Raw genomic sequence first — 239,080 nt, forward strand, 5'->3', positions numbered from 1 at the left:
CGGTAATAAAATGTTATGTCCTTGTAGAGAGGGCTGCAAGTCCGTTCCAATTAGGACCGAGGCCATCTTCTCCTGTCTGGCTTTTATAAGACATGTATTTTTATACCCGTCCTTATTAATAAATGAAACCCAAAAAAGCCCCTTTTCAATATTTGTGTAAATTGCTTTAAAAGCATTTTATCACGTCATAAAAAGAAGGCAATTGATCTGCTGAGCTTAGCCCATTGGACAGCTGTGTGTTTGGTTAATGGCCACTTTGCCCCGAGCAGCTTATAATTGTTTTTTTATATGAATATTAAAATTCCATAAATTATTTAAGTACAAAGTAAGAATTGTTTTTTGTTTTGGACAGGAAACAGGTGGCATTGGGGGGGTATTAGTATGGATATTTCCTTTACTTTATTATCTCCTGAAATATATAGTAATATGCCTGCCCAGACACATACCATATGTGTCCTCCCTCTGCACACTCACACAGAGGAAAAACATTTTATTTTGTTTCAGCAACCACAGAATGTCACCCATATCCTGGTTGATTGTACTTACAAGTTTTATGTTTTTTCATTGATTTGTTTCCCCGGCGCAGCTGCCGACCTCTAGAGGGACGAACGTAATCAGCGCTGACGCAAATTAGATGGTTATTCATGTTGAAAATTGACAGAAAAACTATAAAAAATATGAAATGCTCCCAAATCAATAGATAAAATGAAATTCAAATAATCCAAGAGATTTGTTCTCCATGGCAACTGATAATGTGAAAAAGAAAACAATTGAATAAAGGACAGATTGGGGGGTAGCTGTAAAGCGAGGAGATGGGAGAGGGAGGGAGAGGGGGATGTTTGTGGCTGTAGTGGTCTGTTTCCCCTCCCGCGTATGATGGATCTGTGTCTGTCCCAAGGACACTGGAATAATTAGAAAAGACTTCAGGCCAGAAAGTGCAGATTCAGGTTTTAATACACCAAATTATTTGAAGGGCAGTGAATCGGAAAACCATTTGTTGGTGACCTTCCTGAGAGCCCCCCCCCCCCCCCCCCGGTACAGGGCAATATGGAGACTGTGTGGCAGTGCAGCCTGAGTTATGGCGAGGTGCCTGTTTTAAAGGGAAAGATAACAGTAAAACACAGTCAGAAAGGGGTTTTCATTGTTGAAGACAGAGCAGCCAGGTGGTGAGGGGAAGGAGTGGGTCAATGTCAGGAGCTGAAATGGGCCACAGGAAACGCGGAGGGCCGAGTATGCCCCCATTCACATCGATGAGGCTGTACTAGTGCAGGTCGAGCGCTTCAAGTTCCTCAGTGTCCACATCACTAAGGAATTATCATGGTGCACACACACAGTCGTGAAGAAGGCACGACAACACCTCTTCCTTCTCAAGAGGCTGAAAAGATTTGGCATGGGCCCTCAGTTCCTCAAAATGTTCTACAGCTGCACCACTGATAACATCTTGACTGGCTGCCATCAAGGACCTCTATACCAGGCGGTGTCAGAGGAAGGACCTACAAATTGTCAAAGACTCCAGCCACCCAAGTCATAGACTGTTCTCTCTGATACCGCACGGCAAGCGGTACCGATGCACCAAGTCTGGAACCAACAGGACCCTGAACAGCTTCTACCCCCCAAGCTATAAGACTGTGAAATAGCTAGTTAAATAGTTAATAGCTACCCAGACTATCTGCATTGACCCTTTTTCACTCATCACATATACTGCTGCTACTACTGTTTATCTATCTTGTTGCACTTTATCACTACCTATATGTACATATCTACTTAAATTACCTTGTACCCCTGCACATCGACTCAGTACTGCTACCCTGTGTATATAGCCAAGATATCGTAACTCATTGTGTATTTATTCCTCATGTTATTATTTTTCTATTATTTCTCTTTTATTCCTCTCTGCATTGTTGGGAAGGGCCCATATGTAAGCATTTCACTGTTAGTCTACACCTGTTTACAAAGCATGTGACAAATCAAATCAAATTTGAACTTCACGTTGTTCACTTGTTACAGGGAGAATGTCATTTCATATCTGTGATAACACTTGTTTTGTTGCGGTTACTTTCTCTATTTAAAAAGGATTTGGATTTCACCATCAAGGGAGGGTTGCTACTAACTTGTGTGATGCCACCACAACCAGTAATTGAAATGCAAACAATGATAAGGATCTACACTGTGTATCCCTGGGAACACCTTCCTAATATTGAGTTGCCAAACCAAATTCACTTCTATATTACCTCATTCCCTTAACAAAAGTGTCGACTTTCAGTCGCTTTAACATCCGTATCCAATTATTTAACATCCTATTTCTCTCATTGCTAATTGTCGACGTATTTGAGACCTCCTGAAAGGGCGGTGCGCAAGCTTGTCTGTCAATGTGCTTACCTTCCATTTTATTGTCATTAAAAGCGCTTGTTTAGTCAAATAAAGGGCGACACACCCTCTGTTCAAATAATGCCAACCGCACGTTGCCCAGGATATCGTGTCTTAACAATAGATGCTCTTATCCTGTTCCACCTGAGCAATAAAAGAAAAGATGCCGCCTCATAAGGCTTTGGCTGATAATTCACCACCAGTTATTTTAATGAGAGATGAGCTCGATTGAGATCTATGCATTTCTGTAATACACGCTCGTAAAAACAGTTGAGCAATATTAACACAAACTTGTAGGATCAGATTCTGTTGTCAGCAGCGTCCCTACTCTACTTAGTGAGAATTGGGCTGGAATCACACTAAAGATCTAAACTGGCTGGAATCAGTTGTCTTTTAGTTTTGTTCATTTTAATGTATTGCATAACGTGTAGGTGCTGAAATTAGGCTGTTGGGGAACATACCAACTGTCTCACAGTCTCACAAGAACCTAATACACTCACTCCAACCTCTCCCTCTCTCTGGCCTGTCAGAAAAACTGCTGAAAGCAACAACAACAAAAATGAAATCATTCACCTCATATCGTATCATTAACTGCCTTGTTTATGGTTCAATTGCAAGCACTTCGATTAACAATAGCTTGTCTAACTTATCTTTTTATCTTCACGCTTATGTTAATGAGCAGTTGGATGAGTCCAGTGCTTGGTGGTAAAGGGATTGTTCACAAAAACTGAAAATCTTGAAAACTTGACTCATGCTTTGGAATTGTATTAACACTGGACTAATGAATAAATAATATTTGTATTTCAGTGAACTATCACTTTAATTTGGACCTTTGATTGTTAATTTCGGACTTTGATTGTATGTTGTAGTTAACTTTGTCTCTTGCTCTCTTGTAGCAAAGCAACAGCAGCCCTCATGGTACTGAGTAGGCTTACTGGGGATTTGGCATTCTCTAGTGAGCCAGCTAATGTTCTCCCAGTGCTAATATTGCATTGGGAAAAGTGCCCCACAAGATCTCGTCATGGTATCTATGTGCATTGAAATTGCCATCAATAAAATGCAATTGTGTTCGTTGTCCGTAGCTTATGCCTGCCAAGACGTAACCCAACTGCCACCATGGGGCCCTCTGTGCACAACGTTGACATCGGCAAATCACTCGCCCACACGACGCCATACACGTGGTCTGCGGTTGTGAGGCTGGTTGAACATACTGCCAAATTCTCTAAAAAGACGTTGGAGGTGGCTTACGGTAGCAAAATTAACATTAAATTCTCTGGCAACAGCTCTGGTTGACATTCCTGCAGTCAGCATGCTAATTGCACGCTCCCTCAAAACATGAGACATTTTGCAATAAAACTGCACTTTTTCTTTTGTGGCCTTTTCTTGTCCCCAGTACAAGGTGCACCTGTGTAATGATCATGCTGTTCAATCAGCTTCTTGATAGGCTACACCTGTCAGGTGGATGGATTATCTTGGCAAAGGAGAAATGCTCACTAACAGGGATGTAAACAAATGTGTGCATAACATTTGAGAGAAATAAGCTTTTTGTGCGTATGGAACATTTCCGGGATCTTTTATTTCTGCTCATTTAACATGAGACCAACACTTTACATCTTGCGTTTATATTATTGTTCAGTGTAGTTTATTTTTGTAAATCAATCTCCCGGGGATAAAAAAATTGATTGAGACCTGAAACACAAGACCTGATAGGCATCGGTAGCAGCGGTAGCAGCAGAAGCCACTGTGTGTGCACGCGCGCTTGCTTTCTAGCTTGCTTCCTCCCTCCCTCCTCCGGCTGCTGGCTCCAGTGATACAGTGTAACTCAATCTGTGTGCCACCAAAGACATAACACACTATGTGGGCAGAGCCAGGACTGAGCCGGGCCATACAGGGCTGAACAGGGCCAGGGAGCAGGCCATGAGTGCACCACATAGTGTGTTATGTCTTTGGTGGCACCCCCCCCCCCCCCCCCCCCCCCCCACACACACACACACACACACACACACACTAAGCAGTGACAGGAGGACGCTGGTTAAGTGGCTCCTCTCTCTTCCTGGGGCCTGCTTTTCCCACTGTGACTGTGTGGTGGAGAGGGTGGTGAAGGACCCCTACTGGTAAAGTGGGTAAACTTGCACAGCCTTGGCATATGTGCTCAGGGAGAGGGAGAGAGGGGGACAGGAATGAGAGCAAGAGACAGACTGTGAGAGAGACAGAAGGGAAGAGAGAGAGGGAGAAGGAGTGAGAGAGTACTTCCAATGCAGGCATAAAGCTGGTTGAGGAGAAGGATGGAAAATGCCTTGCTTTGTGGAGAGAATTATTCCAGAGAAGGAGGAAGAGGTGAGACAGAGTGCAGAGGGCGGTCTCTTGCCAGGTAAGACTACCTCTCTCTCTCTCCCCCATACACACACACTCTTTCTCTCTGAGATGCTGGTTGCTGTCAGTGGGAGGCACGCATGTGTAGTGTGTGTGCGCATGTGTGTCTGGGAAAGCATTGTTTTCACCATAGGAGAATGTCTTGTTTCCTTTCCAAGTTGTTATAGGATAGAGATGCACAATTGATATGTTAGACCTGTGTATTTCACCAACACAGTATTTTCAGAAATTGACAAAAGGGATTGAAGTGAAGAAATCTGACTGTCAGTTAAGTTCCCTTAGAAAAATACATTACATTTACATTTAAGTCATTTAGCAGACGCTCTTATCCAGAGCGACTTACAAATTGGTGCATTCACCCTATAGCCAGTGGGTTAACCACTTTACAAACATTTTTTTTTTTTTTTTTTGGGGGGGGCTAGAAGGATTACTTCATCCTATCCCAGGTATTCCTTAAAGAGGTGGGGTTTCAAATGTCTCCGGAAGGTGGTGAGTGACTCCGCTGTCCTGGCGTCGTGAGGGAGCTTGATCCACCATTGGGGTGCCAGAGCAGCGAACAGTTTTGACTGGGCTGAGCGGGAACTATGCTTCCGCAGAGGAAGGGGAGCCAGCAGGCCAGAGGTGGATGAACGCAATGCCCTCGGTTGGGTGTAGGGACTGATCAGAGCCTGAAGGTACGGAGGTGCCGTTCCCCTCACTGCTCAATAGGCAAGCACCATGGTCTTGTAACGGATGCGAGCTTCAACTGGAAGCCAGTGGAGTGTGCGGAGGAGGGGGGTGACGTGAGAGAACTTGGGAAGGTTGAACACCAGACGGGCTGCGGCATTCTGGATGAGTTGTAGGGGTTTAATGGCACAGGCAGGGAGCCCAGCCAACAGCGAGTTGCAGTAATCCAGACGGGAGATGACAAGTGCCTGGATTAGGACCTGTGCCGCTTCCTGTGTAAGGCAGGGTCGTACTCTCCGAATGTTGTAGAGCATGAACCTGCAGGATCGGGTCACCGCCTTGATGTTAGCGGAGAACGACAGGGTGTTGTCCAGGGTCACGCCAAGGCTCTTCGCACTCTGGGAGGAGGACACAACGGAGTTGTCAACCATGATGGCGAGATCATGGAACGGGCAGTCCTTCCCCGGGAGGAAGAGCAGCTCCGTCTTGCCAGGGTTCAGCTTGAGGTGGTGATCCGTCATCCATACTGATATGTCGGCCAGACATGCAGAGATGCGATTCGCCACCTGGTTATCAGAAGGGGGAAAGGAGAAGATTAGTTGTGTATCGTCAGCGTAGCAATGATAGGAGAGGCCAGGTGAGGATATGACAGAGCCAAGTGACTTGGTGTATAGGGAGAAAAGGAGAGGGCCTAGAACTGAGCCCTGGGGGACACCAGTGGTGAGAGCACATGGTGCGGAGACAGCTTCTCGCCACGCCACTTGGTAGGAGCGACCGGTCAGGTAGGACGCAATCCAGGAGTGAGCCGCGCCGGAGATGCCCAGCTCGGAGAGGGTGGAGAGGAGGATCTGATGGTTCCCAGTATCAAAGGCAGCAGACAGGTCTAGAAGGACAAGAGCAGAGGAGAGAGAGTTAGCTTTAGCAGTGCGGAGAGCCTCCGTGACACAGAGAAGAGCAGTCTCAGTTGAATGACCAGTCCTGAAACCTGACTGGTTTGGATCAAGAAGGTCATTCTGAGAGAGATAGCAAGAGAGTTGGCTAAAGACGGCATGCTCAATAGTTTTGGAAAGAAAAGAAAGAAGGGATACTGGTCTGTAGTTGTTGACATCAGTGGGATCGAGTGTTGGTTTTTTGAGAAGGGGTGCAACTCTCGCTCTCTTGAAGACGGAAGGGACATGGCCAGCGGTCAAGGATGAGTTGATCAGCGAGATAAGGTAGGGGAGAAGGTCACCGGAGATGGTCTGGAGAAGAGAGGAGGGGATGGGGTCAAGCGGGCAGGTTGTTGGGCGGCCTGCAGTCACTAGTCGAAAGATTTTATCTGGAGAGAGAGGGGAGAAAGAAGTCAAAGCATAGGGTAGGGCAGTGTGAGCAGGACCAGCAGTGTCATTAGACTTAACAAACGAGGATCGGATGTCGTCAACCTTCTTTTCAAAGTGGTTGACGAAGTCATCCACAGAGAGGGAGGAGGGGGGGGGGGGGGTGGGGGGGAGGATTCAGCAGTGAGGAGAATGTGGCAAAGAGCTTCCTAGGGTTAGAGGCAGATGCTTGGAATTTAGAGTGGTAGAAAGTGGCCTTAGCAGCAGAAACAGATGAAGAAAATGTAGAGAGGAGGGAGTGAAAAGATGCCAGGTCGGCAGGGAGTTTGGTTTTCTTCCATTTCCGCTCCGCTGCCCGGAGCTCTGTTCTGTGAGCTCGCAATGAGTCATCAAGCCACGGAGCAGGAGGGGAGGACCGAGCCGGCCGGGAGGATAGGGGACACAGGGAGTCAAAGGATGCAGAAAGGGAGGAGAGGAGGGTTGAGGAGGCAGAATCAGGAGATTGGAGGGAGAAGGATTGAGCAGAGGGAAGAGATGATAGGATGGAAGAGTAGAGAGTAGTGGGAGAGAGAGAGCGAAGGTTGCGGCGGCGCGTTACCATCTGTGTAGGGGCAGAGTGAGTAGTGTTGGAGGAGAGCGAGAGAGAAAAGGATACAAAGTAGTGGTCGGAGACATGGAGGGGAGTTGCAGTGAGATTAGTAGAAGAGCAACATCTAGTAAAGATGAAGTCAAGCGTATTGCCTGCCTTGTGAGTAGGGGGGGACGGTGAGATGGTGAGGTCAAAAGAGGAGAGGAGTGGAAAGAAGGAGGCAGAGAGAAATGAGTCAAATGTAGACGTAGGGAGGTTGAAATCCCCCAAAACTGTGAAGGGTGAGCTATCCTCAGGAAAGGAACTTATCAAGGCGTCAAGCTCATTGATGAACTCTCCAAGGGAACCTGGAGGGCGATAGATGACAAGGATATTAAGCTTAAATGGGCTAGTGACTGTGACAGCGTGGAATTCAAATGAGGAGATAGACAGATGGGTTAGGGGAAAAATTGAGAATGACCACTTGGGAGAGATGAGGATTCCTGTGCCACCACCCCTCTGACCAGATGCTCTCGGGGTATGCGAGAACACATGGTCAGACGAGGAGAGAGCAGTAGAAGTAGCAGTGTTTTCAGTGGTAATCCATGTTTCCGTCAGCGCCAGGAAGTCGAGGGACTGGAGGGTAGCATAGGCTGGGATGAAGTCAGCCTTGTTGGCGGCAGAACGGCAGTTCCAGAGGCTGCCTGAGACCTGGAACTCCAGGTGTGTGGTGCGTGCAGGGACCACCAGGTTAGAGAGGCAGCAGCCACGCGGTGTGAGGCGTTTGTGTAGCCTGTGCGGAGAGGAGAGAACAGGGATAGGCAGAGGCATAGTTGACAGGCTGCAGCAGATGGCTACAATAATGCAGAGGAGATCGGAATGAAATGAACTAAACATCTGGGAAAGGAGAGAGCAGGCCTCCCTCACCCAAAAAATAAATAAAATAAAAAACGTTCCTTACTCAGTGTTACCTCTGTATTCCACAGGTGTACTCCTAACCTGGTTACAGTATTGAACTTGTATTGATTTTCAAAGAATAACATATAGTTCTCATAGCCAATGGTTGTCATTTTTTATTCATTATTACGTTTTATTGAATGAATTTAGCTGTTTTCAGTGACATTCACAGCCTATTTTGGATTTCTCAGCTAACTGACAAGTGGCAATGTTTGCTGCGCTAAAGTGAGTGACTCATGCTATTGGGCTAGATTTATCGCTGTGTTTAGATACTGATATATGGAGGGTGGTTTGTCAACAGAGGGCCTTTCCAAGAGTTGGGTGTAAACAGTGTCTGTTGAGAGGGTGTCGGACTCCTTTCCTTCTGTAGACAAATAATCCTCTAGTACAATTCAACTTTCCCCTTTTGGTTAAATAAATACTGGGTCTGTGAACCTAAACAGCAGACTTCTTTCTTTCTCTCCCTCAGTTAGCCATAACTCATCCCGCTAACTCTCTGGCTAACTAAACTCATATAGCAGAGCGGCGCTTGTTCTCTCTCTCTCTCTCTCTCTCTCTCTCTCTCTCTCTCTCTCTCTCTCTCTCTCTCTCCAGAAGTTTGTTGGCTTTGTTTTCCCTGTTGTGGTTGTTTATTTATTTTTTGATAACACATGGAACAGTCTTCCCGAGTGAAAGGTGAAGTTACACAATTGAATTTGGCTTGTGTTACCATGGCAATCTGGCAACAGTTCCTACATCCCAGGAGGACTGCTATAGTTGCAACGGGTGTGTTAAGGCACGTTGCCTATTCTGAAGGCACTGGGTGAGGTAGGAGCTGATACAGGTGCAGGGGTCCCGGGTTACAGGACAAGGATAGGGAGAGGGACTTGTGGTTTCAGTTTAGAGAGTTGCAGCTCCAGTTAATGTTTTCCAATCAATCATAATCCATTTAAAAGTGGGTGATAAAAATAATAAACAGAAAATAAAGCAAAACATTTGCATTAGGAAAATTCATAAAGATTTTGCATGATCATATCTTAGATCATAAAAATTATTATCAAACCAAGTATTTCAATGTCAGTATGCTCATCATTCTTAAACCATCCTTCTCCAAAGCATATAGAAAATATATAAATTATTAATGTCCATACGCAACATGCAGCAAGAACTCATCCGTCTACTGCTAAGCAGATATTTCCCCCTCTGTTTTCACTCTGACCCGTTAAAAGATTGTGAATTGTGGAGTACATGTTAACAGTAACTGGTGATTTACAGCGATTTATAGAGATACTTAGGGTAAGTGAGGCCGCACAGACTGGAAGGGAGGAAAAAGATATAGCCATTTAAGTTAATGCCAAAATATAGCCTTTTTTAAGTAATAATTGTTATTAATACTGGTGAGTCAGGGTGTGCTGGAGGTTTGAGTTGCAGTATGTGTGTGAAGACCACTCTCTCAGGCTTTTCCTACTCTTTTGGGCAGAAGTCTAATTTTGTTTTTTATACATTTGACAATTGTACCTAAGTTTCAATGTTGAATACCTGTTTCTGTGCGATTTGCTTCAGTTGTTTGAAAATAAAAACTAAAACCAGTCAATTTTTATGTGTCCGGTCAACTACTGTACTGCAACAAGTGCACCCGATTGTGTGTCTTGGCAGCCCTGAGCAAAAATAAATCTCACAAAACCTGCATGCAATTTTGGAGGAATCAGACTCTTTCCTCCTTTTGGCTCTTGATCCCCCCAGATATTATCTACTCTGAGAATACTATTCAAATACTGTTATTCTTCCTTACCTGGAATAAGGAATATCCCTTTCCTAGGAAGAGGGATGGCTTTCATTTTTTCGAGCCACCTTTTAAACTGAGTGAAATGTCTCCCCAGGTTTGCTCAGGGACAACTTTATTTCTTACCAGGGATTTAACACTTACTCAGTCCCCCCATAAATACACCCTCCCTCAGCCCTTAGCTAGCCATAACTCATCCCACTAACTCTCTGGCTAACTAAACTCATATAGCAGAGCGGAGCTTGTTTGTCTTTTTCCCTTCTTTCTCTCTCTCTCTCTCTCTCTCTCTCTCTCTCTCTCTCTCTCTCTCTCTCTCTCTCTCTCTCTCTCTCTCTCTTAATTTCTGTCACTCTCTTAGCTGACTGGTAAGGGACGCTTAGGTGCAAAATCTCTCTGACTGACTACTCGCTTCTCAACAGTTGGCCTTCTGCTGCTGCTCTGATATCTCACGCCCCACTCATGGACTGGGTTTTAATGTGCATTTGAGCAGGAGCTAACGTAAAAGTTATTTAGAGTGAGCCTAATGCTCAAGGAATGAATGTGACAACATGGGAGAAATATGGGCGTGAGGAAAATCTTCGATTTCTCAATGTAAATCTCTTTGTTTGAAACACAGTTGAGTTGAGATCTTTGCTTTCGAGGCACCTGTTGAAGCCCCCTGTCACTGAAGAGGGGGAGACAGTTGAGAACTGTTGCTAATGTTACACATTGGGAGAAATATAAGCTAAGCTGCCAATTGCCATTTTGGCCTATCTTCCTGACACTCGACTACCCCTCAACCATGTAGCCTTTTTTGTGCTATTTGTCAATGAAGCATAAATCATGAAAAACCACTCTACTACAGTACAAACCGAGCGTTGCAAAAAGCTGACATATCTGTTGTAGTGTCAAACACATCTGCTTTCAGGGGCTTCTAAAAAAAAATGATGTTGCAAACATACGATCGGAGGAATTCTGAGTACAGTAGAAATGTTTATGGATCTCGTGTCGATCGGCAGTTTGGAAGAGACATTGTTTCTGGCCGAGCTGCTGAATTGGTTGTGATCTGCTCTGCCCGTACCTTCTGTTCTCAGCCATTAGTCCCACCGGTTGGCCAGAGCTGACGCTGACCCTGACAACTCCTCAAGCATCTTAAGGCCCCTGTGAAGTCAAGAAATCACGTTGATGTCTCGTGGTAGTGTTTTGTTGTATTTGCATCTGAAAACGGGGACTGGTTTGGAGAAATTACCCTCACCACTGACACAGGGAGGTAGTTCCCTTTCTGCCTCGCTCTCCTCCTCTCCTCCTCTCCTCCTCTCCTCCTCTCCTCCTCCTCCTCCTCTCCTCCTCTCCTCCTCCTCCTCTCCTCCTCTCCTCTGCGCTGTCTTTCTCCTCTTTTTGATCTCTCCATAAAATCTTCCCTGGTTTCTTATGACTGACTCTCATCGGAAAGCGGCTTGGGAAATGGGGGAAGAAGACATTTCTCAAAATGTGCCCGAGCAATCCTTCACCTTTGATAAAGACGCAGGTTCCAAAAAATTAAATAATGAAAAAAAGAAACAGCACTGTTAAGAATGAAAAATGCTATCCAAGAAGGCAGTATTCCTGCTGAGGGAGAACGGCTCATAATAATGGCTGCAACGGCGCAGAGAGTCAGTTGTACTTTCACTTGTGTGCTTAGCACAAGGACAACAATTAGAAAATAATCAAATTAAGTATAGGCCTGTACAGTGCCTTCAGAGAGTATTCACACCCCTTGACTTATTCCACATTTTGTTGTGTTACTACCTGAATTGAAAATTAACCCATCTACATACAATAGTCCATAAAGACAAAGTGAAAACATATTTTTAGAAATATTTGCAAATTAATTTAAAATTAAATACATAAATATCTAATTTACATAGTTATTCACACCCCTGAGTTAATACATGTTAGAATCACCTTTGTCAGCAATTACAGCTGTCTTTCTGGGTAAGTCTCTAGGAGCTTTGCACACATGGGTTGTACAACATTTGCACATTATTCTCTGTCAAGTTGGTTGTTGATCATTGCTAGACAGCAATTTTCAAGTCTTGCCATAGATTTTTATCCCGATTTAAGTCAAAACTGTAACTAGGTCACTCAGGAACATTCAATGTTGTCTTGGTAAGCGACTCCAGTATATATTTGGGCATGTGTTTTAGGTTATTGTCCTGCTGAAAGGTGAATTTGTTTCCTCTAGGATCTTGCCTGTGCTTACTGTAACTCTATTTCATATTTTTTTATCAACAAAAAATACCATGATGCGGACACCATGCTTGAAATTATGAAGAGTGGTACTCAGTGATGTGTTGTGTTGGATTTGCCCCAAACATAACGCTTTGTATTCAGGACATACATTTAATTTCTTTTTCAAATTTTTTGCAGTTTTACTTTAGTGCCTTATTGCAAACAGGATGCATGTTTTGGAATATTTTTTATTCTGTACAGGCTTCCATTTCACTCTGTCATTTAGGTTAGTATTGTGGAGTAACTACAATGTTGTTGATCCATCCTCAGTTTTCTCCTATCACAGCCATTAAACTCTGTAACTGTTTTAAAGTCATCAACATGGTGAAATCCCTGAGCGGTTTCCTTCCTCTCCGGTGACTGAGTTAGGAAGGGAGCCTGTATCTTTGTATTGACTGGGTGTATGGTGTACTTAATAACTTCACCATTCTCAAAGGGATATTCAATGTCTGCTTTTTTTTGCTGTTGTACCCATCTGCCCTTCTTTGTGAGGCATTGGAAAACCATCCTGGTCTTTGTGGTTGAATCTGTGTTTGAAATTCACTGCTTGACTGAGGGACCTTCCAGATAATTGTATGTGTGTAGTACAGAGATGAAGTAGTCATTAAACAATCACGTTAAACACTATTCCATGCAAGTTAGTATGTGACTTGTTAAGCAAATTTTTAATCTGGAACTTATTTAGGCTTACCATAACAAAAGGGTTGAATAGTTGTTGACTCAAGACATTTCAGCTTTTCATTTCTTTTTTTTGTAAACATTTCTAAAAACATAATTCCACTTTGACATTATGGGGTGTTGTGTGTAGGCCAGTAACACAACATCTAAATGTTATCCATTTCAAATTCAGACTGTAAAAATATATTATTTTTTTTAAAATCAAGAGGCACTGTACATCGAGACGTAAGAAATCATCTATATTGTTGAAATCGTTTACAATGATCACATTCTTCATATAATACACTATAAGAATATAGCAGTTGATAATGTGTGTTTTGGGGCAGTGAGTGAATGGTTCCTAGGCAGTGCAGGGAGGTAGCTTCGGGTCATGCAAGCCACTTACAGAGTTTGGGGGAGACCCCGAGGATTAATGTCTGTGGACCTGTGGGATCCTACTGTACCTTTATTACACATCAGCTGTGTACCAAACTAATTTAATAAAACTCCACTTAATACAACACACACACACTCTGTGCACTGCCACCATCACTGGCACACTGTCAACTGTGTCACCGGCTGGTAAACTGATTGGCATGGCACTAAAGTGCGTATCACACAAGAAGGAGGAAAAGAAGGGAGGAGGGGGTGCAGTATGAAAAGAGTAGAGAGCAAGAGATGGTAGCTTTAGTAATGGCTACCTCCATGGAGAAGCATGGGAGAGGACAGTGAGGCAAGTTTACAGAGAGGGCCCCGTATGCAGATAATAACAGGGTAGCATTGCAGCTCTGACAGTGTTCATCTTAGAGTGCGCAGAGCGTGTGTATGTATGTCAAAGACAACGGAGATGATCGTGGGCTACAGGAAAAGGAGAGCCGAACACGTCCCCATTCACATCAACGGGGCTGTAGTGGAGCGGGTCGAGAGTTTCAAGTTCCTTGGTGTCCACATCACCCACAAACTATCATGGTCCAAACACACCAAGAAAGTTGTGAAGAGGGCACGACAACGCCTTTTCCCACTCAGGAGACTGAAAAGATTTGGCATGGGTCCCCAGCTCTTCAAAAAGTTATATAGCTGCACCATCGAGAGCATCCTCACCGGTTGCATCACCGCCTGGTATGGCAACTTCTCGGCATCCGACCGTAAGGCGCTACAGAGGGTAGTGCGTACGGCCCAGTACATCACTGGGGCCAAGCTTCCTGCCATCCAGGACCTATATACTTGGCGGTGTCAGAGGAAGGCCCAAAAAATTGTCAAAGACTCCAGTCACCCAAGTCATAGACTGTTCTCTCTGCTACCGCACAGCAAGCGGTACCGGAGCACCAAGTCTAGGTCCAAAAGGCTCCTTAACAGCTTCTACCCCCAAGCCATAAGAGTGCTGAACAATTAATCAAATGGCCACCCAGACTATTTGCATTGACACCCCCCCCCCACCCCCCCCCCCCCCCCCACTATTTTCTTAAAACTGCATTGTTGGTTAAGGGCTTGTAAAGTAAGCATTTTGCGGTAAGGTCTGCACCTGTTGTATTCGGCGCATGTGACAAATACAATTTGATTTGATTTGATTATTAATGTGTGTGTGTGCATGTGTGTGTGGGTGCACGCATATGTGTTTGTTTCAGTGGCGTACCGCAGTTTCGTGTCCACTTATTAGTAAATAACTCCCCTCGCCTGGTTGTCTAGGTCTTAATTAAAAGGAAAAACCAAAAATCCGCAGACACTAAGCCCTCCATGGAATGAGTTTGACACCCTTGTTCTAGAGAATACAGACCATTTCCAAGAGACAGGATTGTGTCAAGGCACAGATCTGGGGAAGGGTAACAAAAAAATTCTGCAAAATTGAAGGTCCCCAAGAACACAGTGGCCTCCATCATTCTTAAATGAAGAAGTTTGGAACCACCAAGACTCTTCCTAGAGCTGGCTGCCCGGCCAAACTGAGCAATCGGGGGAGAAGGGCCTTCGTCAGGGAGGTGACCAAGAAACTGATGGTCACTCTGACAGAGCTCCAGAGCTCCTATGTGGAGATGGGAGAACCTTCCAGAAGGACAGCCATCTCTGCAGCACTCTACCAATCAGGTATTTATGGTAGTGGCCAGATGGAAGCTATTCCTCAGTAAAAGGCACATGACAGCCCACTTGGAGTTTGCCAAAAGGCACCCAAGGGACTCTCAAACCATGAGAAACAATATTCTCTGGTCTGATGAAACCAAGATTGAACTCTTTGGCCTGAATGCCAAGCGTCATGTCTTGAGGAAATCAGGCACCGCTCATCACCTGGCCAATACGGTGAATCATGTTGGTGGCAGCATCATGCTGTGGGGGTGTTTTTCAGTGTCAGGGACTGGGAGACTAGTCAGGATCGAGGGAAAGATGAACGGAGCAAAGTACAGAGAGATCCATGATGAAAACCTGCTCCAGAGCACTCAGGACCTCAGACTGGAGCAAAGGTTCACCTTCCAACAGGACAATGACCCTAAGCACACAGCCAAGACAACACAGGAGTGGCTTCGGGACAAGTCTCTGAATGTCCTTGAGTGACCCAGCCAGAGCCCATACTTGAAACCAATCGAACCCAATCTCTGGAGAGACCTGAAAATAGCTGTGCAGCTATTTGTTTTTCATCCAACCTGACAGAGCTTGAGAGGACCCAGGAAGACTCAAGGCTGTAATCGCTGCCAAAAGTGCTTCAACAAAGTACTGAGTAAAGGGTCTTAATACTTATTTAAATGTGATATTTCTGCTTTTTTTTTATTTATAAATTTGCAACAATTTCTACAAATCTGTTTTTGCTTTGTCATTATGGGGTATTGTGTGTAGATTTATGAGGGAAAAAAGTGTTTAATCAATTTTAGAATAAGCCTGTGACATAACAAAATGTGGAAAAAGTCAAGGGGTCTGAATACTTTCCGAATGTACTGTATGCTTCTCTTGGCTGAGGTCCATATCCGGATCTTGATATGCTTTTTGATATGCTGAAAATAAGGACGATTTCTGATGCATTTCTGAGTTTTCAGCACATGCTCAATAATTTGATGAATATGATATACATATTTTTCTTTCAATCACAAATCATTTTTGGGTCCCCTCCAGATATCATACATGGTATGTCCGGATATTGACTCATTAGATATCCTGAGATAGGCCTATGTGGACATCTGCTTTTCTCTATATGATGACAAATACTGCCAGTTGGCCTACATAGCATATTTACTCAGAAACTGGCCCATTACAGAGAATATCATAGCTCCATATATGACATTAAGGAAGTGCTTATCTGGAGCATGCCTACTCCTTCTATCTAATAAAATGTCAGATATCCTGAAATATATTGATAAAGATATCCCCTGATATTGACCCTTTTCACCCAGTGCAGAGAGACATAATTGCAGTTTTATAGCTAATCTAATGCTATTCTACAGATTTTTTCTTTTTTGTGGGGGGCACCTAACAACACAGTTTACCCACCCGGCTCACATCCCCGCCTCCCCCTGCTACGGAAAGACACTCGCCAAGCGCTCCAGTACACACTTCCTCCGTACAACAAAACTGTGCTGGGATCAGCTATCAGCACCCATTCTCGTCTTCCTCTCTTCCAGAGAGGGGTGAAGAAATAAAAAAATGGAGCAGGGTCCTACTTTAACTAACCTAACCCTAACCCTGGCTTTTTGTTTCTTTTCTGTTTATTTCTTTTTGTCTTCTATTTGAAGTTTGCGAGGCACTTGTTTAAGCCTGGCTGCATCACTCTGAGAAATGTTTTGAATGTGCATCAACACGCCATATGGCTCCCCTAGCACTGGGAATAGGTGTGTCCAGAAGGTAGAGCGGGCATTGATGCATTATTCGGCTTTCAAATTACCGACACCGGTGAGAATCCTGCAGGAAGTTAGAACTAGTTTGACAACGCTTTAGACAGTAACTATGGTAGTAGATGGTGTGAAGCAACAGGAACGCAAAGCTGTGGATGAACACATTGGAGAGGCTGCAATTCAGTTATTTCCAACCTATACGCCGCCACCTGACACGAGTGTTAATAAAAGTTATATTTCTGACACATTAGGATGCGCACGGGAAGTAACCTTCTCTAAAGCGTTCTTTATTAGATGCATGACAGACATGAATATTTATAAAATATTCTTTAATAATTAATTACATCAATCTGCTACTGTAATTCATCAGATTTACACTTCAACGGAGTATCCGTTTTCACTTTAAAATAATAATAAGAGGAATATTAATGTTTCAGAAATGTAAAACGGGCAGCTGTGTAGCACTCAAACATGCAAGCCTCAATGTTCAGTTTTGAGGTGTTTTTTTAAATCTATAATTATTTAATCAATATTACTGTAAGGTTCTGTATTTATTTTCTTAGTTCACCTTGTGTTCTTGAACGTAGCCCTGTTTCTTTGTGTTCTGGAACGTAGCCCTGTCTTTCATTTTTGTTCATTGATTTCACCTGTGTTAGTTACTCACCTGGTCTCATCAGCTCCTTATTTAGTTCAGTTCTTTCTGTTTTTTCCTTGTGAGGTATCGTTCGTTTTGACTCTACTAAGCCTTTTTGTAGCTCGTTTGTGAGAACCAGTTTTAGCCTTCAGTCCTAGTTTTGTTTCTCCTGCCTGTTTGCCTACCTGTGTATGACCATTGCTTGCCTGTGACCACGATTCCTGCCTTCTGCGAAGGGGTAATAAACACCAGCCACACTGCGCGTGAATCTACACCTTTTTCTCCCTGAGTATTCATTACAATTACATTGAAAGTTATCCTTTCTCAATACCTATGTATTTGGTGCTCGACATTTCATTTTGTAAGTTGTTTCTGGTGAAGGAAGCAAATGATGAAGAGAATTCAGGAAACCAAGTGGGGTTTGGTGTAGAATGCAGAAGGAGCTGTTGTGGTTTTCATCAAAAGCAAATGATTTGTTTGAGGCAGCTAGCAACACTTCTTTTTGTAGCCTATACTGTTTCTTGGGCCAAAATAGAAGGCCTTTTTTTCTCTGTAAAGCAGCTTTATACACGCTTCATGGTTTCAGTCACTTTTTTTTTTTCAATGCAACTTTCTTTTCAATCACACTTTCAAATCCAACCAAGACACATTCCTCTTTCAACAAAACTCTCAAAGACAAGATGTTTCTGTTTTAGGTGAAATAGAAACATTTAGTTATTTCTTTACTTCCACCTCCAGTTTAGTTTGAACTTTTGTTTAACTATACAGCATTTTAAGCATTGTTTAACTCTACCTATTTGAACTGCAGTCTGTATAAATTGTTCATGAGTGTGTAGAAGTCTCACTGTACATACTGTATCTAAGAGTGTGTGTGTCAGAGCCTGTGATGTGACCTACAGCCAGTAGTCAGAGGAGCCGTGTGAGAGGAGAATAGCCTGCTGTCTAAGAGCCTGCAGCCACCTCATGGAACAAACACACTCCAACCCCATTGTCTTTCTAACAACTGACAATCCCCAATCATGGCCACACTCACCCCAGCCCCATAATGCGGTCAGAGATAAATAAAAGTCAACATACTGCAGTACTCACTGGGGAGACCTGTTTCTCTTACTGTACTCTCTGCATCTACACCCCAATTGGGCATTTCCACCATGGGACTTTACACCAGAGTTTGGCCTAAAGACAGACTTTTGTGATTCCATTCAAGTCTGGGCCCCAAAAAATGGACTTAGGCCGTGAACGCTTAAATGACAGGAAGATCCATTCTCTTCACCCAAATCTGATACTCACCATATTACAAAGACGGGCTAGTTTTCTTAACCAAATATCTTTGACTGCACTGTACATGAAGGGAAAATAATCACATTTTCCACAGAAATTCTGTGTAAATGATAGAATACCTTTCACAGGCTTTATTTATAAACGACTTTCGCCTTTCAGGTAGATGCTACAATAAAAGTACAGTAAAGGTCTTATAGGATATTTAGCTAGCTACCCGTGCCAGATGACATTTAGGGCGCACCTGTGATTCATTCCACCGCACATAAAATCCAAAAGAGGAAAAATCTGTCAAGCAGAGCAAATGTTTTAATGGTGGCCAGGGATTGATGTTGTCAGCGCAGGCATCCTGTCTGGAAATGTACGCTTTTTGGTTAAAGTCACCCCCTCCCTCTCTCAGTCTCTTGTCTCAAGGAGATCAGCAGGAGATCTGAGGCAAACAATCCGAAGCAGGCCGAATTTGAGGAGGAAATTGCTTGAAAAACATGGACTTGCTCTCTCTCTCTCACACACACACACACACACACACACATACATGTGTGTATCTGGAAAAACAAATTTGAAAAGTAACCTTGGAAATCAATTAAGCAGTCCCCGGAAGCTGGAAATGTTTCCTCGAGAAAGACCACCTCCTTTTTCTTTCCTCCCCAACACTCTGAGCCTTACGCAACGAAGGAGGCTTTGCCGTGCGGTTGCTCGGTATGGGCCTTTATTTAAAAAATTTAGCTGCAAAGGGCCTTATAAGCTGTCAAAATGTCTTAAGAGTCTTGTTAAAGAAATGCCACAACTCATTTCACTGTAATGCAATTAATATGGCTGGTGAGAGGGGGCATGTCTAAAAATCTAAACAGGCCTGCTTTTTAGGTTTCACATTAGGGGGTTATCTTGGAGGCATTGTCATTGATTGACATTATCTGGCCTGACAGGGCTTCATATCAAGGTTAACCTCATGGACAAAAGCAAAGCGCCACCCAGACACACACACACACACACACACACACACACACACACACACACACACACACACACACCCGAGGCCCTCTCCCCTCCGACTTCCTGTCCAGTGTGTGTGTGTGTGAAAGAGAGAGAGAGAGAGAGAGTGAAGGTGTCCAGGCCTCATCTGTGTGTGAGTGCATGTATGTGTGTGTGTGTGTATGTATGTGTGTGCGTGATCGTTCTGTTGTGATTTCCACACTCTTAACTGATAACTAATGAACCGGCTTGCGCTGGATTTAGGACAGGCCCTCCTGATGGCAGTGGTAGCAGTGGGGAGGGTGTAGGTGGGGGGAAGTAAGTTAAATATAAATTAAATATATTCCCAAAGATAATGACTTGGAGTGACAGACACCAGTTTGTCTGGGGGGCCTCCATCTCTCCCAACCTCTCAAGCTCTGTGCCCTCGCCGTAGAGGACAGCCTGTCACTAACCTCCATCACACACACACACACACACACACACTACCCCCTCATCCTCTCCCTCCCCAAAAGCCTTTGCAACAAAAGCAAAAAAGATCCCGTGACCAATATACAACTCAAGCAGTTAATCTGTACAGATATTAGCTCAAGGGCCCTCGAGTGGCGGTACAGAGCCCGAGCCCCCTTCTCCCAGCGTATTACCTACACTGCCCAAGTGCAGCACGCCGTGGTGCCGACCGCCACACGCAGTCGCCACGAGGGAGAGACCTGGGTCACCTGCTCGTCCAATATGGCGGACGTCTTGTTAACCTCCTGGTGTGACTCTAAAACCCACGCCACGGGAACTGGGCTTCAAACTCCCCGGCTTCAAGAACAAGGAGCCGTTTGGGGAATACATCTCACTTTGCTCCATTGACTATACAGCCAGGGACTGTATTTACTGTGACTTCTTATTCGGTTCTTGGTTTTAATTTAGACACTCCCGGTTTGTGGTCTAGCTCCCTGAAATACTGAGAAATTAAGTCTTTATTTGAAACTACAGTGCCTGCTGCTAGGCCAGATTTGCTGTGCAATTTTAAAACGGTAGCTGTCAGTCTGCTACGCCACTATCTGAGAAATCATCCTCAGTCGCAAACTGAATAAAACGTTTTCTGTTTTTGTTCTTCTTGCCTGTCAGAATGGGGAAAGGGGAAGGGATACCTAGTCAGTTGCACAACTGAATGCATTCAACTGAAATGTGTCTTCCGCATTTAACCCAACCCCTCTGAATCAGAGAGGTGCAGGGGGATGCCTTAATCAACATCCTCATCGGTGCCCGGGAAGCAGTTGTTGCTCGGGGTTAACTGCCTTGCTCAAGGGCAGAATGGTAGATTTTTCCACCTTGCCGGCTCGGCTCACATCACCCACATTGTTTTCCTTGTCTAATAAACCGTTTGGCTCTTCTGTTTTCTGTTCTAGAAAACGTCTGTAATTACCCTGTTTGTGATCGAACCAGAGGGCGCATTTGTTCTCCCAACGATGCAACTTTTGCTGGCTGATGTTAGCACTAGACATATACATTGTTTTCTGTGTGTGTATGTTTCTCTGTGTGTGCGTTTTTGTCTGTGTGCATACGTGTGTGTATGTGTGTCTTTGTCTCCCGCCGTCTTGTTTGTGTTTGCGGCAGGCGGGAGGGAGGTGCAGCTGGAACATGGGGCACTTGGCTGGGGGGGGGCTGCAGTATGATAACAGCCCAGGGATAGTGCTGCTGTGAAGTCCAAAACGAGTCCCTCAAGGTCGGACCCAGAAGGACAGCACGCAACGTGCAAGCCAAGGTCACACCCTAGACTAAAAGCAATAAGTGCTTTATTGATAATAAAATAACACAGCAAGCAAGCAGATGTGCAACCAACTGATGAATAATAAAATAGATTTGTGAAAGAGCGGTACCGACAGAAAGAGAGACAGAGGGAGGGTGGGAGGAAGAGCTTTGTCCTGTGTGTGTATGTGTGACTGCATATGTATGTGCTTCGTTCATTTAGTTCGAAAATACAATTTTGTAAACTCTGGGTGGTTATTGTATTGACTTGTCGTGTACCTTTGCAGTAAAATATTGATCCTGCAATGGACTCTAAACAAGAAAAATATATATTTGAATCCAGTGGTTAAAAAAAGAATAGAATGTTACAATGTGACACATTAGTGCTTGTGGCAGTTTTCCTGGTGCACAACATTTTTTTTATTTATTTATTTATTATTATTATTTATTTTATTTTTTTAGCAGACGCTCTTATCCAGAGCGACTTACAGGAGCAATTAGGGTTAAGTGCCTTGCTCAAGGGCACATCAACATATTTTTCACCTAGTCGGCTCAGGGATTAGAACCAGCGACCTTTCGGTTACTGGCACTATGCTCTTAACCACTAAGCTACCTGCCGCCCCAACCTCTGTGCAATGCTCTAATCATTTCCTTTTTAAGGTCATCGCAATGTTTTGTGTCATTTGTTGCTAAGTGAGTGCTGCCTGAAAGGCCATTGGTAGGCACAAACCTTGTGTTTTGAATTTACACATAGTTTGGTTTGACAAGGAAGACAAAATTCACGTTGTTTTTCCGTGTATCTGCCTCTTGGAACAAAATTGTATTTTGTGCTGGGCTAACTATTGTTGGATTAACAAAATGAGCTGAGGATGATAGTCATCTCTAGTTCTCTTTTGTGTCCTTTTATCATTTTGTTCTCTTACTCTCTCACTCGCACAGCCTCGAAAACCGACCTAGTGAGTAAAGTTCTGGCTAGCTGAGTGACTGAGTGAGTAAGTGAGTGGCAGATTTCAGGTGGGGGGAAAGCTCAGCCCAACCAACCTGTTTCTTCTACGCCAGGACCCCAGAGAAGAAGAATGCTGGGAAAATTCCATCTGCTCTCCCCCTCTCTTGTGATCCTTCCCCGACCTCACCCCTGTAAACCCCTCTGGTACTGTACATCCCCTTCATCCCCCTAGATACCCCCTACATTCTCTCTCCCCCCGTCATGTGTCAAATGTGCAGTGGTAGGACGGAGTCAGGAGCAGGACACAGAACTGAGTAAATGACGTACTTTACTCGAAAAAGACACAATACTCAAATCAAATTGTATTGGCCACATGCGCCGAATACAACAGGTGCAGACATTACAGTGAAATGCTTACTTACAGCCCTTAACCAACAGTGCATTTATTTTTTAACAAAAAAGTAAAAATAAAACAACAACAAAAAAAGTGTTGAGAAAAAAAGAGCAGAAGTAAAATAAAATAACAGTAGGGAGGCTATATATACAGGGGGGTACCGGTGCAGAGTCAATGTGCGGGGGCACCGGCTAGTTGAGGTAGTTGAAGTAATATGTACATGTGGGTGGAGTTAAAGTGACTATGCATAAATAATTAACAGAGTAGCAGCAGCGTAAAAGGATGGGGTGGGGGGGGCAGTGCAAATAGTCCGGGTAGCCATGATTAGCTGTTCAGGAGTCTTATGGCTTGGGGGTAGAAGCTGTTGAGAAGTCTTTTGGACCTAGACTTGGCACTCCTGTACCGCTTGCCGTGCGGTAGCAGAGAGAACAGTCTATGACTAGGGTGGCTGGAGTCTTTGAAAATTTTGAGGGCCTTCCTCTGACACCGCCTGGTATAGAGGTCCTGGATGGCAGGAAGCTTGGCCCCAGTGATGTACTGGGCCGTACGCACTACCCTCTGTAGTGCCTTGCGGTCGGAGGCCAAGCAGTTGCCATACCAGGCGGTGATGCAACCAGTCAGGATGCTCTCGATGGTGCAGCTGTATAATTTTTGGAGGATCTTAGGACCCATGCCAAATCTTTTCAGTCTCCTGAGGGGGAATAGGCTTTGTCGTGCCCTCTTCACGACTGTCTTGGTGTGTTTGGACCATGATAGTTCGTTGGAACTTGAAGCTCTCAACCTGTTCCACTACAGCCCCGTCGATGAGAATGGGGGCGTGCGCAGTCCTCTTTTTTTTCCTGTAGTCCACAATCATCTCCTTTGTCTTGGTCACGTTGAGGGAGAGGTTGTTGTCCTGGCACCACACGACCAGGTCTCTGACCTCCTCCCTATAGGCTGTCTCATCATTGTCGGTGACCAGGCCTACCACTGTTGTGTCGTCGGCAAACTTAATGATGGTGATGGAATCGTGCCTGGCCATGCAGTCATGGGTGAACAGGGAGTACAGGAGGGGACTGAGCACACACCCCTGAGGGGCCCCCGTGTTGAGGATCAGTGTGGCAGATAATAATCTCCACGCAGGGAAAACACACCAGCTCACATAAGTGTTTGACACAAAACAAAGAACAAACACGTACAAAACCATGTGGGAACCAGAGGGTTAAATAGGGAAATAATAATAATGCAATGGGAACCAGGTGTGTACAATCAAGACAAAACAAATGGAAAAAGAAACGTAGATTGGTGGCAGCTAGAAAGCCGGTGACAACAACCGCCGATAGCTGCCCGCACAAGGAGAGGCACCAACTTCGGCGGAAGTCGAGACAGTACCCACCCCCTTGACGTGCGGCTCCAGCAGCGCGCCAACACCGGCCTCGGGGACAACCCGGAGGATGAGGCGCAGGACGATCTGGGTGGAGACGGTGAAATTCCTGCAGTAAGGAAGGGTCCAGGATGTCCTCCATCGGCACCCAGTATCTCTCCTCCGGACCGTACCCCTTCCACTCCACAAGGTACTGAAGGCCCCTCGCCGGACCTCTTGAGTCCATGATGGCTCGTACAGTATACGCCGGGACCCCCTCGATATCCAGAGGGGGCGGAGGAACCTCCCGCACCTCAGACTGCTGGAGCGGACCTGCCACCACCGGCCTGAGGAGAGACACATGGAACGAGGGGTTAATACGGTAATCAGGGGTGAGCTGTAACCTATAGCATACCTTGTTCAGTCTCCTCAGGACTTTAAAAAGCCCCACAAACCGCGGACCCAGCTTCCGGCAGGGCAGGCGAAGGGGCAGGTTTAGGGTCGAGAGCCAGACCCGGTCCCCCGGTGCATACACCGGGGCCTCACTGCGGTGGCGGTCGGTGCTCGTCTTCTGTCGCCTGATGGCCCGTTGCAGGCACACATGGGCAGCGTCCCATGTCTCCTCCGAGAGCCGAACCCATTCATCCACCGCAGGTACTTCGATCTGGCTCTGATGCCACGGTGCCAGGACCGGCTGATAACCTAGTACACACTGAAACGGAGACATGTTAGTGGAGGAGTGCACATTTGATTATGGAGCATCGTCGCGTGCTGCTGGACGCGCTCCTCCACTGGTACCGGAAGACTGGCTGCACCTGCTGACTCCATATTAGGTGCGTGTTTCTGTCATGTGTCAAATGTGCAGCGGTAGGACGGAGTCAGGCACAGGACACAGAACTGAGTAAATGACGTACCTTACTTGAAAAATACACAATACTAATCTCCACGCAGGGAAAACCCACCAGCTCACATAAGCATATGACACAAAACAAAGAACAAACACGCACAAAACCATGTGGGAACCAGAGGGTTAAGTAGGAAAATAATAATAATGCAATGGGAACCAGGTGTGTACAATCAAGACAAAACAAATGGAAAAAGAAACGTAGATCGGTGGCAGCTAGAAAGCCGGGGACGACGACCGCCGATAGCCGCCCACACAAGGAGAGGCACCAACTTCGGCGGAAGTCGTGACACCCCCCCTCCTGCTTTTTCTCTCTCCCGCTCTCTCGACTAGTTGGCAATGGTATTGTTTTTAATCATCAGAACCCCAAAAATTATTATCGCTTCTGATACGACAATAAAAACTTCAGGTCAGAAGCACAATGAGCGGTGATCAGCAGCCGAGCTTAGAAGTTTTATATATACAGTATATAGTATGTTTTTGTAGTGGCGGCCATGATTTAATGCATATAGGGGAAACAATGTGCATGTATCACACAGTGCATTCAGGCACACACACACCTCCCTGGAGAAACAGAGACACAAAAGGTTCACTCAACAACACACCAGGAGCTCGGGCCTTGTCGATAAATCTGCCTGACGTTTACAAAGTTATAACTGGGCCTTTTTTTTCAGGAGTTAAAAAGGTCTGGGTTACAAATTGAAAAATAATCCAGAGCTGTTCTGTCTTTTCCCAGAACGGTTTTGGATTAATTAAATTAAGATATTACCAAGGTTTTGTCCCTGTGTCAGTCAATGTTTAGGTATAATCAAAGAGATCAGCTCCAGTTTAACTGGTAATATTTACTATTTCAGGCTGGTTTTTAAGTATATCTTCCATAGAAATTAACAAGGCAGCATGTAATCCTTGTAATTTGCAATACAATACATCGTTGGAGTGAGCCATATCCTTCCTTTTGTCCCTTTATAGAACACTATTATGTATAGTAGTTAGATTTCTTCCAGTACTGTAGATAACAAACAATCCAACATTTTGGTCACCTCCCGATGTGTAATGTGCACCCCTCTTGTCTGTGTGGCAGAAAGGGGCGGAGACTTGGCCAATCCAGCCAGCCATTCACGCCCCCATGTCCTCTCTCTCTCTCTCCCCATGTCCTTTCTCTCTCTCGTTTGGGCAAACAATGCACTTCCAACAGCGTTATTGAAACACCACTTGATTGGGCATGATATCACTTTGGCACATAAACAGAGGGGCTCTGCATCAAAAAGACACACGCTGGGGTTCGGAAAGCTCAGTGCCGAGGGCTCACAAATTGCTTTGATGCACATCTTCTTGACTTGTCCCAGTACAAATAATTGGATGCGTTCAAAAAAAGTTTTTGGCCTTATACATAAGTTTCATTAGATAGTGCTCCTTATTTGTCTTTCCCAGCGCTTAGGGATTTGTGGGACTGGCGTGTGGCTTTGACAATTAGCAGTCTATACTAAAACAGAGGAGTGATGCATCAAGTCTGTTTTTCTCCCTGATACTCATTAATGGCAGAGATTTCTCACTGGACCTTTTAGAAGGGGGTGGGGGTTGGCCCCAGAGGAAAAAGTTGTTCTTTCATGTAGGTCCCCACTGATTTTATCTCATTGTACGCTACCATGCACACAAACTACTTGAGGTAAATAGGCCCGTGCAACCATAGCAATCCCTGTTGTAAGCAGTGGCAAAAGCTGTTGTACTGTACTGTCCCCATGCCCCTCCAATCCACAAATACAGTTGGATACCCAATCTCTTCCCATTGATATTTGGGTTGTTTAATAAAGGTCTCCATATGTATTGTATCAACTGCATATTTTATAGACCATATAAAGACTAATTGTGCTCCCCAATCAGTAGCAGTTTAGCCCAGGAGTAGAGCTCCATAAGCATTTACCTACTGTTATACAAAGTAACGTTGCACCAATTTTTTTTTTTTATACTAGAACACGATTCGGTACTAGAATTTTTGTTACTTTCGGTACTTCTGTCAAATGTGTCTCATGTCGTATAGGCCTACTGATTGAGAGGATCAAGTTTATCTATCAGCGCAGCCAATGTCAATTATAGCGCTAGCGCACCGTTCATGCCTCTTGCCTGCTACACTTACTCATTGCTAGAGCACTGGGAGTCTGGGCTACATCATGTTAGCTCCCCACTCATGCTACACAGAAGTTAACACGCTTGAATAATACAACATTTGTACATTTACATTTACGTCATTTAGCAGACACTCTTATCCAGAGCGACTTACAAATTGGTGCATTCACCTTATAGCCAGTGGGATAACCACGTTACAATATGTTTTTTCTTTTTTTTTCTTTGGGGTGGGGTAAGGGGGGGAAGAAGGATTACTTTATCCTATCCTGGGCATGTAGAGCTGTTGAAACTGTTCGCAAAACAATGTCCATACAGGCTAGAACACTTTACAATGCAAGACGATACTGGTAGCTTCCAGCTTTGTATGCTAACTTTCCTTGCTAGTTTATAGCTGAAGCTGAAATCAATTCAGTACCATAGTACTTTCTTTGTGATAATACGCTAACCATAACGCAAAATATGCTGATTTCAAAACTGATTGGCACCAAAAACGTTATTAATTTACTTTATTGTTTATTCTTCACGTCCATAAAACTCTTCGTATGTCACATCTCTTCCTCACCGAACTCAACTGGCTGTGTGGGCGTGTGCCTCGCCATGAATGACGTCATTACTGGGTTTAAAGAGACAGAGCACTATTTTATAAAATAACAGATTGCTACTTCTATGCAAATGTTGTTGATCAGTACAATAAAATAAGTCCCAAATGGAAGGGAAAAATATTGTTTGTAATTTGTAGCCACATTAAATCAGCTAAAACAAGCACAATAACCTAATGCATGCACACACTGCTATTTAATTTGCATTCACCTGTATTGTGAATAGGCAGCCTAGGCTACATCTTGATTTACCCAGTTTATCAATAGAGATTTACCATTCAAATAAATGATTTTCATTAGTTGGGCTCACGAGTGGCGCAGCGGCGTAAGGCACTGCATCTCAGTGCTTGAGGTGTCACTACAGATCCCCTGGTTCGATTTCAGGCTGTATCACAACCGGCCGTGATTGGGAGTCCCATAGGGAAGAGCACAATTGGCCCAGCGTCGTCCGGGTTTGGCCGGTGTAGGCCTTCATTGTAAATAAGAATTTGTTCTTAACTGACTTGCCTAGTTAAATAAATAAAATAAAAAGTCAAATGAGTTGTACTCTTGTATAATTGATTCATTAATGTATACATGACTGGCCCTGAAAAATGTTGACATCAAATTTCTAAATGTAATGATATTGAACTCAAAAGATCCCCAATGATTGAACAGAGCAGTAGCTGAGTTTATTTGTCTCGATCAAGTGCTTTTCTGTGACTTTGGCTAAAACGTCTTTTTTTTCTGTGGTATCATTTTGGTATCGTTTTGGTATTGAGTGTCGTGATGTTATCAAGTATTGTGATACTAAACTTGGTATCGGTATCGAAGTAAACATGCTGGTATCATGACAACACTAATACAATGTGAATGCACAGAAATACCGTGACGAGTACCTGAGGCCCATTGTTAGGCCCATTTCTTTTAAGGTATATGTGACCAACAGATGTATATCTGTATTCCCAGTCATGTGAAATCCATAGATTAGGGCCTAATTAATTAATTAAAATGTATTGATTTCCTCACATGAACTGTAACTCAATAAAATCTTTGAAATTGTTGCATGTTGCGTTTATATTTTGTTCAGTATAGTACAAAGAATACATCCATTTTTAGTGGTGGCCAAATATTCAATTGAGCTTTGGCCTCCGTTAATACTGAACATTGTTTGTATCTACAGTGGGGAAAAAAAGTATTTAGTCAGCCACCAATTGTGCAAGTTCTCCCACTTAAAAAGATGAGAGAGGCCTGTAATTTTCATCATAGGTACACGTCAACTATGACAGACAAAATGAGAAAAAAAAATCCAGAAAATCACATTGTAGGATTTTTTATGAATTTATTTGCAAATTATGGTGGAAAATAAGTATTTGGTCAATAACAAAAGTTTCTCAATACTTTGTTACATACCCTTTGTTGGCAATGACACAGGTCAAAAGTTTTCTGTAAGTCTTCACAAGGTTTTCACACACTGTTGCTGGTATTTTGGCCCATTCCTCCATGCAGATCTCCTCTAGAGCAGTGATGTTTTGGGGCTGTCGCTGGGCAACACGGACTTTCAACTCCCTCCAAAGATTTTCTTTTGGGTTGAGATCTGGAGACTGGCTAGGCCACTCCAGGACCTTGAAATGCTTCTTACGAAGCCACTCCTTCGTTGCACGGGCGGTGTGTTTGGGATCATTGTCATGCTGAAAGACCCAGCCACGTTTCATCTTCAATGCCCTTGCTGATGGAAGGAGGTTTTCACTCAAAATCTCACGATACATGGCCCCATTCATTCTTTCCTTTACACGGATCAGTCGTCCTGGTCCCTTTGCAGAAAAACAGCCCCAAAGCATGATGTTTCCACCCCCATGCTTCACAGTAGGTATGGTGTTCTTTGGATGCAACTCAGCATTCTTTGTCCTCCAAACACGACGAGTTGAGTTTTTACCAAAAAGTTATATTTTGGTTTCATCTGACCATATGGCATTCTCCCAATCCTCTTCTGGATCATCCAAATGTACTCTAGCAAACTTAAGACGGGCCTGGACATGTACTGGCTTAAGCAGGGGGACACGTCTGGCACTGCAGGATTTGAGTCCCTGGCGGCGTAGTGTGTTACTGATGGTAGGCTTTGTTACTTTGGTCCCAGCTCTCTGCAGGTCATTCACTAGGTCCCCCCGTGTGGTTCTGGGATTTTTGCTCACCGTTCTTGTGATCATTTTGACCCCACGGGGTGAGATCTTGCGTCGAGCCCCAGATTGAGGGAGATTATCAGTGGTTTTGTATGTCTTCCATTTCCTAATAATTGCTCCCACAGTTGATTTCTTCAAACCAAGCTGCTTACCTATTGCAGATTCAGTCTTCCCAGCCTGGTGCAGGTCTACAATTTTGTTTCTGGTGTCCTTTGACAGCTCTTTGGTCTTGGCCATAGTGGAGTTTGGAGTGTGACTGTTTGAGGTTGTGGACAGGTGTCTTTTATACTGATAACAAGTTCAAACAGGTGCCATTAATACAGGTAATGAGTGGAGGACAGAAGAGCCTCTTAAAGAAGAAGTTACAGGTCTGTGAGAGCCAGAAAACTTGCTTGTTTGTAGGTGACCAAATACTTATTTTCCACCATCATTTGCAAATAAATTCATAAAGAATCCTACAATGTGATTTTCTGGATTTCTTTTTCTCAATTTGTCTGTCATAGTTGACGTGTACCTATGATGAAAATTACAGGCCTCTCTCATCTTTTTAAGTGGGAGAACTTGCACAATTGGTGGCTGACTAAATACTTTATTTCCCCACTGTATGTAGCGGGTGATTTAGGACGGAGTCAGGCGCAGGAGAGTAAATCACAGAATGAATGGTTTATTCGATGAACATCAGTACGCAGCAATGCGTAATACATACCAGCGCGGTAAAACGGCGCACTGGGGAAAACAAGGCACACGGGTGAATATCACGGCAATACACAATATAATCTAGCTCCGAGCACGCCGACACCAGCCTCGGGGACGGCCAGGAGGACGCGGAGCAGGGCGAGCCGGATGTCGATGGTGGAAATCCCGCAACAGGGAGGCATCGAGGATATCCCTCACCGGGACCCAGCACCGCTCCTCCGGACCCCTCCCACTCCACGAGGTACTGAAGGCCCCCCATCCGACGCCTCAAATCCAGGATCGAACTGACGGAGTATGCCAGGGCCCCCTCGATGTCCAGAGGGGGCGGAGGGACCTCCCGCACCTCAGACTCCTGGAGCGGACCAGCCACCACCGGCCTGACGAGAGACACATGGAACGAGGGGTTAATACAGTAATCTGGATGGAGTAGTAACCTATAGGTAACCTTGTTTATTCTCCTCAGGACTTTGAATGGCCCTACAAACCGCAGGCTCAGCTTCCGGCAGGGCAGGCGGAGGGGCAGATTCCGGGTCGAGAGCCAGACCCGATCACCCGATACAAAGACCGGGGCCTCACTGCCGTGGCGGTCAGCATTGGCCTTCTGGCGAAGCACGGCGTGCTGGAGGTGGACGTGAGCACCGTTTCATGTCTCCTCCGCAGGCTGAAACCAGTCATCCACCGCAGGAGCTTCGGTCTGGCTCTGATGCCACGGTGACAGAACCGGCTGATAACCTAAAATACATTGAAATGGCGATAGGTTAGTGGAGGAGTGGCGGAGAGAGTTCTGGGCATATTCGGTCCATGGCAAGAACACCGACCACTCCCCCGGCCGGTGCTGGCAGCAGGACCGCAGGAACGTACCCACATCCTGATTCACCCGTTCCACCTGTCCATTAAACTCAGGCTGACAGAGACCCCGAGACGTTCCATGAACGCCTTCCAGACCCTGGATGTAAACTGGGGACCCCGATCCGACACCATGTCCTCTGGCACTCCGTAGTGCCTGAAGACGTGAGTAAACAGGGCCTCCGCAGTTTGCAGGGCCGTGGGGAGACCGGGCAGAGGAAGGAGGCGGCAGCGTTTAGAATCCATAACGACCAGAATAGTGGTGTTACCCTGAGAGAAGGGAAGATCAGTGAGAAAGTCAATACACAAGTGGGACCATGGCCATTGTGGAACTGGTAAGGGATGTAACTTCCCTGCTGGAAGGTGCCTAGGTGCCTTACTCTGGGCGCACACCGAGCAGGAAGAGACATACACCCTCACGTCCTTAGCCAAGGTAGGCCACCAGTACTTCCTGGTCAGGCAGCGCACTATACGGCCGATACCTGGGTGACCAGAGGAGGGGGACGTGTGTGCCCAATAGATCAGACGTCACGGACAAGAGACGGCACGTACCGCAGCCCAGCTGGGCACTGAGGTGGAGATGGCTCTGTGCGTTACGCCCACTCTATATCCGCGTCCACCGCCCACACTACTGGCGCTACAATGCAGGAGGCCTGGAGTATGGGGGTGTTGTCTATGGGCCTCTCCTCTGTGTTGTACAGCCATAACAGTGCGTCTGCCTTCACGTTCTTTGTACCCGGTATGTAGGACAGTGTAAAATCAAACCGGTTGAAGAACAGGGCCCAACTGGCCTGGCGAGGGTTCAGCCTCCTCGCTGCCCAGATGTACTCCAGGTTACGGTGGTGAGTCCAGACGAGGAAAGGGTGTTTCGCCCCCTCGAGCCAGTGCCTCCACATGGTCAGGGCTCTGACAACAGCTAACAGCTCCCGATCACCAACGTCGCAGTTCTGCTCCGCCGGGCTGAGCTTCTTGGAGAAGAAGGCACAGGGACAGAGCTTGGGTGGCACGCCCGAGCGTTGAGATAGGACAGCGCCTATCCCTACCTAGGATGCATCCACCTCCACTACGAACGGTAATGAAAGCCCTGTCAGCCTCAGCAGACCAGCGGAGCCGGGACGGCCCACCCTTCAACATAGAGGTGATGGGAGCTGCGACCTTGCCAAAGCCCCGGATAAACCTCCGACAGTAATTGGCAAAGCCAATAAAGCGCTGCACCTCCTTTACCGTGGTTGGAGTCGGCCAATTACGCACGGCTGAAATGCGGCCTCCCTCCATCTCCACACCTGAGGTGGTGATGCGGTATCCGAGGAAGCCGTGACAGTCTATTGAAGGATAAACTCTGCATTGATAACTTTGAAGAGTTGGGCACCAAACCAGCCCTGCTGGTCTTTTTAGATTAAAATGACATAATTCCAAAAGTGATTAATCTGATGTACAGCATATTATTCACTAACCTCTAAACCTTGCTAATGATATAAGTTATCTACAACATGATAAAGATCTGGACTTGATTTTGAGCATAGAAAATCTGCTCAAGGTAAACTTTGGAGGCTCTTTTCATTTTTTTTTTTTTTCATTTTTATTTCACCTTTATTTAACCAGGTAAACCAGTTGAGAACAAGTTCTCATTTACAACTGCGACCTGGCCAAGATAAAGCAAAGCAGTGCGATAAAAACAACAACACAGAGTTACATATGGGATGAAACAAAACAAAGTCAAAAATACAACAGAAATACATACATATACAGTGTGTGCAAATGTAGCAAGTTATGGAGGTAAGGCAATAAATAGGCTATAGTGCAAAATAATTACAATTAGTATTAACACTGGAATGATAGATGTGCAAGAAATGATGTGCAAATAGAGATACTGGGGTACAAATGAGCAAAATAAATAACAATATAGGGATGAGGTAGTTGGGCGGGCTAATTTCAGATGGGCTGTGTACAGGTGCAGTGATCGGTAAGGTGCTCTGACAACTGATGCTTAAAGTTAGTGAGGGAGATAAGTGTCTCCAGCTTCAGAGATTTTTGCAATTTGTTCCAGTCATTGGCAGCAGAGAACTGGAAGGAATTGCGGCCAAAGGAGGTGTTGGCTTTGGGGATGACCAGTGAGATATACCTGCTGGAGCGCAGACTATGGGTGGGTGTTGCTATGGTGACCAATGAGCTAAGATAAGGCGGGGATTTGCCTAGCAGTGATTTATAGATGGCCTGGAGCCAGTGGGTTTGGCGACGAATATGTATTGAGGACCAGCCAACAAAAGCGTACAGGTCACAGTGGTGGGTAGTATATGGGGCTTTGGAGACAAAACGGATGGCACTGTGATAGACTACATCCAATTTGCTGAGTAGAGTGTTGGAGGCTATTTTGTAAATGACATCGCCGAAGTCAAGGATCGGTAGGATAGTCAGTTTTACGAGGGCATGTTTGGCAGCATGAGTGAAGGAGGCTTTGTTGCGAAATAGGAAACCGATTCTAGATTTAACTTTGGATTGGAGATTCTTAATGTGAGTCTGGAAGGAGAGTTTACAGTCTAACCAAACACCTAGATATTTGTAGTTGTCCACATACTCTAGGTCAGACCCGTCGAGAGTAGTGATTCTAGTCGGGTGGGCGGGTGCAAGCAGCGTTCGGTTGAAGAGCATGCATTTAGTTTTACTAGTGTTTAAGAGCAGTTGGAGGCTACTGAAGGAGTGTTGTATGGCATTGAAGCTCGTTTGGAGGTTTGTTAACACAGTGTCCAATGAAGGGCCAGATGTATACAAAATGGTGTCGTCTGCGTAGAGGTGGATCTGAGAGTCACCAGCAGCAAGAGCGACGTCATTGATATACACAGAGAAAAGAGTCGGCCCAAGAATTGAACCCTGTGGCACCCCCATAGAGACTGCCATAGGTCCAGACAACAGGCCCTCCGATTTGACACATTGAACTCTATCTGAGAAGTAGTTGTGAACCAGGCGAGGCAGTCATTTGAGAAACCAAGGCTATTTAGTCTGCCAATAAGAATGCGGTGGTTGACAGAGTCGAAAGCCTTGGCCAGGTCAATGAAAACGGCTGCACAGTACTGTCTATTATTGATCGCGGTTATAATATCGTTTAGGACCTTGAGCGTGGCTGAAGTGCACCCATGACCAGCTCGGAAACCGGATTGCATAGCGGAGAAGGTACGGTGGGATTCGAAATGGTCGGTGATCTGTTTGTTGACTTGGCTTTCAAAAACTTTTGAAAGGCAGGGCAGGATGGATATGGGTCTGTAACAGTTTGGATCTAGAGTGTCATCCCCTTTGAAGAGGGGGATGACCGCGGCAGCTTTCCAATCTCTGGGGATCTCAGACGTTACGAAAGAGAGATTGAACAGGCTAGTAATAGGGGTTGCGACACTTTCGGCGGCTAGTTTTAGAAAGAAAGGGTCCAGATTGTCTAGCCCAGATGATTTGTAGGGGTCCAGATTTTGCAGCTCTTTCAGAACATCAGCTGTCTGGATTTGTGTGAAGGAGAAGCGGGGGGGGGGGGGGGGGCATGGGCAAGTTGCAGCGGAGGGTGCAGAGCTGGTGGCCGGGGTAGTGGTAGCCAGGTGGAAAGCATGGCCAGCAGTAGCAAAATGCTTGTTGAAATTCTCGATTATTGTAGATTTATCGGTGGTGATAGTGTTTCCTAGCCTCAGTGCAGTGGGCAGCTGGGAGGAAGTGCTCTTATTTTCCATGGACTTTACAGTGTCCCAAAACTTTTTGGAGTTAGTGCTACAGGATGCAAATTTCTGTTTGAAAAAGTTAGCCTTTGCTTTCCTAACTGCTTGTGTATATTGGTTCCTAACTTCCCTGAAAAGTTGCATATCGCGGGGGCTATTTGATGCTAATGCAGTACGCCACAGGATGTTTTTGTGCTGGTCAAGGGCAGTCAAGTCTGAGGAGAACCAGGGGCTATATCCGTTCTTAGTTCTGTATTTTTTGAATGGGGCATGTTTATTTAAGATTGAGAGGAAATTACTTTTAAAGAACAACCAGGCATCCTCTACTGACGGAATGAGATCTATATCCATCCAGGATACCTGGGCCAGGTCAATTAGGAAGGCCTGCTCACTGAAGTGGACGCAGGCAATAAGGCAGTGATCGCTGAGATCCTGGTTGAAGACAGCGGAGGTGTATTTAGAGGGTAAGTTAGTCAGGATGATATCTATGAGGGTACCCATGTTTACGGATTTAGGGTTGTACCTGGTAGGTTCGTTGATAATTTGTGTGAGATTGAGGGCATCTAGTTTAGATTGTAGGATGGCCGGGGTGTTAAGCATATCCTAATTTAGGTCACCAAGCAGTACGAACTCTGAGGATAGATGGGGGGCAATCAATTCACATATGGAGTCCAGGGCACAGCTGGGGGCTGAGGGGGGTCTGTAGCAAGTGGCAACAGTGAGAGATTTATTTCTGGAAAGGTGGATTTTTAGAAGTAGAAGCTCAAACTGTTTGGGCACAGACCTGGATAGTATGATATAGCTCTGCAGGCTATCTCTACAGTAGATTGCAACTCCACCCCCTTTGGCAGTTCTATCTAGACGGAAAATGTTATAGTTGGGGTCAGAATTTTTGGTGGCCTTCCTAAGCCAGGATTCAGACACTGCTAGAAAATCAGGGTTGGCGGAGTGTGCTAACGCAGTGAATAACTCAAACTTAGGAAGGAGGCTTCTGATATTTACGTGCAGAAAACCAAGACTTTTACGGTTACAGAAGTCAACAAATGATAGCTCCTGGGGAGTAGGAGTGATACTGGGGGCTGCAGGGCCTGGGTTAGCCTCTACATCACCAGAGGAACAGAGGAGGACTAGAATAAGGATACGACTAAAGGCTTTAAGAACTGGTCTTCTAGTGCGTTGGGTACATAAAATAAAGGGGGAAGTTCTCCGGGCGTTGTAGAAAAGATTCAGGGCATTATGTACAGAAAAGGATATGGAAGGATATGAGTACAGTTCAGGTAACCCTAAGCGTTGGGTAACAATGAAAGAGATAGCGTCACTGGAGGCACCGATTGAGCCGGTCTCGGCATGTATGGGGGGTGGAACAAAGGAACTATTTGAGGCAGTTTGAGAGGGACTAGGGGTTCTACAGTGAAATTGTATAATAAGAACTAACACAAACAGCAATAGGCAAGGCATAATTGACATGGGAGAGAGGCATAAAGCAGTCACAGGTGTTATTAGAGAGAGCTAAGACAACAACTGGAAATAGCGATAACGTTTGGGCTAAGGCTAAACAGAATAAACAGGACAGGGTACCGTGTAAAGGAACAGTCCAGCAGGCATCAGCTGTGCAGCTGAGTGATCATAAGGTCCAGTGAACAGCAATATGTGAGTCCGAGAGCAGTTCAAATTGGTGCTTCAGCACAGCTAGCAGGGAGCACAGTTGTAGTTTGCGTGTGCTAGCGGGCCGGGGCTGGCAGATGGATCTTCGTGGTTGTCGCAACGGGAAGCCTGTTGAAACCACATCAGACTATTTAGTCGGCAAACCAGTCGTGTTGGATTGGCGGGGCTCAGTGTCAACACTAGGAGGTCCCGTCCGGTTGACAGAGAGGTAGATAGCCGGGAGATGGGCCTGAGGCTAGCTCAAGGCTAACTGGTGCTTGCTATAGGGCAATGGTAATTAGCCAACAACAGGTTGCAGCTAGCTAGCTGGTTGCAATGATCCGGCGCTAGGGTCCAGTGATTCCGGCAGAAAGTCCAATAAGCTCTGGGTCGATAGCACGCTGTGCAGACTGGCCGACGAATTGTCCAGGCTAGAGCTAGAGCTGGCTGGTAGATAGTGTAGGCCACGGACAGTGGTGAAGACGCTAACGGTGACTAATAGCAAGTAACCATTCAGTTGCAGCTACACTAGCTACACTAGTTTCAGCTTAAGGTTCTTGATGAAAGTTATAAAGAAATAATAGAATCCTTTCCACGTTGGGTGAGGCGGGTTGCAGGAAAGTATATTTAGTAAAAGAATGAAAAGTAAAAATTGAGAAATATATACAAAAATAGACAAAAAAACAAGAAACGGGATATTTACACAAGGACAATGAATAAAAGCGACCGCACTGCTACACCATCAAGTGAAAGGTAACAGTGTGCAGTTTCTGCCCTTAAAAGGCAGCTCTTATTATGGAATGCTATAGGCAGCTGCACTTGCTTTAGCCGAGGACATGTTTTAAAGATAGCCTGGGTTGGTGAAATAATGCCACCCACTCCTCCCCCTAACAGTCACAGCCATGTGGAGCGTCTTTAGAGAAATAGAGGTTATATCTCTTCGTTTATATTTATTTTCACTATGGAAACAAGAACTCAACTACTTTGCAGTTTTTGGTTAACAAATATTTGAGGGGGCGAGAGTATTTCCAAAATACTTGTTGTCATGTTGGCTATGAATTCACTTACAGAATGACACAAATGGAAACTGTACATCTAAACAGCAACATACCCATGTAAATGTAGTGCACATATTTGTTGCTTTCATGGCTAGTGCTCCTTCTGTGGTGGCCTTAGCAGTAATATTATTTGAAAACGGACAACAACACAAAGCCGCTGCAACATTGTCAACATTTGAAAGGAACTGAAAGCAAAATCCACAGGCTGCAGCAGTGCAGCCTACTGAGAGCAGAGGAAACGAAAGGTGAGAAGAGGCTTACTTCAGCTTAAACCACCAGGAGGTCTGGAAGGTCGCTAGTTTGCATGGACACCAGCCAGCTCTATGGAAAGACTCACTTTAGCACTAGCATGTCGTCTAAAAAGCCTAAAGGTAGACAACGTTTCTACCCCTTACATTTTAGTCATTTAGCAGACGCTCTTATCCAGAGCAACTTACAGTTAGTGAGTGCATACATTTTCATACTGGCTCCCGTGGGAAACGAACCCACAACCCTGGCATTGCAAGCGCCATGCTCTACCAACTAAGCTACACAGGGCCTTGCCTGTCAGGGTTAAAGCTATGCAGCCCCCCACTCATTGGCAGAGGGGAAATGTGTTTTCCTATTCAGCTTTCAGAGAGTTTTTTCTGTCTTTCTTTCTGTAGTGGTCAATACGTTAAAACTCGGACTAAACTGACTGTCAGTGGATTGACCAACATAGATACATACAGTGGGCCTATCTCTTTGTCCTTGCAGTCTTGTGATTGCTATTATTGTGAAGTGGCAGTGCTTTGGGACTATTTATAGAAGCAGTTAGACTTGATCGATGACCCTTCGTTGATGAAGAGGGCTGGCGTACAGCCAAACATGTTCATTGAGGGAAATTATGATGAAATTCACACATGGTGGGTTTTTAACTTGTGAATTGACATTTTCTCTATTTTCAATTTCTCCTACAGCTGAAAGGACTTTCTACACTGAAAAGACCTCAGGACAATCTAAGATGGCCGCCAAAAGGAAAGGTGGCCTAAAACTCAATGCAATCTGTGCCAAGCTGAGCCGTCAGGTGGTGTTCGACGGAAGGTCCCAGCATGCTGAGGGAGACCTGAACGTGGCAGAGAACAGCGAGCGCGGGAGCTCCCACTACGACGACAGTAGCAAACGATTCGAGACCAACCTCCCAGAGGGCCTGAGTCTCAGCCAGAGCCTTGAAGAAGACCAGAAACGGCGTGAGGCCATCGAGAAGTGGGTCAACGGGGAGTATGGGGACAAACCACCACCCTCTACCCTGGACTGTAGGGAGGAACAGCAGCAACAGCAGGGATTCAAGTCCAACAACGGTGAGGACAGACCCCCCGAGGGTGTGTACATGGTGCAGCCCAAGGGCTGCAGTGATGAGGAGGACAATGCGCTTGTCGAGCCCGAACCCATGCTCGACTCCCAGGATGGCAGTTACCACGATGACAAGGACTCAGAAGACAGGCCTCACAAGGAGGACGTCTACATGCAGTCATCTAGCGAGCCCTCGAGTTGCCAAGCACCTTCCTCCTCTCCAGGTACAAGACTCTCTCTCTTTTCTCTTCCTTTAGTTTTTCTTTTCTTTTCTCATCACTTCTTCTCATCTCTCGATGAATACTGTTCTGGCTTTAACTTTTCCTTTCAAAATGTTATATTTCATTAGCTACTTTATAAATAAGTGTTAAGGAGCCAAGATATAGTGGGTGGGGGACATAGCCACATCCATGATGGCTTAAGTGAACCTGTTGCTGGAAAAAGAGACTCTAAGGTTACAATGTGAATAGCCAGTGACAGTTTTACTCCACTGACAGATGGAACTGACTGACAGGCTATTTGGAAAAAAGTAACCTCTGTGTGTGTGTGTGTGTGTGTGTGTGTGTGGTTACAGTAAGTTACAAAATAAATTAATTCAGTATTTGGAGAAGGTTTACACTGCCTGCATGCTCTATGTGTATGCGCACCACAGCTGTAGGCCAAGAGTGTTTGGCAGTCCAAGGCTTAGCTTCATATTACACCCAGCATTACAATTTGAGTCTTAGATTTTTCCCTAAGCTCACTAAATTTAGCCACTACCCAAGTCCCCTATTACACACTGTAGTAGCCTAGCCTTGGAGGAGTGTAGGTCTCGATTGTTAATGAGGCAAGATTAGCTCTTAGCACTTGAATCCAGAAGATCAGTTGTCAAATAAAGTCAGAAAGCACTCGCTATTGAATCACAGTTGAGGGTACATTATTGCTCATGAACATAACATTTGATATAAACAGATATACAGTCATTGTTTATTGCATTAATTAATGTATTAATAGATTGATTTACTGTGCAGTATTGGCTTACAGCAACAGCCTATTAAATGATCAGTCTCTTTTTACATGGTGTTCCTCTGGTATCACTGAGGGACAATTAAATAGATGGTTTGTTCTTGAAGTGGCAACAGCAATGTGTTAACTGAAAAAACAATCTCCCGAGAGTGCACCGTTTACAGACTTGTACATGTTGAACTTGGAAACCAGGAGGAGACATTGGTATCTGAGTTACTGGGCTGTATACAGTAGAATTTAAAAAACACAGAGCAATAAAAAAAAAGGAGAGAGAAAAAAACTGCCGGCAAGAGATATGATTCGAGATTTTTTGGGGTCTTTCATCTCGTGTTTCAGTGTCATGTACATATGCTGCAGAATATTTTTTTCTTCTTCTTTCCTTTTTTCTTTACACCAGTGGAGGAGCAGTGGCTGTGGCCTCTCAGAGATGTGGGGCCAAGGGCTTCTCAGAAAATCAAGCAATTTTTTTCTGATAAATGCAAGGGTTTTGTGGTTTTGTGGTTTTAATTAGTCATTTTGTGTTTCTTTTTGTAAAAAAGCCTGTCTGTAAATATGTGTTTGTGTTGTGAAACCACCTGGCCCACCGTTGGGTCCCTGTTACTTTACATCTCACAACAAAGACAAACTGTTTGCAGACTGTGGAGAGACACATCCTGCATTAGTCACAACTCTTGTCTGGATTTGTTTGTTTTTTGCTAACTCTTTTTTTATTGTCACTAGGGCATCTACAATATATTGCCAAGTTTCTGTGCTGCTCACAATTAACAAATCCCCCCCCCCCCCCCCCCCCTCGCCACTGTCTTTTAAAGGCTGATGTGGAGCACTAATAATTATGCACAGAAACATAGTGGCTTAATTATCTCTCACAACAACAGTGACAATGTAATTAAAAAACATTGCAAGATAAATGAGAGAAACTGCAACCTTCAAAACATTTAACTCCTCATATATCTAGGCACCGTGCGGATTTCCTATCAGTGCAAATACTTTTCCTAGATCATTTATATGTTGCATTATAAGCCCCTCATAAGCTATTCAGTGGAAACCATGGAATGAAAACAATGAACGCAATGACAAAGATGCTTATCGAGTCAAACACAACTGACCATGACTTCAAATTGCACTTCACTGCTGTGTTCTGTGTCAAAGGTTGTGGATCATTTTCAAAACGTTCAATTCTATGTTTATTCTATTTATTTATTTCAAAATAGCAAGCATGTTAACTTGCAAACATTTGTGGAATCATTCTGCAACTGGTTGGTTTCTCAGTCATTCCAGACATTTGTTTTCACTTAAACAAAATGCTCAATTCAACCAAACCTACAATGCAGAACAACAGCACTGTCACTTCACCTAGACAAGATCTAAGTTAAAATATATACAGTATATATTGTTTTATTCCAGACATCCACTAAAATCGAATTTCAAATTGTATTTGTCACATACATATGTTTAGCAGGTGTTATTGCGGGTGTAGCAAAATTATTGTGTTTCTAGCTCCAACAGTACAGTATATCTAACAATTCCCAACAATACACAACCTAAAAGTAAAATAATGGAATTAAGGAATATATAAATATTATAAATATTAGGATGAGCAATATCGGAGTGGCATAGACTAAAATACAGTACAGTAGAATACAGCATATACATATGAGATGAGTAAAGCCTGACAGGATGCTCTCAATTGTGCATGTGTAAATGTTTGTGAGGTTTTAGGTGCCAATCCAAATTTCTTCAGCCTCCTGAGGTTGAAGAGGCGCTGTTGCGCCTTCTTCACCACACTGTCTGTGTGGATGGACCATTTCAGTTCGTCAGTGATTTGTACGCCGAGGAATCCACCTGCTCCACAGCGGTCCCGTCGATGTGGACAGGGGCATGCTCCCTCTGCTGTTTCCTGAAGTCCATAATGAGCTCCTTTGTTTTGTCGACATTGAGGGAGAGGTTATTTTCCTGGCACCACACTCGCAGGGCCTTCACCTCCTCTCTGTAGGCTGTCTCGTCATTGTTGGTAATCAGGCCTACTACTGTTGTGTCGTCTGCAAAATTAATGATTGAGTTGGAGGCGTGCGTGCACATAAAGTCATGGGTGAGCAGGGAGTACAGGAGGGGGCTGAGCACGCACCCTTGTGGGCCCCCTCTGTTGAGGATCAGGGAAGTGGAGGTGTTGTTTCCTACCTTCACCACCTCGGGGCGGCCCGACAGGAAGTCCAGTACCCAGTTGCAAAGGGCGGGGATCAGACCCAGGGCCCCGAGCTTAATGATGAGCTTGGAGGGTACTATGGTGTTGAATGCTGAGCTATAGTCAATGAACAGCATTCTTACATAGGTATTCCTCTTGTCCATATGGGATAGGGAAGTGTGCAGTGCGATAGCGATTGCATCGTCTGTGGATCTATTGGGGTGGTAAGCAAATTGAAGTGGGTCTAGGGTGTCAGGTAAGGTGATATGATCCTTAACTAGCCTCTCAAAGCAGTTCATGATGACAGAAGTCAGTGCTACGGTGTGATAGTCATTTAGTTCAGTTACCTTTGCTTTCTTGGGTACAGGAACAATGGTGGACATCTTGAAGCAAGTGGGGACAGCAGACTGTATCCACCAATATGCATGCTCTGAGGACGCGGCTAGGGATGCCATCTGGGCCGGCAGTCTTTGTAGTCTGTGATTGTCTGTAGACCCTGCCACATACGTCTCGTGTCTGAGCCGTTGAATTGCGACTCCACTTTGTCTCTATACTGACGTTTTGCCTGTTTGATTGCCTTATGGAGGGAATAAGTACACTGTTTGTATTTGGCCATCTTCCTAGTCACCTTGCCATGGTTAAATGCGGTGGTTCGCACTTTCAGTTTTGCGCGAATGCTGCCATGTATTCACGTTTTCTGGTTATGGTAGGTTTTAATAGTCACAGTGAGTACATCTTCTATACACTTCCTAATAAACTCAGTCACCGTATCTGTGTATTCGTCGATGTTCTTCTCGGAGGCTACCCGGAACATATCCCAGTCCGTGTGATCAAAACAATCTTGAAGCGTGGATTCTGATTGTTCAGACCAGTGTTGAATAGTCCTTAGCACGGGTACTTCCTGTTTGAGTTTCTGCCTATAGGATGGGAGGAGCAAAATGGAGTCGTGATCAGATTTGCCGAAGGAAGGGCGGGGGAGGGCCTTGTAGGCATCCCGGAAGTTGGAGTAGCAGTGGTCGAGTGTTTTAGCAGCACGAGTACTACAGTCAATGTGTTGATAGAACTTCGGTAGTGTTTTCCTCAAATTTGCTTTGTTAAAATCCCCAGCTACAATAATTGCGGCCTCAGGATATGTGGTTTCCAGTTTGCATAAAGTCCAGTGAAGTACTTTGAGGGCCGTACTTTGAGGGCTGTCGTGGTATCGGCTTGAGGGGGAATATACACGGCTGTGACTATAACCAAAGAGAATTCTCTTGGGAGGTAATACGGTCGGCATTTGATTGTGATGTGAACAAAAGGACTTGAGTTCCTGTATGTTATCACAATCACACCATGAGTGGTTAATCATGAAACAAACACCCCCGCCTTTCTTCTTCCTTGAGAGTATTTTATTTCTGTCTGCGCGATATGCTGAGAACCTGGCAGTATGGACAAAGACAGTATATCCAGAGAGCCATGTTTCCGTGAAACAGAGTATGTTACAATCCCTGATGTCTCTCTGGAAAGAGATTCTCGCCCTGAGCTCGTCTACTTTATTATCCAGACACTGAACATTAGCGAGTAATATAGTCGGAAGCGGTGGATGGTGTGCGCGCCTCCTGAGTCGGGCAGGAAATCCACTCCGAATACCTCTTCTCTGCCGGCTGTGTTTTGGATCAGACTCTCGAATCAGTTCAATTGCCCTGGGTTACTGCCACTCTGATATCCAAAAGTTATTTCCGGCTGTATGTGATAACACAAAGAAAATCCTGGGATAATAATGTAAGAAATAACATTTTCCTCAGCTAGGGTTTGATTGAATTCAAGCCAAGGCAGGCTAGAGGCCAGAGGGTCCAATACTTTAAGTCATACCATCATCCTCATTTCATTTAATGAATTGAGACATCAGCTTAAAAACACATAACTTCAGCTCAGGTGGTTTGGAAAGACAACAAACTGTAGAAATGACGGTGTATTTAAAGTGAGATTATAGGCCATATACAGGGGGGAGAACAAGTATTTGATACACTGCCGATTTTGCAGGTTTTCCTACTTACAAAGCATGTAGAGGTCTGTATTTTTTTTTTCCAAAAATCCAGAAAATCACATTGTATGATTTTTAAGTATTTAATTTGCATTTTATTGCATGACATAAGTATTTGATCACCTACCAACCAGTAAGAATTCCAGCTCTCACAGACCTGTTAGTTTTTATTTAAGAAGCCCTCCTGTTCTCCACTCATTACGTATATTAACTGCACTTGTTTGAACTCGTTACCTGTATAAAAGACACCTGTCCACACACTCAATCAAACAGACTCCAACCTCTCCACAATGGCCAAGACCAGAGAGCTGTGTAAGGACAGCAGGGATACATTTGTAGACCTGCACAAGGCTGGGATGGGCTACAGGACAATAGGCAAGCAGCTTGGTGAGAAGGCAACAACTGTTGGCGCAATTATTAGAAAATGGAAGAAGTTCAAGATGACGGTCAATCACCCTCAGTCTGGGGCTCCATGCAAGATCTCACCTCGTGGGGCATCAATGATCATGAGGAAGGTGAGGGATCAGCCCAGAACTACACGGCAGGACCTGGTCAATGACCCGAAGAGAGCTGGGACCACAGTCTCAAAGAAAACCATTAGTAACACACTACGCCGTCATGGATTATAATCCTGCAGCGCATGCAAGGTCCCCCTGCTCAAGCCAGCGCATGTCCAGGCCCATCTGAAGTTTGCCAATGACCATCTGGATGATCCAGAGGAGGAATGGGAGAAGGTCATGTGGTCTGATGAGACAAAAATAGAGCTTTTTGGTCTAAACTCTACTCGCCGTGTTTGGAGGAAGAAGAAGGATGAGTACAACTCCAAGAACACCATCCCAACCGTGAAGCATGGAGATGGAAACATCATTCTTCGGGGATGCTTTTCTGCAAAGGGGACAGGACAACTGCATCGTATTGAGGGGAGGATGGATGGGGCCATGTATCGCGAGATCTTGGCCAACAACCTCCTTCCCTCAGTAAGAGCATTGAAGATGGGTCGTGGCTGGGACTTCCAGCATGACAACGACCCGAAACACACAGCCAGGGCAACTAAGGAGTGGCTCCGTAAGAAGCATCTCAAGGTCCTGGAGTGGCCTAGCCAGTCTCCAGACCTGAACCCAATAGAAAATATTTGGAGGGAGTTGAAAGTCCGTATTGCCCAGCGACAGCCCCGAAACCTGAAGGATCTGGAGAAGGTCTGTATGGAGGAGTGGGCCAAAATCCCTGCTGCAGTGTGTTCAAACCTGGTCAAGACCTACAGGAAACGTATGATCTCTGAAATTGCAAACAAAGGTTTCTGTACCAAATATTAAGTTCTGCTTTTCTGATGTATCAAATACTTACAGTCATGGCCAAAATTGTTGGCACCCCTGAAATTTTTCCAGAAAATGAAGTATTTCTCACAGAAAAGTATTGAAATTACACATGTTTTGCTATGCACATGTTTATTTCCTTTGTGTGGATTGGAATAACACAAAAAAAACAGGAAAAAAGCAAATTTGACATAATTTCACACAAAACTCAAAAAATGGGCCGGACAAAATGATTGGCACCCTTAACTTAATATTTAGTTGCACACCCTTTGGAAAAAATAACTGAAATCAGTCGCTTCCTATAACCATCAATAAGCTTCTTACACCTCTCACCCGGAATTTTGGACCACTCTTCTTTTGCAAACTGCTCCAGGTCTCTCATATTGGATGGGTGCCTTTTCCCAACAGCAATTTTAAGATCTCTCCACAGGTGTTCAATGGGATTAAGATCTGGACTCATTACTGGCCACTTCAGAACTCTCCAGCGCTTTGTTGCCATCCATTTCTGGGTGCTTTTTGAAGTATGTTTGGGGTCATTGTCCTGCTGGAAGACCCATGATCTCGGACGCAAACCCAGCTTTCTGACACTGGGCCCTACATTGCGACCCAAAATCCTTTGGTAATCCTCAGATTTCATGATGCCTTGCACACAGTCAAGGCACCCAGTGCCAGAGGCAGCAAAACAACCCCAAAACATCTTTGAACCTCCACCATATTTGACTGTAGGTACTGTGTTCTTTTCTTTGAAGGCTTCATTACATTTTCGGTAAACAGTAGAACGATGTGCTTTACCAAAAAGCTCTATCTTGGTCTCATCTGTCCATAAGACGTTCTCCCAGAAGGAATTTGGCTTACTCATGTACATTTTGGCAAACTGTAGTCTTGCTTTTTTATGTCTCTGTGTCAGCAGTGGGGTCCTCCTGGGTCTCCTGCCATAGCGTTTCATTTCATTCAAATTTCGACGTATAGTTCGCGCTGACACTGATGCACCCTGAGCCTGCAGGACAGCTTGAATTTCTTTGGAACTTGTTTGGGGCTGCTTATCCACCATCCGGACTATCCTGCGTTGCAACCTTTCATCAATTTTTCTCTTCCGTCCACGTCCAGGGAGATTAGCTACAGTGCCATGGGTTGCAAACTTCTTGATCATGTTGCGCACTGTGGACAAAGGAACATCTAGATCTCTGGAGATGGACTTGTAACCTTGAGATTGTTGATATTTTTCCACAATTTTGGTTCTCAAGTCCTCAGACAGTTCTCTTTTCCTCTTTCTGTTCTCCATGCTTAGTGTGGCACACACAGAAACACAATGCAAAGACTGAGTCAACTTCTCTCCTTTTTATCTGCTTTCAGGTGTGATTTTTAGATTGCCCACACCTGTTACTTGCCCCAGGTGAGTTTAAAGGAGCATCACATGCTTGGAACAAACTTATTTATCCACAATTTTGAAAGGGTGCCAATAACTTTGTCCGGCCCATTTTTTTAGTTTTGTGTGAAATTATGTCAAATTTGCTTTTTTCCTGTTTTTTTTTGTGTTATTCCAATACACACAAAGGAAATAAACATGTGCATAGCAAAACATGTGTAATTTCAATACTTTTCTGTGAGAAATACTTCATTTTCTGGAAAAATTTCAGGGGTGCCAACAATTTTGGCCATGACTGTATGTCATGCAATAAAATGCAAATTATTTACTTAAAAATCATACAATGTGATTTTCTGGATTTTTGTTTTAGATTCCGTCTCTCACAGTTGAAGTGTACCTATGATAAAAATTACAGACCTCTACATGCTTTGTAAGTAGGAAAACCTGCAAAATCGGCAGTGTATCAAATACTTGTTCTCCCCACTGTATAGTCTCCACAGCGAGCTGCAGCCTTATCATCTCCAACACCTCACCCTTCTCTGTCTGTTAGCCACAGAAGCCATGGTGTCATGCTGATGTCCATGTTTGGTCAGCAAAAAGGAGTTATAATGCCCATTTGTTATCACATCAGACGAGGAGAGAAATCCTAATTGCCTCAAACACAGACACAACGCTGGGCTGTGTCACGTGTTGGAATTTGCCGGCATGAAGTGACGAGATTAAGCCCACTTATTTTAATACTCTCCAGTGACACCACAGAGATAGAAGGGGAGAGAAAACGAGAGAGAGAGAGAAAAAAAAGAGAGAGAGAGAGAGAGCACAGTTGCAGCAACGGGCCAATCTCACCTTAACCCTTTAAGCCCCAGTCTCCCTCACAAGCATTTGCATGACATCATTAAGAGGGAGGGAGATAAGGCTGGAGAAGAAAACTCATTTACATGGTGTTTCACAAAGGTTATCTGCTGTCGGTTCCAGGTGTGATCCTTTCAGTTCAAGTCCAATCATTGGCCTGTCATAGATAGCCAGTCCCGTGGTCCGAGAGCGGAATAATGTGACTCGGCACATTCTACGAATAACCATGACGATGATATGTATACTTAGCACATTTTTCTTCGAATAATGAACCTGATGACATGAATGTCAATACTATTACTACCACCACTTCTACTACCACTTCTATTATATGCCTACTGCTGCTACCACTACTACTATTACTACCACTACTGCTACCTGTACTACTATACTACAACCACTGCAAAACAATCATGATAATCATAGTACCACTGTAAATCAACAAACTAAAAGTATATATAATTAATGACAATCACAATTTTTTTATTAGAAAGGGGGAATGTCAGTCTGAAAACAGGATGGGTTCCCCCCAAAAAAGTTGGAAGGAATTATCATGTGGAAGGTACAAGGTTCAATTAATTTGTCATGATAATAATACTATGAATATGAATATGAATAATAATACATTTAATTGTTATAGCCCTTTTCATTTCATTATCTCAAAGCTCTACAAAGGCAAAAAAGGCAAAAATCATCATAATAATAATAACAATAATAATAATACAATATAAATACAATAAAAACATAATATTTAGAATCAAGGCTGGTAATAGCAATAGAAGGCTAGGTGCAAAAAATACTTTTCGGATTAGGACTATGAGAAAGACAGTGTTCGATAGATGAAGCTGCTCTCGGATGGTCAGGGAAATGCAAAGAAATCCTTACCACAATACTGTTTACCTCTCAATAATAATAATAATAAGAATAATAGAATAAAAATATGCATTACAACAATAAGTACACATCAGTAAATACACATGAGTGCGGATACAATAATTACAATATGTAAGATATAGTGCAGTACAACCATAAAATCGCTTGCTGTTTAGCAGACTCACCGCTTGGGGGTCAAAGCTTTCCTTTTACTTAGGGTTAAAACCAGTCCTTTTACTTGGGGTTAAAACCTGTCCTTTTGCTTGGGGTTAAACGCTTTCTCCAGCTGGACATTTCATAATTGAAATAGGCTCCAATACAAACAGGGTTGCCTTTATGACTCATATACTACTATTCCTGGAACTAGTGGAAAGTCTTGTGCCTTGCTTTGAAAATGTGAAGAAGGTCAGCCTAACATTAGAGCTTTATCAGTGGTCACCAACCTTTTCTGAGTCTCAGTGCTTAATTTGAGCCGGATCCTGCCGGAACAGGATTTGTCCAGATCCGGTACCTCTCGAGGAATGATTTATTAATTATTTAGATGTCCGCGCTGTAAACATTCTAATAAAAATGATCAGCATTAAATCATGCCTTCTCGTTATTTCTCCCGCCCCCAGAAAGACCATCATGTAAAAGCGCAGTGATCCTTCTATGTAATCATCCTATCCTGCCACACCGATTCCAGACCTGCTCTCTTATTTTTACATAGCGGTTATGGGGAGGGCCAGTGGAGTAAGTAACTGATTTTGACCCAGGTCTTGGTAGTGGTGGTCAACTAGTGAAGAGGTCCCTACGTAATCACTTCACTTAGCCTAGTCTAGTCGTCTCCCTACTGAACTAGAATAGTGGGAAAGCCAAATGAAAAAATTGATAAGAAAAGGCAATTGAGTTTGACATTTTTCAAGTCCAAAAATCCAGAGAAAGATGGTGAATCGTACCCAGAACGAGCCAGAGAACTGTGCCAGAGGAGAGGAGTGAGGGGCAAACTGTTCCTGATGGCGATGCTAATCCTGCCAGTTCAGCATCACCACCAGCACCTCCACTAGCTAGTAGGCCTACTAGCGAGTCAGACTCAGCGGGAGAGGGAGACGGGGAGCTGGGTGGGAGGGGGTCAGTGCATCCACCGACGAAGTGCTCTGAGCAGGTGCAATTTGCACTTCAAGAACAAGCAAATGTATAACCCCTGGCTTGTCATGCAGAATTCAAAGTTGGGCTGTACAACATGCAAAAAGGTAAAGAGCTTCGGTCTAGAAATGACTGGAGGGATTAAACTAGCAAAAGAGTGGGTGGGATGTACAGTAAATTAACATCCTATGCATCAGACGAAAAAAACTAAAAACAAAGAGCCCTCAGAAAAATGCCTGAACCAAGGCGCATTTGGTGGCAGTAAGCATTGTAGACAAGGCCGTCATTGTAAATAAGAATTAGTTCTTAACTGACTTGCCTAGTTAAATAAAGGTAAAATAAAATACAAAATAAAAAAAGAGGACACCCAGGATAACACTCAAAATGAAAAATAAAATAAACACTACCTCCAGAGTCTTCAGAACAGCCTTAGAAGGAGGCTAAACGTCACAGCCACATGCCCGCTCATTGGTTTGAGCAAGAAGTTGACTCTCAGGAGTTAAATTGACTTGACATGGTGAGAGTCATTGTGGAAGGTTTTTAAAACTAAGGTAGGACATTTTGTTTACTTTATCACAGCACAGAACAAGTTTGTAATCTGAATATGTGCTTCGTTTTAACACAAAGGCAGGAGGCCTATATATTTTCATATGTGTGTTCTGCTGTAGCCTACATTGATTTATTTTATTTGAAGTTATATTCCGATATTGTGATATTTGTTGCCTTGAAAACTATATGAAATTTGCATCTTGTAAGCCCCACAGCTGAGTATGTGTGCATATGGTGGGTATTCTGCAGTGTCGTCTAAAAACGTTGCTGTACATTGATGTCTAGAAAATTAGGCTATAAGAAATTCGGACTTGTGTAAGCCCCGCAGCTACACTCAAGTATGTGGGCATACTGCAGTGACGTCTAAAATGCTTTGAATGAATTAGCACCTTGGAGAGTGCTGTCCGTTTCACCACCATAGATAGTAGGCTACTTGGCTGCTACACTGTGTTTGACACTTTTTTCCCTCAATGTGTTCCAGTACCTCAGAACATGGGTCGTTCTTACAGTATTCTCCCTGTACACCAAGTCTGAATCGTAGGATAAATAAAGGGGGCATATAAGCAGTCAAGTGCACCACCAAGTCAGAACAGTAGGCTAAGTTATGAAGGGGGAAGGGACCAAAGTATTAGGGTGAGGGACATAGGCTACTAACAGCTTACTACACAACATACACTTAGTATTACTTTCTTAGCTACAGTATACATTACATATTTCCCTGACATTTTACATAATTTATGCAGCAGCATACAAGACATTTTTGGATTCACCGTTGTGCTGTGCTCACTTGAACAGGAAGGTGGCGTGGCAGTCCTTGTTGTGGGCCAAATTTTGTCATGAAACATTGTCATCAAATTCTGGCCTTCTCTGGATTTCTTTTTTTCTTCAATTTTTTATTTTTGGTGCTTTCAAGACAACTGGGAACTCTGAAAAAAAAACAAGGTAGAATCGTGACGTCAGTGACCTTCAGGTCGGAGCTCTAGAAAGAGGTTCCGTTCAAAAGGTATTTTCCCAGTCGGAGCTCGTTTTTTCCGAGTTCCCAGTTGTCTTGAACTCACTGAAGTCTGAGATTTCCCAGTTCCGAGTTTCCAGTTGTTTTGAATGCGGCAGAAGTCATGCTGGATTGACAGCATGGCCAATGTATTCAACCTTTTCTGGCCCATGGTGTTGCGTGTGAATGTTTATCCTTTTAAGCTTGAAAAAGAGACCCTTAAACCTTGACTTGGACCACACACCCTCTCCACCAAATAGCAGGCAGGGGAAGCAAAATAGTGATTGCTTTGCAACGCTTGCAGTTAGCCACTGGTTCCTTCCAAACCACTCATTGTTGAATTTACAATTTCCAACTTGTTGTGTAATGTCCAATGGCCGATGAGCACCATTACGTTTTATCTATAATGTCTCTTTATATTGCAAGGATTGAAAAGAATTTGCCAGTACATTGCCGAAATGATTCAGGATGATGACTGCTTGTCTAGCTTGCTAGCTAAGATTTTGAAAGTATGATGTTGACATGATCAGTCTAATCAAAGCTACGGTAGATATAACATGATTTGACGTCATTTTATCTGAGGCCAATGACCTTGAGCCTCCTTGGATGGGCACATCTAATGTAAATCTATGGCAGCACCTACGGGGGCTTGAACTTTCCAGATCTCCCTGTAGATTTTGCGGTGACGTATTGTCCCCATGAGTGACTAGAGAAGATTACCAACCCCTACGCTCTGTATTTTCCGCTGGTTGCCCCTCACACACAATAAGCACTGAGCTAGGCTGAAACACCTGCACTTTGGAGCTACCTTACTCAAGAAAGCAAAAAAGAGACCATGTTTGTATGCGGCTTTATAAACAAATTAAATTGGGGGACATTGTATGCACTCACTAACTGTAAGTCGCTCTCGATAAGAGCTTCTGCTAAATTACTTAAATGTTAAATGTTAAATGTGACACATATTAATGCCAAAATAACATGCAAAACAGGCAACATTTTATTTATTTATTTTCTAAACATATGGGAATTAAAACAGGTGGGGCTCACTGGGCCTAATACATTGTCACAGCATATTGGCTATGCTTGGCCTGTCAATGTTGTTCTTCTCAGACCATATTATATTTCAAGCTTTGATAACAAAATAGATCAGTTGTTCTATCCCTTGCAAGGCACAGCGAAGCATAAATTGAAATACATTGCAAATAATTTGCTTTTTTATTTTACTGGACTGATGGTACCTGCATCTGATGGTCAGTCTCAGCGGAGGGAGGGAGAGAGCAGCAGAGGGTCCGCCTCTTATGGTCCCTGCTCTCTCCTTTCCTCCGTTGAGACTGAACAGAGAGAAGGGACACTCATGCACAAATTCATGTTGTTCATATGACCAGAGTAAGTGAAATATTCCTCAATATTAAAATAGACACGACAAGCTGCTAATAATTAAAACGCAGGCCTATCAATAAACTTGGCTACACATTCATTGCAACTGCAGCGCAAGTGGAAGTAGGGAGAAGGGTGTTTTATGTTTTGAAAAAGTGTTGAATAAAAACAGTGTTGACAGTGCTGAATAAAAACTTAAACATGAACTCAGTCATAAAAACAGCAGCTCTTTGCTGTATTATTTGACAGTCTCTCTCTGGTCATTGTTTTAAACTTGATTTAGCTCTCCTGGTCTGCCTGGTAGGAAGAGTTTGTCCCTTCAGATAAATGGTTAAAAATGGGAACATTTTGCCTACCCGGCACAGGGCTTCTGAATCAAATACACCGCCAATGGCGCAATACCAATAAAAAAGAAATAGGAGTGCAAAATGTATTGTTGGCTTTTCTACAGAAATGTTTGGTTTTGTCTCCAGAATAATCTCACAATATCGTCACAGTCACAAGGCCCATTGGCAAGGTCTTTCACTGAGCAATTCTATATAGCGTAACCTATTTCAAATTGCCAAGCATTCAACAATTCAACAATATACTGTATAACAGATTAAATGCTATCTCTAATTTGTGGTGAATGTACAGTATATCTAATGTGTTAGGTGAGGGAAGTAATACAGGTAGTTTTGGTTTTTGTTCTTCATGGTGAATGTTATCATTCACAATCATTCATTTCACGACTGGGTAAGACCCACCAAATGTTTTGGTTCATTTCCAGTACGTTGGACATGAAATGATTTACAAATAAACAGCCCTTTTCAGCTTTGTATACTGATTTTGCTTCCCCTTTCTTGCTTTTATGATTGTTAGATAGAAGAAACCTCCTACCCCAGACTTCCCTTTTCTCGATTGTATGATACTTTAGAACTCACCTAGATGTTAACGGTCATAAGATGACACTCAGGTATCATATATCTTACTTAAGGGCTCTGTTCTCTCTTTTCTTCCCTGTTCTGTGCAGGAGAGGCGTCCGTTCTGCGATACTACACAGTGAACACCATGAATGAGTTCCTGGGCATGTTCGGCTACAACGACCTGCAGGTGAGGGATGGGGATGAGCTGGCCAAGAAGATCAGCGTCGAGAAGCTCAAAGCCGTTACCTCAGGCTCCAACCCGTCCTCCCTGAGCAGCGAGGAGGCCACGCGTCGAGCCCGCTTCTCCAAGTATGAGGAGTACATCCATAAGCTGAAGGCTGGTGAGACCCTCCCCTGGCCCATCCACCCCAACCCCAAACCAGACGACCTCAACTCCAAGCTGGCCCAGGACAAGAATGCTCTGCTTCAGGCTCAGGTGGCCACCTCTGGGGGGTGCCACTCCGGGGCCGAGGGACAGATCTTCCCCTCAAGTCTGGACCGCAAGCAGGGGCAAGGGCAGGTTCACAACATTGAGCACAACCCTCCACCACCCAACCCCACCTCCCACCTCCAGGACTTGGCCTCCCGCATCTCCAAGTACGACTCCTTCATCCAAAAGCTGAAGATGGGCGAGAGCTTGCGGAGCCAGCAGAACGGCAATGCCTACAAGAGGCCCTCCAAGTACGACCTGGAGAACATCAGGTACCTGCACCTCTTCAAGCCCGGTAAGGGGAACCCCTACAAAACAGGAAAGGTGAGCCGCCCGTCTAAGTACGACATCAAGAATATCCAAAAGTTGATGCCGGGGAGGCCCGAGCCCTCGCTGATGCCCAGCATTCTGTCTGCCACGCCGGGGAATGGAGGGACGCAAGGCACCCCTACCTCGGCCTCCTCCGCCGGGGCCACTGGCCACCCAGAGCTCACCATGGATCAAATGGGCCACATGGGCTTCAACACGTCCGACTACGTGAAGTCCAGCTTCTCCAAGACCGACTCCATCACCACAGGCACTGTATCCTCTGTCAAGTAAGAACCTCTTCAGATGACTTGAAAGACACTTTAGCTGAAAGGCACCACTAGGTACAGTAGATCTGCATGAGAAGCATGCTAAGCTTCTCTCACACAGCAATATGAATATGTGTACTGCAGGGTTTCTTAAACTATGGGTCGGGACCCAAAGTGGGCCCCAGGGTATGTTAGAGGTGGGTCGTGAGTAATGAGAATACATCTATAATCACACACTATTTCTTCTTAATTTGGTTCAATGGAGGACGATTTGAGTCACGGGAGGACGGTCAGTTTCTCATTTGGATCTTGAGCTGAAAAAGTTTAAGAAGCCCTGGTGTACATGCTTATATTAAGGTAGTGTTTTTTCAAGTCATACATTTTCTTGAATGAATTATGAGATCCCAGTAGTGGTGACTGAAAATAGTGAAAATGGGGTGCTCATGACAAAAATAGTCCAAGGAAATAATGAAAATGTTGTTCTCTTACCCAGTTTTGGTAATTGCATCAAAAGATGGTTATGCAAACCTCCTTGAATAATTAAATCAAATAGGCCATCAATTGAATCCTCCCGTTCTTATTTAGCTCATGTTTTCAAAAGATTACAGGTTTTTAATGTTATACAATTCTCCTAAATTGTGTCTCTGTGCGACACCTTGGAGATAATGGGCGTCTCACATACACTTAACTGCCACTGCGAGTCAGTTTGCCTAATGCAAAGGTAATTGCCACCTCCACAACAGCCAATGTGAATGTAGGGTGAAATAGTGCATGGCGCCAATAGATTAATGACGTGATGAGTAGCGAAGGCCCATTAAGTGTTTACTTGCTGGGCGCTCTCTGCGGAGACTGATTTAGCACAGTCATCATAAAGTGACTGACTTCCTCCTTCGGCTGGGGAGGAACAACTCTCCCTTTAATTACTTTGGAGTTGTGACTAACCTCCCTGAGATTTAAAGGGGCTAGGCTTAACACTAACACCACAAGCCCGAGTACACTCTGAAGCAAGCAAACAAGTGGGTTTGGGGAGCTAGTCCTTGTTAGCGCTAGCAAACAAAGGGTTTGGGAAGATGGCCGGGATTAGCTCTACAGTGAGAGAAAAAAGTATTTGATCCCCTGCTGATTTTGTACGTTTGCCCATTTACAAAGACATGATCAGTCTATAATTTTAATGGTAGGTTTATTTGAACAGTGAGCGACAGAATAACAACACAAAATCCAGAAAAACGCATGTCAAAAATGTTATAAATTGATTTGCATTTTAATGAGGGAAATAAGTATTTGACCCCTCTGCAAAACATGACTTAGTACTTGGTGGCAAAACCCTTTTTGGCAATCACAGAGATTAGACGTTTCTTGTAGTTGGCCACCATGTTTGCACACATCTCAGGAGGGATTTTGTTCCACTCCTCTTTGCAGATCTTCTCCAAGTCATTAAGGTTTCGAGGCTGACGTTTGGCAACTCAAACCTTCAGCTCCCTCCACAGATTTTCTATGGGATTAAGGTCTGGAGACTGGCTAGGCCACTCCAGGTCCTTCATGTGCTTCTTTTTGAGCCACTCCTTTGTTGCCTTGGCCGTGTGTTTTGGTTCATTGTCATGCTGGAATACCCATCCACGACCCATTTTCATTTACATTTTAGTCATTTAGCAGACGCTCTTATCCAGAGCGACTTACAGTTAGTGATTACATATATATATATTTTTTTTTTATACTGGCCCCCCGTGGGAATCGAACCCACAACCCTGGCGTTGCAAACGCCATGCTCTATCAACTGAGCTACATCCCTGCCGGCCATTCCCTCCCCTACCCTGGACGACGCTGGGCCAATTGTGCGCCGCCCATGAGTCTCCCGGTCGCGGCCGGCTGCGACAGAGCCTGGATTCGAACCAGGATCTCTAGTGGCACAGTTAGCACTGCGATGCAGAGCCTTAGACCACTGCGCCACTCAGGAGCTGCCCTGGCTGAGGGAAGGAGGTTCTCACCTAAGATTTGACGGTACATGGCCCCGTCCCTTTGATGCGGTGAAGTTGTCCTGTCCCATTGGCAGAAAAACACCCCCTAAGCATAATGTTTCCACCTCCATGTTTGACGTGGGAATGGTGTTCTTGGGGTCATAGGCAGATCCTCCTCCTCCAAACATGGCGAGTTGAGTTGATGCCACAGAGCTCGATTTTGGTCTCATCTGACCACAACACTTTCACCCAGTTCTCCTCTGAATCATTCACATGTTAATTGGCAAACTTCAGACGGGCCTGTATATGTGCTTTCTTGAGCAGGGGGACCTTGCGGGCGCTACAAGATTTCAGTCCTTCATGGCGTAGTGTGTTACCAATTGTTTTCTTGGTGACTATGGTCCCAGCTGCCTTGAGATCATTGACAAGATCCTCCCGTGTAGTTCTGGGCTAATTCCTCACCATTCTCATGATCATTGCAACTCCACGAGGTGAGATCTTGCATGGAGCCCCAGGCCGAGGGAGATTGACAGTTATTTAGTTTTTCTTCCATTTGCAAATAATCGCATCAATTGTTGTCACCTTCTCACCAAGCTGCTTGGCGCTGGTCTTGTAGCCCATTCCAGCCTTCCAGTCTACAATCTTGTCCCTGACATCCTTGGAGAGCTCTTTGGTCTTGGCCATGGTGGAGAGTTTGGAATCTGATTGATTGATTGCTTCTGTGGACAGGTGTCTTTTATATAGGTAACAAGCTGAGATTAGGAGCAGTCCCTTTAAGAGTTTGCTCCTAATCTCAGCTCGTTCCCTGTATAAAAGACAACTGGGAGCCAGAAATCTTTCTGATTGAGAGGGGGTCAAATACTTATTTCCCTCATTAAAATGCAAATCAATTTATAACATTTTTGACATGCGTTTTTCTGGACTTTTTTGTTGTTATTCTGTCTCTCACTGTTCAAATAAACCTACCATTAAAATGATATACTGATCATTTCTTTGTCAGTGGGCAAACATACAAAATCATCAGGGGATCAAATAGTTTTTTCCCTCACTGTATATAGCTCTATTAGACATTCCTTGATAGCTTGTTTGATTGCTTTTTGACCTTTTCTCTAGTTAGTCAAGGCCCTATTATTATATAAAATTCTCCCAATTCCAGGCACTTAGGCACTGTTCTTCCAGGCTTTGCCCACATAGGTCTTCTTCAGGCTTTAGGGTAGCAATGGGTGTAGGCTGTAGCTGTGTGGTAGGGGGAAATGCTAGAGAGAGCACCCTTCTCAGGGAAGCTTAACCCAAAGTCATCCCCAGTGTGCACACATACCGTGAAATATAGAAATGTACAGTGCCTTCGGAAAGCATTCAGACCCCTTAATTTTTCCACATTTTGTTAGTTTACAGCCTTATTCTAAAATTGATTTAAAAGTTTTTCTACATTCATCAATCTACAAACAATACCCCATAATGACAAAGCAAGAACAGTTCTTTTGACATTTTTGCTAAGATATATATATATATATATTTTTTTTTTAATGGAAATATTACATTTACATAAGTATTCAGACCCTGTATTGAGTCCTTTGTTGAAGCACCTTTGGCAGCGATTACAGCCTCGAGTCTTCTTGGGTATGACGCTACAAGCTTTGCACACCTGTATTTGGGGAGTTTCTCCAATTCTTCTCTGCCGATCCTCTCAAGCTCTGTCAGGTTGGATGGATAGCTTTGCTGCACAGCTATGTTCAGGTCTCTCCAGAGATGTTCGATCGGGTTCAAGTCTGAGCTTTGACTGGGCCACTCAAGGACATTCAGAGACTTGTTCCAAAGCCACTCCTGCGTTGTCTTGGCTGTGTGCTTAGGGTCGTTGTCCTGTTGGAAGGTGAACCTTCGCCCCAGTCTGAGGTCCTTAGCGCTCAGGAGCAGGTTTTCATCAAGGATCTCTTTGCAATTTCATCTTTGCCTCGATCCTGACTAGTCTCCCAGTCCCTGCCGCTGAAAAACATCCCCACAGCATGATGCTGCCACCACCATGCTTCACCGTAGGGATGGTGCTAGGTTTCCTTCATTTGTGACGCTTGGCATTCAGGACAAAGAGTTCAATCTTGGTTTCATCAGACCAGATAATCTTGTTTCTCATGGTCTGAGAGTCTTTAGGTGCCTTTTGGCAAACTCCAAGCGGGCTGTCATGTGCCTTTTACTGAGGAGTGGCTTCCATCTGGCCACTACCATAAAGGCCTGATTGGTGGAGTGCTGTAGAGATGGTTGTCCTTCTGGAAGGTTCTCCCATCTCCACAGAGGAACTCTAGCGCTCTATCAGAGTGACCATCGGGTTCTTGGTAACCTCCCTGACCAAGGCCCTGCACCCCCGATTTCTCAGTTTGGCCGGGCGGCCAGCTCTAGGAAGAGTCTTGGTGGTTCCAAACTTCTTCCCTTTAAGAATGATGGAGGCCACAGTGTTTTTGGGGACCTTCAATGCTGCAGGAATTTTTTGGTACCCTTCCCCAGATCTGTGCCTCGACACAATCCAATTTGGGGACTTTCAATGCTGTAGGAATTTTTTGGTACCCTTCCCCAGATCTGTGCCTCGACACAATCTCTGACATACACTGTCAACTGTGGGACCTTATACAGACAGGTGTGTGCCTTTCCACATCATGTCCAATCAATTGGATTTACCACAGGTGGACTCCAATCAAGTTGTAGAAACATCTCAAGGATGATCAATGGAAACAGGATGGACCTGAGCTCAATTACCAGTCTCATAGCAAAGGTTCAGGATACTTATGTAATTAAGGTATCCCCCCCAAAAAACTGTTTTCACTTTGTCATTATGGGGTATTGTATGTAGATTGCTGAGGAGTTTTTATTAATTTAATGCATTTTAGAATAAAGCTGTAATGTAACAAAATATGGAAAAAGTCAAGGGGTCTGAATACTTTCCGAAGGCACTGTATGTCCATACAAATCTATGTAATCCAAATACATTTGCAAATGTATGTCATGCATTAAAATAAATTTCAAAATGCATACAAATAAATTAAGTTGCCAATTTGTAGCTCACGTGGAGCTAATTATCAGCAGGACCTCTGGGGGCAACCACGCCTCACTCTCAAGGCAGGTCACATCTCAGTCAGTACCATGAAGAGGGTTGTGTTGGGGGCAGTGGCGGCTCCTGAAAAAATTCTCAGGGGGGGCAATTTTTCTGATGATTTAGGTGACCTACACACATTTTAAAAAATATATGTCCAGCAACAACATGAAAACAGGGGCAGCATATAAGTCAATACTGATAAACACATTACTTGCTTCAAAAAGGCCTCATGGTTGAATTGGAAATATGTGCACCTGAGCATAGTTCACATCAAGCAAGCAAGAGCTTTTGATAGAGGCTACTGAAAACATTGATGCAAGTTATTGGTAATAAGACATTTTTATAGACTTCCATATTCTGCCCTCTTGTATAGATTTGTGAAAATGAACAGTGATAGACATTTTGCCTGAAAACAGAATTTGAAAATAATTTCTAGAAAAGGTAAACACAGCTATCTGTATAGCTTTGTAAAAATGAACAACCATATTCTGGCCAATTGTATAGATTTGTAAATATGAACAACCATATTCTGGCCAATTGTATAGATTTGTAAAAATGAACATGAACAGATTTTTTATTTTTTTTTACTAAAAAAAAAATGAAAAATAACTATTTTAAACAACATCAACTGTGAACTGATTTGGGCGTGTGTGTGTTAAAGAGACAGACAGGGAGGGACAAAGAGAGAGAGAGGCTACATTACTTGTACTGAAACTGTTCTCTTCTCTCTTTCAATGCAGCAAAGCGGTCAATGACTTTCTCATTGAAATCAGGCATGCTGAGGACTAGTTCCCTCTCCATGGAAAGCATGGCCAGTGCATTCAGACGTTCCTGGCCCATTGAATTTCGCAGGAATGTCTTAACTCGTGTCAAAGTTGAGAAACATCTCTCAGCTTCAGCTGTTGTCATGGGAGTAGTTATGAGGATGTTCAACAGAGTCACAGTCTCAGAGAACGTCTCCTGGAGGTTGTAGCTCATGAGAACCTGGTACAGTGCCAGTGCACCACAGCAGCCCTTGAATTCAGGATTATCATAGATCAGAGATAGTTCTGTCTTGAGCTTTGCCTTGCTCAGCATGGGGTATGCATTCACAGTGGCATTCAGAGCCTCATCAGGAAATGAATGGCAGTACCTTTCAAACATGTCTGCTTGCAGTAAGGTAGCACTCACAAGGTGGCCAGAGAAAGAGAACCTTTCTTTGGTGTGATCCAGGATGGTGTTGCAGACCTCTTCAGACAGCCTCTGCTTCTCCTCTTCTCTCAAAGCTGTTCTGGGTCTTTTGGCTCCTGTTGCTTCTTGCAGCTGCTGTTGAGAGGAGTCCCTGAAGGCAAACAGACCAATGTGTTTGTTGGCTTTGTACAGTATTGTTGTCTATGTGATGCACAGGTATATGCAATGTATCCATGTATAGTACAAATACTTCAGTTCCACTTAAAATGGGCAGGGATGCATAAACTCTTTAGTGTTTAAGTTAGCCTTTGTGTCTCACATAGCCTGGATGTTCAGCACAGTATACAGTGGTGCTCATAAGCTTATGAGCCCATGCTAAAGTTGACTAAAAAGAGGAATAAAAAGAAAAGAAAATTGGTGTCCTTAAAGGTTGGATTTTCCAACGTTTTTAATTAAGTCATTAAGATCAATTTCCAAAAGATGATTTTTTTATTTTTTTATTCCTCTTTTTAGTCAACTTTAGAATGTGTTAATACACTTATGAGCACCACTGTACAGTACACATAGTATATAAAATAAGCTAGATTACACCACTGGCCATATATAATGAGAATAATGTAATTTCAAACACAAATGCAGTCTCCTTTCATGCATACATTTTCAAATAAAGCTCTGCTTTGAGAAAGATCGAATGATATTGTTTAATCTTACCTTATGTCCTGCACACTGCTTGTGAAGCTGTCGAGGGCACGTTTGATGAAGACAGCATCGATGTCCTTCTTCTGTAGCTTCTGGTACAGAATGTCGACGTGGGGCATGATTTTGTGAAAAAGCCCCAGGAAAAAAATAACATCTTCATCATGTAGCATCCTCACGTAGCCAGATGCCTCTCTCACGGTGGGCTGGTCAAATGAACCCAATGAACCCGTCCAGATGGCTTCAAAACATTCTATGAGGTCGTCTCGATTCTCGTAGACAGTGTTCACGACTCTGCTGTTAAAGTTCCACCGTGTGGATGAAGGTCTGGGCAGTCTTCGTGCAACAGTCTGGTCAAGAATGCTGGTGCGTTTGGGTGACCGGGAAAAAAAAGTTGCAATCCCGCTCAGATCGGAAAAGAAAATGTTCACTTTTTTGATGCGAGAAGTAGCTTGCTGCATGATCAAATTCAGCTGATGCGCATAGCAATGCACGTAATGGGCATTCTTGAAATGCTCACGCACCTTTTGCTGCACACCAGCCTTCTCTCCCCTCATCACACTGGCTCCATCTTAAGCTTGCGCAATGAGTTTGACTTTCTCGTCGTCGGCAAAAAGACCGTTCAGTCTCTCCAAAAGCACACTGGCGATTGAGACTGAGGTTGATTCCGAGATGGGAAGGAACTCAAAAAAGCGCTCCTGCACTTTGTGGTTGCTATCTATGTACCTCAGCACAAGCACCAGCTGTGTCTGTGTAGAAACGTCCGTGGTCTCGTCAGCTTGGATAGCTACGAAGTTCGCCGAGTTCACCTCCTCCACAATATGATCCCTCATGACCGCTAGCATACACTCCAGTAGCTCGTTTTGAATGGTCTTTGATGTGCCCTTGAAAACTTTAGCATTTTTAAGATGGTCATCAAACACCTCATCTAATTGTGCCACAAAGTTGACAAGTCCAAGAAAAATACCAGGGTTGGTGGAGCCCTCAGTTTCATCTTTGCCTCGCAAAGCTAACTCAAACACTCCGCAAAACTTCACACACTGGATTAGCCGGCTGAGAATGTGGCGGTTCTTGCTAACCTCATCGTTGTGGCGGCGGACAGCTAGCCTGTATCCCTCATCCAGTTGAGTGGCAATGTTCACTCTCCCCAAAGCAGACAATCTCAAACAGCTATCCATGTGGGTCTTTGACAGCTCATGTTTCTTAATCTTTTCTGAAAGATGGTGCATGTCCGTTACACCAGTCGCTGTCCAAGCATGCTGTCTGCCTTGCCGCCTTCAGGGTGAAAGAGTAAGCAGGGGTAGCAGAAGACTGCATTAGCTACATCGCAGCCTGCTAGCCAGGTTTTTCGTTCGTACCAATTTTTGGAAAATCCTCGGGTGTAGGACTTTCCCCCTTTAGTAGAAACCTGTTGAATTATTACATTTGGTCTGGGAGGTCCTAATTGTTTCGTTGCCAATTTATCTTGATTTGTTCGCCGACAAAAAGGAACTTCTTTCAAAGAGACAATCGAGTTGCACTGAACGCTAGCCATCTTGACAGTAGTACGTGAATTGATTGACGCTGCTACTCGCTCTTTTCTTAGTTATGTTCATGGTTACTTATGTTACGTATGACGAAAGCGCGTAAGTGCAAGCCCTCCCGGAACCCATAGAGATTGTATTGAAAGCTCTGATATTTGAAAAAAATAGATTTTACATGAGAGTCTATGAGAGACTTCTGGGGCGATTTTCAACCTGACTGAAATCGCCCCAAAAGGGGCGGGGGCATTTGAAGCACGACTTTAGCCTGATTGGACATTTAGTGGCAGATCAGACATCTAGATTAGAACACTGATAACTACTGTTGCCGTGATATAATTGATTATAAAAAAATCCCTTCCTTTTCCCGTTTGGCGGTGCGTCGCCCATATCGCCCTAATGAACACACCGCCCCTGGTTGGGGGAAACATCTATCCTGAGTTTAAAGATGTCCTCCAGCGATTTTTGAACTTTTACTGTTGAAAAGCGATATTTCAAGTATAAATAAAGTAAAGTACATGGTACAGAAACTAAATGGTACAGAAATATGTTTTGAGCAAAAAAGTGTTTTTTAGACACAACTGCAAGGAGTTGGTCTAATGGGAATCTGTGCTCTCTTGAGGAACAATAGAGGCGCAATACAGAACAAAAGAGGAAAGCCCCCCCCCCCCCACTTGTGCTATATCATGACTTACCTGGACTACCTATTGAGATGTGCCATTTGTTAAGTAAATCTGGTGTAAAATTAGGGTAAAAATGAGACTGGTGTGCCACTTTAAACTTGCGTTTCTGTTGATTGAACTCAGTCCCCACCCCCTATTGGTTCTACCCAAATTGTCGCCAACTGAAACAACGCCTTCTGTTCCATTGAACCCTGTCTACTCCTTTTGTTTTAAGTCAGTCCATAACCCTGATGAGACAACATGACAACAGCCTTTGGAGGCAGGGACCTTAGGAATGTTTAGAAAATAAGTTTTTTGGGAACTTTTGCATATTCCCATTTTGTAGATTAGCATCTGATCGCTCTCCAAAATAGCCCCATACATGATTAATGTGTTTACCCTGCCTTTCATTGTTGGGATGGCATGCATCAAAGTGTGTTTATACCTTCCTGAATCATACCCGCGTGAAAACCGCTGTTCTGTTGCAGAAAATGTATATTGATAGCCCGTAGTTTGAAATGTCTTGAAAGTAAATATTTTGTTAGTTGTCTTTATTAACAATGCGTCCAATCCCCCATTAATCGTGTCTATTCTGTGTTTGCTTGCATTAGGAATGGCCTACCACCGGAGAAATCTGTCACCGAGGACATCAACCTGTACCAGAAATATATTGGCAGGTATGTAAATCCACCCTCTCCAGTGGAACAAATGTTGTCCCAGACATTGAAACTAGAAAGGTGATTATCACTTGTTTATTTGTTCACTTTAAAAATAAAGGATAATGTGGCTTTGGCGTTAATGATTACTTCTCCAATCCATAACAAATCAAAGCCCTGGCACTGAAATGTTCACAGTGCACATACACACACACACATACGCACACACAAAACCTTCCTTGGACTGATTACATTTTCCAAGAAGATTTAATTAAGGAATTTTTAATGAGGCTTCTGCTGGCACTGCCAATAACTGTTTTGATATTTGCGCTGCATAATGCATCAAATTTGTCTAGTCATCTTGGGAGTTGATGCGCAAGGAGGCCAGATACAGTTTAAATGTCCATTTTGGGGAGAGAGGGAAAAAGAGAAAAGGGCAGAGGATGAAGGGAGGAAAAAAGACAGAAAAGGAGGACCAAAAATACGACTGGGGTTATCTGGGGTGCTGTGGGGAGAGGGGGGGGGGCACAACTAATGAGCGCAAACTTATGCTAAAAACCCAGCTTTGTAATCGTTGTCGACTCCCCCCCCACCCCCCGAACCCCACCCCCTTGCATAAAGGGGGGAAAGTTTGATGTTTTAAAGAGCTTCCCTGTTAGTGTTTAGTCTCAGTTTTCCCTCTTTAAATCCTTTCATGCACCCACTATTGCCGCAGCTCTTTGATCTGCGTTCTTTCTATTGTAACGGGAGATGCGCCACAATCTCTGTACCGTGGCAATATTAATATTTAATCTGCAGCTGAATACAGTGAGGGAAAAAAGTATTTGATCCCCTGCTGATTTTGTACATTTGCCCACTGACAAAGAAATGATAATTCTATAATTTTAATGGTAGGTTTATTTGAACAGTGAGAGACAGAAAAACAACAACAAAAATCAAGAAAAACGCATGTCAATAATGTTATAAATTGATTTGCATTTTAATGAGGGAAATAAGTATTTGACCCCCTCTCAATCAGAAAGATTTCTGGCTCCCAGGTGTCTTTTATACAGGTAATGAGCTGAGAGTGCTCCTAATCTCAGTTTGTTACCTGTATAAAAGACACCTGTCCACAGAAGCAATCAATCAGATTCCAAACTCTCCACCATGGCCAAGACCAAAGAGCTCTCCAAGGATGTCAGGGACAAGATTGTAGACCTACACAAGGCTGGAATGGGCTACAAGACCAGCGCCAAGCAGCTTGGTGAGAAGGTGACAACAGTTGGTGCGATTATTCTCAAATGGAAGAAACACAAAATAACTGTCAATCTCCCTCGGCCTGGGGCTCCATGCAAGATCTCACCTCGTGGAGTTGCAATGATCATGAGAACGGTGAGGAATCAGCCCAGAACTACACGGGAGGATCTTGTCAATGATCTCAAGGCAGCCGGGACCATAGTCACCAAGAAAACAATTGGTAACACACTATGCCATGAAGGACTGAAATCCTGTAGCGCCCGCAAGGTCCCCCTGCTAAAGAAAGCACATATACAGGCCCGTCTGAAGTTTACCAATTAACATCTGAATGATTCAGAGGAGAACTGGATGAAAGTGTTGTGGTCAGATGAGACCAAATTCGAGCTCTTTTGGCATCATCTCAACTCTTGAGTGAGAACCTCCTTCCCTAAGCCAGGGCATTGAAAATGGGTCGTGGATGGGTATTCCAGCATGACAATGACCCAAAACACACGGCCAAGGCAACAAAGGAGTGGCTCAAGAAGAAGCACATTAAGGTCCTGGTGTGGCCTAGCCAGTCTCCAGACCTTAATCCCATAGAAAATCTGTGGAGGGAGCTGAAGGTTCGAGTTGCCAAATGTCAGCCTCGAAACTTTAATGACTTGGAGAAGATCTGCAAAGAGGAGTGGGACAAAATCCCTCCTGAGATATGTGCAAACCTGGTGGCCAACTACAAGAAACGTCTGACCTCTGGTTTTTCCATCAAGTACTAAGTCATGTTTTGCAGAGGGGTCAAATACTTATTTCCCTCATTAAAATGCAAATCAATCTATAACATTTTTGACGTGTTTTTCTGGATTTTGTTGTTGTTATTCTGTCTCTCACTGTTCAAATAAACCTACCATTAAAATTAAAGACTGATCATGTCTTTGTAAGTGGGCAAATGTACAAAATCAGCAGGGGATCAAATACTTTTTCCCCTCACTGTAGTAGCGGCCTATTAGGCCCCCCGAAACGCCAAGTGGGAATTGTGTGTGCGAATGTGTGTGTTGGTCTGAGGAAAGCAGCGATGGTGGGAGGGTTGGTTGGTTGGTGTGTGTGTGTGTAATGTACTGTACTTTTCGCTCCGTTTCTGTGTTGTTGTTTTTCTAAAGAAGCCGTCAAACCTTCCCGAAGCCCCCACCACCACCACCACCACCACCACCACCACCACCATACCCCGAACCCCCCACCACACCACCAACTTTTAAAAGGTAGTGGATTTGCCGTTTTATTAGCTTAATGAACTACCGAAAAGTGATCGGTAAATTCAGCCCTGGGATAATCCTACAGGGGGTGAGAGAGAAAGAGAATGAGAAAGAGAGAGAGAGAGAGGGAAAGGAAAACATATATTACGTAGCCCCTTCTTCCTCCTCTGCGTTTCAAGCAGATGGGGCTCTTGGCAGCGGCAGTGCAAATGTTTATTTGTGTGTTTTCTGTTGTAATTTGAGTGTTTTAACAGTCATCATCGTCAGGCTTATAATCAGGCCCGTAAACTCGCAGGAAAATGTGGCCCACTCTTTTAACTGGAGAAGTCTTTAACTAGTCAGACTCTTACTGTCAGGGAGAGGGGAAGGGGAAGGAGGGGTGGTAGTAGCGTGTAGATCCATTCAAGCCTCTCAGCAGAACCTAACCTTCCTTTGATTATAGCAAGTGTGGTTAACCTGAGAGAAAACGCCACAACATTGATTTGGCAAGGTTTCAAATTGTGGGCAAATGAGAGAATCATGTGTGGGGTTTACAGTTTAATACGTGTCTATGTACCGGCTGCTTTTGAAAATAAAAGGAGTCGAAATTGGTGTGACAGGCGAGTCAATTGTGGCGGTGTGCGGAAAACATTATTTTTTGCATGGTGAGATTAGTTGTTTTGGAGGTATGGTTAGGATTAGGAGGTGGTTCTCTGTGAGGTGCTTGGATTCCCTTTAGGTAGTGATAGAGACTTTGAATGTTAAATATGGGCATTTGGGTTAGGTCAAGGTGTTTCCCTTCATGAGAGTGATGTTTTTGTCATTTTCCTAATTAATCGCCAGAAGAGAATGAGAGATGCACCCAAGGTAATTAGGGAGGGATTCTATATTTAGGCAATACTATAATTGCAAAAAAGCATTCATGATTTGATACCTCAATAACATCATTTTTAAGCGCTTTTTTCATGATGATAACTTCCTCTTTGCTCTATGACTGTTGCCAGTGTGTTGAGAAAAAGCATTGGACTCGCCATAGATTTTACACCTGTTCCTTGATTAGTCATGACAAAATCACTCAGTGTGAAGTCCACATGGCCCATGAAATAACTCTGTACCCTCTTTTTTTGTCACTTGACTTCTAGGTTCTCAGGGCGCCAGCACTGTGGACATGTGCACTGTGCCTACCAGTACAGGGAGCATTACCACTGCATGGACCCAGAGTGCAACTACCAGGTGAGTAGCTGTGTGCTGAACACCACATATATTGCACATTTTAGGACACCCTTACTATGACAAAAGTCCCTTGCTATGAGAAGTAGGAATGTCCACAATGTATACCGTACAACCTTCTGAAAACCTCTAAGGTGTACATTTCAAGGAATTCTTATACCTTATGACTTAAGTCCCTACTTCCTCTGACAAAGGTCCCCACTCCCAATGACAAAAGTAACTACTACCTATTAGAGGTTTTGTAAGGTTTTCCTCAAATGGATACCGTACACCCCCCATCTAGGTGGCCTAGTCAGACACTTGTTTGCCTTGTTTCCCCATCTCCCACAAATTGCAGGCTCCCCCTCTCTGTAGTCTAGGCCATGCCTTGTGTCACCATGACAAACGAGATAACAGCAGCGGGGTAATGCTGTACTCTGAACAGCCATGGTTCATTGCCTCCAAATGTGCTGTACTCTACATCCCCTACTGTAAGAACCCATAGAACCAGTGTCGCTGAATACCTTTATTTAACCTTGATTTAGGTTAAATAAAGGTTTATTAGGTTTATTTACCTGGGTGATTCGGAAACGTCTCCATAACTCAGTGTTCTGTTCACAAATGCAGTATCTTCTGTTTCTTCCTGACCACTCGAAGGAGAGAACTGGGGGTTCTATGATATACAGAGATGAATAATATGTCATCACTTCATCTCTGCTCACGCCTAACAAAGGCTTGCGCAGATGAAACCTTGTTGACGTGTGTCCGCTGATCAGATTATGACTGCTGGCACTCATCCAATACCTTTTTTCTCTCACTAAGCTAATTCTGTGCACAATTGGTCTTTGACAATTGGCCTTTTATCCCGGGTTAATTGTAAATATGCTTGAAATATGGTTCCTTTTCAATGTTTTTATTTTATTTTCCTGGAGACAGCAGCCGTTGCTCTGGGACTGCTTTTAATCCCCTTTCACTTGATTAATCTTGTTCCTGTCCCAAGAGTATTCATATATGACACAGGGTGGGAGGAAAAAAATGTTAAGCAGATCAGAAAACAGGCCTGTATGTTTGCCTGAGCATATGGTCTAAAAGAATTAGGCAAACACAAGCAGATTTGTCGAAGATGTAAAATCCTCACACAACTCAAGCTGTATGTTTTTCCACCGTTCCATCTGCTTTTCTGAATTAAGGCATCTGTAGCTCTAATCTTTGTCACAACGCATAAAATCTAAAAGTCCTACTTTCAGTGTTAGACAAGATGTCTATTTGGCTGAATATAATGGAGGGAAAAAGGGCTTTGAAATTATTTGAAGTTGTCGTTTAGAATTTTAGTTGGGGTTATTCAAGTCAAGTCCCCATCTCTCATTGACTTGAAGGGCTTCTAGATTGGTTTCAAGTCAATCTAGACATTTGGGTGTCAGTGAGAACTCATGATATGTTACATGACACACTCCTAGAATATTATCTAGTTGAAAGATGGCACTGCAGTGGATAGTAGCCGTCTTACGGGCTCCTGACCAATTCTGCTATTTTGTATGTTTTTTTTTTACGCTGATCTTAACCTTGATTTTACATAATGTCTCTGCCATCATTTCCTATGACCGAAAACAGCTTCTGGATAATATTGAGTTGCACCCCCCCTTTTGCACTCAGAACAGCCTAAATCCGTTGGGTCATGGACTTTACAAGGTGTTGAAAGCATTCCACAGGGATGCTGGCCCATGTAAACTCCAATGCTTCCCACAGGAAGGTGTTCCTAATATTTGGTATACTCAGTGTACGTCTCGCAGGTTTTCTATACATCGTCAAGACCAGATGGCAGACTCGGGTGAGACGAGGAAGAGGGGTGTGTCTCTTTGTTAACAACAGCTGGTGTGCGATCTCTAATGTTAAGGAATTCTCAAGTTTTTGCCCACCTGAGATAGAGTACATCATGATAAGCTGCAGACTATACTACGTATTTACCAAAATGTTTTTTGTAGCTGCCTATTTACCACCACAAACCAATGCTGGCATTAAGACCAAGGAATGCAAGGAAACTGAAATCTGTTTTACCGCCATTGCATTTGATTGATTGATGCCAGCAAACAGTAGACCTCCCTTGATAACAATTTTTTTATTAAAGAATTAGCCAATCAGCGTTGAGCTGACTCAACTGTGGGTAGTCCTGGCGCAGCAACCCCCCCCCCCCCCAACGGAGGCCAGTTGGCATTTGGCTTCACACCAATCAAATCACATCAAAAGCAAAACACCATGGTCAGAAAAACGTGTCTGTTTTTGGTCTGCTTGTGTTGTCCTGCAGTAGCCAGCTAGCTACAGCTGCCCTTTCCTAAGCCATGGATGGAAATGGGGATTTGGACTTGTGGTTTTGACATAATTCTCCGTACAGGCCAATGATTATAAAAGAGATTCTGATCTAACCATAAATTCATATATTGTGCCACTTAAGACAATTTCAGTTCAGCATGTAGCCTAGATGTAGCCTAGTAGGCTCACGTTAACTAGCTAGCTAACTTAGCTGGTTCATTATTGCCCATGCAAGGAAGTTAGGATAGCAAGCATTTTAGTCAGTTACCCTATGACAACAAAACTAAAAGCGTGTACTACTGTATGACAGAGTCATAGCCAACATTAAAGAGGGGAGGATGGCATTGGCGTTCAACTAGTCTACAGGTAGGGTGAGTCAACATGTTTTTTTAACTTGCGCACGCACAAACACACACATGCACACACACACACACACACACACACACATAAATCAGTACCATGGACAGCCACATGTTATTTAGCATTATACAACAGGTGGGTCTAATCCTGAATGCTGATTGGTTAAAACCGCATTCCAGCTGGTATCTATTCCACAAGTTACAACCGGCTAAATCTATGACGTTAAAATGCCTATTTACTCTGTTCCATCTGACTGCGCAATCCACTGTCTCATCAGCCCAGCCAGGCAATTTATGAACTTGATCTCCACTATAAAAAGCATCTAGACATTATCTCACATTTATTTTAGACTAACATTTAGTTTTCAACAGCGGAGATGTGTATACATTTTGCTGTCTGTTTCTCCGACATTTGCAACATTGTTTCAATATTCAAATTCGATCTCCAGCTGTCCCATAGTAATAAACGTGTCTGGAGTCGGGATGAGGCAGAGAGGTAGGCAGCTTTCTCAGCCAGTCGAAATCATGAATCAGCATAATTTTTATGGATATATACAAAGAACTATCAATTGAAAAACGAAGTGCAGCTAGTTTGCTGTCTTTCCAGCGTCAGTTTGAAGTGATTGTGTTAGTTTTGTTGTTGGCTAGCTCCTCTGAACAACAGTGTCCTGACGAGAGAGCACATTTTCTACACCAGGTGAAATCGCGCATCATTAGCTCATTGTTATGGATGTATCCAAATAAATGTCACTAGAAAACAGCAAAAATGAAATGCAAATGCAGCTCCTTTTCTGTTATTCTGGCTGCACTGTTTGACATGACTGTAAGTTAGCTAGTTGGCTAACTAGCAAGCAAGGGATAAGAACGTTGCCAGCCAGTATGGCAATGGAACATTTAGAACAGAACCAAAAAACTGAACTGATAGAACGAACGTCCAGCCAGCTTGGGTAGCAACCCTAGATTTGTGTCGGGACTATATCTTGTGGAAGGATGAAATAGTATGAATATATTAATAATTTTAATTAAAATATGTAAATCATTATTTGAATTTGTTGGTAACCCGTCGTATAAAAGTCTCGGGCCTTCGTCTTGGGCCTAACAACACCTGTGCCAATATATCCTCCAAAAACCGGCTTCTTGGGCTTTATCACTTAAATATAGATTGAACTAAATTGTTTTTGGTATCTTTAAGTTTTTGTATTCACTGTATTAGGGGTTCCGGTGTGGCTCAGTTGGTAGAGCATGGCAGTACATAAATGTATGCACTCACTACTGTAAATTGCTCTGGATAAGAGGATCTGCTAAATGACAGAAATGTAAATGTAAAACATATTAGACTAAGCATTTATAGCCTAGTTGTTTTAATGATGTTAAAATGGTGCTGGAATAGCGGAGGCAGTGCTGTTTTCTTTGTGCTGACTTGCAGTAACTCTAAATCAATAGATGTTTAGTAAACTGTCGGAAACATTAACTTGCTTGACCTTGCCGTAAGTTATGAAACTGTTTGTCACATGCAATATTTGATTTGTGGACTTTAAACAGGTTAACATTTGCAAGGCCGCGGGGCCAGATGGAATACCTAGCTAGCAAAGGTCTTCACTGACACCTATCCCTGACCCAGTCTGTAAAACGAACTTGTTTCAAGCAGACCACCATAGTCCCCATGCCCAAGGATGCCAAGGTAACCTGCCTAAATAACTATCGCCCCGTAACACTCACATCTATAGCCATGAAATGCTTTGAAAGGCTGGTCATGGCTCACATCAACACCATTGTCCCAGACACCCTGGACCCACTCCAATTCACATACCGCCCCAAAAAATCCACAGATGACGCAATCTCTATTGCACTCCACACTGCCCTCACCCACCTGGACAAAAGGAATGCCTATGTAAGAATGCTGTTCATTGACTACATCTCAGCATTCAACACCAAAGTCTCCTCCAAGCTCATCACCAAGCTCAGGACCCTGGGACTGAACACCTCCCTCTGCAACTGGATCCTGGACTTCCTGACTGGCCGCCCCCCAGTTGGTGAGGGTAGGCAACAACACATCCGCCACACTGACCATCAACAAGGGGGACCCTCAGGGGTGAGTGCTTAGTCTCCTCCTGTACTCCCTATTCCCCCATGACTGTGTGGCCACGCACGACCCAAACATCATCATCAAGTTTGCTGATGACACGACGGTGGTAGGACTGATCACCGACGATGATTAGGCAGCCTACAGGGAGGAGGTCAGAGACCTGGCAGTGTGGTGCCAGGACAACCACCTCTCCCTCAATGTCAGCAATACAAAGGAGCTGATCGTGGACTACAGGAAACGGAGGTGCGAGCACACCCCGATCCACATCGATGGGGCTGTAGTCGAGTGGGTCGAGGGCTTCAAGTTCCTCGGTATCCACATCATTAAGGAATTAACATGGTCCACACACACCCACACAGTTGTGAAGAGGGCAAGACAGCCCCTCTTCCCCCTCAGGAGGCTGAAAAGATTTGGCATGGGCTCTAAGATCTTCAAATGGTTGTACAGCTGCACCATTGAGAGCATCTTTACTGGCTGCATCACCGCTTGGTACGGCAACTGCAAGGCACCCGACCGCAAGGCGCTACAGAGGGTGATGAGTGCGGCCCAGTACATTACTGGGGCCTTGCTCCCTGCCATCCAGGACCTCTATACCAGGAGGTGTCAATGGAAGGCCCAAAAAATTGTCAAAGATAACAGCCACCCAAGCCATAGACTGTTCTCTCTGCTACCGCATGGCAAGCCGTACCAGTGCACCAACTCTGCAACCAACAGGACCCTGAACAGCTTCTACCCCCAAGCCATAAGACTGGTAAAGAAGACTGCTAAATACACTGCTCAAAAAAATAAAGGGAACACTTAAACAACATAATGTAACTCCAAGTCAGTCACACTTCTGTGAAATCAAACTGTCCACTTAGGAAGCAACACTGATTGACAATAAATTTCACATGTTGTTTTGCAAATGGAATAGACAACAGGTGGAAATTATAGGCAATTAGCAAGACACCCCCAATAAAGAAGTGGTTATGCAGGTGGTGACCACAGACCAATTCTCAGTTCCTATGCTTCCTGCCTGATGTTTTGGTCACTTTTGAATGCTGGCGGTGCTTTCACTCTAGTGGTAGCATGAGACGGAGTCTACAACCCACACAAGTGGCTCAGGTAGTGCAGCTCATCCAGGATGGCACATCAATGCGAGCTGTGGCAAGAAGGTTTGCTGTGTCTGTCAGCGTAGTGTCCAGAGCATGGAGGCGCTACCAGGAGACAGGCCAGTACATCAGGAGACGTGGAGGAGGCCGTAGGAGGGCAACAACCCAGCAGCAGGACCGCTAGCTCCGCCTTTGTGCAAGGAGGAGCAGGAGGAGCACTGCCAGAACCCTGCAAAATGACCTCCAGCAGGCCACAAATGTGCATGTGTCTGCTCAAACAGTCAGAAACAGATTCCATGAGGGTGGTATGAGGGCCCGACATCCACAGGTGGGGGTTGTGCTTACAGCCCAACACCGTGCAGGACGTTTGACATTTGCCAGAGAACACCAAGATTGGCAATTCACCAATGGCGCCCTGTGCTCTTCACAGATGAAAGCAGGTTCACACTGAGCACATGTGACAGACGTGACAGAGTCTGGAGACGCCGTGGAGAACGTTCTGCTGCCTGCAACATCCTCCAGCATGACCGGTTTGGCGGTGGGTCTGTCATGGTGTGGGGTGGCATTTCTTTGGGGGGCCACACAGCCCTCCATGTGCTCGCCAGAGGTAGCCTGACTGCCATTAGGTACCGAGATGAGATCCTCAGACCCCTTGTGAGACCATATGCTGGTGCGGTTGGCCCTGGGTTCCTCCTAATGCAAGACAATGCTAGACCTCATGTGGCTGGAGTGTGTCAGCAGTTCCTGCAAGAGGAAGGCATTGATGCTATGGACTGGCCCGCCTGTTCCCTAGACCTGAATCCAATTGAGCACATCTGGGACATCATGTCTCGCTCCATCCACCAACGCCACGTTGCACCACAGACTGTCCAGGAGTTGGCGGATGCTTTAGTCCAGGTCTGGGAGGAGATCCTTCAGGAGACCATCCGCCACCTCATCAGGAGCATGCCCAGGCATTGTAGGGAGGTCATACAGGCACGTGGAGGCCACACACACTACTGAGCCTCATTTTGACTTGTTTTAGGGACCTTACATCAAAGTTGGATCAGCCTGTAGTGTGGTTTTCCACTTTAATTTTGAGGGTGACTCCAAATCCAGACCTCCATGGGGTTGATACATTTGATTTCCATTGATCATTTTTGTGTGATTTTGTTGTCAGCACAGACAAAAGTATTTAATAAGATTATTTGTGTTGTTTAAGTGTTCCCTTAATTTTTTTGAGCAGTGTAGTAGCCATGTTATTTTTACTTATTATTGTTATTCGTTATTCACTGTGTATTTATTTCTCGTGTCACAATGTTTTTTTAATGTAACTCTGTTGGAAAAGGACCCGTAAGTAAGCATTTCTCTGTTAGTCTATACCTGTTGTTTTTGACAAATAAAACACATTTTTTATTTGATTTATCCTGCTACCACCCTCAGCGGAATTCTCCTTTCATGGGCCTGTGTGTGCATCCACCACAGTGGTGGAAATCCTGAAATATGTGGAGTAAGTCAAGTGGCTTCCAGCTCCCAGACTCCAACTGAAAAAGGAGCTTTTCTACCCTTGTTAGCTATCACCAGGCTAATTTTGGCTTCCATGACGGATCGAACGCAGTGGGACGTCTGGAGGTCAACTTTCCTCTCATTTACAGCCAAAAAGAATCAGTCCCAAATGAAATTATTTTGAATGGGAAATCAATAGTTCAGTTATCAGTGAGGAATGCTCTGCCAGAATTATACAGCACTACCGTAAGTTACAGAATTACATAAGGGGTGGGAAATAGGTCAAGAAATAAGGAAAGGCAACCAGCTGCCTTAGTTTCCAAAATCTTTTACTTGCACCTTGGTGGAACACATGCTTCACACATCAGCAAGTACCATACTTTATTTACGCAATTAGATGTGTTTTAGAATAACTTAATCACATGTTTTGCCCTGATCTATCTTTCTACTGTACATATGGATTTAAGTAGCTCCAGCATCCTTGATTCAAAAAAATCCCAGAAATGGGAGCTTATTTCTCTAAATTTTTTGGCACGCATTTCTTTACATCCCTGTTAGTAAGCATTCTCATTTGCCAATATAATCCATCCACCTGACAGGTGTGGCATATCAAGAAGCTGATTCAACAGCATGATCATTACACAGGTGCACCTTGTGCTGGGGACAATAAAAGGCCACTTTAAAATGTGCAGTTTTGTCACACAACACCCGCCGACCACATAGCCACACCAGCCCAGAACCTATTTCTGTCTGTAATAAAGCCCTTTTGTGGGGATTTTTCATTCTTATTGGCTGGGCCTGGTTCCCCAATGGATGGGCCTATGCCCTCCCAGGCCCACCCATGGCTGCACCCCTGCCCAGTCATGTGAAATCCATAGATTAGGGCCTAATGAATTGATTTCAAATGACTGATTTCCTTATACAAACTGTAACTCAGTAAAATCTTAGAAATTGTTGCATGTTGCATTTATATTTTTGTTTAGTATATATTTACGTCACCAAATAATTGATTAAAACACACTGTTTTGCAATGTTCTACAGTAGCCTCAACAGCACTCTGAAGTGTAGCAACATGGTGTAACCGCAGGACCGCTAGTTTCCATCCTCCTCTGGGTACATTGACTTCAATACAAAACCTAGGAGGCTCATGGATCTCACTCCCTTCTATAGACTTACACAGTAGTTATGACAACTTCTGGAGGACGTCCTCCAACCTATCAGAGCTCTTGCAGCATGAACTGACATTGTCACCCAATCAAAGGATCCGAGAATGAATCTAGTACTGAAAGCATAAACTACAGCTACCTAGCACTGCAGTGCATACAATGTGGTGAGTAGTTCACTCAACAAGAGAGAAAGACAATAGTTGAACAGTTTGAACAAATTAATTTCTTTAAAAATGAAGGAGAAGCAAGAGAGAGCGAGAGAGAGAGATATTTCATTGTATTTGTTTTTCCACTTTCCACTAGCGAATGCAGCTAGCTAATTTAGACTACTCAAACACCCGGCTCAAACAGAGAGGGATACTATGTTAGCTAGCTGGCTATCCAACATTCATTTATTGCCATCGGGGCCCGCCGGTGTAACTGCTAAACTGCTTGCTGACTGTACACTGTACTGCATGATTGTAGCGGGTTTACTAAAGCATTAATTCTAGTAGCTATGTTGACTATGATGTTAGCTAATATAGTGGCAACTATGTAGGCTGTTTGTAGCGGTTATGATAATAAGGTTTAGCTTAGAAATGACTTTTTCCCTCGTCACACAGCTGATGTGTTGTGCACTGAAGTCCACAAGCAAAGGGAAAAGGTGAGAGGAGGAGAGTGTGTAGATGCGAAAAGGAATTATACAACGAGCAAAATGATCATACTGTTTGCACGTGGCTGCTATGAAAGTGAACTGTGTTTGCGTGTGATCAGGAGTGTATTCATTTAGCCAATTCTGTTAAAAAACTAAACGAAACAGGGATAAACATACCTGAATTTGTCCAATATAAACCCTTGTTTGCAACTGTTGGACTAATTATTACACCCTAGATCAGCTAGATGCAGGCAAGAGTGTGCAAGGCAGTATTGAATGTTTCGACCTGTGAACCTACGTTGTAAACTTTCATTCATAGGCTAGGTTGTAGCAACCTCATGATGGGTATAGGGAACATTTTAGTTGTATGTATTAAGTACCCTAAACCTATCGCTGTTACATTGAGCTGGGTGAATGGAATATGAAATTCAGTCATCCAATATGCTGTAATAGAAATAAGGCCATGCTCATTAAAAAAATATTTGTCCTCCCTTATCTTAAACGTCACCGACTGCCACTGTTTGAATACATTATTCAATAGTGTAATATGTTTTAGAAGAAATGTTGCTTGGATTGTTCAGTAGTTTGTGCTTACTGGCTAGTGGCTACTCTGATATTTATGGTTAATTTGAGCTGGCGACCAAGAATGTCGCATTGCCAGTGGGAATAGGGCCTAAGACCAATTACGGCAGATTTGGTTGCTCTCCAGAGTCACTTTTCTGTTTTTCTTCTCTGCTCCTCAGTGTAAGAGGCTTTTACATTTTGAGGAGGGTATCTTATCATATTCCCTCCTTATTACAGCCGAAACCAGAGCAAAAACCGCATCGTTAATGCTTTAATTAAAATGGAATCATATTTCATTGATGGAAATGAAAGGGAAACTGTTTTTTTGGTTCATTCGTTTGTTTGCTTGTTTTGTTGTCTCTTTTTTCCCCACATTGTAAGTCAGAGAAACCATCTGCATGGAACATAATTTTGCCAAAGCCCGGAACATCGGAATTGTGGTCTTGCAGGTCAAGTGATCCATTTTAATAAAAAAAAACAGAGGGAATAGAAAGTAATAGAGATGTGGACTGAAGACTTTACTCACAATCCAAAAGTTCCACTTGTTATACACTACATGACCAAAAGTATGTGGACACCTGTTCGTCAAACATCTCATTCCAAAATCTTGGGCATTAATATGGAGTTGGACCCCCCTTTGCTGCTATAACAGCCTCCACTCATCTGGGAAGGCTTTCCACTAGATGTTGGAACATAGCTGCAGGGACCTTCTTCCATTCAGCCACAAGAGCATTAGTGAGGTCGGCACTGATGTTGGGCGATAAGGCCTGGCTCGCATTTGGCGTTCCAATTCATCCCAAAGGTGTTCGATGGAGTTGAGGTCAGGGCTCTGTGCAGGCCAGTCAAGTACTTCCATACTGATCTTGACAAACGATTTCTGTATGGACCTCGCTTTGTGCACAGGGACATTGTCATGCTGAAACAGGAAAGGGCCTTCCCCAATCTGTTGCCAAAAAGTTGGAAGCACAGAATCATCTAGACTGTCATTGAATGCTGTAGGGTTAACATTTCCCTTCACTAAAACTAAGGGGCCTAGGCCGAAACATGAAAAACAGCCCCAGACCATTATTCCTCCTCCACCAAACTTTACAGTTGGCACTATGCATTTGGGCAGGTAGCGTTCTCCTGGCATCCTCCAAACCCAGATTCGTCCATTAGACTACTAGATGGTGAAGCGTGATTCATCACTCAAAAGAATGCGTTTCCACTGCTCAAGAGACTCATTTTGTGCAGCTCCATGGTAAGAAATGTGACCGTTCCTGGTGCAAAAACAATGTCCTATCCCGGAGATCGAGCAAATGACATTACTAAGCTGTTCCCAAATGTACTACATCAGGACAAGGAAATCGATTCTATCGTAGTCCATGTGGGTTTTAATGACATTATGAAGGGCAGTTCTGAACAGTTGAAACTGGATTTTAAAGCTGCTAGACACTGACAAAAAAAACATATCTGGCCATGCGCCCTCTCTGAATCGTGGCATTGAATGCTTTAGCAGGATTCTCTCTCTTCACAACTGGCTACATGATTATTGCAGCTCAATGGGTGTAGCTTTTGTTAAACAATTTAAATACCTTTTGGAAACATAACACGTTTTATAAGGAGGATGGGATCCACCCAAATAATTTGGGTTCCTGAATCCTTTCACAGCATTATAAGGCTGCGTTGAGACAATGACCTAGCAATGACCCAAGCCCAGCTCAGCTAATCCCTACCATTGTGACACAGAGTTGTTAAAATGCTTCAGCAAATGTACATTACACTAGGGGTGTCGGTAGACACAATATAAGTAACCTAATTTATGCCCTGAATGCCTCTGCTAATCCTACAGCTATTGTATCTGGTAATCATGTGTCTAAGAACCAGATTTATACTGTTAGCACCGAGCCGGTGTGCCCTAGGAGGAAGTCCACTGTGTGCAGCTCACCATGCACTAACATAAAGAACATGAGCACATCTACTATTGCAAAGCTTCCCAGTAAAGTAATAACAACAAGCATCCCAGAAGAAAAGTGCTCAAAATAGCCCACGTTAACATATGTAGCTTAAGAAACAAGGTTCATGAAATCAATAATTTGCTAGTAACAGATGACATTCATATTCTGACTATCTCTGAAACTCACTTAGATAATACCTTTGATGAAACAGTGATAGCAATACAAGGTTATAACATTTACAGAAAAGATAGAAATGCCAATGGTTGAGGTGTTGCTGTTTATATTCAGAACCACATTTCTGTGAACATTAGAGATGATCTCATGTTAAATACTGTTGAAGTATTATGGCTACAGGTTCATCTGCCTCACCTAAAGCCCATTCTGGTGGGAAGCTGCTATAGACCACCAAGTGCTAACAGTCAGTATCTGGATAACATGTGCAAAATGCTTGATAATGTATGTGATATCAATAGATAGGTGATTTAAATATTGACTGGCTTTCATCAGGCTGCCCACTCAAGAGAAAGCTTCAAACTGTAGCAAGTGCCTGCATCCTGGTTCAGGTTATCAGTGAACCTACCAGTACAGGAATTAAATCATCAACATGTATTGATCATATATTTACTAATGCTGCAGAGATTTGTTTGAAAGCAGTATCCAAATCCATTGGATGTAGTGATCACAATATAGTAGCCATATCTAGGAAAACCAAAGTTCCAAAGGCTGGGCCTAATATTGTGTATAAGAGGTCATACAAGTTTTGTAGTGATTCCTATGTTGTTGATGTAAAGAATGTATGTTGGTCTGTGGTGTGTAATGAGGAGCCAACAGACACTGCTCTTGACACATTTATGAAATTGCTTATTCCAGTTACTAATAAGCATGCACCCATTAAGAAAATGACTGTAAAAACTGTTAACCTCTTAAGGATCTGACCTTTTTTTTCAATTTTCTTAAAATGACATGCCCAAATCTAACTGCCTGTAGCTCAGGACCCCCAGGTGCTAAGGGTAGGTAACAACACATCTGCCACACTGATCTTCAACACGGGGGACCCTCAGTGGTGCATGCTCAGTCCCCTCCTGTACTCCTTGTTCACCCATGACTGCATGGCCAGGGACGACTCCAACACCAACATTAAGTTTGCTGACGACACAACAGTGGTAGGCCTGATCACATACAACGATGAGAACGCCTATAGGGAGGAGGTCAGAGAACTGGCCGTGTGGTGCCAGGAAAACAACCTCTCCCTCAACTTGATCAAGACAAAGGAAATTATTGTGGACTACAGGAAAAGAAAAGAGGACTGAGCACGCCTCCATTCTCATCGACGGGGCTGTACTGGAACAGGTTGAGAGCTTCAAGTGTTACGTTCGTTTAAGGACGGGTCAGACCAAGGCGCAGCGTGAAATGTGTACATGTTTATTTAACTAATAAACACACGACAAAACAACAAACCAATGAAACGTGAAGTCCTAAAGCTAAACACAAATCAAGCCTACTCACGGAACAAGATCCCACAACTAACGAGTGCCAATAGGCTGCCTAAGTATGATCCCCAATCAGAGACAACGAGCGACACCTGTCTCTGATTGGGAATCACACCCGGCCAAACATAGATATACAACACCTAGACTGCAACATAGAAAACACAACATAGAATATTCCCACCCTGAGTCCCCTGAGTCAGGGCGTGACAGTAAGTTCCTTGGTGTCCACATCAACAACAAACTATCATGGTCCAAACATACCAAGACAGTCGTGAAGAGGGCACGACAAAGCCTATTCCCCCTCAGGAGACTGAAAAGATTTGGCATCGGTCCTCAGATCCTCAAAAGGTTATACAGCTGCACCATCGAGAGCATCCTGACTGGTTGCATCATCGCCTGGTATGGCAACTGCTCAGCCTCCGATCGCAAGGCACTCCAGAGGGTAGTGCGTACAGCCCAGTACCTCACTGGGGCCAAGCTTCCTGCCTTCTAGGACCTCTATACCAGGCGGCATCAGAGGAAGGCCCTAAAAATTGTCAAAGACTCCAGCCCCCCTAGTCATAGACTGTTTTCTCTGCTACCGCACGGCAAGCAGCACCGGAGTGCCAAGTCTAGGTCCAAAAGGCTTCTTAACAGCTTCTACCCCTAAGCCATAAGACTCCTTAACAGCTAATCATGGCTACCCGGACTATTTGCATTGTCCAACCCACCCCCTTTTTTATGCTGCTGCTACTCTGTTTATTATCTATGCACAGTCACTAACTCTACCCACATGTACATATTACCTCAATTACCTCGACTAACCGGTGCCCCAGCACATTGACTCTGTACCGGTACCCCCTGTATATAGCCTCCCTACTGTTATATTATTTTCCTGCTGCACTTTAATTATTTGCAATTTTTATTTTTTACTTATCTATTTTTTACCAACCTTTTTTTTCTTTTCTTAAAACTGCATTGTTGGTTAAGGGCTTGTAAGTAAGCGTTTCACTGTAAGGTCTACCTTACACCTGTTGTATTTGGCGCATGTGGCAGATACAATTTGATTTGATTTGATTTGAAGGAAGAACGTTTGTGGAAATGTGAAATTAATGTAGGGGAATATAACACATTAGATCTGGTAGAAGATAATACAAACAAAAAAACATGAGTTTTCTTTCAATTTTTTTTGTTCCATCATCATTGAAATGCAAGAGAAAGGCCACAATATAATATTGCAGTTTAGGCGCAATTTAGATTATGGCAGTGTGTGTGCAAAGTTTCAGATTGATCCAATGAAGCATTGAAATGCTGGACTATTTTGTATCAAGTCTGCCCAATTGGTCAATTGATACATTTTCAAGTACATAACTATAGAGAACATACAAAATGATATGCTAATACAAAATGTAAGTTTACACACCAGGAATGTCATACATGATGGATCATTAGCTTACACACTAACTTTCACACATCTAGATGGCCGGGCGGGGTTGGTGTGGAGCCAGAGACAGCAGTGGTTGAAACTGTAGAACCCAGTTCCCACATTTGAATTTAAAAATTGATTTTATCAAACAAAACTAAGCTACATTTTATCTCTGGGACCCTTAGGATGACAAATAAGAGCAAGATAACTGAATGTAAGTACATTATTTACCTTAAGAGGTGAATGTATCAAACCAGTTAACGTGATACTTTTTGTTGTTGTTGTGCACTCTCTTCAAACAATAGCATTGTATTATTTCACTGTAATAGCTACTGTAAATTGGAGAGTGCAGTTAGATTAACAATAATTTAAGCTTTCTTCCCATATAAGACATGTCTACAGTGCCTTGCAAAAGTATTCATCCCCCTTGACGTTTTTCCTATTTTGTTGCATTACAACCTGTAATTTAAATGGATTTTTATTTGGATTTCATGTAATGGACATACAAAAAATTGTCCAAATGGGTGAAGTGAAATGAAAAAAATTACTTGTTTCAAAAAATTCCAAAAAAGATATAACGTAAAAGTGGTGCTTGCATATGTATTCACCCTATTTGCTATGAAGCCCCTAAATAAGATCTGGTCCCTGCAACACCACTAAGCAAGGGGCACCACCAAGCAACCGGCACCATGAATACCAAGGAGCTCTCCAAACAGGTCAGGGACAAAGTTGTGGAGAAGTACAGATCAAGGTTGGGTTATAAAAAAATATCAGAAACTTTGAATATCCCACGGAGCACCATTAAATCCATTATTAAAAAATGGAAAGAATATGGAACCACAACAAACCTGCCAAGAGAGGGCCGCCCACCAAAACTCACGGACCAGGCAAGGAGGGCATTAATCAGAGAGGCAACAAAGATACGAAAGATAACCCTGAAGGAGCTGCAAAGCTCCACAGCGGAGATTGGAGTATTTGTCCATAGGACCACTTTAATCCGTACACCCCACAGAGCTGGTCTTTACAGAAAAGTTTTTTCTCAGCTTGTTACCTGTATAAAAGACACCTGTCCACAGAAGCAATCAATCAATCAGATTCCAAACTCTCCACCATGGCCAAGACCAAAGAGCTCTCCAAGGATGTCAGGGACAAGATAGTAGACCTACACAAGGCTGGAATGGGCTACAAGACCAGCTTGGTGAGAAGGTGACAACAGTTGGTGCGATTATTTGCAAATGGAAGAAACACAAAAGAACTGTCAATCTCCCTCGGCCTGGGGCTCCATGCAAGATCTCACCTTGTGGAGTTGCAATGATCATGAGAACGGTGAGGAATCAGCCCAGAACTACACGGAAGGATCTTGTCAATGATCTCCAGGCAGCTGGGACCATAGTCACCAAGAAAACAATTGGTAACACACTACGCCGTGAAGGACTGAAATCCTGCAGCGCCCGCAAGGTCCCCCTGCTCAAGAAAGGACATATACAGGCCCGTCTGAAGTTTGCCAATGAACATCTGAATGATTCAGAGGTGAACTGGGTGAAAGTGTTGTGGTCAGATAACACCAAAATCGAGCTCTTTGGCATCAACTCAACTCGCCGTGTTTGGAGGAGGAGGAATGCTGCCTATGACCCCAAGAACACCATCCCCACCGTCAAACATGGAGGTGGAAACATTATGCTTTGGGGGTGTTTTTCTGCTAAGGGGACAGGACAACTTCACTGCATCAAAGGGACGATGGACGGGGCCATGTACCGTCTAATCTTGGGTGAGAACCTCCTACCCTCAGCCAGGGCATTGAAAATGAGTCGTGGATTGGTATTCCAGCATGACAATGACCCAAAACACACGGCCAAGGCAACAAAGGAGTGGCTCAAGAAGAAGCACCTACATTTTTATATTTTTGGGATCATTTGTGAGAAGGAGGCAGTGAGACTTTAAAGAAAGTATCACTGCCTCCTTCTCACAAATGATCCAAAAAATATAAAAATTATATAAAGTTGGTTCAAAACAGTGGCGGGTCATTTTGACCCTAGGACAACGGGAGGGTTAAGGTCCTGGAGTGGCCTAGCCAGTCTCCAGACCTTAATCCCACAGAAAATATGTGGAGGGAGCTGAAGGTTCGAGTTGCCAAACATCAGCCTCGAAACCTTTAATGACTTGGAGAATATCTGCAAAGATCTACAAGAAACGTCTGACCTCTGTGATTGCCAACAAGGGTTTTGCCACCAAGTACTAAGTCATGTTTTGCAGAGGGGTCAAATACTTATTTCCCTTATTAAAATGCAAATCTCACTGTTCAAATAAACCTATCATTAAAATGTCTTTGTCAGTGGGCAAACATACAAAATCAGCAGGGGATCAAATACTTTTTTCCCCTCACTGTATGTATGCGGATGACTCAACACTATACATGTCAGCTACTACAGCGACTGAAATGACTGCAACACTTAACAAAGAGTCACAGTTAGTTTCAGAGTGGGTGGCAAGAAATAAATTAGTCCTAAATATTTCTAAATCTAAAAGCATTGTATTTGGGACAAATCATTCACTAAACCCTAAACCTCAACTAAATCTTGTAATAAATAATGTGGAAATTGAGGAAGTTGAGTTGACTAAACTGCTTTGAGTAACCCTGGATTGTAAACTGTCATGGTCAAAACATATTGATACAACAGTAGCTAAAATGGTGAGAAGTATGTCCATAATAAGGCACTGCTCTACCTTCTTAACAGCACTATCAACAAGGCAGCTCCTACAGGCCCTAGTTTTGTCACACCTGGACCACTGTTCAGTCGTGTGGTCAGCTGCCACAAAAAAATGACTTAGGAAAATTGCAAATGGCTCAGAGCAGGGCAGCACGGCTGGCCCTTGGATGTTCACAGAGAGCTAATATTAATAATATGCATGTCAATCTCTCCTGGCTCAAAGTGGAGGAGAGATTGACTTCATCACTACTTGTATTTATGAGAGGTATTGACATGTTGAATGCATCGAGCTGTCTGTTTGAACTACTGGCGCACAGTTCAGTCACCCATGCATACCCCACAAGACATGCCACCAGAGGTCTCTTCACAGTCCCCAAGTCCAGAACAGACTATGGGAGGCGCACAGTACTACATGGAGCCATGACTACATGGAACTCTATTCCACATCAAGTAACTGATGCAAGTGGTAAAATTAGATAAAAAAAAACAGATTAAAAAACAGCTTATGGAACAGCGGGGACTGTGAAGCAACACAAACATAGGCGCAGACACATGCATACACACACACGATAACATACGCACTATACACACACATACACATGGATTTTGTACTGTAGATATGTGGTAGTGGTGGAGTAGGGGCCTGAGGGCACAAAGTGGGTTGTGAAATCTGTGAATGTATTGTAATGTTTTTAAAATTGTATGAACTGCCTTAATTTTGCTGGACCCCAGGAAGAGTAGCTGCTGCATCACCATGCGCAACACTTGACATTGCCCATGGTGATCTTAGGCTTGTGTGCGGCTGCTCGGCCATGGAAGCCCATTTAATGAAGCTCCCGACTAACAGTTATTTTGCTGATGTTGCTTCCAGAGGCAGTTTGGAACTCGGTAGTGAGTGTTGCAACCGAGGACAGATGATTTTTACGCGCTACATGCTTCATCACTCGGCGGTCCCATTCTGTGAGCTTGTGTGGCCTACCACTTCGCGGCTGAGCCGTTGTTGCTCCAAGACGTTTCCACTTCACAATAACAGCAGTTACAGTTGACTGGGCACAGTTGACCGGGGCAGATCTAGCAGGGCAGAAATCTGACAAACTGACTTGTTGGAAAGGTGGCATCCTTTCACGGTCCCATGTTGAAAGTCAGTAAGGCATTTCTATTCAGTAAGGCATTTCTACTGCCAATGTTTGTCTATGGAGATTGCATGGCTGTGTGCTCTATTTATTACACCTGTCAGCAACGGTGTGGCTGAAATAGCCGAATCGGTGTCCACATACTTTGTATATATATAGTGTATGTTTTTGTTGCTACCTATCAGTGCCACACTCCAAAAGTCATAGCTCTGGCCCTCTCCATTGCAACATACACAGCCTCCTCTCCTACTCTGCCAATTGGCTCCTGCGCTTTCAGCTGTTTCCAGAGCGATAAAATGACTTGTTGCTGATTTTGTGACTACTTAAAATCAGCACCAACCTGTTGCCGTGCATTTGTCCCTTGACAGAGGTTCACCAGCAAGCAAGACATGATCAGACACTACAATATGCACAAGAAGAGGGACAACTCTCTGCAGCATGGCTTCATGCGCTTCAGCCCACTGGACGACTGTAGCGTCTACTACCACGGCTGCCACCTCAACGGGAAGAGCACCCACTACCACTGCATGCAGGTAAACACACACATGCGCTCATATGCACACACGCACATACACTCGTAAGATGTGCTTACAAACACAGACACACATATACACACTCTTCTTCCACTCACCAATACGGTATACACACATGCACACAAAAACACACACACACATTTGTTTTACTATCCTTGTGGGGACCAAACAATTGATTCCCATTAAAAATCCTATTTTCCTAACCCCTAACCCTTTACCCTAAGCCTAACCCTAATGTTAACCTTAACCTTAAACCTAACCCCCAACCCTAATTGTAATACTAACACTAAACCTAACCCCTAAGCCTAAACAGCAGTTTTCCTCGTGGGGGCCGGCAAAATGTCTCCACTTCTGGTCCCCACAAGGATAGTAAAACCTAAAACACAGGCCTGAGAACCTGCAGATGTTGGCATCAGGCACCTATGATTTAGTGGGGAACAAACAGAGTGGCATTTTTTTAGTTATTTGATGGAGAAGTTGCCCCGTTTGTGCCAGTTGAAAAGTGCCAGGGATGATATACAATTGCTGCTTTTAATTCAAACATTAGCAGTTTTTTCCTCTGTGCCCGAGGGCTCCTGAGTACCAGAACATTTTAAACTAAAGAAAGTGATAATCAACTTGCCCACCCCTTTTCTCAACTGAGCCTTTCTCAGGTATCTTCATGGTCCCACTGTGAAAAAGTCTGATTTATTAATTGTTACAAACCAATGCTATTTGAACTAACAAAAACTGCTGAATAAATACTAGGTTGCTTCTCTTAGAGCCCTATCATTCATTTATATCAACAACAGATTAGGATTTAAGTTGAAAGTTTGTCTCCACACCTCTTTTAGGTTGTTATGGTAACTACGAATGTTCTCAATAACCTACTTGGATAAGTAAAGAACAAGTTGATTAATTAATCATTAATAAGTTGATTTATTTGCCTATTACTGAAAAGCTCCAAACTCACACTCCCCTCCCTATCTGCAGGTGGGCTGCAATACGGTGTACACCAGCACTTCCGATGTCATGACTCACGAGAACTTCCACAAGAAGAACACCCAACTGATCAACGACGGCTTTCAGAGGTTCCGTGCCACCGAGGATTGTGGGATGGTGGAGTGCCAATTCTACAGCCAGAAGACCACCCACTTCCACTGCAGGTCAGGAGATCCCTCAGTAATAGAGATAGAGTGTCACGAACGTTGACTGATGACTCGTGGAACCAAGGCGCAGCGTGATAAGCGTACATTTTATTTCGTACACAACACACGAACAAAACAACAAAACGATACGTGAAGTCCTGAGGTTACACAACACAAACCTTTACGGAACAAGATCCCACAAACTAACTGGTGCCAACAGGCTGCCTAAGTATTTTCCCCAATTAGAGACAACGAGCTATAGCTGTCTCTGATTGGGAACCACCCTGGCCAACATAGATCAACACGATCTAGAACAAAAAACATAGAAAACTAAACATAGAAAATCCACACCCTGGCTCAACATTTAAGAGTCCCCAGAGCCAGGGCGTGACAGTACCCCCCCCCCCCCCCCCAAAGGCGCGGACAGTGACCGCGCCACACAAACACAAGAGGGTAGAGGCCAGGTGGGCATTCCGCCTCGGAGGCGGATCCGGCTCCGGGTGTGACCACCACCTTTTCTCCACCTCCCCGTTGCGCCCCTGGTCTGGTCCCGCTGACTGGAGCTGGACCCGACGACGGTGGACCAAACCTTACCGGCTCCGGACTGGAGCCGCTGGCCGGAGCTGGACTGGACACCGGTGGAGCGGATTGCTCTGGCTCCGGAGTGGATCTGCTGACTGGAGTTGGACCGGACCCCGGTGGAGCGGATTGCTCTGACTCCGGAGTGGAGAGCTGACCGGTGCCGGACCAGGCACCGATGGAACAGGCACGGGCCGTGCCAGACTGGACACACGCACCACTGGCTTGGCGCGGGGAGCAGGAACGGGCAGACTAGAGGTCTGGAGCGGAGAGCTGACACAACCCGTCCTGGCTGAATGCCTATTTCCACACAATATGTGTGAGGCATCAGCACAGGACGTACAGGGCTGTGCACTCGTACTGGAGCTACAGCATGTGGCACTGGCGCAGGATATACGGGACCGAGAAGGCGTACTGGAGGCCACGAGCGTTGAGCCAGCACACCCCGTCCTGGCTGCATGCCCACCTTAGCACGACACGTGCGTGGTGCTAGCACCGGACGTACAGGACTGTGCCGGAACACTCCCAGCACAGTACGTGGCTCCGAATAACACGGAGCCTGCTGAGTCTCACGCTTCCTAGCCTGAGTATGGGGAGTTGGCTCTGCTCTAACTCTAGGCTCCGCCAACCACCCTTTGAGCCCCCCCCAAACGTTTTCTTGGGGCTGTCTATCGGGCTTCCTCCTCGGCCGGTACCCTCTGCGTTGCCGCTACTCCTCTCTGTAGCGCGCCTCCACAGTCTCCTCCCAAGGACGGCGATCCATTCCGGCCTGAATCTCTTCCCAAGTCCAGGATCCCTTCCCGTCCAGGATCTCCTCCCAAGTCCAGGCTGTCTGTTCCTGGACACGCTGCTTGGTCCTCTTTAGGTGGGATCTTCTGTCACGACCGTTGACTGATGACTCGTGGAACCAAGGCGCAGCGTGATAAGCGTACATTTAATTTAGTACACAACACACGAACAAAACAACAAAACGAACGATACGTGAAGTCCTGAGGTTACACAACACAAACCTTTACGGAACAAGATCCCACAAACTAACTGGTGCCAACAGGCTGCCTAAGTATGGTCCCCAATCAGAGACAACGAGCTACAGCTGTCTCTGATTGGGAACCACCCTGGCCAACATAGATCAACATGATCTAGAACAAAAAACATTGAAAACTAAACATAGACAATCCACACCCTGGCTCAACATTTAAGAGTCCCCAGAGCCAGGGCGTGACATAGAGATAGTATTTATACAGGTGTTTCTTTTCACCAGGTCTCAAAGTTATTTGCATAATATGGGTTTAACTCACCCCAGCCACTTTGTTTAGTTTGTGCATCCATGATGGCCCAAAGAAATTCCAATGAATTACATTTTTCATAGACTGTAGATTGTATCTGCTTCATACTATGGGGTCGATGAGCTGGTAGGCTCCACATAAAAAAAAAAATTGATAGTAAGAAATTAAAAAAATAATTGAAATTGAAATCCGATACACGACTGTCCCAGAACTGTCCCACTGTACTGAAGAGCAGGACTTGAATTTCTCGGCAGATGCCCCCTTGTGTGGCCGTAATGCCATCTAAACAAATGAATGCTTTGCGGCCAAAGTGGCCGTTGTGCCCTTGGGCTGAATATAATACTTATAATTCCCTTCTCCCGGCTGCCAATCTCCGTAGCCTACTACGAAGCACCTCTCACTCACATGGCTCTCTCAGATATCTAAATTCTTATTAGCCAATGCCTGTCACGTGATCGGGTCCTTCTCACAGGCATCACAGCTCCGAAGTAGGCTACAAGTGAAGACAGACACATTGGGGATGCAACGGTGCATGTCCTTCTTATCGAATTCCGAGGCGCATATTAAAGATGTTAGAAGAACTGTCCACATTTACTTTTCTTCAGCCAACAAGATGAGTAGGCCTAACAAACAGCAAAAGCACTAGCCTATGTCAATCTACTATCCCTCATAGTACAAAAGTTGACCTATTGTATTGGTCAGCTTGTCCTTCTGTGTGAGAAATAAATATTCAAACATGCTCTGGGACAGTTGTGGGACACGATAGATCCCAAATTAATACAACCACTGTCCATCCATTTTTTTGTTTTAAGCTATGAGGCTGATGCAAGAGATCAGAACGTTTAGCTTAAAATGTTGATAAACTATTAGGCTATTTCTTCACATATAAAAACAGCAATGTCCAAACGGCTGTGGGCTATAAGCACAAATGTTTCAAAATGCAAATAGCGGGAAAACACAGTTCTCAAAAGTGCACCGCAAATGCGAGCAGTTTCATATGACAGAGATGAAAATATCCTTCAGAAATGTAGAAAGAGGGAAGCTCTAAAGATGCAACAAAAAGCATGGGTTGTTAATATGACTAGGATTGTGTCTTTGACTGCTGGACAACGAAAGAAAGTTGAGAACATAAGAGAAATAGGCCCTAATGGTTTCAATGGCATATAAGAAAGTGTTTATAAAATACATTCTTATAGTTGGAACATGGTAAGACATGCCTCATAAAATGACAAACATCCAGGTTTTAAACCATTACATTTATTGTTAAATAGTTTCAAAACATTGACTGCCTCCACTCAGATTGCAAGGTGGGTGATGTTGCAGTGCACAACAGGCACTGGCCTTTCTCTCCTATCAGAACGAACAGTGCCTCAAGTATTTTCGACAGAATCAAGCCTTTAGATATTAATAATGCTCCTATATTATATTTGTCAAACATGACTGGCTTATATATACAGTATGTAATTAAAAGTCTCATTAAAGTTTGGCTACATTTTCAGGGCCTCCCTCATGTCAGCATCGGTCTGGACATGAAAGTCTGTAGCCAATATGCAAAGGCTATCACCTACACTTCAACATGTAGGCAAATTATTTATGTACATTTACATAAACTTATGTTTTTCTTAACAGAATAGCTAGTGTTTTTCGGGTTTTAAAATACATTTAATTGGCTATTTTTGTTAATGGCCTTGGTGCCCTAGCAGATGGCATTGGTGCCCTGGCAAATGGCATTGGTTCCCTGGCAGATTGGTCACCTCTTGAAGGCCAAATGGCCTTGCCCCTAAAATCACAGAATTCCAGGCCTACTGAAGAGGCCTTGTAACTTAGCATCATATGTGACATCTTTTTAACTTATTGTCTTCCTCTTTTCTCCCTGCTTTCCTCTCCTTCCTCAGGCGCCCGGGTTGCACCTTCACCTTCAAGAACAAGTGCGACATTGAGAAGCACAAGAGCTACCACATCAAGGATGATGCGTACGCCAAGGATGGCTTCAAGAAGTTCTACAAGTACGATGAGTGCAAGTACGAGGGCTGTGTCTACAGCAAGGCCACCAACCACTTCCACTGCATCCGCTCGGGCTGCGGCTTCACCTTCACCTCCACCAGCCAGATGACCTCCCACAAGCGCAAGCACGACCGCCGCCACATCCGCTCCTCGGGCGTCATAGGCCTCTCCTCAGGCGGTTCCTTCCTGGTGCCCAAGGAGGAACCCGGGTATGAGTCGAGCAATGACGACCTCATGGACTTCCCTGCCATCAGCAGCAAGAACTCCAGCCTGAGCGCCTCGCCCACCACCCAGCAGTCGTCTAACAGGCCTGGCGCCCACCTGCTTGCCACACCCAACACGACGATGTCGTCCTCCGGCGGCGGCCACGTCGGCCTCAAGCCCACCTCCTCACTGTCACACTCGGCACGCATGTCCAGTCTGCTGTCCCAGGCACTGCCCAGCAACATGCCTGTGGCGCTGGCAATGTCCAACAGCGCCCTTGTCGGCGTCAACAAGCCCTTCTTCCCGCTCATGCCCCGGCTGCCCATGCAGCTTCCCCATTCGGCCGCCAGCCTGATCTCGGCCGTGTCATCTGGTTCCTACTCCATGCCCACTGACTCGCTGTCCCAGGCCGGTTGTTCCTCAGCGGGTAGCGATGGTGCTATGGCGTCCATACCGACCTCCTATGGCTCGGCCTCTTCCATCATGGAGAAGATCTCTGCTAGCAAGGGCCTCATATCCCCCATGATGGCCAGGCTGGCAGCGGCTGCCCTCAAGCCTTCCGTTAACCACCAAGACACAGGTGGGTGGTTTCAAAATTAAAATTCTAAAAGCTTTATTGTCTATCCAATTAACCTAAAACAGACATCAATGGGGAAGGAATGTGAGATGGCTCAACATATCATTATTACACTGCTTGTTGTAATAGTAGCTACATGTCTGCCATAAAATTGTTCTCTTGGTGTTTAAACCTCATTTTGAAAAAAAGAGCTACTACATAATTCTGTAAAAGTAGAAACACTCCTCAAAGAGCATGTAGCCAGAGTCCGTCTGGCTTTCTTCACAACGTGATACCACAGGGGGAGAAGCCCTGTTAGTGTGGAGTCACTGCAGCCAGAGCTAAAAGGGCACACTAAGGTCACCTAAACAATATCACTGGCCCACAGTGGAGGAGAAGTTATCAGTCCAGGCTTGAAAGGACATACTGAAGGTGTGGTTCACTGCTCCACGCTTGTTATTGTGCCGATGGTTTGCTAGATACCCGTAATCCATTTGCAGATAAGTGCGCCAACAGAGAGGAGAGTGGGCCCTGTAAAAGTCTCTACGGCGTTCGGAGGGGGTTCCCGGGGCTTGTGTTGTACATGTTTCCTCATCATTGGTCTCATATCTGTGTGTGCCCTCGTTCTGTGCAAATGGAGGTGGAATGAAATTCAGTTCCGAAATTGCAAGAACAAAACCTGTTTTCTCTCTTTCTCTCTCGCTCTCTGCAAACTGATATAAAATCGCTCAGGCAGAAATGACTGGGCACACCAGAGCTGTCTGAGAGAGAGGGTGTTTTTTTTCAGAATGCAAGGGCAGACACACACACACTATTTTGGGCTCAGACGCAAACAACCACTCTAATAATTACAAGAATACCAAAAAAAGTAAATTACTATCTCAATAAAACAGTCTCAGACTGTCTGACAACTGAGCAAAAAGAAAATGGGGGCTACAGGCCCGAGCAGGTGGGGTGTGGATTGCTGGTGGGTTGGTTAACTGGTAGTGTTGTTGGAGAAGGATGGGGCCCTGGGAGAGAGAAGGGCAGCTGATCGGGCAGCATAGGCGGAGCGCCACCTCTCGGCCTTTAGGCAGAGAGAGAGAGAGAGAGAGAGAGAGAGAGAGAGAGAGAGAGAGAGAGAGAGAGAGAGAGAGAGAGAGAGACTTTTTTTTAACTTTTTGTCTTTCTTTAATGGTACATCCTCATTTCATTAAAACCTCACCCCACCCCCTAAAATAAAAATAAATATTACCAATATCCCCTGTACTGCATACTCACCTTTTCCTCTACCCCACGATACAAAAACAACACCACACATCACAATAACCCAAACCTCACCACCTCTACAACCGTATATCCAGACCATCTTCCCCAGCTATACAGACAGCCACCCCCCCCCCCCCGCCCCCAACACACCATATCTTTTGAAACATCTCCACACTTTTATCATTTTATAAAACTCAAATTCCACCCTAAGGCGTGCAGAGACCATCCCATTAAATAATAGTAAAGGGTCTGTTATCCCCCCACCTTTGACCCTGTTCCTCCTTGTTAGCCAAATAGCCAACTTTGACTGAGCAAACAGAAAATTCAACAACACAGATTTTTCCTTTTCCTTATTTGAATACCTTTACCCCATTATAAACATCCCGACAGTAAAACCCACCCCCAACCTCTCACACAGACATTCCAACTGAGACATTAAAGGCATTAACCTGGCGCACACAGAAAACACATGAATCACAGTTTCACTCATGACACAGAAAGGACACCCCTGTCTGACTCCCGGTTCAACCCGTGCTAACCAGCTGTTAGTGGCCAGGGCTCCATGTAAAACCCTCCACTGGAGGTCCCCTGACCTCTTTGGTACTGGGAGTTTGTAGAGCCCCCTCCATCTAAAACCCACCATACTCTCCGCCCCACATGCCCCCTGCCCTGATGTGCCTTCACTCCTGTTAGGCTCCTAATGTTCCTTACCTTAATACAGAGGTTGTGGAGGGCTTTACCTCCCACCCCCTCAAACTCCCCCAGGCTTGGAGTGTTAAAATCTAACAAGTCCTCCAGACCCCCTTGCCAGTCCCCAGTCTCTGCCGTCACGTCAGAGAGAGAGAGAGAGAGAGAGAGAGAGAGCCTGCGCTGATGGTGCCGGCTCCCCTTCGGTTTCTCCACTGCGCCACAACGAGAGGGGAGCCAGTCACACACAGGGCTTCTCGCACAGACAACAAAGATGCTGTTTTGTTCGCAATCTAAGCAGCAGAAATAGAGAATATGGACATTTTCTTAGGCCCTTAGTAGGTTAGGTTTTGTCTGAAAAAATATGTCTCGCAAAATATGTGTGTGAACAGGAAGTTTGGGCTAAATTGATGAGGAAGTGGTTATGTGAGAAACATGTCAGCGTGTGGCTATTTTCAGATCATTTCACCTTTGTTTTTTGAAAACGGGGGCCTTGTGGTACTGCATCTGTTTAGAGGTAAACTAGAATTTTCATGGTTTCAGTATGGACTGCTTTTTTATCAATGTTTCTCACCAATTTACCCCTAAGTGTTTTGTTTTTCTTCTTAAAGATCCAGACCTCTGAAGGGTTTACTAATTAGACAAACATTATATTTCACAAGCTTTGTAACTTAGCCAGAGTAATTACATTGTGGTACATTATTCCTGGAGAATTTCCAGAAAAAACATCTACTCATCTTCTTCCTCCCATGTCTTTGCCGAGATCATTAAGCTCAAGCCAGATGTGTAAGATCTCCATCGCTATTTACCAGATTAACATTCACTACAAAATTGTAATGACCATGTGTAGGTCACGTGTTCAAACATTGCCCTTGATATGATGTGCTCTCATCAGGTCTTTGGCTTGTTGTAATGTCCAATGACAACCTGGCTTTCTGGCTAGTTCATTTTGGGGTGTCTTTTTTGGGGGAGTGGGGGTGTCGTGACTTAGTAAGCATACAATGACCTCACCCCAGCCACCAATGCCCTTCCCCCTCCTCCTCTTTCCTTAGTCCCCTCACCACACCACACCACACCATTGCCAGCTTAAATTCCATGACACTGACACAACCCCATCTCCATCCCTTAGCTATGAGTTGACAAGGCCCAAGACTGACTTTTTCACTCGCATTGCCTTTGATATGTCTCTGGGTCATCTAACCAGGGACACTGGTTCCAACTTCCCCCTCACATACCTGTTTTCTTGCTCTTCACCATAGCAAAGGGCCTCTCAGAGCTGAGGGCCACAGGCACATAGTTGGCTGCTCACGACCTTGCCTGTCACAATATGTCACTACAAGTCACTACCCTGTTTCCTAAACAACAAGGCCCCCCACAATACCACTCACTCAACACACAGGCCTAACATCCCATACCAGGGATTTATTTCGGAATCTTTTCTTTTCTTTTTCTTTTTTATTCCACTTACTGTCTACCCAAAGCCCGGCTTTCTCTACATAACCTGATGATAAATTAATATTTAAATAACTTGGGGATCGGGGGGAAAAAGCTTACCTTTCTGTCAGCAGTCTTTTCCCCCGCCCCTCTCGTCTTTATTTATTTATCATCCTGTTGCTGTCCTCACTTACAGCATCATCTGTTGTATACCGATTCGGGGGGAAATTCAATCAGGAGGTCACGCTATTTGGACTGATCTGATTGGCTGTCAGCCCCAATCTGACCGACATAGCCCTGTTCCTCTTGGGCATGCTCAGTTGGCATTGGCTGCCTGCCGTTTTCATGCCAACAATGACCAGGGAAGGAGAGGGAAAGGAGGGGAGGGGAGGGGAGGGGTGTCCAATCTGAGACTGCCACTTTCTCTCAGAATTAGCTTCCAACTTTAATGACCAGTTAGGAGACAGCCCAGCTAATGAGTTGTGACAAGTGCTGCTGAAAAAGGAGGATTTTTCCCTCATATCTCCCGCCTCTCAATCACCATTTAAAGGCCTTGATGGCCTGACATCATTTCGCAATAATTATCACTCAGTTTTCTTTTCGGCCCGGACAGGAGTCAGATTGGATCTCGTCACAGGGTAATAATGCTGACCAACAATAACATTGTTATCTTTCTCTCTCTCTCTGGCTTCTCCTCAGGGAATGGGCTGGCTGGCTCTTTGGCGAGTCGGTTCAATCTGGTTCAAGTGAAGCAGGAGCCAGTTAACCACACCTCCAGGGCCTCCCAGGACTCCATCCAACAGCACAGCCTGGACCTGAGCAAAAAAGACCACAGGCAGAGTCAAAGGGACACACTCCTAAGGTTTACACCTTAATAAAGCAGGTTTACACCTAAATAAAGCAATGTTGTCTCAGTCAGTGTGAGAGCACCTAGTAAAATTATTATCAAAGTGGGACTGCAGAGTTGCGATGGGGGATGCAATTTCTTCACTGACTTGTATTTCTGAAAGCAGTTTTGGCTGAATTGTGAATATTTTAAAAAGAATGTCTGGAAATGCATGTATTTATTCCTCAGAAACGATTATGTTATCTCGATTTGCATCTAAATGTATTGCCTCCAACACGTTTTTCCATCTCACTGATCTCATGCCATGGAAATTGACAACCTTCTACACCAATCTTCACGGCCACATTTTTTAAGAAGCAACATTTTTAGTCTTCATTATACATACACACCCTCCTGTGATAAATAATAATATTTACTGTTCTCATGCAAATCTTGACTAAACATTGTTCATTTTCCTTGTTCCAGTAATGAATCAAATGGACACCCTGTACCGGGAAATACATCTCTTTTATCCTCACTTATGAATAAGGTAAGATACATCAATGAAATGCTTTTCATCCCCGCAAGACACATTAGCGGGATGCACAGAGGGCCTCTGTTTGGTTTTTTATATTTCACTGCAAATAAGATGAGTTTGTATCATTGACATTTACCAGCCGTTTTTTATACGGTGTAATTCAACCGTACCTCTCACAAGTTAGTATAATGAACCAGGAGCTGGGTGCCACTCCAGATATAGATAGATGTTTGTTTTTTGATGGGCTGTTTTGAACTCGATATCTATTTTTTTGTTGTCCTCCCTTCTCCTTTTTCTTCACTAGCTTCCTCTCACTTTATATTTAATTATGTAGTTTGCAAATTATTTGATTTAAAAGTCATGGGGGGGGAAAATTGAAACCGTCACCCACTTGTTTTTGAAGGAGTACATGTTTGCTGAGGGATATTTAAATGTGTGTTTTTGTAAAGATTAAAATGGACATTGTTTTAATCTATCATCTTTTCTGACTAATACAAATGCACAGTGGTTTCCACTACCTTGATGATTTAAAGAGTTATCCGGCTCCATTTTTCTCTACTGGCAAACAAACTCATTATCAAATCAAATCAAATTTTATTGGTCACATTCGCCGAATACAACAGGTGCAGACATTACAGTGAAATGCTTACTTACAGCCCTTAACCAACAGTGCATTTATTTTAAACAAAAAAAGTAAGAATAAAACAACAACAAAAAAAGTGTTGAGAAATAAAGAGCAGAAGTAAAATAAAGTGACAGTAGGGAGGCTATATATACAGGGGGGTACCGTTGCAGAGTCAATGTGCGGGGGCACCGGCTAGTTGAGGTAGTTGAGGTAATATGTACATGTGGGTAGAGTTAAAGTGACTATGCATAAATACTTAACAGAGTAGCAGCAGCGTAAAAAGGATGGGGTGGGGGGGCAGTGCAAATAGTCCGGGTAGCCATGATTAGCTGATCAGGAGTCTTATGGCTTGGGGGTAGAAGCTGTTGAGAAGTCTTTTGGACCTAGACTTGGCACTCCGGTACCGCTTGCCGTGCGGTAGCAGAGAGAACAGTCTATGACTAGGGTGGCTGGAGTCTTTGACAATTTTGAGGGCCTTCCTCTGACACCGCCTGGTATAGAGGTCCTGGATGGCAGGAAGCTTTGCCCCAGTGATGTACTGGGCCGTACGCACTACCCTCTGTAGTGCCTTGCGGTCAGAGGCCAAGCAGTTGCCATACCAGGCGGTGATGCAACCAGTCAGGATGCTCTCGATGGTGCAGCTGTAGAATTTTTTGAGGATCTGAGGACCCATGCCAAATCTTTTTAGTCTCCTTAGGGGGAATAGGCTTTGTTGTGCCCTCTTCACGACTGTCTTGGTGTGTTTGGACCATGATAGTTCGTTGGTGATGTGGACACCAAGGAACTTGAAGCTCTCAACCTGTTCCACTATAGCCCCGTCGATGAGAATGGGGGCGTGCTCAGTCCTCTTTCTTTTCCTGTAGTCCACAATCCTCTCCTTTGTCTTGGTCACGTTGAGGGAGAGGTTGTTGTCCTGGCACTACACGGCCAGATCTCTGACCTCCTCCCTATAGGCTGTCTCATCGTTGTCGGTGATCAGGCCTACCACTGTTGTGTCGTCGGCAAACTTAATGATGGTGTTGGAGTCGTGCCTGGCCATGCAGTCATGGGTGAACAGAGAGTACAGGAGGGGACTGAGCACGCACCCCTGAGGGGCCCCCGTGTTGAGGATCAGTGTGGCAGATGTGTTGTTACCTACCCTTACCACCTGGGGGCGGCCCGTCAGGAAGTCCAGGATCCAGTTGCAGAGGGAGGTGTTTAGTCCCAGGATCCTTAGCTTAGTGATGAGCTTAGAGGGCACTATGGTGTTGAATGCTGAGCTGTAGTCAATGAATAGCATTCTCACGTAGGTGTTCCTCTTGTCCAGGTGGGAAAGGGCAGTGTGGAGTGCGATAGAGATTGCATCATCTGTGGATCTGTTGGGGCGGTATGCAAATTGGAGTGGGTATAGGGTTTCTGGGATTATGCTGTTGATGTGAGCCATGACCAGTCTTTCAAAGCACTTCATGGCTACAGACGTCAGTGCTACGGGTCGGTAGTCATTTAGGCAGGTTATCTTAGAGTTCTTGGGCACGGGGACTATGGTGGTCTGCTTGAAACATGTTGGTATTACAGACTCAGTCAGGGACATGTTGAAAATGTCAGTGAAGACACTTGCCAGTTGGTCAGCACATGCTCGAAGTACACGTCCTGGTAATCCGTCTGGCCCTGCGGCCTTGTGAATGTTGACCTGCTTAAAAGTCTTACTCACATCGGCTACGGAGAGCGTGATCACATAGTCATCCGGAACAGCTGGTGCTCTCATGCATGCTTCAGTGTTGCTTGCCTCGAAGCGAGCATAGAAGTGGTTTAGCTCGTCTGGTAGGCTTGTGTCACTGGGCAGCTCGCGGCTGTGCTTCCCTTTGTAGTCTGTAATAGTTTTCAAGCCCTGCCACATCCGACGAGCGTCAGAGCCAGTGTAGTATGATTCAATCTTAGACCTGTATTGACTCTTTGCCTGTTTGATGGTTCGTCGGAGGTCATAGCGGGATTTCTTATAAGCGTCCGGGTTAGAGTCCCGTTCCTTGAAAGCGGCAGCTCTACCCTTTAGCTCAGTGCGGATGTTTCCTGTAATCCATGGCTTCTGGTTGAAGTATGTACGTACGGTCACTGTGGGAACGACATCATCGATGCACTTATTGATGAAGCCAGTGACTGATGTGGTGTACTCCTCAATGCTGTCTGAAGAATCCCGGAACATGTTCCAGTCTGTGCTAGCAAAACAGTCCTGTTGCTTAGCATCTGCGTCATCTGACCACTTTTTTATTAACCGAATCACTGGTGCTTCCTGCTTCAGTTTTTGCTTATAAGCAGGAATCAGGAGGATAGAGTTATGGTCAGATTTGCCAAATGGAGGGCGAGGGAGAGCTTTGTATGCGTCTCTGTCTATGGAGTAAAGGTGGTCTAGAGTTTTTTTCCCTCTGGTTGCACATTTAACATGCTGGTAGAAATTAGGTAGAACGGATTTAAGTTTCCCTGCATTAAAGTCCCCGGCCACTAGGAGCGCTGCATCTGGATGAGCGTTTTCATGTTGATTAATGGCCTTGTACAACTCATTCAGTGCAATCTTAATGCCAGCATTGGTTTGTGGTGGTAAATAGACAGCTATGAAAAATATAGATGAAAACTCTCTTGGTAAATAGTGTGGTCTACAGCTTATCATTAGATACTCTACCTCAGGCGAGCAAAACCTCGAGACTTCCTTAGTATTTGATTTTGTGCACCAGCTGTTGTTTACAAATATACACAGACCGCCGCCCCTTGTCTTACCAGAGTCAGCCGTTCTGTCCTGCCGATGTAGCGTATAGCCTGCTAGCTGAATGTTATCATTGTTGTCGTTCAGCCACGACTCCGTGAAACATAAGATATTACAGTTTTTAATGTCCCGTTGGTAGGATAACCGTAATCTTAAATCGTCCATTTTATTCTCAAAAGCTTGAACGTTGGCTAATAGTATTGATGGAAGAGGCAGTTTACTCGCTCGCCGTCGGATCCTTACAAGGCACCCGGATCTGCGTCCGCGATATCTCTGTGTCTTCCTCACGCGAATGACGGGGATTTGGGCCTTGTCGGGTGTCTGTATGATATCCTTCGCGGCCGCCTCGTTGAAGAAAAAATCTTCGTCCAATGCGAGGTGAGTAATCGCTGTCCTGATATCCAGAAGCTCTTTTTGGTTATAAGAGACGATGGCAGAAACATTATGTACAAAATAAATTACAAATAACGCGGAAAAACACACATAATAGTACAATTGGTTAGAGGGCTGTAAAACGGCAGCCATCTTCTCCGGCGCTGTTCTGTTCTGGCTAAGGGGTTTTTCTTGCCCCTCTGCTTGTATTTTTGTATTTTTGTATCACAAACACACTCAAACACATCATGAGTGGTTTCCACAAAGTGGCCGTTGAGGCCTAATGGGAGAGGCGCTTGATGATCACATGTCCTACAGCTCTCCCCTTCATGTAGGCCTTTTGGGGTCCCGTTCTGAGCCACCACCACATCACATAAAGCACAATCGCTCACAGAGGATGCTTGGCATGCGCACTTGGCCTGTGCTCAAGCAGAAGCTGGCTGTTTGTAAACTCGGCTGAGCTTTCGCTCTCCCAAAATGTGTGTGTGTGTGTGTGTGCCCGTGTGCATGTGCGTATGTGTGTACCTATGTACATCCGCGTGTATGTGTGTGTAGGCCCGCACTCGGCTAACTCTGCAGCTGGTGGTGCTTTATGCTTTATATAAAGACGGAGTTGGAGAGCGGCCAAGGGGCCGACACCTTGGAGGCAACGAAGTACCTGAGCCGCATCATGACGAGGCCAATGCCAGTCAAACCCAATGAGCTCTGGAGGACATATCTGCGCAGGTACTTGAAGAGCTCAAGAACTTAGATTTACTTAATGGACTAAAAACCAGAATTTTAGCCCAGAATTTGGCCCTTAGCTCTGTTAAGTGGAGGTGAACCTCACATGTAGTATGATGCTTCAGATATGTTAAAATTAAATTTAAAAAATGATGCTCATTGTATCTGCTCTGTTTTGCTCCTGGGTCAAGGTTCGACACAGACAACTTCTGCGAGGCCCAGTGTGACTTCCTGCAGAAGGTCCACTTCCACTGTGTAGTGGAGGAATGTGGGGCACTCTTCAGCACGGTGGACGGAGCCATCAAACATGCCAAGTGAGTTTGGTGGCACCGCATCAGAAGACTATTCCCCAAGCATAGTTCATGTAATACATTGGTCCATAGCCGTGTGTCTTCTGACTGTGCAGATTTAGAATCAGAATCAGCCCTAGGTCTCATGCTTATCAATGATCAAGACATGTTGGTACAATAAAACAAACATATAACATACAGTACCAGTCAAATGTATGGACACACCTCCTCATTCAAGGGTTTTTCTTTATTTTTACTATTTTCTACATTGTAGAATATTAGCGAAGACATCAAAACTATGAAATAACACATATGGAATCATGTAGTAACCAAAAAATATATTTTATATTTGAGATTCTTCAAAGTAGCCACCCTTTGCCTTGATGACAGCTTTGCACACTCTTGGCATTCTCTCAACCAGCTTCATGACGAATGCTTTTCCAACAGTCTTGAAGGAATTCCCACATATGCTGAGCACTTGTTGGCTGCTTTTCCTTCACTCTGCAGTCCAATTCTTCCCAAACCATCTCAATTGGGTTGAGGTAGGGTGATTGTGGAGGCCAGGTCATCTGATGCCGCACTCCATCACTCTCCTTCTTGGTCAAATAGCCGTTACACAGCCTGGAGGTGTGTTTTGGGTCATTGTTCTGTTGAAAAACAAATGCTAGTCCTACTAAGCGCAAACCAGATGGGATTGCGTATCGCTGCAGAATGCTGTGGTAGCTATGCTGGTTAACTGTGCCTTGAATTCTAAATAAATCACTGACAGTGTCAGCAGCAAAGCACCATCACACCTCCCCCTCCATGCTTCATGGTGGGAACCACACATGCGGAGATCATCCGTTCACCTACTCTCCGTCTCACAAAGACACGATGAATGGAACCAAAAATCTCAAATTTGGACTCATCAGACCAAAGGACAGATTTCCACCGGTCTAATGTCCATTGCTTGTGTATCTTGGCCCAAGCAAGTCTCTTTTTCTTATTGGTGTCCTTTAGTAGTGGTTTCTTTGCAGCAATTCGACCAGGAAGGCCTGATTCACACAGTCTCCTCTGAACAATTGATGTTGAGATGTGTCTGTTACTTGAACTCTGTGAAGCATTTATTTGGGCTGCAATCAAAGGTGCAGTTAACTCTAATGAACGTATACTCTGCAGCAGAGGTAACTCTGGGTCTTCTATTCCTGTGGCGTTCCTCATGAGAGCCAGTTTCATCATAGCGCATGATGATTTTTGCAACTGCACTTGAAGAAATGTTCAAAGTTCTTGAACTTTTCCGGATTGACTGACCTTCATATCTTAAAGTAATGATGGACTGTCGTTTTTCTTTGCTTTTTTGAGCTGTTCTAGCCATAATATGGACTTTGTCTTTTACCAAATAGGGGTATCTTCTGTGTACCACCCCTACCTTGTCACAACACAACTGATTGGCTCAAATGCATTAAGAAGGAAAGAAATTCCACAAATTAACTTTTAACAAGGCACACCTGTTAATTGAAATGCATTCCAGGTGACTACCTCATGAAGCTGGTTGAGGGAATGCCAAGAGTGTGCACAGCTGTCATCAAAGCAAAGGGTGGCTACTTTGAAGAATCTAAAATCTAAAATATATTTTGATTTGTTTAACACCTTTTTGGTTACTACATGATTCCATATGTGTTATTTCATAGTGTTGATGTATTCACTACTATTCTACAATATAGAAAATAGTAAAAATAAAGGAAAACCCTGGAATGAGTAGGTGTGTCCAAACCTTTGACTGGTACTGTATATGAGGCAAACGTATTTGATCATGTTGATCATTATAGTCTTTGTTGTTCATTGAAGTCCATTGTGTAAAAGCAATTTTGTACATGAAGAAGCTTTATACAAATGATAAGCCGATAATTCGAGTTGATTACTTTTGTATTTATTTAACCCTTGTTTTACCAGGTAAGTTGACTGAGACCACATTCTCATTTACAGCAACAAACTGGGGAATAGTTACAGGGGAAAGAAGGGTGGATGAATGAGCCAATTGGAAGCTGGGGATGATTAGGGGACCATGATGGTATGAGGGCCAGATTGGGCATTGAGTTGGGGTATGACTGAATGACTGAATGAAAGATCTGACTAAGCGTGTCCCCACCATGTCCGTCTGTCCAGCTTCCACCTACGAGCCACGCTGAAAGTGAAATCGGAGCCCCACTTCAACAAGGCCAAGGACTGCGGAGACGGGGCGTCCGTTCAGCCCGCCGCCCCCGTCTCCAAGGCCAATAACCCCACCATGGACATGGCCAACATGTCGTCGTCAGGCGGTGGCTATGGTTCCTCGCACTCCCTGCTGGTATGGAAGCAACGTGCGGGCAGCATCCCCCAACTCAACGCCTCTATGCCTAACCTGCCTACCAACTCGCCGCTAGCCATCATCTCTCTGGAAAACGCCAAGCCACAGGTCAAACCGGGCTTCCTGCAGTTCCAGGATAAGTAAGGGACCATTTGGCTCATAATAAACTTGCATGGAGCACTTTGATTTGAGCGCCTTTAGAACATTGAACACGCTCAGGCAAAATCATTGATCACTGCTGTCATGACGTGACTTTCATTATTGTGATGACTATTATTTATCGAATAATTACCTACTATGTTTAATTGTTACTAGATTAAATTAATCATGTAACAATTAACTCATTAGGAATTTGAGGCACCACGGGAAAAGTTGTTTAACGAGTTACCGCTTCCCGAATTAACTAAAGATATCTAGATATCTCTTATCAATGAACAGTAATTTATTAAAAATTTACCTCATATCAGTCACATTCTGAAAGTCATAGGCTCTTTAAGTCTGCACGAACCCGGGTCTTACTGATCATTCCGTATCACACAAATTGATTGAATTATTTATTTACTAACTAATTAAAAATGATAAGACAAGGTACAAACACGTACACGGTATAGGTAGGGATTAGAAACGTAATACAATGAAAACAGGTCCCTAGCGGACTAACACAATATGACACTTGCTACAAAAGATGGTGAGTTAAAGAGAGAGAGAGAGAGAGAGAGAGAGAGAGAGAGAGAGAGAGAGAGAGACTTACGTGTTGGTCTTCGTCATGTATCTCTGGTGGACCCAGGCCTTCGTGGGAAGGGGTCGATTTGGCCTTCTCTTTCAGATGGCCTTTTAGATGTTAAGCTCAGATTGTCCACAAGAGGTCACAATGTCCTTCTTCTTAGTTGTCTGTTTACTTTCACTCATTCTGGAAGTGGTCTTCTGAGGACGGCTAAACAGCTGTGTCGATGATCCCCTGTGGGGTGATGAGAGCAGTGTAGTAGACGATGGCTTGAAGAGAGTAACAGGATGGTCCCACTTAAATTCACCTTCTTAGATACAGTACTTTGAACAGCTACTCAGCAGTAACATTGATTGTTAGTGGAGGCAACTGTGTCATCTTCACATCGTGTTTATTGTCAGGGTCGGGACCAATATGGACAAAAGCTGCAGCTTTAGGTCCTTCTAGTCTGATCTGATCATTCTTATCTCAATATTTTATGCACTCTGGTAAAGAGGGGTGTTTCCGTCATACTGACACGCTCTCTGAGCTCCCTCGGGCGTGGCTAGTTACGAGGCAAAAGTATTATCATCGCTATGATTTGTTAGAAAGCTAAAATCTCATTCCTATCTTCACGAAAACATTGTCTTCCGCCTTGATATTTTCTACACAATGTAAAGGATGTAAACCTCATATACTCAGTGTAAAAGCTCTTCAAGTCACAATGTTTTTGTTATAACGCCTTTCTACCATTTTTAATGACATCACAAAAATATATATACATTTTCCATATTCCATTTCTCATCATTCTCAACGTTTGGATGTTGAAATATATTGTCCCAATGTTCATTGTTGGATGTTGAAGTTTTTTGGACGACAAAAAGTCTCTGAAACAAAGGCATTCCTTTCACCATCCTAGAATGCCAGAGATAGATTCTCCTCCTCTCTAATTTATGGTAGTATTAAGGTGTCAAGACCGGCACAGCCCCCCTGTGGGTAAGAAGGTCTGCTTGTTGTCTGCCATTTGCCAAGCTGATGTGAGGCATTTGATCCTCACCCAAGGAGAGTCATGACACTGCAATGAAACATTTTATTTTCATTAGGCTACACAAAAAATTTAATGATCAAATGAAAACGTAGGTTTTATCAATGTTGGTTGTTATGACCTGTCATGGCAACATACAGTGGGGAGAACAAGTATTTGATACACTGCCAATTTTGCAGGTTTTCCTACTTACAAAGCATGTAGAGGTCTGTAATTTTTATCATAGGTACACTTCAACTGTGAGAGACGGAATCCAGAAAAAATTCCAGAAAATCACATTGTATGATTTTGAAGTAAATCATTTGCATTTTATTGCATGACATAAGTATTTGATCACCTACCAACCAGTAAGAATTCCGGCTCTCACAGACCTGTTAGTTTTTCTTTAAGAAGCCCTCCTGTTCTCCACTCATTACCTGTATTAACTGCACCTGTTTGAACTCGTTACCTGTATAAAAGACACGTGTCCACACACTCAATCAAACAGACTCCAACCTCTCCACAATGGCCAAGACCAGAGAGCTGTGTAAGGACATCAGGGATAAAATTGTAGACCTGCACAAGGCTGGGATGGGCTACAGGACAATAGGCAAGCAGCTTAGTGAGAAGGCAACAACTGTTGGCGCAATTATTAGAAAATGGAAGAAGTTCAAGGTGACGGTCAATCACCCTCGGTCTGGGGCTCCATGCAAGATCTCACCTCGTGGTGCATCAATGATCATGAGGAAGGTGAGGGATCAGCCCAGACCTACATGGCAGGACCTGGTCAATGACCTGAAGAGAGCTGGGACCACAGTCTCAAAGAAAACCATTAGTAACACACATTAAATTCCTGCAGCGCATGCAAGGTCCCCCTGCTCAAGCCAGCGCATGTCCAGGCCCGTCTGAAGTTTGCCAATGACCATCTGGATGATCCAGAGGAGGAATGGGAGAAGGTCATGTGGTCTGATGAGACAAAAATAGAGCTTTTTGGTCTAAATTCCACTCGCCATGTTTGGAGGAAGTAGAAGGATGAGTACAATCCCAGGAACACCATCCCAACCATGAAGCATGGAGGTGGAAACATCATTCTTTGGGGATGCTTTTCTGCAAAGGGGACAGGACGACTGCACCGTATTGAGGGGAGGATGGATGGGGCCATGTATCGCGAGATCTTGGCCAACAACCTCCTTCCCTCAGTAAGAGCATTGAAGATGGGGCTATTAACTTCCAGCCCTCGAGTGCCAAAGTATGGCTGTTAAGCCTGTCTACCTGGTAGTTAATCCATTAATCTGGTATAACTAATAATAATATAATTGATTGGTCAGAGAGTGTACTAACTTGGCATCACAGGTCCCTGGTTAGACCTAGAGAATGAAAACCAGAAGTGTTTCATCCCTCTATGACCACAGTACAAAATCCCTGTCCTATTCTGTTTTAGAAAAGTTATTGAACATACCCCGCTTTCTTAATGTTTTTTGTTCATACAGTGACCCTTGCCTGGCCACTGACTGTAATTACTCCAACAAGTTCCACTTCCACTGTCTCTTTGGGAACTGCAAGTACGTCTGCAAGACCTCGGGGAAAGCCGAATCCCACTGCTTGGACCACATCAACCCTAACAACCACCTGGTCAACGTTCGAGACCAGTTCTCCTACTACTCCCTCCAGTGTCTCTGTCCCAACCAGGTATGTCACCACCTGCTCTCTCCAAGCACCAGTCTCCAAGGAACCCCCCCCCCCTCCTCCCTCCCCAGCAAACAACTGTCATATAATCAAGTTTTCTAACCATGAAGTCTATGATCTATTAGACCTGTATTTGAGTGATTTAATTTGAGTCTTTTCCAATCGCTCCTCATCTAACTTCTGTCTGCTCGGAGACGACAGCCAACTCACCCCGTAACGTCTGTTTATATGTCAATGAATCTGCCAAATTATCCCCTTAGAAAAGGCCAATTTAGCTGATATTACCCAATAAATCATTGTCAGTCGCACAATAAACATGGCTTGTCTAGGGCAAAATCAGGCAAATGTTTCTCAAATGAAACCCCTTAATGGAAGCTCCTGCTTTCCTCTTGTGAGCCAATACAGGAAGAAAAAAAAAAGTTTAATTAATGAATTATTTAATAATGTGTCGAAAATCATCCTGTCACTTAAGATCTCCCCCCTGCTCCCCCTTCCCTCCCTCCCTCTGTCCACCTCCTGACCTGAGATAATCCTGTTTAGCCTAGTCCCTATGGGACACACAGGCCAGAAACAGATGGTGATGTGGAGACAGTGTGTTGAAAACAGCCTCTTTCCATGTCTTACGTTGGGATGCCCCCCCTCTGTCTCTTTGCCTTCCTTCCCACAGCACTGTGAGTTCAGAGTGAGGGGCCATTACCACTGTCTGCGACCCGGCTGCTACTTTGTCACTAACATCACCACCAAGCTGGCCTGGCATGTCAAGAAGCACGAAAAGGCAGAGAGACGCGCAGCCAACGGCTTCAACTACTTCACCATGAGAGAGGAATGTGGCAGGCTAGGTAAGCATTCAATTTAAACCAGTCTCTGTTTCTCTTTCTCTCACTCACTCTTTCTCGCTCTCTTTCTTTCTGACTGCTAGGCTAGCGAGGGATGCAACGGTTAAGTGTGTGAAATCAAGAGATGTAATGGTGTTTCCACATTGCGAGCGCATATTCTCTCTATGCGCCTTAACTGTCACAGAGAGAGCTGCTCTCAATCCTGGCAAACACATTGTCACTCTATCGCAGAGCAATTAACATGGCATAAAACAAGTCTGGCTCATACTGTACCTTTTGTGCAATGGCTCTGTCCACAGTGCAATTTTGCATAGACACTATGTCACCTTATTGTCCTAGTGATTACATTGTTGGCACCGTAGTATATACACTACCGTTCAAAAGTTTGGGGTGTCACGGTTTCGGCCGAGGCTGCCTCTCTTCCTTGCTCGGGCAGGCTTCGGCGTTCGTCGTCTCCGGAATACTAGCTGCCACCGTTGTATGTTTCTATGTTCGTTTGGTCTTGTCTGGAATTGTACACCTGTTGTCGTTTAGTGTCATTAGTGTCCTATAAGTTCTCGTTGTGTTTGTCAGGTGTTGTGTGTGATTGTTTCGCTGTCGTATATTTGCTCTACAGTATACCGTTTGCTCGTTGTAGCTTTTCTCCTCTGTTAAGGAGAGTATACTCGCACATGTTTAGTGCGCCCTTTTGTTTTACGCCTGCGTGCGGAGTTTCTCGCCTCAGGGCTTTTGTCTCGTGTATTAGTTTGTGCCTTCACTAAAGTCTTTTGGACTTATTTTCTGCGTCCTGCGCCTGATTCCAACACCACACCACACCCACCTACAGCAAACACTGACATGGGGTCACTTAGAAATGTCATTTTTTTGCCATTAAAATAACATACAATTGATCAGAAATTCAGTGTAGACATTGTTAATGTTGTAAATGGCTATTGTAGCTAGAAACGGCTGATTTTTAATAGAATATCTACATAGGCGTACAGAGGCCCATTATCAGCAACCATCAGTCCTGTGTTCCAATGGCACGTTGTGTTTGCTAATCCAAGTTTATAATTTTAAAAGGCTAATTGATCATCAGAAAACCATTTTGCAATTATGTTAGCACAGCTGAAAACTGCAATAAACTGGCCTTCTTGAGCCTAGTTAAGTATCTGGAGCATCAGCAATTGTGGGTTCGATTACAGGCTCAAAATGGCCAGAAATAAATAACTTTCTTCAGAAATTCGTCAGTCTATTCTTGTTCTGAAAAATGAAGGCTATTCCATGCGAGAAATTGCCAAGAAACTGAAGATCTCGTACAACGCTGTGTACTACTCCCTTCACAGAACAGTGCAAACTGGCTCTAACCATCTTAATATTTTCTTATTGTTGGCCAGTCTGAGATATGGCTTTTTCTTTGCAACTCTGCCTAGAAGGTCAGCATCCCGGAGTCGCCTCTTCACTGTTGACGTTGAGACTGGTGTTTTGCAGGTACTATTTAATGAAGCTGCCAGTTGAGGACCTGTGAGGCGCCTATTTCTCAAACTAGACACTAATGTATTTGTCCTCTTGCTCAGTTGTGCACCGGGGGCTCCCACTCCTCTTTCTATTCTGGTTAGAGCCAGTTTGCGCTGTTCTGTGAAGGGAGTAGTACACAGTTGAATAGCCTTCATTTCTCAGAACAAGAATAGACTGACGTGTTTCAGAAGAAAGTTATTTGTTTCTGGCCATTTTGAGCCTGTGATAGAACCCACAATTGCTGATGCTCCAGATACTCAACTAGTCTCAAGAAGGCCAGTTTTAGCTGTGCTAACATAATTGCAAAATAGTTTTCTAATGATCAATTAGCCATTTAAAATGATAAACTTGGATGAGCAAACACAGCGTGCCATTGGAACACAGGACTGATGGTTGCTGATAATGGGCCTCTGTACGCCTATGTAGATATTCCATAAAAAATCAGCCGTTTCCAGCAACAATAGCCATTTACAACATTAACAATGTCTACACTGTATTTCTGATCAATTTTATGTTCTTTTAATGGACAAAAAAATTGCTTTTCTTTCGAAAACAAGGACATTTCTAAGTGACCCCGAACTTTTGAACGGTAGTGTATATATATTTTTGCTTTCTTTGAACACTTACACTCTCATAACACATAAACATGTGGATTTCATAATACACTTGAATGTACAGTATGTGTATATATTCATAATGTACAAACACTAAGGTTGTTTTAATCTGTTTCTCCTGTCAGAAATGAGCAATTATATACTTGTTTGTTAATTATCTTGCTTGTCTGGCAAGCCTGTTTGTGGAGCTGTACTTTTCCCAGATGCTCCCCAGCATCATCCACAAATTATTTAAAAAGTAATCTCTTAGTTCTGGCTGTTTAAAAAGGTGTTTCAAAAAATAAACATTTTTGTCCCCTATCCGGATCAGCCCCTTGTATTGTTCGAGTTAGTAAAAGGAAAGGGATTACTAAAAGCACTCAAGTCATAAAGAATTTATGGGTTTAGTGGTATCCATGGCAGCAACATTAAACTGACCACGGCCGATGATGTTTCCTGGATGGCGTCTCACAAAGGCCCTTGATGTCGCAGCGATTACAGTTATTGACTCAACCTTGTGTGTTTAAAGTTTGTGCGGTGTGTACAAACGCTATTGATGACATGCGGCATTGTGTCTTGCACCGGGTGCCATGGTTACTGACATGCCAACACCTGCCCAGCATGTTACTCTTTCAATTATTTCTGCCTGGTTTTATATAATGATATTTGATTAACACACACAACACACAAAAAAGGAACAAACATTTAATTTGAAATCATAAAGCAATTAGAAAATGGCTTCCAAAAGTGAGGAAAATAATAAAAGAGGAAGAAACCGACAACAACAAAACACTAGTGCCATTGCAAAAAAATATAAATATATTTAAAATTAATTTAATATGAGAATAATTGTATATTTACTTTGGTTTTCAGGGGTGTGTGCATTATTGGCCCACACTGCATATGATAATGTATTTATGTAAATTCCTAATTGAATAAAGGATAGGATTTAGTCCACGGCAGTTTAGACTGGCTCAGTGTGACACTGGAGTTATCTAATCTAACATGCCTCCTACATGTACATTCGTTGAAACTGAACCAGGGCAGAGCTTCTAAAAAAACTGGTTTTCAGAGCGGGTCATACACTTTTGTTAGAGGACGTCTCCATAAGGGCAAATCTCTGTAATGCTCCAGGCTATGCCAAATTCAACTAGTATTAAGTTACACTCTGTGAAAACGTTGTGAGTGATGTTGTGAGTGAAACCGTGTCATTGTCTCTTTGCAGGCTGCAAGTACAACCAGGTGAACAGTCACTTCCATTGCATCCGTGAGGGCTGCCAGTTCTCCTTCCTGCTCAAGCACCAGATGACTTCGCACACCCGCAAACACATGAGGAGGATGCTGGGAAAGAACTTTGACAGGGTTCCATCTCAGGTAACGATCGAACATACCTGGTTTGTGTGTGTGTGCGTGTGTGTGTGTGTGTGAGGGAGTGTGTGTGTGTGTGTGTGTGTGTGTGTGTGTGTGTGTGTGTGTGTGTGTGTGTGTGTGTGTGTGTGTGTGTGTGTGTGTGTGTGTGTGTGTGCGTGCCTCGCACACCCTTTCACTGAAAAATGTGACAGTGGCAGCCCGAGTAATAAAGATTTGGGGTTTTTTAATTTTCCATTGTGGATCCTGTTCCCTGAGTCAGATACATGGATAAGGAGTAATGAATGCCTTTGGTGACACTCCGTAATAATTCCTGTCAAAGCATGTCGCGACAGTTGATGAGAAATGGCACTTTTATGTCTTTTGAGTATTCTGGATTTTTTATTAATGTTAAACTTTGCTACAGAACATCAATAAGAGGTTGTCACTAATATTACATGTATATGTCTTTCTCAAAACAGTATCAAGAAGGTACATATTTTTCACTGAAAGTTTGTCTAAGGAACTGTGTGTTTTTACATACTTGCAATATGCAAACTACTGCCAGCAATGTCATTGTTGTATCAGTAATTTAAGATGTAATGTCAGTATACATAGGCCTGACATAGTTGGTGCCCTGTGAGAGGAGAAAGCCGTACATTAATGGGAAATCCCAAATTATATATATTTTCTATGAATATAGTGTCTAAAAACAGTGAATCCTGTGTAATGAACATTCCCAACAATACATATTCCCGACATAGAGTTGAAGTCGGAAGTTTACATTTAAACTCAACTCCTGACATTTAATCCTAGTAAAAATTCCCTGTCTTAGGTCAGTTAGGATCACCACTTTATTTTAAGAATGGGAAATGTCAGAATAATAGTAGAGAGAATGTTTTATTTCAGCTTGTATTTCTTTCATCACATTCCCAGTGGGTCAGAAGTTTACCTAGCATTGCCTTTAAATTGCTTAACTTGGGTCAAATGTTTCAGGTAGCCTTCCACAAGCTTCCCACAATAAGTTGGGTGAATTTTGGCCCATTCCTCCTGACAGAGCTGGTGTAACTGAGTCAGGTTTGTAGGCCTCCTTGCTCGCACATGCTTTTTCAGTTCTGCCCACACATTTTCTATAGGATTGAGATCAGGGCTTTGTCCAATACCTTGACTTTGTTGTCCTCAAGCCATTTTGCCCCAACTTTGGAAGTATGCTTGGGGTCATTGTCCATTTGGAAGACCCATTTGCGACCAAGCTTTAACTTCCTGACTGATGTCTTGAGATGTTGCTTCAATATATCCAAATCATTTTTCTTCATCATGATGCCATCAATTTTGTGAAGTGCACCAGTCCCTCCTGCAGCAAAGCACCCCCACAGCATGATGCTGCCACCCCCGTGCTTCACGGTTGGGATGGTGTTCTTCGGCTTGCAAGGGACCCCCTTTTTCCTCCAAAGATAACGATGGTCATTATGGCCAAACAGTTGTATTTTCGTTTCATCAGACCAGAGGACATTTCTCCAAAAAGTACGATCTTTGTCCCCATGTGCAGTTGCAAACCGTAGTCTGGCTTTTTTATGGTGGTTTTGGAGCAGTGGCTTCTTCCTTGCTGAGCGTCCTTTCAGGTTATGCCGATATAGGACTCGTTTTACTGTGTATATAGATACTTTTGTACCTGTTTCCTCCAGCATCTTCACAAGGTCCTTTGCTGTTGTTCTGGGATTGATTTTCACTTTTCGCACCAAGGTAAGTTAATCTCTAGGAGACAGAACGCATCTCCTTCCTGCGCGGTATGACGGCTCCGTGATCCCATGGTGTTTATACTTGCGTACTATTGTTTGTACAGATGAACGTGGTACTTTCAGGCGTTTGGAAATTGCTCCCAAGGATGAACCAGACTTGTGGAGGTCTACAACTTTTTTCTGAGGTCTTGGTTGATTTCTTTTGATTTTCCCATGATGTCAAGCAAAGAGGCACAGAGTTTGAAGGTAGGCCTTGAAGTACATCCACTGGTACGCCTCCAATTGACTCAAATTATGTCAATTAGCCTATCAGAAGCTTCTAAAGCCATGACATAATTTTCTGGAATTTTCCAAGCTGTTTAAAGGCACAGTCAACATAGTCTATGTAAACTTCTGACCCACTGGAATTGTGATACAGTGAATTATATGTGAAATAATCTGTCTGTAAAGAATTGTTGGAAAAATTATTTGTGTCATGCACAAAGTAGATGTCCTAACCGACTTGCCAAAACTATAGTCTGTTAACAAGAAATGTGTGGAGTGGTTGAAAAAATAGTTTTAATGACTCCAACCTAAGTGTATGTAAACTTCCCACTTCAACTGTAGCTGTGTGTCCCCCGTGTCTGGCCCTCTATAGGTCGTGTCCCATAGCCAGAGGGTCGATGACATGAAGCACTTGTCAGGCATGGGCTCAGGCCCCATGGGCATCCATCCGGGTGTGACTCCTGGCTTCTCCAGCATGATGGACGAGACAGATGACTACATTGGCTACATGGGCGGGGGCAGCCCCCTGGGCTTCTCCTCTGAATCCTCCAATCAGGACCGCATCTGCAGCAGCACACCCGTGGGCAATGAGAGCTCCTCATTAGGTGAGTTGAGGAGCGGGGGCGGGATATAGAGTCTAGGGTAGCAAGGTTGGTTAAGGAGTGAGCATTGACATTTTGGCCGTAGTAGGTAACAAGAAAAATAATGGATTTATGGACAGTGCTGTTTAGTTAAATGACTGCGATATTGTTTAATTTCAGTGAAAAGTAAATTGTCTATCAAGTCCTATTAATGAAGCAAGTAAAACTTGGTTATGAAGTTAGAATAAAGCAGTGTTTTTGTATTGTAAATCCAATGTAATTTAGAGTACATTAGGCCACACAGGACATAATATGTCAGTTAATGTCCATATCTCATCAAAATCATAATTTTCTGATTTATTAGTGAACTACATTTTTACAAATACTATTTTAAACAATGGGAAGAGTGAGAAACCAACCAATCAAAATCCATAAAGTAAATGTTCTCTTATTCTTATTATGGCAATGTAAGTTTGATATAGTGGACTACATTTCCATTTTACCTGAAAGCTATCCCTGCAGAAACATCCGCGTAAATTCTGTCAATGTACACAATCATTTTGCACTAGCAAAGAAATGACTGAGGCATACAGTATTCTGCTCAAACTTCTCTATACATACACAAATTATCTGCTTCTCAAAATCTGAGCTTGCCTTCATTGAATGAGTTTCACATTTCCATTATTTTGTGTCAAATGTTATCCACCATTCTCATCATTGTTGCTTTGGCTGGTGTTTGTTTTATGTCTTGATTCGGCTTCATTTTGCATCATTCTCTTATCTTGTCCCTTTTTACCTTCCATCTCTCTGTGTGTGAATGGGTCTGTGTGTGTGGGTCTACCCATCTGTCTGTTTCCCTTCCCGTCCTTCTCAACTTCCTGGTCATCCTGTCTCTTCAGGACCAGGCTGCCCGGTCACAACTGCTCCCTCTACCCCCACTGACACTAGCGCTCCCCAAAACGCACTTCCTCTACCACCTCCTCCTCAGCTTGGACTTCAGTCTCAGGCTCCATCTTTTCCTCCTGCCCTCCTCCGGCCTCCTATTCCCTCGCTCCCATACCTCCTCTCTCCATCCTGTCTGTCATACTCGCTGTTCAGCGCCTCTCTTGGAGCCACTCGGAGTGTTGTCATGCCAACCAACACACCAGTTTTCAGCCCCATCATTGTCACTCCATCTCCGGTTAAAAATGACGTCCCTATAGTGCAGGATGCTGCAGGTACTTATCCCAATGCAAACCAACATTGCAGCTGTCAGTGTCAATTGATGTAGATGTAGTGTACTTCAGTGTGTACCTGTTTGATCCAATATTACTTCTCAAAATTGTTGTTGAAGCTTGAAAGTCAATGGGGAAATCCACCATGCATTTTTTTTTTTTTAATGATTATTTAAATAACAAATAATCAAATACACTTGTATTTGAACCGAGGGCGGCGTTGTACTACTGGTTTTCTGTTCTACCTGATAATTATTTGAACCCAACTGGTGTCCCAGGTCTAAATCAGTACCTGATTAGAGAGGCAGAATTAATAAAAAGCAGTGTAACTGGCTTCAAGGTCCATATCTGACACGTTTTTGATTGTTTATCTTTACTTTCCATTTTAGTCACCCCCTTATTCTCTTGAAACTCGATCTTATGTCGCCATAACGCACAGATTATGCACAGTGTCCCCCTTCGGTATTTACAAGGCTCTGGAAACAGAACTGTAAATTCTGCACCTGTAGTCCAAAGCCACGGACTAGTTTAGCGTTTCAGCCGCCTCTTATTTTAATCATGCCCCTGGTTTTATGGAGGCCCCTGCTTCCTGTCGAGCAGAACAGGTATTACATCATTAGCAGTGACCCCAGGTGGCTCAGCAATTTAGGCACCTACTCGTAAACCAAAGTCATAAGAGGGGCCGCCAAGACCCATAGCTCTGCCACTGTTCGAGGCTGTAGACACCCAGTAAAAATGTAATGTACCTATTAGAAGCAAAGTCAATCATTTATCCCCCTTTCTCTTTATTGGATAATTTGTAAAGATTAAAAAAATAGTTATACCACTAAGTCGGAGACTCTGCAAGGGAAGGTCCCCCTTTGGTGCAGCTTGTTGAGTGTGCTGTACCACTAAAAGTTGAACAGTTGCATAGTCTTAATGTTCTTTCCTCTCTCTGTAGGCAACACCATCTCCATCCCTATGGCCACCAGTGCTAAGAAACGCTTCTGGATCATGGAGGACATGTCCCCCTTTGGCAAGCGACGCAAGACGGCTTCGTCACGCAAAATGCTGGATGAGGGCATGATGCTAGAGGGCTTCCGCCGCTACGACCTGTATGAGGACTGCAAGGACTCCGGCTGCCAGTTCTCCCTGAAGGTGACCCACTACCACTGCACCTGTGAGAACTGCGGCTACAAGTTCTGCGGCCGCACGCACATGTACAAGCATGCGCAGCACCACGACCGCGTAGACAACATAGTCCTGGACGACTTCAAGCGTTTCAAGTCCTCGCTCAGCTGTACTTTCCCAGATTGCCAGTTCTCGGGCAACAGCACCCACTTCCACTGCCTGCGCTGCGGCTTCCGCTGCACAGACAGCACAAAGGTGACAGCCCACCGCAAGCACCATGGCAAGCAGGATGTGATCAGTGCCGCCGGCTTCTGCCAGTTCAGCTCCAGCATTGACTGCGAGGTGGCTGACTGCAAATACAAGCTCAAGTGCTCACACTTCCACTGCACCTACCCCGAGTGCAAGCACACGGTAGTGGGTATGTCCCAGATGGATTCCCACAAGCGCAAGCACGAGAAGCAGGAGCGCAGTGAGCCTCCGTCGGTGTCACCCCGCCAGGAGGGGGCGCAACACATGGGGGTAGGAGTGGCCACAGTGCCTCACGCCTCCATGGGCATTCCTCCAGCCTCTCTCGGTGGCCTCCCAGGACTCTCCCACCACAACAACAACCATGCCCCATCCATGTTCTACCCCCCAGCCAGGCAGACATCTGACAACAACCACCCCTACCCAGCCTCCTTGGTCAGCCTGGACAGCTCCCTCAACCTGGGCACCGACACCAGCAGCTCCTTGTTCTTCCTGAAGAATGCAGCTGGCCTGGGCCTCAATGACTCGCTGGACCTGAGAAAAAAGATGCAGCATCACCATAACCCAAGCCTGACCATAGCTGCCGGGCCCAACCCCACGTCGCCGCTAGATCTGCCCACTCCTCAGAACGACACCACGGGAACATCTGGCGACCCTGAAGATGACCTGTCACCTGAGGAAAAGGCCAACAAAGAGGAGGAGGAGGAAGAGGATGAGGACGAGGCGGAGGAGGATCTGAACACTGACTCATACGAAGATTCGATGCCAGAGCTCGACGGCGACAAGGACAATGGCGAGAGTTTTGACGCTTCTGTAAACTGACACTTCCCAACTGGAATAGCAAGAGGCTGATCCATGAAAGATACTCTGATACTGAAGAACAATCCTGTATACTATGAACAAACTAATTAAAGTGGCCTTATTTATCATACTGCAGATGACAACAAGAAAACAACAAGAAATGATGGCCCAAAATTATTTATTATGATGTTTACAAGATGACCAACATTATTAATTCAATTATGCATAAAAAAGGAACAGAGACAAACAATTAGGCCCTCTTTTACATGTGGGTCAGCAATGTAAACATTTTACTACAAATCAGTCTTTTTGTGTATGTGCAAGTTTGACTTTAATTTATTTAACTTTTAGCTTTTACCTTTTTTGTGTGTGGAAAAAAACTATATGAAAAAAAACGAATCTCTCTCTATATAACAATGTATGTAAGTGTGTGCGTGAACTTTGATATACAAAGGAAATTACTGGTGCAGTATTTTAATGAACTGCAGGACCCTTGTTAATAATGAAAGGGAAAGACATCACTGTTAAATTACATTGAAGGAAAATTCTAGTGCAGAATGTGTTCAAATTATTAATAATTATTTCTGTATTATTAATAATAATATTTCTACATTAAGTGCAGGGGTCTGGCTTGGACCCTTCTCTCTCCATCCTTTGCAAGGTGGCCAGTGACTGTGTCCTCAGTCTCAACTGCATTTGGGCATGGATCTCTCAGCAAGCATTGCTCTCAGTGTATGCAGCTACCTGTGACATTTTGTTAAATTCTCACCAAAATCAAGCTTATGCCCTTGTAATTTTATCCTCCTGTTGAGGAACCTATTGAGTTTGCGTGTGGATTTTAGATAGACGACGATAGATATTCAAACATATAATTAAATATATGCATCATTGCATTATGATTGTGTTATACTTGCAAAGTTAAATCAGGCACTTCAGCATATCAATTTTGAACTTGGCGAGGAAACATTGTCACTAACTACAGTACCAGTCAAAAGTTTGGACACACCTACTCATTCAAGGGTATTTCTTTATTTGTACTAATAGTGAAGACATAAAAACTATGAAATAACACATATGGAATCATGTAGTAACAAAAAAGTGTTAAACAAATCAAAATAGATTTTATATTTGAGATTCTTCAAAGTAGCCACCCTTTGCCTTGATGACGGCTTTGCACACTCTTGGCATTCTCTCAACCAGCGTCATGAGGAATGCTTTTCCAACAGTCTTGAAGGGGTTCCCACATATGCTGAGCACTTGTTGGCTGCTTTTCCTTCACTCTGCGGTCCAACTCATCCCAAACCATCTCAATTGGGTTGAGTTCAGGTGACTGTGGAGGCCAGGTCATCTGTTGCAGCACTCCATCACTCTCCTTTGTCAAATAGCCCTTACACAACCTGGAGGGGTGTTTTGGGTCATTGTCCTGTTGAAAAACAAATTATAGTCCCACTAAGCGCAAACCAGATGGGATGGCGTATCATTGCAAAATGCTGTGATAGCCATGCTGGTTAAGTGTGCCTTGAATTCTAAATAAATCACAGACAGTGTCACCAGCAAAGCACCCCCACACAATCACACCTCCTCCGCCATCCTTCACGGCGGGAACCACACATGCGGAGATCATCCATTCACCACGCCGTCTCACAAAGACACGGCGGTTGGAACCAAAAATCTCACATTTGGACTCATCAGACCAAAGAACAGATTTCCACAGGTCTAATGTACATTGCTCGTGTTTCTTGGCCCAAGCAAGTCTCGTCTTCTTATTGGTGTCCTTTAATAGTGGTTTCTTTACAGCAATTCGACCATGAAGGCCTGATTCACGCAGTCTCCTCTGAACAGTTGATGTTGAGATGTGTCTGTTACTTGAACTCTTGTGAAGCATTTATTTGGACTGCAATCTGATCTGCAGTTAACTCTAATGAACTTATCCACTGCAGCAGATGTAACTCTTTCTTTCCTGTGGCGGTCCTCATGAGAGCCAGTTTCATCATAGCACTTCATGGTTTTTGCGACTGCACTTGAAGAACCTTTCAAAGTTCTTGAAATGTTCCGTATTGACTGAGATTCGTGTCTTAAAGTAATGATGGACTGTCGTTTCTCTTTGCTTATTTGAGCTGTTCTTGACATAATATGGACTTGTTCTTTTACCAAATAGGGCTATGTTCTGTATACCCCCCTACCTTTTCACAACAGAGCTGATTGGCTCAAACGCATTAAGAAGGAAAGACATTTCACAAATTAACAGGCACACCTGTTAATTGAAATGCATTCCAGGTGACTACCTCATGAAGCTGGTTGAGAGAATGCCAAGAGTGTGCAGGAGCTGTCGTCATGGCAAGGGTGGCTACTTTGAAGAATATAAAATATATTTTGATTTGTTTAACACTTTTTTGGTTACTACATGATTCCATTTGTGTTATTTTATAGATTTGATGTCTTCACTATTATTCTACAATGTAGAAAATAGTAAAAAATAAAGAAAAACCCTTGAATGAGTAGGTGTGTCCAAACTTTTGACTGGTACTGTGTATAGCTGGAGGTCTGAATGAACTGACCAGAGGAAAAGACGAGTCACTTAGATGCAATGAGGATTCACAAAGGTAGTGTCAGGGAGTGTGTATGTTTGAAATGTACAGACAGAAAGCAATGTTTCAGTGTTGGACATTTTGTTTTCCATTCACTATGGCTGTTGTTGAGCTCCTATGGTAACGGTTTTATTTAATATTTATGTGACCTTGCAATGAGCACTTTGATGAATTTGTACCTTCTGAAAAAATATGGCATGCATCTTTAAAAAAAGAATTTTGCTTTAAGATGTCATTTTAGTTCTGTTTGCTTTGATGCACAAATAGTTGTTTAGTGTAACAAAAAACTGTTATTCTGGGTTATATTTAAAGTAAGGACTGATTTGATTTGCTTCTGTTATTGGAGGTTAGTGTTGTCCTAACGACAACACTAATAAGAACTGATCTCAATTAATTATTTAGAACATGATGACAATGCTCAGATACTGTAGTATTATCACACAAAACACATTTTATTCTAACCTATCATCAGGTTTACTGGGGAGTGAAAATTGTTATGATTAATTATTTCTTAAACATGGTTTTAAAGAAAACAATCATAATATAGGGAATTATGTGTGTAGATTATTATCCACTAAATATGGTTGTACAGTATTTTTCTTCTGTAAAATGACTATATATGAACAGAATTATCTCTAATGAAGAGCTTCCTTTTAAAAGAAAACAATAAAAACATAAATGAACAATTAAAAGTAAAAAATGGAAATAACCCCACTACAGTTTGCTTGTGTGTGTGTGTGTGTGACCTTTTTTAAATATCATTAGATTTATAGAGGAAGTAGGTAAACATTGTTACGGGTCCTGACATACTGTAGCACTAAAGGCAGTAGTGGGATTCCGTTTTTTAGAAATAATACAAAAACAGCACAATTATATGATTTAGACCTATTAATGGATGTGTCTGGTTTATTTAATACTGTTGTATCGATTTTTTTTTGTGTCATTTTCGTGTGTGCTTTTTGTTTTTCATAAATTAGATTTTTTTTGTTGACATTTTACTTTGTTGTCGGCATGCCTCTCTCACAGGCTGAATTGTCTCATTGGACTAAAATGCATGGCAGTGCATCCATTTCTGTTTTCGTTTATTTTTGTTTTTCTGACAACATTTTGGAAATGGCTACTGGGCTGGGAGACATTGTGCACTTCAATACGGTTTGTGTGTGCATAAAATAGCAGGATTTGTAAGAAGTTGAAAACATAGATCTATAATTATTATAACGATACATATGTACTTCTTAGCAGTGCTTTAGCCCAATGACGTCTGGGGTCATGTGTTGTGCGGGGAGTCCCAGTGTTCTGACACTTTCAAAACTTCATGGGGAGAGAGACTAACCCATATACAGTAGCTGGAGCAAGGCATGCAGGCAGAGAACCGGTCAAGGGAGAATGTCTGGCTAGTCTCTCTCCCCCGGGACAGATACGGGTAATAGCAGAGAGACCAGTGGAACTGCTCTGGCCGCTTAGAGCCACAAGGCCTTGATTCATGTTCTGTCCCGTTTTCCCATTCTATTCTTCCAAATGCTTTTGTCCCAGTAGACATTGAAGTGAAAGTTTGTCCAAGCAGACATTCAAGTGAAACATCTGCATCGTTGCAGATAGCAGAGAAACTACAATATTTGTTTTCAGGCACCCCAATAAGGGCTCGCCTTTGGTCAGAGATGAACCAATCAGAACAAGTACCATTCAGAGTTTGAAATGGGAATGGTCTTGGGCTGAAAGGAGGAGTCTTCTGGGGCCAACAAGATGGGTTTTTGTGTCTCTTTGCAAAAGGAAAGGACAGTTTTAGTTTTGGGTGTTTCCTTCTTTGTGAGCTTTGTGCTGCTAGGTCCCTTCCTCTCGTTCAGTGGCACACAATGACCAGCGCGCAGTTCTGGTGGTGTTATCTGTCCTCCCTCAGCCTACAGCTATTGCCATCTCTTCCTCTTCCTTGTGATGTTTCTTTAAATAAAACACTGGTAAAGGCATCACCATCTGTCAGCCAGCTGGCATCCGGTATATCATCTATGAGAAGGGGGGAAAAAAACATGAAAATTATTTTACACAAAAACATAAAAACTTGTACCGGGACCCCCTGTATATAGCCTTGTTATTTTATTGTGTTACTTTTTATTTAACTTTTAACTTTAGTTTATTTAGTCAATATTTTCTTAACTGTATTTCTTGAACTGCATTGCTGGTTAAGGGCTTGTAAGCTTTTCACAGTAAGGTCTACACCTGTTGTATTCGCCGCATGTGACAATTTAAATTTGATTTGACTTGCCTCATCGCGCTCTAGCGACTCCTTGTGGCGGGCAGGGCGCCTGCAGGCTGACCAGTCATCAGTTGAACAGTGTTTCCTCCGAAACATTGGTGCGGCTAGCTTCCGGGTTAAGCGGGCGGGTGATAAGAAGTGCGGTTTGGTGGGTCATGTTTCGGATGACGCATGACTCGACCTTCGCATCTCCTGAGCCCGTTGGGGAGTTGCAATTGGATATTGACTGTATATTGACTGTAATTGGATCGCAATTGGATATCATGAAATCGGGGAGAAAAAGGGGGTAAAAAAATATATTATAATAATTATATAAATTTTTTAAGAACATGAAACATCGGTCCTTATAAAAATGTCACTTCTTTAATGTGGGCTACCAAGCTTGATTGCATGACAAGTTTGGGCACATGCATCCACACTCATGTGTGCATGTGTGTGTGGGTGAGTGCACGTACATGTGTGTGCACGTGTGTCCGTGTGTGTGCGTATGTGCATTGACTTGCTCTGATGTGTCCCGGGTTGATGTGCCAAGAACAATTTGTGTAAGGGAGACAACAGCAGTGAACAATCGGGAACACACACAACAGGTGTGCAGTGCATATGTGGTCACATGATGGCTGTGAGGCAGATTAGGACCCAAACAGTTTAAGCGTTCCTTAATGGCAGCTTTTATTAAGTTCACAAAGCGAGGATGAAGATACATCTTTGTACAGCAAAGGGGACGGTCGCTACGGAAATATTTATTTGATATTGACTTCCCTACCTCAATGTCTGGCTGTCTAAAATTCTGCAGTAATGGCCATAAAGGAACTACTGCAAATTCTCGGTGTGAGAGAAAAATGTCTCATCTAAGAAATATCGCACTTGCCACTGATCATATCACTTAGGCCCATGTATGACAGATAACTAGTTGCACCATAAACATTCTATATAACTCGTACAAACCATTTACGAACAAGAGTGCTCACATTGTGAAAGAGCTGCTCTTGTTTTCTTTCACTACCCACCCCTATCTTCTCTTTGCCTCTCTTTTAATCCACGTTCATTTATCTATTTTGGCACGTGTATGGGGTTATTGTCGAGGACCTCTGGTCATGGGCAACAAAATGGCTCTGGGTGCATCCCAAATGGCACCCTATTCCCTACATAGAGCACTACTTTTGATCAAAGTCCTGGTCACAAGCAGTGCAATATAAAGGCAATAGGGTGCCATTTGGGACGTACCCTCTATGAGGAAGGCTGCTTTGCCATTGGTAGAAGCTGTTGCTATTGAGAGATCCCAGAGGAAAAAGAGATTTGGACACATATTCAGGCAATTTAACATTAACATTAACGCTTTTTATCAATTTTCGCCTAAAATGACATACCCAAATCTAACTGCCTGTAGCTCAGCACCTGAAGCAAGGATATGCCTTTTCTTGATACCATTTGAAAGGAAACACTTTGAAGTTTGTGGAAATGTTAACTTAATGTAGGAGAATTTAACACATTAGATCTGGTAAAAGATAATACAAACAAAAAAACATGCGTTTTATTTTAATTTGATTTTGTATCATCTTTGAAATGCAAGAGAAAGGCCACAATATAATATTGCAATTTAGGCGCAATTTAGTCTGAGTGCAAAGTTTTGATTGATCCAGTGAAGCATTGCAATAATGGACTATTTTGTATCAAGTCTGCCCAAATGTGCCGAATTGGTCAATTGATACATTTTCAAGTACATAACTATAGAGAACATACAAAAATGATATGGTAATACAAACTGTAAGTTTACAAACTCCCAGGAATGTCATACATGATGGATCATTAGCTTATACACTAACTTTAACACATCTAGATGGCCGTGCGGGGTGGGTGTGGAGCCAGAGACAGCAAGGGTTCAAACTGTAGAACCCAGTTCCTACATTTGAATATAAAATTGAATTTTATCCAACAAAACTATGCTAAATTTTATCTCTGGGACCCTCAGGATGACAATCAGAGCAAGATTACTGAATGTAAGTACATTATTTACCTTCAGAGGTGAATGTATCAAACCAGTTGCCGTGATAAGTTTTTTGTTGTTGTGCACTCTCCTCAAACAATTGCATGGTATTTTTTCACTGTAATAGATACTGTAAATTGGACAGTGCAGTTAGATTAACAAGAATGTAAGCTTTCTGCCCATAGAAGACATGTCTATGTCCTGGAAAGTTTGCTGTTACTTACAACCATCATGCTAATCACATTAGCGCATGTTAGCTCAACCATCCCATATACAGGACACCGATCCCGTAGAGGTTAACAAAACCTTATTGGGGCCAGAGCACATGGCAGAACCATGTAGTGCTGCCGTATGAGGCTCTGTTTATATATGTTCTTATTCCCCCTTATGGAGTATTACAGGGTTGTATGATAGATGTGTGATGGTATTTCAGGATGAAAGAGAGATGTCGGATAAGTCCACAGAATACAAGGTCATAGAGATCCTCTAACAGGCAAATGCAGATAGAAACTATTGTGTAGAAGTAAATCATGTCAGCACAATAAATTGACAAAAAGACTAAGGGCTCTATTCAATCTGTAAAGCAGTGTTGTGTTCAAGACCACCTAAAGCCAGACCGATTCAAGACCAAGACCGGAGCAAATCGAGTCCGAGTCAAGACCAAGACCGGAGAGGGGGCGAGACCGAGTGAAGACTGAGACCGGGAGGGGGACAAGGCCATGATTGTAATTTTGTCAAGTCACCACCATAAGAAGAGTTCAAAATGTCCAGTATTTCTGTGTTCATATTTCAGAACAACGTATGGATTATTTAGAATGTCGGAATAGTGAAAAAATGAATGTTTAGGGAAAATATAACTACTTTACAAATATTTACTAAGCCAAACACAGTGGGGAACAATAGGCCTTCTACGCCTTCAGAGAAGGCCTAAGGATTTATACAATTATTATTATATTATTATAATCATTATGATCATTATATTATTATTTTCAATTATGTTCTGATTTAATCTCTTCAGTTTTTTCCCCTCATCAATCCACACACAATACCCCAATATGACAAAGCAAAAACTGGTTTTTAGAAATGTTTGCAAATATATTAAAAATAAAAAAACAAAATATCATATTCACATAAGTATTCAGACCCTTTACTCAGTACTTTGTTGAAGCACCTTTGGCAGCGATTACAGCCTCGAGTCTTCTTGGGTTTGATGCTACAAGCTTGGCACACCTGTATTTGGGAGTTTCTCCCATTCTTCTCTGCAGATCCACTCAAGCTCTCTCATGTTGGATGGGGAGAGCCGCTGTAAAGCTATTTTCAGGTCTCTCAAGAGATGTTCGATTGGGTTCAAGTCCGGAATCTGGCTGGGCCACTCAAGGACATTCAGAGACTTGTCCCGAAGCCACTCCTGTGTTGTCTTGGCTGTGTGCTTAGGGTTGTCGTCCTGTTGGAAGGTGAACCTTTGCCCCAGTCTGAGGTCCTGAGCACTCTGGAGCAGGTTTTCATCAAGGAGCTCTCTGTACTTTGCTCTGTTCAACTTTGCCTCGATCCTGACTAGTCTCCCAGTCCCTGCCGCTGAAAAACATCTCCACAGCATGATGCGGCCACCACCATGCTTCACCGTAGGGATGGTGCCAGTTTTCCTCCAGACATGACGCATGGCATTCAGGCCAAAGACTTCAATCTTGGTTTCATCAGACCAGAACATCTTGTTTCTCTTGGTCTGAGAGTCTTTAGGTGTCTTTTGGCAAACTCCAAGCGGCTGTCGTGTGCTTTTTACTGACGAGTGGCTTCCGTCTGGCCACTCTACCATAAAGGCCTAATTGGTGGAGTGCTGCATAGATGGTTGTCCTTCTAGAAGGTTCTCCCATCTCCACAGAGGAACTATATAGCTCTTTCAGAGTGATGATCGGGTTCTTGGTCACCTCCCTGACAAAGGCCCTTCTCCCCCGATTGCTCAGTTTGGCCGGGCGGCCAGCTCTAGGAAGAGTCTTGGTGGTTCCTAACTTCTTCCATGTAAGCGTGATGGAGGCCACTGTGTTCTTGGGGACCTTCAATGCTGCAGACATTTTCTGGTACCCTTCCCCAGATCTATGACTCAACACAATCCTGTCTCGGAGCTCTACGGACAATTCCTTCGACCTCATGGCTTGGTTTTTGCTCTGACATGCAGTGTCTCCTGTGGGACCTTATATAGACAGGTGTGTGCCTTTCAAATCATCTCCAATCAAGTTTTAGAAACATATCAAGGATGATCAATGGAAACGGGATCCACCTGAGCTCAATTTCAAGTCTCATAGCAAAGGGTCTGAATACTTATGTAAATGATGTATTTCTGTTTTTTATTTTTAATACATTTGCTAACAGAGTTTTCGCTTTGTCTTTATAGGGTATTGTGTGTAGATTGCTGAGGAAATTGTTTTATTTAATCAGTTTTAGAATAAGGCTGTACCGTAAAAAAATGTGGGAAAAGTCAAGGGGTCTGAATACTTTCCGAAGGCACTGTATGTAAACACCATGGGAGTCCTCTTACATTTGGGAACTTTACAGTCTTATAGATCGTACAACCATGAAAAGGTAGGCTCTCTCTCCCTTAGTTATGCACATCAATAATAATAATAATAATAATAATAATAATAATATGCCTTTTAGCAGACGCTTTTATCCAAAGTGACTTACAGTCATGCGTGCAACAAGATCAGCAATGAATGCTAGCCAGAGCAAGATGAGCTAAAATCTAACGAAGGAACATTAGCTAAGTCCTCTGAAATTTTTCAGCTAGTTAGCCGTCAAAATTGAACTGATAATCTATGGGGAATTGTAGCCTCCTCATCCTTTTGCAGCTTGCCTGCCAATGCAGGCTTGTCCCAACCAAGCACCCAAGCTAACTGGCTAAAGTTGGCTAGCATGCTTGCTAGCTAGCTACTTCCAGACACAAATGAGAGAACACCTCACTCTGACCATTTTACTCACTGTAGCAGAGCTGGTTAGGCTGTTTACATGTTATCTAGAGCGTTCTTGACTATTACTTTTTTTGTCTACATTTACTCAGCGGGTGTTGCGCGATCGTAAATTCATGAATTGTTCTGCGCTCTGGCACACTCAGACGAGAGTGCTCTAAAATCAGAGTAGATAGCCAGAGTGATTTTGCGAACGCAAGAGATATGCTAAATGTATAACAGTAGTTCAAGTTCTTGCTAGCCAAACAAATGACACCTGCATCTCTAGCTGTGTATAGCCACCGAAAAACGATTTGAGGGGAAAAAGTCAGTCACTCACCCACTCTTCCAATGAAATGACATGACATCCTCCTAGCAGCTAGCTAGCTATCTAGCTAACGCTAGGCTCTGTATTTTTAGCTTGCTAGATTAATAGATACGCTAGCCTATTAGCACATTATGACTGACTCGTGATCATTGTCCTTGCTAGTTTGTCCAGAATATTGAGTCATTGAAATTGAAAGCTGTGATTTACAACCTGATAGCAATATTTGTTTGGTCTACCATTGAACTGCATCCATCTATTCTGCCAACAATACCTTAGTGTACGTCATATTACGTTGAGTGAAATATAACCTATTTTTAAAACCGCTTATGAAGTTGGTTTTGTGGCATAAACTGGGTGTTTGATATTTTTGACTGAATTTATGATTGTCTGTTTGTTTCATAGTTAAACACTGTCAGTTCCACTTTAAACTTTAGGTCACCGGTTACTTTGTGTGCTAATGTCACGTCTCCTCCCGTTGCTCCCCTCCAGCGCTCTGATTCGTTGGTCTACTGAGTCACCGGTCTGAGCGCACCACCTCGGCAACACCGGAATGGAAACCCAACGCACCATAATCACCTCCAGTGCACCTGCACCTCATCACCACCCCTATTTAGCACTGGATTGTTCTGCATTATGTTGTGTGTGATTGTTAATATTTGTGTCGTTTACTCTTTGTTATTTCTCTTTCTCTTTGTTAAGTAAACCTTGACCTTGTTAATTCCTGCATCTGCGTCCTGCTCTTCGTATACTCAGTACTCGTCACAGCTAAACATTAAATGTTTTTTGCAATGGGAAGTAATAGTTGTACATTGCGATTGGGAAATGCTTAATGGTGTCATGATTTAACTGGATTTGAACCCAAATGCAGACAACTACACCAAGCCAGAGAAGGTTTAACAGATTTATTTACAATGTTCAATTAGTCCAGGTTTCCAATAATAGGGGAAGAGCAAGTCCAGGTTACAGGGAGGGTAACAGATCCAGGTCAGGGCAGGTGTGGTACCGTAATGTCCTAGTGTCCGTGGTGAGTCCAAAAGGGAGGTCCGGTAGTGGAAAGCAAGATGGTGGTGGCAGGAGTGAAGCGGAGGCAGGAGTCAGGTTCCAATAATCTGTGGCACAGGAGAAAAGTAAATAGAACAGGCCAAAAACACAAAGAGCGAAAACAAACAGGTTGAGTCGGCAGCGAGACTAACATGGTCGTCTTGACTATGATCTGACGATGAGTGGCAAGTTTGACCGGGTCATAAAGGCTGAGGTGATTATGGTGAATGAGCTGCAGCTGGAACCCTGACTCCCGCACACCAGACTTTACTCCTGCAATCAAGGACAGACAGAGGGGAGGGGGAGAGCAGAGAGAGAGCTACCCAGCAGCAGTAGGCCTAACAAATGGTTGTGTTTTTGTATTCTTATGATTGGGACCTACTGGCTTATTATGTCAGAGTTTATGGATCGCTTATCCTTTAACATCATGCTGTGTGTGACTGCTGTCTTTTCATCGGCCCTATGCGGTGGTGTAGTGGTGCCTGGAGAAGTCGGTATACTCTAATTTGCCGGAAAGATCCCAAATGGCACGCCCAGCGAAGGAAAGGCACCCTGTGTGGAAAATCCTATGTTTTCCTATGTTTATGTAATGAGTTTTCCTATAGATTTTTCAGAGTTTCACTCTCAAAATCACACTTTTTAAAAATAGAAAAAAATACACAAATGTGATGGTCTAAATCCAAAACAATGCTTAAACCACATCAGTCTGATTGGGTGGGCCTGTCAGGGCCTGGCTCCCCAGTGGGTTGACCTCTGTCCACCCAGGCTCTGATGCAAACAGCACATCATGACAATTGCACATCACAAACACGAAACTTTTCCAAAACCCGGTTTACATACCCATTGTTGCCTTAGTTAGCATTTACTGGTAGATATAAGTTGAAACGTCTTTCCTACCCTACCGGCTACCGATGTCATTCTTCTGTGAGCTGCTCCATGACAAAACCAGTTGAGAGCTGCACACTCTTGCTGCCTGTATTGGAGATTTTTAGTTAGCTACTTAGACAACATAACAAACCAATTATATGAAGTACGCATGTCATAGAATGAAACGCCTATATGCCCTATATGCCTATGGATTAAGAACCAATTAAAGGGTTAAAACCGAGCCATGATGAAATGGCTCTATAGGTATTTTTCCATTACATATATTATAATATGCTTAACAATAGTAGAGACATTTCTTTAGTGCAAATGCTGTGCTTCTGAGAAAGGATGGTTCCCTCTAGCTCCCTGCAGCTGGTCTGGGCGTGTAGTCAAGGACATGGGATGGAGATAAACTTCAGGAACAGATAGACCTGTATTGTTTCCATTTCTCGTTGTTTCTCGTTGCTTCCGAGTAACCTGGTCACACGGTCAAGACAAAGAGCCTCAGAATGACCACAGTTTTTCAGTTCATCCTGTCTTTTACTATCTTCCAAGGGCGCAGCTGTGTGGAGATATGAGTAGTAACGGAACTTATGTTATCACTTGTTTGTGCGCTATGACCCAATACACATAGCCACAAGAAGAAACCATAGTGGCTCCAGGTCAAGGGAGGGCGGCTGTTTGGATAAAGAGGGGGTTCCGATATGATATAAAAAGGAGAACAAGCAGACATGGGGATAGACAGGAAATAAGCTAGACAAAGAAACCATAGTGGCTCCGATATGATATGAAAAGATGAAGCTGTATAACAAGAGAGCTCCAAGTCTGGGACAGCAGTTGCTCTGCAGACCAGCTCGGCTCTATTGCTTGTGTAATAAAGTCTATATTGATGCTACAAAAACTCTGAAAGTACTTTGTTTGTTTTAATAAGTATAGGAATAATTTTCCACAACATAATTGCCGACCACGAAGGACTGGAAAAAGAGACCATATGGGTGCTGTGCCATCTGGAGGAGGCTGAACGAATCACACACAAACAGTGGCCACTGTAACAGAGGTAAGCAGCGTTCTAACTTTTAGCATAGAAATTGTGAGGTTCGCTCATCTGATTCTGAAAGGTCTGGTACTGAGGGTCTCTCCAGTATTAAGGACTATATTAAGGAAAGTATCGAGTTTTTGTTGGAATGAGAAATAAGCATGCATGTAATATTGTTGATTGTGTAATATAAGTCTAAAAGCCTATGGATACCGCTTTGGAGAGCTAAAGTTAGAGCTCCAGAGGACTGCCCGGAAAGGTTGCCTATGGATACCGTTCTAACGTGTTGAGGATGTGCATCGTTAGAGGGCTATACGGGTAGACTAGAAAAAAGTTAGGTAGGGTAGTTCTGCTCATCCTGTGTAGGTGTTGCAATAATTAGAGAAGCTCTGCTCATTCTGTGTAGGTGAACAGAAGCAAAATAGCTGGGCTGCAATACATAGAGAAAGCGCTAGGTAGAGTAGGTCTGCTCAGCCTGTGCGGGTGGATGGTTTGCTTGGGCGGCTGTGGTTCATTCAGTTTGGTTAAGTTGGATGGTTAATCTGTCTCATTCAGGTTGGTCATTTGATCAGTTTGATCAATCTGTTTGATTCAATTGTTTTGTCTGACTGGTTTTATTCGACCCGTTCGAGTTTGCGAAAGAATCCGTTCATCTTGGTCAACTTGTCTGACTCAATTCATGCATTCAATTCATAGAGGTCACTCGGTTGTTCATCTGGTGTATTTGTTCAATTATTCTGATTAATTTGTTCATCCTGCTGGCCATTCTGTTTGATTCATTTCGGCACGAGTGGCTGCTCATCTGTGTGGGTGATCAGAAAAGAAAAAGAAACCCTGCGAATAATAGCCTTTTCTGTGTTGAGGAAATGAATCAGGAAAGGGACTAGATTTGAGGTCGCTTGAAGCTTCTGTCTCTGGTGGGTAGAGGGCGTGCCCAATCTCGCATTAGGAGGAGAAGAATGAACGGTGTGTGAATGTTCATTGAAAACTGAGTGTTGAAACTTCACGTTACCAGGAGGATTAGAATTAAGAGTAAGGTGGGCACAAATAAGACAAATAAGAGTAAGGTGGGCACAAATAAAATTACCCAAATTGGTACATGAAATTCGAAGGTGGGGGCGTAGACCAGGAGAGAAGACAATATTTAAACCACAATTAATGAAACAGTGGTGGGCACAGGAAATAGTAATAATATAAATCTGGCTAGGAGAATTTGAGATATGGACTAGCCGTCCAGGTATAAACAAATATATAAAGAAGTAGAAAGAGAAAACTAAAAAGAAAAGTTAGGGAATAAATGCCAAGACGAAGAATAGAATGAGAACCAGAGGCATTCAGATATAGGATAAAGGGATGTACATTAGTATAATACATAGTGACAGCAAACATTAAAATAATAACATATGATGTGGATATACTGAAAGACAGGAAAAACAGATATAGGAATTTAGATACAAAAGACTTAGATTACGAAAATAGAAGGGTAGGAATATTTGAGAAAATAGTAACATGGATATTAATAGAGGAAAACAGGGTGTGGTCTAGCGACCCAAGACTAAATAGACCACTGGGAAAATACCTCAGTACAGGACAACAAGATAACTTTTATGATTATGAGATAGAATAAGGGAACAAAGAATAAAAATAATATAATACCGAAGCACAGGAGAGCAGGGGTGTTGTCTTAATGGGAAGTGAAACAAGGGAACAAAGAGTAAAAATAATATTAAAAGAGACACAAGGAATAAAAATGCATTTTTGGAAAGAAGCAGAGTATGAAGATATATTAGGGAGAAGGATACCATTAACTGAGGAATATAAAAACTTTCAGCTAACAGAAATAATACATTTAGCAGAGACAAAAGAAGAGTGGCCATATATGGATTGGGCTGAAATAGTAGGAAAAAATTGGACAGTACAGAACATTAGAGAAACCCTTGAAGAGTTAGCAGATCAAAAAAGGTTGTATTTTATAATAATCCCAATAGATAATCAGATTGAACCTTGGCTGACACTAGGGGAAGAGCAAGGTTTTGAAAGAGGGAAAGGGCAGACAGGGAAATCAATAAGGGAACCTCAAATAGAAGTATCTATAGTATTGAGAGAAGTTCAGTGGATTATTCCAAAACGAGCAACAATAATAAGGGAACAATTAGGCACGAGGAAAACAGTAAGGAAAATATTGCTGACCCTATATCCTAACATAGACACTGAACCAAACATAAGATTAGCAACAGGAAGGCCAAGAATACAAGGAGTAGAGATGGCAGAAACACCAGTAGAAATAATAAAGAGAAGGTTCTCATTGAATAAAGAAGAGATTGGAGAAATCACTGATAAATGGGAAAAAATAACCAGAAAGATGGCAACAAAATGGCCAAAGAAAGGAACGTTTGATGTGGCTGTGTGTGAGGAAATAGATACCATAATAAAGAACTATTTACATTTACGTCATTTAGCAGACGCTCTTATCCAGAGCGACTTACAGGAGCAATTAGGGTTAAGTGCCTTGCTCAAGGGCACATCGACAGATTTTTCACCTAGTCGACTCGGGGATTAGAACCAGCGACCTTTCGGTTACTGGCACAACGCTCTTACCCACTAAGCTACCTGCCGCCCTATAAACTATAAACTATAAAGTAGGGAATGTATAAGAGGAAAAAAGGAAGCCACAGGCTTCCACCCCAAAGAAAGGAAGATGTCAGTAGCTGAGTGTAGATGCGGTGAGGAAATCAAGCGCAGGAAACACGGCCGTTCGTCAACAGACTTTAGTTAACAAAATGCAGCACCAAACAGGCAAACAGCCAACCCAACCGGGAGGCAAAATACAAATTACGCACAACACACACAGTGCGTAAAATGAAGATAGCGCACACAGTGCGGACTCTCGGAAAACAACAAACAGGAGAGTAATACAAAAAGAGCAACAGCTTGACAATAAACAATACCACATAACACCTGCCCCCACACACGAAAACTAAATAGGCAACCAAATCAAACACTAACAAGGGACAGGTGTACAAACAGGCAAAACCAAACAAACATGAAACATCGAACGGTGGCAGCTAGTACTCCGGGGACGACGACCGCCGAAGCCTGCCCGAACAAGGAGGAGGAGCAGCCTCGGCCGAAACCGTGATAGTACCCCCCCCCTTGACGCGCGGCTCCAGGAGTGCGCCGATCCCGGCCTCGGGGACGACCAGGACGACACGGAGCAGGGCGCGTAGGATGACCCCGATGGAACTCGGTCAGCAGGGACAGGTCTAATATGTCCCTCCTCGGCACCCAGCACCGCTCCTCCGGGCCGTACCCCTCCCACTCCACGAGATATTGGAGACCCCCCATCCGGCGTCTCGAATCAAGGATGGACCTCACAGTGTACGCCGGAGCCCCCTCGATGTCCAACGGGGGCGGAGGAGTCTCTTCTATCTCATAGTCCTGGAGTGGACCAGCTACCACCGGCCTGAGGAGAGACACATGGAACGAGGGGTTAATATTCCTGTAATCAATAGGCAGTTCTAACCTGTAACACACCTCGTTCAACCTCCTCAGGACGTTGAATGGCCCCACAAACCGCCGACCCAGCTTCCGGCAGGGCAGGCGGAGGGGCAGGTTTCTGGTCGAGAGCCAGACTCGATCTCCAGGTGCGTACACAGGCCCCTCACTGCGGTGGAGATCGGCGCTCGTCTTATGCCGACGGATGGCCCGCTGCAGATGAACGTGGGCAGAGTTCCATGTCTCCTCCGAGCGCCGCACCCACTCATCCACCGCAGGGGCCTCGATCTGGCTCTCGTGCCAAGGTGCCAGAACCGGCTGGTACCCTAACACACACTGGAAAGGGGTTAGTTGGGTGGAGGAGTGGCGGAGAGAGTTCTGTGCCATCTTGGCCCACGGAACGTATCTCGCCCACTCCTCCGGCCGGCCCTGGCAATAAGACCTCAGAAACCTACCCACATCCTGGTTGACACGTTCAACCTGCCCATTACTCTCCGGGTGGTAACCCGAGGTAAGGCTCACCGAAACCCCCAACCGTTCCATAAACGCTCTCCACACTCTGGAGGTAAACTGGGGGCCTCGATCAGACACTATATCCTCGGATACCCAGTATTGCCGGAAGACATGGGTAAACAGAGCCTCAGCGGTCTGTAGGGCAGTAGGGAGACCCGGCATGGGAAGGAGACGACAGGCCTTCGAGAACCGATCCACAACGACCAGGATGGTAGAATTCCCCTGTGAGGGGGGAAGGTCTGTAACAAAATCCACCGAGAGGTGGGACCAGGGTCGTTGTGGAATGGGCAGGGGTTGTAGCTTACCCCTGGGCAAATGTCTGGGCGCCTTACACTGGGCACACACCGAACAGGAGGAGACATAAATCCTCACATCCCTGGCTAACGTTGGCCACCAGTACTTAGTGCTAAGGCAGTGAACTGTCCGGCCGATACCTGGATGTCCAGAGGAGGGGGACGTATGAGCCCAATAAATGAGGCGATCACGTACCTCGAGCGGAACGTACGTCCGACCCACTGGACACTGTGGAGGACTTGGGTCGGTGCGTAACGCCCGCTCGATCTCTGCATCGACCTCCCATACCACCGGTGCAACCAGACAAGACTTTGGTAGTATGGGAGTGGGCTCAACGGACCTCTCCTCCGTGTCATACCGCCGAGACAGGGCATCTGCCTTCCCGTTCTGGTACCCAGGGATGTAAGTGATTTTAAACACAAACCGGGCTAGAAACATAGTCCAGCGGGCCTGCCGAGGATTCAGTCTCCTAGCTGCCCGGATGTATTCCAGGTTACGGTGGTCAGTCAAAATGAGGAAAGGGTGTTGAGCCCCCTCAAGCCAATGCCTCCACACCTTTAGGGCCTGTACCACGGCTAACAGCTCCCTGTCCCCTACGTCATAATTCCACTCCGCCGGACTGAGCTTCTTAGAATAAAAAGCACAGGGGCTGAGTTTAGGTGGTGTGCCAGACCGTTGTGAGAGAACGGCCCCAATACCGGCCTCGGACGCGTCTACCTCTACCTGGAATGGTAAAGCGGGATCCGGATGCGCCAACACCGGCGCCGAGGTAAACAGGTCCTTCAGTCTCCCAAAAGCCCTGTCCGCCTCAGCTGACCACCGCAAGCGCACCGGACCCCCCTTCAACAGAGACGTTATGGGAGCTGCCACCTGTCCAAAACCCCGGATAAACCTCCGGTAGTAATTCGCAAAACCCAAGAACTGTTGCACCTCTTTCACAGTGGTTGGGGTTTGCCAATTACGCACAGCTGACACCCGGTCAACCTCCATCTTCACCCCTGACGCAGACAACTGATAACCCAAAAAGGAGACCGACTTCTGAAAGAACAGACATTTCTCTGCCTTGACATATAGGTCATGCTCCAACAGCCTCCTCAACACTCGGCGCACCAGGGCTACATGCTCTGCTCGGGTAGAACTGTACACCAGAATATCGTCTATGTACACGACTACTCCCTGCCCCTGCATGTCCCGGAAAATCTCATCGACGAAGGATTGGAAGACTGAGGGAGCATTCATTAACCCATATGGCATGACGAGATACTCGTAATGACCGGAGGTCGTGCTAAACGCTGTCTTCCATTCATCGCCCTCTCTAATGCGCACCAAGTTATATGCGCTCCTGAGATCCAATTTTGTGAAGAACTGAGCACCGTGTAATGATTCCGTCATAGTCGCAATCAGAGGAAGTGGATAGCTGTACTTCACCGTAATCTGATTGAGACCGCGGTAATCAATACACGGGCGCAGACCTCCATCCTTTTTCTTCACAAAAAAGAAGCTCGAGGAAGCGGGTGAAGTGGAGGCCCGTATGTATCCCTGTCTCAGAGACTCGGCGATGTAAGTTTCCATCGCCTTCCTCTCCTCTTGAGACAAGGGATACACATGGCTCCGCGGGAGGGCTGCTCCTAACTGGAGATCTATCGCACAATCCCCCTGTCTATGAGGCGGCAGCTGCGCCGCCCTAGTCTTACTAAACACCAGTGTCAAATCCTCATACTCGGGGGGAATATGCAGTGCAGGCATTAGATTCGGACTTTCCACCGAGGTCGCCCCTATGGAAACACCCAGACACAGCCCCTCACACTGAGCAGACCACCCTTTAAGAGCTTTCTCTTGCCACGAAATAGTAGGGTCATGGGTAATCAACCAGGGAAGCCCCAGCACCACCGGACACGCAGGAGAGTCAATCAGATAGAGCTGAATCGTCTCCTCATGACCCCCCTGCGCCTCCATCTTAAGGGGCGCTGTGACCTCCCTAATCAACCCAGATCCTAACGGACGGCTATCTAGGGCATGTACAGGGAAAGGCTTGTCAACGGGAAGGAGAGGAATCCCTAATTCTACACAGAACTGGCGATCTACAAAGTTCCCAGCTGTGCCTGAATCGACTAGCGCCTTATGCTGGGAACGAGGTGCTACCTGTGGAAAACAAACAGGCAAGGTTATGTGAACGACAGAAAGCTCTAGGTAAGTAGGGCGCCTACTCACCTGGGAGGACTCCCCAATGCGTGGCCTGCCTTCACCTCCACCAGGGGACCTTCCCCAACACCTAGCCGCGGTGTGCCCTCCACGGCCACAGTTGGTGCAGGGGACGGCCCCCCTCGGGTTCCTACTCCTCCTTTCTCTAGCGCCAGCACCTCCGAGCTCCATAGGGCTCGGCTCGGAGGTGCTGGAGGGTGAAATGGGCGACCCCCATCCGGGACGTCCACGGGTGGCGAGCAGGGTGTCCAACCGAATGGCCATGTCGACTAGTTGGTCAAACGTCAACATGGTATCCCTGCACGCCAACTCTCTTTGGACGTCCTCCCGGAGGCTACAACGGAAGTGGTCTATGAGGGCCCGCTCATTCCAACCTGCATCTGCCGCTAGAGTCCGGAACTCCAGGGCAAAATCCTGTGCGCTCCTCATCCCCTGTCGGAGGAAGAACAGACGCTCCCCCGCCGCCTTCCCTTCTGGTGGATGGTCGAACACGGCCCGGAAGCGGCAGGAGAACTCCGCATAGGTGATGGTAGCGGCGTCCATTCTCCTCCATTCGGCGTTGGCCCACTCCAACGCCTTGCCGGTGAGACAGGAGATGAGGGCGGAGACGCTCTCGTGTCCCGAGGGCGCCGGGTGTACGGTGGCGAGGTAGAGCTCCACCTGTAGCAGGAACCCTTGACACCCGGCAGCGGAGCCGTCGTACGCCCTCGGGAGCGAGAGCCGAATCCCACTGGGTTCCGGAATGTGGACAGGAGGACTGACCGATGGGGATGGTCCGGTAGGTGGGGGCGTGGGTTCCCCGCTGCTTTCCCATCGATGGAGAGTGTTCATCACCCGATCCAAGGCGTGAACGATCTGGTTAATCCGGTCCTCCTGTCCACGAAGACGGTCCTCCATGACCTCTGTCGGCGCGGGTGCTCCTGCTGACTCCATGATGTGATGTGGTATTCTGTCAGTAGCTGAGTGTAGATGCGGTGAGGAAATCAAGCGCAGGAAACACGGGCGTTCGTCAACAGACTTTAGTTAACAAAATGCAGCACCAAACAGGCGAACAGTCAACCCAACCGGGAGGCAAAATATAAATTACGCACAACACACACAGTGCGTAAAATGAAGATAGCGCACACAGTGCGGACTCTCGGAAAACAACAAACACGAGAGTAATACAAAAAGAGCAACAGCTTGACAATAAACAATACCACATAACACCTGCCCCCACACACGAAAACTAAATAGGCAACCAAATCAAACACTAACAAGGGACAGGTGTACAAACAGACAAAACCAAGCAAACATGAAACATCGAACGGTGGCAGCTAGTACTCCGGGGACGACGACCGCCGAAGCCTGCCCGAACAAGGAGGAGGAGCAGCCTCGGCCGAAACCGTGACAGAAGAGAACCACACTTACACATGGACGGCTATGGGGGACTGAGGGGCATGACAGCAGACCTGGAAAATTATGGGAAAGATTAACAAGATTATGATGGGCAAAGGGAGAGGGTGATGCAATTAATGTGGAAGACGAAGAACTTAGATAGTGTGCTGACTCTGATCAAAAACAGAGTGAGACAGAGGGACAATTATCACAGCAAAGAGCCACGGGAGGCAAATCTATAGTAACAGAATTAGGTGAGAAATGTGGGTAATTTTTGGTCAACTACTCTATCTCACTTAGGGGCAGACAATGTAAAAACCAACTATATGAATTATGCATGTTGTAGAATGAAATGCCTATATGCCTTAAATGCTTATAGATTAAGAACCAATTAAAGGGTTAAAACAGAGCAGATACATTTCTTTAGTGCAAATGCTGTGCTTCTGATAATAATGGGTTCCCTCGAATTCCCCGCAGCTGGTCTAGGTATGTCAATGACATGTGATGGAGATACAACTTCTCATTGTGGCTGTGTGGAGATTGGAGTAACAATGGATCTAGTATTATCACTTGTTTGTGCTTATGACCTGATGCACATAGTACATGCACATAATCACAAGGAAAAACCAGAGTGGCCAGGGAGGATGGCTGTTGGTAAAGGCTTAAATGTATGTGGTTGAGAATGGGTTACGGATTACTTGTTTAAACCATGTTTAAGTATTAATTGATATGTTTTATAATGTGTTATGAAATGATAAAGGTAAAACAGAATGAACATGATTGATACTTTGTACTCCAGATGCATGCCTGGATAGTAAATATAGTCAATACAGAGTGTGATTGTTCTTTAACGTACGTATGTATATACTTTTTTGAGTCACGCCACTAATAAGAGACAGAAGTCCCACATAGAGAAACCCACATAGCCTTGTGAGTAACCAACATTTTTATTTAATTTTTTTATTTCACCTTTATTTAACCAGGTAAGCCAGTTGAGAACAAGTTCTCATTTACAACTGCGACCTGGCCAAGATAAAGCAAAGCAGTGCGATAAAAACAACACAGAGTTACATATGGGGTAAAAAACAAAGTCAAAAAATACAACAGAAATATATATACAGTGTGTGCAAATGTAGCAAGTTATGGAGGTAAGGCAATAAATAGGCTATAGTGCAAAATAATTACAACAATATTAACACTGGAATGCTAGATGTGCAAGAGATTATGTGCAAATAGAGATACTGGGGTGCAAAAAAGAGCAAAATAAATAACAATATAGGGATGAGGTAGTTGGGTGGGCTAATTTCAGATGGGCTGTGTACAGGTGCAGTGATCGGTAAGGTGCTCTGACAACTGATGCTTAAAGTTAGTGAGGGAGATAAGAGTCTCCAGCTTCAGAGATTTTTGCAATTCGTTCCAGCCATTGGCAGCAGAGAACTGGAAGGAATGGCGGCCAAAGGAGGTGTTGGCTTTGGGAATGACCAGTGAGATATATCTGCTGGAGCGCAGACTACGGGTGGGTGCTGCTATGGTGACCAATGAGCTAAGATAAGGCGGGGATTTGCCTAGCAGTGATTTATAGATGGCCTGGAGCCAGTGGGTTTGACGACGAACATGTAGTGAGGACCAGCCAACAAGAGCGTACAGGTCACAGTGGTGGGTAGCGTATGGGGCTTTGGAGACAAAACGGATGGCACTGTGATAGACTACATCCAATTTGCTGAGTAGAGTGTTGGAGGCTATTTTGTAAATGACATCGCCGAAGTCAAGGATCGGTAGGATAGTCAGTTTTACGAGGGCATGTTTGGCAGCATGAGTGAAGGAGGCTTTGTTGCGAAATACGAAGCCGATTCTAGATTTAACTTTGGATTGGAGATTCTTTATGTGAGTCTGGAAGGAGAGTTTACAGTCTAACCAGACACCTAGGTATTTGTAGTTGTCCACATACTCTAGGTCAGACCCGTCAAGAGTGGTGATTCTAGTCGGGTGGGCGGGTGCCAGCAGCGTTCGATTGAAAAGCATGCATTTAGTTTTACTAGTGTTTAAGAGCAGTTGGAGGCTACTGAAGGAGTGTTGTATGGCATTGAAGCTCGTTTGGAGGTTTGTTAACACAGTGTCCAATGAAGGGCCAGATGTATACAAAATGGTGTCGTCTGCGTAGAGGTGGATCTGAGAGTCACCAGCAGCAAGAGCGACATCATTGATATACACGGAGAAAAGTGTCGGCCCAAGAATTGAACCCTGTGGCACCCCCATAGAGACTGCCATAGGTCCAGACAACAGGCCCCCCTTTATACAACATGTGACACTGAAAGATGTTATTCATTCACATAGAGAGAAGTAACTATGTATGTTGTATAAGCTTGACTATGCATTTGTGTCTGTATAAAAGGAGAGCTCTGAGTCATGGCAAGCAGCTACTCCATGGACCAGCTCGGCTTTCGTTGCTTTGTGTAATAAAAGTCTATCTTGATTCAACAAAAACTCTGGAAGAACTTTTGATTGTTAACAAGTATAATGATAATTATCCACGACAGAAACTGCACACCCACATGGAGAAATCAAAAAGAAAATTGAGAAACAGAAAGACAAAAAAAAAGCCTAATAAATACAAAGCTCAATGTCCCATTTTGGTAAAGGGGACACAGGTTCAATATGTGCCCTGGGGATCACTGGACATGGAAGGCCTGGTACTAGACTGCCAAACATACATGAAGGAGCAGGAAAATAGATTGGAACATTTGAAGAACAAACAATTGGGAAACTACTGGCGGTGGGAGACTTGAAGGCATTGCTGGCCATGGTGTTGGGAGTGGCCAAAATGGCGGACTGTTGCAGACGGGCCTCATACAGGCGGTGCGGAGGACGCTACTGGATGGAGTGGCATTTGACAATTATAGGCCAGGACTATGGCACACTCTGAGAAGAGTGTGTCCGGACAAAATAGACCCTAAAGCACTGAGAGGAGAACCATTGGGGCATAAAGAAAACCCTGCAAGTTACCTAGAGGACCAGCTCAAGAGGTGGCGACAAGAAACAGAAATAGACCCAGAGGGGTGATCCACTGACGACAACACTGTTCAGAACATCATTGAGGGAAGCAATGCCAACGCCTGTCAGAAGCAGATTGGAAGATGTGGTGGGACTAACGTCAAGGTCACGCAAGGAGTTCTGCGACCATGTTATCCACGCAATGGAGAACTACAGGAGGGACGAACGGAAACTGTTGGAGCAGGGGAGAAACATTCAAAGAAAACTGACATAGATGCAGCTGGAGGGGCTGACAAGAAAGGACAAAAAGAAAACACAAGCCCCAGTGATCACTCCGCCGCCGCCAGAAGAGGGCACCAGGGCACCTGTCACCCATGGAGGTCCACAACCGCCGCCTCAACGGCAAAGCCAAAGAGCTCCTGCCGTTCCAGTAGTGAATGTGTACACACAACAATCCCCTGGGCAGTGGCAAGACAGAAACAATGGAAATGGACCCAAAAATCAAGGGCACCGACCACAGCAGCAGGCACACAAAAATATAGGACCAAGAGAACCTGCTGGGGGTGCCATCAATCAGGACATACAAGAAGGAGTTGTCTTACCAACCCGTGGCTGCCAAGGCAACCACAACAGGGTAATTGGCAAAGGAATGGCCCCAGCTCGGATGCATGGCAGCAGTCTCAGACACTTGCTCCACAGGGCCCAGTGAACCCGTGTGGAGGACCAAATCAGGGATACTAGGGATGCCCAGGGAATCCTAAAGGGGAGGGTCAGCTAGTGGCAGGAACTATGCAGGCTGATGAAGAACCTATGCTGCAGGTTCAGGTGAAAAATAGAGGCACACCCATGATGATAGATACTGGAGCAACTTACTCATGTGTAAATCCAAATTATTCCTCTCACCTCCCCATGTCAGGCAAATATGCAAAGACAGTAGGATCTTCGGGACAAACTAAGGTAATACCTATGACAGTTCCAGTAAAACTAGAAGCAGGAAGAAAAGTTACCTGCATACCTATATTAGTATCAGAACAAACTCCAGTTAATCTATTAGGAAGAGATACACTGTTATTGGCGTAAAAAGACGAAGAAACTCATATGCCAAACATCACCATATTAGTAAACTGTTTGGTAGAGCAGGGTCACAAGGCGTTATCTGGGAAAGTACAATCAGCGAAACGAGAGATAACATAGTAATTAAAGTGGCCTCCCTGTAAATAGATGTTTTGTTTGTTTTGACTATAATTTTAAAAATAATTGTTCACCTGGTAAAGTAATGTTGGACGGAGGTAGAGTAGGATAGATATTGTAGAGGGCTTTCTGGGTTAAAGGACACAGAGATGTAGACTAGGGAAGGTAACAAAGGAAAGTAAGTTAATTGGGAAGTGAGAATTTCGAATTTGAATTGTTTGGGTAGACTGGAATGAAAATAATGCCTTCTAATAATGTGAATGCAAATATGTTATTAGTTATTGGTGGTTTGTGGATAGACTTTACTAATGCCATGTTTTAGTCCACGGGTGAAAGAGAGTCGTGCTCGCTGGGCAATATCGGGCTGTAAGGGACGCGGGACATTTGATGCAGATGTCTGAATAGTTGAATCGGAAACGTTCTTTGACGAATTCTAATTATTATTACTCATTTCTATAGTTTTCGTAACACAAATGATTTATGCAAACAGTTAATGAATTCTAAAACGATAATCTGTTTCCGTTACGTGGAACAGTGGATTGCAGGTAGTTTTGACTATTGCGCTGATGGGATAGCACCAACTTTTTGTAGGTTCTAGATTTGTTAAACAACAAATGTATATTTTGACTAAATTAATGTAATAGGTTACAATGATAACATTACCGGAAAGGGGCACATTCTAAAGCTAAACAGCTATTACCTCTGTCGTTGATCCAGTAACGATTCCAGGATAGTTTGACATGGGAAGAAATGGAGCCGATTTTGGGGTTGGATAATCCTTGCGAGAATTACAGACAATGGAGTCTAAAGGGTAATCAATTAAAAATACTTCTTGCAAACTCAGAGAACCTTGGGTGGTTTTCATCTTGTGAGAGATTTTATTTAATCTTATTCTGGAGTAGTCAAAAGGAATTAGATTGAAACAAACGATTAATGATTTGAGGGGGTACAGAGGAATTATCGTCATCATGTTTTGTTTGTAGTTAAAACGTTTGGGTGGCTGATGAAGATGTACTATAGTGAATGTTAACGACATGTACACTTTCTCTTCCAGGAGAATGGGGGTTTCATTATCTCTCTTTGGAATGTTTCCCGAGTCTGTGAGCTGATGAGAGCAGTTAGTGAAATTCTGCAGTTTTATAAGTATGCGAGGATCCGGATTAGTCCGTAGAATTAAGTTAGGCCTGGCCAATTGTTTGTTTTTGCCCTACGTTTTACTACCCACACCAGCACACACAAACCACCTATTATGAATATTTGATAGTTGTGTAGGGTTTTTTATTTTTTATTTTGGTTTTAGTGGGTTTTTCGCGGGTTAGAAATGATACACCTTAAAGGGCACACAAATGAAATTTTCGGAAGTTTCTATTGTCAGAGTTTTGGTTGCACACATGTAAATTCTCCTGATAAGAAATGTCCTGAAAAACTCAATGTAAACCTGGTACAAAAGATGTTTGAAATGTTTGAAATATCTTTAAATACTGTCTGAGTTACAGAAAAAATTAATAAGGGAAAGAGACACTCACTTAATGGGCTTGAATGACCTCTGACCTCTGTTCTGACTTTCTGGTGAGGCCTGCTCATCCTCACTAGAGAGACTAGAGACATTGTGTGAGATTTAAATGTAGTATGCAAACACTAATGATTAGGAAGAAGTTTATAATTCAGTAATAGGCCTATGTGTGCTTCGGACCATGACAAGGCCAGAGAAAGAGCGCTAGCCCTGTATGAGGGAAAATTGTCGCTAGTCAATTTTACTATTCCTTGAATTAACTTATGGGATACAATTAAGTTAAGATGTTATCAAGGGTTGTCATTCTAATTTGATTTGTTATTTTGATTTAACAGGCAGTGTTGTTTTGTTTTTTGGGCGCATGAATCATGATATGAGTCATGTGTCCAAAGGGGGAATTACCGGTCCCCTGGGGCCTTTTGGTTAATATGCAAATTGTAATAACCCTCCCGTTGTCCTGTCCGGGTCAAAAAGACCCAGGCTACGTGTTAGAGTGAGTGGCTGTATATCCCGTCCCGCTGTCCTGTCCGGGTCATAAAGACCCAGGCTACGTGTCAGTGCCTATGTGTTAGAGCGAGTGGCTGTATATCTCCTCCCGCTGTCCTGTCCTGTCCTTTCTTGTCCGGGGTCAAAACGACCCAGGCTACGTGTCAGTGCCTATGTGTTAGAGCGAGTGGCTGTATATCTCCTCCCGCTGTCCTGTCCTGTCCTTTCTTGTCCGGGGTCAAAACGACCCAGGCTACGTGTCAGTGCCTATGTGTTCGAGCGATTGGCTGTATATCTCCTCCCGCTGTCCTGTCCGGGTCAAAAAAGACCCAGGCTACGTGTCAGTGCCTATGTGTTAGAGCGAGTGGCTGTATGACCCCTAGCGTTGTCCTCTCCTGTCCTGGCTGGGGTCAAAACGACCCAGGCTACGTGTTAGAGTGTTAGAGCGAGTGTGTGCTGTGAACGGGACCCTTGCAAATCAAATTAAATCAACTTTTATTGGTCACATTGTAGGTACAGACATTACAGTGAAATGTTTACTTTCTAAAGAATCTGGTGATTTCCTTGTAATATTGTAGGTGTGTGTCACTACTCGACGACAATGCTGGAAACCCAAGATGTCCATTTCCTCAACAAGTGAATATACAGTGGGGAAAAAAAAGTATTTAGTCAGCCACCAATTGTGCAAGTTCTCCCACTTAAAAAGATGAGAGAGGCCTGTAATTTTCATTATAGGTACATGTCAACTATGACAGACAAATTGAGAAAAAAATATCCAGACAATCACATTGTAGGATTTTTTATGAATTTATTTGCAAATTATGGTGGAAAATAAGTATTTGGTCACCTACAAACAAGCAAGATTTCTGGCTCTCACAGACCTGTAACTTCTTCTTTAAGAGGCTCCTCTGTCCTCCACTCGTTACCTGTATTAATGGCACCTGTTTGAACTTGTTATCAGTATAAAAGACACCTGTCCACAACCTCAAACAGTCACACTCCAAACTCCACTATGGCCAAGACCAAAGAGCTGTCAAAGGACACCAGAAACAAAATTGTAGACCTGCACCAGGCTGGGAAGACTGAATCTGCAATAGGTAAGCAGCTTGGTTTGAAGAAATCAACTGTGGGAGCAATTATTAGGAAATGGAAGACATACAAGACCACTGATAATCTCCCTCGATCTGGGGCTCCACGCAAGATCTCACCCCGTGGGGTCAAAATGATCACAAGAACGGTGAGCAAAAATCCCAGAACCACACGGGAGGACTTAGTGAATGACCTGCAGAGAGCTGGGACCAAAGTAACAAAGCCTACCATCAGTAACACACTACGCCGCCAGGGACTCAAATCCTTCAGTGCCAGACGTGTCCCCCAGTACATGTCCAGGCCCGTCTGAAGTTTGCTAGAGTGCATTTGGATGATCCAGAAGAGGATTGGGAGAATGTCATATTGTCAGATGAAACCAATATAGAAGTTTTTGGTAAAAACTCAACTCGTCGTGTTTGTAGGACAAAGAATGCTGAGTTGCATCCAAAGAACACCATACCTACTGTGAAGCATGGGGGTGGAAACATCATGCTTTGGGGCTGTTTTTCTGCAAAGGGACCAGGACGACTGATCCGTGTAAAGGAAAGAATGAATGGGGCCATGTATCGTGAGACTTTGAGTGAAAACCTCCTTCCATCAGCAAGGGCATTGAAGATGAAACGTGGCTGGGTCTTTCAGCATGACAATGATCCCAAACACACCGCCCGGGCAACGAAGGAGTGGCTTCGTAAGAAGCATTTCAAGGTCCTGGAGTGGCCTAGCCAGTCTCCAGATCTCAACCCCATAGAAAATCTTTGGAGGGAGTTGAAAGTCCGTGTTGCCCAGCGACAGCCCCAAAACATCACTGCTCTGGAGGAGATCTGCATGGAGGAATGGGCCAAAATACCAGCAACAGTGTGTGAAAACCTTGTGAAGACTTACAGAAAATGTTTGACCTGTGTCATTGCCAACAAAGGGTATATAACAAAGTATTGAGAAACTTTTGTTATTGACCAAATACTTATTTTCCACCATAATTTGCAAATACATTTATTAAAAATCCTACAATGTGATTTTCTGGAGAAAAAAAATCTCATTTTGTCTGTCATAGTTGACGTGTACCTATGATGAAAATTACAGGCCTCTCTCATCTTTTTAAGTGGGAGAACTTGCACATTTGGTGGCTGACAAAATACTTTTTTTCCCCACTGTATGTCATCTGGTCTTCGGCTTGCTGACAATTGTACATCTCCGCACGTGTTTCATTCTGACAGTCTGTCAACTTGTATACTTGCGGTACAATATTTTGGGTTTTCGTGAAATCACAAGGTATGCGTAGGCTCGAACGGATCCCCATCATGGCGTGTTGTTTGGGGGTAACAGAAAAGCCTTGAAATATCCAGGCGACTTTCTTCATCAGAAGTGTCTGTTCCTCATCTGAGAGATCTGTCATGTGGACACCGCTACACACGGAAGAGATATCGCATGGCATTTGCCGATATGTCCGATATGTCAACAAATGGTCTCGGACGTGGCTGTGACGAACGTCCATGTCCCACATGTCGTAGTACAAAGCACAAGTACAAGACTCGCTGTCGTCGAAACCGGTCAACATTGCACAGGGACACCATCCCACAGCTTCACGGTGTATCTTCTGCAAATGGTCCCGGTGTGTCACCATGATGTGTGACACTGCACCGTGGTAAAACCACAAGAGCAGAGCCTGTCCTACGACCCGAACGAGCCACAGCTCATAACTCAACAGACTATATTTGGGTTCGACAAATAGTCTTACCTCCAGTTTGTTGTTGGGCATGACCGAGAGGCTTTTCACCGTGTACCCGAGAAGTATGGGTATGTTCTTCACTACTCGATTGAACGCAGAATAGATGTCGTTGAAGTTGATGGTGCTCAGATTCAGTTGAGTCGACCCTCCGATGCCGAGACCGATCACGGTGCCGACGACGGTGGTGTTGTCGGTAGTAGTTACGTGACTGGAGTCCGACTTGTGTATGTCAAACACTGCAGTGATGCAGCAAGAATCCCCCTTCACGTTTTCTGTGTTCTGGAAAGTCGACATAGCTTCGATGGATGTTGTTTGTCTGTGAGACACGAACTTGTTTCGATGCAGTAGTGCTCAGACGCTTCTCTGGTTGTGATTAGTATTAAAACATGACATTTTGTAATAGTAGTTGTTATTTGTTGTAAACATAGATCATGGTTTCATGGCTACATACAAGCAATCGTGGTGTCTACGTAGACAGACATCAAGTTATTCGATTCAAAAACCTATTCTGTGCTGCCCATGTTCTATTCCTTCGACACACATCGTCGCTATTCTGACATGTCGGCAATCATGAGTTGCGTTCCACGCCATTCCTTGAGTGCGATACAGCTAGTCCAGAAAGTGTCTCTGTGGGTTTGGGAGAAAATAACCCTCCCGTTGTCCTGTCCGGGTCAAAAAAAAAAAAAAAAAGACCCAGGCTACGTGTTAGAGTGAGTGGCTGTATAACCCCTAGCGTTGTCCAGTCCTGTCCTGTCCCGGCTGGGGTCAAAAGGGTCCAGGCTACGTGTCAGTGCCTATGTGTTAGAGCTAGTGGCTGTATATCTCCTCCCGCTGTCCTGTCCTGTCCAGGTCAAAAGGACCCAGGCTACGTGTTAGAGCCTAGGTGTTAGAGCTAGTGGCTGTATATCTCCTCCCGCTGTCGTGACCGGGTCAAAAAGACCCAGGCAATGTGTCAGTGCCTATGTGTTTGAGCTAGTGGCTGTATAACCCCTAGCGTTGTCCTGTCCTGTCCTGTCCGGGTAAAAAGGACCCAGGCTACGTGTCAGAGCCTAGGTGTTAGAGCTAGTGGCTGTATATCCCCTCCCGCTGTCCTGTCCGGGTCAAATATACCCAGGCTACGTGTTAGAGTGTTAGAGCGAGTTGCTGTATAACCCCTAGCGTTGTCCTGTCCTGTCCTGTCCTGGCTGGGGTCAAACGGACCCAGGCTACACGTTAGAGGCATAAGCTCTGAGCCAGAGGTACTAGGTAAGCCGTAAACAAACACCAACACCAAGAACAAGTACTACTACTACTACTACTACTACTACTACTACTACTACTACTACTACTACTACTACTACTACTACTACTACTACTACTACTACTAATATTGCCTCCGTGGCATGTCCGGACACGTGCCGAAGAGAGAGGTCTTGGGGACTTCCCCAGCCTGGGTGCCGAAGCTATTATGAGTGCTGTGCGTTTCACAGCCAAACAGGTCCTAGAAAATATATTTTCAAATGACTCTGACTGCGACGAGGAAGCGGATGAGGAAGCGTCCGAAGAAGAAGACGGGAAGGAATACAACCCAGAGGACGAGGAGACCACAGAGGACGACGACGACGACGCCGCAGCCGCTGCCGCCGCAGCCGCCGCCGCCGACGACGAGGACGATGTCCAAGTAGAAGAAGGTCAAGGCGTAGAAGACGAACGAGACGATGACGACGACGACGACGACGACGACGACGACGACGACCAACAAGAAGAAGAAGAACAAGGGGAAGAACAAGGGGAAGGTGAAGGAGAGCGAGGAGAGCGAGGAGAGCGAGGAGACCTCCGCCGCTGCTTCAGCCGCCGCCGCAGCATCAGCCCCAGAACACAACACGATATCCCTCGAGTGGAAAGAGAGACATTCGTGTCGAGAAACGGCCAAATCCAATGGTGCTCGGTGCCCTGTGACAACAATCGGGGCGTCGGAGGGGCAGCCGCAGCGGCAAAAAGTAACAGGCCGGTTGCTGAGGTGCCGGAGGACATGAGGCCCCGGCCTACTAGGCAGGCCGTAGGCCAAGCCCGCGACATCCTCTCCACGTTCCGCTTGTTTTTCACACCCGAGATAGAAGACATCATCCTGGAGATGACCAATCTGGAGGGCGTTCGAAAATACGGAGCCCGAGGCGACGGCGACGGCGACGACGACCACCGACACTACGCCGATGACCACGAAGACCACGACCGCGACCGCGGCGGCGGCCGCTGGAAAGCGATGGACTCCACAGACCTGCGAGCCTACGTAGGGCTGCTCATCCTAGCCGGCGTGTACAGGTCCCGAGGCGAAGCGGCCTCTAGTCTCTGGGACGCCGAGAGCGGAAGGACCATTTTCCGCGCAACCATGCCGCTCAAAGTCTTTCACGCTTACTCGAGACTCCTTCGCTTCGACGACCTTCAGACCAGAGCCGAGAGACGCGCAGCAGGCGGCGGTGACAAACTTGCGGCCGTGAGAGAGGTCTGGGACAAGTGGGTCGAGAGGCTGCCGCTCCTCTACAACCCCGGGCCTGACGTGACGGTGGACGAGCAACTGGTCCCTTTCAGAGGTGTGCCGGGGCCAACAACACCGTACAAGAGCACAACAACAACACTGAACACAACACAACACAACACAACACAACACGCTAAAGCTAATCTCTTCTCTTTCCTCTTCTCTCTCTCTCTCTCTATCTCTCTCTCTCTCTCTCTCTCTCTCTCTCTCTCTCTCTCTCTCTCTCTCTCTCTCTCTCTCTCTCTCTCTCTCTCTCTCTCTCTCTCTCTCTCTCTCTCTCTCTCTCTCTCTCTCTCCTCCAGGCCGATGTCCTTTCCGCCAGTATATCCCAAGCAAGCCGGCCAAATACGGCATCAAGACCTGGGTGGCCTGCGACTCCAAATCCAGCTACGCCTGGAAGATGCAGGTCTACACCGGGAAGGCCACATGCGGAGGCCCCGAGAAGAACCAGGGGATGAGGGTCGTGCTCGATTAAACGCAGGGACTCAGGGGTCACAACGTCACCTGCGACAATTTCTTTACCTCATACGAGCTCGCGCGCCAGCTCCTGAGGAGGAACGTCACCGTGGTCGGCACAGTCAGAAAGAACAAGCCAGAGCTCCCGCAGGCGCTGCTCGCCTCAAAGGACAGGCTCCTCTTCTCCTCCAAGTTCGCCTTCACGCCCACCACCGCTCTAGTGTCCTACCTGCCAAAGAAAAACAAGAACGTCTTACTCCTGAGCACGCTGCACACCGAGGCTCACGTTAGCCGTCGCCAGGACAAGAAGCCGGCCATCGTCCTAGACTACAACAGCAACAAGGGAGGTGTGGACAACCTAGACAAGGTGATTGGAACCTACAGCTGCAGGAGGATGACCGCGCGCTGGCCCCTGGTCATCTTCCACAACATCCTTGACGTGTCCTCTTACAACACTTTTGTCATATGGCGAGAGCTCAACCCCACTTGGATGCCTGGTAAGCGAAACAAGAGGAGGGTGTTCCTCGAGCAGCTGGGAAAGGTACTAGTGACTCCGTTCATACAAAGAAGGGCTCGTCTCCCTCGCACCGAAGCCTCTGCGGCGCTCGTCAAAGCTGTTCAGAGGGCTACGTATCGTGATCAGCCCCGGCGGGATCACGCCCCCGCAGCACCGGACCACGCACCGGCCCAAGTACCCAACCCCGCACAACCCAGTAAGAGGAAGAGGTGTCAGGTCTGCCCCACAAAGAAGGACTGTAAAACACACACGGTGTGCACCAGGTGTAACAAATACATCTGCAAAGGCTGTTCGCACGCATACTGTCCCACATGTTCCAATTTGGCCTTTAGTGAGAGGGGGACAGTTCGACCCGGAGGGCACGGCGTGTGTACAGAATACCAGGACAACGGGAGGGTTATGAATATGAGCAGTAGTAATTCATGGGTTATGGGTTAGATGGAATGTTTTATGTGCAAATGTATTTTTGGCCGGAGACAAAGTACTAGTGGACTGCAGCAGGCTGCAAGAATGTGCACTTCCTAATCTCAAGGCTTCTCCTGACAGATAAGAAGACATGGTACAGTAGCATACTGTGTCTCACTTAACAATGTTCTTAAGACTCTCTTCCCACGGGTGAAGGCTTCTCTGCCCAACCTAGCAGGAGAATCTGAGCATTGTCGGCGCCCAGGAGACTTTGTGGCGGTAAAAGACTACAGAAGAAAGAGCTGGAAAGACCCTAGGTGGAGGGGCCCGTACCAGGTGTTGCTGGCTACCTCGATGGCGGTGAAAGTAGCAGAGAAAGATACCTGGATCCATGTGTCCCACTGTAGGAGAGTTCCAATTCACGATTAGGGTCGTGATCATAGCTAAGGAGAGGGTTTGAACCTCTGAGAAAAAGGGCTCAGGCCTTTCGCAATTACCGGGCTCTGCCACCTTAGCGCGTCGTTATCTCAGGCCCCCTTGCCTGTTTTAGTTGCCTTCATCAGGTGGGGATGGGGCGTTCTTCAAGCATGGGCCCCTTCTTTCCGGTCCTTTCGTACTGGAAACATCACTTCATAGATAGAAACTGACCTGGATTACTCCGGTCTGAACTCAGATCACGTAGGACTGTAATCATTGAACAAACGAACCCTTAATAGCGGCTGCAGCATTAGGATGTCCTGATCCAACATCGAGGTCGTAAACCCCCTCGTCGATAGGGACTCTAGGAGAGGATTGCGCTGTTATCCCTAGGGTAACTCGGTCCGTTGATCGGCGTTCGCCGGATCATTTCTGTTCAAAAATTATGGTGCTTAGAGCTGTAGCTCTCGGCTGAGGGGGCAGTGCCCCCAGTCCACATGGGGGCTTTGTTTTCCCCCGCAATCAGTTTCCAAAGCCTCCAATCATAATTGGCATGACATTATACATTTGATCATCCCCCAGAAGAGTCCCGGGTTGGCTTAGTTCCGCTCGGATTAAAAGTCTTAGGGCTGTGCCAACTATTCCGGCTCAGGCACCAAATACTAAATAAAGGGTGCCAATGTCTTTGTGGTTGGTTGAGAATAATCATTGTGTGATTGCCACAGGTAAGGTGGCTGAGACTTAAGCGGTGGATTGTAACCCCATGTACAGAGGTTTAAGTCCTCTCCTTAACAAGCCTTGTGGTGTACTTACATGTCAGATTGCAAACCTGAAGAAGTAGGCTAACAGCCTACCTTAAGTGCAAGGGCCAGTATGGCAGTTGTAACCGCAATTGGGTGGGTTAATTGTTGAATATCCCATTCCCCAACCAGTCAGGCATTGGTGGTGCTAGCAAATAGGATCATGGCCGCAGCAGTGGCCTGTGTCAAAAAATATTTTGTTGTAGCTTCAACTGCTCGGGGGTGGTACTGCCGTGCTATGAGGGGGATGATGGCAAGGGTGTTGATTTCAAGTCGTATCCATGCAAGAAGTCAGTGGGAGCTGGCAAAGGTGAGGACTGAGCCCAGGCCGAGGCTTGAAAGTAGGATGGTGAGTACATAAGGATTTATTAGTGAGGGAAGGATTTTAACCAACATATTTGAGGTATGGGCCCAAAAGCTTAATTAGCTGACCTTACTAGAAAGTGGTGTAGTGGAAGCACCAAGAGTTTTGATCACTTGAGGATGGGTTCGAGCCCCTTCTCTCTAGAATTGAGGGGACTTGAACGCCTATCAGCCACGCTATCAAGGTGGTTCTTAAACATTCAGGCACAATTCCCTGCAGTATTAAAGCAGTGGTGGTAGGCCTGCTAGTGCGATTGGGATTGCAAGGTGTCATAGGACAAGGGCCAGGGTCATAGATAGGAAGCTTTTCCAAACAAGGTGTATAAGCTGGTCATACCGAAAGCGAGGATATGAGGCTCACACTCATAAATATACTACGGACAATAGGGCGGCTTTTGTTATTAGATTCACGGCCGTTAGCTCGGGGAGGGCAGGGATGTGTGAAGCCCCTAGAAATGATGTTGGCATATTCTGCCAAGAAAAAAAGGGCGAAGGGCCCTCCGGCGTACTCTACATTAAACCCAGAGACTAGTTCTGATTTTCCTTCTGTGAGGTCAAAGGGTGCACGGTTTGTCTCAGCTAGGGTTGAGATGTATCATATAGCAGCGAGGGGTCAGGCTGGAACGAGCAACCAGATGCTCTCTTGAGCAACGTTAAAGGTCTGAAATGTAAATCCTCCTGTGAAAATAATTACGCTAAGTAAGATAAGGCCGAGGCTTACCTCGTAGGAAATAGTTTGCGCCACGGCTCGGAGGGCTCCAATCAAAGCATACTTAGAATTAGAGGCTCAGCCTGAACCATGAATTGAATATACGGCTAGGGTTGACAGTGCAAGGACAAAGAGTACCCCTAGGCCATTCTTAGTGGAGATACCATGTAACCCTGACCCCATGACGTTCTCTGTATTACACAACCACACAGGCTCACCGTCGTTTGCTAGACCAGATAATACCGGGTTTGGAGGGTGGATCATGCAACTGTGTCTGACCGTTGTTTTAGTCATTGTATTGATTTTGCTGCTCATCCTCATGTTGAAGTTTTGCTGCAATATGTGTTTAAAACTGGTAACAAAGTTAAGGCCAAATGTAATGTTAAATGTTGCCATGACCAGGGCCAGAATGCAGGTTGCGAAGGATTAGCTGAGCTACCCTTTACTGCTGAAGACTGTGATGTTTGAAAATATAACCTTAATGCAAGGATGTTAGTCACTACATATCCTTGTATTCATATATTGGTCACTATATACATTTGTAGTGTTTGTATGTAATGATGTGGGATCTATAAAGTCCCAAAGGGGAGATATTTTGGAGAATTTTAGTTAACTACTCAGATAACATAACAAACCAATTATATGAATTATGCATGTCGTAGAATGAAACGCCTATATGCCCTATATGCCTATGGATTAAGAACCAATTAAAGGGTTAAAACAGAGCCATGATGAAATGGCTCTATAGGTATTTTTTCCATTACATATATTATAATATGCTTAACAATAGTAGAGACATTTCTTTAGTGCAAATGCTGTGCTTCTGAGAAAGGATGGTTCCCTCTAGCTCCCTGCAGCTTGTCTGGGCGTGTAGTCAAGGAAATGGGATGGAGATAAACTTCAGGAACAGATAGACCTATATTGTTTCCATTTCTCATTGTTTCTCGTTGCTTCCGAGTAACCTGGTCACACGGTCAAGACAAAGAGCCTCAGAAGTTTTTCAGTTAATCCTGTCTTTTACTATCTTCCAAGGGCACAGCTGTGTGGAGATATGAGTAGTAACGGAACCAACGTTATCACTTGTTTGTGCGCTATGACCCAATACACATAGCCACAAGAAGAAACCATAGTGGCTCCAGGTCAAGGGAGGGTGGCTGTTTGGATAAAGAGGGGGTTCTGATATGATATGAAAAGGAGACCAAGCAGACATGGGGATAGACAGGATAGAAGCTAGGCAAATAAAAACATAGTGGCTCCGATATGATATGAAAAGATGAAGCTGTTTAAAAAGAGAGCTCCATGTCTCGGATGGCAGTTGCTCTGCAGACCAGCTCGGCTCTATTGCTTGAGTAATAAAGTCATGACAATGGTCATTATGGCCAAACAGTTATATTTTTGTTTCATCAGACCAGAGGACATTTCTCCAAAATGTACAATCTTTTTTCCCATGTGCAGTTGCAAACCATAGTCTGGCTTTTTTATGGCAGTTTTGGAGCAGTGGCTTCTTCCTTGCTGAGCGGCCTTTCCGGTTATGATGATGTAGGACTCGTTTTACTGTGGATGTAGATACTTTTGTTCCTGTTACCTCCAGCATCTTCACAATGTTCTTTGCTGTTGTTCTGGGATTGATTTTCACTTTTTGCACCAAAGTACATTCACCTCTAGGAGACAGAACTCGTCTCCTTCCTGAGCGGTATGATGGCTGCGTGGTCCCATGGTGTTTATACTTGTGTACTATTGTTTGTACAGGTGAATGTGGTACCTTCAGACGTTTGGAAATTGCTTCGAAGGATGAACCAGACTTGTGGAGGTCTACAATTTTTTTTCTTTGGTCTTGGCTGATTTCTTTAGATTTTCCCATGATGTCAAGCAAAGAGGCACTGTGTTTGAAGGTAGGCCTTGAAATACATCCACAGGTACACCTCCAATTGACTCAAATGATGTCAATTAGCCTATCAGAAGGTTCCAAAGCCATGACATCATTTTCTGGAATTTTCCAAGCTGTTTAAAGGCACAGTGAACTTAGTGTATGTAAACTTCTGACCCACTGGAATTGTGATACAGTGAATTATAAGTGAAATAATCTGTCTGTAAACAATTGTTGGAAAAATTACTTGTGTCATGCACAAAGTAGATGTCCTAACCGACTTGCCAAAACATGTTTTAATGACTTAACCTAAGTGCATGTAAACTTCCGACTTCAACTGTATTTGCAGTTTAGGCACAATTTAGATTTTGGTCACTAGATGGCAGCAGTGTGTGTGCAAAGTTTCAGACTATTTTGTATCAAGTCTGCCCAAATGTGCCGAAATGGTCAATTGATACATTTTCAAGTAATAACTATAGAGAACATACAAAAATGATATGGTAATACAAAATGTAAGTTTACACACTCCCAGGATTGTCATACATGATGGATCATTAGCTTATACTCTAACTTTCGCACATCTAGATGGCCGGGCGGGGTGGGTGTGGAGCCAGAGACAGCAGGGGTTCAAACTGTAGAGCCCAGTTCCTACATTTGAATTTAAAAATTGATTTTATCAAAGATAACTATGCCACATTTTATCTCTGGGACCCTCGACAAATCAGAGCAAGATTACTGAATGTAAGTACATTATTTACCTTCAGAGGTGAATGTATCAAACCAGTTGCCGTGATATGTTTTTTGCTGTTGTGCACATTCCTAAAACAATAGCATGGTATTTTTTCACTGTGATAGCTACTGTCTATGTACTGGAAAGTTTGCTGTTACTTACAACAGTCATGCTAATCACATTAGCTCATGTTAGCTCAACCGTCCCGTATATGGGACACCGATCCCGTGGAGGTTAATGAAAGTCACGTCACGACATATTAGTGCCCCCTGTGAGGAGTCTAAAACAGAATTAGGCCTTGTTGTTGAATTCAGTCCATGTGAATTGTGTAGCAGATTACGTTATACACCAATTGAGTGTGTATGGTGAATCATTACGTAGCGCTAGGACATATGGGCCAGCCGGTTAAGGAAATGTTAGAAAATATATTATTCTGGCCAAAGCGAAGTACTATATCTCTGTCCCTTGCGACTCAGGAGCGAGCAGACTCTGAAAGTATTAATTCCTAGAGCTAGGACACATGGGCCAGCCAATTGAGCAAATTTGAGAGGATACAGTTGTTTGGCTGAAGCAAAGTATTATCTCTCTGTCTATCGCGCTTCAAAAGCGTGAGTGTACACGGCAAATATTTTGTTATGTTACCGTGTGTTCGGGTAACATTGATTCCAAGAAACGCCGATTGGGTTGAATGTGAGACGTCATTAGTAAACTCCAGGTCCCGTATTGAAGGGGACCCTGTTTGTGCTTGGAAGTGAATATTATTGTACAAGAACGACTAGCTTTGCATTAGATGCTAAGCTAACAAAGGGAGAGCAGCCATTTTCCTTTGTTCACTGCGAAATCCCGCAGCTTGAGCAACGGAAGTTCCACCTCTGTGGAATCCATTGTGAGTTCAGCTTTCAGGGGTAAGTGACCCCTTGTGGTGAAGAATCAGCAGTAAACATTTTTCTGCTGTAAATCCAATGTGAGGGCCAATGTCTTCTCACATTTGTAAGAACTGGCTACACTTATGATATCCAGCCATTCTCAACTGATATCATTTTCCACATTAACCTAGAATTCCCAGATAGCCTATACGATTAATCATTAACAGTGCTTAATAAATTAAATTTGCTTTTGCAAATTCATTCACGTCCAACTTCCACATTACTGATCCAGTATTGATAATTCATTAACGTCTATAAATATATTACAATTTTTTTGCAGCTTCCAATGACTCAAAACCCAAACTAATGTTTATTTTTTATTTTTTTCATAATGTGCAAGCTATTAGAGGGGGTGGTCCCCATTCCCCCAATAATGTATGGCTACCAGCAGAGATTGACATCTCTCCAGTACCGCAGTGCACATCAAAGGCACGAGCAAGAAGCGGTTGACTTGAAGGGACAGGTGGAGAGAACCGGGAAACGAATGACAAAAGCAATCCCCCGAACCTCAACCAAGTTGAGATGGTTTGGGATGAGTCGGACCGCAGAGTGAAGAAAAAGCAGCCAACAAGTGCTCAGCATATGTGGGAACTTCTTCAAAACTTTTGGAAAAGCATTCCAGGTGAAGCTGGTTGAGAGAATGCTAAGAGTGTGCAAAGCTGTCAACAAGGCAAAGGGTGGCTATTTGAAGAATCTCAAATATTTGCTTAACACTTTTTTGGTTACTACATATGTGTTATTTCATAGTTTTGATGTCTTCACTACTATTCCACTGTGTAGAAAATAGTAAAAAGAAAAAAAAAAACTTGAATGAGTAGGTGTTCTAAAACGTTTGACCGGTAGTGTACATGTAGGTAGAGTTATTAAAGTGACTATGCATAGATAATAAAAAGAGAGTAGCAGCAGCGTAAAAGAGGGGGTATGCAAATAGTCTGGGTAGCCATTTGATTAGATGTTCAGGAATCTTATGGCTTGTGGGTAGAAGCTGTTTAGAAGCCTCTTGGACCTAGACTTGGCGCTCCGGTACCGCTTGTCGAGCGGTAGCAGAGAGAACAGTCCATGACTAGGGTGGCTGGAGTCTTTGACAATGTTAAGGCCTTCCTCTGACATAGAGGTCCTGGATGGCAGGAAGCTTGGCCCCAGTGATGTACTGGGCCAATGCACTACCCTCTGTAGTGCCTTGTGGTCGGAGGCCGAGCAGTTGCCATACCAGGCAGTGATGCAAAAGTCAGGACGCTCTCGATGGTGCAGCTGTAGAAGCCTTCCTTAGATATTGAGCACCAGCAGTTGTTTACTAATATACATAGACCGTCACCCCTTGTCTTACCAGAGGCTGCTGTTCTATCCTGCCGATGCGGTGTATAACCTGCCAGCTGTATGTTATTCATGTCTTTGTTCAGCCACGACTCGGTGAAACATAAGATATTACAGTTTTTAATGTCCCGTTGGTAGGATATACGTGCTTGTAGTTCGTCCGCTTTATTATCAAGTGATTGTAAATTGGCCAATAGTATTGATGGCAAAGGCAGATTAGCCACTCATCGCTGGCTCCTTACCAGGCACCTCAATCTCCTTCTGCGATATCTCCTTTTCTTTCTACTGCGAATGACAGGGATGAGGGCCCTGTTGGGTGTCTGGAGCAAATCCCTCTCGTCTGACTCATTAAATAAAAATGATTTGTCCAGTTCAAGGTGAGTAATTGCTGTTCTGATGTCCAGAAGCTCTTTTCGGTCATAAGAGATGGTAGTAGCAACATTATGTACTAAATAAGTTACAAACAATATGAAAAAACACACTTTCGGTTAAGAGTCCATAAAATGGCAGCCATCCCCTCCGGCGCCATTGGTCTATCAATGGCGCATACTATCATAAACTTAGTTCAGTTTACTTTGGCCTACACACTGAAACAGGTATGGAAGAGATATTACCATTGAAACAAATGTTTCTGTCAAACATGTATTACAACTTCACTACCTACTTGGGCTGTACAGCCCACGTTGGTTTGCCAATCTCAGTGCTTGCGAGCACAGTTTTTGAGGCATCAAAGTGCACAGCGCTAAGAGCCCTGACATGGTTTTGAAGATGGAACAGGAGCACTCACTCCAGTTAGAGGGTAATTAGGGATAGGAGCGTTGAGAGATGACGCACAACAAAGGTATCTACCATGAAACCACGATACCAATAACCAACGCGGTCGAAATAACTATAAAGTACGTCACCAGCGAAACGACTACCGCAACAATCAACCTGAACGCATCGTTTCTGCACCTAACCCACACAAAGTGTCAAAGCACAAGGGTAACAAGGGTAAAAAAGGGTTCTATGACGATATAATCGTTGACCGATGTTCTCTAGAAGCTCTGCTAAGAGACGTACAAAAGCGTCATCAATTTGAGAAAGTGGAAATAAATAGAGTACCAGTCAAAAGTTTGGACACACCTACTCATTCAAGGGTTTTTCTTTATTTTGTACTATGTTTTACCTTGTAGAATAATAGTGAAGACATCAAAACTATGAAATGACACATGTGGAATCATGTAGTAACCAAATAAGTGTTAAACAATTCAAAATCTTTTTTATATTTGAGATTCTTCAAATAGCCACCCTTTGCCTTGATGACAGCTTTGTACACTCTTGTCATTCTCTCAACCAGCTTCATCTGGAATGCTTTTCCAACAGTCTTGAAGGAGTTCCCACAAATGGTGAGCACTTGTTGGCTGCTTCATAGAGCTTGATGGTTTTTCGACTGCACTTGAAGAAACTTTAAAAGTTCTAGAAATGTTCCGTATTGACTCACCTTCATGTCTTAAAGTAATGATGGACTCATTTCTCTTTGCTTTTTTGAGCTGTTCTGGCCATATTATGGACTTGGTCTTTTACCAAATAGGGCTATCTTCTGTATACTCCCCTACCTTGTCACAAAACAACTGATTGGCTCAAACGCATTAAGAAAGAATGAAATTCAACAAATTAACGTTTAAGAAGGCACATCTGTTAATTGAAATGCATTCCAGGTGACTACCTCATGAAGCAGGTTGAGAGAATGCCACGAGTGTGCAAAGCTGTCATCAAGGCAAAGGGTGACTATTTAAAGAATCTCAAATATAAAATATATTTTGATTTGTTTAACATTTATTTGGTTATTACTTGATTCCACATGTGTTATTTCATAGTTTTGATGTCTTCACTATTATTCTACAAGGTAAAACATAGTAAAAATAAAGAAAAACCGTTGAATGATTAGGTGTGTCCAAACTTTTGACTGGTAGTGTAAGTCACCATGACTAGGCGTGGAATTGCTGGACAAAAAGTCAGCCGGAATTTACACCCTTAGCGAGGATGTAAACAATCAACTTACTCCCGCTCTCAATCGAGACCCTATCCAGGGCCCGCTCGATCAAGAAACAAGCCCACGGGCTTTGACTATATACTCAGATACAAATGTTGTAACACACAAGGTAAACAACCTCGCAATAGCCAATTCCACTCAAACCCCGTAAGTCGATCTGTTTTCACCATGAACACAAATGACACATCACGTTGTTGCGAACAACCACTCCACTTTGTGGGGAATATGACCACAAAACTCAACTCAAAGAGGCCATATCTCAAAACAGTCCTTAAACTATGATGCGCTAATTGATTCAGGCTCAACAATATCGCTCATCTTTCAAACGTTGTTCAATCATCTCAAAAGGGCCTTGAACCCAGCTAAACGTTGTTTAAAAATAGAACGATGCGACACTAAACTTTGAGGTTTCACTCAGACTACCTCGCCTCTCACATTGAGACTCATGCTGAAACTACACTTCCAAGACATGTGGCTTGTTCACCCTATGTATACTAGCCTCGAAACTGAACACGTGCTACTCGGAGCGGACTTGATGGATCGTTTGATCCCACTAATGGATTGGAAAACCAACCAACTATGGTCACAGGTAACCGTGCCGTCTCCACTGACCACATTTTCTTCTCCTAACGCTGACTGCAACACAGTCATCCACAAGTAGCATCTGTCGACAGGACCACTTGGGAAAAAGACGTTTTGACACCTCTTGGTGCAGAATATGACTCAAGCAGATATTACGATATCTCGTCACATTCAATCAGCATACCTGATTGACTGTTCTTTTCATGATTTAGAGCTAGCAGTCTCTATAAGTGAACAACTTCCCTCCTCCTTGAATTCATGCGATACTGTAGCTAAGATTAACTTCTCTTGTCCTTCGGACACTTCCGCAAGCACCGTGTGCAGAGTGAACTCTGCTGCCGATGATACATTATTCCGCTTTGAGGGGGACTGAAACCCCTTACAATGAAACTAACAGTGTCAGTCCCGCAACTGACCCGATGACTCCCACTGGTGAAACACTGTGCGATATCGCAGGAAGATATCCTCGTCTCAGTTCACAGGTACTGGAATGGTTGTGGTGACTGGCAGGCCACGACAGCCACTGAGTGTTTTGAAGCACAAACACCAGAAGATTTGGTTGAAAGGTTACAGCCAATCTACTAACAACGCGGCTTCTGACAACTCGTACAAAGGGTCCGACCTTTTCTTTTGTGCCTCGGACACCAACACCAGCGGAAAACTGTTGTGCTGATTAAAGAAGCAATAAACTGGCCTTCTTGAGACTAGTTGAGTATCTGGAGCATCAGCAATTGTGGGTTCGATTACAGGCTCAAAATGGCCAGAAACAAAAAACTTTCTTCTGAAACTCGTCAGTCTATTCTTGTTCTGAGAAATGAAGGCTATTCCATGTGAGAAATTGCTAAGAAACTGAAGATCTCGTACAACGCTGTGTACTACTCCCTTCACAGAACAGCACAAACTGGCTCTAACCAGAATATAAAGAGGAGTGGGAGGCCCCGGTGCACAACTGAGCAAGAGGACAAATACATTAGAGTGTCTAGTTTGAGAAACAGACACCTCACAGGTCCTCAACTGGCAGCTTCATTAAATAGTACCCGCAAAACACCAGTCTTAACGTCAACAGTGAAGAGGCGACTCCGGGATGCTGACCTTCTATTCAGAGTTGCAAAGAAAAAGCGATATCTCAGACTGGCCAATAAAAATACAAGATTAAGATGGGCAAAAGAACACAGACGCTGGACAGAGGAAGATAGGAAAAAAAGTGTTATGGACAGACGAATCGAGGTTTGAGGTGTTCGGATCACAAAGAAGAACATTTGTAAGATGCAGACCAAATGAAAAGATGTTGGAGGAGTGCTTGATACCATCTGTCAAGTATGGTGGATGCAATGTGATGGTCTGGGGGTGCTTTGGTTGTGGTGAAGTGGGAGATTTGTACAGGGTAAAAGGGATCTTGAAGCAGGAAGGCTGTCACTCCATTTTGCAATGCCATGCCATACCCTGTGGATGGCGCTTGATTGGAGCCAAATTCCTCCTACAACAGGACAATGACTCAAAGCACAGCTCCAAACTATGCAATAACTATTTAGGGAAGAAGCAGACAGCTGGTATTCTGTCTATAATGGAGTGGCCAGCACAGTCACCGGATCTCAACCCTATTGAGCTGTTGTGGGAGCAGCTTGACCGAATGGTTTGTAAGAAGTGCCCATCAAGCCAATCCAACTTGTGGGAGGTGCTTCAGGAAGAATGGGGTGACATCTCTTCAGATTACCTCAACAAATTCACAACTAGAATGCCAAAGGTCTGCAAGGCTGTAATTGCTGCAAATGGAGGATTCTTTGACGAAAGCAAAGTTTGAAGGACACAATTATTATTTATATTAAAAATCATTATTTCTAACTTTGTCAATGACTAAATTTCCTATGCATTTAGCTATATTATATATATTTAACTCATTTCATGTATGTTTTCATGGAAATCAAGGACATTTGTAAGTGACCCCAAACTTTTGAACGGTAGTGTATATAGAATAGAGATGATTAAGGTGGGGTAACTATATTTTGAATATATTTTTGTTTGTTTTTATTCTTAATTTTGACTTTAATTTTATTTGACTCAGGAATTGATAGTTCCGCAAACAAGTTACCCATACGACCACCAGTTAGTGCCACAACGCCGCTCAGTTGGGGAAGAAATGTAATGATGTATTTCCTGAGTGTTGTGCATTGTTATCATCTGCCTAGGTTACTGTCTAGATCCACCAGCCTGGACAACCGGACAACAGGTCCTGAATGACTATCCACAACCAGGACATCCCCTGGCCATTCATGTGGTGGTCTGCAGTTTGCAGAAATCTGGTTAATACGGTAATCAGGAGGGAGCTGTAACCTATAACAAACCTCGTTCAATCTCCTCAGGACTTTAAATGGCCCCACAAACCGCCAATCCAGCTTCCGGCAGGGCAGACGAAGGAGCAGGTTTCGGGTCGAGAGCCAGACCCGGTCCCCCGGTGCAGACACCGGGGCCTCACTGCGGTGGCGGTCGGCGCTCGCCTTCTGTCGCCTGATAACCCGTTGCAGGCATACATGGGCAGCGTTCCAGGTCTCCTCCGAGCGCCGAAACCATTCATCCACCGCAGGTGCCTCGATCTGGCTCTTATGCCATGGTGCCAGGACCGGCTGATAATGTAGTACACACTGAAATGGAGACCGGTGAGTGGAGGATATGTGGAGGGAGTTTTGGGCCATCTCTGCCCTGGGGTTCTAACCCGACCAATCCCCCGGCCGGTCGTGGCAATAGGACCTCAGAAACCTACCCACATCCTGGTTTACTCTCTCCACCTGCCCATTACTCTCGGGGTGAAACCCTGAGGTCAGGCTGATCGAGACCCCCAGATGGTCCATGAACGCCCTCCAGACCCTTGATGTGAACTGGGGACCCCGATCAGACACTATATCCTCAGGTACCCCGTAGTGCCGGAAGACGTGAGTAAACAGGGCCTCCGCAGTCTGTAGGGCCGTAGGAAGACCGGGCAAAGGAATGAGATGGCAGGACTTAGAAAACCGATCCACAACGACTAAGATCGTGGTATTCCCTTGTGACGGGGGGAGGTCCGTAACGAAATCCACCAATCGGTGTGACCACGGCCGTTGTGGAACGGGTAGGGGTTGTAATTTCCCTCTGGGCAGGTGTCTAGGTGCCTTGCACTGGGCGCACACCGAGCAGGAGGAAACATAAACCCTCACGTCCTCAGCTAAAGTAGTCCACCAGTACTTCCCACTAAGACAGCGCACTGTCCGACCGATGCCAGGATGACCAGAAGAGGGTGACGTATGAGCCCAATAGATCAATTGATCGCGAACATCAGACGGAACGTACACACGACCCACTGGACACTGGGGGAGAGTGGACTCCGTGCGTAACGCCCGCTCGATGTCCGCGTCAACCTCCCATACCACCGGTCCCACCAGACAAGAAGCCGGAAGTATGGGAGTAGGCTCCCTGGCCCGCTCCTCTGTGTCATACAGCCGGGACAGAGCATCTGCCTTAGCATTCTGGGAACCTGGTCTGTACGAGAGGGTGAAAACAAAACGTGTGAAAAACATGGCCCACCTTGCCTGGCGAGGATTCAGTCACCTCGCTGCCCGGATGTACTCCAGATTGCGGTGGTCAGTCCAAATGACGAAAGGGTGTTTTTCCCCCTCAAGCCAATGTCCCATGCCTTCAGAACCTTAACAACAGCTAACAGCTCACGGTCCCCCACATCATAGTTTCGCTCCGCCAGACTGAGCTTCTTCGAAAAGAAAGCACAGGGGCGGAGCTTTGGTGGCGTACCCGAGCGCTGAGACAGTACAGCTCCTATCCCAGCCTCGGATGCGTCCACCTCGACAATGAATGCCAAGGAGGGATCGGGATGAGCCAGCACGGGAGCCGAGGTGAACAGAGCCTTCAGGTGACCAAAAGCCCTGTCTGCCTCAGCTGACCACTGCAGGCGCACCGGTCCCCCCTTCAGCAACGAGGTAATGGGAGCCGCTACCTGACCAAAGTCCCGGATAAACCTCCAGTAGTAGTTGGCAAACCATAAGAATCGCTGCACTTCCTTAACCGTGGTTGGAGTCGGCCAATTACGCATGGCTGAAATGCGGTCATTTTCCATCTCCACCCCTGACGCGGACAGGCGGTATCCTAAGAAGGAGACGGACTGTTGAAAGAACAGACATTTCTCAGCCTCCAACAGTCGACCAAGCACCTTTACGCACCAGGGACACATGCTTGGCTCGTGTAGCGGAGTATATGAGAATATCATCTATATACACCACTACACCCTGTCCGTGCAGGTCCCTGAAAATCTAATCGACAAAGGATTGGAAGACTGAGGGAGCATTCATCAACCCGTACGGCATGACGAGGTCCTCATAGTGCCCAGAGGTGGTACTAAATGCTGTCTTCCACTCATCCCCTTCCCGGATACGCACCAGGTTGTACGCGCTCCTGAGATCCAATTTGGTGAAGAAGTGCGCCCCGTGCAATCACTCCGTCATACTTGCAATGAGAGGTAGTGGATAACTGTACTTCACAGTTATCTGATTGAGACCTCGATAGTCAATGCACGGGCGTAAACCTCCATCCTTCTTCTTCACAAAAAATAAACTTGAGGAGGCAGAGGAAGTGGAAGGCAGAATGTATCCCTGTCACAGAGATTCGGAGACATATGTTTCCATAGCCGCCGTCTCTTCCTGTGACAGAGGATACACGTGACTCAGAGGAAGTGCAGCTCCCTCCCGGAGATTTATCGCACAATTACCCTGTCGATGGGGTTTCCATAGCCGCCGTCTCTTCCTGTGACAGAGGATACACGTGACTCAGAGGAAGTGCAGCTCCCTCCCGGAGATTTATCGCACAATTCCCCTGTCGATGGGGTTTCCATAGCCGCCGTCTCTTCCTGTGACAGAGGATACACGTGACTCAGAGGAAGTGCACGTGACTCCCTGAATTGTGCGATAAATCTCAGGGAGGGAGCTGCACTTCCTCTGAGTCACGTGTATCCTCTTTGAGTCGCCTTCCTTTTACAGAAGGCCGGAGCCAAATCGGCATATTCGGGAGGAATGTGCATAGTGGAGACTTGGTTTGGACTCTCAACCGTGGTTGCACCTACGGAAACACCTACACACCTCCCCGAGCACTGACGGGACCATCCCTTGAGAGCCCTCTGTTGCCACGAAATATTGGGGTCATGAGAGGCTAACCAGGGAAGCCCCAACACCACAGGAAATGCAGGAGAATCGATCAAGAAGAGACTAATTCTCTCCTCATGACCCTCCTGCGTTTTCATCCAGAGTGGAGCTGTGACCTCCCTAATCAGGCCTGACCCTAAAGGGCGACTATTTAAGGCATGTATAGGGAAGGGCACATCAACAGGCACAATAGGGATCCCTAATCTATGTGCAAATAGACGGTCCATAAAATTCCCAGCTGCACCTGAATCTAAGAGTGCCTTATGCTGGGAATGCAGGGAACACACATGTGAACACACATGTGCGCAACAGGAGCTCTGGGTGAGTCGGGTGCCTACTCACCTGGGATGGTCCACCAGTGTCCTGTCTGCTGCCTCGACTCCCTGAGGACCCTTTCCAGCACCGACCAGCAGTGTGTCCTCTGTGACCACAGGTGGTGCAGGAAACAACCCCCCTTCCGGTCACCCTTAGATCAGCACCTCCGAGCTCCATCAGTGTAGGGTCGGAAGTGCTGGGGAATGGACTGGACGGACCCTGATCCGGACGTCCACGGGTAGCCGACAGGTTATCCAGTCGTATCGATAAATCCACCAGCTGGTCCAGGTTAAGGGTGGTGTCCCTGCAGGTCAGCTCCCGACGAACGTCCTCCCATAGGATGCATCGGTAATGGTCGATAAGGGCCCTCTCATTCCATCCCGCGCTGGCTGCCAAGGTCCTGAAGTCCAGTACGAAGTCCTGTGCGCGCCTCTTCCCCTGTCTGAGGTGGAAATCTTCATAGCGCACCGATGCTGCGTCTATTCCTTCCCACTCAGCGTTGGCCCACTCAAGCATTTTCCCCGACAGACAGGAGATGAGGGCGGACGGTTGCCAGGTAGAACCCCTGGCACCCGGCAGCTGTTCCATCATATGCCCTCGGGAGCGAGAGCCGAATCTCACTGGATCCAGGTGGTGAAGGGGTGGACAGCGGTGTGGGGTGAATTGATGTGGAAGGAGGTGTAGAAAAATCCCCTCTCTCCTATCGCTCCATAGTCTGTACCACTCGATCCATGGCTGTGCCAAGAGTCTGTAGCATGGTAGAGAGCTGCTGGATGCGTTCCTCCACTGTTCCTGGATGAATGGATGTACCTGCTGACTCCATAATGGTGCGTGATTCTGTCATGCGTCAGTGTGTAGCGGTAGGATGGAGTCAGGCGCAGGACACAGAACTTAGTCAACGACGTACTTTACTTGTCAAGAGTAAATAACATATCTTCCACCGACTAAAATACTGACTAACATGTCAATGACAACAAAACAACGAACAACCACGCACAACACCATGACGGAACCAGAGGGTAAAATAGGGAAACAAATTATCGTAATTGGAACCAGGTGTGTGCAAATTAGATAAAACAAGTAGAACACAGAAACATAGATCGGTGGCAGCTAGTACTCCGGTGACGACGAACGCCGAAGCTTGCCCGAGCAAGGAGGAGGAGCAGCCTCGGCTGAATTTGTGACAGAATGATGGCAGGCCCGTGTGGCAAATGGCTTGTTTGTGTAAAGGCCTACTTTAGCTCTGATCGGCTATAGCGCACCGGTCTGTGTAGACTCCGGTCCTGGACAAGACCAGTGTTTTTATTCGGTTTTATTTACTGCAGTGTCTATTAATTGTCCAAACGTAAGTCCGCTTTCCCACTCTATATTGCTATAGACTTTTCACAAATGCCTTAGTATACATAATTCCCAAACATTCCAAGAAGTTATGAAAACGTGAAAATGACCATATCTGAGAAGTCGCTTGTCAGAAAATGTTTTTAAAAGTGTCGTATTCTTCCTGGAGGTGTATATGAACAGATTTGAATAAGATTTCATGTTTCTAAAATGCTGTCAATTTCACACTGACAAGTTATTTTCAAAGAGATAGCTAACAACAGCAAGCACGCTGCAATAAAAAACACAGTTCCACTCATCAGATGATGATCATTTGAAGTTAACTTCTTGTTGTAAGGTATTCTTGAAAAGGGAGAAGCTAACAAATTAGCAACAACATCTCTTGCAGCCGCTGCAAACTAGCCGACAACAAAAGCTAGCTAGACCGTGGGAAAACTATTGCTCGATATTGAACAGTGACCTGTTGACCTTCAAGAAGACAGAAGTTTCCATATGTTTTTGTAAAGATGGTCCCACCCATTAATTCAAAATGTGATTGGTTGATTCCACGGTCACTCCAAAATGTTGCCCTAATACAGTTGAATGGCAGATGCCTTTATCTAGCTTCTGATGGCCTAGCCAATGTCTGCCATTTATCTCCCCAGAGACCAGCAAAGAAAAATCCTGATTGGATCTTTTTTCTCTTCAGCATTAACCCTTTCCTTTCCAACAAAAACTGAAGAGATTAAATCAGAACATCATTGAAAATAATAATGTAATTATCATTATAATTATAATCATTATTTTATAAATCCTTAGCCCTTCTCTGAAGGTGTAGAAGGCCCATTGTTCCTCCCCACTGTGTTTGGGTTAGTAATAATTTGTAAAGTAAAGATTTTCCCTCAGCATGCATTTTTTCACTAATTTGAATGTCTAAAGAATCCATATGTTGTTCTGAAATATGAACACAGAAATACTGCACATTTTGAACTCTTATTATGGTGGTGATTTGACAGAATTGCAATCATGGTCTTGAATTGGACTCAGAGCCCGTGTCCCCCTCCCAGTCTTGACTCAGTCTCGCCCCCCATCTGATCTTGGTCTTGACTCCGACTCGATTTGCTCCGGTCTTGGTCTCGAATCGGTCTCGCTTTAGGTGGTCTCAGACACAACACTGGCTAATGACCTTACCATGAATTTCTCTACCTGGTAAAAGATTAGATTTCAATCTGACGATAGCTAGCAAGCTAAGTTGGTAGCTACATTAGCTAGCTATCACACTTGTGAAAAGAAGCAGAGTAAAACAATACATTTTGAATTTAAAAGCGTTGCATTCACGGAAAATAGCTTAGGTTTGGCTTGCTTGGTTATGTTAGTTCTTTGCCCTTCTGACTCAAATACTGGGTATGGCCCCTTACGTTCCCTAGAGCTAGCTGGTAGTCCTCCTTAGCTAGCTAACTACCTAGTTAGACTATCTAGCCAGCTAGCTAGTTATGTTTTTCAAACAAATATTTGTAAGTACATGTGCCTCATTTAGAATGCCCAGTGCAGTAAAAACAAACAAATCTCCCATTATTTGATGTGATAGACCCACACGTGAACAAGACAAGTGGTGCTAAATGTGCACCAAAGGAGAAAAGAAATGGTACTATGAATATGATGTAGGCTACTGTAATCATTCAATTTCATTAAAACAAATTTATAAACAAACTACTGCATTTCATTTGGTATCTATTTTCTATCTGGTGATTTTATGAGCTACATTGTTTATCAAGATGTTGTGTAGCCTATTGATTGTAGAAGTATGCATGAGGCCTTCTGCATGAGAATCCTTATAAATTATAGGCTACATAAAATAACGTACTGAAATAATAAAATATATTCCTAACAGTGTTGTTTCCATGTGTTTTTTCTGTAGGATTCCAGTTTTGAACAGCAGCAGTCCCCATATGCCGTGGGCAGAGGAGTTAGAAGAAGCGGGAGAGGTAGGGGGAGAGGAAGAGGTAGGGGTAGAGCTGCAGAAAGAATTGGAGAGGAAGACCGTGAGAGGGCTGCCCGATGACAGAAGAGAGGCAGGCCCAGATGAAGTTTGGTAAAAATCTTTCACTTGCGGTTCTATATTCCCGTTTCACAATATTTTAATCATATTAGACATTATTTAACTTAATTCTGTGTTTGTTTTACTAACTACACAGGCTAAGTTTAGAGAGCTGTCCTTTGAGGAAAGGGGAAAGGTGCTGGAGCAGGTTGCTATCTATCTACCTGGAGTGATGTTTGACATAATGGATTTGCGGAGGCCTATCCCAGGATCTCCAGATATCCCAGACCGAGGACAGCCCCGCTGGTGCACCTACCTGAATTGCCGGGAGATGCCCAGTAACCTGGAGAGGAAGTGCTGCGGCCAGGGCCCCAACAGATATGTGAGCAGGATGGCACAAATTGAACTTTTTTTGTCTGGATGAGGGGATTTTGAGTCTAGTCCAAATTGTAAGAAATGACATGTTGGCGTTGGGCAATCTGCAGGATCCAGGCACAAACCACAAGGAGTACCGACATGCAGCATACAGACCATTTGTTCTTTGACAGTACGGAGCCCTGGGACAAGGGAACAGAGTGGTGATCCCTAGCTGTTGTGTCTGGCGTGTTCGAAACCAGTATGCTGATCCCGTATGGCAATATACTGGCTTCATTCCTAATAGGCTGTAGAGCTCTGATGTCTTCACTCCGGAAGACCGCACAATAAATTAAGGCCATTCACCACAGGCTAATAGGGATGTTTTTTCCTTTACTCTTGTCAGAAAGCGACGGTGAATGCGGTAGGCGAAGTCAAACGCAGGACACAGAGCTTACTGGAAACGTACATTACTCGAAAGTAACCAGAGTAGAAACAACCTCCACACAGGGAGGAAAAACAACCCGCACACGAACTACTGCCGATGACGAATACAATCACACACAACACACAATGAACGACAGAGGGTTAAATAGGGAATACAATACAACATAATAGGAAACAGGTGTACACAATCAAGACAAAACAAGTCAAACACAGAAACATAGATCGGTGGCAGCTAGTTCTCCAGGGACGACGAACGCCGAAGCCTGCCAAAGCAAGGAGGAGGAGCAGCCTCGGCTGATTCTGTGGCAGTACCCCCGTCCCCGACCCCGGCCTCGTGGACGGCCAGGAGGACGCGGAGCAGGGCGAATCGGATGACTCCGGTGGAAGTCCCTCAACATGGAGGGATCTAGGATGTCCCTCCTGGGGACCCAGCACCGTTCCTCCGGACCGTACCCCTCCCACTCCACGAGATACTGCAGGCCCCCCGTCCGACACCTCGAATCCACGATGGAACGGACTGAGTACGCCGGAGCCCCCTCGATGTCCAACGGGGGCGGAGGAGCCTCTCGTACCTCACTCTCCTGGAGTGGACCAGCCACCACCGGCCTGAGGAGAGACACATGGAACGAGGGGTTAATGCGGTAATTAATGGGCAGTTGTAACCTATAGCATACCTCGTTAAATCTCCTCAGGACTTTAAATGGCCCCACAAACTGCCGACCCAGCTTCCGGGAAAGGGCAGGCGAAGGGGCAAGTTTCGGGTCGAGAGCCAGATCCGATCTCCCGGTGCATACACCGGAGCCTCACTGCGGTGGCGATCGGCGCTCGCCTTTTGCCGCCTGATTGCCCGCTGCAGATGGACATGCGCAGCGTTCCAAGTTTCTTCCGAGCGCCGAAACCACTCGTCCACCGCAGGGGCTTCGGTCTGGCTCTGATGCCAAGGTGCCAGAACCGGCTGATAACCTAGCACACACTGGAAAGGCGCAAGGTTAGTGGACGAATGGCGGAATGAGTTTTGGGATATCTCTGCCCAGGGAATATATCCCGACCACTCCTCTTGCCGGTCCTGGCAATACGACCTCAGAAACCTACCCACATCCTGGTTCACTCTCTCCACCTGCACATTACTCTCGGGGTGAAAACCTGAGGTAAGGCTAATCGAGACCCCCAGACGTTCCATAAATGCCCTCCAGACTCTAGAGGTGAACTGGGGACCCCGATCAGATACTATATCCTCAGGCACCCCATAGTGCCTGAAGACATGTGTAAACAGGGCCTCAGCAGTTTGTAGGGCAGTAGGGAGACCTGGCAGGGGAATGAGACGGCAGGCTTTAGAAAACCGATCCACAACGACCAAGATCGTATTGTTCCCCTGGGAGGGGGGAAGGTCCGTGACAAAATCCACCGACAGGTGAGACCACGGCCGTTGTGGAACGGGTAGGGGTTGTAACTTCCCCCTGGGCAGGTGTCTAGGTGCCTTACACTGGGCGCACACCGAGCAGGAGGAAACATAAACCCTCACGTCCTTAGCTAAAGTTGGCCACCAGTACTTCCCACTAAGGCAGTGCACTGTCCGACCAATACCCGGATGACCAGAGGAGGGTGACGTGTGAGCCCAGTATATCAAACGATCACGAACTTCGAGCGGCATGTACTGTGGAGGAGTAGGATCGGAACGTAATGCCCGCTCGATTTCCGCATCCACCACCCACACCACCGGTGCCACTAGACAAGACTCCGGGAGTATGGGAGTGGGCTCAATGGACCTCTCCTCTGTGTCATATAGTCGGGACAGGGCGTCTGCCTTATCGTTTTGGGACCCTGGTCTATAGGTGAGCTTAAATAAAAAGCGGGAGAGAAACATAGACCAGCCTCCTCGCTGCCCGGATGTACTCCAGGTTACGATGGTCAGTCAGAATGAGAAAAGGGTGTTTAGCCCCCTCACGCCAATGTCTCTACACCTTCAGGGCTTGAACCACAGCTAGCAGCTCCCTGTCCCCCACGTCATAATTGCGCTCCGCCGGACTGTGCTTCTTAGAATAGAAAGCACAGGGGCGGAGTTTAGGTGGCGTACCCGAGCGCTGAGACAGCACAGCGCCGATCCCAGCCTCGGAAGCGTCCACCTCCACCTTGAATGCCAAAGAGGGATAAACAGTGGTAAACAGGTCCTTCAGACGTTTAAACGCCCTGTCCGCCTCAGCTGACCACTGCCGGCGCACCGGACCCCCCTTTAGCAGAGAGGTAATGGGAGCTGCTACCTGTCCAAAGCCCCGGATAAACCTCCAGTAGTAATTGGCAAAACCCAAGAAGCGCTGCACCTCCTTTACCGTGGTGGGAGTCTGCCAATTACGCACGGCAGAAACGCGGTCAATCTCCATCTCTACCCCTGACGCGGACAACCAATTTCCCAGGAAGGAGATGGACTCCTGGAAGAACAGACATTTCTCCGCCTTCGCATACAGGTCATGCTCCAACAGTCTACCAAGCACTTGACGCACCAGGGACACATGCTTGGCTCGTGTAGCGGAGTATATTAGAATGTCATCAATATATACCACAACACCCTGTCCATGCAAGTCCCGGAAAAATCTCGTCCAAAAATGATTGGAAGACTGAAGGAGCATGTCACGGTTTCGGCCGAGGCTACTCCTCCTCCTGGTTCGGGCAGGCTTCGGCGGTCGTCGTCCCCGGAGTACTAGCTGCCACCGATCTATCTATCTTTCATGTTCGTTTGGTTTTGTCTGGATGTTGTACACCTGTGTCTTGTTAGTCCTCGTTAGTGTCCTATTTAGTTCTCGTTGTGTGTGCTTGTCGTTGTGTGTGATTGCGCTTCTGTTTCGTGTTTGGAGCTACATTTTCCCTCCAGTGTTTTGGAGAGGTTATTTTGCACATGTTTGTGCGCCGTTTGTTTTGTCGGCTGTGTGCGCCGTGATTTCGCCTTCGGGCTTATTGTGTTTCTGTCTTTTATATATATTGCACTAAAGGCTTTGGACTGAGCCTCTGCGTCCTGCGCATGATTCATACACCACACCCACCTTCAGCACGCCTTGACAGAATCACACACCATAATGGAATCAGCAGGATCGGCAGTGACGCCTGTGTCGCTCGAGGAGCATCTCCGTGGGCAAGAGGGCCAGATAAGACAACTGGAGACCGCTCTACAGGAGGTAATCAACACCTTGCACCGATGGGAGGCCAGCAGGGTACCCACACCTCCACCTACCCTGCCCACCCCATTGGTCGGTCCACCAGTCCCAGGTTCGGAACCCAGGGGGATTCGGCTCTCGCTCCCGAGGGCATATGACGGAACAGCTGCCGGGTGTGAGGGGTTCCTCCTGCAGGTAGAGCTCTACCTGGCCACTGTACACCCGGTGCCCTCGGGATACGAGAGCGTTTCCGCCCTCATCTCCTGTCTCACGGGCAAGGCGTTGGAGTGGGCTAACGCCGAGTGGAGGAAGATGGACGCCAACACCATCACCTACGCCGAGTTCTCCCGCCGCTTCAAGGCCGTGTTAGACCATCCACCTGAGGGCAAAGCGGCGGGGGAGCGTCTAGTCCATTTGAGACAGGGGAGGAGGAGCGCTCAGGTGTTCGCTCTAGAGTACCGGACTCTAGCGGCGGATGCAGGGTGGAATGAACGGGCTCTCATCGACCATTTTCGATGTAGCCTACGAGAGGACGTTCAACGTGAGTTGGCCTGCAGGGATACCCATCTTACCTTCGACCAGTTGGTCGATATGTCCATCCGTCTGGACACCCTGCTGGCCACCCGTGGACGTCCCGAGGGGAGTCCGTCCATTCCGCCCTCCGGCACCTCCGAGCCGAGCCCTATGGAGCTCGGGGGTGCCGGCGCTAGAGAATGGAGGAGGAGGAGCCCGAGGGGGCCTGTCTCCTGCACCAAGTGCGGTCGTGGAGGGCACACTGTGGCCAGGTGCTGGGGAGGGTTCTCCGGGGGAGAAGACAACAGGCCACGCACTGGGGGGGCCTCCCAGGTGAGTAGATGTCCCACTTACCCAGAGCTTTCTGTTGCGCACTTTTGTATACCTGTTTGTTTTCCACAGGTTGCACCTCATTCCCAGCATAAGGCGCTAGTAGATTCAGGCGCAGCTGGGAATTTTGTTGATCGGAAGTTTTGTTTTGAGTTAGGGATCCCTCTCCTACCTGTTGACAAACCTTTTCCCGTTCATGCCTTAGATAGCCGCCCGTTGGGGTCGGGGTTGATCAGGGAGATCACAGCGCCACTTCGGATGTGTGCACAGGGGGGTCATGAGGAGACTATACAGCTATATCTGATCGACTCTCCTGCGTACCCAGTGGTGCTGGGGATTCCCTGGTTAAGCACCCATAACCCTGCTATTTCGTGGCAACAGAGGGCTCTCGATGGGTGGTCTGCTCAGTGCGAGGGGCGATGTCTGGGTGTTTCCGTGGGGGCGACTTCGGTGGAAAGTCCAAACCAAGTGCCCGCACTGCACATTCCGCCTGAATATGGGGATTTAGCTCTCGTGTTTAGCAAAACTAGGGCGACGCAGTTGCCTCCTCATAGACAGGGGGATTGTGCGATTGATCTCCAGGCAGGAGTAGCGCTCCCACGGAGCCATGTGTATCCTTTGTCTCAAGAGGAGAGAAAAGCTATGGAGACTTACATAGCGAATCTTTGAGACAGGGATACATTCGGCCCTCCACTTCTCCCGCCTCCTCTAGCTTCTTTTTTGTGAAAAATAAAGATGGAGGGTTGCGCCCGTGCATTGATTACCGTGGTCTCAATCAGATTACTGTGAAATACAGTTATCCACTCCCTCTGATTGCGACCATGACGGAGTCATTGCATGGAGCGCGGTTTTTCACAAAACTGGATCTCAGGAGCGCGTATAACTTGGTGCGCATTAGGGAGGGTGACGAATGGAAGACAGCGTTTAGTACCACGTCAGGTCATTTCGAATATCTCGTCATGCCATATGGGTTGATGAATGCTCCATCAGTCTTCCAATCCTTCGTAGATGACATTTTCCGGGATATGCAGGGACAAGGGGTGGTCGTGTACATTGATGACATTCTGGTGTACTCGTCTACCCGAGCCGAGCATATAACCCTGGTGCGTCGTGTATTGAGGAGGCTGTTGGAGCACGACCTATATGTCAAGGCAGAGAAATGTCTGTTTTTCCAGGAGTCGGTCTCTTTTTTGGGTTATCGGTTGTCCGCGTCAGGGGTGAGAATGGAGGTGGATCGTGTGTCCGCTGTGCGTAATTGGCAAACCCCAACTACTGTAAAAGAGGTGCAGCAGTTTTTGGGCTTTGCGAATTACTACCGGAGGTTTATCCGGGGTTTTGGACAGGTGGCAGCTCCCATCACGTCCCTTCTGAAGGGGGGTCCGGTGCGCCTGCAGTGGTCAGCCGATGCGGACAGGGCCTTTAGGAGACTGAAGGACCTGTTTACGTCGGCTCCGGTGCTGGCGCATCCGGATCCCGCATTACCCTTTCAGGTCGAGGTAGACGCGTCTGAGGCTGGTATAGGGGCCGTTCTCTCTCAACGGTCCGGCACGCCACCTAAACTCCGCCCCTGTGCTTTTTGCTCAAAGAAGCTCAGCCCGGCGGAGCGTAACTATGACGTTGGGGACAGGGAGCTGTTAGCTGTAGTTCAAGCCCTTAAGGTGTGGAGGCATTGGCTTGAGGGGGCTCAACACCCTTTCCTCATTTTGACTGACCATCGGAACCTGGAGTACATCCGGGCAGCGAGGAGACTGAACCCTCGCCAGGCTCGATGGAGTATGTTTCTCACCAGGTTCGTATTTAAAATCACGTACATCCCTGGGTCCCAGAATGGTAAGGCGGATGCGCTGTCCCGGCGGTATGACACGGAGGAGAGGTCCGTTGAGCCCACTCCCATACTACCGGAGTCTTGCCTTGTGGCACCGGTGGTGTGGGAGGTCGATGCCGAAATCGAGCGAGCGTTGCGTACCGACCCCAGCCCTCCACAGTGTCCTGAGGGTCGGAAGTACGTTCCGCTCGAGATTCGGGATCGACTCATTTACTGGGCTCACACGTCACCCTCCTCTGGACATCCGGGTATCGGCCGGACGGTGCATTGCCTTAGCACTAAATACTGGTGGCCCACGTTGGCTAGGGATGTGAGGGTTTATGTCTCCTCCTGCTCGGTGTGTGCCCAGTGTAAGGCGCCCGACATCTGCCCAGGGGTAAGTTACAACCCCTGCCCGTTCCACAACGACCATGGTCCCACCTCTCGGTGGATTTTGTGACAGACCTTCCCCTCTCTCAGGGGAATACCACCATCCTGGTCGTGGTGGACCGGTTCTCTAAGGCCTGTCGTCTTCTCCCTATGTCGGGTCTTCCTACTGCCCTACAGACCGCTGAGGCCCTATTTACCCACGTCTTCCAGCATTACGGGGTACCCGAGGATATAGTGTCTGATCGAGGCCCCCAGTTTACCTCTTGTGTTTGGAGAGCGTTCATGGAGCGTTTGGGGGTCTCGGTTAGCCTTACCTCAGGGTACCACCCGGAGAGTAACGGGCAGGTAGAACGTGTCAACCAGGATGTGGGTAGGTTTCTGAGGTCGTATTGCCAGGACCGGCCGGAGGAGTGGGCACGGTACATTCCCTGGGCCGAGATGGCCCAGAACTCTCTCCGCCACTCCTCTACTAACCTAACCCCCTTCCAATGTGTGTTAGGTTACCAGCCGGTTCTGGCACCTTGGCAGCAGAGCCAGATCGAGGCCCCTGCGGTGGATGATTGGATGAGGCGCTCGGAAGAGACGTGGAACGCTGCCCACGTCCACCTGCAGCGGGCCGTCCTTCGTCACAAGGCGAGCGCCGATCTCCACCGCAGTGAGGGGCCGGTGTACGCACCCGGAGATCGAGTCTGGCTCTCTACCAGAAACCTACCCCTCCGCCTGCCCTGCCGGAAGCTGGGTCGGCGGTTTGTGGGGCCCTTTAAAGTCCTGAGAAGATTGAACGAGGTGTGTTATAGGTTACATCTACCTGTTGAGTATAAGAATATTAACCCCTCGTTCCATGTGTCTCTTCTCAGGCCAGTGGTAGCTGGTCCACTCCAGGACAATGAGATAGGGGAGACTCCTCCGCCCCCACTGGACATCGAGGGGGCTCCGGCGTACACCGTTCGGTCCATCTTGGACTGTAGACGCCGGATGGGGGGTCTCCAGTATCTCGTGGAGTGGGAGGGGTACGGCCCGGAGGAGCGGTGCTGGGTGCCGCGGAGGGACATCCTAGATCCATCTCTCCTGTCGGAGTTCCACCGGGACCATCCCGCGCGCCCTGCTCCGCGTCCTCCTGGTCGTCCCCGAGGCCGGGGTCGGCGCACGGCTGGAGCCACGCGTCAAGGGGGGGGTACTGTCACGGTTTCGGCCGAGGCTGCTCCTCCTCCTGGTTCGGGCAGGCTTCGGCGGTCGTCGTCCCTGGAGTACTAGCTGCCACCGATCTATGTTTGACGTTCGTTTGGTTTTGTCTGGATGTTGTACACCTGTGTCTTGTTAGTCCTCGTTAGTGTCCTATTTAGTTCTCGTTGTGTGTGCTTGTCGTTGTGTGTGATTGCGCTTCTGTTTCGTGTTTGGAGCTACATTTTCCCTCCAGTGTTTTGGAGAGGTTATTTTGCACATGTTTGTGCGCCGTTTGTTTTGTCGCCTGTGTGCGCCGTGATTTCGCCTTCGGGCTTATTGTGTTTCTGTCTTTTATATATATTGCACTAAAGGCTTTGGACTGAGCCTCTGCGTCCTGCGCATGATTCATACACCACACCCACCTTCAGCACGCCTTGACAGAGCATTCATTAACCCGTATGGCATGACGAGGTACTCATAGTGACCCGAGGTGGTACTGAATGCTGTCTTCCACTCATCTCCCTCCCTAATGCGCACCAGGTTGTACGCGCTCCTGAGATCCAATTTTGTGAAGAATCGCGCCCCGTGTAATGACTCCGTCATACTAGCAATCAGAGGAAGAGGATAGCTGTATTTGATTGTGATCTGATTTAGACCACGGTAATCAATACACGGGCGTAAACCTCCATCCTTCTTCACAAAAAAGAAACTTGAGGACGCAGGGGAAGTGGACGGCCGTATGTAACCCTGTCTCATAGATTCAGTGACGTAGGTCTCCATAGCGGCCGTCTCCTCCTGAGACAGAGGATACACGTGACTACGTGTAAGCGCAGCGCCTACCTGGAGGTCTATCGCACAATCCCCCTGTCGATGAGGTGGTAATTGAGTCGCCTTCTTGTTACTGAATGCGAGGGACAAATCGGCATACTCAGGTGGAATGTGCAAGGTGGGAACTTGGTTCGGGCTTTCCACTGTCGTTGCCCCTACGGAAACGCCTACACACCGCCCAGTACACTGATCAGACCATCCCTTGAGAGCTCTCTGCTGCCATGAAATGTTGGGGTCATGAGATGTTAACCAGGGAAGCCCCAACACCATGGGAAACGCAGGAGAATCAATCAAATACAAACGTACTATCTCCTCATGACCCTCCTGCGTTTTCATCCGGAGAGGCACCGTGACCTCCTTAATCAATCCTGACCCCAACGGGCGGCTATCTAGGGCATGAATGGGGAAGGGCACATAAACAGGTAAGATAGGAATCCCTAACTTATAGGTGAACTGGCGATCGATAAAATTCCCAGCTGCGCCTGAATCTACTAGCGCCTTATGCTGGGAGTGAGGAGAAACCTCGGGAAACACCACTTTAATACACATATGATCAACAGAGAGCTCTGGGTGAGTTGGGTGCCCACTCACCTGGAATGACTCATCAGTGCGTCGCACACTGCCTCGATTCCTAGGAGACCCTCCCCAGCACCGACCAGCAGTGTGTCCTCTGTGGCCACAGTTGGTGCAGGGGACGGCCTCCCTCCTGGTCTCCCTCCTGGTCTCCCTAGCACCAGCACCCCCGAGCTCCATAGGGGTCGGCTCGGAAGTGCTGGGGGATGGAATGGACGGCCCCGAATCCGGACGTCCGCAGGTAGCCAACAGGGTATCCAGGCGAATCGACATGTCCACCAGTTGATCAAAGCTGAGGTTGGTGTCCCTGCAGTCCAATTCCCGACGCACGTCCTCCCTCAGGCTACATCTATAGTGGTCGATGAGGGCCCTCTCATTCCATCCCGTGTTGGCAGCCAGCGTCCGGAAGTCCAGCGCTAACTCCTGCGAGCTCCTCCTCCCCTGTCTAAGGTGGAATAGACGCTCACCCGCCGCTTTACCCTCTGGTGGATGATCGAATACTGCCCGGAAGCGGCGGGTGAACTCCGCATAGCTGACCGTAGCGGCGTCTATCCCACCCCATTCGGCGTTGGCCCACTCCAGCGCCTTGCCGGACAGACAGGAGATGAGGGCGGACACGCTCTCGTATCCCGAAGGCGCCGGGTGAATGGTTGCTAGGTAGAGTTCAACCTGGAGTAGGAAACCCTGGCAACCGGCCGCTGTGCCATCATAAGCCCTTGGGAGCGAGAGCCGAATCCCACTGGACCCCGGAGGTGAAACGATGGGCATCGCCGATGGTGGTGGTATCGTTGGAGGGGGTATAGGTAGACCCCCTCTTTCCCATCGCTCAATGGTGTTTACCACCCGTTCCATGGCGGTGCCGAGAGCCTGGATCATGGCCGCTTGGTGTTCAACGCGTGCCTCCATAGATCCAGCTGGCACCGCCTCTCCTGCTGACTCCATGAATGGTGTGTGATTCTGTCAGAAAGCGACGGTGAATGCGGTAGGCGAAGTCAAACGCAGGACACAGAGCTTACTGGAAATGTACTTTACTCGAAAGTAACCAGAGTAGAAACAACCTCCACACAGGGAGGAAATACAACCCGCACACAAACTACTGCCGATGACGAATACAATCACAGACAACACACAATGAACGACAGAGGGTTAAATAGGGAAAACAATACAACATAATAGGAAACAGGTGTACACAATCAAGACAAAACAAGTCAAACACAGAAACATAGATCGGTGGCAGCTAGTACTCCGGGGACGACGAACGCCGAAGACTGCCCGAGCAAGGAGGAGGAGCAGCCTCGGCTGATTCCGTGACAACTCTCATCAGACTGAAACTTTACCAGTTGAAAGTATACATAAATACAATACAGTGGGGGAAAAAAGTATTTAGTCAGCCACCAATTGTGCAAGTTCTCCCACTTAAAAAGATGAGAGAGGCCTGTAATTTTCATCATAGGTACACGTCAACTATGACAGACAAATTGAGGAAAGAAAATCCAGAAAATCACATTGTAGGATTTTTAATGAATTTATTTGCAAATTATGGTGGAAAATAAGTATTTGGTCACCTACAAACAAGCAAGATTTCTGGCTCTCTCAGACCTGTAACTTCTTCTTTAAGAGGCTCTTCTGTCCTCCACTCGTTACCTGTAATATTGGCACCTGTTTGAACTTGTTATCAGTATAAAAGACACCTGTCCACAACCTCAAACAGTCACACTCCAAACTCCACTATGGCCAAGACCAAAGAGCTGTCAAAGGACACCAGAAACAAAATTGTAGACCTGCACCAGGCTGGGAAGACTGAATATGCAATAGGTAAGCAGCTTGGTTTGAAGAAATCAACTGTGGGAGCAATTATTAGGAAATGGAAGACATACAAGACCACTGATAATCTCCCTTGATCTGGGGCTCCACGCAAGATCTCACCCCGTGGGGTCAAAATGATCACAAGAACGGTGAGCAAAAATCCCAGAACCAAACGGGGGGACCTAGTGAATGACCTGCAGAGAGCTGGGACCAAAGTAACAAAGCCTACCATCAGTAACACACTACGCCGCCAGGGACTCAAATCCTGCAGTGCCAGACATGTCCCCCTGCTTAAGCCAGTACATGTCCAGGCCCGTCTGAAGTTTGCTAGAGTGCATTTGGATGATCCAGAAGAGGATTGGGAGAATGTCATATGGTCAGATGAAACCAAAATAGAACTTTTTGGTAAAAACTCAACTCGTCGTGTTTGGAGGACAAAGAATGCTGAGTTGCATCCAAAGAACACCATACTTACTGTGAATCATGGGGGTGGAAACATCATGCTTTGGGGCTGTTTTTCTGCAAAGGGACCAGGACGACTGATCCGTGTAAAGGAAAGAATGAATGGGGCCATGTATCGTGAGATTTTGAGTGAAAACCTCCTTCCATCAGTAAGGGCATTGAAGGTGAAATGTGGCTGGGTCTTTCAGCATGACAATGATCCCAAACACACCGCCCGGGCAACGAAGGAGTGGCTTCGTAAGAAGCATTTCAAGGTCCTGGAGTGGCCTAGCCAGTCTCCAGATCTCAACCCCATAGAACATCTTTGGAGGGAGTTGAAAGTCTGTGTTGCCCAGCGACAGCCCCAAAACATCACTGCTCTAGAGTAGATCTGCATGGAGGAATGGGCCAAAATACCAGCAACAGTGTGTGAAAACCTTGTGAAGACTTACAGAAAACGTTTGACCTGTGTTATTGCCAACAAAGGGTATATAACAAAGTATTGAGAAACTTTTGTTATTGACCAAATTCTTATTTTCCACCATAATTTGCAAATAAATTCATTAAAAATCCTACAATGTGATTTTATGGATTTTTTTAAATAATTTTGTCTGTCATAGTTGACATGTACCTATGATGAAAATTACAGGAGAACTTGCAGAATTGGTGGCTGACTAAATACTTTTATTCCCCACTGTATATATTTGTATTACAAGTTGTATTTATTCTGAAATTAAAATATACGCAAATGAGACAAAATCTCCTTAGATATGCACACATTTGCATATTACGAGAATCAATTTTTCAACACATTGCTTCAAGGCAGAATGTTTTTGGTTTGTTTTATTGTGATCAGACACTCAATGGTCAGACTTTTACAGAACAGTTTATCCAAATATTGTCATTTCATGGAATTATAAAAAAAATAAACACATGTATAACAGATGCATATTTTGCATATATTTATAGATAAAATGACACTTAAAATCAAAACGACACAAGACATTAAAAAAAGCCTCTCTATTAGTCGGACTATAAGACCTAAGAACCCATGTGTGGAATAATGTGAATGTACATCCTTTGAAGACTGAGAAAAATGAATTGGCGTACGGGGAACATGTCATTTTGAGAAAATGCCCAATAAAGATAGGCTAATGCAATTAAAATGTACTTTCCATAAATATGACCATTTATGTCACATTAATTAATCTCTTATTCAAGTATCACTTCTAAACTGACAAATAAACATCAAATATACCTTTTACAAATACATCAGCACGTTTAATACATTTGTTTCAAGCAATAGAGCATGTGCTTTAAATACTGGTCTGTTGGGCAAATATGCAGTTTTGGGCAAATTCTCCTATCACTTTGCACAATTTGTCACATACAAGGCTTTTGTATGGCTGTTGAAATGTGCAGAACATTAATCAGCTATGCCTGCCCCATATGTAAGGCCCTCTTTGAGTTGTTGCTGGTGCCGTTTTACTTCCTTAACTGTGTCATGGGACCTGCGCCTACACTTGGCACACTCCATTAAAGCAGCATCAGCTCTCACAACACTCCTTGCATCCTCCTCTCTGATTGCTTCCAGTGTCACCATGCTACATTCTTTTGAGGAGGTTATCCTTTGACATCCTATGATATGCCGGTACTGATTTCTGTGCAACCTCTCTATTAAAAAATGTATGGCCTCCATGGTTTTTGTGACTGGGTGGATCGTCACCATTTTCTAGGACTCACTGGTATCAGCACGAATGTACACACCTATCCCGTAGTTGGAAGTAAATCCTCTCGTGCCAAGTGCCATCAAAGGATACATGAATGTCTATGATGGCATCCTCCTTCAGAAACTCTGCGTATGCTTTTCTAATTTGCTTTGCAGCACTCTCCGTTGACTGTAGCCCTCTCTGAATCTCTGCAACTAAAGTGGGGGGAAAAAGTACTTGTTATGTCTGTCGACATTACAGGCATAACTGCAGGACTAAATATCAGCATGTTACCCTATGTAATATTTGTGTTATGGAGAAAATAACCAGGCAGGAGACGGGAGTACAGTTTAGTGTCGTTTAGTAAGAACATCTTGTGCCCTACAGCCCCCGGGCCAGAGAACAAGGTAAATACGTTTGGGAAATACTAATGTAATATCTGAACAATGCATTCTTAAACATTTCTCAACTACTGGGTTGAAGCAGACTTTTCAGAGCCCAGCACAAATCCAAGGGATTATTCTGCCCTGAAGATGGAACTTGTGCCCTAATAACTAACCCAGGTAATGTCTTTTTTCTTTCATTTTATTTAGGGCATGTTAAAGTGTTTGTTTTACTGTTCGTTACCTCCTGAAACAGCTCAACTCACAGGTCAAGCTTTTGAGGTGCCCTTCTCCGCTCCTCCTGGTGGGCCAGTTTCTGTCTCTCCTGTACGTCCACAGTCAGGAGAATAGTTCTGGGGGTCGCTATTGTTCTTGTTCTCTCGTAGCAGATGATCCACATGAACGTTGACATGGCGATTACCAAATTGGACTTGGTAAGTCAAAGGTCCTCTGTGTTGTCAGATCACACCTGAGTTCCACAGGCGCTTTGGGTGTCTGAAATCACATACCGTCACCCTCTCTCCCTCTTTGAATTCTCTGACAGTCTTTGAGTATCTGTCGTGAGCTTTCTTCTGCTGTAGCCGGTGCTTTGCCACAGTGTTTGACAAGTCTGATTTCAACAATGTCAGGCGGGTATGTGGTTGGCGTTTCAGAAACAGTTCAGCTGGTGTACGTTCCGTTACTGTGTGTGGTGTGTTAAGGTAAATAAACAAGAAACGGGGAAGCCTTTGGTAGGTGGGCACAGACTGAACCTCGAGTCTAGTCCTTCTTAAAGGATTGCATGGCTCTCTCCGCTGCTCCGTTTGATGCCGGATGGTAAGGTGATGACAGGATTACTCCATTGTTCTTGAGAAACATTTCAAAATCGTTTGACGTGAAAGGAGGGCCATTGTCCGAGACGAGCTCCTTCACTAGTCCAAAGGATGAGAACAGGTATCTGACAAGATTGATGGTCTTCTCAGCTGTGGTCAGTTGAGTAGGGAATACTTCCATCCAATTGGAATGGACATCGACGACAACAATCTCGGCGTAATCCACATGGATGCGTTCTTATTGTGTAGCAGCCCAGGATTATGGATGAAGAGGCACAGTAGTTGGCTTGTTGCGAGCAGCTTCACAGGGTGAGCAGCGGCCTACATGCTGCTGAATGTCCTGATCCAGTCCAGGCCACCACAGATAACTGCGGGTGAGTGCTTTCAATCGAGTGATCCCTGGATGTCCCTTATGAAGGTCAGATAGCAGTCTCCTCTTGAATTTGTGAGGTACCACCACCCTTCATCCCCACAGAACACATCCTTGATCAGTAGACAACTGGTCTTTCTTGTCAATGAATGGACGAAGGTTATCGTCATTTACGAAGTTTGGCCAGCCGGCCAATGTTAAGTCCAAGACTTTTGAAAGCACTGGGTCTTTCCTTGTTTCCTCTGCTATGTCTGAAGCAGATATGGGCAGTTCGTAAATGAAAGAGACCTGGAAGACTGCTCTATCATTTTCACTGTCGGAGTCACTTTTGCATGGTAGTTCTGATAGTGCATCAGCATTTGCGTGACTCAATTTCTGTACTCGAACTTGTAGTTGTAGGATAACAATATCAGAGCCCAATGTTGCATTCGAAGTGCAGCCAGGGTTGGTATGGCTGATTTTGGTCCAAGGATGGCCAAAATAAGCTTGTGATCTGTCAGCAGTTGGAACTTCTTTCCGTAGAGGTATTTGTGAAACTTCTTCACTCCGAATATTATGCTCAGGGCTTCCTTCTCAATTTTAGCATAATTTTTCTCACTTGGTGACAGAGTCCGTGATGCAAATGCGATAGGGTATTCTTCACCTGATGGTAGAACATGTGAGATGACGGCTTCTACTCTGTATGGAGATGCTCACACGCGAGTCTCAGCTTCATCTCTGTGTCGTAGTGGGCAAGCCACTTGCTCTTTAGCAGACACTGTTTGCAAGTCTTGAATGTTTCTTCGCATTGTGGAGACTAATTCCACTTCGTATCGGCCTGCAGCAGTTGGTGAAGTGGATGCAACAATGTGGACAAGTTTGCCACAAACTTTCCGTAGTAGTTCCGGAGCCCCAAAAATGACCTCAGCTCTGAGACATTTGTGGGTGCTGGTGCATTTACGATTTCTTCCACCTTGCTGTTGTTTGGGTGCAGGCCTTGTGCATCAATCTTGTATCCGAGATACTCCACTGAGTCCTGTAGGAACTCACATTTGCTGCTTTTCAATCTCACTCCGTATTTCTCCAGTCTTGACATCACTTTGTCCAGCACTACATGGTGCTCTTCAATGGTTGGTGCTGACTTGAGGATGTCGTCCATGAAGCACACAACATTGTCTATGCCGTCAAAGATCTGATCCATTGTGTGTTGGAATATTGCTTGAGATGTAGAGATCCCATAGGCCAAGCGATTTAATCTGAATAGCCCTTGTGTGTATTGATGGTCAGATACTGTTCTGACTTTGGATCCAGTTTCAGTTGCTGATAAGCGAATGACAGGTCCAGCTTAGTGAAAACCCTTCCACCAGCTAGAGTGGCAAACAGATCTTCAGCGTTTGGTAGTGGATATTCCTCTGGTGGTATGCAGCGATTTACTGTGACCTTGTAGTCTCCGCACATTCTGAAGGCCTTGTCTTTCTTTAGGACTACAACGATCGGAGCGGCCCAGTTGCTCCTCTCCACTTTCGTGATGATGTTATTCTTCTGTAGGCACTCCAGTTCTTTCTCTACTGCTTCCTTAAGAGCATAGGTAACTGGATGTGGTTTGTGAAAGATAGGCTTGGTTCCTTCTTGCACTCTGACTTTTGCAGTGAAGTATTGTATCTCGCCGTAGCCATCTTTGAAAAGTTCTTTGTGCTTTTCCAGCATGTTAGTGAGTGTAGCCTGACTCACTGGTTTGTCATTTCTCAGACTGAAGATTTCTCCCCAATTCAGCTTGATTTTCTGTAGCCAGTTTCTGCCTAGCAAGGCTGGTTTCTCTCTTTTAACAATGATAAGCGGTAGCGTCCACTCCTTCCCCTCATACCGGACTGGTACCTGGATCTGCCCTAACACAGGAATAGTGTCACCAGTGTATGATGAAAGGTGAATGGATGCTGGCTGAAGAGGGCACTCTTTCAGTTTTTCTTTGTAGATTCTCTCTGGAACAAGAGATACAGACGCTCCGGTGTCCAGCTGCATTTATACTGGTTTTCCAGCTAACTCCATGCTGAGATAGATTCCATATTTTTGTTGTTGAGCTGTGTACACTGTGAACAATTCCAATACTGTTTCAGTTGTACCTTCCTCTTCTTGTGCTGCGTCTGACACCTTGTGCACTCTTGCTGTGCGTTTGGAGCTTCACATACTCTCTGTAAATGTCCAACCTTTCCACAATTGTGGCACTTTTCATTTTGGAATCGAAATGCACTGTGCTGATGATTATCTCCCATACATCTGTAGCAACTTGGCTTAGACTTTTGTGATATTTGCTGCTGTGTTCTTGTGTTGCCTTGAGGACGGGACTGAGAAAAGTCTGACTTTTGTGAGCATTTTCTTCTACGTGTGTCACTGACCTTGTGAACTCCTTTCTGACATTCTGCATGTCCCGATAGTTCAACAGTATCCCTGTGGGCAAGCTTGCGTCCAAGTGCTATATCACAGGGTTTCTTGAAAGTCAAGTCCTTCTCTGACAGAAGCCGTCTGTGATATGCTTCAGCTGTGAGACCACATACAAACTTGTCTCGGAGAGCATCATCAAGAAATTGTGCAAACTCACATGTACTTGCCAGCCTTTTCAAAGCAAGGATGTAGTCAGCCACAGTTTCCCCTTGACTCTGGTGACGTTGGTATAATCTGAAGCGTTCTGCAATGAGAATTGGCTTAGGCTTGAAATGCCTTGAGAGACTTTCAGTCAGTTCTGCATAGGTCAACTCCACTGCTTTTATTGGTGTGTGAGACCTTTCAGCAATCCATGCTCAGTTGGACCCAAAACACTGAGACATACATCTGCTTTCTTTTCATCTTTGATTTCATTTGCAGCCAGCCAACGCTCAAAATGCTCTAAACAGGAATCAAAATCCTCTTTTGTAGCCTCAAACTCTGGTACTCGACCAATGGTTGTCATTTTCACAGTAAATTGTTCAGTTTCCACATTCCTTTTATTGATTCCTTTTCAGAATTTTCATCTAATTCTTCACTTTCTCAATTTCAGAAGTTTCTACAATTTCTTCATTCTCTGCACCCACCAATGTGTTATATTTCTTATTTTTCGTCAATATTTATTTATGCACTGAGATTGCCTATTTTCAAGGGTTCAATGACAGTTCTTACTTTAACCACCAGAGGGCAGTGTCGCTATTCTGGACTCCAATAGGCTTGCTACTTGGCAGTTCCCGAACGCTGTGCCTGCTAGCAGTGGTTCACATAAGCAGTCTTCTACCGGAGGAAAAAAATTACTGACTATTTACATCATTATCCCTTCTAGCAATGTCCGTTTAAGAAGCTTAATCACCTTGTCGCCACTATAATATTTGTGTTGTGGAGAAAATTACCAGGCAGGAGACGGGAGTACAGTTTAGTGTCGTTTAGTAAGAACATCTTGTGCCCTACAGCACCCGGGCCATTAGTGCGCACTTCCTATTAGGTGTCGTAACATAACACTGCCATAATACATTACTGCTTAGTAACAGCATATTAACTAATATAGACCATTCATGCCAACTTAGCAATTTTGTTGCTAGATTTAGCTACTTTTCAGACTACCCTGGCAACTTTATTTTCAAACAGCACCTAGCAACACATTTGGCTACTTTAAAAAATTTATTTGGAACTTTTAGCAACTTTTGAAAAGTGACTAAAATGCACACATTTTCCCTCTAAATTACACAAAAATGATTTTCTCTGTCACACACTCAGTCACAACACATGTGCCTGGCTGCAAAAGTGCATTGTGAGTGACGTCAGCATCAGGCGCTCAGCTCGTGCACAGGCAGCAGCATGCCAGCCAAGCAGCACAACAACCTGGAGAGAGATGCCTAGCGTACATATCATTATTTGAGTTATGTTGCTTGTTCAATAAGATAGCATATATACCTTGTTATTAGCTTGTACCTATAATTGTTGGTCAGTTAGGTAGCATGTTAACTAACTACCAATACATTGCTTAAAACTATAATTGTTCAGAATGTGTAGGTTTACTAGTTAATTAAAAAAAAGATGTAATTGTTCAATAATGTGTAATGTGTAATTGTTTAAACATTCTAATGTGGTGTGTTTAAAAGTACAAATAATGTGATCATATAAAATGTGACGTGTTTATATTACTTTTACAAAAATATGTGATAGTAAACAAACAAACAAATCTAAACTAACAAATGTCAATCATATTTGTCGCCGAGATGTCCAGTCAATTTGAGTAACGTTATTGTGTACTCTACGTAATGACACAGTTTTAAGTTATTACGTAATGACGTCATCACGCAATGATATCACAACGTCATTGAGCCAACTTTTAGCAACAAATCGACCTGCCTCTAACAACTTCCCCTGAAAATTAGTTGGCAACACTGATATAGACAGATATTGATCACCAATACTACAGCCAACATGAAGTCACCTGCCTGCATACGGCACATGTGGGCTGTGAGTTCCACTTCCACAGGCTGTGAGCATGCAGGCATAACTGAGCAGGGGAGAAAGTGGACAGGAAATCAATATTAAATACACTGAAAATGGAGTCATCATGACAGAAACCATTTGTACAATTCAAGTTAAGCACAAAGCAATAGAGGCATTCAACTGAAATGTTAGAACATAGGCTAAAGTCTAAACAGAACAAATATATAATTTGTAGGGGAAAATGTGGCTGTAGGGACATCTCAACAATTCCAAAAAGGGTGGTCACCTTGAACTCGAATGGTGGAAAGCCATCACACTCTACACCAGTCACAAAGTCTTTGTATGTGCACTTGTGTATAGGAAGCTGAACAAAAGTAGCAAGCTGCCTCAAGTTCTCGTCGTAGGTGATAGACGCATGCTGGCCGACAATGTCATCTTAACACATTACCTGCTGGTGCCCTGGAAAAGACAGCACATCCAGTTCTGGAGACTCTGCATAATTCCCGGCATCATGCACGGATTTATCAAGCCCAATGACAGAACTGGATGGTGGATTCTGAAGCGCACTGCCAGTTCTGTGTTGACAAAGGCAACCACAATAATTATGAAGACACTGCTTCATCGAATCATATGTTTATGAAAGTTGTGCCACGTAAGACAGAAAGAGAAACTCATACTGTGACAAGTACTGCACAAAAAGAGGGGGAACAAAACCATCATAGGAACTATCAGAGCGGTCGTCCTCTGGTTCCCAATCCTCATTGGAAATCTACCACTGGTCAACAGAAGGCACCCAGGTCTTTGCAGTCTATACTGTAAAACATACAGTACACATACAGTGATCCCCTGCTGATTTTGTATGTTTGCCCACTGACAAAGACATGAACAGTCTATAATTTTAATGGTAGGTTTATTTGAACAGTGAGAGACAGATAACAACAACAAAATTCAGAAAAACGCATGTCAAAAATGTTATAAATTGATTTGCATTTTAATGAGGAAGTAAGTATTTGACCCCTCTGCAAAACATGACTTAGTACTTGGTGGAAAAACCAGAGGTCAGACGTTTCTTGTAGTTGGCCACCAGGTTTGCACACATCTCAGGAGGGATTTTGTTCCACTCCTTTTTGCAGATCTTCTCCAAGTCATTAAGGTTTCGAGGCTGACGTTTGGCAATTCGGACCTTCAGCTCCCTCCACAGAGTTTCTATGGGATTAAGGTCTGGAAACTGGCTAGGCCACTCCAGGACCTTAATGTGTTTCCTCTTGAGCCACTCCTTTGTTGCCTTGGCCATGTGTTTTGGGTCATTGTCATGCTGGAATACCAATCCACAACCCATTTTCAATGCCCTGGCTGAGGGAAGGAGGTTCTCACCCAAGATTTGACGGTACATGGCCCCCTCCATCGTCCCTTTGATGCGGTGAAGTTGTCCTGTCCCCTTAGCAGAAAAACACCCCCAAAGCATAATGTTTCCAGCTCCATGTTTGACGGTGGGGATGGTGTTCTTGGGGTCATAGGCAGCATTCCTCCTCCTCCAAACACGGCGAGTTGAGTTGATGCCAAAGAGCTCGATTTTGGTCTCATCTGACCACAACACTTTTCACCCAGTTCTCCTCTGAATCATTCAGATGTTCATTGGCAAACTTCAGACGGGCCTGTATACGTGCTTTCTTGAGCAGGGGGACCTTGCGGGCGCTGCAGGATTTCAGTCCTTCATGGCGTAGTGTGTTACCAATTGTGTTCTTGGTGACTATGGTCCCAGCTGCCTTGAGATCATTGACAAGATCCTTCCGTGTAGTTCTGGGCTGATTCCTCACCGTTCTCATGATCATTGCAACTCCACGAGGTGAGATCTTGCATGGAGCTCCAGGCCGAGGGAGATTGAAAGTTATTTTGTGTTTCTTCCATTTGCGAATAATCACACCAACTGTTGTCACCTTCTCACCAAGCTGCTTGGCGATGGTCTTGTAGCCCATTCCACCCTTGTGTAGGTCTACAATCTTGTCCCTGACATCCTTGGAGAGCTCTTTGGTCTTGGCCATGGTGGAGAGTTTGGAATCTGATTGATTGATTGCTTCTGTGGACAGGTGTCTTTTATACAGGTAACAAACTGATATTAGGAGCACTCCATTTAAGAATGGGTGCCAGAAATCTTTGTGACTGAGAGGGGGTCACATACTTATTTCCCTCATTAAAATGCATGGTGCTTGCCTTTGGAGCAGCGAGGGGAACGGCACCTCTGTACCTTCGGGCTCTGATCAGTCCCTACACCCAAACGAGGGCATTGCGTTCATCCACCTCTGGCCTGCTGGCTCCCCTTCCTCTGCGGAAGCATAGTTCCCGCTCAGCCCAGTCAAAACTGTTCGCTGCTCTGGCACCCCAATGGTGGAACAAGCTCCCTCACGACGCCAGGACAGCGGAGTCACTCACCACCTTCCGGAGACATTTGAAACCCCACCTCTTTAAGGAATACCTGGGATAGGATAAAGCAATCCTTCTACCCCCCCCACACACACAGCGGAGTCGCTCACCACCTTCCGGAGACATTTGAAACCCCACCTCTTTAAGGAATACCTTGGATAGGATAAAGTAATCCTTCTACCCCCCCCCCCCCCCCCCCCCCACAGCGGAGTCACTCACCACCTTCCGGAGACATTTGAAACCCCACCTCTTTAAGGAATACCTGGGATAGGATAAAGTAATCCTTCTACCCCACCCCCCCCCCACCCCAAAAAAATTGTAAAGTGGTTATCCCACTGGCTATAGGGTGAATGCATCAATTTGTGAGTCGCTCTGGACTAGGGCGTCTGCTAAATGACGTAAATGTGCCCTTGAGCAAGGCACTTAACCCTAATTGCTCCTGTAAGTCGCTCTGGATAAGAGCGTCTGCTAAATGACTAAAATGTAAATGTAAATGTAAATAACAATTTTGAAATGTGTTTTTCTGGATTTTTTGGTTGTTATTCTGTCTCTCACTGTTCAAATAAACCTACCATTAAAATTATAGACTGATCATTTCTTTGTCAGTGGGCAAACGAACAAATTCAGCAGGGGATCAAATACTTTTTTCCCTCACTGTACACTTATACACTACCAGTCAAAAGTGTGGATACACCTACTCATTCAAGGGTTTTTCTTTATTTTACTATGTTTTACATTGTAGAATAATAGTGAAGACATCAAAACTATGAAACAACACATGGAATCATGTAGTAACCAAATAAGTGTTTAACAAATCAAAATATATTTGATGTTATAGATTCTTCAAATAGTCACCCTTTGACTAGATGACAGCTTTGCACACTCTTGGCATTCTCTCAACCAGCTTCATGAGGTAGTCACCTGGAATGCATTTCAATTAACAAGTGTGCCTTCTTAAAAGTTGATTTGTGGAATTTCTTTCCTTCTTAATGTGTTTGAGCCAATCAATTGTGTTGTGTTAAGGTACCTTGTCACAACACAACTGATTGGCTCAAAAGCATTAAGGAGGAAAGAAATTCCACAAATTAACTCATTATACAGAAGATAGCCCTATTTGGTAAAAGACCAAGTCCATATTAAGGCAAGAACAGCTCAAAGAAGCTAAGAGCAATGACAGTCCATCATTACTTTAAGACATGAAGGTAAGTCAATACGGAAAATTTCAAGAACTTAGTGCAGTTGCAAAAACCATCAAACGCTATGATGAAACTGGCTCTCATGAGGACTGCCACATGAATGGAAGACCCAGAGTTACCTCTGCTGCAGAGGATAAGTTCATTAGAGTTACCAGCCTCAGAAATTGCAGACAAAATAAATGCTTCACAGAGTTGAAGTCACAGACACGTCTCAACATCAACTGTTCAGAGGGGACTGTGTGAATCAGGCCTTCATGGTCGAATTGCTGCAAAGAAACCACTACTAAAGGACACCAATAAGAAGAAGAGACCTGTTTGGTCCAAGAAACAAGAGCAATGGACATTAGACCGGTGGAAATGTGTCCTTTGGTCTGGAGTCCAAATTGGAGATTTTGTCTTTGTGAGACGCGATGTGGATGAATGGATGATCTCCGCATGAGTGGTTCCCACCATAAAGCATGGAGGAGGAGGAGTTATGGTGTGGGGGTGCTTTGCTGGTGACACTGTCAGTGATTTATTTAGAATTCAAGACACACTTAAACAGCATGGCTACCACAGCATTCTGCAGCGATACGCCATTCCATCTGGTTTGGTCTTAGTGGGACTATCATTTGTTTTTCAACAGAACAATGACCCAACACACCTCCAGGCTGTGTAAGGGCTATTTTACCAAGAAGGAGAGTGATGCAGTGCTGCATCAGATGACCTGGCCTCCACAATCCCTTACCTCAACCCAATTGAGATGGTTTGGGATGACTCGGACGGCAGAGTGAAGGAAAAGCAGCCAACAGGTGCTCAGCATATGTGGGAACTCCTTAAAGACTGTTGGAAAAGCATTCCAAGTGAAGCTGATTGTGAGAATGTCAAGAGTGTGCAAAGCTGTCATAAAGGCAAAGGGTGGCTATTTGAAGAATCTTAAATACAGAATATATTTCCATTTGTTTAACACTTTTTTGGTTACTACATGATTCCATATGTGTTATTTCATAGTTTTGATGTCTTCACAATTATTCTACAAAATTATTAGATGATAATTTATTTATAATTAGAACAAAGGAATTTATAACTGACTTTTTCCAACATAACATAGGTACAGCGAATCTCCTTATTGTATGGGACACCTTTAAATGTGCCTTTAGAGGCCATGCAATTCAGTACTCATCTCGAAAACAAAAGCAATTTAGGTCAAAAGAGTTTATACTAAGAAAGGAAATAGAAAGTCTAACAGAATAGATAGATGGCAATAAAAACTGTAACATAGAGGCTCAGAATAAATTAGAGGAAAAACTAAAAGAAATGGAAAAACTTATTCAAGAAAGATCAAGTGTAATATATTATAAAAATAAAGCAAACTGGATGGAATATGGGGAAAAATGCACAAAATTCTTTTTTAATCTTCAACATAGGAATGCTACCAAAAAGAACTTAATGAAACTGGTTACAATTGACGGAGTCACCCATAATTCACCTAATGATATTTTGAAGGAAGAAACAAAGTATTTTAAGCATATGTTTTATTTTCAGTCGCCTCCATCTCCTCTAACTGAAGCTAATTGTAGAGATTTTTTTTCTATTGATAATGTCAAATTAACAGCCACACAGAAAGACTCATGTGAAGGTGAAATTACAGAGGAGGAACTTCTGGATGCAATTAAAGACTTTAAGTCCGGGAAAACTCCAGGGTTGGATGGCATACCAATCGAGGTATACCAAACCTTTTTTGATATACTAAGAGGACCGTTATTAGCATGTTTTAACCACTCCTATGTAAATGGTAGATTATCTGACACTCAAGAAGAAGGTCTGATCTCATTATTACTGAAACAGGATACAAGTGGAAAATATAAAGATCCAGTCCATTTACAAAATTGGAGGCCCCTTACACTTCAGTGTTGTGATGCAAAAATCCTAGCAAAATGTATAGCGCATAGAATTAAAAAGGTATTGTCGGATATTATTAATTCTAATCAGACAGGTTTTTTACATGGATGATACATTGGAGATAATATAAGGCAAGTATTGGAAACAATAGAACACTATGGAAAATATGGGAAACCAGGCCTGCTATTCATAGCAGACTTCGAAAAGGCATTTGATAAAGTTCGACTGGAATTTATATATAAACGCCTGGAGCATTTCAATTTTGGACAATCTCTTATAAAATGGGTCAAAATCATGTATAGTAACCCTAGGTGTAATATAGTAAATAATGGCTATTTCTCAGAAAGTTTTAAACTGTCAAGAGGAGTGAAACAAGGTTGTCCACTATCGGCATATCTATTTATTGTGGCCATCGAGATGTTAGCTATTAAAATCAGATCCAATAATAATATCAGAGGATTAGAAATACAGGGCTTAAAAACAAAGGTGTCATTGTACGCAGATGATTCATGTTTTCTTTTAGATCCACAACTAGAATCCCTCCACAGCCTCATAGAGGATCTAGATACATTTTCTAACCTCTCTGGATTAAAACCAAATTATGACAAATGTACTATATTACGTATTGGATCACTAAAAAATACAATTTTTACATTACCATGTAGTTTACCAATAAAATGGTCTGATGGTGATGTGGATATACTCGGAATACATATCCCAAAGGAAATAAATGATCTCACTTCAATAAATTTTAATAGAAAGTTAGCAAAAATAGATAAGATCTTACTACCATGGAAAGGAAAATACCTGTCAATTTGTGGAAAAATCACCCTGATTAACTCTTTAGTATTATCCCAGTTTACCTATTTGCTTATGGTCTTGCCTACGCCTAGCAAACAGTTTTTTTAATTATATGAGAAAAAAATATTCAATTTTATTTGGAACGGCAAGCCAGACAAAATTAAAAGAGCATATTTATATAATGAATATGAATTCGGAGGACAGAAATTATTAAATATTAAAGCATTAGACCTATCACTAAAATCTTCAGTCATCCAAAAGTTATACTTAAATCCGAACTGGTTCTCAAGCAAATTAGTAAGATTGTCTCACCCACTGTTCAAGAAAGGCCTTTTTCCCTTTATTCAGATTACAACCTCTCACTTTCAGTTATTTGAAAAGGAAATAATCTCCCAAATGTCACTATTTCTAAAACAAGCCATAGAAAGTTGGTTGCAATTTCAATTTAATCCTCCAGAAACGACAGAACAAATAATGCAACAAATATTGTGGTTAAATTCAAATATACTAATTGACAAAAAAACTTTATTTTTTGACAGAATGTTTAAAAAAGGTATAATCTTCGTAAATGATATCATCGGTAGGACTGGTGGAGTTATGTCGCACATGCAGCTAACAAAAACATATGGAAATGTCTGCTCTACCCAAAATTACAACCAAATAATTGCAGCCTTACCGCAAAAGTGGAAGAGGAAAGTTGAAGGGGAAGAAAGTAAGGAACTTGTCTGTCGGCCTTGCATTAAAGAACATAATTGGTTAAGGAAAACTGTGATAAATAAAAAAGTATATCAGTTTCACTTAAGGACCAAAGGATTGACAGCCGTCCCATATAGATTGCAAAATAGTTGGGAAGAGATCTTTGACGTACCGATCCCATGGCATAGTGTTTATGAACTGACACGCAAAACGACACCGGATTCAAAAATTAGAATCTTTCAATTTAAATTATTATATAAAATTCTTGCTACCAATAGAATGTTATTTATATGGGGGATACAATCTTCCCAGCTCTGCAGATTTTGCTGTGAAGAGACAGAATCATTAGATCATTTGTTTTGGTTCTGTCCATTTGTAGCTTGTTTTTGGACACAGGTCCAGGAATGGCTAAAGGATTGCAATATTTACCTGGAGCTAACCCTGCAGATAGCACTACTGGGTGATCTGAAAAGTCAAAGTCAATCAATCAATAATATAATAATACTTTTGGCAAAAATGTTTATTTTTAATTCACAATCTGTAGAAGCAATGAGAATAGAAAGGTTCAGAACTTTTGTAAAACATCACAGTACGGTTGAAATATATATGGCAAATAGAAATCCTATATGGATGGTGTTAAGAGATAGATGGGAGGTATTGAATAGAGTTGGAGGATGGGACTAATAACAAATAACAACAAATAATAACAAAGATAGCTAATAATGTAAGCATACTGTGTCCATAATAAGTATATAGGTTGTATGTTGGGAGCTTTTGGGAAAGAGCACAGTTAGAAAGATATGGCATTTAGAAGCAAACTGGATGGACATCATGAAAATGATCGGAGAGGTTGAGAGTAGAAGAGGTTCAGGAGCAAAAAAAATAATAATAAATATATATATATATATATATATATATATATAGAATTATTGTAAAATTAACTCTGTCCATAAGGTGTAGATAGTAAGTATAGACCGGAAGTAGAGGCCTGGGCGTTGTTGTTCACTAATTTACTCCAAGTAGGGAAAGGATGGTGGGGTTGAAAAGTAATAAAGGGGAATATATATATAAAAAATAAAAATAAACATGGGGGATTGGAAGTGATGCAGACAATTACATTGATAGAAGATACAATCTATCTGCAATATTAAGCTGATCCATCCCCCCAAAAAAATTTAAAAAAAATAAAAATAAAGTAGAAAATAGTAAAAATAAAGAAAAACCCTTGAATGAGTAGGTGTGTCCAAAATGTTTAACTGGTACTGTTGTCACGCCCTGGCATTGAGAGCCCGATTTTCTTTAGTTGGTTTGGTCAGGGTGTGAATTTCTATGTGTAGATCTAGATATTGTAGATCTATTGTGGCCGGGTGTGGTTCCCAATCAGAGGCAGCTGTCGATCGTTGTCTCTGATTGGGAATCATACTTAGGCAGCCATGTTGCCTACCATTGTTGTGGGATCTTGTTTCTATGGGTTTGGCTTGGCTGATGTTTAGCCTTTAGAACTTCACATTACGTTGCTTTTGTTGTTTTGTCTGTGTTTAATAAATAAACGAACATGTACGCATACCACGCTGCACCTTGGTCCAATCCTGTATTCAACGAACGTGACAACTGTATATGACAAACTTCAACTATACAGTGGGTAGATTTTGCTCATCCATCTACAGTATATACAAGGACATGTATCCGCTCAAGCAAATACAGCTCATACTTACACACTGTTCATCAGATCATTCTCCTCATCGTCATCTATAATCAGTCATCACAAATGCTCATGTTTGTCACGCAAAAAATGTAACATTTAAGTTACTCACGGGAAATGCCCAAGATGAACAGATGTATGTAAACTGTAATTACTCTGAAGTTTGAAATATAAAACAACACCCAAAGTCATCCCAAAAAACTATTCAAACCTTTTTTCTAAAGCTTCATCCCCAACACATTGCTCATCCAACACTTGGACTCATCCAACACACTGTAGTGGGCGAAGGGAGTTTCAAAAAGCTTTCATTTCAATTTTATGTTTCCATTCATTCAACATAATGCCCTGTTACAGTCTAATACTCAATACATGTATAGCGTTTGGGCTAAGGCTGTCAAAATCTACGCCAGAGAGCTCAAATGGGGAAAAAACATAGTAATAATATTTATGTAGGTTCATACTGAATATTGTGGTAATATGTCACAAATACTCAAAGTAAATCCTTCGTAGTTCATTTTCACAAACAGCTTACCTTCATACATGCCTGGCATTAGAAGACGACTAGTTTATTAATAGGTAAAACAATTGTTCTTGGCCAGCGAGGGGAAATACAATGATGGCATGGAGAACATGGGCAAAAATACATTGCTACCTTGCTAAAGTAGGCTATGTGCTTACCGATCTGCTCCAATACTTGACAACGGTGGGGATGGAAACACAGGCTTGCAAGGCATTGATGTCGATTTATTCCTTTCATAACTGAAAAATAATGTTTTCTGTTTGACTATATTTTCTAGAGCTTTGACGTCAAGTAATGAAGCCCAGTTCAGATATATGCAGCCGCCATGAGAAGAGACGAGATAACACTAGCTAGCTAGTTTTAGAATGTTGTGTTGTACAACAGCTGGCTAAAGACAGGCATTCAGATCAAGAACACGAGATGTGCAGTTAAACGTTTCCAAGGTAACGGTGCCTCTTTACAATTCCATGATGAAACTTTGAAACAAAGTTAGCAATTGTTGTTGCAAACGAGTGTCATGAAATACATGCAACAAACAGGGTACACTTTTTAACTTGTCAAATAGATATCAGCAAGCCAGGCTAGCTATATACAGCAAAGTAGCTAGCTAGCTGTCTGCTTGGCTAGGTAGATGAACACAGAATGTTAGCGCACTGTTCTTTGATTTGAGCCATCTCGTCGCAAGATGCAACATTTTGACATTTTGAATCATGAATTGTCCATCCGACAAGATGAGACATTCTAAAATTAGAATGTTCAGATCAAACAAACTGTCTTGCCGTGGATTTCAGACCACAGACAGAAACATAACACAAGGTCAAGTAACGTTATACATAAGTTAGCTAGTTACGGCTAACTAGTGAAGGGACATTTTACATTCAAAGGAAAAAATACAGTATAACACTCGAATACATACAGTATTTACAACTAAAGCAACATTTCACTTTATATCTAGCAAGATACATTATCTAACTAACTATTTCTTACCTTCTCAGCAGAAAAAATGCAAATTCTGGGTTGTTTTTTAATCCCTTCAACTCCCTTAGTTTTCTCCACTGTGTGAATGCAAATCCGAGGTACACTCATCTTGGCCCGGGCTCTATCGCTTTCCCTTTTTGCCTGACTGCTCTCCAAAGTCCTCTGTTTTTTTTTTACCTTAGTTGGAAGAGTAGTTACTGCTGCTGGGTCAGGTCGTTTTCCCCTCACATCTGCCATGTCTGTAAGGAAGTGACCTCCGCTAGCCAAGTGTTGGCAATAGGCTCAGCTAGCTAGCTATCATAACTCTACCCATTAGATTATGGCACCACCTCCTTACTGATGGAAAACACCTCACTCATTGTGCACCCCACAAAATCTGACGGGAAAATCCGACCCGACCATACTGTTGCATGACATTGCATGACCACTAGTGACTTATTGGAGCTTTTGCACATTGAAAAAATACAAAAAGTTACATATCGCAGCTTTAAAAAAAGTGGAAACCTACTGACCATTTATTGTACATTTATTATTAATGAGTTAAGCCTACCAATATTTATAACTTCTAAAAATATACCTTAAAAGAAAGTGGAAACCTTCTGGACATTTATTAATGAGTTGCAAACATTTATAACATCATATAATCTCCTCAAACATTCAATACAAAAATGCAATTTAATATAAGGATACATTGGACAAACTATTTTTCATTGCAGTGACTCAAATCTGTAGCCTATAACTGATATAGTGAGTAACCTAGCTAATTCGGATAAACAGGGGGTGTCTTTTTTCTCCCTTTTGTAACATTACAAGTCAGAATAGAAATTGACAACATATTACATATTTAAATACAACATAGGGTCTCATGGTCCCCTTCTGTGTCTTCATATTTCTTTTTTGTTAAACATTTTCCCAAACTGGAGTCTGAGACCTTATGGGAATCTATGGGCGAGAAGAGGAATTTATGACATTTTAGCATAGACACTCTAGCTATACATAACTCTACTATATAATTACAGTGGCTTGCGAAAGTATTCACCCCCCTTGGCATTTTTCCTATTTTGTAGCCTTACAACCTGGAATTAAAATAGATTTTTGGGGGGTTTGTATCATTTGATTTACACAACATGCCTACCACTTTGAAGATGCAAAATATTTTTTATTGTGATACAAACAAGAAATAAGACAAAAAAACAGAAAACTGGAGCGTGCCAAACTATTCACTATATACTATTCAATACTTTGTAGAGCCACCTTTTGCATTTTTCAAGGCAAAACTGCTCCAGCTCCTTCAAGTTGGATGGGTTCCGCTGGTGTACAGCAATCTTTAAGTCATACCACAGATTCTCAATTGGATTGAGGTCTTTGACATTTAAATGTTTCGTCTTAAACCACTCGAGTGTTGCTTTAGCAGTATGCTTAGGGTCATTGTCCTGCTGGAAGGTGAACCTCCGTCCCAGTCTCAAATCTCTGGAAGATAAACAGGTTTCCCTCAAGAATTTCCCTGTATTTAGCGCCATCCATCATTCCTTCTATTCTGACCAGTTTCCCAGTCCCTGCCGATGAAAAACATCCCCACAGCATGATACTGCCACCACCATGCTTCACTGTGGTGATGGTGTTCTCAGAGTGATGAGAGGTGTTGGGTTTGCGCCAGACATAGCGTTTTCCTTGATGGCCAAAAAACTCAATTTTAGTCTCATCTGACCAGAGTAACTTTTTGCTTATTTTTTTTCTTTAAGCAATGGCTTTTTTCTGGCCACTCTTCCGTAAAGCCCAGCTCTGTGGAGTGTATGGCTTAAAGTGGTGCTATGGACAGATACTCCAATCTCCGCTGTGGAGCTTTGCAGCTCCTTCAGGGTTATCTTTGGTCTCTTTGTTGCCTCTCTGATTAATGCCCTCCTTGCCTGGTCCGTGAGTTTTGGTGGGCGGCCCTCTCTTGGCAGGTTTGTTGTGGTGCCATATTCTTTCCATTTTTGAATAATGGATTTAATGGTGTTCTGTGGGATGTTCAAAGTTTCAGATATTTTTTTATAACCCAACCCTGATCTGTACTTCTCCACAACTTTGTCCCTGACCTGTTTGGAGAGCTCCTTGGTCTTCATGGTGCCGCTTGCTTGGTGGTGCCCCTTGCTTAGTGGTGTTGCAGACTCTGGGGCCTTTCATAACAGGCGTATATATACTGAGATCATGTGACACTTAGAGTGCACACAGGTGGACTTTATTTAACTAATTATGTGACTTCTGAAGGTAATTGGTTGCAACAGATCTTATTTAGGGGCTTCATAGCATAGGGGGTGAATACATATGCATGCATCACTTTTCCGTTATTTATCTTCACTAATTTGAACTACTTTGTGTATGTCCATTACATGAAAATCAAATGAAATTCCATTTAAGTTACAGGTTGTAATGCAACAAAATAGGAACAATGCCAAAGGGGATAAATGCTTTTGCAAGGCACTGTATCATGATGTCTACCATTTAGGCTTAGGTAGTTATGTTATCCACTGCTAGATGATAATAATACCAATAATAATAATAATAATAGCTAGTGTTTAACATCACTTTTTAACACTAATAGCTAGCTACCACAAATTAAAGGGGTTAGCAAGTTATCACAATTTTTGCTAAAACACTAGCTAGTTAGCTAGCTAGCTAGATGGTAATAGTCATAAAATGGGAACCACTATTTTGCTGACAAAGGATGCTAGCTAGCTAACTTATGTTACGTTCCCCAGCAAGAAAATCGGAAATGTTGCTCAAACAGAAGGGGGAATGAATAAAGAGTCACTGACCAACAACCAAAAGGAAACAGGTAGGGTTTTAGGAGAGGTTCTGAAAGACACTCACTGGGGTGTCCACTGAAAGTTGACTAGCAACAACAACTGGAACCTAAAAGACACCCACCATGAGTGATCACTACATTTCCCCAAGAAGAGGCAAACAAAAGAAAAACCCACACCTGTAATGAATACTCGGACAGAGTGGTAAGATCCAATCGCAGAATAGCGATGCTTTATTAGAGTACAGACAAGGGAATAGCTTAATCGTGGTCGGGCGGGCTGTGGTCAAAACCGGGCCAGGCATAGACAGGCAGAGGTACCAATGGAGCGGGCTTAGTCGTAGTCGAGGGCACAGGCACAGGATCAGAGGACGGTAATCACTGGGGTAGACAAGCAGAGGATTAAGCAATTCGGGGAGTCAAACAACAAGGCACAGGTTGGATACACGGGTAATCAAAAACAACAAACTCTCTCTCTCTCTCGGAACAAAACGCTTAGCAAGTCACAATGGAACAATACCTCGCGCCGACTGAGCTTCTGAGCACACCTTAAATCCTACACTAATTACTGACAGGTGTGCTCAGAACTCAGGTGAACCAGATCGAGTCTGATGACTCCCCCTCTCTGTAGGTCGGGGAAGTGTCAGACTCTGTCTAGACCCTGCCAACCCCCGATCCCTTACAGTATCCCCCTCCCCAGGGCCGGCTCCTGACGGCCTTCTACCTCTACCGGGTGGTCTTCCTCTGGGTCGGGGTCTTGGATGATCTGGGTGCTCAGCGTGGAAAGTGGCCTTGAGAGCGGGATCCAGTATGTCCTTAGCCGGAACCCAGGACTGTTCCTCAGGTCCATATCCCTCCCAGTCCACGAGATATTCGATGCCCCCTCGTCTCCGTCTTGACTCCAGTATCTCGTGGACTGTATAGGTGGTGTCCTGTTCATCCTCCAAAGGTGGTGTAGTAGGTTGTTGAGCGATTGGTGGATACATCGGGCTATAATGGACAGGTTTCAACAGGGAGACGTGGAACATAGGGTTTATCCTGTAGTGTCGAGGGAGTAACAGACGGTAGGTGACAGGGTTAATACGTCTCTGAACTTTGAAAGGACCAATGTACCTGGGTTGGAGCTTCTTGCAGCTCCGTCGGAACCGCAGGTCTCGGGAAGACAGCCACACTCGTTGCCCGGGTTGATAAGTGGGAGTAGGTCTCCGGCGTCGGTCGGCGTAGGTCTTTTGCTGTTGTGAGGCTTGACTGAGATGTTGATGAGCCGTCTCCCAGACCTGCGCACTCCGACGGAACCACTCGTCCACTGCCGGTACCATCCCTGATGCGGTATCCCACGGGAACAGGGGGGGTTGATACCCTAGAACACACTGGAAGGGCGTTAAGCGTAGGGAGGTGTGAATGAGTGAGTTCTGAGCATACTCTACCCAAGGAAGGAATCGACTCCACTCTTGCGGCTGCCGCGAACATTGTTGCCGTAGATATTTCCCAATTTCCTGGTTGAGCCGTTCTGTCTGCCCATTGGCCTGGGGATGATATCCGGAGGTTAGGCTAACCGAGATGCCCAAGCGTTCGCAGAAGGCCTTCCATACCCGGGATACAAACTGGGGTCCCCGGTCGGAAACAATATCCTCCAGCCGGAACACCTGGGTAAACATAGTCTCAGCCATCTGAGTGCCGTTAGGCAAACGGGTCATGGGTACTAACCGGCACATCTTGGAGAAACGATCGATGACCACGAGAATTAGAGTATGGCCCTCTGATTCTGGTAGGTCGGTAACAAAGTCCATAGCAATGTGCGACCATGGTCGTTGAGGAGTTGGCAATGGCATCAGCTTACCCTCCGGTAGTGCAAGAGGTACCTTGGACTGAGCACATACTGGACAGGCTGATGAGTCGTGTAGTTCGAGTGATTCCGGGATGACCAGATCCCAGCGACGTGTGGCACCATTCCATCAGTTGAGGTCGAAGAGGAGCTGGCACAAACACCTTAGACCCCGGGGTTTCTGGAGGGGCTGGTTCCGCTTGTAAGCTCTCCTGAATCGTGTCATCAATAGCCCACCTCACCGGACCAGCACGGTAACTCATGGGGAGAATAGGTTCTGGCTCCACGTGTCTTTCCGTGCGCTCGAACCGTCAGGAAAGCGCATCCGCCTTACCATTCTTGGACCCGGGGATATAAGAGACAGTGAATCGGAAACGGTTGAAGAATAAAGACCACCTTGCCTGTCGGGAGTTCAGTCGTTTGGCACTGTGAAGATACTCCAGGTTGCGGTGGTCCGTGAGCACTTGGAACGGATGCTCTGCTCCCTCCAACCAATGTCTCCACTCCTCCAGTGCTAACTTCACCGCCAGTAATTCCCGATTACCCACGTCATAGTTCTGCTCGGCAGAATTCAGTTTCCTTGAAAAGAAAGCACAGGGTCGTGATTTAGGCGGCTCACCTTGGCGTTGGGATAACACGGCTCCAACTCCAACCTCCGAAGCATCCACTTCCACGATAAACGGTAAGGTAGGGTCCGGCTGACATAGAATAGGAGCGGTGGTAAAGCGTTGTTTCAACGTCTCAAATGCACGCACTGCCCCCTCTGTCCAGTTCAGACCGCGACCCTTGTAGCTGGTCATCGCCGACAGGGGCGCTGCGGATGTGCTGAAATTACGCACGAACCGTCTATAGTAATTGGCAAACCCTAAGAACCTCTGGAGCTCCTTCACCGTCTGGGGTTGAGGCCAGTCTTGTACCGCTTGCACCTTGGATTCATCCAGTTTAACCCTGTCGGGAGTGAGTATGGCCCCAAGGAAGGAAATCGTAGTGACATGGAATTCACTCTTTTCTGCCTTCACGAACAGAGAATGTTGTAGGAGCCGATCCAGAACCTGTCGTACATTGGACACATGTTCACTCAGAGAGTTAGAATATATTAGGATGTCATCAATGTACACTATAACAAATCGATCAATCATGTCCCTGAAAATGTCATTCATGAACGCCTGGAATAATGAGGGCGCGTTGGTAAGTCCATAGGGCATGACACAATATTCGTAGTGTCCTCGATGTGTGATGAAGGCGGTCTTCCATTCATCCCCCTCTCTAATACTCACCAGATTGTACGCACTCCTGAGGTCCAGTTTACTGTACATGGAGGCCTGTCCCACCTGTTCAAGGGCTGCTGGAATCAAAGGAAGAGGGTAACGATTTTTGATGGTAATATCGTTCAACCCTCGATATTCTATACAAGGACGCAGTCCGCCATCCTTTTTCTTCACAAAGAAAAAACTGGATGCGGCGGGAGACGTCGATGGGCGAATGGCCCCTTGCTGTAGCGCCTCATCAATATACTGGCTCATCGCTTCTCGTTCCGGCTGTGACAACGGGTAGATTCTTCCACGAGGAGGTGTAGCTCCGGATAGCAGATCAATCCCGCAGTCCCAGGCCCGATGAGGTGGTAACACGGTAGCCCTCTCCTTGGAGAACACCTGCGCGTAATCCTGGTATTCTGCAGGGACCACAGTAGACACCGCACCCTGCGCATCCTCCACAGTAGACATTTTGCACGGTAAATTGAGGCACTCTGCCCTACATACCTCACTCCAAGCTGTGATATCGCCAGATTTCCAGGAGATGACCGGATCATGGAGGACGAGCCAGGGGTGGCCGAGAACTAGTGGCTCCCGTGGAGCGGAGATGACGAAAAAAAAGATGTTCTCCTGGTGTATGGAGCCCACTTGTAACTTGATTACCTCTGTACGGTGCGTAATGAACCCAGTGCCCATGGGCTCACCGTCTAGCGCATTGACTCGCAGGGGAGGTTGAATTGGGATAAGTTGAACTCCCAACTCCTCAGCAAGACCCATATCCAGAAAGCTGGCAGCCGCTCCGGAATCAATAAGTCCTTCCAACCTGCGCACTTTCTCTCCGACAGATAAGGTAACTGGCACATACATTTGTTTCGATGTAATGTTCAAAACTTGATTCTCACTCACCGGTTTGGCAGTTCCGAGGCGATATCCTGGTGTACGGTTAGGTCGTACCTGACATTGACGAACGAAATGACCCGACTGACCACAATACAGGCATAGTCCGTCTTGCCGACGTTGTTGTCTCACCGAACCTTGTAGAGGTGACCGTCCCAGTTGCATAGGTTCCTCCTCAGATTCTCTCCTCCGCTCTGTCGATTGCATAGGACCAGTGATCGAGGACTCCCGGACTGTGGATGCCTTGTGTTGCACTATAAGATTATCAATAGAGATGGCTATTTTGATAAACTCATGTAGCGCAGTGATATTTCCTCGACAAGCCAACTCAGTCTGTACGTCTTTGCGCAGCCCTCTTCGGAAAACTGTGAGCAAAGCAGTCTCGCTCCATCCGCTACCGGCTGCTATAGTACGGAACTCTAAAGCGTAGTCGGCTACTGTGCGACGGCCCTGCTGAAGTTCGCATAGTTGGTCTCCCACACTACGCCCAGATACTGGGTGGTCGAACACCTCTTGAAACAGTCTCTTGAACTGAACTTCCGCATTCAACTCGGGGACCTCAGCTGCCCAAAGCGCAGTAGCCCAATCCAGTGCTCTTCCCGTTAGCAGAGAAATCATGAAATCCACCCTGCTACGGTCGTCGGAAAACATAGTACGATTATACGACATATACAGGGACGTCTGGAGTAGAAACCCCTGACATTTGCCAGGTTCCCCGTCGTACCTTGTAGGTAGAGAAATCGGAGGTGCATGACGAGGACTGACCATGCTCGGGGTGGTGCCTTCAGCCGCACCAGCGTTGAGTAGCTGTAGGAGTTCATCCATCTGTTTCTCCTGTATCTCCCATCGCCTCTGTAATTCCGCTGGATCCATGGTATTGGCGAGGTATTCTGTAATGAATACTCGGACAGAGTGGTAAGATCCAATCGCAGAATAGCGATGCTTTATTAGAGTACAGACAAGGGAATAGCTTAATCGTGGTCGGGCGGGCTGTGGTCAAAACCGGGCCAGGCATAGACAGGCAGAGGTACCAATGGAGCAGGCTTAGTCGTAGTCGAGGGCACAGGCACAGGATCAGAGGACGGTAATCACTGGGGTAGACAAGCAGAGGATTAAGCAATTCGGGGAGTCAAACAACAAGGCACAGGTCGGATACACGGGTAATCAAAAACAACAAACTCTCTCTCTCTCTCGGAACAAAACGCTTAGCAAGTCACAATGGAACAATACCTCGCGCCGACTGAGCTTCTGAGCACACCTTAAATCCTACACTAATTACTGACAGGTGTGCTCAGAACTCAGGTGAACCAGATCGAGTCTAATGACTCCCCCTCTCTGTAGGTCGGGGAAGTGTCAGACTCTGTCTAGACCCTGCCAACCCCCGATCCCTTACAACACCAAACTTAAAGACAGGAAGTAAACCAAAAAGGTGGAGCAAAACAAAATCAGGGAAATCAGACAAAGGATTTTTTTCTGGAAATCAAATAGGGAGCACCAATCAAAGGTGTTGACCTTCCACATCTCTGAAGACAACTGTAGCACTGGGCCAGCCGCTCTTAAATAGCATCTGGGCCAGCACAGGTGAAACACCTTCCCACTAACGAGACAGGGGTGACACATACTGACTAACATGGTGACACCAATCTGTGCACCCTATATGCTAGCAAGCTATACCCGCTAAATGGAAAAACAAAAGCCTGTAACACTTACCAGCTACCTAGCTAGAGACAGTACCTGCATTGAAAGGTTAGATAACTAGCTAGCTGGCGTGCTAATCCAAAAAAGCTAATCAAACTGCATGAAAATTATGTAATGTCGATGTTAGCTAGGCAGCTAACGTTTGCTAGCTAGCTAGTGAAGCTAACTAGCCAACAAATGTGGTCTACTTAGCTAGTTAACTATATTATGCCAAAGATGATCTTGTGTTAAATCGTCTAGCAGAATTTCTACATTAAAAAATAAATACATTTTACCAAATTTTAGCTAGCTAGCTAACGTTTCCTAGCTAGCTAGGTAGGACAGAAGTGCTAGCTAATGTTAGCTAGCTACTTAATCATCCAGCAGAACTTCTGTATCCAAAAGTGAAACAAATTGCATAGAGAATTTAACCTCTCCTCTTTCAACATTTTTATCTTGTGAACATTTATTTTGCGCAATCTCTTCTGTCTGGCCTTTACACATTTTTCATAGCCACATCCATCCTGATTCTTCATGACGCACCGTCACATGATGTCAGTGTCAACACAAATTTCTGGGCACTTTCCAGGTCGTCTTTATTTTAAGTGCGTTTCACAGATGGGCAGATCTCACAAAGTTGAGGGAATTTATCAGAAATCAGCGAACCACACCAATAATATGGCTTGAAATCTTCAGATGAGGCCTTTATTCCTGGAATAAATAAGTATACCAATGCATCATCAGTGTTTCAAACGTGGGGCAATAGACACATCATAGTAGTTGACCATTGGTCTGAAAACCAACCATTTCTGTTCCTGGGACAGAGCAACAATGCATCACACTAGAAAGCAAGAAAATAACTATTGTTTAACTGTGGAACCATTGAAAGTAAGGTTACATGACACATAAGGATTCAATATTATATGCATTTGTAAGTGCACTTATAAATGGTTAATAGCTGGAGTTAAATAGTGGCTCACTATTTGTCAAACACTGACTGGCTATTGCAATATTTTGACCAATTTGTTATAACCCATTTATTAATGGTTTATAATGCACTTACAAATGTATAATAGGCAGGCCTACTACGATATTGGCCTACAAGGCCTTAAGAAAAACATAATTATTCTTACCAAGCCATTAGTCCACTGAAGTTTCTTCAACTGTCTTCTGACTGTGAATAGAGTTATGTTGTGCCTTGACGCCAGCAGATTCCTGATGGCCTTCGCCGATCACTCATCATTTTCATCCATCAGTGGGTCGATGGCTTGAATACTCTCACTGGAAATGGAATACAATGTAAAAATGAGACCAGTAGTAGATTTATTGAACCCTTTAAACCCCAATAGAATTCTACAATGCTGCTGTAGATTACTGAGCATTTTCAAGATAAAGCTCATTTTCTCACACATTTCAAACAAACAGACATAGCTCAAAAACAAAGAACTAATGACAATTAAAAGTTAACTTACTTTTAAAGAGCACAACCTCTTCTTTAATATGACAACGAATTCATGTCAATAGGAATAATATTAATTTTGTCTTCCATTGTGTAAAGACACTCACTATCAAAAAACGATTAACACTCAACAACAAAAAACCCTAGAGTATTAAAATTGTAGTAAATTTGACTAAATGATTTACTCAAAATGTACCAAGTATAATACAGTTGAAGTCGGAAGTTTACCTACACCTTAGGCAAATACATTTAAACCCTGTCTTTGGTCAGTTAGGATCACCACTTTATTTTAAGAATGTGAAATGTCAGAATAATAGTAGAGAGAATTATTTATTTCAGCTTTTAAATCTTTCATCACATTCCCAGTGGGTCAGAAGTTTAAATACACTCCATTAGTATTTGGTAGCATTGCCTTTACATTGTTTAACTTGGGTAAAACGTTTCGGGTACCCTTCCACAAGCTTCCCACAATAAGTTCGGTGAACTTTGGCCCATTCCTCCTGACAGAGCTGGTATAGCTGAGTCAGGTTTGTAGGCCTCCTTGCTCGCACACGCTTTTTCAGTTCTGCCCACAAATGTTCTATAGGATTGAGGTCAGGGCTTTGTGATGGCCACTCCAATACCTTGAATTTGTTGTCCTCAAGCCATTTTGCCACAACTTTGGAAGTACTGTATGCTTGGGGTCATTGTCCACTTGGAAGACCCATTTGCGACCAAGCTTTAACTTCCTGACTGATGTCTTGAGATATTGCTTCAATATATCCACATAATTTTCCTTCCTCATGATGCCATCTATTTTGTGAAGTGTACCAGTCCCTCCTGCAGCAAAGCACCCCCACAGCATGATGCTGCCACCCCCGTGCTTCACAGTTGGGATGTTGTTCTTCGGCCCTACAACCAACCCCCTTTTTCCTCCAAACATAACGATGGTCATTATGGCCAAACAGTTATATTTTTGTTTCATCAGACCAGAGGACATTTCTCCAAAAAGTAGGATCTTTGTCCCCATGTGCAGTTGCAAACCGTAGTCTGGCTTTTTTATGGCGGTTTTGGAGCAGTGGCTTCTTCCTTGCTGAGCGGCCTTTTAGGTTATGTCGGTATAGGACTCGTTTTACTGTGGATATAGATACTTTTGTACCTGTTTCCTCCAGCATCTTCACAAGGTCCTATGCTGTTGTTCTGGGATTGATTTGCACTTTTCACACCAAAGTGCGTTCCTCTCTAGGAGACAGAACACGTCTCCTTCCTGAGCGGTATGATTGCTGCGTGGTCCCATGGTGTTTATACTTGCGTACTATTGTTTGTACAGATGAACGTGGTACCTTCAGGTGTTTGGAAATTGCTCCCAAGGATGAACCAGACTTGTGGAGGTCTACAATTTTCTTTCTGAGGTCTTGGCTGATTTATTTTGATTTTCCCATGATGTCAAGCAAAGAGGCACATATTTTGAAGGTAGGCCTTGAAATACATTCACAGGTTCATCTCCAATTGACTCAAATGATGTCAATTAGCCTATCAGAAGCTTCTAAAGCCATGGCATCATTTTCTGGAATTTTCCAAGCTGTTTAAAGGCACAGTGAACTTAGTGTATGTAAGCTTCTGACCCACTGGAATTGTGATACAGTGAATTATAAGTAAAATAATCTGTCTGTAAACAATTGTTGGAAAAATGACTTGTGTCATACACAAAGTAGATGTCCTAACCGACTTGCCAAAACAATAGTTTGTTAATAAGACATTTGTGGAGTGGTTAAACAACGAGTTTTAATGACTCCAACCTAAGTGTATGTAAACTTCCGGCTTCAACTGTATATTATACTTGTAAATATTATTTACATATAAATATTTTAAAAATATATCCAAAATCGTGAAAATTTTCAGAAAGTATTTCAAAACCCACAAAAAGTAGGCTATTTGATTGACAACGATTCTTACTTCTGCAACAATGTAAAAATGCAAACAACTATTCAGAGAATATTTCAAAATGTAGGTATCCTCTCTCAATAAGATTAAGTACAGACTAGGCCTGACACAATGTTGAAATAGTAGCCTACTTTGACAACAATTCAGTGAATGCAACAAGTATTAGATAGAGACAGAAAGAGGGAATATACAAAACACAACTGTTCAGAGACAATAAAAGATTTGTAGGACAAATTCATATTTCACACTGTCACTTTTGTGTTCGCATTTAGTCTACAACATGTCATGGAACTTCTGGAAGCAGGTCCCATCCTTAAAAGTGCCACAGAACACGTAGAGCACCCAAAGGAGGTTTCTACACATCTCCCACTCTTTGCCCTGCGTCCACTCCGGATGCACACCACACACCCTCTCTTGCACCCTTAAAACTTCACCTGCTTTCAAATGAATTACAACTCTGTCCACACGCCCTGGTGCCACACTCTTGGCTCCCCTCTTCCTACCACTGTAGCCATATCAAAAAGTGAATGCACAAGCTGCATTTTGAATGCCTTCAGGGACCAGCGCCAGCAGTTTCTGGGAAGGTGCCTTTGCGGGCTCCCGCACACAATGTACACATTTATGATAGCAATGTTGAGCATCCCCCAAAATACATTCTTCCACCATTTTCTGCCTGTGCGTCCAACATTGTAATAGCTCCTCAGTTGGTCAAGATGGTCAACCCCGCCCATTTTCTTGTTGCAATCCATTACAAGCTCTGGAACAGATATAGGTTCCTACCGCTTTAAAAACAACTCCTAAACCCCAGCCACTGTCACTTTAGGCCCAGGCTGTGTGGTACAAGGGTAAATGGACTTGAGGCAGACACACTTCATGGAAAGGTAGGCTCCCCTCTTGGGTGTGCTCTCCCTCTTCCCCTCCCTCTTCCTCCTCCTCTCCCTCATCTTGCTCCTCTCCCTCTGCTTCCTCCTCTCCCTCTGCTTCCTCATCTCCATCTTCCTCTCCTCTCCCTCCCCTTCACTCTCCTCTTCCTCTCTCCCTCTACTCTCCCTCCTCTTCACTCTCCTCTTCCTCTCTCCCTCTACTCTCTCTCCTCTTCACTCTCATCTTCCTCTATCCCTCCACTTTCCACCCTCCTTTCGCTCCACTCCTCCCTCCTCGCTCCACATCTCTTTCCCTCCAATCATCTCTAACTCCTCTTCCTGCTTTTTGCTGCTGAGCCCTGACTCTCCACATCACTTCCCTCGCTTTCACTGACCTAAAGGAACAGAGTAACAAAGGGAGAGGAGAGGAACAACAAATAGGATACAATTGTAGTCAGGAACATAATCTTTCTCTCTTTCCCTCTTCCTTCCTCTCTTTCTTCTTAATAACGGATTTCGATAACAAATTGTGTGATGTAGTTACACGCCTCCAATTCCAGTCTCTCTCTCTCTCTCTCTCGCTCTCTCTCTCTCTCTCTCTATCTCTCTCTCTCTCTCTCTCTCTCTCTCTCTCTCTCTCTCTCTCTCTCTCTCTCTCTCTCTCTCTCTCTCTCTCTCTCTCTCTCTCTCTTGACTGACAGACTAACTACAGAGTTCGGCAATGTTAGCTGATTAGTTACGAAGCTTAGACAGTTTCCAAATGAATTGCATCGGTAGAAACAGGACAAATCAAGCAACTTGTTAGCTGGCTATGTTAACAAATATCCAACTCATCATATGAGCTCCACTGCATAGGCATCTACCCTAACGCGAAAGCTAAACGGTCAAATAATAGGAAAATGAGTCAAGGTATAGCCTTTGAATATATGCACCTAGCATACATGACAAACAATGACCTTAATTTCGGTGAGTAGTTAGCTGGTTGTCTGTATGGCGAGCCCCCTAGAGTCGATTGACGCACCAGTGTCACACTTCCGCATCTGCAGTGAAAGGTGGCAGAGCTAGAGCGGTTTTTGTCAGACCATGAGACATCCCGAAAATCGGTCTTCTCACGAAAACATCTGCAGCGTCCGAACGGTTTGGTTAATTTTGCGGTTTGGGTAAACATTTTGAGTAATGAAGTGAAAAAAACTTTACGTCAAATGACAGCATACCCTGTTTCCGGTTTCTGGTTGATGACAACTGCCACACAAATACAACAACAGGTTGTTAGCAAGTTAATTTTGCAATATTGACACAGATATTATTGTTAGAGAAACAAGGCCATTCATGGCTGCTATAGTAATTTAAAGAAAGGCCGTCGACGGCCGCTATGGGTTCAAAGGAGTTAAGCATTCTTTAGTGGAAATTAATGTGCAATTAAATTGTCCTGTGTGTTTTTTTTTTTTTTACTGCTAATTGAAGTGCGTCCCCCATTCACCATTCAAGTGCAGGCAACACATATTATGAGGCATGTCTTACCTTGCTTCAAAGTATCTTATAGGCAAAATCCGACCATGGGGAATCTTACAATTTGTCCTACCATTTCTACAGTTTTGCGTGCCAGTTATGATTTTCATATGTGCATTTCATTTCAATAATAACGTTTTTGTTTCTAAAAATAATTGTCACGTGGTTGATCATAAAAATTAAAATGATAATCTAAAAGTTAAAAGTAAACTAATGTGAGATCACCAGAATCTGCCATATGGACACATTGATACACCGTGATCCATTGGCGGCGAAATAAATTTACATTTAAGTAATTTGTGCGCCGCCCTATGGGACTCCCGATCACGGCCGTTTGTGATACAGCCCGGGATCAAACCCGAGTCTGTAGTGACGCCTCTAGCACTACAATGCTTTGCCTTAGACTGCTGCGTCACTCGGGAGGCAGTATGAACTTTCTGTACAAAAAAAGTAAAGATAGACATTATAAAAGTCACTATATAGCCAAATTGTGACACTCTGGCTCCATAGACTTTTATATTTGAGCCAGGGTTGTTCATTTTCGTTTGTTTGAGGGTATTTCTATGTTGGGGATCTAGTTGTTTCATTTCTATGTTTGGGTTTTGTGCTTGTTGAGTCATATGACTCCCAATCGGAGGTAACGAGTGTCAGCTGTCGGCTCGTTATCTCTGATTGGGAGCCATATATATTCTGTGTGTTTTCTCCTTTGTTTTGTGGGTTATTGTTCCAGTGTTCTATGTTCTGTCGGTGTCACAGAGGACTTCACGTATCGTCATTTGTTGTTTTTCGTGGTTACTTTAATTAAATAAAGTCATCATGTTCACTCCACGCGCTGCGTATTGGTCCGCTCCTTCAGACGTTCGTGACAGAATAACCCACCATAAAAGGACCAAGCAGCGCGTCCAGGAGCAAAGGGTCTGGACATGGGAGGAACTGTTGGACGGTAAAGGGTCCTGGACTTGGGAGGAGATCCTGGACGGTATGGATCGCCGACCATGGAGCGAGACGGTGGAGAGGCGACGACGAGAGGAGCAACGGCGGCAGCAGGTTTTTCGTCGGAAGGACGAGAGGCAACCCCAAGAAATTTTTTGGGGGGGGCACATGGCTTGGGCAGCTGGGCAGCAGGAGGCTGCCACAGGGAGAAAAGGAGAGAAGGCTAACGGAGTACGGGAGCCATTGGCGAGTGGAAGGAGGGAAGTGTGTGTGGCACGGCGTGAAGGACTGATGTGTGTTGCCAGTCCGGTCCGGCCCGTTCCTGATCCTCGGTTGAGGCCAGTGGTTTGTGTTCCCGGTACGGACCGGCCTGTTCCTACTCCAAGCACCAGGTCCACGGTGTGCTACGCCAGTCCGGTCCGGCCTATTCCGGCCACTCGCACCAGGGATGCGGTGCGCGTCGCCAGCCCGGCCCGGCCTGTTCCGGCCACTCGCACCAGGGATACGGTGCGCGTCGCCAGCTCAGCCCGGCCTGTTCCTACTCCACGCACCAGGGATACGGTGCGCTTCGCCAGCCCAGCCCGGCCTGTTCCTACTCCACGCACCAGGGATACGGTGCGCTTCGCCAGCCCGGCCCGGCCTGTTCCGGCCACTCGCACCAGGGATACGGTGCGCGTCGCCAGCCCAGCCCGGCCTGTTCCTGCTCTCCGCACTAGGCGTGAGGTGAGTCCCCAGGGTCCAGCATGCCCTGTTCCGGCTCCCCGCACTAGGCGTTATGGGAGTCCCCAGGTTCCAGCATGCCCTGTTCCGACTCCCCGCACTAGCCCTGAGATGCGTGTCCTCAGCCCGGTACCTCCAGTTCCGGCACCACGCATCAGGCCTGCGGTGCGTCCCCAGGGCCAAGCATGCCCTGTTGCTTCTCCCCGCACTAGCCCTGAGATGCGTGTCCTCAGCCCGGTACCTCCTGTTCCGGCACCACGCACCAGGCCTATGATGCGCCTCAGACGGCCAGAGTCTGCCGTCTGCCCAACGGGGCCTGAACTGCCCGTCTGCCCAAAGCCTGCAAAGCCGCCCGTCTGCCATGAGCCATCAGAGCCGTCCGCCAGACCGGAGCCGCTTGAGCCTTCTGCCAGACAGGATCAGCCAGAGCCTTCCGCCAGACAGGATCAGCCAGATCCGTCAGTCGGCCATGAGCAGCCAGATCCGTCAGCCAGCCATGAGCAGCCAGATCCGTCAGCCAGCCATGAGCAGCCAGATCCGTCAGCCAGCCATGAGCAGCCAGATCCGTCAGCCAGCCATGAGCAGCCAGATCCGTCAGCCAGCCATGAGCAGCCAGATCCGTCAGCCAGCCATGAGCAGCCAGATCCGTCAGCCAGCCATGAGCAGCCAGATCCGTTAGCCAGCCATGAGCAGCCAGATCCGTCAGCCAGCCATGAGCCGTCCAGCCAGGATCCGCCAGAGCCGTCCAGCCAGGATCCGCCAGAGCCGTCCAGCCGGGATCCGCCAGAGCCGTCCAGCCGGGATCCGTCAGAGCCGTCCAGCCAGGATCCGCCAGCCAGCCAGGATCCGCCAGAGCCAGCCAGCCAGGATCCGCCATTTAGTCAGGTGCTGCCCCTTAGCTCGGTGTTGCTCCTTATCCTGGTGCTGTCCCTTATCCTGGTGCTGTCCCTTAGCCTGGTACTGCCCCTTAGTCCGGTACTGCCCCTTAGTCCGGTACTGCCCCGTAGTCCGGTGCTGCCCCTTAGTCCGGTGCTGCCCCTTAGCCCGGTGCTGCCCCTTGTCCCGGTGCTGCCCCTTATCCCGGTGCTGCCCCTTATCCCGGTGCTGCCCCTTAGGCCGATGCTGCCCCTTAGTCCGGTGTTGCCCCTTAGTCCAGGTGGGGTTAGTTGGAGGGTGGTCATTGGGAGGAGGCTACCGAAGCAGGTTGTGACTGTGGTGGGGTGGGGATCACGACCGGGGCCAGAGCCGCCACCGTGGACAGACGCCCACCCAGACCCTCCCCTAGTCCTGATGTTGGTGCGCCCGGAGTTCGCACCTTTAGGGGGGGGTACTGTGACACTCTGGCTCCATAGACTTTTATATTTGAGCCAGGGTTGTTCATTTTCGTTTGTTTGAGAGTATTTCTATGTTGGGGATCTAGTTGTTTCATTTCTATGTTTGGGTTTTGTGCTTGTTGAGTCATATGACTCCCAATCGGAGGTAACGAGTGTCAGCTGTCGGCTCGTTATCTCTGATTGGGAGCCATATATATTCTGTGTGTTTTCTCCTTTGTTTTGTGGGTTATTGTTCCAGTGTTCTATGTTCTGTCGGTGTCACAGAGGACTTCACGTATCGTCATTTGTTGTTTTTCGTGGTTACTTTAATTAAATAAAGTCATCATGTTCACTCCACGCGCTGCGTATTGGTCCGCTCCTTCAGACGTTCGTGACACAAATTGGGTTGGAACTTCTAAGATGTCGCCCTTCTCCGTCGGAGCCATCTTGGAAATCTTGCAGCTATTAGGTCCTCAATCAATATTTTTAACTGCCCAAGTGGCACAATAACTTGCAATTGTAATGAGTTTTGTAAATTGTTCCAGCAGTGAGGTGCATTAAAAATAAAAGCAGATTTACCTAATTCAGTGGAGACCCGAGGAACCTCGAGTTAACCAACCCCTGTTTTTATACTTCAACAACGAAGCCTGTGTAGTAGAGCTTTGTAAACAAAAAAGGAATAGTGAAGTTATCTACGGGACTTTGAGGACCAGCCAACCTTTTGATTCAGGAGGCAGTGATGAGTATTAAAACTGTCACCTGTGATAAGCCATTATGTCATGTTGACATTGCGATTTCATAAAGAGCCATTTCCTTTGTCAAGAGTGGCATGACATGTTCATGACAATTTCATGTACAGAAAGCTGTCACGATCGTTTACGGACGAGACGGACCAAGCCGCAGCGTGATATGCATTCATGTTTATTGACGACTAAACACATGACAAAACAAAACGTGAAGTCCAAGGTAGCATACACACAACAATACCTTAAACAGAACAAGAACCCACAACTAACAGGTGCCAAAAGGCTGCCTAAGTATGGTCCACAATCAGAGACAACGAGCTACAGCTGCCTCTGATTGGGAACCACCCCGGCCAACATAGATCTACACATTCTAGTTCAACCATAGACAATCAACATAGCACAACACGACACAGAAAATACACACCCTGACTCAACAAATACATGTCCTCAGAGTCAGGGCGTGACAGTAACCCCCCCCCCCCCCCCCCCCCAAAGATGCGGACTCCGACCGCGCCACATAAACATAACAGGGTAGGGGCCGGGTGGGCATTCCGCCACTTACTCTCCACCTCCCTGTTGCGCCCCTGGTCTGGTCTGGACCTCGGCGCGCTGCTTCCCCTCTCCTTCCTCCCACGACGTACCAAGCCCTGTCTGGACCCTGGTGTGGGAGACTCCGAACCTGGAGAGGAGCTGACGTCTGGGTCTGGACTGGAACCGCTGACTGGAGCTGGACCCGACGACGGTGGATTGAACTGCTCTGGCTCCGGAGTGGAGCCGCTGACCGGAGCTGGACTGGACCCCGGTGGAGCAGATTGCTCTGGCTCCGGAGTGGAGCAGCTGACCGGTGCCGGACAAGGCACCGGTTGAACAGGCACGGGCCATGCCGGACTGGACACACGCACCACTGGCTTGGTGCGGGGAGCAGGAACGGGCCGGACCTGGCTGACGACGCGCACCACTGGCTTGGTGCGGGGAGCAGGAACAGGCCGGGCCGGGCTGGCGACGCGCACCACTGGCTTGGTGCGAGGGGCAGGAACAGGCCGGACTGGGCTGGCGAAGTGCACCACTGGCTTAGTGCGAGGGACAGGAACAGGCCGGACCGGGCTGGCGACGCGCACCACTGGCTTGGTGCGGGGAGCAGGCACAGGCCGGACCGGGCTGGCGACACGCACCACTGGCTTGGTGCGAGGGACAGGAACAGGCCGGACCGGGCTGGCGACGCGCACCACTGGCTTGGTGCGAGGGGCAGGAACAGGCCGGGTCGGGCTGGCGACGCGCCCCACTGGCTTGGTGCGAGGGACAGGAACAGGCCGGACCGGGCTGGCGACGCACACCACCGGTTTGGCGATGCGCACCACCGGTTTGGTGCGAGGGGCAGGAACAGGCCGGACCGGGCTGGCGACGCGCACCACCGGTTTGGTGCGAGGGGCAGGAACAGGCCGGACCGGGCTGGCGACGCGCACCACTGGTTTGGTGCGAGGGACAGGAACAGGCCGGACCGGGCTGGCGACACGCACCACTGTCTTAGTGCGGGGAGCAGGAACGGGTCGGACCGTACTGGGAACACGCACCACTGTCTTAGTGCGGGGGGCAGGAACGGGCCGGACCGTACTGGGAACACACACCACTGGCTTAGTGCGGGGAGCAGGAACGGGTCGGGCCGTACCGGGAACACGCACCTCTGGCTTAGTGCGGGGAGTAGGAACGGGCCGGACTGTACTGGGAACACACACCACTGGCCTTGTGCGGGAAGCAGGAATGGGTCGGGCCGTACTGGGAACACGCACCGCTGGCTTAGTGCGGGGATCAGGAACGGGCCGGACCGGACTGGCGACACGCACCACTTTCTTAGTGCGAGGAGCGGGACTGGGTTCCCTTATAAACCCCCGCTCCTTCTCCTGCCTATCCAGCTCCTCTCGCCGTGCCTCTACACTCTCCTTCTCCCTTATAGCCTCCTGTAGCTCCTCCATCTGACCAAATAACTCCTGCTCCCTCTGGACCAATAGCCCCCGTAACCTGGTGGCCTCCTCTCCTAACCTGCAGATTCGCCCTGTCGCTGCCTCCTGCTGCCTCGTCGTCCACACCGTGTGCCCCCCCCCCCCACACATTTTCTTGGGGTTGCCTCTCGGGTCTCCGTCGTCGGCACTGTTGGCGCCGTTTCTCCTCTCCTACCTGGGCATCCTCATTCATCGCCCTCCGGTAGCGGACGGCCTCCTCCTTCGTAATTCTCCCCCAACCGAGGAGGACATCTACTAACGTAACCTCCTGTTTAGTTCCCAGCATTTGCTCCTGAACACGCTGCTTGGTCCTATTTTGGTGGGATCTTCTGTCACGATCGTTTACGGACGAGACGGACCAAGGCGCAGCGTGATATGCATTCATGTATATTGACGACTAAACACACGACAAAACATCAAATGAAACGTGAAGTCCAAGGTAACATACACACAACAATACCTTACACGGAACAAGAACCCACAACTAACAGGTGCCAAAAGGCTGCCTAAGTATGGTCCCCAATCAGAGACAACGAGCTACAGCTGCCTCTGACTGGGAACCACCCCGGCCAACATAGATCTACACATTCTAGATCAACCATAGACAATCAACATAGCACAACACGACACAGAAAATACACACCCTGACTCAACAAATACAAGTCCTCAGAGTCAGGGCGTGACAAAAGCATTATAGCAACATAGTAAGCATTATATCCAAGTAATTGGATCTTCTAATTCTATTCACATGATTATAACAGCCCCTATAATCACTTTGTGTACTTCCATAGACTTTGATCTATGACCAGTGCTGTTAAAGGGCTATAGAGTTTCCTCCTAACTAGTGCAATAGCTGTGTTCCTAATCTGTCTCGAGTGGTTACTTGGGTGAGATAGGGGTCAGCCCCTTTCTGCTGCTTAACTAAGTGGTTCCAGAAGACGATACTAAGAGCAAAAAAAGAAGAAAAATCCAACACTGCCACAGATGGCAACGCGTGAAATAAATGAAGATACACTATATACACAAAGGTATGTGGACACCCCTTAAAATGAGTGGATTCGGCTATTTCAGCCACACCTGTTGCTGACAGGTGTAAAAAATCGAGCACACAGCCAGGCAATCTCCATAGCCAAACATTGGCAATAGAATGGCCCGTACTGAAGAACTCAGTGACTTTCAACGTGGCACCGTCATAGGAAGTCAGTTCGTCAAATGTCTGCCCTGCTAGAACTGCCCTGGTCAACTGTAAGTGCTGTTATTGTGAAGTGGAAACTCCTAGGAGCAACAACGCCACACAAGCTCACAGAACGGGACCGCCGAGCGCTGAAGCGCACAGTGAGTAAAGATCGTCTGTCCTCTGATGCAAAACTCAATACCGAATTCCAAACTGCCTATGGAATCAACGTCAGCACAATAACTGTTCGTCGGGAGCTTCATGAAATTGCTTTCCATGGCTGAGCAGCTGCACACAAGCCTAAGATAACCATGCGCAATGCCAAGCGTTGGCTGGAGTGGTGTAAAGCTCGCCGCCATTGGACTCTGGATCAGTGGAAACGCGTTCTCTGGAGTGACGAATCACGCTTCACCATCTTTGCAGTCCGACGGACTAATCTAGGTTTGGCAGAGTGAGGTCCATACAAAGCGAGGTCCATAGAGAAAATTGTTTGTTGAGATCAGTGTGGAAGAACTTGACTGGCCTGCACAGAGCACTGACCTCAACCCCATCTAACACCTTTGGGGTGAATTGGAACGCCGACTGTGAGACAGGCCTAATCACCCAACATCCGTACCTGACCTCACTAATCAGCTCTTGTGGCTGAATGGAAGCAAGTCCCCGCAGCAATGTTCCAACATCTAATGGAAAGCCTTACCAGAAGAGTGGAGGCTGTTATAGCAGCAAAGGGGGGACCAACTCCATATTAATGACCATGATTTTGGAATGAGATGTTCGACGAGCAGGTGTCCACATACTTTTGGTCATGCAGTGTAAAATGCCTAAGGACCATTAGTAACAGATTGGATCTTACCAAGCCTTGTTTCAAAATGTCTAAAGGCAAATTACTGTAATTCATAGTTACTCCACAAGTTGACTGTGTTGCCTTTTTCCTTGTAATGCATGTATATTTATGGTAGAATTAGCATCAAAATAAATCTCTGAGGAGCGTTTTCCAGGAACCACACATCTGCAATTGATTTGTCTATTTATTCTACTTTCCCAGTGCCGGAGTGCTTCTTCTGGTACAGAACAGCAGTTTCTTAATCTTTGATATGCAGCCACTAATACAGTTAACTGGCAGATATGTAATGATAATGGAACCAAAATAGGGGGCCTGTTAACAAATTACCCTGAACCCTATTAATTCTTCACCGAGGCATTTACCAGTAGTGGTATGATGTAACTACGTAAACATATTTAAATTAAGTCATGATTATAGAGTAAATACCCACTGAGTACATTTCGCCGGGCCCTCTGAGCTTTGCAGGCAGAAATATATAATACAGTATATGTGTGTGTGTGTGTGTGTGTTGGGTTGTTGGTTCTGGGTTATTAAGGTTGGGCTAAGGATATTTGACCCAACCAGTGGGTTAGTTCTCCTTCCACCACCATGTGACGTACACCAGAATAAGTGTTCTATCTAGTGCAACTGAGTGACAGACGAGTCGAAAACGGCTTACGTTAACGTTATTTTAACAGACTAAGGGTGTTTTGGCTGACTGAAAACCGTGAAAACGGTAAGCAACAAACGTTACGAATTATGAATGTGATGGTCATTCAGTTGAAATAGGTTGTCCTATCATAATTAGGTAGCTAACTAACGTTAGCTTGAGCGTAAGCTAGCTAGCTATCAACCGCTAGCTAGCTGGCCATTTTCTGCGCTAATATCTCTTGCTAAGTTACCATAGCTAGATTTTACTTATTCTCTATCTGGGTTAATTTAACCAAGCTATTTGGCATGCCTAATTAGAGTTAGAGTTGACCTTAAATTTGATGGAGCCTAGTTAGTTTAGATAGCTAGCTATGTTTCTAACATGTATTTATTTATTTACTTAAATGCAGAGGTCAAGGCCAATGAATGGACAGCTTTGTAAAGATACGCTGAATGAGTGGAATCTGGCCTCTTTGATTCCAATGTTTGAGGGTAAGTAAAACTTAGAAATTCCTTTTTGAGAGTGGGGACAGAGCTTTGTAAACTTGAAATACTTAACTTCACCAGAGCCTCTTAGAACCATGCAGCCATTTTGGGGCTAGATACATTACATGCACAGCTACCATAGTTAGTCTTACCTTCATTTTACCATACTTGCTTTATTGGTCATTTGCACAGATATTCTGTCACAGTGACCAACCTGACACACAACACACACATCACAGGCTGGGAGCAGCTCATGGGCACTTAGGGATAAAGTGCCTTGCTCAAGGGCACAACTGCAGTAGGTAGTATACAGAGATATTGTAGCTGGTAACCCTCTGGCTGACGGATTACTCCCCGCAGGCAGCTGTGGGGTTTGAATATCAGCCTGTCTTTCTAACCTCAAAGCTACTGCCGCCCCTATTCATTTAGCTCTTTTCTCAGTCCCTTGCCTTTGTCCAACCATTTGACCTTGCTTATCAGCCCTTCCCTCAAAGTATTTAATTTAGAAATGTGGGTGAAACTATCTCTTAAAATCTACCCCCTAGCGATTAAGCCTAGCAGTTAAGAGTGTTGGGCCAGTAACTGATAGGTCGCTGGTTCAAATCCCTGAGTCAGCAAGGTGGACAAATCTGCCAAACTGCCCTTGAGCAAGGCAGTTAACCCTCAACCACAACTGCTCCCCGGGCGCCAAAGACGTGGATGTTGAGTAAGGCAGTCCCCCCGCATGTCTCTGATTCAGAGGAGTTGGGTTAAATGTGGAAGACACATTTCGGATTAGTTGTGCAAATGATTAGGTACCTCCTTTCCCTTTTACCCTCTCTTTTGCAGAGGAAGAGATGGACCAGGAAATGTTCTTGCTTTTGGACGACTCGACTATAGCCTGAAGTTAAAGAAGAACATACAAGCATTACACGCAGTAAGTATTCTGTAAGCGCCACCTTTTCTGTACACGAGGGGAGGTCCTCGGGACAGACACATGAATACATAAGACTGTGGACACATTAAGTGACATACCAAGCTTGAGCAGTAGCCGGGTCGTGCCAGGTATGTGTTGAAAATATTTTATGTGTATTTTGAAAAGTGATTGTTAAAAGGAATGTATAATTCATTGAATACTTTGTGCTTACAAGAATGAGGACAAGACAGTCAAGATAGTCATAGTATCCACGTCTGCTGGATACTCCAGGCATGGTGGGTTCGTATTTTTACAAAAACATTAGACTTGAATTTGATACTGTTTGCTGTGATTAATTAGCCTGGCTGACGCAGGGAGAGCTGTGACCACACTGGTCTGGAAAGGATGCTGTTTGTTAATGCAATATTAACTCATAAATTGTGCGATGGGGTTTGATTGGTTCTCTGCAATGTTATTTTTTTTCCTCGGTTGAGACCTCTCAATGTTTGGATTTGAAAATTCAACCATTGTAATAGAAGGGAGCGGTGCTCAGGTGCTGTGTGTGGCTGTGGGTGTTTGAGTGAGAGTGTCAATGTATGTTATTTTATTTTACTAAAAAAAAAAAAAAAAAAAAAAATAATAATAATAATAATAATAATAATAATAATAATAATAATAATAATAATAATAATAATAATAATAATAATAATGAATAGTATGCTTTACAACAGATTGCTCAGAACTTCTACATTTTAAACCCGGACTGCTCGTGGATATTGACTAAGGTACCGTTACCCTATTGTTTTGTGTAACTTTTTTAAACTTTCGTTTGTTTAGTAAATATTTTCTTAAAACTGCATTGTTGGTTAAGGGCTTGTAAGAAAGCATGTCATTGTAAGGTCTACAACAGTTGTATTCGGCGCTTGTGACAAATACAATTTGATATGATTTGAAATGTTTTTAGTGTTATGTAAATGAACCTATGAGCCCGAGCCCCAAATGAATGGAAGATGTAGGCATCAAACAGGGATTGGGTGTAAAATGTACAAAATCAATTGTGTGATGGCATTGTAAGTGTGCCTCCATGCGTTGCACAAGTCCTCATATTCTAAAATCAAATTATTTCTCTGACAGGTTGGGACCAACATGGTTGAGTACCTGCACTAGGTGGAGGTGACCAGACCCTACCCATTTGTGTTGGCTCTTGGACTGCTCGCAGGTGTTTACAGTCATTAGTCGATCGGCATTGGAGCAAGGTACACTGCTTGGGGCACTGGATGTGTGCTTGAAGTCCTATTATGTGTTTGATATCAATTTTCCCACTGTGCCCTAGCATGGGAATTCCTACAGACCACAGTGTATCAGCTGCCAGGAACAGAATCCCCTGCAGTAAGACTGTTGCGAGCATGTCTTTTTTCCACTGAACAATAACGGATAAGTATCTGCTCTTGTATTTAGTGTGAGAAGTGACAGGAGGAAGCACAGCCCTCTGGCTGATGTATTCCTGTAAATTAATAGATCAATGGATGGATGAGCCATGAGTGTCTCATTCCAATGCTAATATGTGACCGACCGGTTCGATTCGGTCTGATATATCAACATTTGAAATCGTGTTTTTTACATTGGATAAAAGTAGAGACTCAGAGCTAGAAAATTGTATATCATACACTACAGTTGAGGAACAATGGGAAAGGAATCCGGCTTTGAAAGTTGATAACATTGTAACCTCAGTTTTGAGAAAATGGCCCTTGAATGTTTTGGTACCTACTGGTGAGCCCTTCTTTGTCTACACCCATTCAGCATAGTTCACACCCTCTTAAGCTTTAGCCCCACCCATCTCTTTAAGGATTCACATGTGAGGCTATGTACTAAACAACCAAAACGTTCAAGACTAAAGGCTGGTTTATACTACAGGTGTGTTCATACATTTAATCTGGAGTGCCATAGTGTGCTCTAGGCGATGGTAAACAGAGCGTTGTCAGATTGTCAGTTCGTAAATTCAGAGTGTTTCGCTCTAGGAGCGTTCAGAGCGCACGCTGGACACTCTGGTCGAGGAGTAGGGTTGATCAGAGAGTTCTGACATAACAACAGCAGTCAAGCACTCAAGCTAACTGGCTAACGTTGGCTAGCTACTTCCAGACACAAATGAGAGAACAGCTCACTCGTTGTGACTGCAACTGTGCTGCTGGCAACAATTTAATTACGCTTTTTTGGCAACATTTACTGACACGTGCCATATTCAACGGGTGTTGAGCGTTTGTAAATTCGTCAGTTATTCTACGCTCTGGCACACTCAGACGAGAGTGCTCTGAAATCGGAGTAGATAGAACAAATTTATCAGCTACGTCACTCGACAGTTGTTGCAGTGACATCATTAACATACTATGGAAATGGTTACTTGCATAGTGGAGTCTTTTGTTTAGACATGTTTAGACATACGAATAATATTACTACACAGATCATACACATAACGTTATCTAGCTAGCCAGCCAGCTAACAGTACACTTTAACTTGAAATGAAAATGACTTTCTGACAAAATGAGAAACGTGTAATATCTGAAAATTTTGCTAGCTAGACTATCTTACCCATATACAGTGGGAGAACAAGTATTTGATACTGCCGATTTTGCAGGTTGTCCTACTTACAAAGCATGTAGAGGTCTGTAATTTTTTATCATAGGTACACTTCAACTGTGTGATCCAGAAAATCACATTGTATGATTTTTAAGTAATTAATTTGCATTTTATTGCATGACATAAGTCTTTGATTACCTACCAACCAGTAAGAATTCCGGCTCTCACAGACCTGTTAGTTTTTCTTTAAGAAGCCCTCCTGTTCTCCACTCATTACCTGTACTAACTGCACCTGTTTGAACTCGTTACCTGTATAAAAGACACCTGTCCACACACTCAATCAAACCGACTCCAACCTCTCCACAATGGCCAAGACCAGAGAGCTGTGTAAGGACATCAGATATAAAATTGTAGACCTGCACAAGGCTGGGATGGGCTACAGGACAATAGGCAAGCAGCTTGGTGAGAAGGCAACAACTGTTGGCGCAATTATTAGAAAATGGAAGAAGTTCAAGATGACGGTCAATCACCCTCGGTCTGGGGCTCCATGCAGGATCTCACCTCGTGGGGCATCAATGATCATGAAGAAGGTGAGGGATCAGCCCAGAACTACATGGCAGGACCTGGTCAATGAACCGAAGAGAGCTGGGACCACAGTCTCAAAGAAAACCATTAGTAACACACTACGCCGTCATGGATTAAAATCCTGCAGTGCACGCAAGGTCTCCATGCTCAATCCAGCGCATGTCCAGGCCCGTCTGAAGTTTGCCAATGACCATCTGGATGATCCAGAGGAGGAATGGGAGAAGGTCATGTGGTCTGATGAGACAAAAATAGAGCTTTTCGGTCTAAACTCCACTCGCCGTGTTTGGAGGAAGAAGAAGGATGAGTACAACCCCAAGAACACTAACCCAACCGTGAAGCATGGAGGTGGATACATCATTCTTTGGGGATGCTTTTCTGCAAAGGGGACAGGACGACTGCACCGTATTGAGGGGAGGATGGATGGGGCCATGTATCGCGAGATCTTGGCCGACAACCTCCTTCCCTCAGTAAGAGCATTGAAGATGGGTCGTAGCTGGGTCTTCCAGCATGACAACGACCCGAAACACACAGCCAGGGCAACTAAGGAGTGGCTCCGTAAGAAGCATCTCAAGGTCCTGGTGTGGCCTAGCCAGTCTCCAGACCTGAACCCAATAGAAAATCTTTGGAGGGAGCTGGAAGTCCTTATTGCCCAGTGACAGCCCTGAAACCTGAAGGATCTGGAGAAGGTCTGTATGGAGGAGTGGGCCAAAATCCCTGCTTCAGTGTGTGCAAACCTGGTCAAGACCTACAGGAAACGTATGATCTCTGTAATTGCAAACAAAGGTTTCTGTACTAAATATTAAGTTCTGCTTTTCTGATGTATCAAATACTTATGTCATGCAATAAAATGCAAATTAATTACTTAAAAATCATACAATGTGATTTTCTGGATTTTTGTTTTAGATTCCGTTTCTCACAGTTGAAGTGTAACTATGATAAAAAATTACAGACCTCTACATGCTTTGTAAGTAGGAAAACCTGCAAAATCGGCAGTGTATCAAATACTTGTTCTCCCCACTGTATTTACCACTCTAAACATCCATATCAATATCACCCAACACTTCAAATCTATATCATTACTAATATGTTAATACTTTAAGCCAATTAATCAACATATTCATGATTTCATTCACAATCCTCACCTTAACTTCCATTACAACTTTCAGAATGTATACTTATATTATCATACATTTTAAACATTCATAATTAAATTATGACTTTCCTCATCCTGATGATAAATACAGATCATTATCTCAATGTATTACTAATACTATTAATTTAGCAGTGTATATACCAACTACCCAAATTATCAAATTTAGAAAAATTCCATTTTATTATCAACAAGCAACCCCTTTATTCCTCTCAGCACTTAAATCTTCTGGCGTCTCTTCATTATGTTCTTCAGACAGCTCAATATTTCCAAATGACTTTCCCATTACAATGTCACAACTACAATGTCTCATTCGATTCACCACCAACTCCACAACCTCAATGTCATTTCCATTTGTCAACCATTATACCAACAACATGAGAAATGTTGCATTTGAACAGATCTTTCTCCATTCTCACTCAGTGGTGAACTCCTTTCCCACTCCTTCGATATAAAAACATGAGAAAATCCTTTGATATCTTCGATTGGTTGTTGTAGACCAGTTGCATGTTGAAGTGGTATTTTACAAAAACGTCTTCACCGCCTCTGATATTCATCTTCAGCCAGTTCATAGTTTGTTACTTTTACTTATTTAGGTTCACACCATGCTAGGCCAAATTATACCTACTATGCATTAAAACAGCATCTGTGTTTATCTCACTAGAAGACATACATAACAGTTTAATTGATTTCATATCTAAACCAATAAATCCATATAAACTTTCACCATATGACAAATTATTTTCTTTCACAATTATTCTTAATACCAATTTCTATTATATAAACCCTTTAAATACATATAACCGAATGGAATGACATTCAGTTGATTCCTGAAAATCTGAAAAATCTTGAAATTATTGGGTCTATAGCTCTGTTCCTCCACTGAGGTAATCAGCCATAACCCACAGCTCATTATTGTCATTCCTCTGACATCGTCTTCCATCACCTGCTAATTGTCATCAACATTATCCTCATCTCTAATCGTCAGTTTCCTCATAGCCATCTGTTGCATTGGTTGACATGATACCTGTTCAATCTCCCCTCTATCCATACCTCCGTTGGTGTAGACTGTGTGATGATGCATGAACCGTCTTCCTTCACTAGTTCTATGATCATGCAGAGTCCTTCTCCATTTATCACCATCTCTCTGTTGTTGTGTCCTTCTATCAGCGTATCAATATTCCCTGCTGCAAAAACACACAGACAAAACAAAACAATGCTCCGCCGAAGCGGTGACTTCTTCCTCCTCTGTGTTAGAGACGTCCTACAATGGTACAAATAGATATATGACTCTCTCTCTCTTACTTGCCCCTGCATCAAGGTAGCCATCAACACCTAGTACTAACCTTCCCACTTGGGTGTTGTCCATCTCTGACCACCTTAATCCTTTACCACCACATAGTCTCCAAGTCGCAAAGAATTTCCACATTCTCCTGGCAGGTCTGGCAGACAAGCCTTCACCTTTTCAAAATAAATCTTCATAATATTGTTAGTTGAGACACAGCATGCTACTTCATCCTTTCTACTTATCATTCCTGATAAGCCTTTTGGATTAGGAAGTGCACATACTTTCAGCTTGTTGCAGTCCACTCATGTCATAGAAAGGCCTCCTCTAATTTCTGCCTTATACCACAAATACATTTTCCCTTAAAACATTTAATCCATAACATATTACTTACTACTGCTCATATACTTAATACAATATGCAAATGTACCAATAAATCCTCATACCATCCATACTACCCCCTTTTTTTAACACATGAGTCACAACGTTATTCATGCTTTCAAAAACAAAACACCAACATTGTTTATTAAATCATATTTAAAATGAAATTAGAATGACAACATTTGATAATACCTTTACTTACTTATATTCCGGAAAGTAATCCAAGATTAGTACAATTAACTAGCAACAGGTATCCCTCATTTAGGATAGCTCCCTCTCTCTTTAGTTATTTTATGGTACGAATCATATATATTATTACCAAATTATAATCTTCTTCACAATTATCCTTATCATAACTAACCCCCCAATTCAGTATGCCTCTAGGATTTACAGTGCGGGTGATCAAGTCACACTATAAAGCCAGGACAGATTGCAGAGGTCATTGAAATCATTCAGTGAAATGTTCCATCCCATAGTATACTAATCATTACCAATATTGAAAACATTTCATAAATGTTGTGTATCCCAAATGTACATTAAATCCTCATGACAGTTATTCTAATTAGAAATCATGTATACCGAAAACTCAGTCAAAAAATAAAAAATGTCATAAAATTCACTGTTTTTGCTCCTTTAAGACATATCAACTTTGACCTGTTGAAACTCCTAACACTCAAAATAACAACCCTTTATAAACATCATACTAGGTGTGTTGTGTTTTTATTTGAAAAATCCATAAAAAAAATAAAAAAATAAAAACATGGCCAGGTAGCTCCCTTTGACAACCTAAAATTAAGACTACTTAATTTTACTAACTAGTCCACCCTAGCCCTGGGAAATATTCCAATGAGTTAAAGACATCCCCTTTTTCTTGGAATGGAAAGTAAACATGTCGTTAACATATAATCAACAATCCAAAGATAGTAATTACACACAAAACCTGCTACATACAGTGGGGGAAAAAAAGTATTTAGTCAGCCACCAATTGTGCAAGTTCTCCCACTTAAAAAGATGAGAGAGGCCTGTAATTTTCATTATACGTACACGTCAACTATGACAGACAAATTGAGAAATTTCTTTCCAGAAAATCACATTGAAGGATTTTTAATGAATTTATTTGCAAATTATGGTGGAAAATAAGTATTTGGTCACCTACAAACAAGCAAGATTTATGGCTCTCACAGACCTGTAACTTCTTCTTTAGGAGGCTCCTCTGTCCTCCACTCGTTACCTGTATTAATGGCACCTGTTTGAACTTGTTATCAGTATAAAAGACACCTGTCCACAACCTCAAACAGTCACACTCCAAACTCCACTGTGGCATAAGACCAAAGAGCTGTCAAAGGACACCAGAAACAAAATTGTAGACCTGCACCAGGCTGGGAAGACTGAATCTGCAATAGGTAAGCAGCTTGGTTTGAAAAAATCAACTGTGGGAGCAATTATTAGGAAACGGAAGACATACAAGACCACTGATAATCACCCTCGATCCTGGGCTCCACGCAAGATCTCACCCCGTGGGGTCAAAATGATCACAAGAACGGTGAGCAAAAATCCCAGAACCACACGGGGGGACCTAGTGAATGACCTGCAGAGAGCTGGGACCAAAGTAACAAAGCCTACCATCAGTAACACACTACGCCGCCAGGGACTCAAATCCTTCAGTGCCAGACGTGTCCCCCTGCTTAAGCCAGTACATGTCCAGGCCCGTCTGAAGTTTGCTAGAGTGCATTTGGATGATCCAGAAGAGGATTGGGAGAATGTCATATGGTCAGATGAAACCAAAATATAACTTTTAGGTAAAAACTCAACTGTTTTTCTACAAAGGGACCAGGACGACTGATCCGTGTAAAGGAAAGAATGAATGGGGCCATATATCGTGAGATTTTGAGTGAAAACCTCCTTCCATCAGCAAGGGCATTGAAGATGAAACGTGGCTGGGTCTTTCAGCATGACAATGATCTCAAACACACCACCCGGGCAACGAAGGAGTGGCTTCGTAAGAAGCATTTCAAGGTCCTGGAGTGGCCTAGCCAGTCTCCAGATCTCAACCCCATAGAAAATATTTGGAGGGAGTTGAAAGTACATGTTGCCCAGCGACAGCCCCAAAACATCACTGCTCTAGAGGAGATCTGCATGGAGGAATGGGCAAAAATACCAGCAACAGTGTGTGAAAACATTGTGAAGACTTACAGAAAACGTTTGACCTGTGTCATTGCCAACAAAGGGTATATATCAAAGTATTGAGAAACTTTTGTTATTGACCAAATACTTATTTTCCACCATATTTTGCAAATAAATTCATTACAAATCCTGCAATGTGATTTTCAGGAATTTTTTTTCTCATTTTGTCTGTCATAGTTGACGTGTACCTATGATGAAAATTACAGGCCTCTCTCATCTTTTTAAGTGGGAGAACTTGCACAAATGGTGGCTGACTAAATACTTTTATTCCCCACTGTATATCCACAGTCCTATCTCTTCAATAATCATTTGTATCAAACTAATTCCTCATAACTACTCCATAAAAAGATTATAAAAAACCTTCCACAATATTAAAACCACTCCAATTTATTTGAGTATACAATGATTGTTTAATTGATTACCCTCCAGATCATATCCTCTTTAATTCTCACAATAATTATTAAACCCCAAATCTGCTCCTTGTTATCCCATATAAAATTATCCATTATCGTTTACATAATCAACAACAAAAGAACATCTGTTTCCTTTGCCATTGTTCCTGTCACCCCTGTAAATGTCATATTTCATTCATTAGCCAATACCATCACTTACTTTGTTTAAGACTTGATATTTTATCCCAGTCATCTATTTAGTCTCCCGAATGGCGCAGTGGTCTAAGGCACTGCATCGCAGTGCTAGCTGTGCCACTAGAGATCCTGGTTCGTATCCAGGCTCTGTCGTAGCCGGTCGCGACCGGGAGACCCATGGGGCGGCGCACAATTGGCCCAGCGTCGTCCAGGGTAGGGGAGGGAATGGCCGGCAGGGATGTAGCTCAGTTGGTAGAGCATGACGTTTGCAACGCCAGGGTTGTGGGTTTGATTCCCACGGGGGGCCAGTATGAAAAAGTAAAAAATTTAAATAATGTATGCACTCACTAACTGTAAGTCCCTCTGGATAAGAGCGTCTGCTAAATGACTAAAATGTAAATTTAAAAATTGTTTGCTACATTGTCTCCTACTCTCCCCTTATCATAATGCTGTAGGAGACTTCCATCAATCCTGGGAAAAAAACGCCCCCTCACAAGACACTGGATAATACCACGTTTATTAAGTTAACTACACCTTCTACTATAAACCTATAACCCCTTTCTAGTAATTTAATCATCGCAAAATGTTGCATTGATGTTCTCAAATATAAACCTATTATTTTATAATCCAAAACCCACAAAAAGATGTCTACTTAATCGATCAGGCCAACAGCAACAACTATCTCCCATCGTTCAATGTACTATAAACAGATTATCGTTATCAGTTGTAATGAACGTCGTCATAACTCACCGCTGTTTAAACAAACTATATAATGTAATAATACGAATTATCAATGATCAAATATCGTTCCTTATTCAACTATCTAGACATGTTCTTCATTAGTAAATCGTCTCCACAAAGCAATACTACTGTCACGATTATCTAAAGCAGAACCCAGAAGCAGACCAGGACAAGGTGAGTAGAACAAAGGTGAGTATTTATTTACAGATTCAAATGTGGAAGCAGAATAATCCAGGAGACGGAGCGGGCAGCGGAGGTGAGTTGGTGGGAGTGAATAGGCAGATCCAATGATGTCACAGAAGCCACCGACGACCAGGCAGGGGTGGGGTGAATGTTCGGGGAGAATGACTGTAGACAGAGTAAACGAAGTTAAGTACACGGCAAGCAAAAAGTACAAAACAACAAAACTAACTCTAGTAACTTTGAGGCTGATACGCTGACACAACATACTCTTCATGGCTAACGATCCGGCAGGGAATGGATGTCAGGTCAGAGTTTATGAAGTGGAGAGGTGATGATCAGGACCAGGTGTGCAGATAGCTGATGAGATGCAGGTGCGGGTAATAGAGAGATCTCCCGCCTAGCTTCGTCGCCCGGCAACCAGACAGGGTGCGTTCAGGAACCTCAGGAAACAGACTCCAGGACAGAAAACAGGCAACACAGGCAGAAACAGACTCAGGAAGCGGGATTCAAGACAACTACCTAATAACATATTCTCATTCAGCTAAATATAAATAATTACTTCTCTTAAACAATCCAATTCAACATCAATTCAACCTGTCTCATCACCCAATTAACTTACTTACTTTTGAAACCCTCTACAATATCTATCATACTTTACCGCTAACATTCCTTATAACGGTACCTCAACAGATGACAAAATACTCTGAAGTTATAGTCAAAACAAATAAAACATCCAATTCAAAGCTATGCAACTTTAATTACTATGTTATAATATTTACTGTGTGTCGGTAAGACAATCCCTTTCACAAAATGTTTATTAAGTCACCTATTAATCTATGTCAATATCCACAATGTAAAAGTTTTGCTTTCTATCCCTCTCTGGGTTTGAACCAGGGACCCTCTACACATATCGACAACATTCACCATCGAAACACCATACAAAATCCAAGATCCTTGCAAAACATCTACTTCCAGTTCATAGAGCAAGTGATGTCACCTAATGAAAACCGCACTAGCTCTCACCGCTAACTAGCTAGCCATTTCACACCGATAACATTCAAGCCCCTATGACTTTCTACTCCACAGCAACAACTGATCCTTCTACATGTAACTTAAGCCATCATGTCCCTTACAGTGCTCTCACGTTTCAGCGATAACCAGTTGCTAACACCCGCAGACAAAAACATGTGTGTTGTCCGAACAACGATGCTGCGGTGATGTGTTGATAAGAAATCCACTGACACTGTACTTGATTATAAAGGTTTATTATATCAAATATTTCAGCATCAATTTACAGACTCTGCAGAATCTGGAGAGCAACGAAACCAATCCCAAATATGCTCACTCTCCCTGTCCTTTTGTTAAAACATGATATATATATATATCCTATGTATCCTATCCTTCATGTAACATAAGATGGCGTGATTTGAATAGACCAATCCCTGGCCTCCACATATCCAAATCTCTACTGTTTTAGGGGGCCTCTATAGTAACACTTTTCAGATGTTTCAGCAAAGTAGAGTAAAGTTCGTCTAACCAACAATATGAAAACCTCAGATACTACATATTTCCCCCCTTCGAGACTAATTAAGTCTCGAAAACAAAAATAATAGGATTATGACAAATAACAATTTTTATTACATCAGGCTTCTTGTGTAACTTTAGCAATAAAACCACGTTTATGGAGTGTGAACAAATTTTTATGGAGTGTAAGAGCGAAAAACCTGTCTGGCAAGAGGGAAAGAGAGAGGATAAGATTTAGTATGAGGGAGAAGGGGATACAGGAAATTAGTTTAAAGAGTATATTGAGCAGAACGCTGTAGTGTCGAGTTAATGTCGCTAGTTATTGCTGATAAACAAAGGAGTCTGCTCATACTGAACCTTTGATCATACGTTTTATTCATATCACAAGATTCCAGCATAAGTTTACAGATGTCATGACCACCCGGAGAGCGGCGTCCCAGATTGCAATGGCCGCTCTAACCTCTTCTTCGTTTTTACCCAGTATATATAATCTTCCCAAGATATGGGTGGCTCCCTCTACTGTCCAATCCCCTGTCTACAACACACACTTCCTGTCTGTTGCATGTGGCGTCACACTAAAACATTCCCTCTTGACACTAAAATAAACATCCTCTCAGGTTCCACTTAAAACCATTAACAAAGTCATAATCTTAATACACTACATATTCCCCCCTTTGAGACTAACTAAAAGTCTCGAAAACAAAAAGAACAGGATTATGACAAGTAACAATTTATCTTATTGAGTATCTTTAACAATAAACCCCAAACACTTTTCTCTAGAGTGTGAATACATTACTATAAAATATGAACAAATCTTTATGGAGTGTGAGAGCGAAAAACCTGTCTGGCAGCCTTCTTTCAATATCCATCCATCAATCAAGACAGTAAAATTCTCTCACGGCCCCTCTGCCCCAGGCAACCACCTAGGTACTCCAGATCAATTCATAAATCTTTATCAATGCATTTGAAACTGTGATGCAATTAAATACACATGTAAGCCCCTGCAAACAAAATACTATCCAAAAAATATCCACACTAAGGCTGGTCGACCCATCGGACCCTACCGTGGATCTCTATCCCTGCCTAGACTCCCTGTCCCTAAGCATTCACGAAATAAACAAAAACATCTAAGATCCCCACATGTATTCAATAACATCAAATATCATTCTACAAAAAGTAACACCTAAGAATATGACACAAATTATGTATTACACATGCAAATATGTCTATATTTCATTGCAGATACTGGAATGTAGTCCACTACACTTCATCTCCTCAGCAGTGTCGATCCAATGCATCGTTGATGATGGAATCGGAACCTTTCCACACCTTCCTTGTTCCATCTCCTCCAGTCATTCTCCTTTCATATTGTCCCTTCATATTGTCCTTGTTTGAGTATTTCAATCTCTACATATTCCCCCAAATGCTTCTGGAAGAAAAGAAAAGACCAAACAGTATCTTTTGCAAAACAACACTTTCAAATTAATACATCAATATCAACTAAGAATATAAAAAATGATATAAAATGATATATGAATCACATCATCCTATTTCCCCCCTTTGATTCATAACATCATACTAAAATCACACTAATATTGAAAAACATTTGAAAAATGATCAAATAATCAAAAAGGATATTTATCCATCAATACTCCATCCAGTCCCACGTGTCCCTCTTCATCCAGATCAGGAACAGTCAACAACGGCATCTGAGTGTTGTCTCCAGGCATCACTACTCCAACCCATCTCAATATCCTAGCTTTCTCAAAGGTTAGTAACAAATTACAAAAGCAAAACATCTTCGACAGAAGATTAAACCCTCTTATCGTTTCATTTGCAAAACCCTGCAAAGTATAGGTAATATTATCAATATGATCTTCCCAAATTTTACACCATACCATGGAAAAATCCCCACTTCTCTCTTAGACTTATCCTCCAATGATTGGCTTCCCAGACTATGAAATTCCTCTAAAATTGATGCTGGAGCTATCTGCTCCCTTGTAATAAAATGCAATATATTTATGGCTTTAATAACTATCAATGTTGAAAGAGTTAAATTGCTTCTCACTGTTATTATAATATACTAAAGTGTTGATGTCATTGTCGTTGTTTCATCTAGTTTCCCCAAAGCTTTGAACTCTTTACTTGTACTTCCATCTATCACCACTAGTGTCACTCCATTCACTCTTAGTCCCAACTCTAAACCCTCACTTTCAAACTTTTGATTATAAAAAATACACTTACAATTACCTTGATCTTCCTGCTGGGAACTGTAAATATAGATACTCAATCACCTCAATCTTCTCTTATCATTCAGCAACGCATACTTTCTCAATGCATCTGCTCCTAACAGATCTAAACTCCTACCATATCTATCTTCCCACTAAACACTAAATTTTCCTTCACCACTGTTCTCTCTCTCTTACTACTAACTTTGAAACTTAGCTTACTGCCCTAGAGCTCCTTCAACCCTAGTTCTCATAACTTTTTTTAATCTAATCTTTTCTCCTAACCTTTAAAAACCCTTTCCACTGATTTATTCACAAAATCCTTTACCACCAATTTTTAGAATATGTGATCAGGAAGTCCCCACCTGCTTCTGACTTCTTTACACACAGACTTGGCAAACGACCAAACATATTTTAGCCTAGTTTGAAATCTCTTCGTGTAGGAATGTAACCCAGAATAAATCACCCCTTTTAACTTTATTCTTCAGACAGATTGTCTAATAGGTAGTCTAATAGATTCCCAAAAACCCTACTCTTTTAAAATCTTCTACCAGACAGCCGTCTAGTGTACATCTTATTGTACAGTTCAATTTACACAATGCATCTCTTCCCAACAATGCAATAGGTATATGTTCTGATACCAGTATGTGTATTTTAATTTATCTTTGATTTTTTATAGCAGAGCTCAATTGGTTCCTTAAGAGTAATCAACTGTTTTACTCCCTCAAATCCTATCCTAATTAGTTAATTTTACATAGTGAGATGTTTAACCTCTTTAGGCTCAACACAGATAAAAGCTTTTCCTCTATTCACCATCACTTCTCATAGTCCTTTTTATTTTCACTTTAATTGTTAGATATTTTTCTTCCTAATTGGTGCTACCAGCTGACACCCCCCTTCGGATCTTCTAGGCACTCTAGAATCCTTGCTCCTTTAAGGGTTCACCTGGAGAACAGGTGATCTTCACTTGCTCCTTTATCTTCCTCAGAACTTTCCTCTGTTGTTTCCTCCTGGCGCATTGCACTCACAGGTAAAGTGACCAACCTGTCCACAATTATAACACACTTCTGAAAGTTGCTGGAAGTGTGGCTGAAACCTTCCTCCTTCTTCTAAGCCTTCTCGTCCTCTTCCTCTCCAATTCTGTGTCTGTCCAGAAACTGGCTGTGGATATGGATAACAACTGGTACCGCCATGGGTGGCTGGTACAATTGCGATTGACCTTGTTCAGTTGAAGCTATAGCAGTGATTGTTGATTTGGTTCACTCTGATTCTTCATAACCAAAGCTTTTCTTCTCCTTCTTATTCTCCACCAGTTGTATTTGATTGAGTTTTCTGAGAGTTTCTTGGTCCTGTTCTTTCTTGTTGTTGACATATCAGTATTCTTCAAAAGCTTATATTCTAAGTTTTGTCCTCGAAATATCATCTTCCATCATCTTCTTACTAGTGGCCTTTTTCCTTTCCTCAATGTATTATTTTTCTCCAATTCTTGGGATCCTTTTTTCAGCAGTTTCTTCTTTGCTAATCATTGTTGGGTC

At 44.6% G+C, this 239,080-nt stretch overlaps 1 protein-coding gene across 1 annotated transcript; it reads left to right on the forward strand.

The window, feature by feature from the left end:
• Positions 1–4,659: 4,659 nt before the first annotated feature.
• LOC311149594 (zinc finger protein castor homolog 1-like) lies at positions 4,660–118,486 on the forward strand (the record flags this gene model as incomplete). The annotated part of the gene is made up of 19 exons (XM_084186768.1): positions 4,660–4,738; positions 38,692–39,288; positions 53,733–54,651; positions 64,327–64,392; positions 67,955–68,045; positions 86,755–86,919; positions 87,892–88,064; positions 91,807–92,699; positions 96,744–96,879; positions 97,357–97,437; positions 101,719–101,865; positions 102,054–102,176; positions 104,298–104,618; positions 107,696–107,894; positions 108,559–108,730; positions 112,043–112,191; positions 114,541–114,772; positions 115,648–115,965; positions 116,903–118,486. The coding sequence occupies 19 exons, from the start codon at positions 4,660–4,662 to the stop codon at positions 118,138–118,140; spliced, it is 6,099 nt and encodes a 2,032-aa protein (XP_084042894.1). The 3' UTR covers positions 118,141–118,486.
• Between the last annotated feature and the right edge of the window lie 120,594 nt (positions 118,487–239,080).

This window comes from Coregonus lavaretus (genome assembly GCF_964263955.1).
Source record: "Coregonus lavaretus genome assembly, chromosome: 22".
NCBI classification, from domain to species: domain Eukaryota; kingdom Metazoa; phylum Chordata; class Actinopteri; order Salmoniformes; family Salmonidae; genus Coregonus; species Coregonus lavaretus.